Genomic DNA, 288,358 nt, shown 5'->3' on the forward strand with positions numbered 1-288,358 from the left:
CACTTTCCGCATTATCATTTAGAGCGAATTCCTTAAACTTTTCGAAGAAATCCGCGCGAACGTTCTCTTATAAAAAATTAAATTGCCCAATGCGATTTGGCAATAGCTGATGTGGCTTAGTTCCTTCCTGTCCAACGCGATCCATCTATAATATGTAAGTACAGGGCCGGATTAAGGGGGTGGCCACATGGGCCGCGGCCCATGGCGGCAAATTTAGGGGGCGGCAAATTTTGCAATTTTTTAAATGTAGATACAAAAAAAATCGGATTCAGGAAAAAAAATTATCCATAAAAAAAGGAAATAAAATCTCTTTTTCCTGAGAGTATAGTAATTTCTAATTTCGTCGTTTTTCGGTGATGCAAGAGACAGCATCTTTAATTAGTCGCGTTAAGAGAGGAACTAAACACGCAATTTTGCCTGGAGCTCAGCGCAGAGAGGAATGATGACGAGGAGAAAAAAAATGAGAAAAAAATTGAGATGAAAAGGACAAGCCCTCGGCGCGGCGATCGGCATGTAACACATATTAGCGCCTACAAGACTGCATGAATACTTCACCCATTGCGCCAAACACAGTGCGGTCACGCGGTCAGGAGCGGTTGGCGTGAAACGCATAGCGCCTACAAGACTGCAGGAATACTTCACGCATTGCGCCAAACACAATGCGATCAGCGCGACGCGGCGCAGCGGTGGAAGTAAAAATTATTAAACCACATTTATGTTTGTTCTTTCATAATTTTTTGGTTCATTTCTTATAAATGGAGGATCTTGTCCACACAGAGATAGGTTTACGGAACTAAACTTTCGCGTCAAGTTCCGTGAAATTTTGCTAGTAGTGTTGACAGGGCTTTCGCAAAAAAATGTATCCATCACAAGTAGGTAAACGCGTCTTATGCACCCCTCCCCTCCGGCACGTTCACTTGATGGTTTTTATTGATGTTTCAAAACGAATGAGAAGGGGGCGGCAAGTAGGTAAATCCGGCCCAATGTAAGTATGCGAAAATTTTATTTTCCAAGAACTCAATTGTTATCTGTTTTCAGTGCTTGTTCATCAAGCAACGGTTAGTGCTAGCCTTTGTGCCAGCCTAGCCTGTGGCCCAGAGGTCAAGCAACTTGAGGATGAGGATATAAGGCGAATCCTGAAAGTATAGGGCAGTAAAATTGAGACATTTTTATGGATAATCAGGCTAAAATAGCTATGGATAAAATAGCTTTGGGATCACATTAAAACAAATCTGAGACACATGCAATTTTTACAGGTTTCAGGAAGAGAGCTATAGGGCCTCCAAACCATTCAGCGATGGGCGGGGGGGGGGGGGGGGGGGGCTTTGAAGGCAAAACTCCTACATAGCTGCAGTTATGACGCTTTTCAGAAGTGCGTAGAAAACGGCTAGCATGGTTATCCGCTGTTTATCCGTGGATAGAACCCAGTAGACGAGGGAGGAGAGGACGAGAAAATAATTTCCTTGGGGCGCCGAACAATCAAAATCGGACCCTGCAGATGTCTATGAAATGCTTAGCCATCATGGTTGAGTCTTTTAATGCAACACTATCATGATGGAATACATGAGTGTCGCTCTTTCAGCACCCTGTTGATTTTGAGCAGCAACTATTCGAACGCGGCCGTCGTCGGGTTGCATCACCCATTCTTTGAAGGCGAACTATGCACCCTTCATCTATTTTGATTGATTGACGTCGGCTAAAAATGCTTGTGCACTGTTAAAAATACGCAGTTTGCATTTATTTGGCACGTTTGTTTTCTAATGCGTGCTGTGTTTCCAAAAACACACATGTGTGTTTAGTTAACACGCTGTTGTCTTATTTATCCTTTTAAGTATGGGGCCGGAACACAACGGTGTGTTGCCAGTGACACACCATTTTGTATCGTAAAACGCAAGGTTCAAATAAACGCATCGCTGTGTCCAGTTTCTTTTAACAGGACGCAGTCCGAAAATAATCAGCTAATAGGTAACAAAACGAGCATTATCACTGGTATTTTTTTTGCGTACTTTGCTTGCCGCCGTGGTCGGTTGATTTTTTCCGCCACCGAAGGAGCCTACAATTGTTTGAGTTAATTGACGAATAACACGCACAACTAAATAAAACAAGATGGACCAAAACGCGATCACATCGAGAAGTAGATATTTGTAGAGCGGTAACTTGGCTGAGGCTGGCTTTAGATGGTGGGCTCCTTTGTGTCGGATGACGTACTCAATCCAGAAAACTGCCCTTTCCAGACTAGTTTGTGGTTCATCTTTGAATATCTTCGCCTGCAGCTTGGCGTTTTCGGCAAACCTGAGGAGAAAAAAAAACACATGAAATGGACAAAAGGTGCGAATGCTGCTTATTTTTAGAGAATTTTTTTTCAATCTACGCTCTTTGGCTCCTGCAAACACTTAAATGCGCATGATCAAGTGGTTTGGGAAAATTGAAATACATTTTTCTTGACTGAACAACGAAATTTAATAAACAAAGGTCAAGAATCTCTCGGTGTATCGATGGCTAAAATCCGAAAATGCGCATCTCTATTTGCGATGTCTCAAAATCTCTGACTATTCTTTGATTTTTGGAAAATAAATCAAACAAAAATATCTACTTAATATTAATTGTGAATATATTTGAGTGAAAGCCAGAAATACGCATATAAGGCTGTCTTTGGTCAACCATTTGTATCGAGAAGGGGTGGGGGGGGGGGTACCCAAAGTTAAATTATTTCCAAAGATAGCAAAAATGGCTTTTTTCAGTGATAATTTCGAGTTTTGAGGATGCTCAACCCCTCGGGACATCCCCTCTCTTCCGCGTCCGCCACCGTTTACGTAGGGGAGACTTAGCTTCGCAGTGTGCGTGTATGCGTGCATTTCAAGGGCGAATAGAATTTTAAAAAAAGAAAGAGACTAGTTGACGTGTTTGATTTCCTGTAATGGCGCAGACTTTCCGCTTAGTCACCGATAGCGGAAAATAGCGCCTCTCCCGATATTCACCAAACTATTGCGTCAAAATCGACTCAACATGTGGCAAAATGTGGCGTGCGCGCGCCGCGCGCGCCGTACTCGTAGTATGTACTGTTATTATGCTGGTTTGCTCGCCGACATTACTCACGCTTATTAAACAAGCCGACACATCACGCCAGTCTGTGACGCCGAAGATAACGAGCACAATTTATCATTCTTTATTCAATTTCTTCTGCGATTTAATTTGTCTTTTGGACTATCTCCCCTCCCCCTCCTTTCATCACTCCTTGCTCAAAATTTCACCTGTTTACGCTATTATTGAGTCATTTTACTTTTTCAGTAGATATCTATCATCACGCAGTCAGGATGGCCGAGCGGTCCAAGGCGCTGCGTTCAGGTCGCAGTCCACTTCTGTGGGCGTGGGTTCGAATCCCACTTCTGACAAAGAGTTTTTGTGCGAATCGTCCATAGGAATAGAATGTCATAGGATTCATAGGCAGCAGGTTATAATAGCGCATAGCTTTTACATTAATTTTTATGGAGATCGAAAATTGGTACCGGGGAAAAGTTGTCTTGTTTAAGTGAGACGACCGAGACTTAATTTTTCAAAAATTAGCTGATGTCGGGCGAAGCGCCTTGGTGTTCGGAGGAGCTGCTTTGACTTTCAATCCCTCTTAAATGAAAATTCGAGTCCAGACATAATGAGAAAAATGGGGGGTTTGCTTCGCGAGCGGTTCACAGAAAAGAAATTTACGGGCTATGAGACATACTGTCCGTTCCGGGCTCAGAGGCCGAAAGTTCCGGGTGCTAGAGCCGCAGCTTCAATCGCGCCGGGTGCTAAACCCGGAACTTTTGGCCTCTGAGCCCGGAACGCGGACGGTATGTCTATATAGCCCGTAAGTACGGCTTTCCTTACTGATTATGACGTAAATAGTCCTATGATGTAATGAATTATCCATTGAAAACTCTAGATCATGTACACTCCGTTAAAACAGCAGCCCGCTGTTCTCCGATTTTCCGTATTAAGGGAGGTCAGTGGCGTGGCGTGGCGTACTTTGCGATATCGTCACCTTCCAGGCAAAGTATCACAAGCGCCATGCGACGTTTAAAAATTTCCGCCGCCATTTTATTTTTTTACAGAGAAATTGTTCAACGAAGCTGTCCGAAAATGTCACTGAATTTTCTTTGTGCTGCCGATAAAATTTAGTGAAATTTCCAAACAGATTCAACCAACAATTTCTCAGTAAAAAAATAAAATGGGGGCGGAAATTTTTAAACGTCGCATGGCGCTTGTGATACTTTGCCTGGAAGGTGACGATATATCTATGAGTCTGCCATTTAAACCTATGAGAAAGGATCGTTAATCAGGGTGTTCGCAACGAACACCATAATAATCGATTCTTGGCCATAGCTTCAAATGGGGAAATATCGATGATCGATAATTCAACAAACTTACGAGGGTGTGTAGATTATCCGCTCGATCTTTTCTTTGAGATATGGGGCGCTAAGTGAGTTCAAATCCGCCTCGAGGCCAACTCCTCTATGTTCGTAAAAGGCAACATTGTAGAACTGATCACCGAAAAACGGAATCCCAAGGACCGGTTTTCCAATGCTCATCGCCTCGACTAAACTATTGAAACCTCCGTGAGTGATGAACAACTTGCAATTCGGGTGAGCTGAAAAAATGGAATATTGATAAGTTTTCAGACAGTAATGTTGGAATCTAAAATTTTGATTCACGATGTTGAAAATGTATTGTCCTATTTCATTCGTATGAAAAATCTCAAGCATTTCGTTTTATTGAGATTCCATGGGATAGTTCTAGCCACTCCATTCAATAAAAACATTCATAAATGACTTTTGTCTGTTGTGTGGAAAATCACTAAAATAAGATTTGACGGGAAGTTTGAAAAAATTAAACATGTTTGACGGTTCGGGTTTACTGAGTTACGGTGCAATCAGGGCAACTCATGCTGAAAAATCAATCAAACAGAAAAATGGTGTTCTGGGCTGGAGTCTAGGTATTGGATGGGTTTACGATCGGACTTTTTTTTTTTTTTTTTTTTTTTTTTTTTTTTTTTTTTTTTATTAAAACGAAGAAATTTCGTTAGTGAAAGTCTGTTGGAGTCCGAACAATTTTTTGGGGAACAAGTTGAAAAAATTTCCAATAAAAATTGGACTGCAATTTGGAACTATAAAATCTGGCCCAGTTTAAAGGCAACGTATGTGCCATTAGTTTCCCTATGCACGTAAGGGTTTTTTCAGATGAGCTGGAGTTTATATAGTTCCAAATTGCAAAATGCAGTCCAATTAGTAACGGGACAATGCTTTAATTACCTAATTAAAGCATTAATTTTAGCGGCTCTGGTGCTTGCACTAGAGCTGCTATTCCGGACGGTCCCAGCTGGGGAGTATCAATGCAGCATGTTACATTGTAGAGACCGCGCGTTGGTTGATGGGAATCGGCGCCATTTTCGGCTATGTTCCTTGTCATGACTTTATTTTATTGCATACTGTTTTATTGTTAGTCAATGCTATGTTGTGTATTGTATTTTTGGAATCATGGTGATACAGTCAATAATTCAAAACTTGTTTGTGCTTTTATCTCGTGATGGAAAAAATGTACTTTACGTTCAAAATTTGAAAATTTGAATTTTAAAGTTTTCGCGGTTAAGGAAGCTTTAACCACTGGGTTGGAGCTTCCTAGTTAATTACTCGATATCAGCTGATAGCAAACAAAGGTTACCAGGGAAACCGTAAACGTCTAACAACTATCGTGGCCATTGGGGCGATTATTGAAATGATATCGACTGTATGTCGCCGCTTACGACAGGACATAGCCCTATCTTAACTGTGTAATATATCGCAATTCGATATTGTTTTGATTTTTAAAAGGAGCAATTCATTCATACAGTTCCGATTAGTTTTGGCGAACGGGCCCTTAACCTACGGCACTCGGCTCATGGGAATTTTTTAACTTGTCCTGGACGGACTCGTCTGTAGCGCCTCGTTCTTCGTTGTGTGTGTGATTTCGTGAAGAAGTTTCTATGGCAATTTGCTTTTATTTGTGAGCTGTTTTTTCCATTCCGGGAACATATTTATTGAAAACGGCGACTTTTTCAACAGTCCTATTTTTATCTACAACATCTAAGTGGCCCTTCATAATCATTTAATTTTGGCCCCTGGCCAGAAAAAGGTTCGGAAATTGCAGTGATTTTGCCGAAAATGCTGAAGTAAGTAAATTTGGGCATTTTTTTTCCTTCTTCAAACTCTGTGGAGAAGCACTTCTCCTCCAGTACATCTATTTTTTTACTTATCTCTCGCAAGGTACATTTACAGAAGGTGTGTTCCAGTATTAACAGTTCAGATTCGTGGTTTTTTTATTATAACGCTTATTTCGGAAAGCAATTATTACATTGTTCAATTCTACTGACTTTCAACACTCGATTATACTCCCGGCAAATTCTGCAGCAGCGTTTCAAATGTTGACTCTAATGCTTCCAACAGCCATCCGATGTCTAAGGGTTTATCCCTAGATTTAGGGATTTTCCGGAATTTCCAGGGATTTAGGGATTTTTCAGGAAATCTAGGGATTTTTTTTTGATGAGGTAAAGTTACCAAAAATCAACTTTTTAACCTCAATTCTAGCTTCGACAATCGAAAACATTTTTTCATCTATATTTTGTAGGCCTTTTTGGCAACACTATTTTCCCCGCAAATAAGCCGGAAATTAAAACGATTGCGTCCTTCGATGTACTTGACATTCAACTGCATTCAACCTGTTAATAATAAGAAATCAACTAATATTCTTTCATTTTATTGGTCTGGATTAGCACTGCTTTCAGAGAGCGCCAAAATTCAAACGAGCCAATCAGATTTAAATATTGCAAATCGCTACATCGAATGACATCATGATTCTTCGTTAAAAATGGCGCTTTTTGCAAAATCTAGGGATTTTTTAAGTATATTTGAGCAAATCTGGGGATTTAGGGATTTTTAGCGAAATCTAGGCATTTTTTTTCTTCCCCGCTAGGGATTTAATATCGGAAGACTGGCTTCCAGTATCGTAGCGTTGATCGTCGCTGATGTCGAAATGGAACCTAATGCCGGACTTACTGTAACACCTCCATTCCTCAATTCCGGTGAGGAATACGTCTCTACCCTTAACTCAATATAAATATACAAATTGATAAGTGAGTGCTTTAGTCTCCTGAAAACAGAATTGCGAAACTTAAAATTGGAGAAAAATGATGAGTAAATGAAAAAATGGAACCAATTGATGGGATATGTCGCATGCCATTCTGACACAAAATATGGCGTCTATCGAATCACCTTAACTAAATAAAATAACCAAATTTTCAACTCTCAAACTATCAACTATCAACTATCAAATTTCAAACTATCAAAATTTCCAACAATGACAAAAATGATTGTAATATACCTATAATGTAATGAAATATACACGCTCTAATCATTTAATTTGTATTACCTTTATGTTATGTACCTACATGTTATACTATTTTTATAATAAATTTTGCCAACATGCTTTTCAATTCAGTCTACAACATTTCATTCCGACGTGGCAATAATGATTTATAATGCCCCTAATCCATTAAAATGAATTACAATAGTAATGCCGCATTATAATGTCGTATTATACATCGCAACGATTCATGTCCTACTGATTATTGATTATTGTAAGATGAATTCTGTTTTCTCTGATTGTATGTTTCATACGTGCGAAGCAAGTACGGGTCACTAGAAACGTGGTTCGTACGGGTGGCTGATGAAATTGATCTTCGAATACCTTTTGATGAGCTAGGGAAATGGAACCATCTGCATCTCATGGACAATAAATAGTTGCCGTAATTAAGGTCATCCCGTGATTAAGGTGCCGTGATTTAAGTCATAAATTCTTCATCTAATTCTTGATTCATCTCCAAAATGTCTGCTAAAGCTTTCATGCGCTTCTCCTTGTATGCATGAATGAGCAAATTGGGTATCGAACAAGCGGACACTTTTTGAAAATTCAGATGATTCTGGACAATATCGTACAGAAGTCCACGAGCTGCAGATAGAACCATTACCTCTAGCTCATCAAAAGTTATTCGAAGATCATTCAACAACCTCTTTGACAAGTTGCAAAAACTTTTCGTTAACAATAGTGTCACACGGTACTAGGAATATTTACTATTTAACGAACCTTATATTTCCCTGACTCAGTCCTAAATTATAGAAGTATGCGTTACTTTTCCAGCAATCCAAAAAAACAATTATACAAAAAACCAATACCTACACTTTCAGATATAAAAATGCAAATTTTTTGCAGCCTCGCTAAACGACTTATCAACCAGAGATTTTTTAGGAAGCGGACCTCCAAAGAGCTTTCAAAATTAAAAGTATACAACAAGTGATAATGCCATGTATTCGCCATATCAAAGCCCAATACACATTTATACACCGGCTACGTAAATCTGCTAAGTTACAAAACATGAATCGACAGTTGTCGGATTGTTTTAATACTGAGGCCACCCCAACGAAAAAAAAGTGCGGATATCTAGCAGACTTCTGATATTATGTATTAATCCCCAGGAAAATCTAGTATGACCCATTTTAGATTTCCGGTCAAATCGACTCATTATTACGACAGGAGTGAGGACGTACTAGTGGCAGTGGGGTCCCGGGCTCCCCTATATTCACTCCCCTATCCACTGAACGAGCAAAAATGAAAGGTGACTGGTAGCCTTCGCTGAGCATTGTTATACTAGCACAACTAAAATTTTATTTTATTTTAGTTTTTGTAACGCTTACTCAAAATCTCTACTTGAGGTAACCAGGTGCTGGTTAAAACATTTGGAGCGTCAGGTATTTCTTCATGCCACTTCCAGATGACCCGTTGTTTCAGGCTCTTCAGTGTCTCCACGAATATATTTCTGTAGTAATCGGGAAATGTTTTAACGTCAATGAACGATCCAAAACTGAAATAAATGACACCTTCCGTAGCTTCATCCATGAACTTTTGCAGGTCCTATTCGCAAAAAATAACAAAAAAACGTGACATTATCGATGTGCAAGATTTTCAAAATTTTAATTTCTAAAAGTTGAATCTGATAACCTTAAGAGCAAAATCTACTGAGGTAATATATTTTGATGGCTAATTAGCGCAACCATACGTATCTCCATTGCGGTGTTTCGAAATGTCTGTTTCAATTTTATTTTTTCGAAAGAGAACGAGCCAAATTCACAATTTTCAATTTATGCAGAATCTTCCGCTAAGAGAGAGGGAAAAATCAAGGAAGTTTTTAAAAAAATTAAGTTAACAAGCACTCCAATGAAAAAATAAAGTATGAGTGGAAGTCTGCAACGTCCAGGGCCGGATTAAAGGAGTGGTCACATGGGCCGCGGCCCATGGCGGAAAATCTAAGGGGTGGCAAAAATTTGCAATTTTTTAAGTGTAGGTATAAAAAAAATCGGATTTAGACAAAAAAAATTACAAACGAGAAAAGGCGACAACATCTCTCATTTACTGAGAGTACAGTAATTTCTAATTTTATCGTCTCTTAGTGATACAAAAGACAGTACCTTCAATTAGTCGAGTTAAGAGAGAAACCAAACACGCAATTTGGCCTGGAACGGAGCGACTTAGAGAGAAATGATAACGGGGACTTGAGATGAAAAGGAGGAGCCCTCGGCGATCGGCATGTAACACATATTAGCGCCTACAAGACTAAACGAATACTTCTCGCATTGCATCAAACACAGTGCGGTCACTGCGGTCAGCGTGAAACGCATAGCGCCTACAAGACTGCGTGAATACTTCACGCTTTGCGCCTAACGTGGAAGGCCTTGTCCACACAGAGATAGGTTTACGAAACTTGACTTTCGCGCAAAGTTTCGTGAACTTTTGCTAGTAGTATTAACAGGGCTTTCCCAAGAAATATGTCCAACACGAGTAAACGAGTCTTATGCATCCCTCCCCCGCTGGCACGCTCACTTGATAGTTTTTATCGAGTTTCAAAACGAATGAAAAGGGGGCGGCAAAATACAGGCGGCCCATGGGCGGCAAGTAGGTGAATCCGGCCCTGGCAACGTCGCAAATGAGTTACATGATTTCGCACTTAGGCCAGTGATATACATTAGAATGCCTGTTTTATGAAGCGTCTTCCATAGAACCGAATAATTTGCACGAGCCTTGAATTTTTTAGAAAACCTCTTCCATTCCATGTCAACCCGAAAAATTTGAAAAATTCAACCCTTCTATGTGTGGAAATTTTAAACAACTTCAATTACATTAGTGATGAGGAACAACCAATTTACTCTTCAGAACTATTTTGGTTACGTTTCATCTGTGCGATGACTCATTCCGTAACATGATGAGAAGATTGACCTATTTATGAACTGGTCCAAAAGTGAAATGAGTTAAAAATTGATCAGTTAGTAAAATGAGGCGATAAATAAACTTCCATTGTTGATCTGAAATCTAGCAGCCGCAGCCTCATAGAGGGCACTACAATGTCGCGCCGCTGCACCGCGCCGTTGCAGGATCCTCGAGCAACTATTTTAACCTCGCGGAGATCGAATTGCATATTCGACGAAATGAAGGAGTTGCTGGTGAACCGGGCTACCCCCAACGAGCCAATGTAACTAAAGTCACCGCTTTGTCGAGCGTCTCAACTTCGAGCAGATGTTTGAACTTTCTGGCTACTCATGACACTCTTCCAACAGTTGTCCTAATTCAGATATTTTGCCTAACGATAACTTTGTATCGCATGATTCTGATCTCTAAAAATAACACTACAATAGATCCCTAAGTACCACAAATTCTGTATGTTTTTTAAGAAAAACGATTCAACAGATTGAAACACGAATGTTTTGTATAACTGGCATTGTCCTCAAATTCGGTGCTATATGATCTCTCTTTCTTTAAACAAATATTCAGAGCAGCAGTTTTTCAGAGCGGAAAGAGTCGTCCGATTGTCCATATCTACAAAAATATGCGTAACATTTTCTCACTGATGCAACTGATTCATTAGCTAATCTGGCAATACAACCTCGTCAGTTTCCTGTTATCGCACAGATTAGTTATCAAATGTCACCATTCAATCTTTATCAACATTTGCCAGAATGAATGAAAGTTGAGAGAGAAAATATCAGCTCGGCACGCTACTTAATTAAGTAGGCATAGCAGCCACATTTCATGAGCTGTGAGCTGTGCTTATGGCCATTCTGATACTGTGACCATAACCATAGTCATGGCTTTTAACCTGCTTCAGTCCAGTGGACCGATTATTATGACTATGGCAGCACAATACAAAGACCAAGCCCAGCAAGCCCTATCTTCACTATGAATTTTCCCGTAGTGCTGACATAAAATCTCAGTAAACAATTATCCCGCAGGAACAACCCGCGGTCGTTTTTCTAGCCCAATTTTATGGAACGTATATTTTAAACTCACAGTGGCGTAACGGGCGCCCCCGCAGACCCTGCTATGCAGGGGGGCCCAGGCGCCTAGGGGGCCCTCCCTCGGCCGCCGGGATTTTTTTTTTCTCTCTCTCTTTTTGATGCTCAACTTTGGTTTCAAACTTTTGGCCTCTACTTACAGAGATGGGGCTTCTTCCTCTGATTTTTATTGTTAGCTCGGGGTTTTTCATACTTCTTTCGGACTGTTCCTAACTTTTTGTTTGCTGGAGGGTCCCTGCTTTCCAATGTCCACTCAGTGATTACTAGATAATTTTCTCTTTTTTTGTCACTTCTCGTATTTCGGGCTTTCGGAGGGGGAGGCCCAAGAATCTAATGGCCCCAAGGCCCTTGGGGGCCCTTTGATTCTTGAGCCTGGGCCCCCCCGAAGATCCTTGGGCCTGGGCTGGGCCCCCGCCCCACTTTAGATCGTTGATCCTTTAGTGGCCCCATTTAATCGGGTACGGGATCCGGGACGGTGAGGGATGAGTCAAATTCAACTTAAGGACATAACGTAAAAATAGGCTAAATCCTGCACATACCATACCGAAATAAAAGGTAAAAAGATATAAGCTGCTGCCAATTTGATATTTTTTGTGGTTAAGGCTGATTTTTGCAGAAATTTTCGTGCTGCGGGCCCCGACCATAAGAGGAAAAACGGGAAGGAGCGAGGGAGGGAGAGGGGCGGGAGGGGAGGATAATTTTGAAATTTTATCGACATTGGGGGGGGGGGGGGCTAGAAAAAATTTTGCGGGGGGGCCCAGCGGGAGTCCGTTACGCCACTGTAAACTCATTTCATGCCTCAGTCAATCACTCTGATGAATGGATGAAAATTCCGTACTTGACTCGACGTATACTGCCGTGCTAAGGTAAAACGCCGTATGAACCCTCAGGCGTTGCAAAAATTTCTTTGTGAATATTTTTCTCACAATGTTTCACACATTTTTTTTTTTGCAATTTAATAAGAAAAAAAATCTGAAAATTTCATGGAAAGATATGCATTACTTTCTTTCCAAATTCGTTTTTTATCAGGGGAAAGACGGCAACATTCGAATGTTCACAAGAGTTTTTCCCTAGCAAAGCAGTATGTGGGAGTAGCGGACCAGCCCACGTGGATCTTCCATGTTGCTCTCATAGAGTACATAGAGTCGTAATGTAAAAGGGAGAGCTGGCGCCATGTTCTGCTCGACGAATTCCGAGCCCGGTGTGCGCCGAGTTCGGGTCGCTTTTTCGATACATTTTCGATCCAAAATGGCGGTGTGGAATACGTGGTAGTTCCTATCTCCGTTGTTGTTGTTGTTGTCATTGGATGGCCGGGTACCCGTGTATCGCAAACAATCGATTATGTATCGAAAAAGTGACCCGGCGTCACACAGGAGTCTCGGAATTCGGGACATGGAAAATGCTTAAAAGTGGCGCCAGCTCTCCCAATTACATTACGACTCTATGTACTCTATGGTTGCTCTCCTCCTCCTCCGATACGAAAATAAAAGCTCAGCCTGAGTTGGACGACATTTTGTAAATTAGGTATTAAAATTTCAGGCTCATCTAAGAAAGCACCTACCTCCATACAGAAACTTATGACACATATGCTGTTTCTAAATGTAGTCAGAAATTATAGCTCCTAATTGCAAAATGAGATCCAGTTATAGCTTGACCTGAATTATTCAGTGTAAAATAAGAATTCCTGCAAGTTTTTATTCTTAAAGCAGGATACATACCTGAGGTAACTTGCCGGCCGGTTTGATATGTGCGCCGGCCACATTGATAACATTCGAGCTGTACGGCCGGATATATCCGATCATCGAATGCGCATCGATCAGATGCAATGAGACATCCGAGAACATCTCTTTAATGGACGGTATGCTCTCCGAGCCTGGATACTTGAAATATTTCCTCAACATAGGTTCCTGGACGAACGGAAGGTACCAGAAATTCGCACCAACCAACTCGTAGAGCCCAATGAGGGAGTTCGTAGTTCTTCCCCAAATGGACATTTGGTCCGTCAACGGCAGGCGGAAGTCAGGGACGTAGGAGAAGGGGTGCGGGAGTCCTGTCAGCAAGGCCATTTGTGGACCGACAAGGATTGGGTGGAGGTTGACGACGGGAGCTTTGAACTTGTGGCCGAAAGCGAGGAGGCACTCTTGTCCGAAGGTGGATTCCACGATGACGAGATCGAACTTTTCCGAGGACTGCATGAGGTCTTGAAGCTCGCGGCTTTGAAGGACGCCGTCCGTTAGGGTCGGGATCAGGGTCCAAAGGACGTGAACGTATTTGAGCGCACTGCTGTTCCTCCATGAGAGAAAGTCAAATTCTGCCCCAAACATAAAGACCATGGTATAAAATTTTCAGATTTTGCACGAAAAAATATTAATGCTTCATATGAGCGTATTTAATGAGCTGAGTTTGCAGCAATTGCATTCTCCCATGATGTCGGACCCAGACCCGAGACCTTGTGAAGAGCATCGATCACGGGTCGTAGATCACGAAAATATATGCCATTCAAATTCATGTGTATATATATATGTATGTATATATGTATGTATATGTATGTATGTATGTATGTATGTATGTATTTCCGCCTTTTGAAGATTTTTCGATTTTTGAGTGGTTATATCTTTCTTACGTTGAAAGATATTTTGACCAATTTTTTTGCATTTTGTAGAGACTCATTAGGACTACTATTCTGCGAAAAAAAATTGAAATTTGAGGCAATAGATTTTGAGGGGTGGGGCTCGAAAGTGGGGGGAGGTGAAATCTTGTCCACTCGATAACTCGAGCGAAAATGAATATTTTGAGCTGAAATTTTTATAGGTGGTAGTTCTCCCCTAGGACTGGTTTGGTATTGAATTTGAGCTAAATCGGCCGAGCCGTTTAAGAATGGCGAGCTTTGAAAGTTTTAGGCGAGGGGTGCGCGGCATGAGGGGAGCCGACCGGAGCAGGGCCGCACAGTGGGTCGGGGGAGAAAGTTTTTGGACAAGCTGATCGTCGCACAGTGGGTCAGGGGAGAGAAGTTTTTGGACAAACTTTTCGTCGCACAGTGGGTCAGGGGAAGGAAGATTCTGGACAAATTGTTCGTCGCACAGTGGGTCAGGTTAAATGATCTGTTCTTGAACAAAATCTCACCATTTAACCGTCACAACCTTTCGCAGCGCGTTCGCTGGCAACGTACTGTGCTGCTCTTATGCCTCAAGAAATTAATTCATTCCCTTACAGATTGATCCCTCCCCCCCCCTTCGGAAAATACACTCTTCCCGCGGTGGACGCGCGGGTCGCTTAAGAAGACAGAACAACTGGAATGGACACTCAAACTAAAAAGCGCGCGTCTACATAGCGCGCGAAGCGCGCGTCCTGGGGGGGCTTGGGGGGGCGAAGCCCCCCCAAAAAACCGGCGCGGATTTTTCATATTTTTTTCTTAAATGAGAAATTGTAGTAAAATAGATTTGGAAGTAAGAAAATGGACCACTAGACAAGGTACGATTTAAAGGATTCTGATACATGATTCTTAACCAGAATTTTACGTAAAACACGATTCGCGAAACGAAAATTACTGAAAGAAATTCCTAACGAAGATATTAACGTTTTTATTTCGCACTGATTACGAGGAATTTGAACTGCCCGCTCACAAGAAACTCAAAGCTCTACGTGAGTCAAATCGCGCACTACAACGTTTTCAGCAAGCTTCTCAATCGAGCAATGTTCATTTTCCACCATGTGTTGTTCAAATTATTGGTAATTTGCTATAGCTGAGCCAAAGTGTCAAGATTGAAGTTGTAGATTTTTACATCGCAGAGACTGTCATGATAAACATTTAGCGCTCGATGTGAATCACGTAGAGCATTGAGTTTTCATGAGCGGGTGGTTTGAATTCACGCATCAAGAATCATTAAATATCTTCGTCAGGAGTTGATTTTAGTAATTTTCGTTGTGCGTATCGTGTTCTACGTGAAATTTTGGTTGAGAAACATGTATCAGAATGCTGAAATTCGTACCTTGTCTAGTGGTCCATTGTACCGCCTTGTGACGTCATCTGGCGGAATTTCCCATTTAAACACATGCATTTTAGCAGATTCGATTATTTCGTCATATTTCATCCATTAATGGGCCAGTTGCGCTGGTCGCAGAATCGTAATATGATGCTTTATTCTTGGAGATCAACTAAAAATAATTTTCTACGATGAATATCAACCGAGATTTCGCGCCTTAAAAACTCGTTTTATGACGTCATCCACCGCGGTAGTACATGCCATGTTATGCACTACCACGGTGGATAACGTCAAAAACCCGACTTCTTAAAGGACGATATCTCGGTTAATATTCAACGAAGAAAATTGCTGTTTGGATAGATCTTCTTATTGTTAGCTAATCTACAATAATCAAGCATCAAAGCACGATTCTGTTACCAGTGCAACTGGTCCATTGTTCGATTTCGTAGAAATCAAGGATATTTTGCTCAGTATTCTCTCAGTAATTTCATATTAATAAACTTAAAATTCACAAAATTTTAGAAATCTGCAAATTCTCTATTGAGGGGTCTGGACTGTCTGGAGGATAAAATTTGCTTTTTTTTACCATGATATTGCAGCATTTTTACATCATTTGGTCAATAAATGCCGTTTTAAGAAAATCAACAAAATTAGTTTCATGTGTCAGAAAGATATCCAATTTGCAATGCATTGAAGAATAACTGGAATTTAGTTCGATTTCATAGCAATACATTTCAATTAGAAGTGTTCCTTCAATCAGTAGATAGGCAACATACACAACACTCGGATGCAGAACCAATTATTTTACCATGTAATTGCAATTTATTGCGATCTGTGCCACTTGGACTCAAAAGTACAGTTCTTGCTTTTCTGTAAGTGTTTAAAGTTTCAAAAGCACGCACCTTATGGCATTTCGCGAATGCATCACTCCTCTGAAGTAAGGGCGTATTTCAATTTTTACGTGAGCTCTGTTCGCCGTATAACTATACTTTCCGGAGAATGCGTTGAAATTGAGATACGCCCTCGCGTCAGATGGGCGACGACAATGTGCGCGAAAAGATAGTTTTTTTTCATTCTGGTCTTAAGTTATAAAAACTGTCTTTTTTCATTGTTTGCTTAAGTGATAAGAATCTACACGGAGAAAAAAAAAAAACGCGGTTGTTCTATACGGTTACCACGATAATAATTTCACACGGGATTCTTCGGCAGTAGGGCCATGGGTCCTGATGATTGTAATGATGAGCACGGTGATGCTACCGTGTCCACCGTGATATTACTGTGAGCACAATAATTCTACTACGAGCATGGTTATGCTACTATGCTCATCAATAATTTTACCAAAGTCCACGGTTCTACTACCGTGGCATCCCTTGTGACATTACAACCGCGTAACCATAGAACAACCGTGTTTTTTTTTTTTTTTTTTTTCGATGTATGCACACATTTTTTTGCTGGTAAAAAAAACCACCACATAGCGGGCCCGGGCCTTGGCGCCCTATGGGGGTTGAGTTGGGCCGCGTAATAGCCAGGGGGCGTACCCCATAATTTAAGATCATATCTGTGCGCTTACGTGTTATCTGAAGACCCTTCGGAGGAACTGCTATTTCCTTGAGATTGGGGATTGGTTTCTGCTTGACGAACTTTGGTGCGACGTATGCAGTGATTTGATGGCCATTGCTCGCTAATTTGTCGATTATTGGACTGAAAGCTCTGTAGTGACTAGGCAGCTGATGCGGGAACAGGAACAGGATTTTCGCACAAAGCGCACATTGCAAACAACATAGAAATAGCAGAGCCTTACAAACGTATTTGACCACGTTCCTGTCAGCCATGAGTAGCACCTCGGTTCATGAAATAGCGGAGAGCTGTAAGAAGGAGAGACTGGTGCCTGCACAAAAAAAAATGGGTGCCATCAACATTTTAGACCAAAACCAAATTTTGTAATTTTTAGACCTCATCGTCAAAAGATATAAGGCACCATTTCCTGCCGCTTACCTGTCTCTTAGCATAACTCTCTCGGCACTAAGCGACGAAAATATTGAAATAATTTTGCAATTTAATGTAATGAAATTATATTTTTTTTACCATTCAATTGCAATATTTTTACATCATTCGGTCATTAAATGCCCATTTTAAACGGTCAATGAAATACGTTTCATTACGGAGAAAGGTGTGAAATTTGCAGTGCAGAAAATATTGCATCTTATGTCAACCTTATCGCAACAAATTTTAACAGGAGGATTGATAAGTGAATAGACGACATAACAACACTCCACCACAATAGCAATATTTTCCCCATGTAATTTCAATTATTTGCAATCTTTGCTACTCGGTTCGATCTAAACTGAGCGATTGGCGCTCTTCAGTTCGTACCGCCTCCGATCTACTGTTTTATCGCTCAAAATGCGATGGGTAGAATTATTTCAGTTTCAAAAAAGTATTTTTTTCAAAAAAAAAGAAGATGTCGCGATACGTTGACACGAATTTCGAAAGTCTGAGCCTCTGATTATTAATAAAGAAAAATTAATGCAAACTATCCAACGCTGGAGGGATACCTGGCTGATTGACCCAGGGAGTTTTTTCCAGTTAAAAATCAGAAGTGACAATCGTATAAAAGTTTCTAAGGCAATAAAATGTAGACGGAAAAGTCAGCCGATGATTAGATTCATCATGAACTGTAGTTATTATTCAATCACATAGGATGACGAAGCTGTATTGAGCTGTGAGTACCGCACAGGTTGTGATGGACGTCCGCGAGTGGATGTTTTTTACGAACTTTAAAGTGGACGCTTGTCGGTGTTAGATGTTATTTAAAGTACATCACTGCTACACAGAGCTCGTTTTGGGTACCAGATGCGCCCTTTCCAACCGTTCGACTCCCCCGATGTAACATGTACTATACTACATGCCCTTTTGCCTTATGGGTAATGACGCCATTCTGGTACACCCGGGAAAATTTGATTTTTTTCTGCATCTGGTACTCGTAAAAGTTTTCGTGAAGTGTTTTGCTTTTAAGCATAACAATCTCGCACGGACGTATTACCTGGTTAAAGTATTTTAGGGCCTCCTTATGCTTTAAATACTTATATCCGAGGCAGTACTTTCAGATCGATTTGAAAATATTACGAACAGTCACGTGATCTCTTCATTTTAGTGACGTATTACTGTGCTACTTTGTGATTGGTTCATTTTCTTGGCGCAGCATCGACACGTCAGCTGTTTGCGGCATTGAGCGGAAGGTTTAAGGTTATGTCATGGACCAAGAGAATGAATAAGGACCCCCAACTCCAGTTAGCGGAGACATTAGCGCTGCCTGCGTTCACGCCGTGAATATGGATGGGTCCAGCCAGCGCCGATGTCACCGCCGGCCGGCCGGTCCCTCTCTTCCCCGCGACCCGCGCTTCCCCTCCCCATTGCTGAACTCCTCTTCACGCGGCCCCGCTCCCCCGCGACCTGCGCGCCCTACCTCGCGGCGTCGCGACGCCGCTGTCCGCTAGATTGCGTTGACGCACCAGCTTTAGAGGTTCCGCCGCTCTTTCCCGTCGTCTGATTTACAGTGAATCCTTTATGTTTCCATTCGCCACCGACTCAAATTCATCACAAAGTGCTTGTGGAAAGTTTCAGGTCTTCGCGGTCGATCTGAAGTTTTGAAGGGTTTTACGGTTAAAGAATCCCACTTTAAATTCCAGCTTCGTCAGTCTTCGGGTACATAAGTTGGTAGTAAAATGCTTTGACAAAGAAGCGCCCTTCAACGCTTGGGCGTTGGAACTGCTTGTTTTCAAATTCAAATAAGTCTAGGTCGGATATTTTTATGAATTTCTGCGATAAAGTCGTTGCATATGAGGTAGTGATATGTAATATGTTTATTACAATGATAGGATTTGTCTCTATCTATCTATGCATCTGTCGCAGCCAAATAGTAAAATCAGGCATTTTGTCGTGTGTTTGTCAAGTGTAGGTATAAAAAAAATCGGATTTATAAAAACAAAATTACAAACGAGAAAAGGCGACAAAATCTCTCATTTCCTGAGAGTATAGTAATTTCTAATTTTGTCGTCTCTTAGTGATACAAGAGACAGTACCTTCATCCTTCAATAAGACGAGTTAAGAGAGAGACCAAACACGCAATTTGGCCTAGAACGGCGCGACTTAGAGAGAAATGATAACGAAGACTTGAGATGAAAAGGAGAAGCCCTCGGCACGGCATGTAACACATATTGGCGCCTACAAGACTGCACGAATACTTCACGCATTGCGCCAAACACAGTGCGGTCAGCGTGAAACGCATAGCGCCTACAAGGCTGCGTGAATACTTCACGCGGCCAACACGGTGCATTGCGTCCAACACGGTGCGGTCTGCGCGGCACGGCGGCGGAAGTTAAAATCATTGAACCACATTCATGTTTGTTCTTTCATAATTTTTTCGTTCATTTCTTATGCATGGAAGGCCTTGTCTACATAGAGATAGGTTTACGGAACTTAACTTAACGCAAAGTTTCGTGAACTTTTGCTAGTAGTGTTGACAGGACTTTCCCAAAAAATGTGTTCAACACGAGTAAATGCGTCTTATGCACCCCTCCACCGCTGGCACGTTCATTTGATGGTTTTTATCGGATTTCAAAACTAATGAGAAGGGGGGGGGGAGCGGCAAAATATAGACGGCCCATGGGCGGCAAATAGGTGAGTCCGGCCCTGGGTTTGATGAGTTATTTTTCCAAAAATATTGAAAACTCGCGAGCTCTTTGCCATAAATTCACAAAATTGTGTAAAGTGTCAAAATTTAACTATCTGCCGAGGCATTTGACAAAATGCCTGATTTCACTATTTGCCTGCGACATATACATTTGTTAGCAGATATTTCAGGGCGTGAAGCTCAGTTGAAACGCTGGGTGCTTAAGGGGCATTTCTCAGTTATGATGTTTTTGAGTCTCCGGACCCCTAATTTCGTCACTCCTCTGACATTATACATAACTGTATTTCTACATGAGTCACGGAAAGCATGGAATTATACGGAGAACAGAGCTCATGTGTGAAATACATCCCTTTAAGTGATGAATTGAATATTGGCGGAGATTGTGAAACACCGCAACTGAGATGTGCTTTCCTCACGCCCAACACCTCAGTTTCATAAAAGAAAAAAATATAAACATCATACATTTATAAAGATACACAAAGCACAAAATGAGAATTAAATGAAGTTTATCCGAAAGGACTACGTGCAAAATGGGCCATTTGGGGCTCGGGGCGGATACCTTTGAGACTTGCCCTATTCATTCACCTAACAAAGCCCCATCTTTCCTCAAAGTTTCAAGCCCCCCAAAAATTTTGGGGAGATGCAGCGGGGGGTCAAAGTTAAAAACCGGCAAAATTTTCGCGAATTTATTACTCGAAAACCAAGAAGTTTTGGAAAACGCGGTTTAAACGAGCGTATTCAGCGTGACGAGAGCTTTCAGAAAATGTATAACATCATAGGGTTTTGTCAACTTCAGCTCGAGTTATCGCCTCCGAAGCGCCGGAACACTCAAAAAAGACCCCTTATTTTTTCACGTTTGGGCCGATTTAAAAAAAAGCCATTTTTTTATTTTGATGAAAAACTGAAATGTTGTTCCTGACTCTCTGTAGCCCCTCTAGCTCTTTACCGCATGCTAGGGAAATGTTTTGGTCGCGAGTTATAGGAGCGGAAAGGAGCGAAGGTCGGGAAAATCGGCTATTTTAAACTGCGCGCGGCGACGGATCAGGAGACATGTGGCAACAATGCGAGGTCGGCAGAGGAGTGTGATTCGCCGACCTGAGTGGGAGGGGACGTTTTCCCTCCGATCAACGCCGCGCGCGCAGTTTAAAATAGCCGATTTTCCCGACCTTCGCTCCATTCCGCTCTTATAACTCGCGACCAAAACATTTCCCCAGCATGCGGTAAAGAGCTAGAGGGGCTACAGAGAGTCAGGAACAACATTTCAGTTTTTCATCAAGATAAAAAAATGGCTTTTTTTTAAATCGGCCCAAACGTGAAAAAATAAGGGGTCTTTTTTGAGTGTTCCGGCGCTTCGGAGGCGATAACTCGAGCTGAAGTTGAAAAAACCCTATGATGTCATACATTTTCTGAAAGCTCTCGTCACGCTGAATGCGCTCGTTTAAACCGCGTTTTCCAAAACTTCTTGGTTTTCGAATAATAAATTCGCGAAAATTTTGCCGGTTTTTAACTTTGACTCCCCGCCGCGTCTCCCCAAAATTTTTGGGGGGCTTGAAACTTTGAGGAAAGATGGGGCTTTGTTAGGTGAATGAAAAGGGCAAGTCTCAAAGGTATCCTCCCCGAGCCCCAAATGGCCCGTTTTGCACGTAGTCCTTTAGAAACTCTTTGATTGACTCGCACTACTCCCCTTTTTATGAGCTGATGTAAAAAAATTGTCATTACAATTGGACATATTTCCATCAAACGGAAGTATGTGCATTAAGACATGGGCCCTGAGACCCATAAGAATATGTGCGTAACAGGGTTCACGTCATAATGCACATAGTTCCGTTTGACAGAAATACGTCCAATTGAGAGAGTATTCTAAAGATCGCATTTGCATGGTTTAACATCCGGCATTTGTAGTTGATGGGATGGACCCTTGTGTCCTACCGGGATTACATTGTAAAATATCTAAAAACTTTTTACATGAGTTCCTATCTCAAAAGTCCCAGAGTAATACTTCACAAGATGATTTTATTTTAAGACTTCTGGCGATTAATTTTGAAGCACAAACCTCTTCAAATTCGAGAGTCTCATTTTACAACGCTACTTTTCGTAAGTGTAAGTCTTCCGATGATTTGCAATTTGAGTGTATTTAAGGGCAAAGAGGGCATCTATTTTTGTCTCATGACATCACATCGAAATTAATTTTTAATCTAATGACGTAGTTTTTGTAGTACGCCTGATTGAGTAATTATATGTAATACGGGTGAGTTGAGACGTGATAAGGTTTTGGGTTCAAAGCGATTACTAAGACCAAATTTCTATTTTGTTTTTTGTTTTTATGATTGTTTATTCTGTGGGTTGAAATAGAGAGGACAAATTCGCATGATCAAGGGTTTTTTTTATTTATTACTTAAGGTACATTTATTTAAATGCGTTGGGGATATTTTTAGTTTCAGGATTATCGGCTACCAGTTTATGAGAAAAATGTACGTAATTATACCCTTTCTGATGGCGTGTCACGAAATTGTGTGGGAGGGACAATTAATACTTATTCTATTCTCTTCCCGCAGCAAAGGATTGAGGGTAAACACCCTCAGAGAGAAGATCCTACCATGCAGCTGTGAGAGATGACGCGAATTTCAGATTAAGATCGCTTTTAAGGAAATCTTAATCAGAGGTTGTGCTTATAATTTTTTAAACTTCCTACGGCGTGGCTCGGTTTGACTCCCCAAAAGTTCGTACCTTTATCCATCAATTTTGATCCCTTCCAGCAAGGGACACATTTTTTCTCGGTCGATCCCATACTAAGAATTTTTTCCGAAGAAATTCCCGCTCATTTACGAGCTTATTTCGACGATGCCAACCTTACTTACAATAACAATAGTTCGCATCAGAATCTTTATCTAACTTACTCAGAGTCAACTCTAACCTCTGCACGCGCATAGCGCGGCATTGATTTAATTCAAAAAGAGCTGTATAAAGATAAGCTCGGAGAGTGTATTGTGAAACCAAGTTCCGGAGGAAAAAGCAATCCAAAAAAATATTTCGACGATTAGATAATATTTTAAATTTTCAACTTACACTTGCCACATCTGAGCATAATACAACGAATTACTGAGCAGCACACCATCTCTTACGCTCTTACCTAGGAGGCGCGAGATGTTGTAGCTATGTCCTCGGGGCTGTGAGTTCAGAGACTTTCTTCTTGAAATAAATGTGGCTGAGTGTAAATTCTCCCACCAAAACATCAGCTGACCGTATTGCTATCAATAAGGCCTTCAAATATTGCCAAGTAACATCTTTATAATCCTCTTGATTCTCACCACCTCTTAAGACGCTCATCTTCGTCATAGACGCCCCCACTCTTTTCTCTACCTCTCCCCCCCCCCCCCCCCATCCATAGTGCGCTTGGCATTGCAACTGCGAATGTTTCTCTCTCTGGACGACCAAGTAAAGATTTTCTACGAACCCCAAAACTGGAATAAGACTCTGAGGATGTGTGACCCTAACTGTTGTAGTCTTGAAACGACGTATTAAAATTATTTATATTTTAGCACTCTGGCTACGAAAGAAAATGGTAGTGCGATACTAGCGTTGCAATGACGACTCTTCTCCTCCCCTGAGGACTTGTGCCAAATTTTCAAATTGGCAGTAATAATGAGAAAAGTAACTGATTACTGTTTACCTATAAGCAAAATTACAACGAGGCACCACTAATTGATGCGGCGCGGCGAAAACATGGTAATAAGGCCCATATGCAACTATTCGTGTTTAAGAGATGCCCATGTTGTATCATTAGGTACAAAATTGAAGGCGTTACGGCTGTTCTTTCCCGCTTATTGCCGCGCCTGGCACCTCAACATGGTCTGGCAAGATAATCTGTTCCGCGATTAATTCATAGGGTGCCAAGCCACCCCAGGTTTCAAAATTCGTCGTTTTCCGGATGAAAAAACGCACCATTCTGAGGTTGCAAAATTGACTCGAACAATTATTTAAAGTTTGTGACTGAGCAATTTGCGCCCAAAATTTCCCTAATTTGCTCTCGTGTTTTATCGGAAAAAACCAGTGACATTTGCAGTCAGAAATAACTAACAGTTTCAACGAAAAAGTACCATATGCGAGTGCAAATTTTACGACGCTGGACTTTAGTTACAGTGTTCCGTCTGGGAAACAACGAATTTCATGATATGAAATAACCGCGACCATGATAGATACACGTATTATGATTAACTCCACAGCGGACTGATTATTGAAATGGATAGACAGAGCGATCAACAAAGAAGACAAACTGAAAATTGAGGAGTTCTTTGGAGCAAGGGCGTGAAAAACTTGCAATGCTGTTGATATTGTGCGACTTTGTATACAATTTGCAGCGAACCAAGCTGCATGTAATTATTTTCACAGAAAAATAAATCAAAATTCTAAGAGTTTTTCAGAAAAAAATCCTAGCAGGGTTTTCAAAATTCAAACTGTTCACTTAGTCTTAAATGCCCTTGTTCCAAAGAACTCCTCAATTAAGCAATCCTATTGAAGGAAGTGGGTGGTTGCAATAAACAAAAGAGGCAAATAATAGACTACCTAACTAACGGCAACCCACGAGAGACCCTACAGTTAGTCCATCATTTCCCCCCTTTTACTATACTTAACGACTATCCATGCCAACCGATAGGATCTCTTCATGTACCCTATGTTTTCTTTATTTGTCGAAATCCCTTTGTCTACCTAAACTAGCGGTAACATAAAAATGGAAAATAACATGGAAAATAAACGCATTTTTATGTTACCGCTAGTTTAGGTTAGTTTGTTGACAAGTCATTGATGTCTTACCTTCTGATGATGAATGAAGTGAAAAAATTGAATGATGGTCGTGGGTATGAAGAATTTTCCTAACGTTTCTCGGAAAAAATATTTAAACGGGAGAAACGAGGCAACGGTAGAATGCTCATACGGTGTCGAAACACAACTTGGGCCTTTTAGGCATAACCTTTTAAGCGCTGCCGCAATTATTCTAACGCGCCTTCAAATAATCGCGTCAAACACAGTACGGCCGGTGTTAAACGGAAAATAGCGCCTGCAAGACTATATGAATACTTCACGCATTGTGCCAAACAGTGCGGTCAGCGTAAAGCCCATTTCAGCGCCTACAAGACTATATGAATACTTCACGCATTGCGCCATACGCAGTGTAGTCGGTCAGTTTGCGTGAAATACATATTAGCGCCCTCAAGACTGTATGGAATGCTGTAGGACTGCTTGGCATCATTCTCGACTTTCTGCTCCAGTATTTATTATAATTTAAGGGGGAAATGTATCCTCATTGTAACGATTCAGATACTCGGATGATACAAATTGTTTTTTGGTTACTTTAAAAGAAAATATAAGGAACGAAAATATCGCGTCGAAATTTTCGATACTTTTATTTGAGATCATTTAGTTAAGTTTTTTTCAGAAAAAAACTGTGTGTAGCTTTTTAAAAACATTTATTTAAAAAAAAACAAAAAAATGCTGCATAACGTTGCAATCAGGATAAATATTCCCTTTCTTTCGGGTGCACTCGTCGGGTTTTGAATCCATTCATCTCTCAAAAAAGTTGAACATGGTTGTTCTACAATTTTTTACGTATAGTTTTTTTCAGTAGTTTCTGCAGTGTAGTTTGGCGGCGTAGTGGCCACAGGCCCTTAGTTCACTTTTTAAATGTCTATGAAAGCTCTCTTGGCCATTCGTGCTGCGAAGGCTATCCATCGAAGAGAGACATGCCCGTAATAAGTGAGGAAGAAATTAATGAGCAGTCTTCCGCGCCGTAGTTATCTACCACAAACTACCAAGTTTGCCGGATTAACGCGCGCTTCCCCGTTGAAAACTGAATATTCGTGCAAATATTTAAGTTTTCAGTACCGGACAAATTCGCGCAATCCTATGCATCTCCAAAAAGGTAAAAAAAAGGGCATTCGCGCAATTCTATCGCAGCCGATTCATTGGGGCACAAAACCATGCCGGTGTTCCGCGTATATGAGGGCTCCAGCGCAGAGCGTGGCTACCGTTGAAGAGCAACCGGAGCGCCTTCACTTTTGTGAATATGCAACATGGATATCCCTTGAACACGAATTGTTGCATTCAGGCAATATTACTGTAGTTTTGTCACGTCGCACCTGTCGGTCGTGCCTCGTTTTAATTCATCCCATAAACAGGAAGCAGCTACGCCTCTTTTTACTATTACTTGCCAATATTTTATAATGAAAAAAATATTTGATAAAAACTCCCGGGAATCGTTCTTATGATTGAGATAAAAAGTACAGCGAAACAGCCGAAAAGTTTTTACCGTACTTAAATTACCGAGACCCGAAAGATCGGAGAGAGAGAAATTAGTATAAAAAGTATGATTGAGGGGCTCAGAGGACGAGACGCATAAGTGCAGTTTTTGAAAAATTTGACACATTGATGATTTCAACGTAAACTAGTTCATCAATATACCTACTCTGGGAAAAATTCTCTACCGAAATCCGATTTATAAGCACTAGAAAGTGAGTTTGAACTTCCTGTCAGCCATTAGGCTCCATGTAATTTTGAAACTTTTTAAAAATGCAATTTATTATTGATATAGCAAAAACCATAAACTGCACTTGTGTCTCTTGTCTTCCAAGCCCCTCCATTTAGTGAGACTTTTAGGGACGATGAAATGATTGGAAGGTGATGAAGTATTAAGAAGTTCAAAAATATGGAAAAAAAGATAGGAGACTGGGAGAGCTAACTAGAATTTCAGATTAGTGGAGTGCATGAAATTTCTCCTTTAATGAACGTATAGCAAGTCTCACAATCAGTTTTGCAATTTCAAACTTTTTATGTGAAGGTCTATGAAATTAATAATTAAAAAATTCTCGCTCGAAAATCGCAATTTCATCTCAAAACTCATGAAAATTACGGAATCTTATAGCAACGATTATGTTTTAGTATATCCATTAATTTCAAAACCTAAAATGTATTCTCTCTCCTCCGTGCATACTATAAAATGCTTGTTCCGTAGATATCTCTGCAGAAGTATTTAGAGGAGGGGAGACTGCTACGCAAGCTGTGTTTAAATTTCTTCAATTAAATAGAAAATTAGACAATTTTGTGAGATACCTGATTAAGTGCGCGAATCAAATGCAAGGCTGAAATGATGATGCGAGGTGTTTAAGCACGCGCCACTTAAATAGTAAAACAGTACTAAGTGCTTGCAGTTTACTTGATACGATATTATTTCTTTCAGAGATTAAGCACTTACAGGCTGATGTAATATTATAAAGATCATTCAATTACTGATTGTGAAGATATCTCACACTCTCACACCGAGACTCCCTTTGCACTTGGCAAGCCTCTTGCACAATTCCCTCTATTCCTATCGATAAGACGTCATTGAATGATGACTTGACTGTTTTAATAATTTTCTACTACTTATATATCTATCGCATCATTTGTGCGCATAGTTACGTGCATTCATTCACTTTCGTTCTTTCACCAGTGTTTTCTGTTTGCGACATCGGTGAAATACATCACACGAACCCGGACCGAAGTCAGTGCCCTGAGGTGGATCTTCACGAAATATGAAGATTAATTCGATAGTCGACAGTTTATCGCTCAATCGATAATTTCTGAAGTTTAAGACATTCATTAAAAATGTCCTAGCATTACACCAAGTTGTAGGGTGCCATGTATTTGTACAAGTCTGGCTGAAGCGTCCAGCCCACGTTCAAACTAGGGCTTCAAAGAGGCTCATCGATGGAAATTTTGACTGGTGCCTTTCAAGATCGTCGGCCCGACGATCTTTGAAAGTAATCGATGTATTCGGAACCCATCGCACAGATCAGATCTTGAAATTTTTAAAGAATTTCGTGCAGAAATGGCTGAGAAATTGAAGAATTAGTGCCAGGTTGAGAGCCCCAGTTTGAACGTGGGCTATGCGCTTGAGAAACACTTCAAGATACTTCTGGAAATACCACAAATGAATCTCGTAAATCGTTTTGTCTTTCCGATATTGACAAATATCGGAACAAATATCCGCTTTGCGATATTCACTCGATACGTACGATATGTATATGGCGATGCTCGGAAATTCTAAAAAAATTTCCCTCAATCCAGTGATGGGGCGTGAATTATTGCGATTATCGATATTTCCCCATTTGAAGCTTTGGTAAAAATCTATTATTAAGGTGTTCGTTGCGAACACTCTGTTTATCGATCCTTTTCCTTAGGTTAAATAATAGATTAATCGCGTAAGACACGCCGACCCACTGCTTTTGCCCAGAAATTATCAATTGATCGATCGCCTCAAAGTGCTGAAAAACCGCACTGTAACCACTGACAAAATATTTTTATTTTATGATACCTTGATCATGAGTAGCCGTGGCCAACTTTCTCCTAAATCATCAGGAGGATGTGTATTGATCAAGAAACTAACGAACATCGGATCTCGATTCACGTGTCTAAAAATTTCAGCGCATATTTTATTTTTTAAAAAGAATATCGCTCCACATTTTTGCGCAAAATTGTCATCGAATATTGTTGAAAGAACAAAAAAAAATATCAATGAACATCGTGCAAACAAGTAAGATTATCTGATATTTTATAGAAATGTAAAACGTATAAAAGATTCAACGTCGCAAACCTAGATGTGTAGTTTAATACTGTCCACCTTCGATAACCATTCTAATAAGAAATACTGCATAAAATCCTTTCTTTATCGATTAAAAAATATAAGTTTGTGTTTTTCATATACGTATTGGTCAAAAGATACACACTGAATCGAGGATATTCCGCTAGAAAATCAAAACACGCGATCGGGTTTCTCCTCTTACGCATGAAATGACGCAAGGTATATTTTAGACAGAAACAAACCTACAAAGCACCCTGAATTCTCGATTAACATTATAATTCTTAGTTGCTACATAGTTTTTCTGGGCACAATCTAAATAAGTTCTCTCGTTCTCTACTCGACAATTTCCCCAGTATTTTCGTGCTTTAAATACCACTGCATTTATATTATCATCTGATCAAGGCATTAACATCAGGCAAACCACATGAACCACATGTGATCAACGTGAACGTACTGTTCGTGCGAGACGAGAGAAGACGACAGACTTGATTCAGAGTTGAGCTGCTTGCCTGCAACGCAAATTGAAGGCGATTTAAAAACCAATTCTTACTCTCGTTCGATTCCTCTAACTAGTGAGATTTGGTTTTAAGTGCTTGTATGCTACGAGCTTTTTGAAAACTGCGCACCAACCGCCAACTCTGATTCCGATAGGTCAATTTAGGGGGGGGGGGGCATGGCGTTCAGAATGTTTCACTACCTACCTTCCGTGATTACAGATTGGAAAATCAGAATATATTTTCTGCATCTGGTATTGGTTGTTTGTTATCATTTTTCTCGGAGAATTTAATTTATTTATATAGAGTAAAAATGGTCGTTATTATCGATATTATAAATATAAAAATTATTATTTTGATAACTGACTTCAGTAGACCACATTCTGCCACCAGGAGCTACTATTTCTGGTTCCTCGGTGAAAGCACATTTCTGTTGGTTCTAAAATGAGCCAGAAATACTCGTTCTGAACTGTAAAATGTAGTCAAATTATCATCAGTCGTCCAAAGAAACTCTTCTTGGCACACTCCCTTCCAAAATTTCAGAGAAAAATTTGTTTTTCTTTTTTGTACTATTCTGGCCCAACAATATTGGGTCAATTATCATGAAAAGTTAAAGCCAAGAGTAATTTTCAAAGTGGACTCACTGCTGTTTTCTAGGAAATGACATCAATTTCTGCCCTTACACTGCTCATCGAAAAGCCTTGGATTCATCACATATGGCGACATTTGCTCTTTTAATGAAATTATTCTGTTCGAGAATCAATACTTTAAAATAAGAGTATGCTATTACTGCGTTTGAAAAAACGCCTTCAATATTCACGAGTAGGCAATTTCTTGACGTAGAAGTACATTGATTTGTATCCATTTCGCCGTGTCGGTTTACCAGTTAGATGAAGGCCACAGTGCGTTTTATGATGGTGTCAAGCTCCATGTTTAAGGACAAAGTGAACCTACTGCTGATTTCTACCAACTGACGTCAATTTGTACCCTTTCACTGCTCCTCAACAACCCTTGGATTCATCAAGTTCGGTAAAATTTGCTCCTTTAGGAAAATCATTCCAACCGAGAATCAATACTTTAAAACATTAGCATGCCATCACCGCGTTTGAAAAAACGCCCTCAATATTCACGAATAGGCAATTTCTTGACCTAGGAGTACGCTGATTTGTATTCATTTCGCCGTGCAGTCTCGCCAGTTGTACGAGGATCAAAGTGCGTTTTATAATGATGTTAAGTTTCCTATCCTATTGATGACCTTTGATGGCTTGAGTGGCAACATCTTTTTTTGCAGCAACTTTGTTACATATAAAGCTGTTCCAGCTTAACAGATAGAAGATTATATGGTAAACTGTTTATCAAATAACGTTAAGTATATCGATTCCAGTATCTTGAACAAGCGTCATTTCCTGAAAACATACGAGAGTACCAAAGAAGGTATATCCTGTCAATTTTCTCGCGAACCAATAATACTAGAAAAAACTAATTGTACCGTTGAATTCAGTGTACTTGCAGCTATAATTCAAACCCAAGTTTTTAAATATGGATCAAAATATCATTTCCAGAAAGGATCGCGTCAGGAATGAAATGGTACGGGAGATCATAGATGTCAAACAGATCATCGTGCATGACATTAAGACGAAACAACTCATTTGGTATGGTCATGTTCAGAGAATGGCAGGAGACAGGTTGCCGAAGAAGGTCCTTGATTGGGTTCCTCCTGGGAGAAGGTGCAGAGGGCGCACAATCAGAGGTTGGAGGGATGGGATTGAAGCAGAAATGCTAAGGTCCTCAATTCCGAAGAGTTGTGGTTCGACAGGGAGCAGTGGGGGTTGAGTGTCGTAGAGCGCCGCAGATGCAGGAATCACTTCAGAGACTTTAACGCACGTGCAGAAAAGTAGGCGAACCGACAAACGCAAGTTGCTTGACGTATGGAGACCTTTTTATATTTGAAAATTTGCTCATGCTGAACCATGCGAGAGATTTTTAGCTCTTTAGTCGCACACATTAATTGTTCTTTGCCTGTGACATCGATCGGCGAAAATCGACCTTAGACTTTTAGTCGCACGCGCCTACGCCTAACGGGACCTGCCCAATCGCCCGAGAACGCAATTACAGCTCAAGTCGATAATCGAGCTCCAGAACCTCAGGCACTCAAAATTATTCGTCGAGCATTTTCATAGGCTTTCAACACATCTGGTGTTGGACACTAGCCGTTTTGTTAGTAAGCGAAAGCGGTTGAGAAAATCAGTATTTTCCGAGAGCTTTGAATTATCAACAAATCGAAGTCTTAAATATTCTGATCAATTTCAGAACCTTACAAAATGCTCCAATTGGGCTGAATTAGGTATCAAGTCTTATGTGTTAAAATAAAGTATTTTCATTAGCTCATGAGCAAATATTCCGTTCACGAAAAAGTATGAGGTAAAATTGTCGAAAAAAAGGTGATCAAAAATGACAATGCTCAATTCGGAACCTGAGAAAATTGATGCAAATGGACCAATGTGCATCAGTTTTACCTTAAACATACATGTCATCAGGATTCAGGAGCGCGGTTGAAAAACAAATCAAGTGTTTCTAATTGCCCCCAGAAAGTGTCTCAGACCTTACTTATACGAGGATTAATCCCGTGTGCGTTGAGGTGAACCAGGGGTGGGAGGGGGGGGGGCGAAGAGGGGCAACGGTAAACGTTTCATTCTCACCATTACACTTCTGCAGGACATGACGCAGACACTGATAGTAAGCCAAGAATTAAAGTTTCCAGTGGATCCCCTCTCCCCTCCTTTCCACGTCGTACCGCGCGATATCGGGGAGCTTTGCGCGAGATAAATAAGCTTAGGTTTGGCAACCGCGGTTCTCATGGCAAAATGACAGAACCAGAATCAGGATTCTCACAGTATTTTTAGGGGGGAGTGTACGCTTTGACCTTGAACGAACCCCCTCCCCCCTTAGCCCCCACCCTTTTCAACCTGGAAGGTGTGTTGTGTCGCGGCACGGCCTCTTGCTGATGTGTACCAAAGCACAGGTATGCGACTACTAGCGCTAGACCGCCTCGGCGGGTATCCGCGGAACTAAAGCAATCTAGAAAGTTGTAAGTAGGAAGAATGCAGTGAGCTGCGATCGTAAACGTGGTGTTTTTCTCCTTCGTCTGTTTTGGTTCGTGTCCGAGAATAGGTTTTGCCAATTGAAAAAGTGATAAGTTGATGCGTGTGTCACCGTCCGTCACTTGTTTTTCGAGGATTTCATTAAGTTTTCGGTCGTGAAGTGTTGTGTGGAGGTGTAATTCCGCCTTCAAGTGATATGTTCCGTTGGTGATTTGTATTCAACTGCGGTAATCGGCTATGCTTTCATGGATAACACTGAAATGACCGTAAGTTATCACCTCATTTGTGCTCGTTTCCTATCCTCCCTCATCTCAAAGTGGAGGATATTATGTCTAATGCTTTCGTAAAATCCGTTTGATATTCTTAATAATCAAGAATTCACCTATCGTGAACGAGTCTAAAATGTATACTCACCTTTCAAATTCGTTATGTCCGCTTTTTTACAACCTGTTGCTTCCATTAACCTGTTGCCCACCTACATATTAACCCCTTTCCACACCTGTATATTTACCATCAGGTGCTTCATTCACCTGTACTCCGCCGTTATTATCGTTACTTACCTGGACCTCCGATTTTCTCTTATCTAAGCTCTTGTTTCTTTAGTAGGGCTATCCATATGCTTTATTGATTTATTTACCTGTTAAATTATGAAGCTGTTGGAGTACCTCAATGCCCACTTGACTCTACCGAGACTGAAATGTAGTTAAGCGCCTGGCCAACAAGATATCTACTCTAAAAACTTATTACAAATTTTATATCGCACTTGATTAGATTCTTTGAATTCCAAACAAAATGGTTTGAGAATTAAATGCCTCAAAATTTGACCTGAAATATGCTGAGACAGGTGCGGACAGGCAACCGGAGAAAATCCAGGTGGGCTGGTCCATATTTAGGGGTAATTTTGGTCAGCTGTCCGTCTCCTTTACATTACAGAATATTAAAAAATATGGGGTGGCATTAGGGATTTCTTTTTTAGTCCGAGTCTGCCCCTGTGCTGAGCGGTTTAAAACCGACCCATCTATTTAAAAATATTACCTTTTTTAAATCTTGGTCGATGCTGCAGAAACTTATGTCCTGTAAGATTTTGGTGAATTTTCATAATTAAAACTTTGTGTTTGAGGTTAGTATATGGCTTGCTAGGTTGGGTTTTACTAGCTGATGAAGCATCATTGGATGGTTTGAATCGTAACTATGTTAAACCTCTAATCTGGCCTGTTATTGGAATTGCCATCCTCCTCGCAAAATAGTCTATTGAAGCGCCGTGTTAATCGAAATTAATTCATTCATAGTTTTACACTCCTCAGCAACTTTTTCATTCAGACTTAAGAGTTTGTTGTTAAATAAAAATCATCAAATGCGCACTATAAGTTTTCTTAAAGAATAGAATAGAACTTCATAAGCACCACGTCCGGGAAAGTATCCCAGAAGCTAAGTTTGGCTACGATGGGAGTATTTTTTTTTCTACCTTCTTAGTCAGGTTTAACTTTCAGGATTACTTTAGAGCAGACATTTCCCAAAAATGACATGATATTTACATTAAACCTATCACCCCCACCTACCGCTGATGTGACGTTACAGAGCCCTCTTTCATACATGGAGAACAAAACTTTGTGCGTGGGACTCGAAGTTGAGTTCATATGGATCTCTGAAGTTTTCGGATCATGTATCTAAAAACTTGAGGTCCAGCTGCCAAAGTTCAGGTCAGACATCGAGGCACTTCGGTATGTACCGGAGTACTTCAGATGTGTGACCCGAACCCTTCGGTATGTATCAATGTACTTCAGATGTCTGACCCGAACTTCGGCAACTGGACCTGAAGTTCTTAAACACGTGATCCTAAATCTTCAGAGATCCATATGCCCTCAACTTCGGGTTCCACGCACGAAGTTTTTTTCTCCGTGTTTGTAAAGTTGACGCAAGGACGAAGTTTCATGGTAGGAGTCATTTTCATAAAAATAGGTTTAACTACTGCAAATACATAACTTGGTGCCAAAATTCCAGTGGAAATAACAATTCTAGCCTTTCAAACAAGAGTGTTTTGTGTCGACATCTGCTGAAGTTGCCTTTTCTGTGCATGTGATTTCCTTGCTAGAGTGGAATAAGTAGGTGAGGTTGTCAACTATTCAACATATAGGTCAACTAAATAACTTACTTATAGGGTGATGCAAAAGTTCTACACCACCCTTATAATCCCATTTGTATTCCGTGCGCAGTCCTTGAGATTAGTTCCCCATTCCATTCAACCCTCAAGCACTGAATATCTTACGGCCTGATCCAAACCAACGATACACCCTAGCATGAGTGGTCTATTAAGCCATCGTGCACGTTTGGTCGGTGAATAAATACAGGGTTGTCACAGTCAGGGAAAACCGGGAAATGCCAGGGAAAATGACGAAAATGTCAGGGAATAATCGTCAAATCACCTTCATTTGCTTTCTCAAGTGGGTTTGGCAGGGTGTCTAGCATCAGGATTTTCCTGAATTTCCCGATTCTATCCGGATTTGAGGGAAAATCGGTCGTAAAATCAGGATTTGAGAAAAGATTTCCAATCGGTTTTTTTATCAAGCTAGATTTGTGAAGTTACCTACTCCTAATATTTCTCTGCAAAAAATCAGGATTTGACAAAAATTATGAAATCAGGATTTAGCAGTCAAAAATCAGGAAAAATCAGAATTTCATCAGGATTTCCCGAAATGAAGAAACACTAGACACGACACCCTGTTGACGTTGCGAACAACAAATTTTCAACATTTTTTAACAATCTGGCATTTGTTCAATTGTCAAGGAATTTCCCCAAAAAAATGTCAGGGAATTTAATTTTCCAAATTCTGTGGCAACCCTGTTAATACTTTTTCTGAGATTTTCCAACATCCAAGCGGTTTTCTATGAACGTATGCCCGAAGCAAGCATAGAAGCTGCGGCACGCGTCTAATAATCGTTAAGGTGATTCCAAGTGATCTAGGGAAGGCAACCGCCACCACGTAGCGCTGCTACGTGAGTGAGTCTTCAGGAAGGAATTGTCGTCGCCACTTTGATTTTTATGAAGGAAATCGATCCATAACGTGTAGCCGCATAAATTCTGAGCACAATGATACCAAATTTGTCAAGAATTATTGCAAAAATATACCCGAAAGTACGGGAACGGATTTTACATAGGGTATCGTAATGAGTAAGAGAGAGATAGCGATATGCCGATGTCAGCTGCATGCTGCATGGTTGCCGTTGCGGTTGCCCAATTCCTACTTTTGGGTTGCCCCGTGGATCGCCCTGATTGTTTTGATTTCGTTTTCTGAGTTCTCACTCTGCGAATAATTAGATTGCTGACTATCGTATTAGAAATGCAATAGTGAAAATATTCATCCGTGTAAGATGTGTCGTAAAATGTGTCAACTATCGTTTTCGCGACAAGTTTGAACCAGATTTGTGCTAATACCATAAATTATGTAAATTCATTATTTGTTTCATGTTTGTTTCCATACAAGTTTAGAGGTTAGCAATGAACAGTTCCTTTGCTCCTTGATGTAGATACATAACAATATTTTTTACATCGGATGTTTGACACTGCAAAAGCAGTGAACCATTACAAAATTGTGATGTCAGGTAATACAGCCTCCCACTACCTTGTTGTTTCGAATTCAGGTGTATCGATGATACTTCGCCAATGGTTTCGTTACAGCACTGAAAACCTAACAAAGAAAGTTACGCAGTCTTTGATTCAACCCTCTTTCTCCTCCCCAATTCTATCTTTCGTAGATGCCTTTACAAGCCTCTGAATGTTTCATAGAGTGCCTGCTTCAAACTTCCATCCCGACTGTGATCTTCCTCATAATGGTCGTAGAACGTCCAAATAGTTGGCCAACCTATAGAGTGCGGAAGAATTATTCCATCCATTAGACCTTGAAAGTAATTGTAAGAACGAGGATGAAAAATCCTCCTTCCCATGTTGAATGCCTGACAACTAACTTACTCAAGTAACCCAATTGTTGAAACTTTAACTGGCTATGTCAGCAAGATAAGACAAGATATTGCCCCATCTGCGCTGCGTAATATATCGATTTCCGATTCTTGTCGTGCCGACATAAATGTAAAAATCAGGCTGCTGATCTACCATTCTAACTGAAAGACCTTATAATTGCAGAGTGAAATGACAGGAGTGGATTTTTTGTGTATGTGTGATGACACTTAGTGATCACAGGTGTCGCGAAAGGAAAAGTGGAGACAGCTCTGTGACAGAATTCATGTTTCTTGCCATAAGAGATAGGAGTGTAGTGTTGGGATGATCCACTGATCTAGCAATGTGAAATTAGTATTAGGTATGATAAAGCTCAGAAGAACACATTGGTCTGTCCTGTTCTGTCCTCAACATCATGTGATCAAGAGTGTTTTGGGGTCTTTCCAAAGGTCAGTTCGTGTCCTCTCAATGAGAAGAACTTGATTTTGGAAAGGCCTGCTGGCATTACTTTCACTCATCAAAACCATAACTTTTAAAAAGCATTTAATGCTAAGCAGCTACTGGAGGTAAGAAATCACAAGACATCAAAATTCAATCAGAATTGAAAATACCGAAGTAAGTATTTAATTTTACTTTTTTCAGTATTGACTTAACTTAAAATAATTCATGTCGCTAAGTGTACTTACTCCTCACTATCAATCGTAAATTCACTTCCACTAAATTTTGTCTCAATAACTATTTGAATCACGCAGGTCACTAGTTCAAGACAAGTTCTGTTATTGGTCCAATCTCAAATTAAATTTGATCGATCTCTCCCTGCCGGTTCCGTTTAAAGATTTCAAAATACCTTCGTTTCGTCAACTTAGTAATGGGCACTTTTCCCTACAGAACTGTTACGTTTAGGTTACCAAATTTCTGTTGAATGAGAGGAACAGTTGCACAAGCATAGTAACAACAGAAGCGCTATAAAGTTTTGAATTTCTTTCCTTCAGATGTTGGCTTGCATAAATTCTATTTTTACAAAATCATAGGTCAATAAATCAATTCAAGAGACCTGAATAAATCCTGTCTGTGAAAATTTGAATTAAAATTATACCTTAGAAACTGCTTCAGATTAGATTCCTTTTAAATCTCATAAAATGTTTTATCCTCTTTTATGCTTCAAACTTTCTGTTCTTGAATTTCTTAAATTTTCTTTTGGAAGTTAAGTATAAGGGTTCTCAGACGTTCAATTAAAGCAACATACATACTTTTAACATTTCAGTTGGCGGATTCTGAAGATAAGAAGCTTGAGATGAGGTCTGCCGTGCTAAGGAAAAATGCTGTATGGACCTTCAGGCGTTGCCAAATTTCCTTTGATAAAATACAAATTTCCTGGTAAACTTATGAATATCTTCCTTCCAATTTTTCAGATAATTTTGTTCACAATTTAACCTAAAGCCCCTGAAAATTTCAAGGGAGAATATTCATATCTTTCCTCCAAAATAAACATTTTGTAGGAGGAAATCTGGTAACTCTCGAATGTTCATAGGACGTTTTTCCTTGGCACGGCAGAGATGTACTTCACATTCTAGAAGCAAAAGGGAGCATTTCCCTCACTTCCTTCTCTCACAGGGAAGATTGTGGATCAAAGCAAGAAATTTCCTATACCTATAAGTTCCAGGCTACTTGGTTTAACAATACAAGGAAACCCTCGAAGAAAAACATACCTACAATGCATATTAACGTTCCAACATATTCCAGACTTGCCCCTCCTTGCTCTGGACTTGACAGGAAAATTTTATGCATACATTTATATTTTTGAAATTGATAAAAAAAAAAACCTTGAGAAAGTAATGACGTTTTAATTTCAAAATTAGTACTTTTAACTATTTTTAATCATTTACATTTTTTATTTTTAAATTCATATGATCCCTGCAAACAGAAGAAATTTCATTCCATCTAAGATTCATATTTTTCTTGCTTTTAATTTTTCTCATGAGGGAAAACGTTTGTCAAATCGTTTACAATTATTATGGAGAAAAGCTCAAGTTAAACTAGATGATCGCAGCAAACAGGTTACTGTAAGAATGGAACTCAGAAAATATATAACTTTTTTAAGTTGCGCAAAACTGGATGGTTTTATCCTGTTTATTCTCAGAGGTCCAGTGGCGAGGCGTGAATGATCGGTTACCGATATCTCCAGATTTGAAGCTATGGTAATGAATCGCTTATTAAAGTATTCGTTGCTAACACCCTGTTTATTGACTCATTTCCATAGGTTTAAAGGGTCGATCAATGGATATATCGCAAAGCACGCCCTGCCACTGCAGAGGTCCATAGTTGTTTTCAATAAAGCTTACCAAAATCTTTAAAAGTGTGAATGAATGAAAACCAGCAAAACTTATCTAATAAAGAAAATAAAAAATTTATTAAGATAATGAGAGAAAATTTACACACATTAAGAGAGACGCTGCCAGACCATTCTAACTATGACTTATTTATTCTAACTTCAAATACTATGATACTCTGATTTCTAACCCTTTAGGATACCTACATGTAACGTTTGAGTTTTAGCGATTAAATTTAAAGAGTAATTTCTAGAACTAAAGAAAGTAAGATAGGTAAGACTAAGGGGGAAAACGATGCTCCTTGTGGCGTCTGAAGAAAATTTGAAGCCAGTCAGTCCCTACTGAGATGTGGAAAATTTCACCGATAGCGACAAGATAGACCCTGCATTTACTCTAAGTCCAGTTCCAGTTCTGGAATATGGGAGCACAGGATTGTCTGATTCATATGACTGGGGTGGTCTCTCTGCAAAAGAACATAAGGCATTTCATCAAAATTAAAAACTAAACAGTTTAGAAAATGATTATTGTTAAGTAGCATTTGACGAGCACAAAGACATGGAAGGTAGCCAACAAGACAATCCGATTTGATTGCCACATCCGGAAGTTACAGGGGAGGAGGGGAATGAAAATCACAGGAACCTCCCAGGAGAAGGGAGGGGATTCCCAACAATAATTCACTGATTCTTCGCCTCTCATGAGAATTCTTGGTAGAAAAGGACAATAGAGAACAGAGTGCAATGGCTAAGGCCGAAAAATATCCTTCCATTGAACCGTTTCAAAAGCCTTCTATTATATTTTTTGTTCTTCTGAAAAAGAAACTGACGAAAATATATGATTCAAATTGTTATGAAAATATTTACGATTGTGTTAGAAATTATACAGAATATTTTAAGGAAAACTGTTGGTTCATGTATTCCTTAAAAAATTAATAAAGCATGAGCGGAGGTATAAGCACATTGCATTTGGAGGTGCACAAACAATTTCTACCGTACAGAACTCTTCTTGAACTTATTTTGAATAGACCCGTGTACTTAGCTAAATTTCTCAATACAGTGTGTTACGACCCTCTAGATCTGAGCTACTCATATAGTCTCTGTGATTAATGAACGTGGATTCACTGATTAGCTAATTTTTTCTTTCCTTACCTCCTTGGAGAGAGTTCACCAATTTCAGAGTTGGCATGAGGCGAATTATGAATTTTCTTTCTGAGGGAGGTAGGGGGTCGCAGTGCACTTGCATCAAGGAGGGTCAGTGAGCAAGGGAAGGCACCCACCTGGGGTAGTGGGGAACACCTACAGCTTCAAGGAGAGATCTTTTACATTCTTTGATTTCACATAAAAAATGTTGATAAAATTTTGCAGAATACAAAAATATCGCGTAGATATTTTGCAAAATCCCTTACCTTTTCTGGAGAGCACCCTCTATCTCCAAAGGTCCAAAGGTCACTGGTGCCCACTCTGGTTGGATCAGATCACAAGAATTGGTGTTCATTGAGTTAAACGTCCGGTTCTGGCAATATCCTTACAGAGAATCCCAGTAGAGAGTGACAGGATTCACTAAAATTAATGCTGCATCAGTATGATCCTTTGACTTGACACTTGGACACCTCCTGGAAAAGAAACATGCATTCCTGATGAAATGAATGGCAAAGGATGGTTTTTCAGAGCAGAACATTGTATAGAAAATTTCTGTAAAATAAGCCAAGTACCTAAGTAGGCACTCTTAATAATCTACTCGATCGTCCCTCCTTCAACTGCAAAGCTCATATTATCCAGAAATTGAAGGTACCTCTTACCTGTTCAAGCATTCATTTCCTTTCTAAAATTACTTACCGTTAAAGTAATTTCTATTATCGTGTCCATCCTCTCATTCAATGAACCAAATCAAAGTTCGGTCAGAGCATACTTCAATTGGACCGCGTTAAACAGAAAGGAACCAAGCCACATCAGCTATTGCCAAAGTTAACCGGGCCATTTAGTTTTTTACGAGAGGACGTTTGTGTGGATTCCTTTGAAATTTTTAAGGAATTAGCTTCGTACTCTGGAGAAAATCCACTGAAATTTGCACAAAAATCCGCACAACCGTTTTCATGTAAAAATTTAAATTGCCCGATTAAATTTGGGAATAGCTGATGTGGCTTGGTTCCTTTCTGTTTAACGCAGTCCAATTACAATTGACTTAATATTCCAGAGACACTGAAAGTTAGATAAGCAACAGGAAAAATTCACTGAACACACATATATTTTTTAAAAATGCATAAAACTTCCCCTTTGAATTTTTGGGTCAGCCACCGTCCCCTTACAACATAGTCAGTGTCGCGCTATTGCTTCGCTGGAATCCTTGTCAAAAGATTTCAGCCTTTTGAGGTGTGGGGTCGGAAATCTAGCTGTCTTTGCTCATTGGTTTTAATTCATGATTCAAGATACAGGGTCTTTGGTTCGTCTCTGAGAGTGCATAAACATACTCGGAACATACGCGCTTTCATTTACCAACTAATGAGAATTGTTGGCGCAAATATAGTGTTCACCCCAGTCTCCGTATATTTTGCTTGTTCCTCTAAAGTATTTGCGCCTACTGGAATAATAGGGGTTGCGTTTGAAGAAGTAAATAGAGTGTAAGAACTTACCTAAGTTACAGTGCGGTGAGCAGGTCCAGTGCACTCGATTCCGTCCCAAAATCTTGTTAAACACAAGTTCCACTCGCGATTTTTCCACAATGATGGCATTAGAATAACAAGCAAGAAAAAAACGGGAAATTCTATTCCTTATACGTAAAGGCGGTAGAGTCTTTATCAGATAAACAATTTGAACATTGTATATTGTGCAGGTAAACAGAAGACATAACCTAAAGTTAGGTAAACAAAACAACAACAATCATGGCGGTCACTTTTCTCACGGCCGCTTTTCCTCACCTCAAAATCTGTTACCGTACTTTCACCTCGTAAACTGAACCAATCTCGATGAAAAATACATCAAAAAATAATACAAAAAATTAGCTATAAGTTATGGATCCGATTTTGGAAATCTTCGCAGGGAATTTGAAGTAATAGACGATTTACTGGTCGCTTCAGAAAAACGACTAGTGGTGCTCTCTGCGCGGATACGAGCTGTCCCTAGATCACTTGGAATCACCTTAAAGCTAAACCGGCCGCCGCGCGCCGCACAGTGGATCGAGTCAATAGGAGAGGTCGGACAAAATTTGGAAACTTTAAACGCTCATAACTCCGTTTATGTAAGACTTCGAGGTCCTAAGAGTGGTTTCATTGATTTCCTCGTGAAATTTTCTTCTAGAATCACCCCTTATTGTTCAAAATGTAACGAAACAAACATCACACTGGAAAAGAAAAACACATTGGATCCAGAGTCCAGACTCTTGAAAACATTGACAAGAAAAAGGACTCTTGATTCAATCAGATTTAAGCTTAAATCAAGAACCGAGCCTCTTAATTTGAGCGGATTTCCTTTTGATCTAAGCTTAAATCTGATTGAATCAAGAGTCCTTTTTCTTGTCAATGTTTTCAAGAGTCTGGACTCTAGATCCAATGTGTTTTTTTCCAGTGTAAAATTTGCAGTTTCAGTCAAAAATTTCATGTGCGACCTCTCTGATTGATTCGATCTACTGTGCGGCGCGCCGGGCAGTAGCAAGCCCTTGAGGAAAGGGAACTCGAGAAATTGCTGAACTTGGTCGCCGGCCGGCCAATTGCGACAAGAGAAAATGAGGAATAATGGAGGAGCCGCGCAGCTAGCGACCACTCTTGACGAACGAAAATATTCAGGTCATTGTTTACATGTCTTGTACATTTATTCATAGAAATCAGGTCAATTTTGTTAACACGTTCTGCATTTCCGAGTCTAGTCCGTCAGAGCTATGACGTTTGCTATTTGCCCTTGCCCCTTGGGTCAAGTCACGCAGGCAATGATGATAAGGATCCCAGGGTTGCCACAGTCAGGGAATTTTAAAAAGTCAGGGAAAACCTGGAAATGTCACGGAGAATGACGAAAATCTCCGGGAAAAATTGTTAAGCACCTTTATTTGTGTTCCAGAATGGGTTTGACGTTCCGAACAACAAAGTTTGCCCAAAAACTACACTGGAAAAAAAAACACATTGGATCTAGAGTCCAGGTTCTTGAAAACATTGACAAGAGAAAATACTCTTGATTCAATCAGATTTTTGCTTAAATCACAAGGAAATCCGCTCAAATTAAGAGGCTTGGTTCTTGATTGAAGCAAAAATCCGATTGAATTAAGAGTATTTTTTCTTGTCGATGTTTTCAAGAGTCAGGACTCCAGATCCAATGTGTTTTTTTTTTTTTTTTTTTTTTTCTTTCCAGAGTACCTAATGTCTTTTTGACCATCTGGCATATCTTCGTGTGTCAATGACTTACACCAAAATATGTCAGGAAAATTTCATTTTCTGGATTTGGTGGGAACCGTGGGAGCCGTGTTTCTTTGTTTTGACTTATGGCTTTCTTCAGAAATGCCATGTCTTTTTGGACGAAAAACCAATCTACTGACGACCAGAAACTAAATTGTAGGGTTCTATGCCGCGGAACATACAATTGTCGAATGTGCATGCAAAATGCGACTACCATATGTACTTGTAAAAGGTAGTCCTCTCAGATTTTGAGTCGGAACGTTCTAGGAGAGAAAGCAATCATTTCTCGAAGATTTGGTTATGCTTTGAACTGAAAGCAGGAGTACAGGAGGTTCTTTTGTCGACGCAGTTCCGAGCAACCAGGAATTCAACCTACGCATAATGACATAGCGCGTCCGCAGTAATTTTCAACAAATTAATAGGAATGTTCTAAAAATGTAACGCGATCTCATTAACTTTCCAAAAATTATTGCTTTCTCAGATATCTCTCAAAACTTCAACACTTTACGCAGTAATTTTCTCAGAAAAGTCAACGCTATCGCACGAAGTCTTATAAAATACTCGTGTCAGCATCCTTGGCATGAGTTTTCGTGAAAATAAGCGCGTTGAACGTTCACTTTTGAGAATAAAACCGACTACTTGATTCGTGTAACTGAACGTTCGATGCATGTAATCAAATTTCGGTTACTTGAATGGAAAGTTGAGTTTGACGAATCGTATCGTTGAGATGCTATAAAACATAGTGTTCTCCTTCATTTTATGGCTATGAAATTTTATTTTCTTGGAAGTCGAAATAGTTGTATACCTATCGCGTGTTTCGCCCAATCCAATTTTTCTGCTGCTGCGTTAAAGTCTCGGAGTCAGCTCAAATGCGTCCATGCTCTCCTTCATTTCGTGCATATGTATTTTTACCTACTCAGAAGTTGAAGTAGTCGTATCACGTGTTTCACCCCATCTACTTTTCTACCGCTGCGTTAAAGTCTCTAAGTCCGACGATTAGAGTTAACGTTCTCCTTCATATTTCGTGGATATGCAATTTATCTACTTGGAAGTCGAAATAGATGTATGACGCGTTTCGCCAAAAACTTCAAAACTTAATAAATTTAACATCATTAATTAAATTCAAAGTCGTAGCCTATGCAATTTTCCAACTGCCTACGTCGTTCGCGAACTACGGAATTGGTCGTTGGTTCATGAACGTTATGTACCTACCCCTGACTGAAAATAATGGGGTTTTTCAGCCCAAAATTTTTTACCTCACAACCGAATGTGAAAAAAGTAGTTCTCGGGATTTTCGTCGAGAGCGGTCTCTTAAGAATAAATGGACCACGTTTTGCAATTCGGAACTACAATCTCTAGCTCGTTGGCTAAAACTCTAATGTGCTTAGGGAAACCAATGGTACATATTCGTTGTTTCTGAATTGAGCCAGAAAGTGTAGTTCTTAATTGCAAAATGCAGTCCTACGTTTCAAACGGACCCTACCTAGAGGCAGTAGATGTTGAATGTTGATGTTAAAATTGAAGTGATTCAGTTCTTTGAAAAATGCATCATACGATTTTCTCAATCACCAAACGTCGACTTTTTTTTGCCCGATGCAATTTTTTTCGAGTAGGTGTTTAATAATAACTCCTCCATGTTTTGTCTTTTTTTCTCATTCATTCATTCACACTGTCACTAACTGGCGTGCATAGACTGAATCCATCATCAAAGACTTGTAAGTGGTATTCGTTGCTTGATGGTTAAGCGGCACACTATGAAAATCCAAATTGTCCCTAAGACGGTCCAATTTTTACATCCGTATGTCCTGTATTTAAAATCATCAAAATCGAAAATGGCGTCTTTCTCAACTTTCTTGCGGACTGTCCTCCTGCTTTGATTGTGGACCTCTTGCTTTCACCGCTGAAATGGCCGTAATTTGGTGATGTCGGTAAGGAATAAGTATAGTATACTCTACAGAATGGTCAATTTTCCTGTTTTTCCGTCAATTTCACCCCTTGAGGGATGGGTTGAAATTAGAAGTGCAGAAATTTCTCTGAAAAGGGGTCGATCGGTATCCTGTGTATAACTGTTTGAGACTATTCTGTGGGAACCCCAATTCATTCGAACTTTCGATGGGCGATAGGTTAGAAACTTACCTGCAGCAACATCTCGCTGGGTAGGAGGGGGCAACAGGCGATTACCTTCAAAGGTCGGCAGCATTCCGCCTGTCATCCATAGTCGTTATATTGCCTCGGATCCTCGAGTTTCCATAGCTGAGGCAAGATGACTACAAGATGTCTCCATACCTTAGACAAGGTGGCGAAGAGAGATGTTTGCTCCCGCATTACACAGGTAGCCGAAACTGTCATCTTAGACGGCGTACGAAGAAATAAAAAATCCTGAAGGAAATAAGATGTCTGCTCGATGTCCACAATCTACACTCGATCGGCCAATCGAGTAGTGAGCGAAGAGAGCAATTCTGCGCAGTGCTAAGGAGAAACATCGTATGATCTTTCGAATGCGGCCAAATTTTCTCCGACTGGATATTTTTTTTTTTCTTTTAAAAAAAAGGCTAGATATTTTTCTTTTAAATTATCGGACATATATTCCACTTAATTTAATTGAGATTCCATACTTCCGTCAGGGATAACAGGAAAATGTCAACCAGGCAGGGGTGCAGAAATCGCCATTCGGCCGAAAGTTTTATACGTGGCTCGAGATTGTTTCCTCACTCGTTCCCGAAAATTTTCCTCACTTTTTCAAATTTTGTATAGTGATGCCCCCCCCCCCCTCCTCACTTTTGAGGATTCCGTCGTGAATAATCAAAACGTCTCCCAAATAATAAAAAATATTAATATATCATCGACGTGTTTTGCCGAAGGTTTTATTCGGTGTCGTTTTGACCGAAAATGTCCCCCGTACCCTAACAATACCTTAAAATGTAAGGATCTTAATTAGGCGTTAGCACGCATCATCCTAGAATTTTCTGTTCCTATGCTAGTTAAGATGAGCGTCTCTTGAATTTATCAATATCTGATTTTGTTTCGATAATTACACTTAACTTGCTTATCGTCAACACCCTTCATTTGTTGGCTGACTCTGATTTTACTAATTGTTCCTATTCTCTGTTCTGTTTCAGGTAAGAGAACAAAAATATTTTCAATTACTCTCACCTTGATATTACCATGGAGTCGTGGTGAGTCGAATTATGAACTAAATAAATGAAATATGACATTTTTTGAAAAGTCAATATCTATTTTTTTGCGTGAAAGCTTATATTGTGGAAGTAAATGACAAAAGTTTCAGGGAAAAATTGTTCAATCATCCTTACTTGCTTTCGGAGATGTGATTGACACTTCGAACAATTAATGTTGTATAAAAGCTATTTCAAATTAAGTATTTTTACGGATCTTGCATGCCGTCAAATGTTAGGGAAATCGAAAAATATCAAGGAATTCTATTTTCTAAATTTCCTGGTATCCGGGGGTAAGAGATTCATGGGTAATACATGGCACTTTTTTCTCAAACACACCGAACAGTTCGGCCTAGAATTTTGTTTTTCAACTTAAAATACATCACCTGGTGCCATGAAGAAACAAAATTCCAGGTTGAACTTCAACTGTTCGGTGTGTTGGAGAAAAAAGTATTATGTCTTACCCATAAATCTCGTCCAAAAATCTGGAGAATTGATTTCTGAAATCTCCGACGTTTAATTTAAGTTTTCGAGATAAGTTCGATGGAAAATAAACCCCGTGATATTTTCTATAAGGGCTCCAGAAAGTGGGCACCAGGCGGATCAGCCAATCAAAGACGACTCGTAAATGTTTCTCTTTGGCACAGACATACATGTCTGTAATTTTGGAGGTTATATGTCATGGAGCTTTCAGGGCCCAAAAGGTCAGATAACCTATGAACTCAAGTTATCCAGAATGCTGTATTATTACAATAATTGTCGCGACTCCTAGTTTATAAAGCACGTATTTGGCTTACTTTTTGCATAAATATACTCAGTTTAGCCGCAGGACGCTCAATCATAAACAAGGCCGGATTTACTTACTTGCCGCCCATGGGCCGCCTGTATTTTGCCGCCCCCTTCTCATTCGTTTTGAACAATCAATAAAAACAATCAAATGAACGTGCCAGCGGGGGAGGGGTGTATAAGACGCGTTTACTCGTGTTGAGCACATTTTTTGGGAAAGCCCTGTCAACACCACTGGCAAAAGTTCACGGAACTTTGCGCGAAAGTTAGGTTTCGTAAACCTATCTCTGTGTGGACAAGGCCTTCTACTCATAAGAAATGAACGAAAAAATTATGAAAGAACAAACATAAATGTGGATTAATGATTTTAACTTCCGCCGCCGCACCGCGCAGACCGCACCGTGTTTGCGCAATGCGTGAAGTATTCACGCAGTCTTGTAGGCGCCATGCGTTTCACGCTGATCGCACTGTGTTTGCCGCAATACGTGAAGTATCCTTGCAGTCTTGGAGGGGCTAATATGTGTTACATGCCAATCGCCGCGCCGAGGGCTTCTCCTTTTCATCTCAAGTCCTCCTTATCGTTTCTCCCTAAGTCGCGCCGTTCCAGGCCAAATTGCGTGTTTGGTTTCTCTCTTAACTCGACTAATGGAAGGTGCTGTCTCTTGTATCACTTAAAGACGACAAAAGTAGAAATTACTATACTCTCAGAAAATCAGAGATTTTGTCGCCTTTTCTCGTTTGTAATTTTTTTTTTTCTAAATCCGAATTTTTTTTATACCTACATTTGAAAAAATTTCAAAATTTGCCGCCCCCTATAGATTTGCCGCCATGGGCCGCGGCCCAAGTAGCCACCCCCTTAATCCGGCCCTGATTATAAACCCTCTTGGCCATTTTGCCTTGGCATTGGAATCCGAAAATTGGCATCGGCATTTTCATGGTGCTTTTCGTGATAGAAGGTTGGCTTAAGGTTGCCACGGTCAGGGAATTTTGGAAAAAAAAAACAGGGAAAACCGTGAAATGTTAGGGATGAAATGTGTCAATTCACCTTCTTCTTTTTAGAATGGGTTTGAGGTTTCGAACAACAAATAATCCCTGAAAACATTTTAAATTATGTTTACTGAACCATCTGTCGTATCTTCAAATGTCAGGAAACCTCACCAAAAAAGAGTCAGGGAAATGTCGGGGAATTTCATTTTCTAGATTTGGTGGCAGCCCTGGGATCCGTGTTGCCTTCAGAGACAAGAGATCCTCCACTAGTATCTTGGCCATGGTGGAAGCTTTTACTTTCGGGATTTCAGCATTCTACTGTTGACTTACCTACATGGTTGATGTTAACAACGTGTTGGCAGTTTCGTTTTGCAAACAAGCCGAAAATGGCCGAAGTCTAGGAAACTTGTTTGGCTAATGACGTCACCCGAAGCTCATCATCGACCATGTAGGTAGGTCAACAGCCGAAATTAGGGTGATGACTGTTGCTCCCTTATAATTGTCCATAAGGAACTATTGAATCTCCGAAAGTAACAGCTTCCACCTATCGCCAAGAGGCCAGTGGAGGGTCTCTCGTCTCTGGTTACTTTGTTTTGACTCCTGGCTTTCTTCAGAAGTGCCATGTCTTTTTTGGCGAAAAAAAATCTAGTGACGACCAAAAACCACATTTTAAGATCGTACGTTGCAGCAGATACAATCGGTAAATGTGCATAAATATCCGGGAAATGTGAGGGAATTTAATTTTCCAAATTCTGTGGCAACCCTGTTGGCTGCTCTTTCGGACCCTACGAGAGCTCCATATTTCGACATGTGCGTACTCTCCCGATTGAGGTACTCGAGAATCTGCCAGCTACCTCTCTGGCGAGCGAGTCCACGTCGGCAACGACGCGCGTGGCACAAAGCAGAAGGCTGATTTACGGAGTTAAGCCGGGAGATTCCTCTGGGTCGGCCGGGGCCGGAGCCGGGGATGTGCCGCGGCCCACGGGGAAGGGGCGACCCAGGCGAGGGGGGGGGGGGTGGAGGGGGACGTTGTGCGCCACCGGTGCCCCCCGCGCTCGGGCCGCGGCCGCATATTAGTCATAATTACGCTCGTATTTGCATATTACGTGCGCAACGCATTCCTCCGCGCTCCGCAGACAACTTAACTCGTGTCCTCTCATTCTCGTCGGGAGTATCGCCAGTCCACGCCAGATCCAGAAACGTTGTATCTACATCCGGGCGTTGCCGAAATTCTCACGATGAAATGGACACCTACCTTCGATGCAAGTTGAAAATATTTGTCTTGGACATTTTCGCATAATTTGGAAATTCAGGGTTGCCACCGCCAGGGTGTCTACAAGTCCGGAATTTCCACGAAGTCCGGAAACAGTACTGATTTTTTAAGAGCGGTCCGAAAGTTATGAAAAAGTACGGAAATTCCGCAAAAAGGTCCGGAATTTTTTTTAATTATATGTTACTTTTGTCGCAATTTCAAATTTTTGAAATTTTTCGAATTTCGTCAAATGGAGGTACTGAAAAAGTACGGAATTTTTCCCTTGCAGGAGGTACTGAATTTCTTGATAAGGTACTGGAAAAGTACTGTAAAAGTACTTATTTTTGATCAGCCTGTTCTAGTAAACACCTTGCACCGTCAGGGAATTTCAAAAAGTCAGGGAAAACCTGGAAATGTCAGGGAACCTGAAGAAAATGTCAGGGAAAAATTAATAAGCACCCTCATTTGTTTTCTAGAATAGGTTTAACGTTTCGAACAACAAATTTTGCTCAAAAACTTTTTCTAATCATGTCTTTTTGACCATTTAGTGTATCAGTTGTCCGGGAATTAGAATTTCGACAGGAGGTGTCCGGGAAATCAGGAAATTTCATTTTCTAGTTTTGGTGACAACCCTGGTTCAATCGTCAGGGAATTTTACAAAAATGTGTCAAGGAAATCAGGCGAATGCCAGGGAATTTTATTTTCCAATTTCTGTAACAATTCTGAAACTGTAAACAAAATTCCCTGAAAAATTGGTTTAAAGAAGACAGTAGAGTCTCGAATATCTGTGCTGCGATTATCTGTGTTTTTTTTTTTTTTTTTTTTACCGTTGAGAGCCCGGCGGAGCTATGGATTCGAAAATAATGGAAAAGATTGCACCCGAAAACGTTGCAATGCGGGTATTTTGAAGTTTCTTGACTCTAATGTTTAAGAAGAAATTACTGAGTGAACTAAGCACGCGTTGGTTTGTGAAACGAACAATTACTAAACGAGATATGATCAAGTGAACTAATGGGATAAAACACACACGTTTCAATGGGAAATGCCGCCAAGTGTTAGATGACCGCAGATAATCAAGGCTGTTGTATTCAGAAATTTTCCTGAAAATTGGTAATTTATCGATAGAAATGTGGCAACGTCCGAAAGCTCGCACGGCGTTCTTCTTGATACAAAGATTAACCTCAACTATGTTGATTCTTCCGTGATCAGAGATCGATTACTAGATTTTGGCGCCATCTGGCAATGTTGCCGGGAACTCGATCGTAGTTCGCCTTTTAATGCCTCCTCGCGCCTACATTCTTCACCTTTCGCAAATATTTCCAATTCGTGGAATAGAGTCATGGGGCTTATTCTAGGCAGTCATCTTAAAAGCATCCAAACGAACGAACTTGACCTTTGAGGATCCACTCGCGAATCTCATCCTTGAATGATCGCGAAACGCATTAACTGAATATTTTAATTTGATAGGACCGAAGTAGATAAGCTGAGAATAGTTGTCATGTTCTATATGTCACTCCCGTTCTCTACAAAATTTCCGTCGAAAAAATTAGATAATGCTTGAAACGAAAGTTCAAAGTAATCATCCAAACAAACCACTCTAAATGGAGCTCCCACCTTTGATATTGGCGCTGGAGACCTGCTTGACCCGGTGGAAAAAGAAAAAAAAAAAAAAAAAAAAAAAAAAAAAAAAATCGTTCTTCTGTGCTCCATGGATGGTGGTCAGGGCCAGACCAGTGAAAAAAACCGCGTATGGCGAGCACTTCTTAAAAGTTCGGGCCCCACGCCGGAGGGGAAGGAGTGGGTGGGTTAAGGAATATTTCCAAGAAGACCGGATGGAGGGTCCTCTTGAATAATTTTTGAAAATCTTCTATCGTAAGACGCACTGTTTGTCAAAAAATACGACAAATAGGTACTATACGGCGATAATTTTTTTTAGCAACAGGGAAAATCTTGAAAAGCGTGTAGATCATACTTTAGCTTGGTGTCATTTTGCCTTCAGTTTTGAGTGTAGGCAACACAAGCTCCCACGTCGCCGAATAGTGGTATCACTCAAAGATGTCACGATTACTAGAGGCACATGCACCAAGTGAGGAAAAGAGCGGTGATCCTATCCTCTATTTTTCATTTTTTGCGAGTTATTTCGCTGCTTATATTTGAATTATATAAGAATTAAAAACAATAAGATCAGTCCAAACAGCTACTTTTTATGTCGAATACTAACCGAGATATCGCGCTTGGAAAAATTCGGTTTACGACGTCATCCACCGCGGTAATGACACCCTTGGTTTCTTCCACCTTACTTTCAACCGAGTTTCACGTTGAGTAACCAGTGCAAATGTGAAATGTGCGTCTCACTGACTGATGAAGGCAAAGTAGAAGAAACCAAGGATGTCACTACCGCGGTGGATGACGTCAAAATCCCGACTTTTCAAAGGGCGATATCTCTATTAAGATTGAACGTAGAAAGTTGCTGTGTAGACATATCTTATTATTTTTAGCTGATCGGCAAGAATAAATCATCAAAACCCCCTGTGACCTGCGCAACTGACCCATTGTTTGAGTCAATTCCAGAGGCCAAAGAGCCCCCGTTGATGAGCCCGTATCACACGATCAAAGTAGAGCAGCTCTTAAAGTGACACTAATTTTTCAATTTCTCAGCCAGCTCTGTAACGGAGTTCCATGAGCATTTCAAGATTCGATCCACGATGTGTCCGGCATACATCAATGATTCGTCGATCTTGTAGAGGTTAGCAGTCAACATCGATGAGCCTTTTTGAGGGCTCTACTGTGATCGTGTGATACGGGCAGTGGTATCTCCGCAAGTTTGCAATGGCAATGGTGGAAGCTTTTACTTTCGGGACCCCAACATTCAACAGTCTGTTGACTCACCCATCAGTCTGATGTTTAACAATATATTGAGTCTTATGTTCAGCAAACACACCGAAGTTTGGCAGGGTCGGGTCTACCGATTTGCCGCCCATGGAACGTCAGTATTTTCCCGCCCCCTTCTCAGCCGTTAAAAAAATGATCAACAACCCTGGTAAAAATTGGCGATAAGAGCTGCGTTTCAAAATACCATAGGAATTCTTATAGCCGGCTAAAGAGGGCTACAGAAAATCATGTAGCTGGCCGTAGAATGCGGAGAAAATCATACAGCCGGGCTGTACGAAGTGATAAAAAATTATGCAGCCGGGCTGTAGTTCCTATCGTCGGGCTTTACACTTTATCGCTTCGCTGTTGCTTTTTCGCCATCGATTATAAAAGGCTATAAGAAATTGTGTAGAAATTCGTGTGCTTTGGAAATCATTAAGTTTGATACGAAACCACCTTAATATTGACAAAACACACATTATATTTTCCTTTAATACATATTTTTTTTCATCAATGAAAATGAGAATAATCCATACAGGATGTGCAAATATTTCAAAATCATGAGTTGAATAACGCTGACTCCGCCAGATTAAATATTAGAGCCTAACACAAAGCGGAGCGGCGACGCACTGGCGCCTACAAACCTAACATGGATACTTCACGCATTGCGCAACGCGTGAAGTATCCCTGTTAGGTTTGTAGGCGCGTTTCGCGCTGGCTGCCCGCCTGCCGCTACGCAGCGTGCCACGGCGCTTGAAGCAACTATTTCACACCATAGGTATTGCACAGTATCGTACGAAACTGAAGGCGCTCTAATATATTAGTAACGCCAGGCATCCATCAAAAGTACGGAGCTTTCCTCGCAAATTAATCAAGATACTACGGCCCAAATAGAGAGCAGTATTCCAGAAACTCACCAAGTCCTAGCATCCGTAATTAGTAACGTTTAGCATACACTTTATCGCCTGTCTGTTGCTTAATCGCCATCGGTTATTAAAGGCTATAAGAAATTGTGTAGCCGGCTATAGAAGCTATTGGAAATCTTACAGCCGGCTGTAGGTCTATGGTGTTTTGGAACACAGATTCTACTGCCAATTTTTACCAGGGAAGGACCATCAAATGGACGGGCGTGTCAGAGGGGGAAGGGTGCATAATTCGCGTTTACTCGTTTTGGGCGCATTTTTTTAAAGCGATGTCCACACTAGTAAAAGTTCACGGAACTAAGCGCAAAAGTTGAAGCTGTTATATCTCTTGTACCGTCGAAAGACGACGCAAAATCAGAAATTACCATATTTTTACTCCAGGGAAATAAGAGATTTTGCTGCCTTTACTCGTTCGTAATTTTTTTCTGAATTCGGTTATTTTTTTACATCTATTTTTGAAAAAATCGCAAAATTTGCCGCCATGGACCGCGACTCATATTCCCCTTCCCGTGGATCCAGCCCTGAAGTTAGGTAATCTTGTTTTACTCGTTACATTACCCGAAGCTCACCATCCACCCAGTAGGTCAAAAGTCAAAATGAGGGTGATGACTATAGCTGCCTTACAACTATCCGTAAGGGAGTGTTGAATCGTCGAAAGGAAAAGCTTCCAGAGTACCTGCATACGAGAAAGTATTGCCATCTCAATCATTTTACGGTAGAAAAAGTGTGCCGCTCTCTGATCGGTCGGCTATAGAGCCCCAAAGTTGGCCCAATGTAAACAGACCCCAGCCCCTCTGCCCCTAGTTTGACCTAATGTAAACAAACAAGGTGGCGAAAAAGTTCTACGAAGTTCTAGACGTGATTTTGGGGGTAAAAGAAATTGTTTGTATCCACCTTCTGAATTGAGTTCGGATCAATCTTTGATTTGCCGAAAATTAAGCTTTTTGAGTGTGATTATCATTCATTTCTTAGCCGATATTACTCGTTCCTCTCTGGGTCGGGTTTGTTTACGTTGGGCCAACTCTGGAGCTCCATATATGGATCGCGTTAAACAGAAAGGAACCAAGCCACATCAGCTGTTGCCAAATTTAACTGGGCAATTTAATTTTGTACCTGAAAGCGGTTGTGTGGATTTTTGTGCGAATTTCAGTGAATTATCTAGATAGTGGGAAGCAAATTCCTCAAAATTTTCAAAGGAATCCGCACAAACGTTCTCTCGTAAAAAATTAAATTGCCTACTTAAATTTGGCAATAGCTGATGTGGCTTGGTTCCTTTCTGTTAAACGCGGTCCATATGATAGCCTAAAACTGATGAACCAATCAGAGAGCGGCACAGAGATGGCAATACTCTCCCGTATACAGGTTCTCTAAAAGTTTCCACCTGTCGTCCAAAGGTCAGTGGAGGGTCTTTCTTGGTCTCTGGTAGATTTTGCAAGGTTGGAAGAGAGTTACGTCCCTTGGGCTGGGAAACGGCGATCGGTGCGGGGTTTTTAGTAAACGTCTGCTCGGATGAGCTCTAACGGCACGTACGGCGAAGCGACACACATTCGGATTGTGACATGAATCGAAGGGGGACCGGGCTGGATGGGGGCACGGCGTACGGGTACGATGCCATGGTGTGGCCTCTCGGTCTCCAAGCCCAAGTATAAGCGCAATGCGGTTAATCGCCCGGGCGGCGCGGCCCGCCAGAGATTACGAAAGCAAAACGCCGAGCGCGGATCGGATCGACCCGGCGCGATCGGTGAGCGCCCGTGCCCTGTGCCGCCGCCGCGAGACGCCCAGGAATCCGCAGTTGGCAGGAATGTGAGGGCGCAGCGCGCGATGGGCGGCCCCGCCTGCGCCCGGGCCCCGGCCCCTGTGCCCTGCGCCCCCCGCCCCGCCCCGCACCCCGGCGTTGCCAACACCCGGACCCGGAGAGTCCCCTCTTCGAGCCTCCGTCGCTCTTTCTATGTCCCAGGTTTCCGCCGTCAGGGAATACCGGAAAATGTCAGGGAATTTTATTAAGTCCAAAAAGAAAGTCAGAGTAAACCTGGAAATGTTTGGAGAAATGATGAAAATGACAGGGGAAAATCGTCAAATCACCTTAATTTGCTTTCTCGAGTGGGTTTGACGCTTTGAACCCTCCTCGAGCCTGCAATATCCAGGGTTGCCGCAGTCAGGGAAAACCGGGAAATGTCAGGGAATTTTATCAAGTCAAAAAAAAAGTCAGAGAAAACCTGGAAATGTTTGGAGAAATGATGAAAATGACAGGGGAAAATCGTCAAATCACCTTTATTCGCTTTCTCGAGTGGGTTTGACGCTTCGAACCCCCCTCGAGCCTGCAATATCCAGGGTTGCCGCAGTCAGGAAAAACCGGGAAATGTCAGGGAATTTTGAAAGGTCAGGGGAAAGCTGGAGATGATTTCAGAGCATTTGTAGAAGTCGGGGAAAACCTGGAAATGTCAGGGAATAATCGTTAAGTTACCTTTATTTGCTTTCTCGAGTAGGTTTGACGTTTTTGACCAACAAATTTTGCCTGAAAAATATTTCTAGACCTTGTCCCCACGGGACGTTTTATGGGATCTGTCCCAGAGAAAAACCTCACTCGCGAAATGGGGAAAAACATTGAGTACTAATCACAGTTAGAACTATAATAATCGGAAAATGAAGAGTGTGTTCCGAAAAAGAAGTTTCCTGGACTCAGACCTAGCGAGATCCTTCTTAGTCATTACACCGAAGCTCATGAGCCTTTCAATAGTTGCGTCACACGGAGAGGTGAGGGGAGGGGGTCTCTGCCTGCGTGACGAGAGGAAAGGGAGCTCGGCACTGCACAGAACCACGCAAAAATCTGCGCCAACCGCAGATTTTGTCGGGAATTATCGCTTCATAGCTTTAGTCCAAAAATTAGAGAACTTGATGCAAATGTGTTTAATTTGAAAAGAAGATGGAGCGGAGCGTGTCGCAGTTTCTAAAAGGCCCATATCGATGGCCAAAGTGCAGAACCACGTCTCTCTCAAGATTATTTAGGAAAAATCAGAACTTAAAGCTAACAGATCAATCATATATATAGGACGCCGCGCTGGAAATCATCTTCCAAAATCTTCAAAACACAGTCTAAAGAATTGTTTTGTTTCCACTTTGCAACCGATTTCAATGTATCAATATCGATGCGGTTATTCGGAAACAGTACTTTTAAATTTGTTCCAATTCTTTGGAAGGTGATTTTCGGCACAAACATTCCTTAACAGTTGATCTTCAGCGTAAAATGTCGACCTCCCAAAAACAATCCACCTAATGGATAAAATTCAAAATAAATTGATCGCACCCAGAGGACATTACACAAAGCTGAAGATCTACATTGAAGTCACCACACAAATCAGCGAAACGCGACGGAAATTTACACACAGCTCGACCCTCATCATTCTTTAACAAGGTTGCCACAGTCAGGGAACACCGGGAAATGTCAGGGAATTTTGAAAAGTCATGGAAAACCTGGAAATGTCAGGGGGAAAATCGTCAAGTCACCTTCATTTGCTTTCTCGGGTGGGTTTGACCTTTCCAACAACAAATGTCGCCCGAAAACCATTTCTATGTCTTTTTATCAATCTGGTATCTGTTAAATTGTCAGGGAATTTCCCCAGAATGTGTCAGGGAAATCAGGGAAATGTCAGCCAAAGTCTGTGGCAACCCCCACGTTTAAAACCTGGAAAAGAGGAGAAAAAATTCAAAAAGTTTTCACATATCAACAAGACCTCGTGTTCGGGCGTTTTAAACGGGTTGCCACAGACTTTGACTGACATTTCCCTGATTTCCCTGACACTTTTTGGTGAAATTTTTTGACAATTTAACAAATGCCAGATTGATAAAAAGACATTGTTAGAAATAGTTTCCAGGCAACACTTGTTGTTCGGAACGTCAAACCCACTCGAGAAAGCAAATGAATGTGATTTGACGATTTTTCTCTTGACATTTTCGTCATTTTCCCTGAAATTTCCAGGGTTTCCATGACTTTTTAAAATTCCCCGACATTTCCCGGTGTTCCCTGACACCACTTCAAACTTCAAAAAGTTTTCACCTATCAAAAAGACCTCGTGATGGAGCGTTATATCGATCTCAAGGAGCCTGAGTCCGTGTTCCGAAGTTCCTCTTCCTTGGGCCTCAGAGACCTTCCGCTTTTTCTCCATCACTGCTAGAAACGACTCCGAAACCTCGTCCTAGGTGTATGATTTTCATAATTTATTAATCATTAGCTGCTTGGATTTGCCTCCCGGCAAGTAGGAAGGCTCCGCCTGCTTGACCCCCGTTATTCTTTCCGTGTGGCCGACGCGTGGCTCGTGCTAAATTTTCAGTTTCCGCCGCTCGAGTAACTGTGAATGTGAAGAGGCGCAAAAACAAATTTATCATTCCAGTGGGCAGTGTTACCTCATATTATTATGGACGTCGCAAGTAAATCGTTTAAAGGGTATTACGTATGGAGGAACCTGCAGCTGATCACAAGGAAAATGCCTCTTGGTTTAAAAAATATCGTCGCTCCTTTGAAGTATGGGCGTATCTCGATCTCCGCATGAGCCAGTGGCGTGGCGTACTTTGCGATATATCGATAGATATGCCACTCGAACCTATGAAAAAAGATCGATTATCAGGGTGTTCGCAGCGAACACCCTAGTAATCGATTCTTAACCATAGTTTCAAATGGCGAGATATCGATAATCGATCATTCACGCCACGCCACTGGCATGAGCCCCAGAAAGCGCAGCGTTATACGAAGAACAGGGCTCTTGTGAAAACCCAGATACGCCCTTACGTCGGAGGGGCGACGATACGTGGAAGCTCATCATACAAATTACGTACTTACGCTGAGAAATGAACTCGACCGCTCAATTTTTTCACGCAGCGTATACTCTAATGAATTTTACTTAAAGTGATTAAAATGACTGATATATGAATTATCTATTATATTCTTCGTTAATCCATCACCCGAAACACTCCTCATTTGATTTATGGGATGATTATTTTATTCCTGCCCCCAGAGGGCATGCAGCACCAGGTTTATCGGTGGTAAAACTGTCATACCACAAATCTCTCGATTCCGTGGTGTTAAGAAATTCTTCGGTTCCACTGTATTATTTTTACACCCCCCCCCCCCCCCAAGAAGAATTACTACAACCTGATCGGCATACCCTGTTACCCCCCTCCCCCCTCCTTTCGAAGTGCCTGCAAAAACTGCATTTACGTACTTTGTTCTCGAAGCCCCTCATTTGAACCTCATTTTGCAATTCGGAACTACAATGTTTGGCTCATCTGTAAAAACACTTTCGTGCATAGGAAAACTAATGGTACACACGCTGTTTCCAAACTGAGCCAGAAATTTTAGTTCTCATAATTGCAGCAATGGAGTCCATTCGGCCTTAGCGGCCGGACAAAAATGTAATGGGTGGAAACAAAAGGTTAAACATTCGTGCAGCACCGCGCATAAGCATGCTGATGTCAAAGGCACGGTGGATCAAGAATGAATAGCATTCGTGCTTTCGCCGTGGCCGCCTAGATGGACCACAGTCCTTCACTAGGGCACTCTCCCACCGCCACACCGGTCGTTGATTGAGTTGCCCGCCTGCATACTTGCATCCAGGAGTCCTTGCTTCATGCCCTATGCAGTATGCAAGCTCCGTTCGCATATTATTCGCTGTCGTGCCATCGTGCGAGCAGTACGTACAACGAGAGAAGGACACCAACGGCCTTGTATCCTTTTCGCTTTTCTTCAGTGTGCCTTTTGAGAGAGAGAGTACGGGCACTGATTCCCGTAAGGCTCATAGGGTGACATAAAAATGGCGGCGAAACTGGGTGATAGAGGCTGGTTGCCATCTTTTCAAGAATAACCGCCGAAGCCTTGAGTAAGGCTAAAATGAACGGGGGAAAAGGGCATTTGCGGAATTTCAGCGGAAAAACCGTCCTGCAGCGTGATTGATGAAATTGTGTGTCTATCCGGTAGACATGACATTGGTTAAAAGGCGGAGCGTGATTGGTCGGCTATGTCTTATCGCCGCTTTATCGTGCCTATGTCGGGTGGAACTCTCGACAAGTCAAAGGCACCTCTTAAGTTTCCGACAGTATGTCGTCCATTCCACCTGACAAAGGCACGATAAAGCAGCGATAAGACATAGCCGAACAATCACGCTCCGCCTTTTTACCTATGTCATCTATGTCTATCCGACAACCACAAAATTTCAACAATCAGGCTGCAGATCACATAAGACTAATTTTAAAAATCCTGTATATTTTTTGTCCTGCCTACCCTTTTAGAAATGGTGATTCGGATTTCTACAGTTTGTAGTAGTTTACATGAACCAGGGTTCCTCCAATTTTCAGATTTCTCGAGGTGTCCCATCGGAGAAATTGCGTTCTCAGTACAACGCCTTTTAATACCGAGACCGCTGTGAGTTTCGAAAAACTAACGAGCGAGGAGGTATTTAATGATCGATCGCGGAAAGACGCTCGAGTTATTAACCATTACACATTGGTCCGTTGTCAGCAAACGCTTTTTTTCCTCGACACAATAGCGATGGAATGCTGTACTCGCTATGACGCAAAGTCTCGCAGGATCGTGGGAAAGGCCTCTCCGTTCAGATCAACTCCATCCGCAATTCTTCGATCCTCTACTTTCTCCCCAAAATTTAAGTTCCCTTCGAACGGAATCCTGTTTTAAGCTAATGAAATCAAAATTTTTATCGGGTAAAACGAAATTTTGCCAAAAAGAAGGACGCAACAGAAATCAGAGCAACAAAAAATTTTTAAGCTTAACTTAAGGCCGGCACCCCTAGATTTTAGATGTTTCGGGTAGATTTTGCTTGAAGGTCGGATGTTGTTGGCGATGAAAGGTCATGCAGGAAAGGATGTTTTCGCAACATTTTCAATCATCTGGATATCGTATGTCACTTCCCACACCGAGTCGGGACAGTGTATCATTGTGAGCTGCTTCATGGTGTAGAACGACCGGAGCGCCTTCAATTTTGAGAACGCAACCCGGACGTCCATGGAACATGAATAGTTGCATCAAGGTGTTATTACCGATATCGTTGTCTCTTGCTCGGATATGAATGTTTGTAGCGTGAAGGAAAAACATCTTATGAGCTTCACGAACTTTCCTCCGATTATAATTATAGTTACGAATTTTCGGGGAAACATGTGAGCTCTTATTTTTTGGAAATTTTAGAGAATTTTCTACGCAATTCAATCTAATGAGTCCGAAAATTTCAACTCTAATTTGCAGTTTCGAAATTCCTAACTTCCGAAAGAAATAATGTTGTTTAGAAGAAATTTAGCAACTTCTGGGACTTTTCCTAGGACTTATAATAGAACCCCAGCAAAGCGTTTCCAATGCACATGCCGACCTCTCGCTTCCCTTTAAATCTTGCATTGAAACTCATCAGAGCTTATTTTGTACGTCAATTTTTAACGTTCGGTAATATTTTCCAATTTCGATTTCTCATCAGAAAAGTGCAAACCCTTGCAGCCGTATTCTATGCCACCCTGTTCTGCAGAATTTGGGCAACACCATCAGTTTTTTTTCTCCGAGTCTTTTTCCTTAACTGGAACTCAACAATGAGATACCTAGCCCTCTTTTGTTAAATGCCGTTTATTTCTTCATCGCGAGCGAGGAAGCGCACGGAGTGCATTCCTTCCACTCGAATCGCAAGCAAGTCGGAGCTTTTTTGAGCATTTTACAATCGCCGCGCCGCACAGTAGATAATATAGTTATTGGGGTAATTGAGACACGATTTGGAAACTTGAAACACTTACATCCTCGTAAGTACGAAATGTAGAAGTTTTTTCGTAGAATTTGCTCCATGAAACACTCCTCAAAATTTACCGTGTGACGAAATGAACATCAAAATCTGCGGTTTTTTATGCAAGTTTTGCCCAACCTCTTCCCGTTTCGGTGACTCCTTGCCATCGATCGTATTGGATGGTGGTTCGATTTATTGTTCGCTTCAAAATAATAAAACATAATCCCAAACAAAAATTTTAGGATCTAGGTTAGAAAATCTGAAAAGGAGGAAATTCCTAACAATTTCACTCTCATTGTCATGTAGTATGTAGTACTCATAAGAATATAAAATCAATCACGAAACCCCGTTCAAGTAGACACCGAGACAATATACCATCAGAGAGAAAAAACGTGGGAGAAAAAGGTTCATTACTCGATTGACTTCTGGGGCTATGTTTACAAGTCGAACCAATCGATATCGATACTATCTCAGCGATAGAACATCTTTTTGATGCATCGAATACGATTCATTGCGCGCCGTAAGAGTAAACGCCTCGTGATTTTCGACTCTTTCAGGACCGCGCTGCACGAGCAGAAACCTGGGATGAACATAGGATTCCCTATGGGGAGTTAAGCGGTTCTTGGCGCCGCTTGAAGCTCCCACGAATTTGGGTGAAAGTCGCGTAATTAAACGCTAACGCAGAACCGCGGGTTATGCAAGCGGGGCAATTAAAGATCGCCGCTCAAAATCCTTACCTTTAGCGAGTTGCAAGTTTACGAATCACTTCGCACGCCGCCGCACTCCCGTGCTAAGGAAGAATGCCGTATGAGCCTTCAAACGCTGCCTAATTTCCTTTAATGAAGCTCAAATTTTCAGGGAAACCTATATTTCAATATTTTCCTCTGAATTTTTCAGAGAATTTTGCTCGCATTTGAGCTTAAGTATCTGAAAATGTCCGAGAAAACTACTCATAACTTTCCACACAAATTAATGTTTTAACGAAGGAAAATTGGCAACTATCGAATGTTCATACGGCGTTTTTCCTTAGCACGGCTGCGCAGCTCCGTGGCTTCCAAGTCCGCACTCACACACACACCCCAACGCACACTCACACATGCACGCTGCGCTGTCTCGTCATTCAACGTGACATGAATCCGATTTCGGCGTGTTTTTTTAATCAGTCTTTCTCTCTCTCTCTCTCTAGTTTTTATTCTTTTTTAAATCGAAGGTGCCTCTAGCAACCAAATTGACTAATCGCCAGCCGTGAGCCATACTGCCGTGATGTGGAAGAATGCCGTATGAACTTTCATACGTTGCCAAATTGCCTCTTCTCAAATATCCATTTCAGAGGAAGTATATATTTATATTTTTTTCCTTGCAATTATCAGTTAAATTGCAAATAAATTACTTGAAATCTTCAAGGAAATATCTATGTCTGCTAGGGAAATTTGATTTTTATCAACGAGAATTTGGTAACGTTTGGTGTTCTGACAGTGTTTTTCCTTAGTTTGGCAGCAAAGCACACAAAACCGAAACGAAATTTCGTGGATTCCGTCACGTAAAAAGTACTGCAATTTTTCTGCCAAGGAGGTTTTGAATTTTTTGACCCACACCGACTGAACTTTCAGGGTGGGGTTTCCCTTTTATTAGCTCGTGACCTGTTGGTCCGTAGCCACCACAACCGATCCCATCTCCTCTCTGATGACCCCTCTTGAAATTAGGATGTATATTTTAGAAACCACGTCCTTGTTTTTCAGTGGCATTAAACCCGAGCTTTACGGCACTTTAGGAACGGGCATTCCGTCGTAAACATCATTAGCTAGGTCATTTTTTAAGGGGCGCCGAGCAACAATACCAGCTCCCAAGTCGCCCTCGTTGCCTATACGCAAGTTTTGAAGGCGAACTGTTTAGATTGGAGGAAGCGTAAGCATTGTAATCAATGCGTAACGGCAACTTGAATCGAATAAAGATGCGTAATCTGCAACGAGCAACTATACTAGCTCGCAAGTCGCTCTGGTTGCCCACCCAGGTTTTCAAGGGAAACTGATTAGCTGAGAGTGCGTGTAAATACTGTTATTAATGCGTAACAACAACTGGATTCAAATGAACACGCCTAATCTACGACGAGTAACTCCTCTTGCCCATCAGTCGCTCTTGTTACCGAACAAAGTTTTTGGAGGCGAACTGATCTGACAGCAACTTGTTACGTTATGAGTGCTAATGTTTAGTTCTACTGAAACCAATACGAATGAAACCGGTCAAGCTGCTGCAAGCGACAATTACTGTTGTCACGGCACCTACATTTCTTCATCGGGTCATTAAGCACAAAACATGGTAGAGTAATTAAAGTGCTACTGTAACAGGGCTTCTGACCAGATTTGGACCAGGGCTCCGGTTTGGAGGGGGGAAGGGGGGGGGGGCAATTGCACCGAATTCAACAGCAACACTCCTAGTCGCATTTTTGAAAAAAGGAGTGAGTTGGAAAAGTTTTGGATTCGACTATTCGTAAATCTCCTATCAAAAATTCGAAATCGATAAAAAATATTTTGAACGTAAAAACAGTCTCTAATAATAGTCCCTAACATTGCATGGAAGGAATCTTGTTCGTGGCATTAGTAACAAAAAATCAATTCCATATTAAAGTGCGTTTTGGGAGGTTTTTTTGTATTTTTGTTTTAAAAAAAATTGTTGAATTTCACCAGAGAATGAGAGAAGATAGCGATTTGACTATTGTAGCATACATTTTATCGTCATCATTTTCCCGCCACTCGAGGACATTTGAAATCAGTGGCGTGGCTTGCTTTGCGATGTATCGATTGACCTGCTATTTAAATCTATGAAAAAGGATCGATTATTAAGGTGTTTGCAGCGAACATCTTAACAATCGATCCTTTACTACAACTTCAAATGGAGAAATATCGATAATCGATCATTCACGCCACGCTGCGCCACTGTTTGAAATCCCTCGTAGTTTTTGGACTTTTCTGAAGCCGGAAAATCACTGCATTATCTAGGTTCTTACCTCGAACTTTCGGAATATCAAATAATAAATGTATAAGGTTAGTGACCCATAGATTCTTCGAGATCGAAGACTCGCAAAAGACCCATCGGGAGCATTGCTGTTCTCCCGTGGCGAGCCTTGAACGATCGATAATCGATATTCCTTCATTTGAAGCTATGGCAAAGAATCGATTATGAAGGTATGAAGGTGTTCGTTGCCAACACCCATTTTATCGATCCTTTTCCATGGGTTTAAATGGAGTCCCTTTATACCCAGAGTTAAGACAACTCGATTATCAGCTGACTGGCAGCCGGCCTTGGCTGGCCATGGAGGCCGAAACGAGTGCACCCAAACGAACGATATTGAGGGATAAGGATCAGGAATCCTGCGATGTCTGTCACACAAAAACAACAACATCAACAAATTGATCAATTAAAAAGAAAATGAGATTGGTTTGTGAATAATTTCTTAATCTATTTTCATTTTGGACCGATGGCAATAACAATTTACTCTTGATAAACCACAATTAGGTAATATTTTCATTATTCTTGTTGACATTCGAGGTACCGCCATCTTGGTGCACTCGTTTCGGCCTCCATGAGCGAGAACCAATCAGAATTGGATTTTTTTTAGGCCACTTTCAGCCCAACCCTGGCCCAACCAAAAGTGAGTTGTCTTAACTCTGGGTATAAAGGGACTCTAGGTTTAAATGGCAGATCAGTGGATAAATGGCAAAACACGCCTCGCCACTGTTAGTTGTTCTCCGATACGCGACTTGAGCAATGGCTCGTGGCTTGAGAGTCAAGACAACGCGAATCCATTTCTGATTGGTTAACCGGATTTTAGGCCTTCACAGTGTCACACACGGGAATAAAGATTACATTTTCACCAATTGCAAAGATTATAATCTGGAATGGACCGAGGAATTTCGGGTTCGGCAAGGAACAAACGGAATGAGAGGAGGAACGGAGAAAGGCATTTGAGAATGGGCCGATCAAAGATTACGAAAAACGTTCAATTTCTGTAATCTTTATTCCCGTTTGTGACTCCATGAGAGGTGTTGTCTTGACTCTCAGTATAAAGGGACTCTAGTGGCTTGGAGGTTGGAGTCTGGCCGTTGAGTTTGGTAGTCGGAGAGGTTAGCAGAGTGGAAGTGGCCTCAGCCGCGATCGGGCCGCTGGCCGATGCGATGGCGATGGCGATGGGGCATCGGGCGTCTTCATTCGAAGAGATCCCGGAAGCGGCGCGCGCGGTGCGGCTTGGCAAGCAGGTTGTCGGAGAGGCTAGAGCCGATACATATCCTGTCTTGTCTTTTTCGGCCGTATACCGCACCGCTCCTCGACCCAAGAGACCGACACGTCCAAGAATAAAGTAGACCAAGCACCGCGGATCTGCAGCCAAGGAGCTTGGCAACTTCCCTCCAGTTCGCTCATTCCTGGGCTACGGGAAATTGCGTATATCTGTCTTCTTAGCTCCAAGTCCTAGGGTCAGTAGGTCTCTTGCACATAGGTCTCAAAGGTACCCGTAAATGCAATACACTGGAAAAAAAACACATTGGATCTAGAGTCCAGACTCTTGAAAACATTGACAAGAAAAAGGACTCTTGATTCAATCAGATTTAAGCTTAAATCAAAAGGAAATCCGCTCAAATTAGAGGCTTGGTTCTTGATTTAAGCTTAAATCTGATTGAATCAAGAGTCCTTTTTCCTGTCAATGTTTTCAAGAGTCTGGACTCTAGATCCAATGTGTTTTTTTTTCCCAGTGTAGACCGTATTCGATAGTGGTTCCATGTATCGTTTGGTTCAAAACAGTAGAACATAACCTCGAACAAATGTCTTAAAATTTAAGTCAGAAAATCTGAAAACGAGAAAATTCCTAACAATTTCACTTTTCTTCGGCATTTGATACTCAAAAGAATACAAAATCTATCATGAAAGACCCGTTCCCTCAGATTTCTAAATTGACTTTTGTGGCTATGTTTACATGTTGAACCAATCGATATCGATATAATCTCACTCACCTGTTCCATGTATCGAATACGATCTATTTCACCAAAATTGAGGCGTTGGGTTCAGGGTGCAGGAAATTCTAGCGAAGTACCGAACAAGTATACTTACTGTAAAAATTCTTGATTTTTTTGCCAGCCAGTTTTAGTAGACGCTCTACGTCTCAATCATTCGCATCGCAGTCTACGTTAATATAGAACGTAGAATTTTATCATCTTTATGGATGTATATAATTTCTGATTTTCAATTAAAATTTATTCATCCTTTTTCAAACTCAACTTCTCCGCCTCCATGAACCTCCTCAAGTCCTGAAGCTTACGTTCGCCTGGAGACTTAAACGCGCCGCAAGAAAAACAACCATAATATAACTCCAAGCAAGTGGTGATTTTTGATAGTCGGGAATATTGTTTTTCCTCCATTTAAATGTATGCAAAGCAATCGATTCTTGGTGAAGCAATTGCCTCACCTCAAATCGATATTTTCAATAGATTTAATTGGAATAAAAACAGTGTTGCCAGCTTTCAAGAATCACCACTTGCTTGGAGTTACGTTGATCGTTTTTCTTGCGGCGCGTTTAAGTCTCCGGGCGAGTGTAACCTTCGCTACTTGAGGAGGTCCACATGGGGTGTTAAGTTTGAATGAGGATCTATAAAACTTTTATCGAAAAACAGAAGTTAGATCCATATAAACGATAAAATTCTACGTTCTAAACGTGGACTGCGATGCAAATGATTGAGATGCCAAGCGTTGCTCCGACAGTTTCGGGGTCCTGTTCACTCAGTCGTTGCAATTATATCATCGATGCACCACTAGCGAAAGTAATTGAAGAAATGTGTTGGTTTACATTCGGAATCCGCAAGGCTGATCGTGATCGTCTAAACCTCGGAGAAGGGAGGTTAGCTGGACTTTTTTTATCCTCTAATTTTTTCTATTAACAAGTCCGTCTGATGAGCAACTCTGTTATCTACGAAATTATAACTTTTTTTTTCATCCGTTCTCTTTCTCCCTTTATCACTTGCTGGAACTTTCGGACCGGAAACCCTTGTTTTGCAATGCGTAACCTTTAAACGAAAGTAAGTGATTACTTTAAAGTAAGGCGATTAAGTCAAGCGGGTGACTCCTCGGTCCTCGCAGACGAAATCCCCACCGACCAAGTGATCAACCGCGCATTTACGAAGCAGAGAATTTTGAGAGAAAGTCACTGCAGTTTGTTGATGAATGACGAGTTTCACGTTGATATATGGACGCATTTCTGCCAAACGGAACTATGTGCATATGACGTGAGCCCTGTTATGCATATATTCTTATGGGTCTCAGAGCTCATGTCTTAATGCATGTAGTTCCGTTTGGCAGAAATACGTCCATATAAGGAAGTGCATCGTTCACTGGAAAAAAAACACATTGGATCTAGAGTCCAGACTCTTAAAAACATTGACAAGAAAAAATACTCTTGATTCAATCAGACTTAAGCTTAAATCAAGAACCAAGTCTCTTATTTTGAGCGGATTTCCTCTTGATTTAAACTTAAATCTGATTGAATCAAGAGTCCTTTTACTTTTCAATGTTTTCAAAAGTCTGGACTCTAGATCCAATGTGTTTTTTTTTCCAGTGTTTCCAAAATTTACATCATATTGAATTGCGTCGTTCCATATTTCTGGATAATTCCAAAGAGAAAATCAGATTGCCATAAAATTGTTTGTTTTACCATTTTTGTGCCGTTATTTCTTTCTGTTCAGCTGTCGATCCCTCCTCGCAGCATTTCCATAAATGGACTCAGAGAAAAGAAGCAAATTTACATTTATGTAAATTAATTCTCGTGGAAACTATAGTCAAATAACTTAAATGGACCACTCTTTTCTACTAAGAAAAAATTAAAAATTAAAGAAAATAAGTGGTCTATTTTTCGTCAGATTTTGTCTATTATAAAATGAAAAATTGTACGCAGAATGCACTTAATGATGTCTCATGCGTTATGCTTCGAAGGTAATCGAGTCAATTGTTTTACTGTTGCAGGCTCTTGGTCGAAAACCACTGGGTTAGTGGGATAGGAAGAATATGCCCGTTCTCGAAGAATGTCCAGTAAATCGATCTTACAACAGGTGAGTCAAGTAATCTTTATTTCATGCATTCCTTGCCCACGCGTCGGCAAGACGGCGCGTGTCTCATTATCTGATAGCTGCTATACAATATTAAATGTTGCCAATTCCGTCCGAGTAAAAAGAAAATAACATGCGTTCATTGATCATCAAGAAGAAAATCCCTGTAAAGTAAACAAATCGATCGATTACGAAGGAATCGAAAAAAACTATGTACAAATTGCGAGTATTCAAACCGAGGCAAAAACAACATAAATAGTGTAAAAATCGAAAAAGAAACCTAAGCTTACAAAGAATTAAATGGAAAAAGCCGAATTGCCGTGGGGCGCCTGACCCCCTTCCCAAAGTTTCCAAATAGTGCTGAAAACAGTGTTCGAAACTCACCTTAGAAATTCAGGAGCCATGTGGCCCATCCAGCTCAATTTTTAGGGCCATCGAAGATTTTTTAGGGGCCAAATTGACTTTTTGCCTATATGTCACGGCGCATTTGGTGAAAAGTCAGACGCAAGATGTTTTAGTTACAGAACTAGTAGCTGTAACTTGTAACTTTCGAAAAATCACCAACAAGGAAAATTAGGATTTTTTTTTTTGTTTTTTTTTGTTTGGAGGGGGAACTTTTTAGGGGCTACGTTGACGCAGAGTTTTCATTTTTAAGGCGCTATGACCGACTTTTTAGGCGCGTTTGCGCGTTGGCGCCTGTGAGTTCCGAAAACTGGCTGAAAATCAGCAGTTTTACCCCATTTGAACCCATGGTAAATATACAGATTTTAGCGCGTAATCCGGCAACAAGGAGGTCAAGTTTTTTTTTTTAAAAAAAAAGGGGGGGGGGCACAAAACAAAAAAACAAAAAAGAAACACCGCAATGAACCCTGGAGTCCCTGTGATGAGGCTCGACTACCCAGTGAAAAACGGAGGGTCCTCGAGTAGTCGCGACTGCGGTTTGGGCGAGGGCGGAAGTGGAAGAAGCTAGGATGAATACTGATTGGAAGGAAAGGTTTGATAGGCTTCATCTGTGATTAGTGACCGGGCGATGACCCCCGCGTGGCCCACGTGAAACCCCGCGCCGCGGACCAACCCCCCCCCCCCGCCCCCTCCCAGGGGGGCACCGCGCCATTCAGCGGCGAAGCTCTTCTGACTTCACTCGGAGCTCGAATGAAAATCGCAAGAAAGATGTGAGAATTCTTCAAAAAGTCCTCGATTTTTTAATCTCGAGGCTAAAACTATCCACACCGTTGATAATTCCGCGTTCTGTCTACGGTTACTTGGATTTATCGTAGATCCCCAGCGGTCATTTTGATCTTTCGATGCTCCGATCGTAAACCCCTATCTTAACAATGCTATATTCGTCAGGTCATTGATCGATTCCATCGAGAGCTGAAGACGTTAATTTGGTCTAATATCTTGGTTTTGGTCCAAATTTCTTGTTTAATCGACCAAGACCACAGGTTCAGGGGATATCCCCGATCACGCTAGCCAAGCTCGCGCTAAAATTGTAGAAAGCCCTCGGATATTTTTTTCTTTCTTTTTTTGGCGACGTCTGACATGAAAATAGTGAAATTGGCGTTGATTACGCTCTCCTTTCCAGTATTTCAAAATTTCCTTCTCACTGGTTGACCCAGAAACCTGATGACTAACAAAATTAATTGAGAAAGGTCATCACTTTCTATGGAAGAACTTTTTCAGCTCGCGCGAAATTGTGGAAAGCATGGAACTTAATCGACCCCTGCATAGGCTACTCAGGACAGGTCTGGGACATAGGACTGAAGAAAGAGAGAAAATTAATTAAATGAAAAAGCTCATCACTTTTTGTGGAAGAAAATCGACTGGCGCGAAATTTTGGAAAGCATGGAGCTTAATCGACCCCTGCATAGGTTACTTGAAGTCATCTGGGGATGAAGGAAGTATCTTGTTGAACTCATCTACCCAGAGACAAGAGACCCTCCACTAGTATCTTGGCCATGGTGGAAGCTTTTACTTTCGGGACTTCAGCATTCTACTGTTGACTTACCTACATGGTTGATGTTCAACAACGTGTTGGCAGTTTCGTTTTGCAAACAAGCCGAAAATGGCCGACGTTTGGGAAAGTTGTTTGGCTTATGACGTCATCCGAAGCTCATCATCGACCATGTAGGTAAGTCAACAGCCGAAATTAGGGTGATGACTGTTGCTCCCTAATAATTGTCCATAAGGAATTGTTGAAACCCCGAAAGTAAAAGCTTCCACCTGTCGCTAGGAGGCCAGTGGAGGGTCTCTTGTCTCTGCATCTACCTTTGTTCGTCTCGATGACTCGTAGAGATTACGACTTGCGAGTGGCTAGCTCATTTGACTATCATCACTGTGATCCAGGTTCGATCCTGGTGGCTGTTAACGCTTGATTTTCAACGAGATTACTTTTCATTCATAAGCCACGATGAGACGAAAACGGGTGCCGCTGACATGACAGTGGAAAATATCGAGTCCTGAAAGTTGGTGCTTTTCGTTTGTGGGCTTCACCTCGCGTCTCGATAGTCAGGGCGGAGAGGTCTCCGGTTAGTTTAGTAGGCGGCGCGGCGCTCAGTGGATCGAGTCAATGGAGGAGGTCGGACAAAATTTGGAAACTTTAAAAGCTTATAACATAAGCATCCATACGAAATTTTGAGGTTCTGTAAATGGTTTCATTGGTTTTCTCGTAAAATTTTCTGCTAGAAGCACCCCTTAAAGTTTAAAATGTGACGGAATAAACATTAAACTTTGCCGTTTTAGTCAGAAATTTCATGTGCAACCTCTGGAATTGACTCGATCCACTGTGCGGCGCGGCGGGGCGGGAGGGGACGGGGCGCGGGCGGGCGACTCTCGGAATGTCGTCTTGGTCGTCGAAAGTAAATGCCGACGACGAGGACGACGACATGGAGGAGCGCCAGGTGCCGATATCCAGGATGGCAGCCCCCTCGAGATTGGAGGTCAAGGTCACCCCACAACTCACCTCTTCCCATCACTCCAGCCGCACCCCAAAACTCCATCGTCCACATGGCTCCTGCTCATTTCCCCGATTCTTAGCCGAAGACAATACAGGGTGTCCCACACTGGAAAAAAAAAACACGTTGGATCTAGAGTCCAGACTCTTGAAAACATTGACAAGAAAAAATACTCTTGATTCGATCAGATTTAAGCTTAAATCAAAAGGAAATCCGTTCAAATCAATCCGTTCTTGATTTAAGCAAAAATCCGATTGAATCAAGAGTATTTTTTCTTGTCGATGTTTTTAAGAGTCTGGACTCTATATCCAATGTGTTGTTTTTTCCAGTGCAGAAACAAGTACGAATTCTGAGGGAGTCGATTCTTTCGGTTTAAAAAAAAAAAAAACGTTTTTGTGGTATAACTTTTTATCCCTATGTTAGTCCCTATAACCGAAAACGTGTGTCATAGCGAAAAAACGCGAAATAAAGTTTCTCAATATTTGTCAACGCTGGTGCCGCCTACAATCAATTTTTGTCGCTAGAAACATTAATTGTAGCGACCCCCTAGTAGAACCTCCCCATAAAAAACAACAAAAAAAAAAAAAAAAAAAAAAAAAAAAAAATCTCTTTCTATAGGTCATAAATGAAAAGAACGCCAAAGATTCCCCCAGTCACCAATTTTCATTGATATTGGCTGATGAAAATTGTCACAGTGTTAGACGATTTTTTTTGTCTCCAACTTTGGGGGGCCGTAGCCCCACTGGAAAGCGTTTTTGGGAAACAAGTTATACCACAAAAACGTCTTTTTTGACCCAAAGAATCGACTCCTCCAATATTCATACTTAATCCTGGGACACCCTGTATAATTAATTTTGTAGATTCTTCCACTTCTTGTTAGGGTGACTGAGAATGGAAGCGGGTAGTCAGGGTTTTACAAGTTGAATGAGAAATACTGAGGATGGAAAACCTCCGTGAAATGTTTCATCAACTTTCACAATGTTGAAAGTTTTAAAGTGCAATTCTGTGCCGGAGCCCATATAGCGCCCAGAAACCCCGAGTGATTTGAATTCGCAGCGAGACCTATGTTGCTCACGGAGTGACTTACACTACCCCGGAGAGGAATCTGCTTTTTCGAATCTTTTCTACCTTTGAGTGCTTCAATGTATTTCCTGTAATTTTATTCTTCTTAGTGTGCTGCCTGATTTTTCTCTTTTTGAAAAAAAAAGAAAAAGTTTCTATACTTTCATCAATTTTAAAGCTGAGCGTTTAGTTGGACACGGTTAGTGTTGTTAGCGAGCGGAATACCTATGAATAACGTTAATTTCTCAATACTGACAATGAGCGATTTATTTCCATTGTGCCCACCATGTTGCTTTACGTAATATTCAGATGAGAAAACATGAATCACGGTGAGGTTCGAATTCTCGCTAAGTCATAGACGAACTTGTTCTCCTTCTTTTTACACGTAATATTGTGCTATATTCCTTGTTATGAGTAACTGTGCAACTAATAACGTAGTTGGGTTTATTTGAGTGGTATATCCTTTTTATTTCCTTAACGGAAACAGTCGAACTTGTCAGCCGAAAACAGCAAATAGGCTTATTTCGTGTTTGTCCTTCTTATCTTATCGAAAAGAAACACTTGATTCTCTCATTCATCTTTCCTTATTGCTCAAATTTCTCGATTAAATAGTGCTTTTCACCGAATGAAATTATCCATCATGGGCGTGAATACATAATTCATATTAATTACTTCTTACGATTTTTCCAATTTTATTCCATTCAGTAAAACCATTGAGTTTTCACTGATAACGATCCCCACATCAGCAGGTGATAGAATATCGTAGTGTTATTTCAGAGACAACATCTAAAAAAATAGAGACCAAAAAAATGCTCCTAGGTATGGTAATAACCCTGTGTCGCCTCTGCATAATTCATTCCAAATTATTTTCTGAGTGGTTTTGATGCCAAAACTTTGCCCGCAGGTCTGGGCGTTTCCCCAAAAATTTTAGAACCACCTCGTGCGACACACAACAAAAATAGACGAATAACTAAATGTCACGTAGAACGAGGGAAATGTGATCTAGGGGGCCGTAACATCACATAATAGGGCGAGTTTGGAATAGCTAGCAAATCTATAGCCCTCTAAAGCAGCATACCTATGTCGCTGCCAGATTCGAAATTTGTTCATCCTGGTCAAGTTACGTCGTAAATAGCCTTTCACGCTTTGCTCTTGGATGTTTTCAATTCGTTAAATTTCGTACGACTGCCTTTGCTTCTCTATGAGAATTCCGTAACGGCATGTATCTATATCGTAGTTGATAATTAGGTAACCAGCGACACATTTCGTGTAATAAGGCTTTATGCCAAACAGAACGAGAGGCGAAGTTGAAGGAGTTTTAAAGAGGCCAGAGACCCGATCGTTTCCTACGAGCTAAAAAAAAAAGTCTTTCGAGTGGCTCAGGCACTTGAAAATTGAAGAGGATCGAAAATGGAAAGTATTTTCTCCATTAAAAGATACGCTTTTACGGTGCAATACATTTTAGAATCGATTGTGTGAGGGTATTTATCTCAAAAATACAAATCAATAGCGTGTTACAGCCGTCAGTTCAGAACGCAACAAAATCTAACTGGATTTATTACTTTGTAGTTCAATTTATGAATCGTTAAATCCAGGCTCTCTGGCTCCATCCTCTGGTTCATAGTCGTCTTGAAATCGTCAATCGTTAATCGTCAGTTGAGAAAGTACTGCAACTTTCAGCCGTGATAACAAAAGGCATCGTGCTGGCTGCTGCTTTGTACTTTCTTACGTTTAGGGAAAAAAATAGAAAAATCGGGATTCAGTGTCCTGATCGATGTTTTCCAGACTATAAGACGTAACCGCATGTCAAGGTTGTAAAATTTACCGTCGCAAACTGTATTTCATTAGGATTTTCTCGGATGTTCTGACTGAAAATTCCACATATCGACGGTGTAAGTCGGCAATCACATAACTCGGTTTGCGACGTCGCGTCGCAGACTTCCTGTCATACTTTTTTTTTAAACGGAAACTACTCAACGGCAGGCAGTTCTTTAAAACTGCCGTGATTTTTCTTCTCTGTGCGAAGAAAATTCTGCAAAAGCTTCGAGGAATGATGTCAATTTGTTCTCCTCATAAAAAATGACACAGAGGCGGAGATTTTCCGACACCGCAAACGAGATATGTGATTGCGAACTTTACGCCGTCGATATGAGCGCCTACAGATGAAGTGCCGTCGAATGATCTACTGCAATCTTCACGCATTGCGCCGTCGATATGAGCGCCTACAAGAGTGCAGGAATACTTCACGCATTGCGCCTGCATATGAGCGCCTACAAGAGTGCAGGAATACTTCACGCATTGCGCCTGCATATGAGCGCCTACAAGAGTGCAGGAATACTTCACGCATTGCGCCTGCATATGAGCGCCTACAAGAGTGCAGGAATACTTCACACATTGCGTCTAACACAGTGCGGTCACCGTTGCGTTACTATTTCCCAATTTAAGTACGCTCCTATTTTATCTTTTCAAGCGCTACACGCGGGTCTTGACCCGAAAAGTAGGATCCGATCCTGCTCCGGACCTACGCCGTCGATATCTTCCACTGATTACTTATACATAAATCAGCCAAATTTTGGACACAGAAATTACAATCATATTTTTAAACAAATTTAATTGTTGAGTCAATATTGCAACTGCGAAATGTAACTGCGTTCCTTCGTCCAGGAAACGGAGTAATTATCATCATATTGATGATTGAGCTCCTAACCAATAATTGTCCCGTTTGTGGTGTTCAAAAATCCCCGCCTCCATTTTATTTTCTCAAGTAGATCAAATCAATATCGTCCCTTGAAGTTTTTTTCGCACCAACAAGAAAAATTACAAACGTTTTAAAGAATCGACGTCGAGTAGTTTTCCATGTAAAAAAATAAAGTATAACTGAAAGTCTGCAACGTTGCAAACCGAGATACGTGGTTTGGGAGTTTTGCCGTCGGCTTCTAAAGGTTTCGGGCAAACTACAATATTTTAATTTTTAGAAGTCAGGAAGATATTGGAAACGCCATGTACATAAATTCTGAAAATTTTGTTAAATTTTAGGTGGAAAAAACATCTGAAAATTCTCGAGAAAAATCCTCACCAGGGTGTCTAGCATCAAGATTTTCTCGATTTTTCCGATTCTATCAGGATTTGAGGTCAATCATTTAGAACTTTAATGCCGATTTCATCAGGATTTGAGGAAAGTCGGCTGTCCGATCGGATTTTTTTAAGCTTTCGCATACGCTTATGCCGAAATTTTAATTTTTCTCCGCAAAAATCAGGATTTGGAAAAATTATGAAATCAGGATTTAGCAATCAAAAATCAGGATTTCCCAAAATGAAACAAAAACCCTAGACGCCCTGCTCAACTCCTCATTTTTGATAGTATTGCACGCTGCACGGCCATCAAACTGCACTTTATTTCCATGGCTCGTTATGAACTCGCTATTATCAACTTCTCAGTTCGTCTCACTGATAAAGAATGTAACAAAAGAGGCGAGTAAATGTTTAACTTACACTCGCAAAAAGCGTTAAGCAGACACCCATTTATTTGTCGTTCTCATCGTGACCGAGCGGGTTTCCTGCCTCGTTAATCCTGTTGCACCTTTGATGTTGCCAACTTTCAGTTCTTTCTATTTTATTTCAAACAAAAAGCACTGTTTATAAAGTGAACTTTGCATTCGCCTCTTTAAGAGTTTTTTTCCCCCTTTTTTTTCACGAAATGACTGTACAAAAATACACTTTTTTTGACGTATCCTTTTTCTAGTAAGCTTAGCTTCGTATAATTGAACTTCATTTTGCAATTTCGAACTACAATTTCTGACTTATCCGTAAAAACACGTAAGTACATAGGGAAATTAATAACACGTACGTTTTTTCTGAACTGAGCTAGAAATTGCGGTTCCAAGTTGCAAAATGTAGTCTAATTAATACACGGGGATATTCTAATCCTAAGATGGCATAATGGCAGTCATAATATCCCGCCAAAAATAATTCAAGTTTTTAGTGATCTCGTCTGTTTATGATACAACAGAAACAGCACATTAAAACAACATTGACAGCATTATTAAAGGACGGAAAGAACTCGAGGTCACCACTTAAACATTTTTGGAAAAGCTATTTCGAATAAAAAATCCACGCGTCGTCCATAAATATTTCCCAGACTCCTAAACTCAGTCTATTGTCTGAAGAACAATAGAATACCTGTGGAGAATAGTCTATTGCAACTAACCATGCAGTCAAGTCATTACACCCAACTGATATCTACCTAGCTGCAGTGTCGTCGAATAGTGGAAAATTCAAATTCGCTTGATTTTCCCGGCGCGTAATAGTACGATAGCTGTTACTATGATAGCCAACGAAGGACTATATTCGTTGGGAAATTATCGACGCACCGGCAACCATGTGACGTTGAACCTGTTGAATTAACAAAATGAGTCATTCGTCAAATAGTGATCAACAGATGTACTCACCCACTTACTTATTCAAAAGAATTTTACGTCGTAAAATCTCTTTGCTTTACCCTGTGTTGTGGGACATGGCGGTGGTGGTTTCGTCATTGTTAGAGTGTGTTCAACTATAGCAATGTCGTTATAGAGGAAGCCACCTGTATAACATCCACTCCTCTACATGGAACCCTATCTTTCAGCTGTTGGTCCGTTCTCTCCTGAAGTACATTTTTTCACCGTTCTTGAAAGTTAGGGAAAACGGGGAAATTTCAGGGGAAAGAACAGAAAACCCAAAAGTCAGGATAAAATTGCGTCTACGCACTGAAAAAGAAACTCCGGCCGTGGAAGCCGTACTTACGGGCTATACAGACATACCGTCCGCGTTCCGGGCACAGAGGCCGATATTCTCGGGTGGCTTCCAGGACTTTATGTCCACCTACCTTTCGTCCATTAAATAAATGTCCACCGCTATTTATGTCCACTAAACGTTAAGTCCAGTCTTTATTAAGTCCACATGATTTAATGTCCAACCATGAGTATGTCCGAAATTGTCCAAATTGTGGACATGTTATGTCCACATTTTATTCTTCTCATTTAAATGACAGGAACCACCTCAAAAATAAATGCATACTACTACTAGTTAGTTAGTTAGTATATTTTAAGACGTTCAGCGTCACAGGCTATTAACGTCTTTACAGAGAATTTTGAAAATGGGAGTATATACGAAAATTTAGATTTTTAAATTAAGAGAGGTGAAGAGTTCCTTCATTCTTAAAAACATTTCATTCATGAATCAAGTCATGAAAGAGAACAGACTCTAAGAGCAGATAAAAACATATCGACGGTGTAAGTCGGCAATCACATAACTCGGTTTGCGATGTCGCAGACCTCCCTGTCATACTTTATTTTTTAAACGTAAAACTACTCAACGGCAATACTTTAAAACTTCCCTGATTTTTCTTCTCTGTGCGAAGAAAATTCTCCAAAAACTTCATGGGATGATGTCAATTTGTTTCTCCTTTAAAAAAATAACATAGAGGCGGAGATTTTCAAACACCGCAAACGAGTTATGTGATTGCCGATTTACACCGTCGATATGTTCATGTGTATACACTGTACGGATATGATGAGATGAAAACCAAAACGGGAGCCTAGGAAACGCTCCAATGCCAAATTAAACATTTTTCAGTAACAGATGCAGTCAAAATTGAAAGTCCTCTTTAACTAGTTACCTCGTGCGCCTTCAATCTTGTAGGATACTGTGCAACGCCTCTGACGCGAAATAGTTGCTTGAAGCGTTGCGGCGCGGCAGGCAACCAGCGTGACTCGCGCATAGGCGCCTACAAACCTAACGGGATACTTCACACGTCGCGCAATGCGTGAAGTATCCCGTTAGGTTTGTAGGCGCCCGTGCGCGTTCTGCGCTGCTATCACGCCGCTCCGCTCTGTGTTAGGCTCTAATATTTAAACTCGCGGAGTCAGCGTTTTTCAACTCATGATTTTGAAATGTTTGCACTCTCTGCATTGATTATTCCCTTTTAAACTGATGCAAAAGAAATATGTACTACTGGAAAATATAATGTGTTTTTTGTAAATATAATAATTGTTCCGTGTCAAAAATGATTTCCAAAGCATTCAAATTCATTCTTTTATGTTTTGGGCTTTTACTGTGCTGCATCGTGGTGTAAGCGCAACTAAACGCTCAAAATTGGACGTATTTGACTCAAGAAGGTCGATGTACAAATAAGTTAAAACCAAAAAATTGCGTGCTTCTTTGTTTTTTTCCTCTTTTATTAATTTTTGTATAGTTTCTTTCATCACAACTACGGCTCATTGAGATTCATATCGATGCCATTGCTTGGAAAAGGTTTTACAAATATTTACCACGTTTTAAAAATGTAAATGTTTTTAAAATGAAGTAATCAATTTCATTAAAAAAAAAGAATGTGCATTTAAGGCATATTTTATATCGGAAATTTCAAGGATAGAAATGAAACCAAGTATTTACCAAAGGCAATTTGAAAAGATGAATCAAAAGAAGAAATTAACATTTAATTTAAAATATGAGTTACGATAACAACACCTCATTCTCTCTTAATTTTCTCATTTCGATATTGTCAATATAATTTTACACACGGACTAGAATATGACGCTTGAATTTGATTTTAGTGGACTTTACATTTGTGGACTTAACTTAGTGGACGTTTAAGTAATGGACTTAACAATAGTGTGGGCTTTAGAACTGTGGACGTAAAAATTGTGGACGAAAAGTCTGTGGACGTAAAAAAAAGTGGACATAAAGTCCGTGTACCCCTGAATGTAGCACCCGGAGTAGTCGAAGTTACGGCTCCAGCACCCGGAACTTTCGGCCTCTGAGCCCGGAACGGACGGTATGTCTATATCGCCCATAACTTTTTTTCTGTGCGGAATTATTGAGGACAAATCGGTACGCTTGATCGATAAATCTTAAAATGATTTTTATCAATCCGTAATCAATCAGTATCGTCTCGAAATGTTAGAAATTTCCTGAAAATTGATGATGAAAATCCCCAGAGATCAGGGAAAACGAGTTGGAAACTTATGTGGTCATTCCGTAAATTTTTTCGTGATCGCGTCGCGACCAAGTCTCGCCGTTTTTTTTTTTATCTCGACGGCTGTGTCATTTTCCACCTTCATGCTTCAGCGCTTTGTTTTTGAAAGGGCGTAAGTGCCACCGGGCAGCTCGTTGTCACTGCGACATTAGACGATGAAAGTCCCGCGTTTTTCAAGGATCTCCGGCCAAGCTTTTGTTAGCCCTCTTCTAAAACGAAACCGAAGCTGACAAATTGTTAGCTTTTTGGTTTTTTTTTTTTCTTATACCGTATATGCTCTTCGAAACTGAATCAATGTACCTATTTTCCTTTCCCTTATTTGGACCGCGTTTAGCCGAAAGGAACCAAGCCACATCAGCAATTGCCAAATTTAATCGGGCAATTTACTTTTTTATAAGAGAACGTTGGTGCGGATTCCTTTGAAAATTCCAAAGAATTTGCTTTGGACTATGCAGAAAATTCACTGACATTTGCACCAAAATTCGCACAACCGTTTTTATGTAAAAAATTAACTTGCCCAATTATATTTGGCAATTGCGGATGTGGCTTGGTTCCTTCTGCTTAACGCGCTCCAATTTTCCTCAGTCATGTTTTATTACAATACTTACTAATGAATCCCTTTCTTTTCTTTCAGTGACGTATCATCTGACATGACAATGCCATATCACAGAAGTAGCGTGCATTCAAATGGGTACTCCACAGGTATGTTTCTAAGGACTTTATAAAACTATATTAATAAGAAACCATGTAAAGCTAAATTAAATTAGCTTCTTGTAAAATTTGTTTCTTTCTTCTTGTGAAATTAGTTAGTCTCGTAAAAAGTTTATCCGCCTTCCTATCGATTTCAATTCTTCTTTTCCAAGGAAATTAGTCTATTATTACGGGAAAGTTTGCAACGTCCAAACGCACATTCGGCGTTTCTCCTGTGCAAGGCAGTATTGTAAATTACAAATCATAAAGAGGAAGCCTTCATTAGCTCTGTAACCCATCTCTTCTTCATTATAAATTCGTATCAAGTGCAGAATTTCACATAATCACGCAGAAGAATTTGATTAAGTAGGTAAACTGGAGGTATTTGAATGTCTTCCGAGTCTTTTGTCTCTCCACCGCCCTCAAATAATTTTTATCAACTTTTTTATCCTCCTACAATTTTTCTGTTTTGATCAGTTGCATGCTACTCAGGTGTCTTGTATTTTTCTTTCTTTTGTTGTGCTAAGTTACTAATTTTTGTTGCAATTTTTGTATCACAGATGGACAGCAAAGTGGGGCTGATGAAAGTCCCACTTATATCATGGAACACTTGGCAACTTTCTCCGTATCGAAAGATACAGGGATTGTGTACCCAGCCGATGGAATGCGACGCCTCCTGCAGCTAGAAAAAGCCAATGGAATTTGGTCTCAAAAAATGCAACTACGCCTGGAGCGGTCATGGGTGCTAATCATTGACCATGAAACCGGTGTAAGAGCCTCTTAAATGTATTTTTGACCCTATCCTGGTGAATGGAAGTGTGCTCAGTTCACTTTTGGAGCACAAAATCAATCAGTATCTGCACAAGAGCTTACAATTTATCCAAACTGGATTATATCTGATATTAGAACTTGGAACTTAAGTTGAAAGCAGGCTCCTATTGTCTGTTATGTGTTTCAAATTTTGCGAGCCAATGTTACGACGACTGGGTTGGATTGGGTTCATACTTACAGGGGTGGAAAAAAAATAATCAGAGTGCACAATCGTACGAAAAGATTCTGAAGAAATAGAGCTAGCTAAAGTTGTGTCTTCATGATTTCATCGAGCTTCTCAGTAATGGGAAGGGAATGATTCATAACCCGGTTCTTCTTTTAAAATTACATTGGTTAAATCACACCATCTGACATTGTTTTTTTCTTTCCAAGGCTCTATAGTATTGTCCTACTGTTTCAGTGTGTCATGGAGAAATTCCCTGTTTCTTTAATTCAAGAGCCAACTGCTTTCATGAGCCATGATCCAATGGAAATGTACAATAATATTCTTGTGTTTATTGTTGGGGAGGAAAGACAACCAGGACTTCACTCCGAAATGCATATTTTTCAGGTATGTTCCATCTACCCTGATATTGATTGTCGCAATGCAATGTTTGGTGTTGGCTTCTGAGAGAGGCAAACTGAAACACTTTTAATGGCAACCAAAACGTGAGCAAGTAGGGAAGCAAATCATGTGGCTGGCAGTGCCCACAGTGAAACTCTTATTATCATCCAGTTGTCAAAAAAATATGTTTTTTCCATGCAATAAATTAGTTGGATTGAATTAATGCTTTTAAAATCGGACCAAAACACATTGCAACTGAAGTATTTCCGATGAAGTTATATACGCATTTTATTTGATCAATTTTCATTCAATTTTAATAAATTTATTTGCAAAATTTGTGAAATAGGGCTCTCTCAGTACATCCTCCAGCTTTTCAAGCATTCACATGAACATGCATTCATGTTCTGTAATGTGCCACTCATCACTCATTTCTGAGACCCTCTTCACACCCCCTTCTACTGAAGAAATCATTGCAATTTTTTTCCTTCTTCAAAATTTTTTAGAAATAACAGCTTCTTGAAAGCTGGACAAGATTATTTTCTAGATAAATTTCCATTGTGAGTGGTGAAAATTTGAGAGGGAAGAAAAGAGACCCTCAAGAAGTTTCCAAAAAGCCAAAGTTGTCACGTAGATTTTTCTTGAACCTCTAAACCTTTTTGGACATAAAGTGATAATGAGTATTCTTATTCCTTAAATCCTCTTAAATCCTCCAATATACATGCTCTATAAGCAAAATTATGTAAGATTGCCTGTATGCTTCATTTGATACATTAAAAAGGTATCCTAACTGCTCAGCAAAAGACTCCGTATACCAATTGGCGCTCTCTTTTCGCCAGTCCATCAGGAAAATTTCAAATCCAGTTCTCAGCCCTGATTTTATTTTATCTTAGGTACAAGCATCGAATTTATTAATGGCCTCTATAACTTCTTGTTTGAAGTATGACGGTTTAAAATGATAATGAAAGAAGACCTACAAACGATTTGTGTCAAAATTTGTAACCCAGCAAGCCCAAACTGAAATGAAGGATTGTGGGCCTTTCTTTATCACCAATTGACTGAAGCATTTTGATTTCTAATTTATTTGGTGTTTCGTTTACTCCAAAATTAGTTTCATGTTTGAATTCCTTTGCAGTGCCAAAGTATTTCAGCTCAAGAACTGGTGGAGGACTTAAAATCATTACGAATAGGAAAAGTGCCAAGCGGACGTCGTTCAAGACATATACCGCCCCCTCCTCCAACACCACCTCCAGACCCACCCACCAATGGAATCAATGTTAAAGAGCAAGTTTCAGTATTCAACGCAGTCGCTCATCGTAAGTATTTTTACTCTAATTGTAATCAGGAAATCAAATTATTGGGGAATCAAGTGCACAGTTTATTTTCAAAATCTGATATGAATCATTTTACATTGTTTCAAGATCTAGTTAACAAGTGAGAAAAACAGTAGCTGAATGATTTTAATCTTATAAGTATTTTAAATCCTAATGTATTTTGAAAAAATAATTTTTTTTTTTTTTTTTCAAAAAATCTTGTTTGGTCCCAAATCTGTGCCCTAGAGCTATTTTTACTTGAAAGTTACTGACACTGCAAAAATCCATTCTAGGCCTTGAAATCTTCAATAAGTCCTACAACAACACAGAAGATGGATCAAAATTTCTGCACAAAAAGTTATTACATTCTGGGTGGAGGTGTTAAAAAATTAGTGGCAGCAGAGTAGACTTAGAACACACCCTGTATTCTAAGAGCTGGAATAATTAGCTATTTAATCTTGTGGCAGAGTTTTTGCACAGGGATCTGTGGTACAGGCATGAGGGAGGGAAGAAGGAGGAGTGTGGTGGGAAATGCTTCCATTACCTGTTACCTATGTTACAGTGTGGGAGGTGATGTGGCTTAGCACTTTCACCTAGACAATCTAATGACCTCGATGTAGTGCATCTACAGGTACCAAGGAAATAATTTTCTTTCAGTCTTTGCCTGGAGTCAGGTGAGCTTAGCCTGCTTCAGTTCTGCAAACTGTTGCCAAGTTTTGACTCATGGGTTTTATCGTTGCAAACTGTAGACGATGTAACTAAATTTTTATATCAGAGCAGTTGAGTCTGACCTTGTATTTTATTAATCAGGATACAGCAGGTTTTTTCATTCTTCTTCTTGCAGTTACGCAGTCCAAAAATTTTATAGCTCTATTGTTCTCCCAATTTTTTTTATTTATTTCTTTATTTCTTTTTTTTGTAAAAAAATGAATTTTAGTAGATAATTCTAACAGATATAAGTATCTATCAACACGAAAGAACGCATTGGGGGAGGGAGAGGGGGCACTCAGAATACACACACAGCTCTAAATTTTAAACTGCCTAAACCAGGAATCATTTTTGTGCAGTTATTAAGAAGGGAAAAAAAAGGTGAATACAAAACATGTTCTTTATCAGTTCAAAATTTAATTGATTGAGCACAAAAAGTAAGTTTTACCTAGAATTTTTTCTCAAAAAATCCTTCTCACAAGCCCAAGCCTGCATTGTGTCAGAAAAGGGGGGTTGTCAAGTTGAAATTATTATACTCCACTCGCATATACGAGTCTCAATTATTTATTTTTTTACGTCCAAATCAAGGAGAAAAATTACTCTTGAATTTCAATATGAGTGTCCAGTATTTGAACTTAGTTTTATGTATTAGTATAACCGATGTTTCCTAAAATTCCCATTCTTCTCCCTTCTTCTCTCAGAAATTCAGATTCTTGCTTGTTTCACTATGTCTCGCAGGAGAGGTATTCCATGCCCTCTTTTATCTTTTTGGATTGATCAAATTTTACAATACCATAAGATCAATTCTTGATTTTAGGAATAAATGCAGTTTTCATTTTTTGCCGGATGTTAATTTTTCATCAGCTGTAATCAAATGTAACAGTTTCATTACCTTTTATTACTGGGTTTAAATACCTAAATAATTATTTTTTACATGAAACTACTGTCAACCCCCCCTTCCCTTCCAATAGCTGGGACCCTCGTCAGAAACATAAAATATTGAGATAATTATAAAAAGGTGAACTAAAAATGTATGAAAACGAACATTTGATCAAAACTGTCAAGTGCAAAATGTGGCAATGTTGGATGATTGCTGTCAGCACTGACTTGGAATTGCTTGAGTGATCAGGAGCCTGGCTCAGCTCAGTCAGTTGTGACTGGCCCTGCCTGCCTCTTAATAACTCTTGCTCATCTGCCCTCTTCTTTACCCCTTCTTTTTCCCAATCTACTCACACTCTTTCCCTTCTTATTCACTTTCCCACTCCTCTCCCGCGCACCCTTTCTCACTTTTATTTTGTCGGTAACTCGAGTCAGATGCACTAGAAGCTTAACGGTCAAAGTTTATTCATTATTTGGTTTCCCAGTGTATCTTTAGGAATTTTGAAATCAGTGTTATTGTGATTCTCACTTAACTTGTTTCATAATGGTCGAAGAGAGTTTTTTATCAACTTTTTTCGTGAACTGTAGAATGTTTTGTTTCTATTTGCTTTTCATGTGATCTCTCAAAAATAGCACCCAATGTGCGTGGTTCTTTGACGGTTTTCCACTGATTTTGATTCGAAGTTCGTAATTTTGTGCACATTTTCACTGCCGGAATACATTATCTTTCTATCGAATGAATAGTTCCAACAGCGGTGGAAAAGACACATGTCTGGATTTAACAAACGAAACAGTATACGCCTACAAGAAAAGATACATTTGTTGAAATTCTTGCCTGAAACTTTAATGTATTACTCCACGAGCTGTGTGAAACTTTGTCAGTTGCTTTACACTGATAAGTGTGTTTCTTGACTTTTTACCATGTGTGTTCAAAGTGATTCATTTTTTAAATGCAAGTAAATATTTTGTCGTTCTCAGATGTTGCAACTATTAAAGTATTTTTAATTTACTAATTGTCTGAAAATAAAGCTAGTAACTCAGCCAAGTTATAAATGGCATGCATAGTCTTCTTTTCTGCACCTCGTGTATGATATCGTTTTAATTTTGTGATACTGGTAGTACTGGTACTATCAAAACTTTTCTTTTGTATCTTAAAAAACATGGTTCCCCATGAATAATATTTCACTCACTGAAATCATAAAAGATGGTTAGCAGAGGAAAATATTTCAATGGATATTACCATTACTTTGGTAAGTTGTCGATCAGTTTGCAAATATTAGTTTCTTTCTTTACTTCGTTAACAGTTTGAATGAGTTGAAATATACTTTGGCAAAACTAATTAAGTAAAAGAGAATTCCACCCCTGCTTCTATGATAAGATCCTGTAATAATGTACTATGCAATCAATCATTTTTTTCTCTCTGTCTCTATTTACTACCGGATACAGGCTTTTGTAGTGTGTACATAATGATTTAGAAGTTATAATTTACTTTTTAAAGTTAGCTTAAACCCTTTTTTCTTTATGAAAGAGGGAGAGGAGAGGGGAGATTGGTAAGATCATTTTAGAATTAATTTTGAACAACAAGGTATTAACTCAAGATTTTGTAGAATTGTTGCCAGCAATTTGATTTATGGCGCATGCGTCTAAACCTTTTTGCTCCAAAGTTTCCTATTTACTCTTGCATCATCTATAAGAAAGGGACCTGACTTGTCTTCCCTTACCAAATTAGAATTACTTGAATGGAATGAAGGACTTGAACTTTCCTCAGTGGAGTCCATCCATCAGGTTCACGCTCCAACGGTCTCAGAACCTAGTGGTGCATGGCCTCCTGCAGGTCGAGTGTCAAGAGTCGGTGTAGATGCTGCTCAAGTTTAAAAGCCAGTCAACTAAGAAGGTGAACCAGGGGAGCGTAGACCAATAAGCATTACATTCAATAAGTGGATGCCTCTCAACTGCAGGTGGAAGAAGAGAAGTAATAATTACAAAAACACCAGTCACTGACTTCTTTTTCTCATTGCTTTAATAGCACTTTACCTGCAACAAGCAGAACTGGGATTCCTGAATATATTATCATCATCATTTTTTGTTTTTTGAATATAACTTAGATCAACGCTCCCTCTTTGTCCGTTCAAATTTTTGAACTCACCATCATTTCTTTATCCTCTTTCATCAAGCATTTATACTTTTTGATAAAGGAATCTCATGGATTATTTTTAATTGGAGAAGAATGTGAACCATTTCTGCTATGGCTATGTCAAATTATAGAGAACATTTTCATGGAACCACAAGGTTTTTTTAACTCTTTTTTTTTTTTTTTTCTAATGGTACAGAAAAGTTCATTGCAAAGTTATAGCATACTGCAACCGGCTACGTCTCAAATGCTTGACTGAAAAGGAGGTATCTGTTCAATCCAAGGCCCCAATGAAAGGTAAATTTAAGAGAAAGTTGATTATCTCTAGGGAGCAGTCTGTGGAGCCATGAAAGCAGAACAGAGGCTCAAAGAATGTGTTCATGGCAGCAAATTTTTTGACACATGTAACATAAATTTTCTCGACAAAATGATTCTCTATCATCTTACTGTTTTTGTTGAACCTGCATACCTCTCTTTCCTTATAAGCTGAGTTTTCAATTTTTTGTGTTGCAGATAGTGGTGGAACCAGTGGAAGTGGTGAAGGTTATTCTCGGGATGATGAGACAAGCTCAACTTCGAGTGAAAAGTACGAACGAGATGTTACAATTCTAAATCATTGTTTTGACGATATAGAAAAATTCATCGCGAGGTTACAGCATGCTGCAGCTGCTTCTCGAGAGCTTGACCGGAGAAGGAGGTAAGCCAAAGCTTTGTTGAAAGGTAAATCTAAAAGAATGTTCAATGTCTCCAGTGAGTAGTTTACAGGGTCATGGAATGAGAGTGATTTCAAGGAATGTGCTCATTGCTTGTAAAGTTAGTGATGAAGAGTTCAGGGAGTGAAACTCCCCGTTCAGCTATGAAAGACCTGCACCGTTAAGTATTGATATTATTTTGAAGATCAGGGAAGGAAGGTTCCTTATCCTGTTGCAAGGGGGCATTTCTAGACCTTCAGCATTGAGAAAGAATTGAATCAGCGAGAATGAAAACGCAACAACTCGGAAAATTGAAAATGTGTAGGAAACAATAAATAGCACAGTAGGTGAAGAAGTGAGTATAAGAAAAAGCTTTTGGTGCTTCTGCTTTGAGAACTCCTGATCGCTATTTCTAACTTTCCTTTTGCGTCCGAATATGTCTACTCATAAGCCAAACTACACTCTAAAAAAAGAAAATCGAAAAAACATGAATTGGTTGACTGTTGGATGACTGTTTTCATTATCAAGTAATTGAAGATGGTGGCCAAATAAGTTTTAGCAGTCATCATAATGACGTACACTGCCCTCTACTTTTTCTTTATGACCTCTAAAAGCCCCCATCACATCTGCTCTTGAAGCTTAGCACTAATAGTTTGACATCTGCTTGAGAGACAACCCGCGCCAATTAAGTTGAACAATAAGTTTCATTCTTAAGTCTCGCTTTTGCATTACCTATTTTCTGGGGTCACCCTATCTTAACTCGCATTGAAACACTCCATGTAACCAGTAAAGACATTTTGTCGACCAGGAGTCTACGTTCTCCAAACTAATTATCACTTCTTTTAACCTTTTTTAGAATTATCTTTCACCAACTCTTTTTCTCAATTTTCAGAAGCCGAAAATCAAAAAAGAAAGATTTAGGGGATGGAATGTTGACGATGAGGGCCAAGCCTCCGCCAGAGATCGAATTTGTGGATATCTTTCAAAAATTTAAATTATCTTTCAATTTGTTGGTAAGTTAGACAAAATTTCTTGTTTTATTTCATAATTCTTTTACCTAGCTCCTGTTAACTTTTGTTCATCATTAATCATAAGAACTTGTGCAGGGTTACGAACTCATAAAATGTCAGGGAAAACCTAGAAAAGTCTAGGAATTTTGTCCAACCCTGAGTAGTCAGGAAACTTTATTGTGGAACTAAGAAATATTATCTGCTAGCCAGAACATTGCATTTTTTCGATTTCAAGAAACTAGGCATTTAAAATTTTTTGTCAAAAACTGTTTATGAGTGATCATGCCTTATTAAACATTGAAAAGTCCAGGACTTTCATATTCAAAATCATTGTAAAGTCAGGGAAAAGTTATGAAATTTTGAAATCCAATAAAACTGGTCACAGAGTAAGTATTAGGACTTGTTATTTACTCATGTCACTCGCAATTATGTAAGATTCTGAGTCAATTACCTAAATTTTCAATGGTTCTTTTCGCAGCATTAGTCGACTGGTGTAAATTTCTTTTTATCATCATGCTAAATAAAAAAGAAACTTTCTTCTATTTCTTTATCTTTTGTTTTTAGGCAAAACTGAAAGCGCACATTCACGACCCGAATGCACCAGAGCTAGTTCATTTTCTTTTCACCCCATTAGCCTTGATTGTAGATGCATCACACGATACACATTATGGACCAAATCTACCTGCCAAAGTTGTGTCGCCACTGCTCACACGAGAGGCAGTCAATCTTCTAATGAATTGTGTGACCAGTAAAGAAACGGAGCTGTGGCACTCCCTTGGGGATGCATGGCTCATACCAAGGTAAATCCATTCTATACATTTTTTTTTATTAAATATCAACTCTTTGGAGCAGAATAAATCATCCCTCTATTGTGTTGTAACGGCTACCGCTCTTTGAAGGACACTTATTGTATCCATTTTTCAATGCCAAAGTTCTCTCTTCTATCAATCAAGTGCTAAAAATTTAAGCAAAGAGAAACATGGCAACACTATCAGCTTTATCACTGGTCCTCTGTAATTTTACCATAGGTTATTTCTTCCATACATAGGGAGCGTTCATAAATTACGCAACTAACGTTTTCGGCATATTTGACCCCCCCCCCCCCTTGTAACGCTCCTGTGATGTAGGTCCCTATCCTCAAGTACTTAAAAACATGAGAATGTAACGCTCTCCTCAACCCCCCTCACACTCATTAACAATAACACTCATAAACCCCCATTAACACTCTAATTGTACATTTCGGCTGAGTGGGCATCATTAACATCAATAAAATCTTCATAATTTTACAAAAAGGAAAGCAGAAAATAGCAGCAATCCCCTCACCAAAGCTTTCACCTAAATGAATGCGGAAACCTATTTGCTTATGTCATTGCTATCTTTCGCAGAGATCAATACAAAGGTCCAGTGACCCCGTATCACCCAGTATTCTTAGACGGCTGGTCTCCCGATTATCCATTATCGGACGAACGAGAGCAGATGGGAGTGTCTTTAGGCTCTGCAGCTGCTTCAGAAGCAAAAAGACAAAGAGCTGAAGAAATCAGAGCTGCTCAACATGAGGTACAGTCGCTTTTAAATTATTGCATGAATTGTTGATCCTTACTTTTGTCATTATGATACGTTTCTACGGATCTGACATCTAGAATAATTACTGAAAGAAGTCACCAACATAAAATGCCTTGAGAAAGCATGAAGTTCAAAAATTCCAGCTCTCTTTGTTTTTTCCATTCAATTCAATCTCGATAGAGTAGTAACAATGTTTAAGAGTCCTTCATTAAGTCCATAGTTGGTTGTCAAACTTCCCTGTTGTTTAATATATCGACATCTTGATCAAATTTTGATTTCCTGAGAAGGGATTTTTCACCAAAACATAATACCACAGCGATAAAGCACAAAAACATAGCCCGAATATACGAATAAAGAAGGAGAGAATTAAAATATGGGTAAACAAGACTAAAACATAAATACACTAAAAGGCAGGACGTTTCGAGTGGTTACGTGATAACGGCTGGGGTCGGGTCGCCACTCAATTTTTTTCCTATTTTTTATGTGTTTTTGCAGTTGAAAATGAGCTGGTAACAGCTCGAAACGTTTGAATGTTGTAAGTGTTTTGAATGTTTTAGCCTTGTTTACCCATATTTTAATTCTCTCCTTCTTTATTCATAATACCACAACTAGTATAATATACCCAATAAATTTCTTAAATAACTTCTGTTTGTGCTTTCAAGATACATTTGCATAAACATTTAAACCACTTTGCCAATAAATTACCGCGTTTCTCCCTTTTGTAAGGAAAAGCTCAATTTACTCAGAGGAAATCATGGTCTCTGATGAAAAGTTGGCAGCATTGGGGTTACCCATGACTTCGAAGCGAAAAACTAACACTGAATCAAAGTGCACAAGTGTCATTGCAGGCTCAGATGGCCAGCTATGCATGCGCTTTTCAGTTCACTGCCAGCGTTTCTTGCCTCACATAATGACTCATCCCAAAGCTGCCAACTTCCTTTACAAATCAATGATTTTTCTGGGAAAATTGAGTGTCTCACACTTTTTTCCCCAAAAAATCTTCAAATTTGAATTTTTTTCTTGCAGGCTGAATTAAGAGAAAGTCACTATCATCCAGACAATTTACACTACAGCAGCGATTACCCTGAATTTGATCACCCAGAATCTACACCCAATCCTGGACCTTCCAATAGTAGATATTCCTTTGAAAATCTGCGCTATTCCAGAGATGACCGGTATGAACCTCTATCTATTGCATCACCTCTACATATGTTTTCCCTTATTTTTCCGAAATCATATCTGGTTAAAGAGAATTTTTGGCGGTACATCGACGTGTTTAGGGTCACGAGGTTCCTTGGATTATATTCCACTGGACAAAGGTAGTAATCGATGACCCTAGTAAAAATCAAAATGTTTAGAGGTTCAAAAGTGATCATCTCTGCCACATTTTAATTAACGTGAAACTCTCTTGTCTCATTCACATTTCATTAATGTATTCTAAAAATAAAAATAAGGAGCCTCGCTTTCTGACTGGGGTGTCTCCTGTTGGGTTTAAACTAGTAAATGTCAAGAAATTCGATGTCATCAGGAAAATATGAGGAAAATCGATCATTGATCAGGAACTTCGATGTGCGTTAAGCATTTTTCAACCACATGCCGTTTAGCATATGCAAAAGTGAAAGATACAATTCATGAAATATCTTAGTTTGTAAAATCAAATGAGTGTCAAATTAATCGCTCAAAAATTCAAGAAACATCATTTAAAGTATCAGGAAAATATCAGAAGAATCCAAAATGAAATTTAAGGAGACATCCTGCTGATGGACCTCTGTATTTGGCGGCAGGCAGAGCTTCTCATCCGTTGTTTCTGCAACATCCTGTAGTGCATGAAATTCGTCCAGTAATGTTCAATCTTGTTTGATTCCAGGGATCGTTCACACAGTCCTGGTGGAGGATCAGAGAGTGAATTGCCGAGCTCAGTAGCTCACCGTGAAAGAGATATTTCAGCGAGAAGTGACATATCTGCAGACTCAATTGAGCGAAATGGTGGCAATGGCGAGAGATTCGAGAGGACCCAAGCTCGTTGGCTGGAAGATTTAAAATCTCAAGGCTCCAAAATTGTTCAAGTTACGTACCCGCGAACAGCGAACAATGACAAGGAATTAACAGTTATAAGAGGAGAGTTCTTAGAGGTGAGTTAACTCTTGTAGTCTGTATTCTGTCAGAAGTTCTAATGAAGAAAATGTGCATCCTGATCCAGTACTGAAAATGTTTTACACTGTGACAGGTCAAATCTGAAACTTACCTACCCAAATTCAAATCTAAATTTTTGTTTGTAAATGCTGGTGAATGTTGCTTTATTGACACTTTAATGAACAGAAAGTTTCGTTTGTGCCAAAATTCAAAATGACATTAGCAGGCTTGAAGTACATCAGCACTCGCTTGAAAGAATTGGTCTACCTTTTCCCTCCCCCCCTTTGAAAAATCAGAATTTTTCATGGAAAATCAGAAATTGAAAATTCAGAGAGTTTTCAGTGACTTCCATAGAAGAAGTGTAGGATTATCTTTGAAATTAGCACATTGCTCATGAGGGGGAAGATGACCTAATATCCGATATTTGTCACATGAAATTACTCACAATGAATGTATTAAGTACTTCTGTTTTATCACGGAAGTCAAAAGCGCCATTGAATTATTCTATCTAAAAAAAAAATTGAAGTAAACAGAGGAAGACTTCAAGAAGCCGGGATAACAAGATATTTACTCGTAAGAATCAGATTCAAGGGAATAACAGGCAAATTTATGGACAAACGGTTAAATACACCTATTCCGGACCCTCGTTTTCACAAAATTGTTATCTTTTTGTCTGTAGGGAATTCTCCCTGAGCCACATAATCTGTCATAATGAATAGTTCAATTTATTTCTTGCAAAACAGGTGTGCGTAACAGTTTTAGTATGAGAATTTCTGATGTATTTAAAATGGAAATTATCAGAAAATAAGATCTAAATATAATCTCAGTCCTGTAAGTAGAATTAACAGCAAGAAAATGTTTTCTTGGAAGTTTCACATCTTTTTCTTTTACAAATTAATCATTTTTTTTTGTAAATTATCGTAGGTTTTGGACGATAGTCGTAAATGGTGGAAAGCACGCAACAGCCAGGGACAAATTGCTCACGTACCTCATACCATCGTGACACCATATACTCCGTCCATGAGTGCCAATGATGTTGATGTTTTTAGTAATCCTCTGTACACTAGGGGCTACGACAGACATTATTCTCCTCAGGTAAGAAAAATTCCTAATTATATGTCCCAATTTCTCTGAACGTAGGCGGGTAGAAAATTGGGAATTACAACATCCTGGATTGCTGATCAGTGATCACATTTAAGAAGATAGAAGAGATCAAACTGTGGTGGAACAGGAAGAAAAACTAATAACATCGACTTGCGTATCTTATCCTGTAGAATGCGTCAAAAAGCGAATTTTATTTATAGTTCCCAACCTCCCTGGGAAGTTCTGTCCTGGTTTGTCTCATCAATCACCAACACCGTTGTTACCAAATTCGACCAATTAGATCTGTTAGTTTTCGATAGGTTGAACCTTTTTTAGAACCACCTCGCATGGTGGTACCAAAATCATGCACCAACACTGCAATTCGTTAGTCACCGAATCGGAAGTTTCGAACACAAATATAATGGCAGCTCGGAGGTTTGAACACAAAAATAGTATCGAACCTCTAAATAAAATTCGCTTTAAGTCACTAACCCATAATAGTCTTGCCCAAATTGTCAGGCGATATTGGTCCTCGGCCATTAATAATCTTATGAAAGGATAGTGAAACTTGATGGTTTTCCAGGTTTTTTTCTCTTTCATTTTATTTTAAATTGTCTGAAAATTTTGAAATTACCATTGTGCTTATCTGACATGAGAGTAGATCTTGAAAATTTATCGTGGATTCAAGCTTTGAAAGAAAAATTAGGAAGTTATTCCTTTACATCCTATCATGTCACTTGAATTAAATTGTCAACTTTTCCAACATGCTCTTAAATCTGTTAATTTTTTTAATTGATGTATTTCTCCTTGCGTACAGGATACTCCAAGAGGAGAAAGAGAGAGCATGGGAGGCGGCTCAGAACTCTCGAGAGGCACTCGTTCCCCGCCAATTCCACCCCCTGCTCCAGCGCCGGCTGAATGGGTGCGCAAAGAAAGACTCGGCAAGAAAGGTGAATTCAGATACTTCTAAAATCCATTGTTATAATATGCTGGCATAACTAATTATGTGTAATCACAAATTTCTTCTAAATAATCGAATTTCGTTTCTTGTCTTGTTGCATTATCTAGTTTGTTTCAAATTAAATATGTATTTTAAAGATTGTTATGTACTTAAAGAGACTATTTTAAAATATTTTATTCTATTTTGTGTCTTTGTATTGTAATTAATATATTTTTACATCTTCTGCAATATTTTTTTATAAATTACCTCCAGATTAAGAATGAACATTAAATGATATTTGTTGTCTACTTTTACTTTGTTTTTTAACAGAAAAATGTTGCATCGCAAAAAAATTTTCAACTATTGTGAAAAATTGTCTCCAATTTTATTTTTATACATAAGAAACTTATCTATTCTAGGCATGCATTTTTTAACATGCGGGTTCTTGTTATGATTTTTCTGTCCGTAGCTGTGTCACTGTGTGCCCATCAATATTTATTACTAATAAAATTTTTGACCATACTTAGCTAGTAAAAAAAGAAGCATTGGAGCCATTGATACCTATGCTGTAATGCTAATCCATGTGTGCATTTCAATAAATTTTCTTAATTTTCATATGTAATGTACGTTAAGATAGACGAATAGACAAAACGCACAAGTGTGTCATCCTTGTAACACCGGCTGTACACTTTGTACATGTAAATCTGTTCCCTCAAACATAGCTGATCATCAAAGTCCTCAAGGAGATAATGAAACTCACTTTAATTTACTTAACCAGGGTTTATAATGAAGTCTTTGAGGCAAAAAAGCAATTAGATAAGTTAGAATTTTACAATCGTGTTTAATAATTACCTACCATTAAATGCAGAATGTATTCAGAAGGTCTGATTTATGGAAGCCTCGAAAATTTCACCTTACACACCTCCATCTAAACAATGCGTTTGAGCAACTAAAAAGCTCTGAGCAAGTGGATCTATTTTAGGGGTGGCACTACTTTGCTCTACCCTCGCTCCCCTTTAAATAAGAAGACATCATCTTCTTAGAAATACACCAGAGCTGTACTATGAAAAAAGTGAAAGCAAAATTAAAGAACCTCGGTAAGCTCTACAATAAAGTTCAAGCTTAGATAGAGGAAAGTGAAAGATAGGTAAACCTCTCTAAAGAAATCTATATGTAATGAGGTTGTAGCTTTATTGTCTGAAAATGTTCGTTTTTTGTCGTGACTTTCTGTCTGTTAAACCTAAAAAAACTAAAAAAAAAACCCTGTAAAATCCTTTAGACTTGTACAAAACTCCATCAGTTCATTAGATCATCATGTTAGAATTAGATAAAATTGAACTGTCTGTTACCGTCCAAAAGTGTATTAAAATTTTCTAAATATAAATTCTCTCTCACTCAAATCCTTAGAATTTGTTTTTACTTCATTTCCCTCTTCTATTGTTCTGCTACTGATCAGTGGTGTTCATCAAGCAACCAGTCTGAATATTAGCATAATTGATTGATGGAATTCAAGGTGGAAGAAATAATCTTCTATACTATAAGCTCCGAGGCCTCCTAATTTTGCGTAACTGGTAACGCTCAGTTCCAGCATTCTACCGGGCCGATTTTCATGATTTTTGCGGCTATCGACGGGCAATTCTCTCTAGATTAGCCCGTTTTATTCAGTTTTTCAAAATATGACCCAGGTTTTTTTACAATACGTAGTAAAGTTGCGAATTATCCCATTTAAACAATGTAAATTTATATTTTTTGTCATAGTTCGTTTGAGCGTTCTACCGGGCCGATTTCCATGATTTTTGCGTAAATTGACAGGTAATTGGCCCTAGATGAGCCCGCTCTAATCAGATTTTGGAAATAGGACCCAGGGATTTTTAAAATCACGTTATAGAAGTGAGAGAATTTACAGAACGCTCCAGGACTGCTACCGCTATGCGCAGGAGGATGCGCAGTGGTCGAGGAGGTTGCGCAGTAGCTGTTTGGCCTGCGCATCAGCTCTATACTTATCTACACAAGATTTGCGCTGATTACCCCATACCGAGCAGTGGCCGAGGCGTCTAAGACGTCGGTAGCGTCCACCTGACTAAAGGTGTGGGTTCGATCCCCGACTTCTAAGATACTAAGTTGTTACCTGATTATCATTTTTCGTTGTTTTACTGCAATATTTCATCAAGCAGTCATTCCAAAATGCATCCTCTTGACTTCAAAAAAAAAATTTTTCTCTTTATTCATCAAAACCAAAAATTATTTCATTCTAAAAGTAAAGTATACCTCATATCGTAATTTTAACACTGATAGGAAGGTAAAAATAGCGGCCCATTGATGGCGCGGAGCGCCCTCAGGGGGTTGGGCCGCGTAGCGGCCAGGGGGCATAGCCCCCTAGTAAATTATAATGATTAAGTATTTAAATTAAATAATTAAGTAAAGAGATTCCGTCACGAATTGCTATGTTATAAACCATAGCTTAGTCACTAGAGTACGAAGAAATATCATGTAAAGAATAATGGGGTAGGAAGGAATCAGAAATTTATGATCTATAAGTTTTCCATAGGTAGTTTATTTTTCATGAAAGAGAACAAACTTGAAAAAGTAGAAAAATGTCATTAAAAAATAGGCTAACATTTCAAAAATAAGGAAGATTTCTTCTTGGTAGCAGTCTTTGTTTCTTATAAAGAGGAGTTCAACAAATGGAGATGCCAACATGCAGCAAGTCCATACTGAGATAAAAGTTCAAATTTAAGGGGCGCTCAAAAGTCCTTAGAGCTTCACAAGGTCTGTTTTATGTCAATAATACATACTTTCAGGAGTATTTCCACATTGAATAATTTATTGATAAGAAAAAATTTCTAATGCAACTTTCAGGTCTTAAATTTTTGCTATTTTCCAAGTATATCATTTGAGAATGATAATGATAAATTTCATTCAAAGGTATGTGAAGTCTATTCTTGGGCCAAATTTTGATGGGTCCTTCCACTGGTACTTACATATACTTAGGACGAGTTAATGACTCCATTTGAGTCCATCCTAGTGCTTCTGATTGGCCAGTGATGCAATTTGGACTCGTTGACAGGTTTTACTTTTCTGTCTTAAAGTGCCGACAAAATACAGCCCTTGGTTCAAATTTTTTTGAAAATAAAATTTGATTAATTTGATCCGGTTTCAAAGCACGAACACAGGCATCGGTAAAACCTAAGAAAGTTTAATAAGAAAAAAATATTTGTCTTTTAAAAATTTAAAGTAGCTAAGTGATGAAATAGTGACCTTGATTTGATATTCTTTTTATGATGAGCCGAAAGCTTGCTTTGTACCGACTAGACAATGAATCGATGCTTAGCAGGAAGAATTAAGTAATGAAATCGGTCAACAATAAAAAACTTAGAAATTAGTTCAGTCAATGTCTGTTACCGCTAAATTACATATGTTATCACAAGGACAATTCAACATTGTTGTAAAAATAGATAAATAGATGGTGGAGTTTGTAATGATTCTGAATATAAAGTTTTGAAGAACAATCATTTTAGGAACAGTCAAATCATTCTTGATCGCACTTCCATACTTTCCTCTCCTGGAAACCAAGTGCACATTGACACAGAACTCTTGTTCATTTTACAAATTTTAACAGAAAAAGATGAGCAATACATTTGATCCATACTAAATTTAAAACTAATTTTAGAAATATTACTTTCATTCGATGGTTCGTTAAAAAAGCTTGTGTCCAAAATAATCACAGTTCAGAGATGCTTTTCTCTCCAGGCATAGAGTAAAAATTACATTGAATTTAGAGATCCCTTTAGATATTATTAGAATATTAAAGAACATTCTATTAGTTGACTTTTGGGCCGAAAGAAAAACACAAAGGGCTCTGTGAGACTCACAGGTAATAAATCAAATTTTTCATTCTTACTTTATGATTAGTTACGTAAATCATCCCTGCATTTCTATGAAAAATTGGAAGTGAAACTTTCATTTACAAATTGTAAGAAGCCTGAGAAATAAAAATTGTACCACATTAAATGTATTTCTAGGCAATCAAAGGAGGAATTGAAGGTTCATAGGTGCATAAAATCAAGAAATTCTTAGTTACCAGGTCCCTCATTGGCTTGACTAGAGTTGTTCCGAACACATATTCTGTTCGCAGGGAAATTCGCCGACTGGCAATGAACTCACACTTGTAATTACAATGAACTCACGTGCAAAAGATTTGATCCACCTAGCTCTGCTCTTTGCAGATACTTAGGAGTTATATTCGATATTTATTATTAATAAATGGTTTTACGGTCTTACAAAAAAAAAAAAATTGCAATTTCAAAGAGTCCAGCAGAATATTTCCATGATAGGTCAGAATGTCACTGAAAATACCCTATTTGATACTTCTTACAGTCAAGGAGTTTTTACAGGGTTCAATTGGATCCCTTAATAAAGCTGTACTGGCAGTTTCCTATGTAAATATCATTCAAAGAAATTGGTAATTAATAGAGTATGTGGTTAAATTCATGAAAATAGTAGAAGCATTTGATTTGCTTTAAAATTAGTGACAAAATTACGAAACTTACAGAATACACAGATGTATATTTAGTGATTCAATTCAGCAAGGCAAGATCTGCACCGATAAATTAAATGATTTAAAGCTGATCATAGCCTTCAAAGACCTTGATTTGTCATTCATAAAAAATCAGTACGCAGATACTCATTTTCAAATTCTCAGAGAAATCATGGAAACTTAAGTCAATGGGATAGTCTCCAATGGCATGATTAAATTTTAGGACCTTGCCAGAAGTCCATTTGCGGGACAAAATAGAGAATTTTCCTTCGAAACACGACCTACATCCTTTTAAAGCAAGGTTTCCTTATGAGCACATTCTGATACATAAAAAAATCTTACTTTGACAAAAAAAAAAAAACATATGATCGTTACAAAAAAATTATAGCACCCTGTGTACATTCATAATAAGGCAAAGCTTCAGAATCTTTCATAGAATAAGTCTCTCGGTGTTGTTGCTGTAAACTAAATTATTAGAGATTGATTTAACTAAAAAGCATTAATAAAGAAACATTGTTAATTCTCTGTTGATCAATCAACTTTTTCTGATTAAGTACAAAATAAAACATTTCGCAGAAATCTCTTTCAAAAACGAAAATACTTAAATCATCCCCACCAAAATTTTTTAGCTGATTCTTAACTTGAATGATAAAGACAAGACAAGATGTAATATATTTCCCTTTGTGGGAAACAGTACCCTTTGAAGTCCATGCTGAAGTTCTTGCATAGGAGTGAAAAAACTTAATATTTCTTGTTATTCTACATACAAGGCGGAATGACAGTAAATGCTCAGATCACTACCGCAGCAACAACTTACAGAGTCTCGCTTCAAAAGATACTCAATTGTTTGTTACTCAGCACAGAGTGCATTTTTGTTGCTAACTAGAGTTCCTTAAAAATTTACTAGGTATTTCAAGATTTTCAAGGTACTAAATAAAATTCTTAAAATTTGACACATAGGCAAACTATGTGCCAAGAAATGAGTCTGCAATGCCGAGACATTTCTTTCATCATTCAACATGCAACAGGAACTGTTACCTAAAGCTATGATGACGAACATCTTCTAATGCCCTTACAAAATGAAGCCACTGTACACTTCTAAAACATTAATCAACTCGTAACAGAAAATAAGGACTAAATCCAAGGAAATTCTGAACAGAGCTCTCAAGTTGTTCCGTCGAGTTTATCGGTTTGTTAAAATAGGTTCATAACTGGCCAGTAGAGCCAAAGATGAGCTTCTGAAAATTTGAGCTCTTTTTTGGTCCCCGAGGGAGGAGAAAATCTTGTACAATGTTAAATGCGACAGAATAGAATGAGGTGAGATTTGGATGGCCAGTGATGCCAAGAGCAGCGCTTCATTGGGCTGACCAATCGTAAGTAGAATGTATGAGACGATCATGAATGGACTATGTCGGTATTCTTTGGGAGATGCACTTACCGCCTGTTGCAAGCAAACAACTGTCTTCCCTGCATCGCCTGAGTATCTCCAAAACAAGGCTGAAATCGTTGCAGTGCTCCAAATATCTGAATCCTTTAAGATTGTTTCTAGATAGTCTTTGATTCTGTCGGCACTTACATCATCACTGTTTGCAGCTATTTTCAAGACCTGAAGACAAAAGGCAGAACAAATAGCAAAATTACGACAGGTTACCACTGACTACTTTACAGAAAAATAAGAGAAGGGAAGGCTGCGGGAAAAAAGGCGGGTAAAGAAGGAAATTGACATTTCCCGATGGTTACATTTTGATGAGGAGTAGCACTGGAAAGCTATATACCTAAATAAGGCAGGTCGAGTAAAAGGGGGGCATCCATAAGCGCCGTTCTTGGGCCCATCCTCCTTCCCCATCCATCCTTATTACTGGCCTAAACATGGATCTGAAGGCTAGTTTCTGCAGAAAATGCGGAGTTTTTGACTGCATACCCACAAAATCAACAATTTTCGTCAAAATCGGCCATCAGACCATTTGTAGGTCAGTATTAGACTAAAGAAGAAACCGGGAATGACCGAGTCATGATGCATTTCGTAAAATATAGACCTTTAATGAGGAAAAAATTATAAATTTGAGAGAAGCCAGATAGGGTGGGCTAAAAACGGCCCTTAGCGACACTCCTCCTTTGTTCATAACTGCTTAAAATGTTTCTATCTAGTCAAAATTCTAATTACAAAATTCTCGTCTTAAAATTCTTGATGACAGTAGGATATCAATGGCTACGGAACAATAGCTCTTATCAGCAAATTGACAATTTTACAGGACGAAAGAAGAGCTTCGCCATTTCTGCAATTCTGAGGTTAAAGGACCCCGCGCACCTCTTATGGGAAGCTGCACCATGAAAGAACGTTAATTTATTTATGTCATTCGATTCTCCTCAAGATGCTGATCAAAAGTTATAATTGCGCCAACTTTCTACGATGCACCGTTCTCGCAAAAAACCGCCGAAAAGATTCAATTATTCGGTGATAAAAAGCCAGAAAGATTCCTCATTCCAGTACTCGATTGACAAGCGGCTGTGTGTCAGTGAACATTAAACGGACGCGTCGAGAGCGGGAGGAGGGGGATAGCCCTAGGGTCGGCAGGTACAGATAAGAAGACGGACACGCGCTACGTTTTTTCCTTATTTACATCGGGCCTGTTCTCAAATGCTTTGTTCTTTTTTATTCATTGTCGCCGTATAATTGAATCTCCTTGGAGGTTTTTTGCGAAAACGGAGCATCGTAGAAAGTTGGCGCAATTATAACTTTTGATCAGCATCTTGGGGAGAATCGAATGAGATAAATAATTAACGTTCCTTCATGGTGCAGCTTCCCATAAGAGGAATGTGGGGTCCTTTGCGATTTTTTACATATTACGGTGTTCCCTGCAGAATTGGAAAAAACTAAAAACATCAACTTGTGTATTTTATACTGTAAAATGCGGCAAAATTGCTAAATTATTTTTGCCAAAATTGTTAGTTAGGCAGTATTGTTCCGTAGGCATCGACGTTTAAATGTTGAATAATTACCTTCAAAAGTTTCGGTTCTGGGGTCATTGGCTTCCCCTCAGTATATGTGTCAACAGTGAGATCTGGAATGATACTCTCTCCAAGTTGGCATTCAAGGCTTCCACTTTCTGTCGAAGAATCAACGGTGGGTGGAATATTCAGGAGTGATAAAAGACTGGCACTCATATCAGCCTGTGAAATGTTTTCTAAGAACTCATCCTCATCGTTAATTTCCTCTTTGAATAAAACAGATAACTGGTCATCATCATGCAGAGCGGAAAATTTCAGTTCTTGAGCAACTGGATCTGTCTCTTTGCTGCTGAGACAGAAATGTTTCGAACATTTTGAAGCGAGGTTGATTTCAGCAAAGTTTGGTTCACTCAGTCTAGTTTTGGAGGACCTCAATACCTCGGAAATAAATTCAAACTCTTGTCGTAGGATTTCACTTGCTTCTACTGAATCGATAACCAGTCCGAAAAACTTCTCTTTGTTGAGAGTAACAACATTACTAAAATCGTCATGGAATGCAATGGTCACTTCAGAGTGTTGTAAGGCTTCTTTATTAGCTGCCAGTCTCTTAAGATTACTTTTAATGCTTTTAATAAGGTCGGATATTTTCTCTTTCAGTTGGAATGCTTCGTCTACATTTCCTACAAACGTTCCTACGTTTTCAAATCCGACCTTATTCCGAGTGAACTGACGTAGCTCTACGTCCTCTTTAAAACCAGAGAAACTATTTTCGTCTCTTTCACGTTGATCTGCGACTTGACTGAATGCGTTATGATCTCTTCTAGGATGCTCATCTATTAATAATTTTCCGGTTTCGAAGTATGGAAGGGGCTGAACTTGGACTACTGGTCGTACAATTTTCGGTGCATCCGAATTTTGCTCTCTACCGCTTACATCATTAACGTCAATTAACAATTCAAGTTTGCCATCATCATCTTCATTTTCCACGCTAGATTTGAGACTATCGTTGAAATCTGAATCAGTTAGCAGGGCTTTCTCTGAGGGACTAGAATTTCCTGAGGAAGGCTGTCCGATATTCTCCGAGACGTCAGTTTTTGTGTCTTTAAAACCAGTGGCACTTTTACACTGTTCGCTTGCTGAAGTTTTAATGCTTTTGACGGGTAATTGCAGTTCATCTATATTCTTGAATTGAGGAGACGAGGCTTTCACGTTGAGCTGTGGGGGCTCGATAGCAAAATGCAGCAGCTTTTCATTGATTTTCAGGATCTGTGTGGGTAAAATAAAGAGGAATTAACACTCTAAGAATTGATATGACAAAGTAGAGTGGACAATAGGAGTAATAAAGAATGAAATCCGGAATCTTGATATTTATTTCTACAGTTTTACTGTTAATGTCCGGATAGCCACTTTGATGAAGAGAGCACGCCGATTTACAGTTGCAAAAAAATACCAATACTAGCTAAATTTCAATGTTACTTGATGTAATGCTCTTTGAGATCTCCTGAGCAAGATGAGTTTTAAGATCGAATTTTCTTTGAGCCAATATTGAGAGAGGCGCAGTTGAAACAGGAATTTTTGGCCCTCTTAAGCACCTTTTCTAGTTGAGATGGGCAGTTGTCACTATGTGTATGTAAACACAGTGCCGCACCCTGAAATCATTTGGAAGAATTTTATTCTTTTTTATCAGTCTCATCTTCATAGCCAGCCAGGAAACAAAAGCTCTCCTAGATCACAGATAGACGTTGCAACATTTTTATTAGATGCTGCTTTAAAAATGCTGAAAGAGTGACTTTCTAGCCCTGCTTTTGTCTAGATAGATAGGCACATAAAAAGGTTGATTGTAAAAGCTTTTCTTGCATGTAAGGCACATCACATCATATAATATCAAAATTTAGCCAGTGTTGGTATCCTTTCAGAAAAATTGTTTCCCTTAAATGGGAAAATTTTAGGAAGCTAAATGCTTAAGATTATTAAGGAGTCAGATAAGAGGTTGAAAGTAATTTTGCCGATAGCAATTAGTAATGTTGATGAATAGTGATAGATTTGCTTTCCCTCAGCCAAAATTTATAGAAGTATGGTTCAACAACTGTCTAAGACATTCTACGTACACTAAAAAAAACTAGCATAACCTATTCCTATAAATTAAAATTTAGGCTTAGATACCTTAATTTAATTCATCTCAAAAAATTCAGTAGTTATAAAAGTACTTTTAATTCAGACGGCAGTACATATTGGAAAGAGAAACTTTAAAACTAACGTACCTGTGAGAGGGCATTATTTGCTAAAACTTGTAGCCTGATTTTAGTTTCTAACTGTTTTTCATGCATGGATGACAGTTTGTTTGGTATGAAATCACACTTCAGAATCAATTCACCGTCTCTTTTATTGTAGCCGCATGTTTTACCTGGAGCATAAGAAAAATAATTAGGAAAATACTTCTCGACCTGGCTGTTAGCATATAAATAATATATAACTCTGCGCTCAGAGGAGGAAAGTATAGTAAGGCAGAACCTCTATTATTAGACTCAATATAGCTGAGGGTCAGGCCAGATGGCTAAAAATCAGAATGATATAATTGTCGCAATTTTTGCTCCTTAACATTCTGGATTAAGTTTAAATGCATTCCATCCAAATGTCATCTGAATAGCGCTCGGTCTATTGATGATGCTTCTTGCACCATTCCAGCCTGTTTTTAGAATTTATTTACACACCCCTGAGATGAAACAGTATATGAATGAGCCAGATAATAGAGGTTCAATTGCATGAATTCAACATGATAGGACTGATTCAATGTTGAAATGAAATTTCAGCTAAAAATTATATTATATTGCTGAACAACAGACAAATACCATTTTCTGACGACTGAACGGAGGTCAAAAATAGGTCCAATAAAACATAAAACTTTTTACTTATGAAGTAGCCATTTCCTGACTTCAATATTTGAATAGCTCCTGTCTCATCAGATCTTCAAATGCAGGGTAGGCATTCTTGATGCCAGAAGATGCGACACAACACTGTACTCATGCAATAGCAGCAATAACTTAAGTCGTTTTCTAGATAATTGGACATATTTATGCTAAAAGGAACCATGTGCACTTGCAATATAGTTCCTTACAGCATAAATAAGTCCAATTTGGAGTGGTCTCAGCTAAATTGGAAATGTTGATCCAAATCAAATGGCAGTCAAGTATGCGAAGGACAACATAATGTAATGTGTCCTTAATTGTATCAAAAACTTCAATTTTGTCTATTTCAACCAATGTTGGCATTGTTTTGTTAGAAATTTTTCTTCATCCCTTCAATGATAATGATTTTACAAAAGAAAATAACTTACTTAATAAACTCTTGTTCGCTAAAAATGATGAGACAGCATCTTGCCGGATTAATCGCAATTCAAGAGGCATAACTTGACTTAGTAGCTCTTCATGCAATTTTAGCCACTTCATTTGGAGTTCCTGGTACTCATGAGAATGGTGCAAGATATCGTGTAAGTTGCTATTGCAGGAACAAGAAAAAAATATAAGAATTAGTAATAGAGTCGGGGTGTCTAACTATCTACTAAGTCGTTGTTACAAAAATCATTGTTTCTTCATTCCCCTATCATTCTTTTTGTTGCTTCTGCACAACTTCCTTATTTGAAGTGTTTCCTAGGATTTTCGTAATTTTTACACCTTTTCTACCTGTTCCTGAATTAAGTGCATTTTAAATTTTGAAAAGGACCGAATTTTTTCCTTCGTCAATTATAGCTCTTGCAAATTTGTTTGACATGTAACAAGAAGAGTTTGGTGATCCTGCTTCTATAAACGATTACTAAAACGATTATTAGAAGGCTCAGAAACCAACCCAAAACATACAGATTCTAACTGAAATTTCACAGGAACATAATATTATGAACTAACAAGGGGAGCTTCCCAAGTGTAACCGGAATTTCGAGTTGAAATTTCGCATGAAGATACTAGAGATGATTTTAGGGATGCCGTATCTTTTCGTTTTTTCGAATGGGGTCGGGAAAGCCCTCAAAAAAAGGGCTAAAGATGCGGAAAAAACGCGTGCGCTAGCGGCACAAGGTAAACATAGGTGATAGAGGCACACAATCCATATCAGTACCGCATGGCCGAACGGTAGCGCGCTCGCTTCGCATGCGTGAGGTCCTAGGATCGGATCCTGATTACAGTGCGTAATTTTATTTTACTTTATGCTTGTTTATTTTTCACTTACTTTATTTTGCACCATTCGCTCCGCAAACCGACTTACGAGGTAGAACACGTAGTGACTGAAGATTTTTTACATATGCTGATAAAAACTCGAAGTTTCTCTTGGATTGAAACGTTATATATAATTGAAAAAACAAAACGCTCTAAAACTCACCAAATTTCGTTGCCAAGCTGAATTTCCGGAGTATCAGTCGAATCTGTATCTGTATCTGACTGATACTCCAGAAATTTAGCTTGGCAACGAAATTTGGTGAGTTTTAGAGTGTATTGTTTATTCAATTATATATAACGTTTCAATCCAAGAGAAACTTCGAGTTTTTATCAGCATATGTAAAAAATCTTCAGTCACTACGTGTTCTACCTCGTAAGTCGGTTTGCGGAGCGAATGGTGCAAAATAAAGTAAGTGAAAAATAAACAAGCATAAAGTAAAATAAAATTACGCACTGTAATCAGGATCCGATCCTAGGACCTCACGCATGCGAAGCGAGCGCGCTACCGTTCGGCCATGCGGTACTGATATGGATTGTGTGCCTCTATCACCTATGTTTACCTTGTGCCGCTAGCGCACGCGTTTTTTCCGCATCTTTAGCCCTTTTTTTGAGGGCTTTCCCGACCCCATTCGAAAAAACGAAAAGATACGGCATCCCTAAAATCATCTCTAGTATCTTCATGCGAAATTTCAACTCGAAATTCCGGTTACACTTGGGAAGCTCCCCTTGTAAGTGGGAAAATGGCATTCCTTCAAGGTTATCTTTTTAAGTTCATCCCAAATTCTTCTCATTGGCTTTCCGTGGATTTTCCCACCAATTTTAAAAGTGATGACTTTTTTTTCCTTTCTTCGTTGACCTTTGACCTTCAGTCATTTTCAATCCTTACATATTTTCCCATTTTCTGCCCCCTCAGTTAATATTTGAAGAAAATTCCAAAATAGAAGGTGAATGGTTGTTGTCAAGAAGGAAGAAATTGAAAAACGAGAAAGCAACAAAATTTGTTGAATACCCAAGCTGAAAAAGAAAGGGTGCAGTGGTGCACCTGAATTTTTCTCCAGTGTTATAAGTACAAGGTATCGGTTGATTGTGCACAGTCAAAAAGTTTCAATTATAATAATTTTATCTTTTTTCATCGATTTCTTTAAGATATCAGTCTTAGATTAACAAAACTTCAAGCTTAGGTTGAGATACTTTACTATATACTTGGTATGCAGACAATATGTCTACAGAAAAAAGGGCTACAAGGAAAAGGGCTACCTTTTTTAATCTACAGTCAAAACGTCTACATTAAAATGCCTACTGAAATTATGTCTACAGTCAAATATGTCTTACGCCATTAAAATGTCTACGGTTTGTATGCCCAAGTAGAAAACGTCAAAATATATTCGTTGGCCACTAAAAATATATAAAATATATTTGTACAATAAAAAAAATAAATAAAATATTTATAAAATATACATGTTGATATTTATAGGATTAATTATTCGCGAAATGTGACTCAAAATTTTTACGCATCAGATTCTGCAGCATCCATAGCCTCGTCCTGTCTTTAGGGATACACTTTGAAATGAGATTCTTATGAGTCGACATAAATACGTACTTTGACATTTTTGGAGGAGGCAGTCAAACCAAAGACATTTTGTTGCCGCAGACATATTTTACTATAGACATTATTTTAATAGGCATTTTCATGTACACATTTTGACTGTAGACCAAAAAAGGCAGCCCTTTTCTTTGTAGCCCTTTTTCTTGTAGACCTACTGTCCGTAAACCATATACTTACTCTCGCAATAATTTTAAATTTGATTGATGTTTCCAGTTACACCCAACAAAATGACGGATTCTTTGAGCTGCTCGCCAATCAGGTTGCAGATGAAGGACATTGTCATAAAATACAATTGACCTAAATAAAAAGAGAAAATAATTCTCATTATTTGACTTTCCTGGTGCATGAAAAAGTTTTTGATGTTTCTCAATACAGCTATTGCTTTAATTTTAAAAACTGATGGACCAATGAGAGACTTTTAACGAGAATTCAGTGTGTTAGTGTATTTCATGGCTATGCTTCAGGTGTCATGACACTTCATGCTCAATGAAATCAAATATAGGATTTCTTTTGGAATTGGTTTTCAAGGCTGCTTAATTTACCTCATAAGTCATACATTAACATTATATCTTTCTCTATTACGTGAAATCAAAATTCACAATGAATTCAAAGTCTTTATATTATATGTAAAACAAAACCTGACAAATAGAAGCTAGCTTCACTCTGAAGAATATTCCATAATATATCAAGCAGAGATGGAATCCAGGGACTTTTTCTATGCAACCACAGCTGGAAACTTGATACAGTGGCAAAGTATCCAACAGTCTTTTCTTGAGACGGGCCCACAGCAGGCCCTTGACAGACCCCTGACAAATCCTCCACACGCGAATCACTAAATATTCAGCTCAACATTATAAAACTAGTATTTACCGGTTAAACTCTCCCAAAAACAGGTATACATTTGCTAAAGTGAAATGTATTAGCGGCTTTTGAGGTGCATGATCCAGTGCAGCATGCAATACAATCGCGGCTTCAACTAGGTACTCATTATAGCGCAAGAGAGAACCCAAATTCAGCAGGGATATATCTTTGTACCGTCTGAAACCAAAAGAAGACCCATATCATTATAAAATTTGTGAATATTATGGAATAATTTCTGTAGTAAATTTTGGTTATTTATTTGCTAATTCTTTTAGTTCTGTTTTTTTTAGACAGTTGAAGAAAGTAACATGTATTTTCTAAATGGAATCTGTGATTCTACAGAAAATTGTCACCCAAATTCCTGATGTTCTTTGGTATCCTCTTTTTTCTTTCATCCTACAATAATTTATAATTTTTCTTAGGCAAGCAAAAACTCTACCACAAAAACAAAAGCAAATACCTTGATGAAAAATGAACAGCTCGTTTTGCACAATCAATTGCTTTATTTGGTTTTCCTTTCTTCCTCCAAAAAATGGCTGCTAAGTTGTAATGAAACCAGGATGTACTGTTCATCGAGAGTTCATAATTTAAAATTTGACCAATTTCTGAGTATTTAAATATATCACTTGGTAACTTCTCCACAATTTGATTATCCTCTAGATGCCACTCCTCTGTCAAAACCTAATAAAAACAATTTCCATTAAAATGTTGGCAAAAGAAATATGAATTAAAATTATAAAAATAAAGAAATACTGAAAACACAATACGTCAAAACTTTAAAAAACCATGAACGCATTGAAAAATATCACAGGTCACACCTATGGAATAAATGATGACATATTTTAATAGAGAATAAAAGTAGATACCTACGGATCTGAAATGGTTGATATCATCTTAAATTTTGAATTTATTTTGGACGTAATGGAGTAGCAAAAATGCAGCACATTCTTTTTAAAACTAAATCCTGTATTATATCATGACTTTATAACCCAAGGCTCTCCCACTGTATAGGATCAAATTTTCAGATTACAAAAAACTTAGTTAATAAAAATGTATAGCATATTGGCCATTATATTAATGTAAATATATTTTAATGCTAATATAACCATGACTTTGGAATAAAATTCTGGATAAAGAGGAGTTTTCGGTTTTGTTTTAATCAAGTCGATGTTGACAATATACCTAAATTGTACTGCTGAGTAGAGGAGTGGAAATTGAAAAATACCTGCAAATGTGGAAAGGTGGCCAAAGAAAATTCTAATGATGAGAATCTTGAACAATCTGGCAAAGATTCTAGATGCGAAGCAGTTTTGCCAGGACTTGACTCCAAACGTTTGAACTCTCTGTTCAGCAGGAAAAGAAAGAAAAAAATTAAATTTGCGTCTACATAACTTGCTGCATAGAGGAATTTTTGCAACAATAATTCAAAATTCAGCCCCTGTTCTTGATGATGATGATGAAAAGTTATAGAATACAGGATTTGAGAGAGGAATAAGGTTAAAAGGAGATTAGGGTTTTTTAATTGTAATTTTTTGATAATGAACCTAATCTTATCTAATCTTAAAAATGTATATCACTAAACTCCACCCAATTTTCAATCAAACATTTTCAAACTAATTACAAAGTATAGAAAGGGGGAAAATAAAAACCATTGCACAGTTGGACAATTTTAACCTTTTCAATAGTTATGGCGTAAATCTTTACCATCACCGGTATGTTATGGAAGTAATAAGTAAGTGCGACAATACATATGATGATTTAAAACATTCAAAAGAACTCATGGATTTGTGATGATTTATTTCCAGAATTAATAGCAGATGTGTTTCGACCAAGAGCTCTATTTAACATTTTAAATCATAGTGATTGTGCTAAAAATTCGTGACACCATTCAAATAAATACAGTGATAAATAGATGACAACAAAAAATAAGTACTAAGAGAATTGAAGGCAAAAAGTACTTTGTGGAAATATTGAACTTACTCTAAGTCTTTTCCATCGTCAAAAAATGAGAAGGCCAAATCATCAGCATTCAAGGGCTCATCAGTGTTCAAACAGTCTGCATCCGTTGCATATAACTTGGACTCCACTTCTGTTACCCCGTCCAAGTCAAGTCTTTTACGGTTAATCATAGATACTTTCTCAAGCATCTGAGCATAGTACTCTTCAAGTTTTTCTACTCTCTTTTCTTGATTTAGGAAAGCGATCAGATCATGAGGAGCTCTTAGATGATAAACAGAGTCAAGCTAAAAAGAAAAAACAAGACTTCGAATCACATAAATGGTCAGTGGGGTATCAAATTTCCATGGCTAAAGTGCAAAACCACATAACTACACAGCAGTAATAAACAACCGATACGCTTAGTAAGTATAGCTCTGATGAAAGCTTGCGTAAAAATTTAATGGATAAAAATTCCAGAACTTGTTGAGTTTCCGGATTCTGTTATACTCCAAAGAAACATTGGATAGAGGAAAACAAAAACTTTCAAAGGATCGCTCTATGTATGATTGATGAAATGAGTGCAGCAGGGATCAAACTATCCACTAGTCTGAAATGAGTGTGTACAAAGAAGATTTAAATCCGTAGCCATTTGGCAGTAAATCAAAATTGAAAACATTTAACTAGCTCGGCCTTCATAATTTATTGCTACGGTGAGCAGCAGTTTAAATAGAGGCAAATAGGTGATGACACTCAAAATCTAAGTGCACACCTCTATTTGTGAGGTTACAAATTTTTAAAAATATTATCGATGAAGGAAAACCAACTGTATTTTGATCTATGAGATTTTGTACATTCCTGAAACTAACAAAGTATGAGTAACTAACAAGTAACAAGTTTGTGCATTTCCTTAGAAAGTATGAACTGAAATTAAGAGCAGAACGTCTGAAATACTGCTAGGAAGATCGGTCTCGATATGATTTCATTATAATGAACTAAATACCTGTTGAGGGGGCAAAGGTCACCAAAAAAGCTTAACCCTTTAATATCCACAGGTGTTTATGACTTGGCAAAATTTGAACATATGGTCGAAAGCTTGAGATATTGAACAATTGCCAATTCACTGTCGGTTAAACTTTGAGACCGATCAATTTTCTTTCAGTGTAGGACTGTGATGTAAAAGCACTTCCTCTGTGGTCGCACGTGAAACAATCTTAATGAGCACATGCAAGATTAATGGGAGACTTTCCGCTGGACTGATGAGACTAGACCAGAAGTTTGTCAAATCGTGATTGACATTTAATGTGCTGAAAATTGAGAGAGACTTGAAAGTCTAAAACAGAGGGAAAGCTCACCTGCGACTGAATTTTGCCATTCTCCGCTACAATCCAGTGGGAAGAATTTACAATCCTAAATCTAAAGGTTACGAGACACAACAAAGATGTTGCTGAAAATAATATCATATTGGTGAGAAATACTCTTTTACTTCACAGGAAAAATAGAACAAATTCTTTGTGAACTGAGCACATAGTTACTGCAAGTTATTACAATGCACTCAATCTTATCCAAGTTCATATCACAGCGTTCAAGCACAGTGCAAAAACAATGTTATGAATTTTTTGTCAAAAAAATTGCTGAAAACGTGAAAAACATTGGCAAACTACGAAATGATAGAGGTTAGGGGCCAGTTGTTTGTGTTTCACTAAATAAGGAACCATCTTTTGACGTCAGAGCTCAGGATTGCGTCATCACTTTAGCTGCATGGGGTTGTTTTTATTTATGACAGTTGCACAGTTGTGTTGTGGCTCGTTGAAAAGCAAAGCAGGAAAGTGAAAGAGTTTTGTTCCATTTCCTTACTTCTCGTATTACATTTGCTCCAGTTAGAATTTTTTACTTTAATTTACTCTCACATTTTTTCATATATTTATCTGCTATCACCCTCTGCTCCAGCAATGGCTGTTTATAATCCGGTAAGGCCTCACTCTATCCAATATTTTTCAAGAGATGATTCATGTTCTCTCACACACGGATCACATATTTGCATCATGCAACTGTATTGGATCTCCTCAAAGTTCAGAATATTAATTTTAAACGTTCAGAGACACAAATCACTAAGTCAATTGTGTGTCAGCAGCTCAACGCTATGTATCAATGATTTGACCCCAGAAGTTTCGGGCACATAGACTGGGAAGCTACCGCAGACTCTAATATCTCAGTCTTATGAAATTATTAAAAGAAAATACCCATAAACAAGTCATCTTGAAGTGCGCTGTAGATTAATGTTCCTCAGTGCACGGTGTATACCTAGTCACTTTCAGAAAGTGATTTTGTCCTTGATATCCAAAGACGTTTCGTTTGTTTACAAACTCGCACTAGAAGATCGTCATGTGACGATCTTGAATCGATGCAGAATTGTTACATGACAAATTTAAGCATATATTATTGGCTCATTTTGAAATTTCAGATTGGCGGGAAAGATCGGATCGCTGGATTGATCTTTTGAAAGATCGATTCTTTTGATCGGATCCTTGAATTGGATCGTTTCTGCCTAGCCAATTCAGATCAATCCTGGAGAATTGATTCTCAGTCAAAGAATGGCCATCACTAGAACCTTGTTAAAACTTGTCCATAGTGTTTGAGTCAGGAATCAATCTCTGAGTAACTCTGAATGAGCGTCGTTAAACAAATAAAGTGCGTCATCGAAGTAAACTTATCTGATGCTGCTTGGTTCTTCTGTTTATTAAATGCAACTCCATTTTCTCCTTGATTTTTTGAGACTTAGGGTCAGGTAAAGATGGTGAGCATTCATATTCAAAACAATGGTTCCAAACAGTTGACTGCAACAGCGCACCCCTCTATGCGTGCATTCCGGAGCCATCAGCTGTGAGTGTTGACACAAATGAGTCTTGACTTCTTTCTCAACAAATGATGAGTGAGCTCTAAGTCAAAGTCCAGCGAGGATGATGGCCCTTTTAAGTCAAACTTTTCTTCAGTCTCATTTCATTGACGTCAAACTTATAGTATAAATAATCTATTTAAGATAAAAATGCAGGTCTTTCTGTTAAAAGGAAACTTTCATACAGGCCAAAGCAATTTTTTTGTAATTCGGCAATAATAATGTAGAAAATATGCATATTTCGACGAAAATTTGAAATTTTGTTGGTATTACTTTAAATTTTAGTTGTGAATACCTACATGAGCGTTTCTGATAACTTCATGAAAAATTGGACAAATTCAACCAGAGGCAGCTTAATTAGATCAGACAACACCTTATTTCTTCTCATCTTTCTTTCCGCCAAAAATTAAGCAACATTCAGACTTAATATCTCGTAAGTATATTCTTCATAATTTGAGGGAAATTCAGAGAAAGGATGGAGAAAGTTTCAAGACATTATGTTGTTTACCTCTTTGTTAAACAAATGAAATACAACAGGAAGTTAGGCGACATGAAATGCATTCAAGCTGAAATCCCTCCAAGTATCCTGTGTTCACAAGTTGCAGATGAAAAGAGAAGTTCCTTGATTCCTGTTAAAAGGAAGTTCAATTTATCAGTTTGATGTTTTCTTTTAAATTTTATAGCCGATGCCGTATGTTGGTCCTATTCCTGGTGGACTGGCACCTGGTAGCACGTTAAATATTTCTGGAACCTCAAGTCATTCAGCTTCAAGGTATTACCATCAGATATTTCCAGAATTTCCTCTTGATCATTCTTATTATTCTGCTGTAGGTATCTTGTATTCTGTAACGATCATATTACTTACTGCAATTGTTTTTGTTCCATTAAATTTTTCTTGTGCAGGACAACCTATTTTCTCTGTGGCATACCTAGTTGCAAAAATTATTTGTAAAAAATTGCCTAAAAAAAGACACATCTAAAGCTGTGGAGATTCTTAGAATCTGCCAAAAAACACAAAGAAAAACAAAAATAAGTGAAATGAACAACATCTTTTACTCAGGGGTAAGAATGTCCACTTAATTATCAATAAACTATTAAGGCAAGTAGGTATCCCTCCCAATTCAGGTTAGAAGCATTAAGAGCTGAGAAAAATGAGATCAAAATAAATTTCCTTGTTTCATTTTGAATTATTCAGAATACTTATTTTTTCATGTCAATCAAATTTTACCATATCCATTATAAAGCATTAAATATCAATTTTGTGACTGTTTCAGATTTGCTATCAATCTTCAATGTGGACCCAACATATCACCTAGAGACGATGTTGCCCTTCACATAGCCCCAGATTTTATTCAGAGCTGTGTTCTCAGAAATTCGATCACAAATTTTAACTGGGGCATTGAAGAACGTCATGGACATTTTCCTTTTGTCCGAGGTCAGCCTTGGAATGTAATCATATTGTGTGAGGCCACTGGTTTTAAGGTGAATTATGCTTATATTCTCGTTTATTCATAAAATTTGAAATGTTTACAAGCAAAACGTATGTGTAACGAAAAGTGCTAATAAAAGAGAAGTTTAGGTACGTGTAAGGATAAAAAAATAATCCTTTTAATACTTTGAGGCAATACCTTCATGTGCAGATTTTTTCGTCGCCCAAGAAATGTCTTCAAATTTTAAGTAGAAAACTAGACTCTCAGCTGATTGTTACAATGATAATTAATTAGATAACTTTGGGCAGAAGTATGAAATCATGATGCAACATTTTTAAATGAATGACAAATGGTATATTGTTCATTGATTTGAACAGAACATTGATTTTCAATGCTCTTTTTTAAGGATATCAGAATATCCAAGCGTATCCTTTTGAGAATTGTTGCATTTTTGAAATTTCAAAAAAGAAAACTCAGCACTGCTCTAATTCATAATGTACTCCACCCAGTTAATCTAATGTATTTACCTGGAACAAAAGGAAGAACAAATGTACTAACTAATCATTCATCTGCATATTTACTTGCCCATAGTTCATGATGTGTGTCTCATTTGTCTCATCAGATTGCTGTCAATGGTCAGCACTTTACAGAATTCCGACATCGAATTCCATTCCAAAGAATATCCCATGTGGCCATCGATGGAGATACAGTGATCTCTTCAATCCAGTACCCTGTGGGGTCTGGAGGTATTGGATTTATGCCTCAGCCGTCTGGAATGTCTTACCCCATGAATCCAGGCATGCCAACTCCCATGTCAAATCAAATGCCTGGGTACAATACCCAGCCTAATTCATACCCCTACGGAAGTCAACCTCAGCATGGAAGCCATTCTCCTTATGGTGGTAGTTCTCCATACTCCCAGCATAAATCTCCGTATCCACAGGTATCTTAAGTGACGGCTATTCAAAATTTCAGTAGAATCAATTGGAGTTTTCTTATATTGTTAATGACCATACAATACCTGTACACAGAGGCATATATTAAGGGGTTCTTAGTTAGCGAGTTCTAAAGTACTTTAAAATCATAGCAACAGCAAGTATTGAAACTCGTCTTTAAAATTCTGATGAATAATGGAATTATTCATCATGCATACATTTCTGATGGAAAACTCAAAAGGTAAGTTTGAAAACAGATATGCTTTTGTGGGCGTCCTGGGAAACAATCTGAAACTTTGCAATTTTTCCAGCTCATTCCAAATGCAGTAAGGTGTCCACTAAGCCTGAAGAAAATTACTTTAAAAGAGAGATTTTTTTACAGTGATAGAGTGAGCTGTTACAGTAACTACATTTGAAGTTATTTTGTATCCAATATTTAAATGTATATTTCTATGTTGTACAGTTGTATATATTTTTGTTCTTTATCAACAATCAGGATGACTTTTATACATATTCAAATACAGAAACGCGATCAGTGCGAATCAGCAAAAACCAATAATAAACATCTTCTCAACACCCTGACTCAGTTTGAATGAAGTCATCACTGATATAACGAGCATCCTGAAAACCAACCAGTGTAACTTTTATTCAAAATACAACAAATTGTCATAGGACCTGCCTCATAATTGCTTTAGCTTTATGTTTGCTTCCTCTTTTTATGCTTTTAAATGTTGAGAGAAACACAATGCTGTATCTGCCTTGAGAAATTTCTCATTCCATAGAATTATTAGAGCTTTGGAGCTAATGATCGACCAACTCTCATTCCACCAGACTGAAATACACAAGAATTTCAGTTGTTTTTATGATGCTCCAATTGTTTTTCATGTCCGCTTTTTTTCTTGCACTATTTTATCCATTTTCAAAAAATTTCTGTGTTTGTAGCAACCTGGATCATATGTGCACCCAGATCCCAACTTACAGAAACACCACAACAACAAAGGTTTCCTCTCCAATGCTGGTGCAGGTCTGGCTGGTGCAGGCTTGGGTGCTGGTCTCCTAGGCAGTGTATTAGGACATGTAGGTTTTTCAACTCCCAGTCCAAACAATTTTTGTAACAAAAAGTTTTATCATGTTGATAATTTAATTTGTCAAGAATGTTCACATGCTTGAGTTCTCGCTTTGTGTCGTCATTTTGTAGGAAACATTTGCCCACCTTTCATTACCCTGTATGTTAAAACTGGAGGATTCCCTACCCTCCATATATTTAAATTGGAGAATTCACCCGGTGAGAGGCAGCTTTTTCATAATATTTGAGTTTATTAGAAAATGTTGCCTGCACGATCATCAGATAATTCATGGACATTTTTGTACTCTCCAAGGTCTTCTAGTTTTAACTCTGATTTTTCTGTCGATAAACTGAATATAAAGGGCTAAGGTCATGCTACTTGCCACAGCTACTTAAATTCTTATTTTGTTCTACGTTCAAATTATTTAGCACACTAATATCAGCTTCAACTGTTCATTTAAACAAGAAGGGCTATTTAAATTATTTGTCTTGCTTGGTATAGCCTCCAAGGGTTCATTACTGTGCACTGCTATTAATTTCGTTAATCTACAGGCTTTCGTATCACAAGCTTCTCTTTTATAATTCCCTTTTCATCTACCTTAATTTTTCATACCTCTTGTTTTCTTTCAGAAACATGGTGGGAAAATTGCAGCTCTTGGTGGTGGCCTAGCGGCCGGTGCTCTAGGGGTAAGAAATTATCAATTGAGTCATTTCCAAATCTTCCTTAAAATGTTAAAGTTTCTTGAGCTATCTAATGTATAAAACTAGGAGGTTGCATAGTAAGTTGATTCCCCCCTACCCTCCAAAACCTAGACAAACAGACAACACTTATTGATCTTAGCCATGAAATTGTCTTTTGAATATAATAACTTCATCAAGTCAGTCTGAATGCAGTTTAACTACATCTGGATGGATTTGTTTTAATAGGAACTATGTGCAAATAAATGAAATCAAGTGGCACTATGATTCTCTTTTACACATGTTTATTCTAAACTTTTTCTCTTGTTTTTAAAAAATAATTTCCTTTTTTCTCCTCAGAAAAAAGCTCTAAAAGCTCAGAAAAAACATGCAAAAAAAGCGTTGAAGTTTGGTCTACCAGTTGCCGGAGTTGGGCTTGGGGCATACGCTTTGCATAAAGGATTCCATGGTAGCAGCTCCAGCTCAAGTAGCAGTAGTAGCAGTAGCAGTGAAGAAGAATAATATTTTATGTTACTTGCAGGTCAATAAATTATTGCTAAGAAGCTTGTATGAGGTTATTAGGGTCAAACTAGTATCCAATAAGTTTTAAAATTGCAAGCAAAATATTGAGAAATATCGGATATTTTTATTTTAAAAAAGTGTTGTATTAGCTCCAGCTGTCAGTTTCATTATGTTTCTATCAGAAATAATTCAATAATTTTAAAACGAAAGTGGATAGTTCCTGAAAAGCAGAATGATGGCATTTGTTTAATGAGCATAAGATGAATATGCCCTTTGAATGCTCTAATTTTGTTCTCTGTAAGAATCCTACTTTTGCCCTGAATTTCCTTTCTCATTTGTGATGAAGATTTTATGGTATCTATAGCCACAACTGGTTTGGCGGTCTAATATTTAAATCACCTGTGTGGGGAAAAATCGAAAGTTCCTGTAAATAAGGTCAATATGGTCATAATTCTATCCATATTACCAAAAAATCTAACTCAATGGAAATCAAATTGAATAAAATTTAGTATGTTTTTCATATTTTGTACTCTAACTTTTAGTGAAAATTAAAGTAACCCTCAGTATTAATTTTTAGGGAACTAAGTGCTAATAACATAGAATCACCATTTAAAAATTTGTTTAATTTAAAATATGAAATGAAACTTTTAACATTTATTACTTTCAATACTAATGAAAAATTTTAATTTTTGTACTAAAAATTAGTTAGGTACTTACCCGTTTGGGCACACAGGAAACCATTTGCTCACATAAGTCAGGTTTGCAATTCTGGAAGACTTTCATTCTTTGTCCAGCATTTAGCCGTTTCTTTTTGAGCCTGTCTTTGTTGTAGTTATTTGCATTTCCTGAATGAGGAGTTCCAAAATAACTTGTGACAGTTCTCTAAACTTTCGTTCATGTAAGACAACTCTCTAAAATTAGGGGCAAAAGAAGGCCAAGTATTAAAAGCTTCCCGATTGATTCTGATCTTCCTGAGTTTCTTAGTATTTTTAATGTTTTGATCTAAAAATGAACGCCTACTGTGCCAAAATCAATCAAAACTTTGGAATAGTTTTTCACACTTCCCATACTATCTGAAAAATACATGAAGTCATTGAATTAAGAGTTCACTGTCTCATAAAAGCTCACACTCTTCGTTTTTGAATCTGGAAAGCCGAGTCAATGATTCATTTTTATTTTCCTCTTGTCGGATTATGCAAGTCTGAATGTTAAATGGAAGGTTGTTAAAAGCCTAAGTAAATGGAGTTTTTTTTTTTATTCCTATTCAAATTGTAGGAAATGGTATGCCTTAATATACAGTCTGAAATAATCAGTTGATTTTTATAGATTGTTTTTTAACTGTAGACATGGAACAATTTGTGTTTTACTAAGCAGGATTTTATATATTTTGTAGCCTGTTGAACTGAAGGGCTTCCAATTTTTCAATTGTCTTCAATGAAATAGGATCGATATACTGTAAAACTCACACAGTGACCAAAATTCCCTCCAATTAAAAAATGTCCCTCTCAGTAAAAGATATTGGCTTTTATATTATATTGCGGAAAATGACATTGAAGGTTACCCAGCAATCTTAACTGCTGTATTTGCCTCTCAGTACTTTAAGTTGCAGTCTGTTTTGTTTTAGTTTAAGTATTTTATGCAGTTGACGCATCCATTATTTGTTACCTTGAAGTGTGTCAAATAATTGACATGTCCTTAAAAAATCTATTGAAGTGGAAGGGACGATGGGTATGAACCCATTTTTTTTGTTATGCTGTTTTGCATGGAATTGCATTCAATTGTTTTATGAGCAATCTCATAGTGTTATTAAGCATAAGAATATTTCAACTTATTCTAAAATCATGCCAAGGTTGGAATCAGAAAATGTTAAATCTACTGATGAATATTCCTCTTCTTTTTTGTTGAAACTTAAGGAAACCCCCCTCGTAAGATACAGAGGAACATCAATCGAATGTCCCTGAATCTAAAATCGTGAATAAATCATTGGCTTTTAAGTCCAAAAGAATGCATTTTGTCTCGATTCAACCCCACCTGAAAATTCTGTTGAACTATATTTAATTTTTTTAGTTTATTTTTGTATTTGTTATTTTTGTTGGTAATAAATATTTATTTTGATTTTTATTATTATAGAGTTTTGTTTGTTATCAATTTCTTAATTAGTTAAGAGTGTTTGAGTGATAAATAGAATCAAAATAATTGCTTTCTAGTTTTTTATGTCGAACATACTACTGCAATGTATCAGACGACGAATATTACCAGTGGAAGTTTTTTTCTTACACAGATGCACTGGTGCAGATTCTTCGAAATTTTTCTTCTTTTTTTTGTCAAGGATCTGGTCCTTTTTTTTCTCACAACACTTGAAACCGAAAAAGATTTCATACTAATTCAGACATTTTGAATACTACTCAACTTGAAAAGAAAGAAGAGAAAAATCTCTAATATTTTGAAATGCTACAAATTCAGGTGTATTTTTTTGAAATTTCCTCAGCAATAGATAAAGAAAATGAAGAACATAAGCTTTTTTCATCACTATATACTGCTCAGGGAAAGAATTTTTAGGTAACCGGTAAAAATTTTAAAAGTACACAATGACACTGGATCTAAATAGTTTCTAAAATGATAAAATAGCTTTAGGCACTGTAAAATATTCAACCCATTACTTTATACGTCTCTAGCTTTTCAATCCAAACCTAGAAACCAAGGAAAATTAATTGCTTTATGTTACATTAGTTCATCCACCCAACCAAAATAATGTGTATTCAAGGAGATAGAATTCTGGTACCTCGGAAATGGTTTTGAGTAATTTTTTTAAAGAAAAATGAGCAAAAAACCTCTGAAATATAGGTGCTTTTGATCTACTTACCCAGGAGGGAAAGTTTATGTGAAGAGGGTCCTTTTTGGAGGGATCTCTTTAATGGAGAATTTGCAAGGGTCTGAAATTTGATGAATTTCCTGTTTAAGTGGAATCCTCTGAGTGAACTGAACACGAAGATACCCTTGATTCATAAATTGAGCGATTATTAGAGGAGATATGACAAAATAACCGATTCTGCTAAAATACATGTGTTTAAATGGGAAATGCCGCCAGATGACGTCACAAGGCGGCGCATTTTCTCACTTTTAAATCAATTTTTCTCCAATTTCCCATGTCAGAAAAAAATTATGAAAAATATTGCGAACTCAGCTCATTAGGCACTTTCAGATGAAGCAATAAAAAAATTGCGTGCAAATTCTCCATTGAGTAAGTACCTGGCTTCCTCAAAATTTTCAAGTGGTCACTTCTCTCTTGTGACATAGGCACCTAAGTATCAATCAAGCAGCAAATTTTAAGCACAAAGCCACATAATTTGCGCCCACTTCTGTATCCACCTGTTTTAGAGTCCCTTAAAAAATGGCATCTCGTGTAAGAGGTGTCCCTGCAAATAGTGATTGCAGACTCGAAAGTATTGCAGAATTTTCTGATCATAGCCATACCAATTTATGGGATGGTTCCTTAGGTGTCCTTAAAGTAGGTATGTACATAAAGGCACATTATTGGGGTGGTTAAGATGTGTCTTATGGGGGAGAGGGGAAGGTGGGTCAAGCACAGGCACTGCCTCATGTGTGTAAGGCAAAACACTCGCTTGAAAAGAAAAAAATGGAATTTGAACTTGAATGAGCCATAATATGTTTTTATTTAGGGGGTTAAAGGGGTGTTTTACTGCAGGGAGGGGGAGGGTATACGAGTATTAAAAAAAAGTGTCTGATGGAATCCATATGTGGCTCCATGCAAATATAGGGAAAATGTCTGACATTTTACCGAAATTTAAAGTGTTCATAAAGTCTGAAATTCCAGGCTGATGTAAGTGAATTCTGATTTCTACAGGTAGATTGTTTTACATTCTGATCTGAAATCTCACCCCTCCGCCCCCCCCCCCCCTTTCATAAATTATACGAACGTGGACATATGGCGCCGGCGCCAACCAAGTTGGTCCTTCGCTCTGATTGGTGCAAAATGACATCATCTCATTCAGCGCGAAATATGCCTGATTTCAAATGTTTAGATCGGTAATTACTGATCGTGAGTTCAGGCTACACATAATTAATAACCACAATCATACAGTAAATTGGTCAAAATTCTAAATTTACTGTACTCTGCCATGAAGACGACATCATGACGATGCGGTATAAACCCTTTCTGGGAGGTTTCGGGACACGTGAGTCATATGAACTCTGCATCCCTTCCTGAAGCTCCTCGACTCCGAGGTGTCAACCAGTGGGGAAAAAAATTCAGAAATTTTAGTCCTGGAAAAATTAAGTTTTTAGAGAAAACTACCCTAAGCTTAGAATATTTCTCTCGAACGCACTAAATTGCAATCGCAGAAGAGTAAAGTAATAAATGGACTGCATTTTGCAATTTGGACCTATAAATTCCGGCCCGGTTTAAAAAACAACGTATGTGCCATTAGTTTCCCCATGCACATAAGTGTTTTTCAGATGAGCCAGAATTTATAGGTCTAAATTGCAAAATGCAGTCCAAATTATCAAGGATGAAAAAAATCACGTATACCCTTTACGTCATCGAAATGGCCGCCGAAAAAAAATTACCGCCACCATCTTTATGACCATGCGTATCAACTCGCTGGAAGCGAATGTTTTTGGAATGGTGAGTTCTTTCTAACGTAGCATCATGCAATTTTAGATAACTTTTCTATGATTTTTACGCTTTCTCTCATACGTTCGTCCTAAGTATGGCGTCTGACGCAAAAAACAGACTTCACGGCTTCAAGAACAAAGGCAAAGATCAAGATGTAAGTAAATTTAGATTTCTACACTCGTATTTTGTCCGGTTCCTTACCCTGAGGTCCTCTCCAATCACATCATGGCGCGCCGTGTCCTAGTCCTCATGTAAACATTACTAGGCCTGTCTCTTTGCTCATGATGTCTTATTGAACATTGAAATTAGGCATTACTCTGCTCCGCTGCAATTCAACAACGTCTTTTTTGTGAAAGGCTCTGTCAGCATCGCCCCTCTTTCAGCATGTCAGAGAGGCCTGTCTGAAGTATCACACAAGGCCCTTTCATTGTTTCTCTCTCACTTCCTGTCTTCATATTACTTAATCCCTTTTCTCTTCCTCCTACCCCAAACTTTAAGCTTTCTTATTGCAGCATGTACCCTTCAACTCTAATTAGTTGTTCGTAAATTGCTCCTCAACCTTTCGGTCCAGCAATGAAGTCAGAGGTAGCTTGTCGCTACACCTAACCTGTACAGCCCCTGTTTCACCTCATTACACTATTACCTTGGGTCTTAATTTTTCTTGAATTCTCCTTCGCACCGGTGCACCGCACCTATTTAGTACTGAAAATCTCTGCGGAATGGTGTGTTGGTGAAGCAAGGTTGCTTTGGTGCCACGTGACATCCAAAACTGTTTTGCTTTGCAGCGAACATATCCTGCGATGTAAACCAGTAAAAGATTGGGCTCAATTTCCATCCTGCGCTATGTGATGCTATGCTAACCTTTGGAAAGTACGCTACAAGATATCAAATGATGCACTGAGTCTAAATTATCACTGTAACGTACATGCACCCTTAGTTGACTCGAACCCCTCCCCTCATATTCTGTGGAGATAACTGTTTTCAGTTTTTAATTTAATCATGGCATTCTTAGCGACAACACAATTGTGGTACATTGAGTCTTTGACACTCCAACTCTCATCAGGAGGAATCGCTCACAGAGTGGATGAGTGGATCTTACGCGGTTGAGTTTTGTAACAACTAGAATGTCTATTACCTGATTTTTTACCATATTCAATGTCCTATTTTAGTAAATGTGTATTTATCTTACTTCTCATTCTTGTAGGAAATGCGAAGAAGGAGAAATGAGGTGACAGTTGAGCTGAGAAAAAATAAGCGCGAAGAAACACTCTTGAAACGTAGAAATGTGCCCATCACAGATTTCACAGGTATGTTTTATATTTTGCCGTACATTTTTGCATGAGGGAACTACATAATTTTGTACCCCTATAATTTTTAATTGTATATCAGTACCTTGTGTAAATTAAATACCTTCTGTTAAAATTTGAATGTTTGTATAAATGACCGATTTTAAGCAACAATGTAGAAACTGTTGATTGGTGGTGGCCTACAATAAAACGTAAGACATATGAAGCCGTCGTTTGATAGGGGGGCAAGGAGTGAAATTACTCAATTACTATTCTCATAAAAACCTCAGTAACATCGAATCCTACAGGATTTTTCACAATAAGTGATATAGCATTAAAGTTATTATCGTAAACTCACCCGAAGAATAGCTAGGTTTCATATCTGGACATAGATTTTTAAACATTTGGTTCTAAATTTGATTTAAGTCCTCATTCAGCAACAGTCCTGTACGAAACCATGGAAACGCCTATTCTCATCCTAACCTAATAGTTGCTCCTGGTAGTGTAACGAAATTTACTGTTGGCGTAGTATATATTTTTCTACATCTATTTTACCCTATCTACAGTTTCCAGATTGTATATTTTAAGTCAAAATGTGGTCATTTAATGTGTCCACCACAAGTAATATAAATTTCTTGTATCAGGCACCAGCAATCCAAGATGCTGAGGACCGAAAGAATTGTTGTTTGGAATCAGATTTTTTACAACTCATGTCAAGCAATTTTGATAAATTACAAGTACTTTTCAGTAAGTAAGATGCGATATCCTTTTCATGTATGCATTTGGAAGTTGTTCTGCTGAAATTGATGACTGGCAAACAGGCAGAAGTTTCCAGTCTCATTTTCACTGCCTCTACATCAGGATGCCTAAAAAGTCTTACTTTGTTTCCTCTTTATGTTTTCTATTTTATGTTTCTTATCCACTCTTTCCAGGAGATGATGATGATGATGCTAAAAATCTCTCTAAAGTTGACTTGTCAAAGCTCATCATGGAAGCCAGCAATGATGCAGATCCGGTGACACAGTTGAATGCCGTTCAGTCGGCACGAAAACTCCTTTCGTCCGATAAGAATCCTCCAATTGACATTTTAATAGCAAGTAACATACTCCCAGTTCTTGTACATTGTCTGGAAATCAGTGACAAGTGAGTGAAAAATTTTCTATTTTCCTGCTTTTGTTCTTGTTCTTTTTTTCTCAGATTTTTTTATCCTTTAAGGTATTTATTCAGGCCCCAAGACTTAATCCAGTTCATAAATTCTCTATTACCAACCTTTCAATCAATATTCGATTTTCCTTTGACACTTTAAAAGAGACATTTTGCCAGATCCTTGCCCGGAACATCAATTCCCTCTTCAATTTATTCTCAAAACCCCTTATTGTGTATACGCCCAATTCTGACATTCCAACTGACTTTAATCTCTCATTCCATTGTAAAATATTATTTTGTTTCATAAGTATGTTTTGTACAAGAAACATTGTCAACTGAGAGCCCTTTCAGAACTGAAATTGCACAAAATGTATGCTAAGGGCATCAAAAATTATTCCGTATACCTACACTTTGCACTTTTAAACACACAATTTATATGTAGTCTAATGGCCTCTTCAGGGAATGCTCATTAAAGATACAAAATTTGTCACCTGTGGCTCAGTTCTTAATGAAAAAACTTAGCAAGTGACTCAAATCAAAGTAGTCTGGATTATCATTTGAAAAATATACAATGAATTCAAGTTGTGCAGATCATGAAAGTGGCTTTTGCCTGCCAATTTCGGTATGATTAACTTGGTTTTTTTTTTTTTTTTTTTTTTTTTTTTTTTTTTTTTTTTTTTTAACTAGCCCTCAAGGGCTAATCCCATCTGCTCGTGAACCAGTTTGAGCCAATCCCTAACCTATTTTTCATATTTAACCATTCCCTTATGCTGAGACAGCTGTTGAAAAGTATATTACTTTACGTTGTAAACTTGCCTTTTTGTATTTTACAGCCCTGGCTTGCAGTTTGAAGCAGCGTGGGCTCTTACTAACATTGCCAGTGGAACATCTGCTCAGACGCAAGCAGTCGTTGCAGCCGGAGCAGTCCCAGTATTCCTTCAACTTCTACACTCACAACATGACACTGTCTGTGAACAAGCTGTTTGGGCTTTAGGTAAGCTTTAATTTTGAACATGGCTGTGCATTCAACCTAGTGGTGTGGCATGCTTTGCGATAAATTGATTGATTGGGCATTTAAACCTATGGAAAAGGCTCGATAAACAGGGTGTTCGCAATGTATACCGTAATAATTTATTCTTTGCTGTAGCTTCAAATGAGGATATATGGCTAATCGATCATTCACGCCTTGCTTCTGATTCAACACCAAGAATATACAGCGTCACAGTTGCCCCCACAGATATGAAAATAAAATTCAAGGTGACACAATTAAATTTAAACATTTAAGGTGTTACTTGTCCTGTCTTTCAGCACGAAAAAAAATGCCTATCTGAATATGGCTCCAAGTAAATTTTGATTATCTGCCAAGATGAAATTTTAGTTATAGAAACTAGAGAATTTTAATATTGAAAAATCTAATGTTGATAACCAACGTCTCTAAAAGTTTAATTCCCAGTTAGTGCCACTGGAAAGCTTTAGGGGTTTGTGGTAAAAAGTTTAATATAGTCAACTCCTGTTTAGTAAAAACTCTCATAAAAAAAGAAACCTATCAAGTGAAATTGGCCGGTCCTTTTGTTTGCCCATCTATTTGATATTAACGAACTCAAGAAAACTGAGAATCTATCAACAAATACAACAAGCTTTCTAAGCTTCCGTAGTTCTAAGTGTTAATCGTTTTTTTCAATGTATGTTCAGTTTAGCTCCATGAAAGATATGGATTCTTTAAAGTAAAGTCTGATTCATCCGGAGCACATTTCCCTAAACTTAAAAAGGTAAATTCCAACAGCTAAAATTATATTTAACGTGGGATTTATTTGTTTCAGGTAACATAATAGGAGATGGACCTGTCTTGAGGGATTATGTCATTAAGCTAGGAGTCATACCACCTCTACTTTCGTTTATCAAACCAGAAATTCCCTTATCATTTATGAGAAATGTCACCTGGGTAATAGTTAACCTATGTCGCAACAAAGACCCTCCTCTACCAAAAAATACAATCATGGAAATTTTACCTGCACTCAATATGCTTATTCATCATAACGATAATAATGTAAGTCAATATCTTTGTTTTTGTCTCATTAAAGTTCAGATGCACACTTAATAAAGTGGCGCAACAACAGCTTGTCGCTGGTGTGTAAGTGCCTTTTGCGCAAATTTTGTGGGGACTCTTCTTACCATAATTTACTCGCATGCCGTGCATGCTAATGTGTGTCTCCTAAAGTTACATTATATTGATTTTGATAGAGTTCTTATCATAGTTGTCGTCAATATCTTCAATTGTGATTGTAGTTAATTTCTGCAACCATAGTCAAATGGGCCTGTTGCAAGATGCGGGGATTTGCAAATTGATGCCTGATTCTTATGGCAAAATTCACGAAAAGAATGATTGCGCTATTAAAAAACCTTGTAATGACCTCTCAAACTCAAAAAAAGCTGTTTTTGGAACCGACCCATTCAAAACGGTCTTTTTTCAACCGCCATACTTGTGATTGGTGGAGCCTATGTATTCTATGCTCGTGACGTGAAATGATATGACAGACCTGGTTTCTTCATCACTCACAATGTATTTTCCCGTAAGGATTTGGCAGCCGCTCTTCAAATGCAAATGTCGAGTCAATCGATAATTTTTTGATCAAAATAGAAATCAGAAATGGATTCCTCGTCTATACTATAAGCTCCAAGACCTCCTAATTTTGCGAAACTGGTAACGCTTAGTTCCAGCGTTCTACCGGGCCGATTTTCATGATTTTTGCGGCTATCGACAGGCAATTATCTCTAGATAAGCCAACTCTTTTCAGATTTTCAAAATATGGCCCAGGTTTTTTTATATTACGTGGTAAAGTTGCGAATTCTCCCATTTAAACAATGTAAATTTACACTTTTTGTCATAGTTCGTTTGAGCGTTCTACCGGGCCGATTTCCATGATTTTTGCGTAAATCGACAGGTAATAGGCCCTAGATGAGCCCGCTCTAATCAGATTTTGGAAAAAGTACCCAAGTTTTTTTTAAAATCACGTTATAAAATTGAGTGAATTTACAGAATGCTCCGAGACTGCTACCGCTATGCGCGGGAGGATGCGCAGTAGCTGGGTAGCCTGCGCACCAGCTCTATATGTACTTATCTACACAAGATTCACTTTAATCATTTCTATTCGAACAGTGGCCGAGTCGTCTAAGACGTCGGATGCGTCAAATTTAATATCAGTGTGGGTTCGATCCCCGACATCTGATCATCTTTAATTATTACCTGATTATCATTGTTCGTTGTTTTACTGCAATATTTCATCAAGCAGTCATTCCAAAACGCGTCCATTTGACTTTAATTTTTTTTTTTCTTTATTCATCAAAACCAAAAATATGTTTATATGGTTAAAACCTTCATTAGATAAATAAGAACCGACGAACCCTATTTTTAAGGAAGACTGTAGTCAATGGGCGATTGTTTACATCTGCTTAGTGATAACAGACATGGACATTAGCTCAATATTTGGCCATTTTCATGAGTTTTTACTTTTTTGTCACTATTTGAAGGTAAGTTTATTTTGTAAATCAATTTTTTAGTGCCTTAGGATCATGTTAAAAGCTGTAAAGGTATACTTTGTTACTTATTAATTCAGAACACACTCCGGCAGCCCAACGCTCAAACCATGGATGTTCTCTCAGTGCGTGTAAATCATTCTTAACTCTTCAACAAACATCTCAATATCATTCAGAACGTTCCCACGTTTTATAAACTTATGTTATTTTAAAATCCTGTGTGTTTTAAATGTAACACTATACAGAAAAATTTATCGATAAAGTCTGGTAACCGAAGAAAGATCCTACGTCTACTTTCCTTGCCTCCAGCTAAAACATACTGGTCTCCTCATCTCATCAGTTTTGTCAAAGGTAAGTTTTTTCATCATCAATGATTGATACTATCATTTTGGTGTCTTCAGTGAAGCATTAAAGGGTGAAATAGTAAGAAATAACAACTGACTCGCCACATCGAGGTTTGAGCGTTGGCTGCCGGAGTGTGTTCTGAATTAATAAGTAACAAAGTATACCTTTACAGCTTTTAACACGATCCTAAGGCTCTAAACAATTGATTTACAAAACAAACTTACCTTCAAAAGAGTGACAAAAAAGTAAAAACTCATGAAAATGGCCAAACATTGAGCTAATGTCCATGTCTGTTATCACTAAGCAGATGTAAACAATCGCCCATTGACTACAGTCTTCCTTAAAAATAGGGTTAATCCTGTCGGTTCTTATTTATCTAATGAAGGTTTTAACCATTTAAACATACGAGGAATCCATTTCTGATTTTCAGTTTGATCAAAAAATTATCGATTGACTCAATATTTCCATTTGAAAAGCGGCTGCCATTTCCTTACAGGAAAATACACTGTAAGTGATGAAGAAACCAGGTCTGTCATATCATTTCATGTCACAAGTATGGCGGACCAGAAACGACCGTTTTGAAAATCCAAATTCTGAGGCGTTTTTAAGTTGATTTTTTGGGGGTTTCTGGTGATTAAAAACTGCGGGAAAATTCCTGTGACATCAGGAGCCTTAGTTCTTTCGATTAAAGCAATAAAAAAATTGGTGCAACAGGCCCATTACATGTTTTGAAGATGATCAATGATTCGTTTTTTAAGTCAGATGTCCTTGTTCCTTTTTTTTACCACAATTTTTTCAATTTTCTGCAGATTCTTGTTGACACCGTTTGGGCGCTTAGCTATTTGACAGATGGTCAAAACGATCAAATTCAACTAGTTATCGATTCTGGCATCGTCCCGAAACTTGTGGCTCTTCTCTCCCACAAGGAGTCAAAAGTGCAGACGGCGGCTTTACGAGCAGTTGGCAACATTGTCACTGGTTCAGACGAACAAACCCAAGTTGTTTTGAATTGTGATGCACTGGCTCATTTCCCTGCTCTGTTGACTCACCACAAGGAAAAAATTTGTAAAGTAAGTTAGCGTCTCTTATCTATACCTGATGTTTTGTTTTTTTACCAAATAGCACACGCTCAAGAAACATCACCTCTTACCAGGAATGCAGAAAGTTCTTAATTTTTCCATCTATAAAATTGGTTTTGCCATTTTAAATATCCTAAAAGTATGTATATTACAGCATTATGTTAGGGATCATACTTAGTTCAACTTCGGGATTAAAAACGATATTGCCAGTGCCAAGGCTGGAGAATGACGGCTCAAAAATGGTGAAAATATGCTAGACCGAAATGCTGAAAGTGAATTGTGCCGAGGAACCAATTGTAGAAATGATAGAAAAGAAAGAAAAGATGGAATCGGATATAAGGTTTTGAAGTGAGAGACAAGTGAAGAGCTGTAGCGACCCCCCAAATTGCCTTGGCTCGGAAAATTAGATTGAGAAGAAAAAGATTTGAGGTGAATGCAAAAAATGATTTAATGATCTGAAAGAGATCCTATTTTGGAGTTTTTATTTTTACCTGACTCAGAGTGAATCGGCTACTATCTTGCAATAGGAAACCTGAAGGGTTACCAGGCGTATAGTACACTGGCTTCTGCAGTGAGCAGGAAAACCAGAAAGGTTTGAATTCTGAAAGCAATGTGCTATTGCACTTATTATTATTCCAGATTCAGACGAATCGGCTTCTCCAAGTTGGAGGTGTTATACAAACTGTATGAGTAAAAAGTAGAGATGACTTGAAGGTGAATAATTTTGAATGCTTGAGAAGAATGAATTTGCTTCGTTCTGTGTAATGATGACCGCTCGTGTTCGACCTTAATGCCAATGGAACGGGAAACTGAACTTCGGTCTTGATCCAAAAAGCGCCAATTTCTTGCAGAGCTCCTTAGGATGTTTCTTCAGCTGCTTGCTTGGCTTGTTTTGACTTGATCCTTGTTGAAAGCTTGAGAGTGAGGTGCTTCTTGGTCGACTGCTGCATTCAGAGTGAATAAATTAGCGAATTGCGGGTATGTTCATATGCAGATTTCCTTTGTGTGCGAATGCGGGAAGCAACTTGCCTGTGATTGGTCGGTTGGCGAAGCAAGTGTGATTGGGCAGGAAAGCTGCCGCTGTATTTGCATTGCGCGGGCTCTGTTGTGGCGAAGTTCAAATCTCGCGTGCCGCGGTGACTCAAGATTGGCAGCGGTGACTTGTCAATAGCTGCGGCAATTGCGTGCTGCTGAACAAAGGGTCTCATTACCGCGCGGATGAAAGTTGACATCCAGTGCAGAGTTGTTTGCCCGATCACCAAGGTTAAGCTACATTGATCGTAACGCTTGAATAGGAGACCGTTTTGGGAACATTGCAATTTTTCATCATTTAACACGTTTTTATTTTATGAATCAGTCTGATATAAGTTGAGAATGTTGAGAAATTAATTTCTGGATATTATTTTTTATTTATTATGAAACGGAAATCAGACAAAGGCCCTTAGCGGTCGCCTCTGCCAATCAGCCTGGTTTACTTCTTATGTGAAGCTTATCTTAAGAACAATATTCAATTTCTCCTTATGATGAACCTGCTCAAATATTTAACAAAAAATTAGTTTCAATTGAAATTAGAGTATCTCATGAGTCACTTCTTTTCATTTTGCATTGCAGGAAGCTGTGTGGTTCTTATCAAACATTACTGCCGGAAACCGCAAGCAAGTGCAGGCTGTCATAGATGCTGGATTATTGCCTAAAATTATTGACAATTTAGCAAAGGTAAGTATTTTAACATTTTTTCATAACAGTTCATCTTGAATTCTCCAGTTCGGGCAACGCAGTTTATCTGATTTAAGATATATTACAAGGTGTGCAATTTATGTTGCATGGAGATTCTACAAGGAAAATAAAATATAATAAAAAAAATAGAGAAAACTTGAATTTCTCGGGCAATTACCATGCAAAAACATGTATCTCACTAGGGGAGGCTTGGTAGTGGCAGCCTTGGCTTTTAATTCAGTTTGCCACAGCCAATTAGTTAATGGAGGGATAATGTCCCGAATTTTGAAGGTCTTAAATGCATTTTTCCTTACCTGTTAGTTTCACCAGACTTTTGTATTCAAATCTTTTCCTACCTCTTTTTTTTCCAAGCCTTTGTAATCATCTCTGCAAGTTCAGGATGGGTTTTACCAAATGAAAAACATACCTCACTAACCATTCACTGTATTTGTATGTTATTCATGCTGAAAAACCTTGAGGGTATGAGATGTTACCCTGTCAAAGGACCATCTTCGTAGCTTTCACTCTTTTGTCAAATTATGACTCATTATTTAATTTTTTTCTCCAGGGAGAATTTCAGACTCAAAAAGAAGCTGCTTGGGCGATTAGTAATTTCACCATTAGCGGAGACAAGAATCAGATAGCTCGCCTTATCCAAGAAAACGTAGTACCCCCATTCTGTAACCTACTCGGCTGTAAGGATCCGCAAGTAACACAGGTCGTTTTGGATGGGATCCAGAATATGCTTAAAGCAACAACCTCCTTCCAGGAGCGCGAAGCGTTGGCTGACAAGATAGAGGAGTGCGGTGGCTTGGACAAAATAGAACAGCTCCAGAATGATCCAAACGAAGACATTTATAAATTAGCCTATGATATAATTGAAAAATTCTTCTCTGACGTAAGTACCTACACTCCACTCCTAGCTTTAATGTTCAAAATTGCATTGTTTGACTTCTTGAATTATTACAACCTGCATTTTAGTTACCTGCAAGAAAATCTGGACTTAGAAAGTGATTGTTCTCTCCCGATTAATGATAATCTTAGAAAGAGTATCAAACTTTAGCATATTTCGCTTTTTCGTTTTGTCATTGAGATGTTAGGTTGAATTAGTTAAGATTGTTGTCGAATCCCTATGAAATAATAAGTCTTAAAATGCCTTTTTAGAGTGTGATAGAAGAACTGCCATTTTTAATCTAGCATTGAAAGTAAATTCAAGAATCAAGAAAGTTGAACCTCTGTCTCACTTTAAAAGTATGTCTTAGTTAATATGGACTCAAGAAGACCTCGAAGACTCCATAGAGACTGTTTAATTGAGAGTTGTGCTTTCAAAAGATGTTGGAAATTCAAGAACATCGTGCGAATCGAAGGAATTTTGTCCTAGTAATCAGTTTGCCTGACTTTTCCTGCTAAATGCATCAGGAAATGATTAACGTATAACACCTAAGTACTTTAAAAGTGTTTTTCTCTCTGTTTAATTGCTTCAAACATTTGCAATGATATTCCGAGACTTCTTCTTTTTTTTTTCTTTTTTAACCCATCCATGCTGGGCAAGGAATCATGCACTGCAACTAATGCCCACACTGTAGAAAATACAGTGTACTTGCAGTTCATATTCTTGCAGTCTGCATTCTTAGTTTGACATGTGGAAGTTGGAGCAGAAAATGCAAACGTATAGTGCAAAATGAGAATTTGTAAGCAAAATTTTTACTTCTTTGTATCGCTAGAAGTAAAAAGAACTGTAGGGTGTGATAATGTAAGCTGAACTTAAAGAATTATTTTTTTTTCTTTTTGAATTGGCACGTCGATTTCTTGAACCAATATATCCTAGGTCTCCCTTTTTTTCTTAAATAAGAAATAGCGTTCAAGCCAAGTTATGTATTGGAATGCATAGAATCCATGACCCGATAAAACTAACATGACAATCCTTGAAATGGAAAAATTCTAGACAAACGCATCTGAATGGCGATGAGCGGGCTTTACAATGCTGCTATAACAGTGTACATTTAAGGAATAGAGAAGTCTTCACCGTTTTCAAGACGTCTCAGTAGCCCCTCCAAATATCTGATCTTAGGTAGCTAGTAGTCCTCTGCTCATGGTCCATGTTAAACTCTTCTGTGCAATATTTTTTGGTACAAATAACCAAAGATCTCATGTGAATTTTTATTGTCAGCAGGTCGAAGATGACTCAACAATAGCACCAGAGGCAACAGAAGCTGGGTACCAGTTTGATCCTAGTTTAAATATACCAAATGAAGGATTTAAATTTTAAAGTAGAAAGATCACAGGCAAGTTTTATTTTCGTATAATTTAATCATCAGTCTCCACTTTCTCAACTCAAAATTATACATCTCAAAGAGTTTTTGGCTTTGCTCACACTTCTTACAAAAGTGTTTCCTTCGATTGTGAAGTTCTACGACTGGTTCTTTTGAATATAGAGAAACGCTTTCTCCTACCATACTGATGTAATAAGTGTAAAGTCTTACCCCTTTCATGTTTTCTTCCACTTTAAAAATAATTTGTAGGTTGTAAAAACGACACTGTTAAACAATATAGTTCACAATGCAAGGCTTCTAACTGAACCTTAATTCTTTCGTTGCTTCCTAGTCCCCTGACAAGAGGAACTTTCCTCCAGGTTTATTTTTGACTACCCCCCCCCCTCCCCTCACTGTAATTTTGACATGCTATGCACTCAAAGACTTAAGGAGCATACTGACATCTTAAATGTAAAACCAAGCATGACTGGTCACTGTAAATTAGCAACAAAAGCCTCTTTAGGCAGCACAAAAACCACCCGTGCTTCTAAAATTTAGAAATATCCCTCGTTATAAACTGTTCCTGATTGTGGTAAACTCTTTTTCATTATTTTTTATTGCTATAAAATAGTATTCGGACCACTTACCTTGATGAGTACTGTAGAACCATGGAATTTCCGCAAAATTTCACATTATTGAAGAGAACAGGAAAAAGCTTCATTAAAAAAGACTGATGAAACCTAGCTCTTTCTCCTAGGAGCTGGAATCTTTGTGGTTTTACTAATTAATGAGGCAGATTCAGCCCCTGCTTAAGCCGCTCATGTCAAATTCTCTCATCGCAGTAGGCAACGCCTTCTTTGGAGTTAATTTGCAAATTTTTTTTCTTTTAAAAGTTGAGAAGTTTTTCAATGCCATACAGAATAGTGATCCTTTTCTTAATCGGAATCTTAATGGAAATTTTAAGCTCTAGTTTCCAGACTGAGCAATTTTTATATCAAATCTCATTGATAACCGAGCAATCACCCCTCTAGTAAATGTTTTCTGACTATTAATTGTTATCTTCCGTTTCGATAGCGGTATTGATGAAAAGCTCAGTACTCAGCAAAATTAACAATCTATGTATTGTAATTAACCTCCTGAAATTAGCTGTTTAAAAATTATAATCAGTTTATAATGCAATCAACTAACATTTAGAATGGAAAATTTCTGTTTTCAAGACTTCAGATTTATGAAGCGAGTGAAATCTGTGTTTCCTTACCAGAGCAATAACACTTTTTCTATTTTTGAGTTTTTTTGTTGGTCAATAATATTTTCAGTGCATGAAAACTGCAACCTATTGTGCCTCCTCTGGCTGCTTAAGTCCTCTCATTTTCGTACATTTACTTTTTCTGGTGAGCTCTGGTTTTTTTATTTTTATTTTTTTATTCATAATCATTTGTTACTGTTTTTTCCTGTTTCTTCCCCCCCCCCCCCCCTCCCTTTACTGAATTCTATTAGATTTCTGCAATTTTTCATTTGAAAACCATGTAAGTTGTATTGTTGCTAGTTTGCGGCGAGTTGATTGAATCACTGGTTAAAATTTCTGAAAGTATTTGTTCATATTATGATTTGGTTTTATAGCTTTATAAAAGTGTTGAAATTGTTTCACATAGTTCCCATCTTTGCTTGGTTTTGCACTGATAACTTTACGCAGTTCTCATTGCTTTTTTCTTTGAAGAGAGGTATGATTCAAGTCATGAATATCACTTAATATTGATTAAATATCAATCAAAGTTTCAGTTGAAGTAGACACTGTATTTTCCCTTCTTTTAATTGGTTGCTTTCAGCATATGAGCCCTGGCACACAATGTTTCAAGCAAGTCCGATTCAAGCATAAATTATTAATTTATGTATTTTCCTTGAAATTAAATAATTAATGTATGAAAATTTTTAATTTTTATATTACATGATTTCAATTATTTTGAATAAATTTATTAAAACGTAATTTGCAGTTATTTTTGATCCTAATGGTTTTTCTAAGGTTTCATTCAAGGGTACTATTCAGTGTGTTCCTACGGTTTTTTGATCATGAATTGCAGCATTACATTCAGCAATCTTCCTACTAGAATTTTGACAACACAAGAATTATGAACAGAATAGCATCAAAAACTATTTTCTTATTGCCTAGTAGGTTTTATCAATCTGGATTTTAATACTTTCGCATTTAATGGTATCATTCCAAGGTGGTACTTAATGACCTCATTTTATTTTCTGTTTATTTCTGCCTCAAAATTTACTGGAAATTTACATCGGTTGTGAATAATGTTTAATGAGCAAAGAAAGCACTGCATGAGTGGCTTAAGACCCCATGTTGATAGTTGTGACCAAATATTTTAAATCAAAAGATGATATCTTTGAAATTTGTTTTTTATTTCGGTTTTTGGTGAAAAGCTGTACATTGGCATTGATCCGTATGTAAAATACGCTTGTTTTTCCCTACTTTGTACACAACAGTTGTTTTTGTGGGGAAAGTTACCGATAAGTTCAAGGGTCCTTGTGTCAACTCTATGCAGTGACTACTACAAGTATCAAAATCCACTTTGCTAACGGGAAGTTTTTGGTGTTTTTGTACTTTGGTTTTGCCTTTGTTTTTTTTCCTTTTATTATCATGCGAAACAGGTGACCATGTTTGTCCTCGAAATTCTGGCAGGTCGATGTCACCCCTGACCACTTCCAACTGCAAAATAAGATGGATTTTGTGAGAGTTTGTTATTTTTTCAGAAGAATTTTTGTTGTCACAATGATCTTAATCTATCCAAAAAAAAAACGAGCAAAATTATAAATCAAACTGAAAGAGAATAATGCCTCTCAAAGAACAAAAAAAAAATGAAGAAGACCAGTGTCAAGTTCTTAAAAACAAACGAAATATTTGTATGAAATAATATCATAATGACAGAAAGTATTTACTTTTAGAGTACTTAGATGAAATGTATCCTCCGCTTATCTGATTTCACTGTCAATAAAATCCAAGGATTTTCTGTTTTCTCTATTTACTATAATAACAGTTCTTTTATCTCATTAATACAGTAGGTAATATTTTGTTGTAGATAAGCAGTGCTTTAGAGATCAAAATACTCTTGACCGAAAGTTAGGTAGGTGGTCTAAATGTAGAGAAGAATTTGTTTCCCAAAGCACACTCATTCAACTTGCTTCCTTTCAAGCAAGTGAATCTTGAATGAAAACATGTTGTTACCATTCTCTTTTAAGTTGGAGCAGAACGTTTAGCCCAGATCTATCATGAAAGCGTTAGAAATGAATGAACTATCTGGAAGATAAGTTGTTCCATCATTTAACTCAGTCCCCAAGCTCTGTAGAATCAGTGTTTTATACATGCTGTCGCCCTTCTGACTTAAGGACGTAGCTACACTTAAAAGTGAACACTGTTGTCCACACAATGCAATGCTGTAGTTACGTCATTTTGTGAGTCAAGCGACGATATTGCCTACCTGTTTTGACTTTTCTGATAAAGCCAAAGATTTTCTAAATTCCACTTTTTGTTGGTCTGGATCCCATGGGATCCTTTCCTCTGGTATAACTTCCTGAAAGCATTTTTTTGTGCATTAGCATCAACAAAAACTACAAACAAAAATAATAGCAAAGAAACTGATAGTTTTTATAATTAGGATTTTTTTTTCAAACAAGACTTGAATGCATCTCCAAATTAATCCCAGTTGAAAACATATTTCAAGAAGTATCAGAAAATGTTCAAATAATTTTACCTTCAGTGATATAAATGTGTCAGTTTTTCTGAAGTCAATGGAATTTTGTGCTGTTTGCTGCAATGAACGCTCTGATATCTTTATGATTTATAGATTATCTGATTGATTCATTGCAGAATGGAATCAATACAAATAGACTGATTTTTGGCCCTCTCATTCAATATTTTGTTTATTCAATGGCTCCTTGAATAAATGAACAGTTTTGATACCGATCGTTTAGCAGCATTTTATAAGTGAAGCATATTTTATTGGCGATATATCAAATGACATAGCCCTAAATTAGTCTATCATCAACTTAAAGCCTCCCACCTAAATCAGCTTCTGAATTTTCAAACTTATTGTAGAGAATAATGTCTCTGTTGAAATTTATAATGAAGCAACTCAAAAAATTTAAGTTGAAATTGCCATTTAGATACTGTTAGCATCAGAACTGTTAGTGTCTTATATGTGTATAAGTGTTAGTGAAAAATTACATACTAAAAGTACATAGTTTAAAATAATGAATTTACATACCTTTTTCAAGAATCGCAATGGACCGCAAGCATAGCACTTTTCCTTCCTGCTCTGTAACCGTGGTTCAAAAAGAATCGCTTTTGACTTATGAACAACAGACTCCTGTGGTTGTTGGTATATTCCCACTTTGTGCAAAAATCTTGAAAAACATTTGAAAATAAACACCTTTAATAATTGGGGAAAAAATAAGGATCAGCCAAAAAAATATTATTCTTCTGTCGGTTCAATTACTTATGTGATTTTAGTTTTTTATGAAATGAAGCAAATATTTACGCTGGTAGCCATCCTTTACTTTAGGGCAGGGAAGGAGCTTGAATACACCATGTATTTTACGATAAGTTCATATGGGTGTAAGAAGGTTTTCTCTCTTTAATTTTCGCTGGATCCTTCCCAAATTCATTTGACCCTGCTAAGTTTTTATTTTCGTTACAAAAAATGTAAAGAAGTTCCAAAAATTGCTCAACCTTTTTTTAAAAAAAAGGCTAACTTTTTTAAAAGTGCCTTGAAATTCGGTATTCCTCAACGTCTTTCTGTATCCCTGACACTATGACACTAAAGATTGTTTTCCAGATCTAGCAGTTTCTCTCAATCCATATCTTTGGCCCTAAACATATCTAATCTTAATTTCCTTCACGTACTCAGTTAATGCATAAAGTAAAATTTATCACATCTCTAGTAGCAATGACCTTTTAAAACATTCTTCAAAAACTCTTAAAAAACCTGTTAAAATTTTCACACTAGGAAACCCTTTTTGGCTATTTTTTTAAGTAAAATTTACAAGAAGTTAAACTTAAGGAAAAAAGTGTCAACATAAACTCTTAAATTATCACTGTACTTAGTTTTCGAACATTTTTTCCAAACATATTCAGCGTTGTAAAACTTGGTTGATATTTTAAGAGTTTTTTAATGTTCTTTTTTACTTAAATTTTACCGCTCGTAAGTTTTACATGAAAAAATAGCCAAAAGGGGTTTCTATAACAAGAGAATTTTAACAGTTTTTTTGAGAGTTTTCTCTTTTTGAATTTTAACAGTTTTTTAAAAGTCTTTTTAAGAGTTGCTGCTACTATAGCTGTCAAAGATACTTGATTCTAGGCTGGATGAGAAGTTTTAAAGTTAATTTTTTACGTCGGTGGTTCCTGTATCCAATAGTTATCAACTCTGTGTGTGCGCATGATGTCGCTAAGATGTCTGATGAGAATGAAATTATCCTCTGTGATCTGGGCACATCTTTCAGATTCTTTTTGTAGCTTCTTGCTCTTGTACAGCACATGGCCTCGAGTGGCAGGGGGCTCCACATCAATTGCTGGAAGTGCAGAATTCACCTATGAAGAAAGTGAAATGTGTTTTCTTAGAATTTCATTCCTAGTAGCAATGACTGTTAAAAAACTTTTAAGTAGGTACTCTAACACTTCAACTCTTAAAAAAACTGTTAAAATTCTCTCATTGGGAAACCTTTTTTGGCCTTTTTTTAAGTAAAATTTACAAGCGGTTAAATTTAAGAAAAAAAAGTGTTAAAAAACTCTTTAAATATCAACTGTAGTTTTTCAACGCTAACAATTTTTGAAAAAAAAATGTTCAAAAACTAAGTTCAGTGGTATTTTAAGAGTTTTTTTTCAACACTTTTTTCCTTTCAATTTTAAGTACTTCTTGTAAATTTTACCTAAAAAAATAGCCAAAAAGAATTTCCCAGCACATGAATGTTAATAGTTTTTTTAGAGTTTTTGCAGAATGTTTTAAAAGGTCATTGCTAGCAGGGATGTTTTTACCTATCTAACCAACACAGTTGCATTGAATAATTCTCTCTGTAAAAAGATTCCCTCTCCCTTCAGTGAATACTCTTAGTCCATTGCTAATTTTAGGTCTCATTGAAAAATTAGAGAAAATAGTAGATCAGAGAGTTTGAGAAAAATATGAAGACTTATATTGCACTGACCTCCTCTGGCCATAAGAAATATACCAAGAGAAGCGCTTAAGGGTAGAGGGTTAGACCTTCAGTCGAAAGCACGCAGGCATCTGAAATGGAAAGTTCAAACAAACCTTTCTCCGATGATCTATGTATCTTCTTTCCTGCCATGGTTGGATCAATAACTTTTCTCGCTTGCTTAGCATTTTGCAGGATGGAACGTAATCTAATTTTCATTTTCAGGGAAGTATTTTAGCACTGTGTGTTCATTTCTCAGGGGCAAAGTATTTAGAGGTAAGAAATGGTCGGAAAATGAAAGCCATCAACCAATGAGGGATTCCAGGTTTATAGGTCAAATAGAAATAGAGGTGGTATCATCCGTGAGTACTTCAACGATGTTGGATTACTTATTATTACATTTTGATCAAGATGAGATGAGAAAGTTAAGTACAAGGCTCCGAACAATCACCAGTGCTGAAATTATATGACCTCCCTTGCATACAAATGCCCATGCAACTTCAAAGACATCTTGTTTACAGGGGTTGCCATAGAATTTTCACATTAATTTTGTATCTGCAGGGTGTGACTGCAGTCCTGAAGGAGTGAAATGTTTTTTGGCCTTGTTGCAGCAAAAGCTTTGAACCATGGATTGCACTCTTCCATCAATAAAATAAGCTAAAAATATGAAGCTTGGTAGGTATCCTGCAAAGGTTCTTCCCTCTAATGGAGGGGGGGGGGGGGGGGGGGGCTTTTTTACATTCAGTTAGCATGAATATTTTCTTCTTCTCCTATGATATTAGATTCGAGAAGAATACAGAAAATAGAGCACACCTAATTCAGGAAATTGTTCGCGATTTTGAGGTATTTTTCAAGATAGTTCATGTTGTAGCCGCCGCCGCCACACCCCCCCCCCCCCCCCCCCCCCCCCCCCGTTCCTCCGAGATTCACCTGATGGCGCTCTCGAAACTCGAAGCGGCAGGGACATTTCCTAAGAATTTTTGGAACTTCTGTAATTGACTCAGTATGCCATAAAACGCAAATTAATGATAAAATCGTAAATTTTTAAATTTAAAAAAAAAAAACAAAAAAACCTAATGAATCTTCTGAAGTTTCCTATTGAATTCTCGGCTAACAGCGGTTTGCAGACGCAGCCACTGAAAAATCGTCGAATTTTCATGGAAAAGGAAAATCACCTTAGCCAAGTGAAATTCTTGGGAAATATCATAAAATTTCGATTTTGAATCTGCTCCAGGCCGTCCTAGGGATGGGCGATGGTCGAAAGACATCGATAGCCGACTATCGAATGGTGCGACCCGTCGATATATCGAGCACCGATACATCGGTCCAAAACCATCGATAGTCTCGATATATCGGTCCAAAAACCATCGACGATCCCAAAAATTCGATATTTCTTGAAAAACGCTCCCAAAAGCTTTGAAAATCTTCACCCAAAGCCAAAAAAACAGTAAAAATGAGTAGAAAAATGTTTATTAACGTATTTACACAAAAAAAACCAAACAGAACGAACGAAAGGTAACTGAAGGGTAATAAGAAAACATAAAAATGTATTGCCAGAGGCACCCTTGAATGTCACATACAGGCAGGAAAACATTGGCGAAAACATCGGCGGAACCCATCGATAGTTCGGACATCGATCCTGTCAACCATCGATGTGAAAACATCGAAACATCGATGGTCAACCATCGATGTTTCGATAGTATTGCATCGACATCGCCCATCCTAGGCCGTCCAGGGTCCAGGCGCCTTTCACTGCTCATGAAGAACAATCCTAAATATGGCAACAGCTTGCCATAGATGACGTCACACAAAAAGTCGCCATTTTATTTATGATGACGGAGAAAGAATCCAGAGATCTGATTGGTCATTGGATTGCTGATAAGCGACGCCCACACCTTTCTATTTACATCACGACTGTAATGAGCTTATCCAAGTTGTTTTCGTCTTGGTCGATCCTGTTAATCAATGTCACTTTTTGATTGAAACTGCATCTACTTAATGTGAGTATCATAGTTCTACATATTATTCGCTATCTTGTGACTTATACGCATTTAATCCTAGCTCCGGAATCGCCGAGCCTTGTGCACTTACATGAGACGTGCAGCAGGGGTGGATGGTAAGTGTCAGTCTGGAGACTAATCTACCATACAAAATTATTGGTATCTTATCTAGAACTGCATCTTTCCTTGTATTATTGTACGGAATATGTGCCGCAGGTACGAATAAACAATCTCCCCGTCGTATAATGAAAGGAAAGCCGAAAGTAGAGGAGATGCACCAAGAATCTAGACCTCTCTGTTGCATTGTGTGCTATAGTGTGATACCTGATGTATGCGATATATTTGAATGAAATCATGTGTTTAGGATGTCTGATACTTACTAGTCACAGTCTAAGTTTTAGTTAAAGTCTGACACTCAAATTTAAAGTCCAGACTTCGTCTACTCATGTCGCCTAACCAGAGATGATAATAGCCAGACTTTGACCGCACTCTGGTCCTGAACCTTCGACAGTGCCTCAAACTTCCAGAATCAATTGTAGCTTGTACAATTAGTTGGTGTTGTCACTTTCTTTACAGCTCTCAAGTATTCATTAAGCTCTGTATTTCAAAGTTCTTAATGATAGCTTAGATGTTCGGTTGAGACACTGAGGTATTTGCGTCTCTGACCCATTCATTTGGAATCTCTGCGTGAAGAGAGACCATTCCAGGCTAATACTTTACTTACATTGCACATTTTCTCCCTAAATTTATGTAAGAAAATTGGTTCCATGGCACTTAGTGTGTATAGAAGGAGTAATCTGGTCAGACACAGTTGCCACACAGGTATCTCGCAGTTTTTTGTTTTTTTTTTCAAGAAGTCCGCAAGTAGGTAGTTCGTAACATGATATGTTGTGAACTCAAATCTATCTTCTCACTTATGTAAACTGTTCGCAAGATTTTTTGTCAAACTTAAGCTCTATTTAAGATGTTAAGGTATGAGCCCCTTTAAGGTTATGTTGTGTCCGCTGCATTGCTCATGCACTTTTTGGTATTAGAATAGAGTTTTGGATGTTTGGGATACAGCAGGGTTGAACAGACACCTGTGTTGCAGTATATAGAAAGTTCAATTTGACTGGATAGGATGTAAATCTGTAGTGAATCAGTTCTCAAAGGAAGTCTCAGTTGGGACAAGGTGGAAACTTTGTATAATAAGCACTGAGTGATATATTAAATTTTTTATTAGAATTTTTTCTAAAAATTATGTGACCAGAGGAAAATTTACTGAAAAATGAGGAGTGAACTTTTCGATTCATCCCTGAAATAATTCAGTCTCAATCTCTCCGTGTTTTTTGAAGTTCTCTATATTTTTCTGCACAATAAATCTTTTGCTCCATTCACTTTTCTAGAATTTTTTCTTCTCTCTCTCTCTTCCTCTGTTGGAAGCCTTCCATTTTTCGATACCAAGAACTGTATGGATTTCAGAAGATGTTTCTTAGTAGGTGACTTAATGCTGAAAATGTGGTTTAATTTAGAAAATTTTCATTGGAGGTCTTCAGCCCCTCAGCTTCTCCATCGATTCGGCAAAAACAGTTATTTTTATCTTTTGTTTTTGAAGTTTGTCATTGGTACCTAATCTGCTCAATTTTTTTGTTCTATTTAGGTCTAGCATGAATTTCAATGAAAATGGTTTCTTGCAGCGTTTATAAGAAAATTTCTACCGTCTAAGGAAGATTGGTAGCAATGTTGGAAGCCCGTTCTTTTGCTGTAGACAGAGAAACTGCCACTTGGCAAGGAAGAGTAAACGGTATTCGACCCCCACCTCCCCATACTCCTCATCACGTCACAGCAATGAGACCTCACGGTAAGAAATACCCTCTCGCGTATCTTTCTCTTTATTTGTTCAGCTACCTATATCTCATCCTCTTTGTTCATTCTCGTGTTTCAATTTGCTTTGAAAATTAGTTGTGATTTTCGATGTACCATTCGCCTTTCTGTATCAGATTCTACACGTAAACGATGTCTAATAGTTTTTTGGGGGGAATATTTGGCTGTTGACTAATTGGATCGCATTTAGCGAAAAGGAACCAGTGCGATTACAGTGTTTTCAAAATCGTGCAACTTCTCCTTTTCTTTTGAACGTACTTAATATATATACAGTATTAAAATATACAAAATTATTTCCTTTAAAATTAACAATTTTATGGTGGGAAGCCAAAACTTTTTGCTATTCTGGGAGATTTATTAGATAACTATGAAGAAGTTTACTACACTGCAATTGCACCGGTTACTTTTTGCTGAATGTGATCTAAATGTAAAACCTGTTGTTAGCATAAATGGACAAATATTAATAAATGCGAACAGAATGGACTTTTACAGATGGTCCATTTTTTATTTTCCAAAATGAAGCACAATCATTAAAGCTCAAAACCCATTAACTTTACTGAGCTCAAACTACAGTATTTTATTCTTACCGCTTTCTTTCCTTTGTTCTTTCTTCTTCTTTTTTTTTGTCAAATCAGAACAGTTTCCAATTTCTGTGTTCTCAGTATTTAATCGTGAAAGTCATTCAGACAAAATGGGGCAATGTCTGGTCTGACTTTGAATCAGTGGATGCGACTTTAAACTTTCTATGAACAATTTGTTGGTTCTGTAAATTCAATTGCTTAGTTCCTGCGGGAAGACTTTATACCTAATCATCACTAATCAATTTTTGTTTCCACAGGTAAATCCAATTCAGATGATCTCTGCTATGTTGTAGCAAAATATGATTATGCTGCGCAGGGAGCACAAGAGTTAGATCTGAGGAAAAATGAAAGATACTTGTTATTGGACGACTCTAAACATTGGTGGAGAGTCCAAAATGCCCGCGGCCATGGTGGATATGTACCAAGTAACTATGTCAAGAAAGAAAAACCTTCATTGTTCGATAGTATTAAGAAGAAAGTAAAGAAAAGTGGCAGCGGAAGCACTAGTGGTTCTAAAACTCTTCCCTGTGCCAACACACCATCAAGAGGAATAGACTCGCCATCAATGTCAAGAAGAATGCACGCAGATCCATCTGAAGCTATCGGCACAGCTGTTGTCAAGTATAATTATCAAGCCCAGCAACCTGATGAACTATCTCTCATCAAAGGCACCAGAATTTTGATTCTCGAGAAAAGTAATGATGGGTAAGTCTCAAGATGAGCTGGAGAAACTTTTCTCTAAATTTTTAATATTCTCACAACCTTTTTATTATACATACCTGTGATGAAATATTTGAGAAAATGGTTGTTAGGTATTGACTCGCGTACTTATAATGCATTAAGCCATCGATTTCCATAGCTTAAAAATTGTACATTTTCACTAATGTTGACCAGTGAAGACTTCAAATGTTTAGTTGATTTTTGGGAATTCATTGTCTCTCAATTGTAAAACCTAGTAAGAAAAAAAATGTCTATAGTTTGCACCACGAAAAGTGGCGGGTGAGGGGCGGAGCCAGTCGGCCGGTCGAGTCTATCATTGAAGAGTCGAAGCGCAGGTATTGGCCCAATCGTTACCTTGTCTCAACTACTGGCCAATACCTGCGCTCAACCCTTCAGTTATAGACTGGACCGGCTGACTGACTCCGCCCCTCACCAAATTGGCCAAAATAGATTACGTCACATCAATTTTAACACAAAAAATGAACTTGTAGACGCAACAATTTTACTAACATTACATTCTGTAACTTTCATTATAGTTCGCGCCACTAAAAGTGGTGGGTGAGGGGTGGAGCCAGTCGGTATCTTACTGGCCAATACCTCCGCTTCAACCCTTCAGTTATAGACTGGACCGGCTGCCTGGCTCCGCCCCTCACGCGCCACTTTTTGTGGCAGGAACTATAGTGAAAGTTACAGAATTTAATGTTAGTAAAATTGTTGTGTCTACAAGTTCACTTTTTGTGTTAAAATGGATGTGACGTAATCTATTTTGGCTAATTGGGTAATGTATCCAGTGCCTAGGAGAAATATTATCACTTCAATCTGTGTGGCTTAAAATATGATCTAGAATGGTAAAGATCGTCAAATTTGTGAGTGTATGCTTTCGCTGCTGTTTCAGTATCTTTGGGGACTGTCTGTAAATGACATCAAGGTTCAAGGAAGGGGGGGGGGGCGTGGCCTAATATAATTTCACTGGGGGGGGGGGGGGATTAGGAGAGTGGTAAGCCAAATTTGATGCAAGGTTCCCAGTGACACTTAAAGCACACTGAAGCCTGAAAATTTTGAAATTTGAAAAAAAGTGAAACTTAACTATTTCATGTTCATTATCATTTATATGAAAGTGAAGCATGGCTGTTAAATTTTTACTTTCTCGCTCCCCTTGTTTGTCCTTCAGAATGAATTCTTCCAATGTGTATGCTGTAATCTTCATCAATTTATGCCTGCGTTTCAGATGGTGGCGTGGACAAAGTGGTTGTATGCAGGGTTGGTTTCCTAGCAATTATACACAAGAGGAAGAACAAGATGACAACATACACACATATGCCATGGCAGAAAACGTTTTGGATGTTGTAGTTGCTCTCTATCCATTCACAGCCAATAGTGATCAAGAGTTGTCATTTGATAAAGGTGATCGCTTGGAGATTCTAGACCGCCCACCGGCTGACCCAGAGTGGTACAAAGCGCGAAATAATCAAGGTCAAGTTGGCCTTGTTCCTCGAAACTATCTTCAGGTTTGTTTTCTCTCATTTAGTTCTGTCAACACAATTTTCCATATTAATAGTACCACAGTTAGAAAAACAGAATTTGGCAGTGATAGCAACACTCTCTTGTATTATTATAATCAATTATAAAAACGGAAAACATAACGTATGACTATATCCACCCTGGTATAGTGCATATTATCATTTCTTCCTTCTTGGTTTCATCTGTGTTTTACGTTGAGTGACCAATGCAAATATGTGTATTACTGATTGATGAAAAGGTGGAAGAAATCGTGGTGTGCACCCTTGCTGTGTTTGACATCATACGCAATGTTTTTTGATGAGCAATATCTCCGCTAATATTTGACATAGAATCTTGGAAAGGGATTGTATTTTTTTTGGCTAATCCACAAGTTTAAGCCAGCTAAACACGATTCTGTATCCAGCACAACTGACCCATTACATATGCAGTTAAGTTGAAGGAAGTAAGGAAAAATAAAAATAGAGCCACCAGAGAACCTTGATAAAATTTGTGTAGAAACTCCAGAAAACAAATGCTAGACCCACAGCCTGACACATGACCCCTTTAGCCGCTGCATCACTGCGGCTAGTGAAATGATAGCGCACAATTTTGCCACTTCAACAAAGGACCCTTTTTGGCAACATTTCAAATTATAAAAATTTCGTTTTGAAACTTCCGAAGCCCATTTGTGAGCAAGTGGTTTATAGGAAGGAACTTTAGGCTGTAATGTGATCAAAATTTAGGTGAGACATTACATAACCTCCCTTGTAAGATTGAATGGAATCTAATCTGTGGTTTGCACCTTTTTAAGGTTTACACAGCTCCTTAAATCATGGTACCTTGAATCTTGAGAACGCGAAATATATATGACCAGCTGCTCCGGGCGCCCTCCACAGCTAGCAATGGTGGTGCAGTAGCTTAATTGGAATCGGAGCAATTAGTTGAATCTATTTAATAATGATGAATAAAATGTCTGTAACAATACAAGATGTTAGCAATACGCAATACTGCAGTTAATAAGTCAGGGTCAGTCAAGCCGCAGAGAATAAGATGCCAGGATATCAAGAAGCTGTGAAGCGGAGCAGCCGAGGGATTGCGAAGGAATGTGGGTGGCGAGTGACGAATGACGCTGCGACCCAAACCTCCTTCTTTGAGGTTGGTGGGAGGAGAGCTATACAAAAGAAAACGGAGATTGCCGAAAGAACTTGGCGGGAGGGGTGGCTGAGACCGTAGAGGGGGGGCACCTAGGGCTGGCAAGCAGGTAGCGGCCGGACGACCGCTCAAAACAGCTAAACTTTACTCGTTAATAAAAGTAAGAAAATTTGAGAAAATCGAAAAAACAATTACAGCCTGCAAATCTACAGATCAGAAGCTTTCATTTAAAAAAAAAAAAAAACCATGCAAATCGGTCCGGTGGTTCTCTCAAAGTTAATGTCCCAAAATTCGGAATTTAGTCTGAATCATTGGGAGAAAATTCAAGCCCAGTTAAACTTCACTCGTCAATAAACGTAAGAAAATTTGAGAAAATCGAAAAAACGACCACAGCCTGCAAATCTATAGATCAGAGGCTTTCATTTAAAACATAAATCATGCAAATCGGTCCGGTGGTTCTCTCAAAGTTAACGTCCAAAGATTCGGACCTCCGTTTTAATGCATTGAAGAAAATTTGAGAAAATTCTAGGAGAAAATCTGAAAAAATCGAAAAGCAAATTACAGCCTGCAAATCTCCAGCTCAGGGGCTTTCATGTAAAAAAAAGATCAGGCAAATCGGTCCGGTGGTTCTCTCTAAGTTAACACCCAAAGATTTGGAACTTTGCATTTTAATACATAGGATATTTTTATATTTTTCATCCCTCAATAGATAATTTGATTTGGCTCCAAATATTTTGTATTTTTTGCCATTTTTCTAAATGGTAAAGTTAGCATTGTAGTAATTTTTGGTTTAAATAATGGGGCAGTCAGAAAACTGACAAAGTTTGTGTTCAAGTTTTGAAAATTGTAACTTTTATGTAATTTGATACTTAAGATCTGACATCATAGCTTTTTCTTTGGTACAATCTTATTTATTTGTCTATGCAATGGCATTATAAAGCTAACTCTCTTTATTTTTGGTCAGGAGTTGAGTGAATATCTAACACAGTCGATGCCCTCTGGTGGGGGAAATGTGAGAGAAGCAGCTCCTGAGAGACCACATCTGGCGGGTAAACCGTGGTATTATGGCTCCATCACCAGAGCACAGTGTGACAATCTTCTTAACACTCATGGCCATGATGGTGATTTTCTTATCAGAGATAGTGAAACAAATGTAAGTAATTTCCTTTCAGAACCTATCCTTCAGTTTTAAGGTAATCCTTTTTGATATTCATCCATCTTATCACAATTTTTTAAGTTCTCAACGTTTTCTACGCACAAGGGTCCCATTAGACCTCTGTTAAAATTTCAGAGTCTTGAGTGAAGTCAGTCAGAGGCAATACAATGACTTCTCACTAGAATTAAAATTTTGTACTCAACTTAACCCTTTCTGGTCGGCGGAAATTTTCCACAGCTGTGAGAAGCGAGGTTACGGTAGCAGCAATGTTGTCAACAAAGACAGGGGTTTCCAAAGGGTCCACCGGAGACCGCCCCTTGCTGGAGCAGTCGAATATACCCGACATCGGGCCTGCGCAGAAGTTCAAACTTTTGGGCGACTATATCCGACATCGGACTTAAATGCGTTATTTTTCACGGCGAATATATCTGATGTTGGACCGGAAAGGGTTAACATGCTTTACGAGCATTATTGTTCTGGAAAAAACTTTAATTTTGAAGAATCTGCAAGATATCTTTAAATTTTCTCCATGGAATATAATTTAGCTTTTTTATGGAAAAGTGGAATAATCAAAGAATCCTTTTTGAGTAAATGTAGAATGTAAAACTTTTATATGAAACAGGAAGAGACGAGTCTGCAAAATTTTTAGTAAAGCACTTAAATGCTGAGCATGGCCGAATCTACATCTGTTGAGCTTTTGTAAAGAGTAATCTGACTTTTTTTAAATAAGTTGGCAATATTGTTGCCTTTTTTGTACAATTATATTATTCTTAAACCCTCTTATGCTAGAATCACACGCTGAATGTGGAAGTCATCGGCCAGATGCCTGAATTCTGCGCAACACACGCACAATTCAGCAATGAGACTTAGCAACCCTCAGATAATGTCGGATCTGTTTGAACTATTCAAATATGTAGATTTGACACAAATCTGGATGAAAATAACTCGAATTTGCGAAATTTCAGCTGTTGAGTGATGACTGTTGACTTCCATGTATAATCAGCTGCCAAATTCAGTGTGTGATTCCGGCATTAGTTTTTTAAAAGAAAGCCTCTCAGTATGTACGGTTCTACCGAAAATTTTTCAAAATCGGCACTTAGACATAACTCAATATACTTCAATTTTTCTTTTCTTCTTAAATTATAAGTAAGGATACTCAATATTAAAAAAAAATTATCTAAATTATTATTGTATGTTTCTTAATTTTTTTTCAGATGGGAGACTATTCAGTATCGTTGAAAGCACCTGGTCGCAACAAACATTTCCGAGTTCACGTGGAGGGTGCTTTGTATTGCATTGGCCAACGAAAATTCCACACTCTGGACCAGTTAGTAGATCATTATCAAAGAGCTCCAATCTATACTAATAAACAAGGAGAAAAACTTTACCTAGTTCGTCCGTTACCTCACAACAATGGTTCATAAACCAAATTTCTTTCTTTTAAATTTTTATCATTTACTAAAATTTTGATTAATTTATCTGTTTTCCTCCATTTTTTCCAACTTATATCATATGTGATGCGCAGAATTTTTTAAGGGCGGGGGTTATGATAGAGGCATTTTATAATTTTTCTACTTGACCACTGGAAAATTTTTGGTAAAGAGTGGCTGTTAGTGTAAGATAAAATGGTGCATTTTGAATTTTTACAAACTTTTCATCAATCGTTAAAAAAGTATGAAAACTTAATAACTTAATTGAATTAGTTTGAGTCATTTGTGTTTTCGCTCTTGTTTCATTTTCTTTTAATGACTAGGAAAGGCTTTGTAATTTTCCAAAACATCCTTGGACTTTTTTCACTCATAGCCACCATCTTTTTTTATTTTTTCTTCGTTTTTAATCTTATTTATGTAGGGCTGATGAATTTGTGATTATCATATATTTATCATATACATATACATATATTACTAAGATGCTTTTTGCCATTTTACTCCTGATATTTGCTTTCTGTAAAATTTCAACAATGGAGCTCTGTGGATGAGAATGTATAACTCATCAAGGAATAAGTTACTGCTCTTATTTTAATACTTAAGAGTTTTAATTTTACATTGATTTAGTGCACATGAAAGCTGAAAAAGCTCTCTTTACTCAGGTTTTTTTTGAAGATACGCAGTTACCAGGCCTCCAAATGAGGATTCTGATAACATCATTAATAAGAATGATGAAGGAAAAGCACAGTAATAATGTTTACTCAATAAAAATAGAAAGTTTGAGGCTCATGTTTACCAGATTGTCTCTGAAAATCTGAGAACTATGAACTGAAAAAATATTTCCGTTTTTTTACTTCAATGATGAAAACCATGAAAGGAAAAAGATCAATAGAAGTTTGTGTGGTACTATCTCCAAATGGTCCATAAACAACCAGATGTTTCACCCTCGGACGGTTTTTCTTTAATTCTGTTTTTACACAGTGTTCGATTTTTCACTGTGAAAGCGATTGCATTTGATACTTCATGTGTCTTATGACTAATTGGAATCATGAAATGTCAGCCTTCCGACAAGGCCATTTCAAGTTCTCAGTTGTTTGAGAAAGTTTCGAAAAGTCAGACAAAATACTCCAAAGATGCAGATAAAGCGACAGCTTTATCTCCCTGTATAAACATTATTTATCCACCCTAGCGATAACTTCTTAGTCAATGATAATATAATGTGTAAGGCTTCATTATTATTTTAATTTACTTCTTTTTTTTACTTAATTTACGCATCACTGGTGTTCCGTTGTGTAATTTTGTTTTGTAAATGTAGAAGTGATGTTTGCCCTGTAAATAGTTCTCATTTGGTTTAATGACTTCTAGCATATTTCATGTCAGATTTCTTAGATTTAATCTCTGTCCCCAAAAATCAAACTGAGAATTTTTTTTTTCTTCAAAAAAGTTGCTCATTACAATTAGTTCTAAAAAGATCTTGCGTTTTGCTCACCTCAAGGAATGAAAGTACTTCCGCTATTTGGTAAGAGAGGGAGAAAGGATAAATTATATTTTTTCATTAAGTTTGTTTTAAGACTCAAAATTAGCTCGTCCAGAAAAAGTATTAAGCCAGAAGGAGAATGATTAATTACGGCACTATATCACAATTTCCCTTTCAAGAATTTCACACAAGAAACAAACAAGCCTTCAAGACAAGTTTTAGTGATTTTGCTTAACATTGGTCAAATTGAAAGGCATGACTTCATCTGTTTAGCATTCTATTAATGAAAATTGGATATTTTTTTTTGTCAGAAAAAAATTTCTCTACCAAAGATTTCCTTAACTCCGTAGCATTGTTTCTCAGGCTCAAATTTTTGCTTTGAGAATCAGGTTTTACGTTTGCGCGAAATTTTTAAGGAAAAGGGGCACAGAGCTTCAATCAATCCTGTAAGCACTGACCAACGCGCCCTACTCCTTCCTCAGGCTGTCATGTTTGGTTAGAATTCACACGAAAAGAAAGGAAAAACTTTCTTTTATTTCCCCCACTGAAAATTTCTCCATTCCTCTCAACAATAAAGTTCTAATGTCCTGTGAGTCACAGGACGAATTTGATATCAGTATTTCTAAGATTAGAATTAAATTGAAAGCTTTTTACCTCGTATAATATGATTCCAGTTGGTGCATTTTGGATGTGCTTCATTCAGCTTCTCGGAAAACATAATTTAAGTATTTTTTAGATCACAACTACGTATGACCATTACTTTGAGGTGAATTTCTGTACATAGGTAATTTTCTCCCATTACACATTGAAGCATTCTTTAATTTAAAATGTGTAACATCAGTGTGCCACATATGTATTATTAATTATTTTTCGACCCATGAGTACTATTTTTTATAACTGGACTATACTCCTTTCTACCCCGACTATAACTTAACAACTTGAAGATTTTTAGTTCTAAATCATGCAAGAAATTTTTCTTTCCTCTCCAATGCTCTAGAATTTAGCAAATTCGTAATTGGAAAATACGCTTTGCTTTCTCTGTATGGAGCCCACTAAAATGTTTCCTTTTTTGTACTTTCGGCATTTTTTAAATTATTTTCTTTCCCTAGTTTTCCCAGTTAGTAATATTGTACCGTCAGACAGCATTTTATTTCCTATTTTTAGTTGTGACTAAGAAAAAATTAACATTTCTCAGAAATTTCTCTAGCTAGATCTCGTAGTATCAGTTGTCACCCATGCAAGCCTGTCTTTCTGTACCGTAAGAAAAGGGAATCATAAGCATAGATGGATACTAATTTTATGTACCCTCTTTGAACGTCTATATTATGCCTACATCAAAAGTCGAAATGACTTCTCAAATTTTCATGACTTATTAGAACTTACCATCTTCAAGTATCTATAATTATTAAAAGGCACAACATTGTAACTTTTAGTCTTACACTCCATGGTTGTATCATTTAGTTTCCCAATGCATTGAGGTATGTAATTCAGTTCGCTAATTTAACCAGTTCAGTCTGTCAATCCTTTAGTGTTTTTATGTTTTTAATCTTGAAAACATACTTTGATTTTGATTAATGCCTTCAGCTTCCCATCCAGTTTGAATACTTTGTAAATGAAGACATTTTTAAGAAGTAAATAAGGACAAATCAGTGATCCCTCCTGCGAACTCTTCTCTCCCTAAGTGAAATAGTCATGTGTTTGTTCAAACAATATTTTTTGGAACTTCAGTAATGTTCAGTTGGAGATAAATAAATCAGTTAAAGTCCACGCCTAATAAGATTACGCACTTTTAGACTAAGACAGAAAATCCAATATCTTGATTCTTGAATTTTCTTTCCATGCTAAACTGATGTCAGTGCATCTTCTGTTACAGTCCAAAAGTGTGTAAACTTAAGTGGCGTGGACTTTATCAGAGGATGATAACAGAATTGATCATTAATCAACTGTTGAAATGCACACACACAAAAAAAAACCAGAAGCGTGCATAAAAATAAAATAAACAACTTCTAATAAAAAATGGAATCTATTTACTAGAGGAGTTACGACTTTCACCATTTTGAAATCCTAAACTAGCATCATCAAGAGCTCAAGTATTGTAAACAGCAGTTTTTACGAATTTACTAAGATTAAAGTTTACAAAGTATTCTTTTACAGAGTGTAACATTCCAAGCTTCGCTTTTTCAGATGAATGCGTTTTTGCACAAACAATTTGAAAACTGTTTTCCCAACTTACAAAACCAATTGGACGGAGTTAAACAGAAAGGAACCAAGCCACATCGGGATCGAACCGAGAAAAAGAGGTTTAAAGTTTGGCTCCCGCATAAGGCTCAATGTAAAAGATAAACTTTAAGTTCAATTTCTGCAAAATTTGCACCAACAAAAACTTTGAATTTTTCGCTATAGATAGTAGAGCAGTGGTTGAGTTCAAAACCACTTATAACTCAATTTTTTCCAAAATGAGGGTTGGTTCCTTTCTGCTTAACTCAGTCCAATTCATTGGTTGCGGATCAGGGGTTTTTTTTTTCCCCCGGAAAAGGGTCCATTGATCCATGACTTCCATTATTTGTTCTTTTGTGTCGTATTATCTTTTTTTTTTTTTTTTTTTTTTTTTTTGTTCTACATTATTTTCTATGAAGGAAATATCGTCATTTAGGAAGGCTGAAGTATTTTGTATCAGAGATTCAAAAGAATTCTCAACAGACCCAACTCCCCTCCCCCTGTATTTTTTTTTCCTTGCTGAATGCCTTTGACGTTAACGTGAGCTTTAGTTCAGTGATAATGGGTTTTTTTTCTTTTATTTATTTTTTTTCTCTAGATATTCTAGTCATTAGCGTTTGTAAAATTTCCCCCATTATATCTTTTCAATACCATAAGTTTACAAGATTCATTATGTTCTGATAACTGTCTTGAGTTTTAATACATGTTTAACATTTTTTACACTCCAAAAATTGTGTTACTGCACTCCTACCTCCTCTCATCTCAATAAATTTTCATACCTTTGCAAATCCTCTTTTTTTTAAATGATTGAGGAGCGTTCCAGATGAAAGGCTAAAGGGCATTTAAGCCCTTTTACCAGGAATTTGGTTTATAGCTCCTCTATACTTTACTCTGTTTATGAATCAAATCTCAGATCAATTTGCTAATTTTTCAACCAGGGAACCGTTTTCTCTAGGACATGACTATAAACTTTGGAAGTTTTTTTTAAAAAAAAGCCAATAAGTCCAAGGAGTGTGTGGAAATTTTTCACCCAAAACTCCTCTAATGATTTGCTGAATGAGAATTTTAAAAATGCTTTCACTTTTTACTCTAAAATCACCCTTTTGAGTGGTTCAGATTTCACAAAATGTGTCAGAAAATTCTTAAAAACTTAGGTCACCCTTTTTCACAAATCCTGTCTAGCATACTGCCACTTAATTTTGTTTGTGAGAACAGATCAACGCAAGGAGTATTTTGGACCAAAAAATTCGGACTTCTTGACTCATTTTTCAGGGGACTCGATAGGTTTCCACCCAATCAGAGAACTTACGATTTTGACCCCAAAATTTTACTTCATGTAACTTGTGTTGATTTTTCTCGATTTTGGCCAGAAGGCTCTGTCAGGCTTCCTAGCCGGAGAAACAAATGTTTTTGACTGTTTTGAGCATACATAGTTTTAATTTAGTTATGCAGGTATCAATTGGTATTCAGGAACTTATTGCTAATGGAAGATAGATAGAGGAAAATAAAAATGAATCAATTTATTTGGAAATGGTAGAAAAAGCTGAGGTTCTTGCAACAGGAGCTTTTGATAGTTTGGATACATCTGTTTAAATGAAATCAGTGTAACGGAGAAAAATAATTAATTGTTAACAAAGAGGGTGGCACTGTTTTCAAAATTAATGTATTTAAATTCTGAGACAGTAAAAAAGAAAAAAATGGAAAATCCCATTGCCAGCAGATCATTTGGCTGGAAGGTTTGTCTTTTCAGTCTGTACATCATTAATTTTTGCATTTGGCTGAAATCAAAAAGAGAAAACGAGTAAAATTAATAGAATGAAACATTCTCTTTGTATTACTAAGGAGATTGAACAGAGCTACTGATTACACAATTGTTTGGCCTTGAATATCATATTTTTATACAGATCACATGCTTAATGCATACCAAACCAAAGAAAAAAAAGTCAAAATCAAATCAATTTTTGTTTGAAAAAATCAAAACAATAGCACATGAACAGAAATTGAGTAGTATCAGCTAAATTTCAAATAAATTTGGTGATTAAATTTTGAGATTGGAAAAAGATCCGATAATCAAGAGGGTGCTTTTATGAACATTAACATGAGAAAAAAAAACCCAAGGATTTTTTAGGGCTGAATAGAGCCTGTGCTCCAGTTTTCCATTTTGCCCCTGTGCGATAATATACAGGGGTACTGCCAAAATAATTTGAGGGATAATTTTGCAATAAAAGGGGGAACTTTTTTGTCCATGAAACATGGTCCTCAAAAATTGAATCCACTCAAACTCCAAAAGTACACAGTAGCTGAATTGTCCTTTCTAATCTAGTCATTTGATGTAATACTTACTTTTGGATGCATAAGAACAAATGGCAGTTCCGCTGACAATTCTCCACCCAATGCACCCAAGTACAATTTGACTTTGACCGAGTATGAAACAACGATACCAAAGGTATCTTGTCTGTCAGGACTAGCCAACCTGAAATAGATAGAATACATAGTACCTTGAGGCTAAGAAATTCTCTGAAACAGAGATCAAACGACATGGTACTTCTTACAAATCGCACAACTTTGCTCAGAGCTCTGAAAACCATCTTTGCTCTCCAACATTAAGTAGGTATTTGAAAAGTATTGCTTCTACTACTGACTTACGAAGCCAAAGCTGATATTTCCTGAGGTTTTTTTCCTTCTTTCTTTTTATTCTTTTTCCACTGAGTGATGATTAAAAATGAACCAGTAGACAATGAAGGAATTAAAACATCAAATAATTTGGTTCCTCTCCCATAATTTGAAGTCTTTCATAAAGAAAAAGTCGTGCTTGCACCGGAAAGAACATAGAGAAAGACCTTAAAAAGATTTGAATCAATGTGAAAGGAAAGCAATCGACCCAAATTTCCTAATTAACTCTGAAATAAAAATGAGTATGACCTTAATAATTTGATACTCTTACGAAGTACACATCCAAGTTTTTGAACAAAGAAAATAAATTATTCTGAGCTATTTTTTTCTAAAATATGAGTTGATTACTTTCTCTTTCACTCAGGTAAAAATACTCACAATGTTGAGGACGCGAGATTAGCTTCTTGACTCTTCAGCTGACCATCTAGGGCAATACCTCGTCTATCTTTATTTGACTCAAGTGTTGGAACCAGATACATGATCTTCTGTAAACTCGAACCGGGTTGGACTGGACAGCCTTCTCTAGAATCAGAAGAAAAAAAATATTTACACTACAGATTGAATAAAAAACAAGAAATTTAAATCTTATTATTTAGAGTTTAAAAGAGTTCCATGAGGAATTGTTTCAGGGCCTGTAAAGAATTGCCTCAAATGATAATTTGGTAATTTTTTTTTTTAGATTAGAGGGAACAAAAGAGGAACTTGAATCTTGTACACTTTTGACTTCTAACTTAAGAAACAGGTAGAATAATGTTAGAAATATGAGGGTTCTCCCAAAAATAATACAATGGTCACTTCACGAATGTTCAGTCGGAGGACAAACGAATTCCAAAAATTTCAAAAATTCATTTTGTTGTGGAGAAATAGTTTTTACGGTCATCTGCAACCTCCATTTTTTTTCAAAAACAGTTTTTTTGAGACTCCTACAGGGGGTAATATTAGGATAAAACCCAATGCAACATAGGCAGGTTTCAGACAGTGAGAAGATGACCCATTTTTCCGGAGTGCTTGCATTTCTTAGATGGGAAATAGTAATCTTGGATAGCATTGCCCAACATGCCCAAAAGCATTTTTAAAACACTGAAAACTGTTGGCTCTTATCAGCTTTCAACAATCATTCTGATGACTTAATTTCGTAGTTACTTGAATTTTTACCCTAAAATGAAAGACAAGGTTTATCAAAAGTCAAGCTAAATTCATAAATCATCCTTTTGGACATTGGTTAAAACAAAATAATAGGGAATCAGTATCTTTGTCATTTGAATGAAAACTTACTGAGTTTCAAGGCTTGCGACGACAGATCTGTATTGACCATTTTGAAACAGGACAACATCGACTCCTTGTTGGACCATCGCCTTAATTTTTTTCACGACCTTATTGCTATTATTTCGAATACAGATGTTGGCGGCAATTTTCTCTCCATGATGGTACAACTGTGGAAAAATGCGAACAAGAATATTGATCAGCAAAAGACAGGAGATCAATGTCTGTTACTTAAACCTATAATCTGCCTATGTGGCTGATCTTTGACTTCGAATGTCATACAGTTTCCATTGTTTCCTCGAAAAATTTAGTTTTTCAGAAACGAGTCATTATTGAATTCATCAATTCAATTTTTCAGAGTAGACAACATTCTTTAGAATTTAGGAAAATATTAAACTGTATCGTTCTTCTTGTCTTTCTCAAGATTGGGAAAGAAGCATTCATACAAACTGGAAAAAATATGTGGATGACATTATGTTTCTGCTCCAATAAAGTAACTGCATTTCTGCTGAAAATTAGAAGGGTATAGAGGAAGGTCAAGAATGAAAAATAACTTCTTTTAATTCCAATGTCCGAGTAAAAGTTCAAGATGAGTTATTTTTGTTTAAACGTATATAAAAAGAAAATCATCCTTAATCTTACCTGTTTATCAAGTACCACTTCCAACTCGAGCTCTCCAGGACTTAGCATGAAATCTTTCCGAACAATTGTGCACGGCTGTCGACCTTGCTTTGATGGAGCATATTGGACTTTCCGAATTCCCAAGGCAACAGTACTCCTAAAATGATACACATAATATAATAAAAAAAATTTACTAAAAGCAAAAATGACAAAAATAAAATCACTAGGTATGATCTAGAGAGTTCAGAGCAGAAAGTAAAAAGTAGGAATTTTATGAACGTCTCACATTATTTTCTCATATTCTAGCTTTTCTCGTTCTTGCAAACCATTCCAAGTCCATTTTGCTGGTTTTTTGCAGTAAGTTACAAAATTTGTTACGTAAGTTACTTATTGTTTACTGTAAGTTAATTGTTACTGGACTTTTTCTTCACATTTACGGAGATTTTCGCTGTATTTTATAACTTTATAAGGCTCCAGAATCAAAATTAAAGATACATGAAGGTCTACAGATACCAGTTGAGAGATATGAGGTTTTGCACAACAGCCGCTTTTTTGTTACTTACATAATTAAAATTGGTCCCTACCTCTTATGAGTTCGGTCTGTTTCATTTTCTCCAACAAAAACTTTAACATAGTACTGAACACCGCAAGGCTGTCCCTCTTCCTCTGGTCCTGGTTGGAGAGTGACAGATGCTGGTGCTGTAGGTTGGATGGTGAATATGAAAGGAAATGCATTTGGTCCTAATTTTTTCATGAGACGTTCCTACAAAACAGATTTTGAAAGTACAAAATGGTTTTTTATTTCACGAAAATTCTGGTAAGAAGTTACAAAAAAAGACAAAAATCATCCCGACGGAATGACTTTAATAGTACCTATTCCTAGTTTGTTTGTGTTTGTTTTTTCTTTTCTTTTTTTTGGGTTTTTTTTCCCTTAACAAATTTAATTTAAAAATAACGTAACTACAAAAATATGTGTTGTATCTACCTATGTGTATGAAATTGATAAACTTAATTGATTTAAATTTTTCGTGATATCTTCTCTGAAATGACACAGGTGTTTTGGACTTTTGAAAAAAGGCAAGCACCTCCAATTGTGCTGCAACTAAGATTTTTAGCATAGAATCCGAGAAAGCCATTAATCTTTTCCCGATACGAAAGGATTTTCTGGAAAATTAAGGTACTCCCGAAAAATGATCAATTTTTTTTAATCTTTTGGGTACAAATGATACGAATGATCGAATACAATATTTGCTTAAACCCACAAATGTTAGGCTTAACATATTATTCAGGATACTTAGAAACAGTTTTTTGATTGAGAGACAAAAATACTTACTTGCAGTTTTGTGAGATTTTCCACTCTTTTTTCTGGTGGAGGGTAGATTTTCTCGGAGGCAAGGTAAAGGTCTTTTTGGAAATTGAGCCCCATGACTTCATCTTCTTCACGACCATATCGGAAACTGCAAACCACTTGCCCAAATACTTTCCTATCCTTTAAATAATCATCGTCCAGGAGGATTACCCCATCTGTAAACATACTTACTTACTTACTTAATGTAAAAATCCAGAGATAAAATAAGGTATTACTCATGCCTGTTTAAAACCACAGGATTCTCAGTAAAAAAAAAAAAAAAAAAAAAAAAAAAAAAAAATTCTTAAGAATGTAAACAAAAAAACAAACAAAAACAAAAAACTCCCTGAATTTTTCGAGTTTTGTAGATGCATAAAAACCCTGATTTAGTCTTTCATTTCTTTTTCTCCTTCTTTTTTTGAAAATGATTAAATACTCAAAGCGCCTCATTTTCTTGCAACGACGACATGTGAATGCAGTGAATGATTACATTTTACTAGGCATCAAAAAACTTTTAGAAAAATTGAAGGCGCTCCGACTCTTTCAATGGATAAGTATGGATGCAACTATTCATGTTCTTGGAATGTCCGGGTTGCATACGCATAAAATTGCAGGCACTCAGGCTTTCTTCGGCAGAACATTTATGGCTATAACCGCCCCAAGGATCTAAGGGTTGTCTACAATACATTTACAACTGTGCTCACTATATAATCCTCATAATGCGGATGAGTCGTGTTGCGCCATGTCGGAGTTGCCAAATGGTGCAAATTTCCGCAAATCATCTGCCGCTAACATTTCCACAAAGGTACTGCGCATGTCAGTCCCAAAAAACACGACCCGCTTCTTGCTCGGAATAATTATAGTGATTAGAATTTTTATCAGAAACCATGCCAAAAAATCACTGGAAAGCAAGGAAAAGTCGAAGGATTTTATGTTAAAAATGTCTGAAAACATCCGAAAATTGTTAAATCCAAGAAAACTTGTCACCCTACGAATAGCGATGATCAAGATAAGTCGTGATTCCACTCGTTTTTGCCGGAAACGAAGAATTGCACTATTTGGTACCACTGCCACGTATGAAAGACAGGGCCGGATTAAGGGGGTGGCCACATGGGCCGCGGCCCATGGCGGCAAAATGAAGGGGGCGGCAAATTTTGCAATCTTTTTTAATGTAGGTATCAAAAAAAGAGAGAAAAAATCGGATTCAGAAAAAAAATATCAAACGAGGAGAGACGACAAAATCTCTGAGAGTAAACGTATAGTAATTTCTAATTTTGTCGTCTTTCGGTGATACAAGAGACAACACCTTTAATTAGTCGAGTTAAGAGAGAAACAAAACACGCAATTTGACCTGGAACGGAGCGGCGCGGTGGTCGGCATGAAACGCATAGCGCCTACAAGACTGCATGAATACTTCACGCATTGCGCCAAACAGTGTGGTCAGCACTAGTCAGCAGCGGTCGGCGTGAAACGCATAGCGCCTACAAGACTGCATGAATACTTCACGCATTGCTCCAACTCAGTGCGGTCGGCGCGGCGGCGGCGGAGGGTAAAATCATTAACCACATTTATGTTTGTTCTTTCATAATTTGTTCGTTCGTTTTTTATAAGTGGAAGGCCTTGTCCAAACAGGGATGGTTTTACGGAGCTGAACTTTTGTCAGTGTTAACAGGGCTTTCACAAAAAAATGTGCCCAACACAAGTAAACGCGTCTCGTACACCCTCCCCCTCCCCCACCGGCACGTTCACTTGATGGTTTTTATAGATCGTATTCGACAGATCACACAGGTGAAATTATATTGATATCGATTGATTCAATATGTAACCACAGCCTGTAAAAGTCAATTTAGAAATCCGAGGTAACGGGTCTTATGTGATCGAATTTTTATTCTCTCGAGTACCAAAAATGGCAATGAAAAGTGAAATTGTTAGGAATTTTCTCATTTTCAGCTTTTCCAAATTAAATCCTAAAATTTTTGTTTAAGGTTATGTTCTATTGTCTTGAACCAAACGATACATCGAACCAATGTCGAATACGATCTATTGATATTTCAAAACGAATGAGAAGGGGCGGAAAAATACAGGCGGCCCATGGGCGGCAAGTAGGTAAATCCGGCCCTGATGAAAGATAGTAAATAATGAATAGGACACGATTTTTACATACTTCTGAGTAAATTAAATGAGAAGATTCAGAGGAAGGTAGTTCGTTTCATTTACTTGGAAATATGAAAAAATCGTAACATATAGATTATATACTCGTACAATCTTCCGCGTGTAGCAGAGTTGTGTGTGATTTCCGATAAAGGCAGGCGAGAAATTTCCGCATTTAAACAGTCTCCATTTCATTTCTTATTAATTGAACTATTCCTCTTATCAATTTGATGAAATACTCAAAGCGCCCTACCTTTGTTCAAAGACAACGTATGAATGCAACAAGTATCACATTTTGTTATCATAAGCGGGAAGAATTGAAGACGTTCCAGCTTTTTTAATGACTACGTGTGGATACAACTATTCGTGTTCTTGGGATATCCGGGTTGCATACACAACAAATTGCGGGCGCTCGAGCTTTCTTGAGTACAATGTATAGCTGCGGTTGTTAGCTCTCAAGAGTTTTCTACGTTGCATTTACAATCGCGATTACTATGAGACGAAATTCGGATAAGCCGTATAGCACCTTGGCAGCGTTGCAAAATGGTGCATATTTCCGCAAACCATCTGCCGAAAACATTTCCGCCAACGCATTGTGGATATCAAACATGCAAATCACGATCGATGAGATTTCCGCGAACCTCTCGTTTGGAGTATAAAGTCGTATCCTATTACTAGGAGCGGTAGCGACCCCGTCAAGCCTATAGGGATCTCCAACAACAAAAATGGGAGCCGCTACTGTATCTTACACGAACCCGTTCAACTTTTGCGTTATTTTGAGATATCTCCGCAACAACTTAACGAAACTCAAAACCCTTTGCACTCTGGCTGGCAAACTTAATTCCTCGCCTACAGGCGAAATTTGGAGCTGATTCATTACGCAGTTCATTGATAATCGCTAATTAATTGCCGTTTTTTGGTCACTGTTTCAAATCACCCGCGCCGCATTCTCATTCGTGCCTCGAAATTTTGCCTGTAGGCGAGGAATAGATTATATACCATCTTCCGCATGTAACAGAGTTGTCAAATTGTGCAAGGAATCGAGACGTAATATGGTCGCTGATTGCAGAGTGAAAGCTTTTCTTGGATTTTAAAATTGTTCGACTTTTCAGATATTTTTGAACATAAAAATCCACGACTATTCCCTAGCTTTCCAGTGTATTTTTTTTTTGGCACGGTTTCTGATACACACTTCAGAGCGTAAAGTTCCTTGAAAGTTAAAAATTGCAATGTTTTGGCTCGAAGCAAAATGCATTAGCTTTTCCCGACATACATGAGGATTGGGAAAAATTCCTTGAGTCTTACAGGCACCATCCACGGACTAAAACAAAATTGAGAGACTTATCTACTCGAAACAAAAACTGCGAGATTAGGGGTTGACCCATTTATTTACTTACGACACTGAGGGAGCTTACAGTTAGTTACAGGATTAGAGGGCAACTGCATGAAATCGCACCTACCTATTGGCTCCACTCCTGAAATATGATCGACGAAATCTCTCTTGCCAAGATAGATCGTTAGTTTACCGTTCGGGGAGGTTTTTTTGAACACTTTAAAATTAACGACCATTTTTTAAATAAAAAATAAAAAAGGGGTGGAAAAGAGTGTTCAGTGAGTGAACACAAAGTTGAATGCTATCGAGGTTCACTAATTAGTAAAGACAAAAAAAAGGATAAAGGTGGATGGGCAAAAACAAAATTAGCAAATTAAATTAAAATTGCGTTAAGAGATACGGAAAAAAAACACTGCCCGCTAAGTTCCGAGGGGGGAAATGAGTTTGTCATCTGGGCGGAATGTATTTATACAGGCACCGAAGATACGTGGATGGCATTGAACGGCGAAGGCTTCCTAATCTCATTACCTGGGGTGGCTGTGACGAAACTAGGAGGAGTAAAACACTAGCCATTCGATTCGCTTTTATCGAATGAGATGAATTCCTCAGGAAAACGAAGCCCTAAATTGCGGACGGGTATTTTGCTCCAGATTTACTCATTCACACCCCGTGACTTCCTTTCTTTCAGCTGAGAATTTTGTGTCAAACCTAGGTTCTTGGTTTATTCGTTCGATTTTTACGTAGGTATTAATTTATTAACCCCCTGGCAGAAAACGCAGAGGACGCCCTGCCAAATCGTGGATTGAGAGAATGAGGTAAGAAATGAGGAGATCCGATCTGCCGGAGGAGCTCTGGCAGGATCGCTATCAGGGGCGGTTGGGTGTCACAGAGCGCACAGAAGCGCTGAAAGAGTGACTTAGTAGTAGTAGATAATTTATTATCTCTGTAGGTGCGGGCAGCGAGAGAAATAAGTAAAATCCGTTAACGCTACGGACCGCAAAAAGATGAATGAAGAGGGATCCAAAGTTCTAATTCCCATTAATATTCCAACTGACCTCTCGCTGATTTCACTTGAAAGAAGAACAGAAATGCAGAAAATGCCCGATCTGGCAATCCTGGGATCGCCGCAAACGTTAGGAAATTTTCAAAACATACGACTTCTCGCCCTTTTAACCCTTTTTGGATTACTTATACCGGAAAGTTGTTTGAAAGGCTACTTTTTCGCCTTCAATTGAGAGGATAGGCAACAAATGGTTCCCGAGAGCCAAGATAGCTGTATACACATATCATCGTTCGAATAACTAGACGCGCGCGGACAGAGAATAAGAGCCCACATGAGAAAGGCGTGGACGAATCGCAATTTTATAGATAAAACAGACATTGTGTCATCAAATCGGCCAAACGGTATCAGTCGGATTGCGGTAAACGGATGAAGTTAATTTTCCAGGGGCGCAGGAAGTTTTCAACCTTCCCATTTTGGAAAACCCTATTGTCTCCCAAAGTTGTCACAGCTGTGACATCTTCTCTGTCGTTTGTTCGCACAAATTTCCGCGATTCGGCAAAAAGAGAGAAAAAGAAACAAAAACGCGAATTTTTTGCGACTTTGCGAAAAATAGAAATAAAGAAATATGCGGACTTCGAAGAAATACGCGATTTGAAGACTGCTGTGAGCTGGCCTTTCCGATTTTCTCAGCCTTTCCTTTTTTTCGAGAGCGACCGCGCGATCATGATTGCGTGATGAGAGGTTTTTGCACCCGCGAAAAAATATACGTGAAACATATTCGTGGTTAAAACGATCGTAGACGATAACTTTTCCTACCTAATTGGTTAGTCCGAAAACGAGCTTTTGAGATCTCCTCGACTCACTTTTCCACAAGAGACAAAATGCACTTCCTGCATTTTGGCATCGTGTATACCACTGCTACAGCGCGCCGCGCCACACGCTTATTCACCATCCGCGCACGTCAAGTTATTCGAAAGATAATATGTGAATACAACTATTGTGGCTCTCTGGAACTCTTTGTTGCCTATGCTCTCAATTGAAGGCGAAAAAGTAGCCTTGCAGACAACTTTCCGGTGTGCGTGATCCAAACGTTCCGCACCACTCTCGATAACTTCTTTGCTGAGCAAGCTGCCAAGCTGAAACTTGGGGGGTAGATATCTGACTTTATTTTTCTTTTTTTTTCTTTCCAGATCGCAACACTTGCATTTTGTGATTCATCAATGGAGAGAGCATGAGAAAAGAACAACTTTGACGGGAAGTTTAGGTCTGTATCCATGACCCTATCAAAACGGCGGCCGGATATTGTTCGAAATGGTCAGAAAACAATATCTCTGTAACTTGTGACCAGGTTTGCTTCAAAAACGGTTATAACTTCAGTATTATGCTGTTACTAGTTTAAGCTATTAGAACAAATAAACATAGGTAGCTATTAAAATATTTAATATTACGGTTTTATTTTATTTTATATATATTATATTTTATTATATTACGGTTTTATATATTAAAATAGCTAATATTACGGTTTTCAAGTTAGTTTGAGTTATGCTGAACACACGTTTGATGCTAGCTTTTCAAAATACCCAATCCTTTCTAAAACTGCGACCTTAACACAGCGAAAAACTGGTATTTTTCCGGTTCCCAATTGATACGCTTCAAACTTTGTCAAAACTTAGTTTCTAAATTTGGAAAAGCTGCGAAATGTCAGGAGAAAAAACATAAGTTGGGAAAAGCAGGGATATAGTGAATTCACTATACAAAGGATTAGACTGCAGTGGATTGTAGGTAACTAGCGAAGCTCAAGAGTACAGGGAGGGACACCAGAAATCAGGAAAAACGGGGAAAATCATGGGAAAAAGGAAAAGCTCAGGAGAAACATGAAAAGGTCAGAAAAAAGGGGATGGAGGAAAGCCTTCCGGCACTCGCTATTTACTTTGAATGAAATGGATTGCTGGTTTCTGATGAAGATGGACACTATCAGGGAAAGATCGGGAAAAACAAAGGATAAAGGAAGTTTACAACAAGAATTTGAATGGGGAGGATTGCATGTAGTTTTTGACTTAAATTGTGGTTGCGGGTGTGGGGGAAGAATATGGAAATCAAGAAGATCAGAGAAATATCGGGGCGGGGGGGGGGGGGAGGAGGAGGGGATACAGGAAAATTGTTTGCAAGTGAATTAGAATAAAGAGGCTTGCATGTTCCTAACAAAAGTTGGGAGTGTCAGAGAAAAGAAAAAAAATCAAAGAAGACAGTGGAAATCTACGAAAATGAGAGACTTTCTTTTGTTGACCATGAACAAAACATTCTCACTGTGTTATTCTTGAAATGCCTGCCCCACCGGTCTAACCGTTGTATGGAACCTTGTCTGTCCTTCATGTGCCCATGCTCACTTGTCTTTTGTCATCCTGAGTGCTCAACAGCACAACCTTCCTGGTATGCGTGTTTTACTGAATAAATCTTACTATGTGATCGTCAACCCGTGTCTGTCTTTTTCTTCAGCCCACAAAACATATCACAGTGCTGAGATCACACATTCTAAAGATAACGAACATCCATCTATCAATCTATCTACCTATCGAATTGATTCTCTACTCTCGGTTCTGGCAAATACAAAAAAATTTAACACTTTCAACTCATGAGGCATATTCAAGTGATGCAAAACATATCTATTTTCTAAGATTATTCTATTAGTTCTTGTGGATACTTTAATCATAACTGACGTGTCTTACCTTCAGAAATTTTACAGCTGGCATTTTTTGATTAGTTCTTCAGATCTTCAACTGTCTGCAATCTTGTGGAATTGCCTGATGGTTGAATGCAGTTATTTGTTAAAAAAGATAAACCTGGAGGTGTGGTCTTTAAACATTCTGATGGAGAGTGTAAGAAGCCCCCAGGCATAAGAGTTGAAGGACCAAAAATTTCCTTTAATAAACAACAAGGATGAAATAAAAAAATTAAAAGCTAAGATGATTTTTTCACATACATGTTTGAGATTACACATTCATTTGCAGATTCGTTTTTAATTCTTGAAATTGTCGATGATTTTCCGTCATTCTAGCACAGTTATTGAAGATTTTAAGTCAGGCTTGATAGGTTTTCTTTATGAAAATATGATAATAACAGACTTTATAAAACGCAATTACCTAGATAGTGAGTTACGAGTTCTAAGAATTTGGCCATTGATATACCTGCTACATATTCCTTGGAAGATTAGCTGGTTTCTTCAGCAAGGTGCATTAATCATTTCAGGAATCAAAATTGGGCGAGTAAGGAAAGTTAATAGTGCTGGACAGAGATTGCCAATATAAAGCAAAAAAGAATTATGTATTGCTTTATGAGTTTTCTCCACATAAAGGGTGAAGATCCTAATCTAGATTGTATTCAACTATTTAACTCAACCACTAATATTTTTGTTCAGACTCAATACAATATTTGATTTTGTTGACTGAGACAGACCAGTGGGTGGGAAATGATAGAGATGAAACTACAAATACATCAGGAAATGATGGTGCAGCAAAATATGATGTGTTTGAAGTCATACGGCATTATGGTTACCTATGAACCTTACCTTGCAAACTGCGTAAAAGTTATGATCGCTAATGGAATGTTCGCAGATTTTATCCGTTGAAAATGCCAGGCAGTCATTACATTCGATGTGCTCTGAGAGGTGGGGTGTGTCCAAATTCCTTTTTTTACCAGAAGAACCTGCAAAAAAGAACATATGAAAACTTAGATGGTATGATAAGGCACTAGACAAGGTCTGAACCAGAAGAAAGCATCACACATTTCCTCTTCAAAATCTTGCGCAGAAAACTATTCACACAACAGGAAGTTCGAAAATCAACTCCTGAACAAGATAGGAAAAGTATTTTTGACACGATCAAATGGAAGTTAGATCATACAAAATGACGTCATTCAAATTGTTTCCCGTATGAACGATGTTAGTTCTAAACACTTATATCTTGTTTGGGAGTTGATTTCCAGGTTTCCGTCATGTGATTTAATTCATACCTTGTCTAGAGGCAAATTTGGAGACAAGGAAAGGGCAAGTTATATTCTCAACAATAACTATCCATCAAATCTTAGTAAGATTAACTACAAGCGCAGCACCCAATTTTCTATGAGAATACATGGTTTTTGAGTGTCTTGTTGCCTGACAAACTTAAGACTACAATAAAATAATCTATTCATCAAAATCTCCATGATTGATTCTTCATTTTTTTACGATGGGCCTTTAGACGAGGTATGAATTAAAGCATAATGCTACAAATTTTCTCTTCAAAATTTCACAAGTAAAACTAATCACACCAAGGGAAGTCTAAAAATTAAATCCTGAACAAGATATGAGTGTTTTCTATTGACATTGGCTAAAGTGCAAAAATACAAATGATGTCATTTGTATAATCAAACTTCCATTCGATCTGTGCCGAAAAGACTTAATTGTTAATATCTCGTTCAGGAGTTGATTTCAAAATTTCCTGTTGTGTGAATTGATTTCTATGTAAGATTCTGTAGGGAAAACATGTGACATTTTCCTCTACATCAGACCTTTTCTAATGGCCCATTGATGTACATAGTTTTGGTTCAAGAATCAAACGCCTCAATAGCTTGCAATAGCTATGGTGTAAAAATAATTGTCATCAAACTCGGAACCTTAAGAATAGTAAGTTAATCTGGATGGTTGATTACACTTTTACTCCTAATAAGAAGATAAAAAATTTCAATAAATACCTTTAGAAGATTTTTTATTAGAAATGATGACATGCTCAAGATCTACCAGTCGAACTCGGTGCTTCTGATCCACGACCAGATTTATTGGCGAGATGTCAGTAAAGTAAAAAGCATAGTCTTTGTGACCAAAAGTGAAATTGGTAGCCAAGTCTAACACTTGAAGAGTTAGATTCATTCTTACAGGCAGAGGAGCATACAGAAACTCAGCGAGGTCTTTCCCACAATGTTCAACAACTATCAGTCTCCCACAGCTTCCGAAGTATTTTGGTACAGGCCAGCCTTCCTCTGGTTTTAAAATCTAGAGTGGAAGAGAAAAAACAGTTTTGCAACTAGCATCAATAAATAAATTGAGTGCCTAATGCTGCTATAATGCTGTGTTTGAAGTTTTAAATCTCTATTTTTTTAAAAAAGAATCAAATAAAATTCTTGCCAAAAGTTAACATGGATTACTTACAATGGATGAAAAAAAAAGTTTTTATCACCAACTCCTGAGAATCATATATGTGATGCACCTGAGGCAAGGGGACTTTAGATAGGTTGTAAAATTTTTTAGGAGAGCGGCAAAACACTGTGTTGGTTCAAATAACTTTGAAAACCCAAAACACCTGAAATGCTCTGAGAGAAATTTTTGGAATTTCTTATCGTTTTTGGGGCAAATATTCAGAATTAACACCTTAATGCAAAATCATACAGTTATCTCAATTTTTATTTTTTTCAACTTAAGTCCCCTTTTCCTCAGGTTTATATCTGGCATATCAACAGCGTAAGTCCGCAATCACATGTCTCGTTTGCATTGTCTGAAAATCTCTGCCTTTATGTTATTTTCTTATAAGAGAACAAATTGTAATCATTCCTTGAAGTTTATGTATAATTTTCTTTGCACAGACAAGAAAAATCAAGGCAGTTTTAAAGAATTGCTGTTGAGTACTTTTCCGTTTAAAAAATAAAGTATGACAGGGAGTCTACGACGTCGCAAACCGAGTTATGTGATTTCAGACTAACACCGTTGATATACTTGATTTTCCTTCATGAACAGGTAATGTTACAGGAAATTTCCTGGTTCAAACATCTATACATAAGTATGCTGCAAGTTTACTAAGTAGTATATTTAAATGAATCTTTCTTCGGAGGAAAAATAGGCGGTTGCCATTGAATTCTTACATGAACATCTTCATATTGTTGGGAGGCAAATTAAATGAGATGAGAAAACTAAGGGTAAATAGTCAATGAAAAATAGGAAGATGAAAGGGCGATGCAGTACGTCACTGACCACAACAATTCTGAATCATTCCAATGTTAGTATACTTGAAAAATTCATGACCGCATCCCATTTTTCATTGACCAGTACCTTCAAACTTCATTTGGTGCTTTAAATAGAAATATTTTTCTACTCACTTGAAGTAGCAAAGGCTCTGGATTCAGTTTGACCTGAGTCCAATACTGGAAAATTCTATCAGTAGGGCTGTGCGTTTCATCAGAGATCTTCAAAATGTTCATGACATCTGGGAACGAATCTCCTCCACAATAGACCAATTTGTCACTGACATTCCTTGATTGATAAATATGATTGAGTGCAGCAAAATATTTCAGAGGTTTACTGAAACATTCTGTAGAGTTCGAGTGACTGAAGAATTTGTCACATATAAACCGATCCAGATCCTTAAACTCAGAAGACGATGCAAGTTTTTTTATGACAACATCTTGATTGTTCATGTACCCACGAATGGGCTTTTTTGTGTTGACATAGAAAATAATCCTGTCTAAAAATGAGGCGTTTGTTATGATTGAGTTGTTTTGTATGATAGGACATAATTCCTCTCCGTAGCAAAATGGACACTTTGGCCTATCTGCAATTTCAGAAACATTAAGAGACAAAATGTCTAACAGTAATTTGAATAGGATGACAGCTGCTAAGCCTGCACTAATGTGAATCAATTTCTGGTTGGTCAAATTGATTTGAGACGATAGGCTAAGTGCACTGCGAGGTGGCATAGAGTTTTCTATCTTCATCTTGAGTCAATCAGATCTAATCCCTGATATGAAAAAAGGGTTATCAGCGTGAACTTCGGGCACCATCAGTAGAGTCTATCAGACGTCTCCTTTACATAAATCACTCACACATTTAATCCATGTATTAGGTACCACAGAAACTTGACCATCTGATGATGGAAATTTGAGAGGGCTGCAATGTAACACTCTACACTCATGAAATTTAGTTTAGACTAAGATTGACGACTTTCAAATTTTGAGGCTCCAAAGCGGTGGAGCAGGAAATATCTCAGAAATTTTGAAAAAGAAATATGACGAAAGTTGAAATCGGTAACGCAAAATTTTTTAGGAGAAGAAACTTGAAATGAAATTCTTCAATGATCACAAATTCAAACTAACCTAACCTCTATAATTCCTCATTGTACGTCACTGAAGATGACGTCACAAAAGTGTATTGTTTACATTTGAACATTTGAACAACAACAACATTGGTCTGTCTGTCTGCCGTCTGCTCTGTTATCACATGGTTATCAGAGTTTTTAGTTTTTTTAGTCTCTAAAACGCGTTTGTCACAGGAAATTAAAGTATTATGACTACTGCAGCTGAGAGATTTACTAACGGAGAAAACTTTTTTTTCATAAGCGACCCCTCGGATATTCGGAAGACCGTGAGAAATATAAGCGAAAAGTTTGAAGCTGTTCAACCTGGCAGAACATTCAATACATTCATGTACTGGAGGAAGATATTGAATGCACACTTCTTCAATGCAGTAAGTTGGCCTTGCTTTGATACTTGCATGTTTTTCAGAGCATGCTACAGATAAGTTGACAGTTCCCACCCACGCATTGATGCTAGGATCACCTCAGTGGCTAGACACCCTTTGGTACCTATCGTGTTGCCAAATTTTACCCATAGCAATTTCAACTTCTTTACGTCATCTAAATGTGGCTCTTTGCTCAAAATTTTGGGAAAATGGTCGTTTTCATAATCTCAAGAGAAACTGACCTTCTTATCGTAACCAGTAGGTCAATCGAATTGACTTCTCCTCAATTCGGCCTCCTATGGTGTAGTGGTTGTAGCGCCAGCTCTATGATCGGGAGGTCCCGGGTTCGATTCCCGGCCAGGGGACCTGAGTTTGATGGTCTCAAATAATGGTTGCCTGGTACTGGTTGTTAGGGACGGAGGGGAGATGGGACTGAGGCGCAGGATTAGCCCTTGTAGGCTATTTGAAGTGGGGGAAAAAAATTAAATGTGTAATTTTTTATATTTTTACAAAATCGCTGGAAAAATTGCGAAGTTGAATAGCAATACCGATACTGACGAATGAACATCGTGTATAATTTTGTATGTTTTCATAGAACTGCTGGGAAAATTGCGTATTTTTTAGTGCTCTCAGAAATTTGCATTAAAATGTTTTATGTATCAACGCCAATCAAAACGGTCACCAAGCACGCAACTATTCAAACTCAAGAGAAGTCATGTAGTATCATCCGAACATGAAGGAAAATCTTAGCTTTTTGCACCCAAGCCGCCATTATTGACCTCTTGAATGACATATTTGAATATTCACATCATCGGAATAATATAGAATCTTTCATTGACCAGATAATAAAAAAATCAGGAACGCTTTTGGTATCAAAGAATTGAATTTAGGTACGCTGAAGCATCCAATGAAAGACGATACACCTTTCTCCTCATTTTTCTCCTCTCTCTCCTCCTTCATTTTCCTTACCTTCTTTCTTCTCTCTTTTTTTTCTGCTCCTCTCTCTCTACTACTTTATCTTTCTCTTCCTTCTCTTCTCCAACAGATTAAATCTCGATCAATTGATAGATTATTTCTACGCAAAATCAATGGCAAATCTTTGGACGCTCGTCACTACAAAACTTCTAAATTTTTATTTGAGAAAGGAGCATCTTAGCCCCAAAATCAAAATCGTATTGATGAAAAAGCTAAGATGCTCTAATTCATGTGTTCTGATATTTAATTTGTTAATCATCTGTGTTTTTTCTAGGCATATAATTATTTGTCACCTGAAATATATTATAGAAATCAATAAGATGAATGAATAAGTTGTAGAAATCGTGAGAATGGTCAAAAACTATAAGTCAAAGATGTATTCATCTGAAAAAGGTGCTACCAGGGGTCATGAAACATCAAATAGACTGAAGTATCGACCCCTGTGTATTACACTACCATAACTACCACACATTTTACGCGCGTTTCGAGCCGATGGCTAACCAAGCTCGCGTATCGAGGCACACACACCCGACTCACCCTCACGGACACCTGCACCCAAACAACGCCAGCACACAACACACGCGAGCGCGCCTCCCCACGTACCCAATCCTCCATACATGCGCGACACACCATCAGCGGACAGCATTCCGCACAACACATACTAACCACAATCACAAAACTATCACCAATTTTGTCGGCGTTTAGCCGAGGGTAAAACCCTCGTTTCCACCGTCCACCACGAGGAGGAACCGACATCAGACGGCAACGCTTCCATCGTCCAACTTACAACTCCCATGGCATTGCGTTAATTTGAAATTCAAAATTTTGAAAATTTTAAAAGACAAAGGCATGGGGCTCATGCCTTTGTTTCACTCGAGATCGGATGCCCTATAGCCGGTCCGGACCGACCAGTTTCCTCCTTAAGATCTCTTCTCCGTTCTGCTTTTTTCACACGGACTCCCGCGCGAACGAAGCACAACGGATCTACTCAGTTCCTACGAGATCAGAGGTTTAGTCGAGTGAGATTTAGTAAGGATAACCAGTGACCTCTTCAAGATCTCATGCCATGAAGAGTTGGGTCGGCGTTCTGGGCGCACCCTCACTCACAACAGTGAACAATTCGCCAATGACCGAATGCAGGGAACTCCTCTACCACCGTGCGATCCAGCAGTGAGACAACAAACTCGTAGCTGGATACTCTCTACAGAGATAGAGATTGCTGAAACTTTGTCCGGCTTGTTCGGCCCAGGTCAAACAGAATACCCTGAGCCACGAGACCCGGGACTCTCGTGAAGTATTCGGCTCGTCCTGCATCAAAACCTACTTCAATCTGCAACATCGCCCAACCACCAGCCCGTTTGAGAGGTGTCCGACCCTCCGGTTCCGACTTTGCCTGGTCTAAAGTGTCCCGGGGGGGATGACGGCTTTAGACTTAATGCGCAAGCATCGGCAGATACCGGAGGTTGACCAGAACAGGATTGCCAGGCTTCGATCGGTCACCCCTGCATTTGGTCGCTGACGAATCGCGCAAAGTCGGTCACAGATCGGGATTTTCAGACCACTGCACTGTGGGCCAGAGGTGCCGGTTGCGCGAGAATAATTGATATCTCGGCTAAATCCGAACGAAAATCACTAAGTTTTGGTTTACGGGGGTTTTTTGGGTCGCTGAACTCGAATTTGATATCAGATTTGTTCAAAAATTACAAGAAAAGTATGTCATGAGGATTTAAGCTAATCCAGTGATGATTCATTTTTTCGAGCAATCGCACTGGGATTAGAAACAATTTTAAAGCTTGAGAAACTTTCCAAAACAAAATTGAGAACTTGAAAGTGTCCAAGAAGAGTTTGGAAAAACGATCTAATATTATTAAAATTAGAAGAATAAAAGACGAAAATGTTCACAGAGCAACGCTTTATATGTTCATTTTTTTTATCTTTTTTATTTTTTTTGGTCACTGCCTCCTCGTGTTATTGGTTCTTGTGGGTCACCATGTTTAAATGAAAAGAATAATTTTGCAAAGAAATGCCCTGCATGGTTTAACGGTTCTATGTTTTGCTGATGTAAGCTATGAAGTATCGTGTCAGAGGATCAAAGAAGCATTCTATGAATTTTCATTAGAGGCGCTAGGCATGAGAATGGCCAACATTTACTTACAACGTTTATTGGAAATGACGGTCGGCTGAACAGTATCTTTTAACCACTCTTGCATTTGGTGCAATATTCTTGCATTGACACTTACTTTCTTTTTTGCCCGATGAATTTTTCGGTTGTCACTCTTAAACTTAAGAGTTTAACTAAGCTCTTAAGTTTAAGAGTGACAACCGAAAAATTCATCGGGCGAAAAAGAAAGTAAGTGTCAATCACGTAGTTCCCGATAAAGAAACAAAGGATTAGTAATATTCTTGCACTTTAATAAATTCCGCCCAGATGTTTACCAATTATCGGCTGAGCTCAAAATTCAGAAATTTAGATAATAATAAAAAAAAGAAAAAGAAAAAAGTTTCATATCAAATTAGATCTGAATTCAAATATCCATAGACTTGACGTCGATTGAGCTAGCCAAATAGCAGCTTCTAGTGCGATTGAAATCGTCAATACATTTGAGAAGCACGAAAACCGTAGCCGAGTTACTGTGCTCGTATGGTATGTGAAAGAACACAATTACATTCATAAAACCAAACGTCATAAGTGAAGCAGCAGGACAAACTTTGCCTTAAGGTGAACTGTACCATAAGTTAGAAGGGTTAGTTCTGCACAAAGATATAACTGAAAAATTCCTAAATTTGACCACTTTGCAGCATTTAAAAGTCCGAGGGAGAAAAATAAGTTTTCCTAGCAAATAGAAGTTAAAGTTGTCTGCACTGTTGCGTATCTTGAGGAACGATCCACCTTAAACGCTTACATTATTAATAACGCAAATCATGGCTTGAAAGATTGACCCAATGTCCTTCAGAATATTACATTAGGAATTATCATCATTGAAAACTGAAGTAGTGTGGGTTTTTTTTTACCCTTAAACTGTTTTCTGATGTACTAAACAATTTCAGTTTTCATTTAAAGGCGCATTTTGTCCTGCTGCGTCACATATAATACCCGTATGGTAGTTTTAATAATTTCACTTACGGAAAAGAAGCAAAATATGAAAGACAGAATGACAGACAGATTTATAATGTCGTCTCATCTGCGGACCTTTTTTGCACTTATTAAATACGAAAAAATGTGGCAACCATGGAAAAAATGCGCATCCTCAGAAGCGCAGCAACTCAATTTAATAATAATATTACTATTTACTGGGAAGAATTTATTTACTGTACGATAACTAAGGTCCTATATGTGAGATATGAACTTAATCCTATTTTTGATGAGTCGACTTTTTTTTTAAAAAAATTAAAAAAATGGGTTTCCCGCAGTTTCCCGCAGCAAAACTGTGGTGCAAATGAATGTTGAGGATTTAAAGAAAAAGTATCTGGCCTTAAAACTCTAAGGAAACTTAAAGAAAAAACTGTAGAAAGCTTTTTTGATGGAATTTTTAAGATTTTTAGGTAAATTTTCTAACAAGCTTTTTGGACAGTGAAAAAATGCGCAATGGAAAAAGTGTATACATCAAATGAAAGCTCTTTCTTAGGAGAAGAAGTCCTAGTAAACAAATTTTCATCCTGCGCATCAGCTGAGCCGTGATAAGGCCTTACACGGTTGCAGTCCAGGGCGCGCTTCTATATATTATCCGTGCAGTATCAGAGGTACCTAAGTTCCCCCCTCCAATACATCGCTGCTGGGCGATTATTCCATGAAATTTTGATGAATCCTCATCCCTTAGAGAGGCACTTTAACGAATTCCTCATCATCATTACAATACTGGACACTCGTAAAAACTGCATTTTTCGCGTAAAACGGGCCTCCCTGGCCCACAGTGCACTGTGTACCGGTTGATCCTTGCACCTCGCGGTTCAAGGATATGGCCTAACTACTATCAGTGGTCCTCTGAAGATCATCGTTCCCCTCATGTTCCTTAGGTTCCGCTTGATCTCTTCCGTAAGCCAGGGATATGGGCTAACAACCAAGGTAATAACGTACCAAGGATGCGCTTGATCCTAAATTGCTCGTTACGATGTGTGAAGAGATATGGGCTAACAACCAGAGGCGAGGGAGGGTGCAGAATCACAACAGTTTGCCGGCGTTTGGCACGGGTCAGAGACCCGCCCCAGGTCCACCACGAGGAGGCTCCGGCACCAGACCCTTTTCTCTCTCTTCTCACGTTTCCTCTCGCTTTTCCTCTCGATTTTTCTCTCGATTTTCTTCTCTCTTTTCTTCTCGCTTTTCCTCTTGCTTTTCTTCTCGCTTTCCTTCTCGCTTTACTTCTCAATTTCCTTCTCGCTTTCCTTCTCAATTTCCTTCTCGCTTTCCTTCTCAATTTCCTTCTCAATTTCCTTCTCGCTTTCCTTCTCAATTTCCTTCTCGCGCTTTCCATCTCAATTTCCTCCTCGCTTTCCCTCTCACTGTTTTACTGTGTGCTTTCACTGTTTTATTCTCTTTTATGTTCTCTCTATTCTTCTCTTCTTCTTCTCCCATGTCTCTTCTTTTCTCTCCTCTCTTCTCTCTTTTCTTCCTGTTCTTTCTCTTATCTTCTTCCTCCTCTTTCTATTCTTCTCCCTCTCCTCAAACTTTGATTTTACCCTATACGAGGAGGTACTTTCACGAATGAGCCGTAAATATATTATGAATATGTCGCTATAACGTCAATATAACGCTGCAAAGCTCAGTCATTATTAGCATGCTTATTGATCAGGGTGGGAAGCATGGCAGTCGATATGGAATGAATGCGGCTTAAAACTCTTTTATTAAAATGTGGCAACATTGAAATAGAGTTACGTTCTTTTGTTAGGGGGACGACGATTTGTCTGCCAGTTGAACGTGGAATAAATAACTCTCAGTATGAAGGGACTCTAGTCAGTCCCAGCGCAAATTAATTTGAAGGGAGCATTTTCACTGCCATCACCAGAGAGTTACTAGATTGCTTATGGGCCTCAGCTGTAGCCGCTGAGTTAATCAAAATCCGACTGTTTTTAAAAATTTATTCAGGACACTGAGCTTTTTATTTTCACGAAGTTTGAAGCCGCGTGCTGACGGGTTAAGCGTTTACACTCTCCCAAATTCAATTTCTGCCCCTCTGATTACTGCGACGTTGCCACTCACATTCATCAAAAAATAGGCCGAGGTGGAATCAGGCGGTGCCTGTTTTTTAGGCCCTAAAAGCTCCATTACCTAACCTCCAAAATTATCGACATGTCAGTAGTCACTCCGTACACTGCTAAGGGAAAACGTCGTATGAGCCGCCAGACGTTGCCATATTTCCTTCAATAATAACCGAATTAACTAAAAAAAAAAATGTGAATATTTTTCTCTACGAATTTTTTTTGCAATAGTTTAATCTAAAATGTCTGAAAGTTTCAAGGGAAAATTATTCGCATGATTTCCTCAATATAAATGTCTTATCCAGGGAAATTTGGCAACCCTGGGATGTTCATACGGCGTTCTTCCTTTGTACGGCAGAGTAGGTTCCCAATTACAGGGGCGGTAAGCATGTAAATCCAGCAATGTGGTTGTTAGTGGATGTGTGAGATGAGCACTCTCTTAGGGATGGTCGAATATTTCAATAATCGAATATTCGATATTCGAATTATCGTCACCAAGATAATCGCATCTCAATCGAATGATGGTGAGATATTCGAATATTCTATTATTATTCGATTTATATTCGAAAAGGTAAAACTGCGATTTTCCATCACTTTCCCTCCTACAGTTCGAAATTAGCAGGTTAAAAAATTCCCCTTTAGACCTACAGACCGCTCAGTACAGACCTACATGCCCTGGAGTCCAAGTTACCACCAGCATGTTTCGGAAGAAGTACATCGTTTGGAAATACTAGAGAAAAAGAGAGCCCTGTGCAAGCTTTGTTCCACCACCTTGTTATATTTGCGGAGCACCGTCAGAAAAAAAGAAGAAAAAAAAGAAGAAAAGAAAAGAAAAAAATCGGAGCAATAATCGTAAAGATTCGAACATTCGTTAAGATTCGATTCTCAAATATCGCAATCGAAAAGTTTCGAAATTCGAATAATCGCATTCGAATTCGATATTCGTCATCACTAACTCGCTTCGACTCGCGGAAGCAGATGATACGTAAGAAAGAAATGAAAGATTAGAAATTTATGTGAAATATTTCATGAAATTTCACGGAGGCTGTGAAATATTCCATATTTTTCAGGGACTAGAGTAAACAACCCGCACTGAACAAGTGAACACCCAACTGTTGAAGAAAGTCACAATTTTGACACTTTGCGAAACATGAAAAGGAACCGGTATTTTTCAATATCTTTCATAAATTTCCGAATTATCATGAAATATTTCACGCAAAATCAAGATTTTATTCTTCATTCAAGTGTGCTACCTTGCGCGGAAGCTGTGCGGTTGAGGCTGGCACGTGACGTACGATTGCTTTGATTCGTCGCGATTGACTCTGCCGCGACCAATGAGAAGCAGACTAAACAGAGCTCGAAACCTGACGTAATTATTTTGTGCGTGAAAAAGCGCGCCACCAAGTCTTAACCTCTCAGTCCGTTTCTGGACACCATGACTGCGTTCAAGCCTCCGAAAGTTACCGCGCTTTTTCTCGACTTTTCGTCTCAACCAGGAACCTGTTCTCCTATGCAGTTTTCCTTTGATGGCACTTGACGTGACGTCATTTGTCTTCCGTTGTTACGCCTTAAAAATTTTCCCGCCCGTTCGTTTTAAGTTCAATCGAAAGTGAGGAGTGTGTAACATTCATTTTGGGAGGGCTTGGTGAAAGTGCAAGCTTTACGGATGATGCAACAAATGGTAAGACGGTGTTATCTTGTTCATCGCGCTTAGGGGTGGATTTATTTTTTTTGGCAGATACTCTTTTTCATTTAAATATATCGGTGTCCGAAATGCGAAACCACGTATCTCCGTTTGCGACGTTTCAGACTTTCAGTCATACTTTATTGGTTTTTGGGAAACTAGTCAACGTAATTTCTTGGAAGCTTCTCTGATTTTCTCTCTCTGTTCAGCAGAATATTCCGTATAAATTTCAAGATGTAAAGTCGGCTTGTTTCTCCTAAGAAAAAAGAAAAAAAAAAAAATGATCGGAAATTTTGAAATACTTGGTTTTGTACTTCGGCCATCGATTTGTTCAGGTATTATCAGAATGTTCGGGTAAAATACTTCGATCTTTCGAAACCCATGGCGAAATGACTTTCGATTTTGTGGGAACCCAACTTAAAACCCATTTTGGACGAAAATCTTGCAACGCTTACATTAATTTTCTCACTCATAAATTTTCTAATTTGTATAGTTTTACTGCAGTAGCTGAGTCGTCTCTTTCTTCTCTCTCTCTCGCTTTCTTGTTTCCTCTTTTTAGTCTCTGTTGTCAGAAAAAACTGTCATCTATTCTGCCAAGTATGCTTCTGGTCCTGTAATATTGATAGTTTTCAGTGACTTCACGGGGAAGTGATATTGGGTTCCCCTTCTCGTTTCCATCGAAGTTGCGAAATCATCGCCCTAACCGCTGGGAGACTTGATTCAGCAGTGTGATATTGATATTACTGCGTGCGAGCGCTGTGGGAAGTACAGCGCGCCTTCAATTTTTCGGGTATGTAACCAGGACATCCATCGGACACGAATAGTTGCATCCAGGCGCTGACATCAACCAACTTCACCCAAGTCGGTCAGCCACAGACAGGCGATTGCACTGCCTCGCTCTCTTTCCGTTGTTCGCTACTAAGACGATTATTTTCCTCTTCTTCTTTTTCTCTCGTGTGTATTTTGAGTATCAAATATTGCTAAGTATCATCGATTGTATCCTATTATCGAGAGGCTACCGAATTGGGACAGTTGACAGAAGCGAATTTAAGAATTCTGATAAATTTTTCCTGGCCAAGATTGCACGTAGAACACGATTCGCGCGACGAAGATTACTGAAATAAACTTCTACCTGAGATATTTACGTTTTTCGTTCACATTGGCTACAGGAATTTTGAATCCCCCGCTGCCCGGGAAAATTCAGGCTCGTCCCATAAACGGCCCTTATCGTATATCTGATTTTATTTATCTCCGGGGTAGATGTAAATTAACGAGACGGAAACCGAAGTAAGGTGGAAGAATTTGGTGTTTTCAAACGCGGCACGGTAAGATTGAAGTGCTGGGTGCAGAATGGGCATTTCTCGATCTAGCGGCATCTCGAAGGCTAAGGCAACGTTCCATGCAGTATGCTTAATGCTAATGTTTATAATTTGTTTTAACTTTTTCTGCATACTCTTTATAATTTAATAACGCTGAAAAATAAAATTTCAGAAAATTTATCCGGTATAGTTTCTAAAATACAGATGAGCATTGGAGATTCTTAAACACCGCAACCAAGAAATGCCCTTTTTGCACCCAACGCCTTGATGGAGAATTTGCAGGAGTCTGAAATTTTGTGAAGTTTATGTTTGAGAAGAAACTACTGAATGAACTAAGCATGAGAAAATCCTTGGTTTCCAAAATGAACATCTATTAGAGGAGATGTCGTCACCTCCCGGCCCAAGTGTCACAATCGCAATGCGACGTTTCAAAATTTCCGTCGCCATTTTATTTTTCTCAGATAAATTGTTGGTTAAACCTGTTTGAAAATTTCACTGAATTTTATCGGCAGCACAAAGAAAATTCAGTAAAATTTTCGGACAGCTTCGTCAAACAGTCTCTTCGTAACAAAATAAAGTGGCGGCGGAAATTTGTAATCGTCGCATGGCGCTTGCGATACTTTGGCCGTAGGGTGACGATATGACCAAATTACCCAATTTGCCATAATACATGTTCTTATATGGAAAATTCTGCCCGATGACGCCACAAGGTGGCAGATTTTCTCACTTTCAAATCTATTTTTGTTTCAATTTCCAATATCAGGAAAACCCATGAAAAATGCTGCGAACGCATCTCATTAGGCACTCTTAGATGCAGCACTCGAAACTTTTCGCGCAAATTTTCCATTCTCAAGCTACGCGCAGGTCGAAATTGAACCGGAGCTTCGGGAGCTTCCAACCGGGAGCAGGACGGGCGGGAAAGCGAGGGCTTAGTTGAAAGTTGCGCCGACAGATGGCAGCCGCTTGACCGGCGAGCGGAATCGCGGTGATCGATCTCGGGACGGCTGGCGCCCAGACTCGCTTCAACCACCCCGGTAAACTCCGACATAGTCGCGAGTCTTCGTACCCCGATCCTGACCACCCGACCTGTGTTTTCCCGGTCGTCCGTCTCGTCTCCCGTTCGACGCTTTTCCGCCCCGCTCGCGGGCTTTTCACGTCGGATTCCGGGTTTTTTTTGCACGCGTTAGCCGCTCTCGTCGCCACGATGGATGATACCAAATTGAAGGAACAGTACTATACACCGCCGCCGAAAGTCAGTAACTGGGAGAGCTTCAAAACCTTCCTATGGAACTCGGAAACCAATCAGTTTTTAGGACGAACGGCCGGAAGTTGGGGTAAGTTTTCACTCGAGAGCTTTTTTGAGCCCCCGTTTGCTCAGTATTTTTGCCCTCATTTTTCCGATCCGCTTTAATTACACGCAAAAATGTCGCGTTTTCGGTGGTTTTCTCTTCCAAATTATCCTCTCGTGGCCCAATTTTTGAGCCGCTTTTTCAATCAGTTGCCACTGCTATTTGATACTGACTTTTTTTTAGGGAAAATTAACCGGGCTGTAAATTTTACACTCATTTCTCTGTTAGTGTTCCGGCTTAACCGAACGTAAGCCCTGGGGAAGACTAGGCTCACGGGCCCCCCTTTCCCTTACCTTCCGCGTAAACTACCCGCTTTTTTTTGTAGAATGCCCTTTAAAAAACCCAAAATTGTCATTGTTTTTCGTTTTAGACGCAGGGAAAACCAATCCATCTGCTTTGAATGAAGTTCCATTTCGATGGCCAAAGTGCGGAATCACGTATCTCCAGTGCGGGTGCGGTGTTTCAAAATTTCGCCCTTTTTTATTTATCGAAGAGAAACTAGCCTACTTTCCAGTTTGAAATGCATTCTGAATATTCTGCTATCAGAGAAGGAAAATCCCCTAAGTTGTCAAGAAGTTGCGTTGATTAGTTTTCCAAAGAAAAAAATCAGGTATGACAGGAAGTCTGCAACGTCGCAAATGGAGATACGTGATTTCGCACTTTGGCCATCGATATATTTTACTTGGTATCTAGCTAAATTGGAGGATATTTAAAGCGGCATCAGACGTCGCCTAACTTCGTCTCTTGTTTAATTTTATTGCCTATAAACTGAGCACTTAAGCAGCATTTTGCCGTTCTCAGCTGAGTCCATTTTCTAAATGGACGTATTTACCGATGCTAAAAGGAACTATGTGCATAGGGTTTGCACGCAACGTAGTTCTTTTTAACGTAAACACGTCCAAATTTCAAGAAAAAATTGTGAAACGTTGCAAAGCCTTCTTTTATTTAGTATCCCTGTTAATATTATACAACCTGGACGAAAAGTAGGCAAGTTAAGCTCAGTTGATTCTGATCAAATCCGTCCCTTTTTTGAAATAAGACAGGATATGTTGATGTGTTCGAACTCTTGAGTACTCCCCAAGCCACAGTACATCCGTATGTGTTATTATTTGGATCCGGTAATCGACCGATCAACATCTTTCATCTCGGCTATAAATATTGTTCAGCTTATGTTTAACACTTGGATTCAGCCTCTTGTTCTTGATATCCTCTTTACGGATTGTTTAGTATTCTGTCAGAGATGGGTTCGTGTTTAGATACCCAGGCCCGGGCCTTGAAGCTGGAGCCCCGGTAACTCCCCTTCCCCCTCCCTCCATCTTGGGAGGCCTTGCATAGCCCGACCTCCTCCTCCCCCTCCCGTAAGTTTTCTGTGTATCAAGAGAGTTGAAGACCGTAAATCTATGTTGTAAAGTTTTCATGAGCATGAGTTTTCTCTCCTATAACAAACCAAAATTGTAAATGAATCCCTCTTTATGATTGAGCTTTAAATTGCACTTGCGTATGGTTGAGTAGCCTGTAAACTAAGTACGCGATCCTGGAAGCACTAAGAATGACCATTAAAAACACCACACAGGGGAGGGGGCCAGAGAACCGAAATATTTACATATTTAACAGGATGTCTGATTTTAAAAAAGACCAGAAAATAATAGGAAATTTCACTTAGAATGCGCACAGTACTGCCATAAATTATGACCCAACAGCTTGTCTGGTCTGGTCATGTTCAACGATAAATGGCAGATCAATCGATATATCGCAAAGTATGCCACGCCACTGACTCCTGGTCCCAACATGGATCAAAATGATTATATCATGGAGCAAATGTAAACGTTTTGCAAATGACCCAAGTTGGGTTTTTCGAACATTTCCTCTCATCTCTTTTTAGAAGACATTTTTAAAATTTTCAAAATATAAGTGGCAGTCTCTATGGTATGAAAACGACCACCTGATAAGGAATTAATCAGATATGTTTATTAGGTGCTTTGCCTTTTGTACTTGAACTGACTTTCTCGGCAAGGGAAACTTGCAATTGGACGGACTCTGAGAACGTCAATTTCTTGCGTTGGAGCTAGGTATTAAAATGTTCAATATGTTCGTCTTGTTGGGAATGCAGGTTGTTGAGTGGAAACGAAACCAGAGCATCGGCAAAATCGTTTATCAAGAGAACGAACTTTAAAGCTTTCAAAGCGTTCTTTAAAGCCCTTCTCGACCCTTAACTTAAATTTCTGCATTAAATTTCTAAAAAAAGGTCTCAAGTTTCAGCCTGACTACCATTGGTTCATGGACTACATTTTGCGATTAGGATCCACAATTTCAGGCTCAACCGTCAAAACACTTTTGTGCCTGGGAAAACCAAAAGTACATAGGTTGTTTCTAAACTGAGCCAGATAGTACAGCTCCTAATTGTAAAATGTAGTCCAAATGAGGACTTACGTCTTATCCCGCGTCTTGCCTATCAGGAAAAGGACTTGCTTGAAGAATTGTGAACTTTTCTAACGTGACGAGCTTTCACCAATCAGAGGCCAGGATGTTGTCCCGTGACCGTTTTCTGGACGGAAGTATACATTTGGTGCGGTGCTTGCTTTGGTTCGCAGATTTTTATGGTTTTGCGAACAGTCGCGGTTATTGGCGGATTTCACGAGTCCGTCATTTTTCAACGGTGTAATCAGTTTTAGGAACTTTCCACAAATTACAACAAAAAAATTTCCTCATTTTGCAGACTCTAATATTTTTTGTAGGACCTCCGTGAGGCTTGTTTGGGCTCCTGCCTCTGAATTGAAAAAACAACGCGTAAATATATAGTTTAACTCGAAATATCCTGTTGGATACAAATTGGTTCCATTTTAAGCATCAACAAACATGTGAGGGAGTTTTTGATCTCGATGCTTTTTCCTCCCTTTACCTTTCCCTTCTCTTATAAGGCACCTCTTGACCCCTTGTCTCACGTGATTTATGGACGACCGGCCTCTTACGAGGTATCCTGTTTCGCGAGTATGCTTGCAGGGACACACGGATTATCGCCGTTTTTCGCAAATATTCTTGATCACTAAAAAACCTTCGCGTCTGATCGTAACCATTTGAGCTAGAGTCGAGGTTTCTTGGGCATTCGCGGATATCCACTGGTTTGCGTGTCATCAGAAGAAAGATAAAAATTATTCACGGATTTTCGTGATTTCGCGGGCATCCATGACTACTCTTGTCTGAACGGAGTTATTTACTGATTTTTCACGATTTCGTGGTCATACTCACCCAGGTATACAAGTGAAATAAATTGTGTAGTACTTTTTTTTACCCATTTTCATTTTTTGAGAGATTGAAAGTAAAGAAAACCTAACGATTTTTAACCAAATATCAACTTGCTTTCATTTTCAATCATTCAACCAATCATAACATTTATTGAAGTGAATCCGTTTCAACGGTAATCGGACCAACTGTTAATCGAAAAAAAATCAAAACAAATGAATGGATTTTCTGACTTATTTTTATGACTTACTCCTAAAAATTTGAAAAGGACTCTCCAAGTCTATTCCTTTCCGCCCGTTGCCATGATCGAAGGATGTAATGTTTTGATATCGTGCGTCAAGAGATGCCTTTCCAAATTATCAGCTGCTAGATTAAGAATGCCCTCATCCTCTTTCCTGCTCCTCAATCCTAATGAAGAGACATGTGTTCTAGTACTGACGTTTAAATCTTGTCTCTGGAACCACTGCTGACTAGCTGCTGGCAAGATATTTTTCTAACTATCAGCCATGAATTTACGGGTTAAGTAAATAATCATGAGAATCCGGATCGACCACTGGAACGAAAAGTCTCTTGAATCCAGAGTTCAGACACTTCAAAAATTTGACAAGTAAAAACTCTTTAAATTCGATCGGATTTTTGCTTGAAGCGAGAGTCAAGTCCCTAAATTTAAGCGGATTTCCTTTTGATTCACGCAGAAATGCGATTGAATCAAGAATATTTTTACCGTCAAATTTTTTAAGAGACTGGACTCTGGGTCCAAGAGACTTTTTTTCCCCCAGTGACTCTTTTGAAAGAAGGTCCGGCAATAACCGTCATGACTTATAGATAAACAATAGAAAGCTTCGACGGTATTTTGCCGTAACGAAACAACGTGATGTGACAAACAGGGATGTGTTTTTCATTTAGCAGTTGGAAAATTCCTCATAACAATCCCCGCAAAAATCTGCTAATCTTTTTCTAACGAGCTGAACTTAGTTTGTGACCTTAATAGTTAAATCGGAAAATTCAAGAAAAAAAATTGTCTCGCGCGCGAAACGCAGCTCATGGAGACGTGGAAAAGCTCTAATGTCGAGTTGAGAGGTCTTAATTCTCCAAGAATCTTGAGGAGCAAGAACAGGGACGGGAGCGGAAGTTTTCGGGAATGTTCTCGGGAACGTTTTCCGTTTCCGGTGGCAAAGCGGGGTGATCCGCTGTAGTGTCGCCGCAAGCCTCGAGAGAATACAACTTTTTGTATAATGACGATCAGTCTCTGATTAATTATATCCCGCAGCATTCCTCTCTCAGGAGAAATTCTGCTGTTTACAAGACAGGGCAACCTGTTTCCCAGACCCTTTTCGCCGAGAGGGACCCATCTCTATTCCTGAAGGCTTATTATTGAAATTGATAGACAAAGCTACAAACGAAGGATAAACGGAGGGCGACCCTCTTGGTTGAAACAAGTGGTTGTTGTAGGCTAGAGAGGAATATGATGGACTTCCTTTTGTGTCTCTCGTGGGTTCCTTTTAGCTAATATATTACTTACCTTCTTTGTACGTTGCAACCACTAGCTTCTACCAATAGGATCGCTCCATTTTCTCCTATCCCTCTTAGTCTATCGCTTTGTCCACTAATTCTAAAAATCAGCTCACAGATTGAGTCACGTTAGTCCTAGTGGACCTCCGTGGCAGGGTTCGTGACGACTTGGAAAATCCCTTAACATACTTGATTTTTTCGAAATATTTGTTCGAAAACCCTTGATAGTAAACTGTTTTTCTGATCGAAATTCCTTGAAAAGTTCTCATAAGGTCTTAAGCTTCATCACGCGGAACTGCCATGCACCGTCTAGTGTGCGCCAAAGGATGGTACATTCATAGTCGCTCCTTAAATACCACCTTTTATTAGGGAGCCTTTTATGGTTCTCATTGTAATTAAGTAAGGGCGGTTTATGGAGACTTTGAACATAGCATCATAAAATATCAACAAAAATTTGACAGAACAACACATTATTTTTTCGCATTTCGTATTTTTTGTAGCGGAAAATCATCGAAATTCCTCGTAAGGATCCATTTTCAAAGTCTTAATACTGAATTTTACTCGAGGTTCGCAAAAGTTGTCGATTTGATAATCAGGGTTGCGGCGATTGCCACAGTCAGGAAATGCCGGGAAATTTCAGGGGATTTTATAAAGTCAGGGAACACCTGGAAAAGTCAGGGAAAATGTCGAGGAAAAATTGTCAAGTCACCTTAATTTCTTCTCTAGAATGGGTTTGACGTTGAACAACAAATGGTACCCGAAAACTGTTTCAAATCATGTATTTTTATGCATCTGGCATATCCTCAATTTTCAAGGAATTTTACCAAAATGTGACCGAGAAATCGAAGAAATGTCAGGGAATTTCATTTTCCAAATTCTGTGGCAACCCTGTAATGCTTTGTTTTAATCACAGTGTAAACCGTTTGGAAGTTCCTAAGGAATGAAGCTGTTTAAGGAACGACTATGAGGCGACCCAAAGGCTCTCAGATAAAGGATCGAAGTTGGGATTGACCTCAAGTCTGTGAGGAAGGGTTCGAGTGAGAGGAGCCGTGTCGAGACGGAAGTTATGCACGTGCGAGTAATCAATGAGCTTGGAAGTATAACTTGCTTTACAAGGCTCCCGTCAAGAAATTCGATCTAACCAAGAGCCAGTCCGACTAATATGTTGCACTTGTCTTCGCCTTTGCGGCTTCGAAGCTGCCTACCCTCGTGCACCCTCACCGTGCGCCGTCATAAAGCAGAACCCCGTACGAGCCTTCAGACGTTGTCGAATTCCCTTAGATACAATACTAATTTTCAAGGAAACTTTTGGATCTCTCTTTTCTAATTTTTCAGAATAGAATAAGGTACAGAAATAGCCCGAATGATTTAACCAAACAAAACTCAAGAAATTGGATTAAAATATTCGTGGTCAAAGTACTTACCAATTTTATTGTTATCCTAAATGCACTTTTGGAAGAGCTTAAAAAAAAAAAAAAAAAAAAAAAAAAAAAAAAAAAAAAGTTTGACGGGATCCGCGAGATTATAACGTACACGAAATTATACCACTGAGGATGAGATCCTGAACCTTGAAATAGATTTGTGCTTGGAATAACAAAAAATTAGAAAACATTCCAGGCATAAATGTTGTAATGCTATAATCACTATCATAGAGTGCAAAATGCAAATCAAAAGATACAAGAAAATGGACAACCAATGCTAAGAAAGCAAACAAACCGAATGCCTGGGACGTTTCGGGGTGATTTCAACCCCTCCTTTATCAGGAAACAAAAAACTCAATCAAAAACCTATTAGATCCCCACTCGTGATAACGAAAATGAGTTTTCGACTCTTTTCAAGGCCTAGGGGTTTTTACTTTTTATATTTTTTCCTTCCTAGTCGTGGAGGGGGTTGACACCAGCCCTAAACGTCCCAAACATTATTTTTGTTTTGTTTTCTAGCCTCGGTTGCCTATTTCTTGGAACATTTCGTTCGAAATTTGATTTACAGGGTTGCCACGGACTTTAGATAGTGAAATATCCTGACATTTCCCAGATTTCCCTGACACGTTTTGGTGAAATTTCCTGACAATTGATGATATGCCAGATCGTAAAAAAACCTATTTAGAGTTACTCAGTGTTCCGGCAAAATTCGTCGTTCGAAAAGTCAAACCCATTCTAAAATGAAAGTAAAGATGACTTGATAATGTTTCCCTGACATTTTCGTCATTTTCCTTAACATTCCCCGGTTTTCCCTGACTGTGACAACCCTGTTTAGTGTAAATCATGTGAAAATTTCATGGAAAAATACTCATTACTCTCCTCAAAAATTAATATTTTATCGGGGGAACTTTGTCAACTTGTGAAAGATGATAGGTGGTTTTTGGTGAGGACCGGTCGTCTGGGCCGGCTCCGGCGGGGGTGGCGGAGAAGCCAAGCGAAGCGGCGCTGCGAGTGGGAAGAAAAGAGCGAGCGAGCGGCGAGGAAGGAGGGAATGTAGGTTAAAACGAACTGCTCTACAGCGTTGCGCCATGACGCGGGAAAGCTCGCCGGGCCCCGCGGAAGCTCGCCGAGTGGCGGCCCAGTCGGGACGGGTGTTACTCGTCGGCCGGAGCCACCCAAGGGAGCCACCGGGGGGGGGGGGGGGGGGGGAATCAATAGGAGCCGTGACGTCACATTCTATCGATCCGTCTCCCCGTTCCAAGTTGCAACCCTCGCCGCCTCGGCCGCCCGGCTATAGCTCCGCCGCACACTCCATCCAGCCAATAGGAGAACTCGCACAAAATTTCCAAACTTTAAAAGCTTATAACTCCGTTTAAACAAATTTTTGAGGAATAATATAAACATAAAAATTCACATTTCAAGTCGAAAATTTCAGGTGCGAGCCCTCGTAAAAGTTGGCTCCAGCGAGCGGCGCACAGTGGATCGAGTCACTAGGAGAAGTCGGACAAAATTTGGAAACTTTAAAAGCTTATAACTCCGTTTAAACAAATTTTTGAGGTTCAGAAAGTGTTTCCATTGGTTTCCTCGTCAAATTTTCTTACAAGAGCACCCCTTAAAATTTAAAACGTGACGAATTAAACATCAAAATTTGCAGTTTTTAGTCCTAAATTCTATGTCCACCCTCTCTAATTGACTCGATCCACTGTGCACAGTGGATCGAGTCAACAGAGAGGTCGGGCATGAAATTTTTTCTAAAACTGCAAATTTTGATGGTTAATTCGTCTCGTTTTAAAATTGAAAGGGTGCTCTTTGAAGGAAAATTTTACGAGGAAAACCATTGGAACCACTTTCAGAACCTCAAAAATTTGTTTAAACGGAGTTATAAGCTTTTAAAGTTTCCAAATTTTGTCCGACTTCTCTTAGTGACTCGATCCACTGTGCGCCGCTCGCTGGAGCCAACTTTTACGAGGGCTCGCACCTGAAATTTTCGACTTGAAATGCGAATTTTTATGTTTATTTTATTCACTGAAAAAAAACTCCGGCTGTGAAAGACGCACTTACGGGCTATATAGAAAACCGACCGCGTTCCTGGCTTAGAGGCCGAAAGTTTCGAGCGCAGCACCCGGAGCAGTCGAAGCTAGGCTCCAGTACCCGGAACTTTCGGCTTCTGAGCCCGGAACGGACGGTATGTCTTTGAAGTAACTTTTTTTCTCAGTGTCACAATATGTATTCCAATGAGTCAAGGTGGCAAACGTTAGAGAAAACTTGGAAACGTTAGGGAATTTTTAAAGAAACCCTTGTAAGTGATGAAGAAGTCAGGGAATTTTGCTGGAGGTTAGGGAATTTTCCTGTCGTCAAATTATAAATTTTAAAGGATTAAGGTAAAAAAGTCGGCAAAACCTGGAAAAGTCAGGGAATTTGAAAAAAAATCCGTAGAAAGTTTGAGAAAAATCACGGAATTTTGCCGGAGATAAGGGAATTTTTTCTATTTGCAAAGGAGACCGTCACTTTTAATTTTAATTTCCAAGATTCGCTGAAACAATGCGTCCATGCGGCAACAGAAAGTTTACCCCTCCGAGAGTATTCGAGCATTTTTTTCAAAGGGTAACTCAGGAAATTTTGCCAAAATTAGTCAGGAAATGCTCAGATTTTGACTGTGAGTGAAATTTTTGGCATTGGTTTTCCCGTAGCCTAGTGTAAACCCAGCACCACTCTCACTTTATTACTTACAGTTCGGGGCACATTTTAGTGGGTTTTTTTGTCTGTCAGGAAAGTTTGCTCAAATTGGTCAGAATTTATTTTTGGAAAGTCAAGGAATTTTGATTTTTAGTCCATTTTCCAGCGTAAGTGCTTCTGCTTACTGCATAAACTTTTACGAGAAACGAATGGAGCCTTCCTCAAACCTCTCCGATTCGTATCGACTTAAGTATGATCGAGCTTAAGCTTCCATGTCCAGCTTCCCCCACGGACTTACTCCACTGTGCGGAGCGTCCGTGCCCCATGCCCATGCTGTGGCCAGGAGATTGAAGGATCACTCGGTGCGGGGATGATGGTGATGGGTACTTTTAGTACCCCCCTTCTTCTTTCTCCCTTCTCCTCGCGCCACGGGGCGAGTCCAGGAGTCTACATGCCTGACCTACACCAATTTCCCACCCGGTTGTTTTCTCCACCTTGCGTGTGCGATTGGACCTCATTTTTATACACAGCTAGATTCCTGCCCTCTCACCTTTTCCCCACCCAGAACACCTTTTCGCCCCACGAATTTCTCATATCTGAAAAACTTTGTTGAGAGCAGGGTGACAAGTAGGTACGTGAAAAGTTAGTGAAAATCCGGAAAATTCAGGGAATTTTATGTTCAACTACCTTGAAAAGACATAGAATTTTGAAATCTGAGAAAACTTGTCACACTGTGAGAGATCATCAAATTCTGAGTAACAATAAATTGGTGGATCCAGGAGAGGACTCATAGTGTAATGGCACCTTCTTTGGATTAAAAAATCAGGCGGGATAAAATGGCAAAGAGGAAAAGAACAATGAGTATCGTTTAAATGAAAAACTGAATGCGCACAGCGATAGTTCTATACGGTGATATCTTTGTAATAATCACAAAATTATATTTATTTTCTTTCTAGGTCAAAAACATCGCTCAATCGGACTATTTATGCTGAAACACACAATCCTATGCACATACGTAGTTTCATTTAGTATGAATAGTTCAATTGAACTAATTTTGCAATGTGAGAAGGCATCGTTGTGCTTCCCGAGCACTGTCACAAATTGTGATGACAATAACATGCAGAATTTCCGGCGATCAGGGGAACCTGAAAAGTGAAGGAACTTACGGTGAAATCTGGAAAAGCCAGGGAACTCGTGAGAAAATCTCAGGAAATTTCGCTAAAAGCACATCGGCTCAGCAACTTCAGGCGGTGCCAATCAAGAGATAGCCTCCAAAAATTATATTACTCCCCCTTTTCTGAAAACCTCCAATTAACGTCTCTCTCTTGAAGCAACATTCTAAAATTTTGCAGTGATGTGATCATTTCTCTACCTAAAACTAATAATAGATTGGCTGTGCATGTATTGAAGCTTTAACGAACTTGAACTAATTCAAGGTTATTTTTTATGTTTCAGCTAAAATTATATTATTCTACGTTGTGTTCTACCTAGTATTAGCAGCTTTCTTCTCAGTGTTAATGTTTTTGTTCTTCCAAACAATCGACTACAATAAACCGAAATGGCAATTGGATCGCTCCCTCATCGGCACCAATCCAGGTAATTTCAACTCCTATTTTTACGCCATTTCGTGACTTTCACCATTAAGTTAAACTCAACGCCCATCTTACGTTCGTTCGGTTTTTCAGAAAATTTAAATGTGTGGTGAACTCAAAGATAAACCAATGAACATCGTGAAATAATATAAAATTGGTGCTCGTAATCTTATTTTGCTAATGAGAAAAAATACTGAGCTCGAAAGCTGATGATTTTTTTTTTACAGATTTTGTTTGGGTCATCTTTCCACAAAAAGGGTTATTTTACTAAATGATCTAATTGCTAATAGCACATATGATATGGATCGAAATATTTTCTGTCAAGTGAAGCCCTCTAAAAATGGAGGTACCTAATAGTTTCTGTGGTAAATCTCGTAAAGTTTTTCTTAGTGTGTAGTCTACAAGTATTACTGGTTAATAGTTACAAAGCATAGCTTGCAACTACAACCACGTAACAATTTGTTTTGGGTTATCTAATCTCAATCTATTAAGTATTAAAATAGATCTCGTTCTTTTCCTTACTGTTCCAATTTAGGCTAAATTAGGCAGGGTTTCGTTTGAAATGAATCTATACCTATTTTAAAACGTATTTAAACTCCTCAGAAGACAAAGTTTTGAATTCAAAAATATCAGAAAATCCGAAAGGGTCAAATCTTGTTTATCAATGGTTAATCGTTTCATTTTGTCGATAGAACCCCAGTTAATAAAGGGAGATAAACTTTATCAAGCGTCACTCCTAATCAATTAATGCATTGGAATGTTAGATAGGTAAAGCAAAAGCCATCGGTTCATTAGAGGTAATTAATTGATTGTATTTTGTTGTAAATACCCTGGTAAAAATTGGCGATAGGAGCTGCGTTTCAAAATACCATAGGAGTTCTTATAGCCGACTAAAGAAGGCTATTAAAAATCATCTAGCTGGCTGTAGAAAGCGGAGCAAATCATATAGCCGGGCTATACGAAGCTATAAAAAAGTATACAGTCGGGCTATAGTTCCTATCGCCGGGCTTTACACTTTATCGCCATTGGCTATAAAAGGCTATAAGAAATTGTGTAGAAATTCGTGTGCTTTGGAAATCATTAAGTTTGATACGGAACTACCTTTATATTTACAAAACACACATTATATTTTCCTTTAAAACATATTTTTTTTCATCAATTAAAATGAGAATAGACCATACAGAGTGTGCAAACATTTCAAAATCATGAGTTGAAAAACGCTGACTCCGCGAGATTAAATATTAGAGCCTAACACAAAGCGGAGCGGCGACGCACTGGCGCCTACAAACCTAACAGGGATACTTCACGCATTGCGCAATGCGTGAAGTATCCCTGTTGGGTTTGTAGGCGCCAATGCGCGTTTCGCGCTCTCCGCCCGCCCGCCGCGCCGCAGCGTGCCACGGCGTCTGAAGCAACTATTTCACACAGAGGTATTGCACAGTATCATAAGAAATTGAAGGCGCTCCAACATATTAAGAATGACAGGCATCCTTCAAAAGTAGGGAGCTTTCCTCGCAAAATATATCAAGATACTACGGCACAAAAAGAGAGCGGTAGTCCAAAAACTCACCAAGTCCCAGTATCCGTATTTAGTAACGTTTAGCATGAACTTTATCGTCTCGCTGTTGATTAATCGCCATCGGCTATAAAAGGCTATAAGAAATTGTACAGCCGGCTACAGAAGCTATTGGAAATCTTACAGCTGGCTTTAGGTCTATAGTATTTTGGAACACACATTCTACTGCCAATTTTTACCACGGTATCTAAACAAATAGTTTAAGTATTGCTTGTTACACTCTTGTAAACCTTAAAATAAAAGAGAAGAAGAAAAACAACAACAGTAACCTAGCGTTCGAAGCTAAAAGTTTATCGTCCGAAGATTTCGCTTCTTACAACATTGCATCTGTCTCGTTTTATCTAGCTAAAATCATGCGTATGAGAAAAAAGAGCATCCGCAAGTTTAAGTAATCGTTCAAGAGAATTGGATCGCGTTCAGCAGAAAGGAACCAAGACACATCAGCTATTGCCAACTTTAATTGAGCAATTACATTTTATACGTGAAAACGGTTGTGCGGATTTTTGTGCAAATTTCAGTGAATTTTCCTCATGGTACGAAGCAAATTCCTCAAAACTTTCAAAGAAATCCGCACACACGTTTCCTTTCAAAAAATCAATTCCTCAATTAAATTTGGCAATAGGCGATGTGTCTTGGTTCCTTTCTGCTAAACGCGATCCAATTAAGATCAAACTGCACTTTGAACGGCTTCAAAATGAATTGTTAATGCTTTACTTTTCCAAAGTTTATCGGAAGAGCGAGGATCCATACACCCCCCTTCCCTTGAACTTTTTTCCACCTATTGATACTAGTGTTCCAATTTCCCGCCAATCTCCAGCAACTGTTTCGCTACGCCTGTGATGATATTGGCACGGTGTCAAGCCCACTCTGCAAGGGGTCCCTGGAACATGGACGAAAATATTGCCTCGCAATATTCCCTTCAGCATTGTAGCAGCGTGTTTTTAAGGCACCCCTGCACATCGCACCGTTGAAAATTGAGGAATGGCATTCGGTGCCGGAGTCTATACATGCCAAGTGAAATTAGCACCATAAGAGCGTATGGCACTCCTCGAAAGGATAGAATTCCGCTCCGTAATGGTGTAAGTTACTCCGTAATTAATTAAGGATAATAGAGTCAGCTCCGCATTCATTTTACTCGGAGTTTTTGGGCACTGTACAGACTCCGGCACAGAATTTCTCGCCAAAATTTTCATCAGTGCGTGGCAACTTACTTTGTAGGAACAGAACCGTTTTTGCGGTGCTGCTAGTAATGTTGCTCAGCATCGTTTTGCACCATTTGCATAGAAAAGTTACCGGTCAATTTTTCTGGCAATATTATCGAACTTCCTCGCAATAATGTAAAATCGAGTCAAAACTCATCCAATTTACGCTCCAATTGAAAAATTCAGGATACGTCATCCAGTATTTTTCTTCAGTTGCCGTAACAGTTTCGCTGCAGTATTTACCTGAAATGTGGAGATACTCATCAGGAAAATGACACAAAGTTGACTCATGATCTTATCACTACCTTTTGCAGTGTTGCTTGAAAAATTTGCAGGATGGGCAGCGCCGAGGTGATGCTGTTTTCTAACTTGGCACATAATCTCTAAACACAGTGAGGGTATTCGGGAAAGAAAATCTAGCGCAATTAATGATAAGAGGCTGGAAGGAAATGGTGTCTCGATAAAATGACACAATTTGAAACCGCAGCAATAATTTTATCCCATGACGTTTGTTTTTCAAAATATCGCTATCATAAGAGCGAAAAATCCTGACAGGAAGGGTGAGAAGCTTTCTCACAGAGTGACTTGCCGCACTATTAAAAATATTTGAATAAAATTCTGTGCCGGAGTCTGTATAATGCCTAAAAACTCCGAGTGATATGAATGTGGAGCGGAGTCTATTCTCTTCACGGAGTGACTTACACCGGTACGGAGCGGGATTCACTCTTTTTGCGGAGTGTCACACGTTTTTACGGTGCTAATTTCACATCGCATTCAGGGTTTTTGAACGCGATCTAAATGTAGGGCCTCAAGAGCTTCATACTTGGACATGTCCCTACTGTCCTCTAGTTACAGTTTCAGAAAAGCGGAGGAAAACTTGGCTGGAGCGGGGCGGAAAATGGCGGGAGGCGGCGATCGGTTGGGCGGGAGTGAATGAGATACCAGGAAAGAAGGACAGCAGGACAGCGGATCGGATCGAAGTGCATTTAGAATTGATTAATGTGTTTCTGTGATATGAGGAAAAGCTTATAAGCTTAAGCGCTCACTTATAATTGGGTAACTGTGGCGCTGTGGCGCGGCGCGCGCGGCTGCCGGCCGGACGACTCGTGTGAGCCATGTGAACCAGTCCTCGATCAATGCCAAGCGAACGCCGGAACGCGGTTGCTAATGGGCGAATTTGCCCAAGTGACCTTTCGCCTCCTGCTTTTGTCCCTGCTCCCTGCCGTGTCCCTGCGATTCATCCAAGCTCCAGCCGGTGACGCGCCAGGTGTCACTCCAGGGCCGCCTTCTCCCGGTCTTCGGTCACTGATAACCAAGTTCCGGAGGCCCTTGCTTCCGCGCGAGGGGCCCCGAAAATACGCACTCGCGCCGGGTCTTGAAATGGAGCCTTTGCATGGTGTCTAGGACCGGGAATCATGAGGAACTAAGAATTTCAGTGAAAATTAGAGAAAAATCTGGGAATCTATTCCAAAAACCACACTGATAAAAAAAAAAAAATAAAAAAAAAAAAAAAAAAAAAAAAAAAACTCTGGCCGTAGAAGCCGCACTTACGGGTCCAATAGACATACCTTCCGCGTTCCGGGCTCAGAAGCCGATAATTCCGGGTTTAGCACCCGGAGCAGTCGAAGCTACAGCTCCAGCACCCGGAATTTTGGGCCTCTAAGCCTGGAATGTATGGTAGGTCTGTATAGCTCGTAACTTTTTAACAGTGAAGGAATCCCTTCCTCAATCGCTTAAAGGCCATTTCAAATTTTACTGAAACTTTAAGTACTTGTTTTTACGTAGGCTTATGTAATTGCACCTAAGTCGCCAGTGTTGACCTCTCAAATGAAATTTTTTGAATCTTCAAATCATCTTTACATAAATAGAGAAGCTTTCATAGAGTGGATATATAAAAATCAGGAACGCTTTTGGAATTGTTAATTTGGATGTGCACCAAAGAATCGGCTAAAAGATGAAGAATGAAAGATAAAGATGAAAATAATGTTCATATCTGAAATGCTGGAGAAATATATTTTTCTCCTAAGGAAATCCCTGGCGAACGAGAGAAAATTTCGGTTTCTCATCAGGGAATGAGCTCCCGAAAAACCGGGAATAAACAGGGGACGGATAAAGTTTGGTAGAGAGGAACCAACTTTTTCGACCATTTTCAAAAACGACAAACCTGCGGTAGATTTACCCTTTTCCATCAGGTGCGTTAGATTACATGGCGATCCATTTTATGAAAGTGTCAATTTTCTGAACTCATTTTTTGCTGAACTCAGTCCAAGTTTGATTGCGCGTATTTCATCATCTACGCGTTATCTAACGCGTCCGCTAGATAATATAAAATACGTGCGAGCGAATAATTTTAAATTTTAACCACGTATCTCTCTTGCAGTGTCTCAAAATTTCCACTCCTATTTTATTTTTTTGAAGATAAGTCAACTTTATGGCCTGAAATTTAAACAGAATACCCGGCGAATTGAGAAGAAAAATCGAGGAAGTTTTCAAGAAATTACGTCGAATAGTTTTCCAAATAGAAAACGAAGTATGACAGAAAGTCTGCAACGTCACAAACGGAGATACGTGGTCTCGCTTTTTGGCTCAAGAGCAGATCGAGACTCGCACTTACTTGAACGAGCGCGAGTATACTCTCGAAAGTCGCCTTCAAGAAGATGAGTATGCAGTCCCGCACGACGGCTGTGTTCGAATAGTTATCGCTCGAATTCGAAGGCAGTTTGAAAATCGCCCGCTCCTCTTGGCTTCAGCGTATGTGTAAATCGAGTTCGCCATTCAACAGTCATAAAATTTTAGATGTTTAACATATACTTAATGAAGAATTAAAAAGTAATTCGTCAGGTGAAACTTGGAAACGCTGCAATGCACTGAAACCCTCTTGGCTTTCACCTCTTCAAATGTCTGACTTTCTGCCCCTAAAAGTTCCAAGTTTCATTTCTTTTTGAGACTCAAAATTTCAATTTTGATTTTCCAGTCAATCTGGCAAAACAATGTGATAATCACAATATCACCGGAAGTGTAGAGCTAACCTCGTATTTCATTGAATCAATTTAAAAGAAAAAAAAAAAAAAAAAAAAAAAAAAAAAAAGCAACATTAACGATAAGAAACATGATGCGTTGCGCGCGTGGAGGCATTATTTCGCAATTTGCATGCAGTAAATTATCTCATAATCGTCAGTCCGATCTCTGCGTGGAGAATTTGACAGAAAACGGAGGGACTCTATTATTGTGCCTATGATTATTTATGGCTGAAATACCATACCATTTTAACTCGAACCTTGAGAGCTTTTTACTAGCGCGTGAGTTGATATTGAACAAGGTCAGTGGCTTTATCTCAAAATTTTGCAGTCGAATCATTTATTAAATTGCAAATTCGCCACCTTTAAAGAAACCGCATTGCACGAGGATTATCTATACATTACAGATGCTTTATTTAGTATCTTTTTTTCTCTCTCTCTTTTTTTTTTAAAAAAAAGGAATGTTTACCAACCAATTAGTTTGAACTTTTCATTGAATTTCCTTTATATCTCATTTGGAGGAAATTCATTGAAACTTTCAAGCTATAGTCGGTCTCGCCGTACTCTTGAAAACAAATTGTTCAATGAAAGGCAATACCTGGCATCAAGGTCGATTTTAAGAGTTTTTGGGTGTTCTTTGCGCCAAATGATGCAGAGTCAACCCTTCTCAAAGTAAGTTGTGGTATAGTTATCGGCGACCCCCCCCCCCCCCCCTCCATCACCTCAAGGCAAATTTTGCACGACTCACACATTTTTACGATGTAGGAATATTTGCTCCCAGTCGCATAGTAACCTTCTTTCAATGCGGATCTTGCAGGCCCCAAAAATGATCTTTGCTGAGGTCTGGCTTTAATTAGTATCACCCGATGTTGTTTATTATGAAGTACCAGACTGCATTGCCGTGTGGTCGTAATTTGATCGTTAAGGGCGCGATGTGTCACTGGCGCGCGGCGCATTCTGTTGAGGGAGCGAGCATCAACGCAAGGCTGTCTAATTGATGAGGGAAAATGTCAATTCTCCGGTGGCCACCACCAAAAATCAAATTAAGTCGGGAGAAATTTACAACACAGCTTTAGCGAGTGCTCTTCAGGGTGGTTTTCGTGAAGCCATCGAACAGCGCCGATTTGCGTTCTCCGGTAATAATAGGATTTTAAGGTCGCTGACAGCTCCACTCCCTCAGCCCTCACCCCTCATAGGTCCACCTTCAGGTTGAAACGGGATCGTTATACTGCCGTGCCAGGAAAAGCGCCGTGTGAACATTTAAATGTTCCGCGATTCCCCGCGATAGAATATTTATTTTTGACGAAAGTTGCGATTTCTTATTTTTGATTTTTTCAGATACTTCATTTTAATCTGCGAATAAAATAATGCGAAAAATGTGGGGGGAAAACATTCTCAAGTTTCTCAGAAAATTTGTGTTTTATCAAAAGAAATTTGGCAGCGCCTGAGAGATCATTCAGCGATCTTCCTTGGTACAGTAGTAATTATGTAGTAAAGTCAATTTTAGCACTCCATGAATAGCGCATACATGTTTTAAATTTTCGAGTACATCGTCGTCGTCGCCCCCCCCCCCCCTTCCCATTGGAAGAGCGATTTCAGCCGCAGTTTGGAGAGAGCTTTTTTTTATTTGAAGGTGAATAAAATCAGGGGAAAACTCAACAAAAATCTTTTTGAAACGATAATTATTGACTGAAGTTCAATCGAGAAGGAGCCAGCCTTCACCGCTAGGCGAAAAAAAATTGTGCGCACAGTTTCCGCATCTTTCACTCGCTGTGCCTCAAACGATCTCTCAAAAAAAATCTATGACTTACCGTGTATTATGTAACCAACTATTTGTCTGGAGGATTTCCTTTTCTTACCCTTGTGTGGAAAAGTAAATTCCGTTTCAGATAAGTTTAACTTTTATTATATCTGTGCAGACACTATTAGCTGCTAAGACTGTGCAAGCAGATGAAAAGGCAGACTTTCCTGAAATTGAGTCTACTCTTTAAAAAGTTTTTCCTCCACAACTTACAGTATCCTTCATCGCCCTCTCTTTCCTCCAAGCCCCAAACTTCAAATTCTAAATGGCTGAAATGTAAAATTTTTTTGTTTTGTTTTTCAGGGTTGGGCTTCAGGCCGACTCCTCCTGACACTCACATTGACAGTACTCTGATCTGGTACAAAAGACAAGCAAGCAACTATGCCTTGTGGGTCCAAAAGCTTGATGACTTCCTCCAAGGTAACCTTTTCATTCATAAGTTTTCTGGGATGAGGAATAATGGTAACAGAAGCATGACAGTACATCGTGTACGATTCAATGCGAATATTCTTCCAGGGTACCTATCCTTCATGTTAAAGAGAGTTGCCAAATTCTGCAAAAGGGTGATTATCAGAAATGTTTGCACTTTTTGGCAACTTTTGGGGGGAATGTTCAAAATTAATTCAAGTCTGGATCTTACATCAAAAATTCTGTGACTACTATCTATTTCAGGCAGCTTTTCTCAATAATTACAGACCAGGGCCGCTGGTTGATGTATCAGGAATAGTTTATACAAATTTAAATTTTGGTTTCCAGAATTTGGATATTGTTGATTTAAGATGATTTCTACTTAAATTTTGATGCTTGAATAATTGAAATTGGAGGTATCAAACTATCAACTTTTCATGTTATGCAGAAATGGGAAATTTGCCCTCCTCCTCTCTAATTATTTGAAGGAGATGAATTTAGTAAAACACCTGAGCAAAGTTTGATTCTAAATTAAGGTAGGGTCAAAATCGTTGTTTTAAAAACATCTAGTAAAAAAGAATCAGCCTGTTGTCAGGCTATGTCTCATAAACTACCCTGAGTCTGACTGAATCAGTCTGACTCAGCCAGAAAAATTCCTGAAAATAGCCTGACGTCAGACTGACTCACTTTTACTCGGAACCTCTTTGATTGGAATATTTGTGATAGTGGATTTCCAGACCTGGTCCTTCTGACATTGGAATACACCTTTTGAATTACAAGCCATCTGATTTTTATCTTTTTGTTTAGATTATAGAGAGCCTTCATTTCTCCCTGGTGGGGGTCAAAACATAATCCAATGCTCAGATGGAAACAAGCCCCCTCCCGGCAAAGTTTGTGCTGTCAACATTCATCAGCTCAATCCGTGCATTAAAGAAACAGGATATAATTATGATAAGGGATCACCTTGCATATTCCTAAAATTAAACAAGGTAAGTACCAGTTATTTATGAACCAGAAAGTGTTGAGCATTCAATAGCCAGTCAAAATGCAGTAACTACTTTTTCTCATTCCTGCAAAATAAAAGAAACTAATCATTACAAATGCATCATTGCAAATAGAAAGGTTTAGAGCATTGTTAAAAAAGCAGAAACATTTTTCCCCACATAACAGCTTGCGTTGTTGTATGGGCACCTGGAAATGCTCACCAAGAAAAAATGCATTTTAATTCTTGAATTATTTAAACCAGTAACATCAAATACAAAAATTTCAGTATCTCCTACCTGTAAATGAAACTTGTTTTAGTTAAAAATGAATCACAATTTTTGGAACTGCAACGTAGACGTAAAGCTTAGTTATAAAACTTGGGTTCTTGGAGGCTCTCCTCCAAGATAACTTGCCCAACTGCAGGCTTAAATAAAATAAAACTGTATTGTGCCTTTATTCCCCCTATTGAAAAAACATTTTATCACACAAAAATTTGATTATACCGTGGCTACATTCAATAGAAAGGAACCAAGTCGCATGAAGTTACATAAAAGAAAATGGGATTTAAAATTCTCTTCTTCCATGACACTTATTGTAAGAATGAATTTTGAATTCATTGGTGGAATGGAAAAAATTACCTATTCATGGGTTTTGATGCTCTGACTGGAGAATAGAATGTGCCTGTTCAACTTTTACTCAGTTTTCTTGAAAATCGACGGTGAAACTACCAAACCACGTATCTCGTTTGCGGTGTTTAAAAATCTACGCTCACATTTTATTTTTTTGAAGTAGACCAAATCAATATCATTCCTTGAAATTTTCACAGAATTTTCTCCGCGCGAAAAGGAAAAATCACAGAAATTTTCAAGACTGGACGTTAAGTAGTTTTTCATTTAAAAAATAAAGTATGACAGGAAGTCTGCGACGTCGCAAACCGAGATACGTGGTTTGGTAGTTTCACCGTCGAAATGTGACTTGTTTTCTTTTTGTTAAACTCATTAATTTATTGCTCATATTTTCAGTCTTGGATAAAAGTCAATAAATGTGAGAAGGAATACTGTGGTTTTTGTGTAATGGAAAATGTCAAGTATCTTGAAAAAAAGGGAAAATCTTAAAATCGATTCACACAGTTGAACTTTTGGTCCAACTTTTCCTCAGACTCCATTGAATTGAAATTTTTCTGTTTTAATTACACAGTGACAATTTTCATCCGATACAGTTGGAAGAAAAGTTGAATGAAAATTTGAACCGTGTGAGTTGGGCTTAAATGTAGCTACTTTGCTCTTGGTTGTGAAAATAGTAAATGTTCACCTTCCTTAAATATTTTTTTCTTGGCTGCATCTGCTAAATAATAATTGCTACCTATTTCACACTTGAGAATAGATTTCTATTCTAAATAGATCAGAAAATAGTAAGAATCATTGTTGAAATTTTTTCCTCTCAGTCTTGGGCCATGTCGAACACATGAAATACAACTCTTAATATTGTGATTTGCGGGGGAAAAGGAAAATTCAGTTTGGTATATACATAAGTAAGTGTACCTCTTGTGTCTTGTAATTGAGACATTGTTCTCTTGTACCCTTCAGATTTATGGCTGGGAGCCCGCTTACTATAATGACACCAAAAACTTACCTGCCAAAATGCCTGCTGACCTGAAAAACTTCATCATTCAAGAGAAAAATAGAGAACCATACAAAAAGGTAAGCACTGTTCGTGATTTTTAAGAAAGGGTTCATGATATTAGCTTAATTAAAAGATACTTAAATATTTTTGAAAAACCTGCAAATGCAAACTGTTGGCAGTGAAGAATGTTTTTCAGCTCCTACAACTCCTAATTGGACAAATGTAAGGCATTAGATCTTTTTTCATTAAGTCATGGACTTATTCCTCCTTGCCAGTACGTAAAAGTACAGCAGATGAGACACAAGTGCCCAATTCTCTCGTCGCACCACAGTTCTCCCAATTTTGGCAATATCACATTTCTAGATTGTATTGTTTGTAGTTTTATTTGATTGAAATTTTATTTTACTTATTTTATTTTTTTTTATTTTATTTTTTTTTTTTATTGTTACTCTTGAGTGCCAAGTTTTGAAAAAATACATTTGTGTGAGGCATGATACATAGGGCTTGAGTATTTTTTAAACTGACCCAAAACTTTCTTGGTTGGCAGATACTGAAGGTAAAACTGAATACTTTCCAGCAATTGAATCACAAAGCCCCCATTATTTATGCAAGTCAATCTATGTGATAAGTGGGTAAAACAGTTTTTATAGGCACTTATTGAAAAAAGCAACAAAGAAGTATTTCCGTTCGTATAAGTAGGCCATGAGTGATTTTTGAGCACCCTAGTAGCGATGACCTTTAAAAAACATTTCTTCAAAAACTCTTGAAAAAACTGTTGACATGTTTGTATCAGAAAACCCTTTTTCGCCATTCTTTTAAGTATTTATGAGAAGTAAAATTTAAGGAAAAAAGTGTTAAAAAAACTCTTATAACATCACTGTCGTTTTTTTAACATTTTTAGTGTTGAAACACTACAACTGATATTTCAAGAATTTTTTTTTAAACACTTTTTTACTTAAATTTAACGCTCGTAAATTTTACTCAAAAAAAGAAGCCAAAAAGGGTTTCCATGAGCATCTTCACAGATTTTTTAAGAGTTATCTTTATGAAATTAAAGAGTTTTTTAAAAGTTTTTTTTTTAACAGTCGTTGCTACTAGGGTATGGTTAAAGACTGAAATGGTTTGCCTCTGTGTAATGAGTATTTTCTCTTTCTTTTATCTATTATAGCTAGAAACGGTGTGGGTTAGCTGTGAAGGTGAAAATCCTGCTGACATAGAAAATATTGGTCCTATCTCCTACCTCCCATCAAGAGGATTCCCAGGCTACTATTTCCCGTACATTAACACAGAGGGCTACCTCAGTCCTGTCATTGCCGTATGGTTCGAGTCTCCTGCTCGTAAGTATCAATATTTTAAAATTTGTTGAATAATATGTCATTAGATGTATACACTTTACAGAGAAATTGTAATTCTGATATCAAGGGTAAAACTGCAGGAATGCATATCTAGTTTGCGGTGTTTCAAAATCTCAGCTCTTATTTTATTTTAACAACAGAGAACAAGCGACAACGCCATTGCTTGACATTTTCAAAGAATATTCTTCGCATAGAAAAGCAAAATCAGGGAAGTTTTTAATGAATAGCGTTGATTGATTTTTCATTTAAATGATAAAGTACAACAGGAAGTCTGCAGCATTGCAATTTACAAATTCCTGCAGTTTCATTGTCCATGTGTCTCGATGGTCATTGGGATGACCTCAAAAACTTATTTTTAAATGGGTACCCTATCATTTGGATATTTGGAATAGGGAGGAACAGTTTGGAAGTGAGATTTTTAGTCCTCCGCGGAGCCCTAAGCAGCTTCAAGGGTTAGTTCTCGGAAACTATGCCCACACCTAAATATTTTCATAGATAAGTTTCCCACTTTTACAACTTATATGTAGTTTGAATTTCCCTTTGTAGCGGCTGGTATGTAGCCACCTAAAACCTGTCATTGCTCTAATCTACTTTTTATTGTTACAGGTGGAGTTTTGATAAACATAGAGTGCAAAGCATGGGCTCAAAATATTCATCATGATCGTCACGAGAGGCGAGGATCAGTTCATTTTGAATTGATGATAGATTAAATTCAGAAGCTAAGTGACATTGTACCGTTATCACTCTCAAAACTGAGCTGAGTTTGCTAATTTTCAGTCGCCTCCAATCCGACGCACAAAATGGGTAAAACGAACACTTCAACTCTCTCGTAATAAATTAAATTTACAGTTCATTAATTTGGAGTTTCTAAGATAAGTAATTTTAACTCCATTTTATTAGATGCTTTCTCAAATAGTGTTTCATATTTAACCATCTTGACAAATAAGTGAGAAAAGGGGAGCATTTTTTTTTAAACCAGAACAAATTCATACAAATGTTGGGATTCAAAATTCAAAACTGTAATCACAGTTGAGTTGACCTCTTTGTGAGTGTTAAAAAGAGCCTAACAGTCATATTTTCTTGTCTTTTCTTGTCTCATCTGTATTTATACAAATAAAACGAAAATAAGACCAATTTTTTTCAGTTGTGAAAATTTTAAAATTCAGAATGTCAAGAGATTAATTCTGAAATAAATCTTACGAAGGCTTATAATCATCAGCATTTCAGCTCATATATTTGCATTGCCAAAAAAAGGGGTACCTTAATAGATGTCAAAGGTTCAAAAAAGTCACTAGTTAAAATGTAACTTTTGACTGATCAATGTATCAAAGTTGGTTATGCACATTGAAGAAAAATCTTGGTGTTTTTGTTCATATTATGTCTGTGCCTAGCAGCTTTGGTATTTTTAAAAGAATATCAAAATATAGTGCAGTTTACCATTTGCCGAAAACTAGACTGGTATGTTTATAGTTACTATGATAACTCTCCATTTTCTAAAATGTGTGGACCTGGTTTTTTACCCTTCATTTGAAATCGATATTGAAAAACTCCCTCGCAAATGGCAAACTGGGTCCGTTAAATTTCCTTTCCTAGCGACTCAGTTACTGAAAGTTATCCTTAGTTCAGTCCTTTGAGAAGAAAATAGATCTCCTGTTGATAAAGTAACATACTTTGGATTAGCTTAGTTTTAACGGATGAATTGATTAATGACTTAATAATGAATTAATTAATTTAAATGGATGAATTAGTATTTAATTAATTGTTGCTTTTATTCCATTTTTATATTTTTATTGATTGATTGATTGATGGATTGATGGTTCATCAGTCTAAGATTTCAAAGGTGACCTCTGTCTGTGAATACTGTACAATTGTACATGTTGTAATCAAGTTCAACTTTCGTTGTGGAATCATTTCACTTTCTCTCTTTTTTTGTTCATTTTTGAGCAATGTGATTTGATATTTCAGCTGTTTTTCATCCACCATATTTAGGTAATTGATTGTTTTAGCAAGAAATTTTTTTTCGTATGGGAATGTGGTTAAAAATCAGTAGTGTGAAAACTTGCATATGCTCTTAAGAGATATTGTGCATTTTTACTCTCACGGTTCATGCTATTTCGCTAAATTTATTGGTTTTTAGCCATTCTTTGTCCTGTTTATTTTATTTCTTACATTGTTACGTAATTTTTAAGTCTTGGTGAATTTTTGCAGCTCACAGTTTGTGGTCAAAATGATTTTTTACTGTATTATATAAAACTGTCTATGAATAAAACAAGGTAAAAACTGCTTCAATTTTTCTACCTTTGCTGAGACGCGTATAGTGAAAATTGTATCAGTAAAATATGGCAAAGAAACTATTTAACCTTCTTTGATTGCGTGTGGTATTTCATGTAGAAATTATGAAAAAGGAGAGTATTTGGGTGTAGTAGACCACTATACAGCATAATGTAACGAAAGGCTTTAATAGCTGACCTTACAGACATTGACTGCCAAAATATTGCAGTTTCTCATGATAGCATGGCAAAACTCATTTGAAACTTACTCACCTCTTAAACAAAGTATTTCAGTTGAGAGTATTACCATTGGTCAAGCAGGGCATATTTTCAGTTGAAAAAACTTTAAAATTTTACTTCTCATGTTTATGTTTTTGAATAGCCTATGATTAAGGGAAAATGTTGCGTTGAGTTTCATCAAAATGCTTTATAAGCTTCTGACCAATATTTAAATAATCGTATGAAAAAATAAATCAGTTCTTTTAAAAAAGATTTCCCCAAGGTGCTGCATAACTTTTGCGAGAATAAATCAAAATAATTCCATACCGAGGAAGTACGTCTTTTTCAGTGCTCAATAACTTCATATTAGCCTGATAAAAAGTTCGACTTTTTTCAAGGCAGTACCAAAAAAAGTGGTGTACTTCATCAAAAAATTCATTGCTTTTCATTGATGAGAATTTATTCTTGTTATCCACCGCATACTTCAGCTTCTAATGGCAATTTTCCAGTTACATATTCTAATGATCTCAAGCATTGTTGGTTTCGAAAAATTCTCATTAAATGCAGATTTCAAAACTTTTTTGCGCTTCCAAATTTGTTTTCTTCTCTCTTTATCTAAGTAATTTTATTTATTAAAAAAAAATCTCAAAATGAAAGTTTTGAGCTCTACTCTGTGGCATATTTGAGTTGCTTGTTGAATGCTTTTCACCCTCTTTTTTTCACATCTTCTCTATCTTTGTCTCTCTTTCTCCTTTTTCATCACTTTTTATTCATTAATATTTTTCTCTAACCTCTCAAGCATCTGATAGGTGAATAAGTCCACAAGAATTGAAGAACAAACACGATGAGTATGAAAAACTAAGTCGGGTTTTGCACCCACAACGAACTAGTCAAGTAGACTTAAGTTTTGTTTTTTGCAGGCATGAACAGGGTGCAGTGTATTCTTAAAAATATTTTACGGTGTGAGAATTTACCAAGGTTTTGGAATAAGATGCATGCTGCATGACATTTATCTTGCGTCATTTGTTGAGAGGTGACTTTTTGTCTAGGTGTTTCTCGACTGTGCTCGGTAACTTTACAAATCAATGCAGTATTGCCTGAGGGGATTGTCCAGGATATTAAACCTATACTTTAGGCGGCGCCACAGCATAAAAACTCGGTGTACCATATATGTAGACTCTTGTTCCTTCTTGCTCAATAGTTAGGTAACCCTTTGCATAATATTCTGTAGGTTAGATTCTTTAATTTTAACTTTATGACCAATGAATCTTCATCTCAGTACCGGCTAATCTCTCTTGTCAAATCTAAGCTCTACCTTGATTTGCGCTTGCTAAATTAAATTGAGAACCGCAGGCAATTTTATCCGGCAAAATGACAAGCTCCCACAGAGGTTGGTCTTTTTTCAGTTCCACAGGGCTTTAAAACAATGTGCCAAGTTTCCAAATGGTCGCCGGCTCGTTAGCTAGAGAGCAAACAAAGGTATCCTCTGGGCATATTCTCTCTTCATCCTTGCTACTCGCGTGTAAAATTTTTTTAAGCACCTCTTATCTCAGAAACTTTCTGCAATGCACCCAAACTGCTATTGTGCTTTTAAAACTAAAATAACAGTTGTCTTAGAAGTACAATTTATTAGCCATGAGTGGAGGCCGAAGTTCTTAATTTGGATTTAAAAAAAACAATGTGATTCTATAATGAAGTAATTCACACATTGTTATTCAGACATCTCTTGGACTTTAATTATTTTTAAAGAAATGATTATCTAGCTCCATTTCGTGAAAACTTAATTTTTACCTGTGATGAGTCGGGTTCTTTTATGAATTTTTTGATTTTTCTCTCTTCTCCTTTCTTCTTTCCCTTGATGCAACAACAAGATCTTTTCAACATGAATTCGGAAGTATCCTCAAAAGTCAAAGTATATTCATAACATTTCATAGCTCAAGCTGTTTAATTCCATGTAGAACTTTTTGCAATTGGCAAGTTTATTCTTTTTAGTGAGTGTCCAGCTTAAACTTGTTGACACTATGAGCGTAAGCGTTCTCCTTCTATTTTATTTTTGATGTTGATTTTAAGTTAAACCTTGATAGAAGAAATGATCTGCTTTATAGTTCTGATTTCCCGGCAGCTCCTTATTTGTTTTTAGAGTTTGCATTATTTTCCGTTAGTCAATCTCTACTTCCCATGCTTATAATGATAAAAGAACAATCAATGTTTAGAAGAAACCACATGTTTTCCTTACCAAAATTAGGAGTGCAAAATAAGTTCCAACTTGAAATCTTGTCGCAATTGCGACACCAGATTTTTTTGTTATATTTGTTAATATTTTAAAGACTTGGAAAGTCATCGATCAAATCAGCTGTTCTTGTATTGTTCTCACAACTAGTCATAGGGAAATTACACGTAGATAATTAAATAAAATTAAACATTATATTGATTTTAATCGTATTATCCATTCTAGACATAGACTCTATTAATCGCTTTGAAGCTGCCGCAATTTTAGTTTGTTTCCGTACCCTTGTTCTTTGTTCAACCATCCTATTAGTAGTCCATCCTTGTTTCCTTTTTGACCGTAATATTTTTTCATTATTTTAAGTGTATAATTAAAGTAATTTCTTAGAAAAATGATAAAACGCCCAGTTTCCTCTCTCATTTAAAATTCTTGTTACTTGTGCTTGGCCTACGAGTCTGTTAAATGTTTAGTTCACTTAATTCATTGGTTCCTGAATCAAAATTGAGTCCAGTTACAATTGTAACCTGTTTAAATATCCTTTTTGCCTTGAAATGACCTACGTAATTATAACAGGCCTCTGTTCTCTCTTTTTTGTCTATCCTTATCCTTTTATTTATTTTCCTCTTTTTTTAAAATGTATTTAGTATTACATTTTCTATTGTGACATTTTATTTTATTGATTTTTCCTAAAATAACCAGGAAGGTTGTAGCCGGAAGAAAAAGGAAAAGTAAACAGATAGTCTACTTCAAAATTTCATTTTTCATTTTTGTCAGTTATGAATCTGTATAAACTGTTGTAACAAAAATAAAAAAAATGATGACCACATATTTTGAATGGTTTTTTATTAATTCCATCCGTTGGAGCAAATCAATGGAATCATCCGTTTCAAAAAATAGTTCTTAGGTGCGCAGAGAAATAGCTCAAGGTGTGGCAGCCTGCCCCCTCAAATTTTGGAATTAGCACCTTGTGCTAAATCATCCAACCAGAGATGAATGTTAGTGAACGCATTTCGAAGAAAGTTATGGGTTCTTTTTTGGGTGAAATTTGTCTCGTCAAAATTTTACTTTAAGTAAATAAACTGGACTTGATTGTAAATACCTACCATTAATTTTAAACGTGACTTACAGGGTGCTCAATCTTTTAAAATATTCAGAAGTTTTCTCTCTTTTAAGAAATAAGTGAAGGAAGGTCGGTAATAAATCATTTTTTCAAAATAATTCTCATGTATAAACTGCACTGCACTTTAAGTATTGCATTCTAAAAAGTATTGTGGAATACATCCAAATTCCCTCTGATAAAACATTATATTTTGAGGACAGTCAGGAATCTGTCTGAAATTGACAGAATCGTTAGACTAATTTGTGCAGAACTTTAAAAATTGGAAATAAATACTTCCAAATTTTCCAAGAAATTCATATTTAATCGAAGGAAATTTGGCAACGCTCGAGTGTTCATACGACGTTTTTCTTATCAGCAATGATAATCGAGCATGACCATGATATCGGTAACAACGCCTTGACGCAACTATTCGTCCTCTATGATCTTCCGTGTTGCGTATTAAACATTGAAGGCGCTTCGGTCATTATAGCCAATGCACCATTCTAGCGCAGTGTGCTCGCTGTCCCAAATCGGTATGACGGTGAGATATAGTATCCTGATATGCAAACTGTGCAAAAATATCCTATCCTGTCCTTTTGCCTTAGTTTTCATCATAGAATTTCATCTTGTCACTTACTCGTAAGTCATAACAGCAGCGCGCAAAAGGCTGCAAAGTAGAGTGACCGAAGTGCCTTCCATTTTTCGATATGCAACACGCGTGTCCATAGAGCACGAATAGTTGTATTGATCAAGGCGGTAACAACCGTCGCACTTGTTATACTCTTCCTGAGAGAGTGTTGTTTGAACAATTGAAATAAAAAATGTTAATATTGAAAAATTGAAAATCGGAACTACGACTTATTTTGGGAGAGGGAGGAGGGGGTCAGGAATTTCGGGCCAATCAATATTTGCTCTTGAAATTTTCAGCAAGTTCCCCAAAAAAAATTTCGAAAAATATTTCCGATCAAATTATTAGAAACACGTTCACTAGTTTTTCAGAAATCGCGAATTTTATCAAAGCTAGTCAGAAAAGAAGATGCGATAATGTCCGGTCCGGGAGGCAAAATAAAATACACGGCAAAACGGCAACAGCGTGGATAGAATTGTATTCAGCCTACGTACATCAATAAACATAACCAATCACGGAACATACTTTCAGTGACGTTAACAAGATGGCCTCCTCAGCTGAGTAATCTGTTGTCTGTTGTTATTATTGTTCTGATTTTATTAGTCTTCGTCTTATCTCTTGCGTTACGATTAGTCATTCAATCATATCATTGCTACGATTTCTGGATCCAAAGTCGAGGAAGCCTTTTTCTCGTCAGACAGTTTGTGATTTTCCTTCGTGGAGAGGGAGTCGACGTCCGGTGGTTTCTCGATAACTTTTCAGCAGTGGTGAATTGCAGTTTTCACAATGCAGCTCAAAGCTTCAGCCCTCCTTCTTTTCATCTCCTTATGTCGTTGCAGTGGTAAGTAGGCCCTTGATAAATGTTTGATAAGCCGATCTTTTGTCCTGCAGGGGTTGCTTGCCGTCTCGTCTGGAGACTCAGGCCCAAGGACCTTCATGTACATTTAAACTATTTGAGTACTTTCAGAGGATTTTGCCACTCAAGCTCAATGCAGATTTTGATCCTAGGTCCTCTTATCAACTTAAGTTTTAATGCAGTATTCGCTCTTTGTCCTCATGGGTTCGGATGAGTTTTCGGAATGAGTTCTCAGATAAGAATGAGCAGGAACGTCTTATCAAGGAGGGTACCTTTTCAAAATTAAAACGGCTGCTAAGCAAAAGAAGGTGCCCTAGCCTATGTTTCCGCTTTTGACTTGTCTGACAGTCAATTAGAAATTCATCTCTACAATGCCTAGCATTTTTTGCCCTTAAGCATCTCCTTGCTTATGTATGCTTCGGCGACTGAGAGTAGTCTTTCTGTCATTTCAATTTCATGCTGCGCAATCGAATGCAGTCTCTAAGATTGTCCATCATTATGACACCGATAATGATTGTGTAGCTGAAGGGTTGCCATCTCTGTTTAGGTAGATACTTCTCCTAATCTTCTCAAGACCCAAGGAAAGCATCAAATTAGGTAAAGAAGATGTTACTGTTCCAACCCTTGCCCAGCTGAAGGGGTCCAATGTTCCCACTCAGAGCAATTTTTTTTATCTTTGTTTTCTCCGATTTTGCTTTGTTTTTCACAATCATTCGCTGAAGCAACTCTTGTACTTCATGCATTCAACTGTAAGCTCTTACCCCTGTGGGTATTTTCTTTCCATTCAAGATTGAGATTGTCTTGGGGGGCGATAAAGTGGCCCAGGTCGGGCAAGGTTTTCATGACTCTTTTCTCTGTAAAAGCCTTCTTGCCAGGATCAGCTCTGATCTCAAAGCAACCTCAATGAGTTAATTCAATTCAGCCGACCATTTGAGTCAGAAAATCAATGGTTTTTGCTTTCATTAATAATTATTCTTTTTTAACTGACATCAATTTGTGTGTATTTTTGCAGAGCTTGGTAGCGTAACAAAAGGAACAAGCAATAAGGAAACGGTGGTTGACCACAAGGGAGAATTGGCATCGACCGAGAAACCACACATATCTGAGAGTTTTGTACTGCCTAAGTCACCAAAAAAGGGAGCCGTTAGTTCAGTTGACCCTATTACGATCGTAGTTCCTACCACTGATTCAGCCTCAACATCTCACTCTTCTCCATCAACTCCCCCAACCCCTCATACTTCTCCTTCGTCTCCTAACACGCCTAAACCCCCCACTACCCCTGCAACGCCTGAAACTCCCCCTACCCCTACAACGCCTAAAACCCCCACTACCCCCAAAACGCCTAAACCCCCCACCACTACCTCTCCTACTCACACCCCCACTGCCCCCTCAACTCCTCACACTTCACCTGCTACAACAACAGTCGCCCCAACATCGGCACCAATTGTTGATGAAGTCGGAGACTGGAAAGTAAATTACACAACCTCTTCAATTTGTACGCGTCTGGTTGGAAGTATCAAGTTGACTTTTGGCCTTAAAAAGCCCAATGTAAGTTTTCTGTCTGTTTTCTTGGTGCTTTTATCCACAAAATTTTTGAAAATTCTAAACGGTCAGAATAAACCAAAAGTAAAGTAATTTTGATTCTTTCAACATGAATTAAAAAACTAAACCTTGTAAGTAGTTACTTCTCAAAAAGTAAGGGGAAAATCATATAATCTCTCTTTTTAATTCGAAATGAATTAAATCCTTAGCTCAATTGACAAAAAAGAAAAAGTGAGAAAGCTGGCTAATGAAAATATGGGTTTAGTTCTCTCCATGTAACTCTAGTATCTGCTGTTTTTAATTATAACTTGACCTACCTTGATTTTTAATTCATTTCACTGAAAAATTGTGAAAGAGGTTTGAAACTATGCACAAACATTCTTCAAGGCTCAAGAATTTTAAAGAAATGGTATCTGTGAAAATGGTGACATTAATGCCCTCCATTCCTACAGATATGGCCGCAGTTTCAGTTTTTTTGACTTAGCTCCCAACATGGTGCATAATTGATCTGCAAATTATTAAATCAATTTGAAGAGAATGACCTGACGCAAATTTATATTTTACAGACAACAGAAGAAGTGGAAGTAATAGCTGTTCCAAAGAATGCAGTTGCCAGCGGAAATTGCACTGTAGGCAGCTTGAACTTAACCTGGCCCTCTAATTTATCTGCCAATGCGACAAAGAAAAATGACACAATCAGATTCACGTTTAAGGCTGACGAGAAAGCTCAGACCTGGAAGTTAGACAGTATTCAAGGGGAAGTCATCACCAAGACCGAAGAAAAAATTCGTGAGTGGTTTTTAACTGTTTTCTTTCTTTCTCTTGCCCGCTTTCAGAACCCTTCTGCAAGACAATCATACTATCAAAACCCCAAATGGATGCTGCCCAGAATATAATCTGATTCTGTTGTAAGAAAACTCTGTTACTTAGGTGTCAGTGTGTAGGTTTCAATTAAAAGCACTCAGTGATGAGTTTGTTGGGGAAGAGCCTTGTAAAAAAAGGCTCGTTCTTGCGCCCTTGAATTTGGGGCTTGCAAGGGGGTTTTTCAATCCCTAGAATGAGGCCTTACTCATGAGAATATTTTAGATCAAGTGGGACAAACTGTTTTTGAGATTGGGGGAAGCTCCTGATTTTCACTCATTTCTACAAGTTTTCTAATGGTGAATTCTGACTGTTGTCTAACCTAATTTAGATATTAAAGTGCAACTTGCAATGATTTTTCTGGTTTGTTTGGTGTGTTGGGTCCGCAGACAAGGTATGGATTAAATTTATTTTGTCAAAATAGTTAAATTTTGTTTTCCTCTCCTTTCAGATTTCCACACAAATGCCACTTCAGTTGTAACGACTCACAAAGGCACATCATATTTCTGCTCGAAAGTCAACAGTTTCAGTTTGAATTTTAGTCCAAAGAATCTTACCGGCTCAAATGTCACCTCAGCAACTCTCAATGTTGCTCAGTTGCAAGTAGAAGCTTTCAAAGCTCAGAAACCCAACAATCTCGCCTTCAGTCCTGGTGAGTTTCTTCCTGTGAATGTGCATAGTAAAAATATAGTCTTGGGTGTTTCAGAATTCAAAGTTTTGAGTTCCCTGAAAATTCTTTTATTCAGCTTCACAGTTCTCATGCAAGGCTGTAGTATACAGAGTTAGTCAGTTTATAGATCCTGCTAAGTCCAATATGTTGGAGAAGATACTGACACATCAAGGAACCATGTCTGTTCACTCTTTAATAAGAGATGACATTCCAACTAATTCAAATCTGTTATTAATTGACCACATTTCTTTTTCTACACATTTTAGATATTTAGCAAACTGAGCTTCATTTTTCACTTAATATTGAAACAGTTGTGGATGTTTTTCAAAGAATGTCATGCATTGTTTTGAATTGCTCCAAAATCACAACGAGCACATTGTCAAAGTAAAAATTATTGCTTACCTCACAATTTGAACCATTTATTGAGCTTTCTGGTTTAGAATAATAAAAGTTTCTACGGTGCCATACCACAATTTTTGGCCTTTTGGCCTTTAATAGCTGCCAAAAATGCTCTTCCTTTTCCAATTATTTTTCCCTGGACCCTTAAATAGGATTTCTATAAAATTTGATTCCTCATAGTCTACACCCTTGTCCAATGTAAAGTTTTTGGTACAGATATTCCATCATGTGACAATGTAACAGAGTTCAGATTGCAATTATCTACTCCATTAAGTTCAAGTTGTAAAATGTTACAGGCACTCTGAACTCACATAAATCAGCCCATGACCATGTGAAGCAACAAACCTTCGTGTTTATTTTATTATATTATTACTATTATTTATTTATTTCATGGTTTTGCATTATTTTTTAATTTGCCTTTTTCTATACTTTTTCAGCCACGAATTGTGAACTCACTCCCGATATAGTACCAATTGTTGTTGGATGTGCCCTGGCTGCTTTGGTGGTTGCTGTTCTAATTGCTTACGTGATCGCTCAACGTAGACCATTTGCTCAAGGCTACCGAAGTGTTTAAAAAACCATGTTTTACAACCAAAAACGTTTTTATGTCTGAAATACTGGAGTCTGATGTTAACTATCATCCCCGCCCCAACTCTTGAACTGTGATAAGCACCTTTACGATTCCTCTCTCTCGGCATTCAATTTTTCTAAAGCTCTCCAAAGCGGTTTTATTTTTTATTAGGTGTGTCATGGTAAAATGGCTCTTGCAATACTCCAAGTTGCATTAGTATAATCGGTTAGTCCATCATTGCATTTTGCATGATTATTCTGTGGTATTCAATAACGTACAAAACTTGATTCATCAATGGATTTCTCTCTTTTTTTACTCTCTCCAGTTCATGAATCTCTAGTTCTTTTCCCTTCAATTTTTGTGTAGGAACCCCCTTTTGAAACACAAATAAGCAATAATATTCAGATACTATTTCATCTTTTTTTTTGCAACTTACTCTCCTAAATGTCTCGGTCAAGTCAGAGAGAGTTTAATGATTTCAACTGAAAAAATTAAAATTCTAAAAATAAAATATGAAGCTTTTTTTAAGGATTGAAAAATTTCTAGGCACATAATGACACTTGGAAGGGATTGCGTGAGTTTTTCAGTGTACAAGAATGTTGATGAGCCTTTATCTGAAAAATCTCTGAAGAACTTCGTCAGATTTAAAAATATGGAAAAATTAAGGTCTCATCAATGAAGACAGAATCTGTCCTTCAGAGAATAAGAGAAAGTAAATCTACGGTAATATGAAAGTACGAAATGTATCAGAACTACCAGGAGATTTTAGAATGAAGATACTGTTTTAAAAAAATTTTGACTGGAAAACTTACACAATATCTCTGATGTGCCCTGTTGTGCCAAAGATGTTTTTGAATACCTAAAATGGGGAGAACTTGACAAAAATAACATTGTTGAATTTGTGTTTAGTGTTTTGGTCTGATTCCGAGTAATTTTTTGTTATTTTTTTACTTCAAAATCCAGTTTTCCCATCAGTGTGATGAAATTAATGTGTAAATCATAAAATTTGTTTTGATCATAAGTTCAATGTGTAAAATAATGTACTTTTTCCCCCTATACTTTACTTTATTTTTTTATTTTATTACAAGTGCATACATAGTCTGATATTTCACGCAAGATGAAAAAGAAGTGAATGGGAAAGGGATAGTAATGGAAGAAATAGGTAGGAAATAGGAAGTGTTACCATTGATTGTAAGTCAAATCTCTTTTATAAATTTAAGTGTTCAAGGTTGGAGTATTTTGACAGTATTTATAAAGACATCTGTTTTCAGTCTCCCGCAAGGTCTGTAATTTTGTTTTGTAAGACTACGGTCTAAATATGGTTTAAAACAGCATTCAAATCTTCCTTGACCATTCTTTATTTTTCAACGTATTTCGTCAAATGTAGACAGTCGAATTAAGTGTTTGGCTGGTATCAGATTTGCTTGGCATCCCTTTAACTATAATTTTACATAAGATGGACGGGTGACATTTATTATATTCCCACGTGGTTAATTATAGCAGTATGAGTAATTTTTCTGGAACTAAGGTCACATTGATAGCAGGTCTGCATCATTGGCCCATCTAATGTATTCATCCAGTTATAATTGAAAGAAGGAAATTTTTTCAGTGAGATTGTGAATGGCTCTGAAGTCAAATTAAAGCCAAATTGTTGATGCTGTAACAGCTATTGTAGCAAAAAAGTGGCTCATGCAAGAATGGATGTCTTAATTGCCTCGTTGGATTTGTGCCATTTTTGAGGCCGCGATTCTCTTAAGCGAAAGACGCTAACTGTCCCTTCAAAGTCAAATTGAAAGGCCGTTTAAATTCAAAAGTATGAAAAAGGTACCTACCTTTGAACCGAATGAGTCTCTCCATCGATCTACACCATTCAATGCTTTTCAAATCTCTAATGACTGAAAAGTCAAACGGTTTTGACACTCTCAGTAATAGACTTTTTAATTTTAAGAAAGGGAAGCTAATCTCAATTTGGAGTTCAGGGGATTAGTTTCTCTCCAAAACCAGAACAACAGGCCCCAAAACTGACAAAGAATCAATGTAGGAAATAAAGTCGTCCCATGAAACCCTTTCGACTTCACAATTGTAAATCGTACTAAAGACATTATATTGTCCATCAGTGCCTTTATTTGTCTTGTTAGACCAGTTTTTACTCTAAGGCATTAATTTTTCGATATTTACCCCTCTTTAATCATATTTTGCTTCCTTCTTTTTTACAGTTTTTTTTTTCTCTCCCTTTATATTTCTATCGCAGGTACTCTTTTAAATGTTAAGTTTTACCATCAATTATTTTTTGAAAATTAAGAATAATTTGTCTTCGTCCAAAATTTCTAAAACAAGAATAGACTCATGTCTTCATTTGTACGGAAGGATTGAAGTAAAGAAGATACCTGCTTTCTATAGTTGAAATTATTTTGATTGATCGTATTTTATCATTTTATATGTGCCCATGTATGTTATCCTTAGTATTAGTGTCCTCAAATTTTTTCAACCACTGTTTCCCCTTTCATGTTTGAATTAAGACAATTATCAAGAATATTTTGTGATATTATACCTAAAAATCAATTAAACAATAAATCTATCTAGTTATTATTTCATATCTGAATTATAATTTTCATCAATCACCTTTCAAAGAAATCATTTTTTTTTTGCTGTGACAGAATTTAAGTTTGAGGAAGCACATTGAGCAGTGGCAAAGCGAGATTCAAGGGCTACCGATATTTTCTCTTTTCAACTCATGAAAAAAAAAATTGATTATGAAGGTGTGCCTTGCAAACACAGTGACAATCTATCTTTTTCCATTGGTTCAAATGACAAATCAATTATATTGCAGCGCACGACACGTCACTGACTGTAAAATACATTCAGTGATCACAATTTTAAGAGTAGGACAGAAACCATTACAACTTCAGCTGGCAATATTTATAAAAATGGTATGCTTTGATGTACTGAGATATCTAGATAAGAGCTTCACTCTTAATCTTAATTACCCGCTTCTGTCTCTCGTAATTTTTTGATAAAACGTTCCTTTTTATCGGATTGATCTTTTGATTCTTGCCAAGAGCTTGAGCTCGGTGAGAACGGGGATTTTGGCCAGGAGCCTCGGCCTGGTTGGAACTCTCTCTCATTTCTGGACTCTGGACTTACGATTTTTGAAACATGGAACCCCGGACAACTTTGGTGACTCGTCAAAAGACTTTTCTTTCTCTCTCTGAAATCTTCTCCATTTTTAGACCATTTTAACATTTTAATTTCGCTAATATTTTCAATGTTTTATCTTTTTCAACATTCTTAAAATTTTCAATCAATAAATTTGTAAAACGCCAGACTTCTTTGTCATTCTTAACTTGAAATAATCCCGATCGTAAAAAGCGTAAAAATCATGAATTTTTAAATTTTTATTTTTTGATCAGTTTGCTAATGTGCTCTCCCACACTATTTTAGCAGGTATAATTGTCCAAATACTTGGATTTTCACTTTAAGGGTGAATTTCAGAGTATTTCGTCAATTATATCTCACAACTGCTCCTCCAGTGATAATACTTGAATCCATGTAAGAGTATAAGTCGTAAAGTTTTAAAATTACGTCTTATATGGAATTGGGTTTATCTCTGAAGGAAGGACGACCATCCCAGTGAGCCCTCTGCTCAATTTCTCCATTGTAAAACGGTGGTCGTTGCAGTACTCAAAGAAGGTAATCTCTGATATCAAGTAAAGAGCTAAGATTTCTTTTTTGAATAATACATGTGTGACAAAATTTCAAAGTTAGCAGACTGATGTTGCTGAGGACCTTAGCAGACCGATTCTTAACCCTCTGTAGCATAACGTTGCGAATTAGTAACAACGTATTTTTTGGGTTTTTAAAAATTGAATCTTTCTTCTATGGCATGATTTGGCAAATTTTCATTAGTTTTTTCTTTTCTTGAATAACGGTTTCCCAAACATTTAAAATTTTGAAAAAACATGTCATGCCATATGCTTTTTATGCAAGCTACAAAAGAGATTAGTGTCCCCCAAAATCTGAGCTCCAAAATTAATTCGTGCCATATCATATATGCATGTGGACGCTGAATCACATTCCATTAGCCAGTTGAGGGAAATCGTTAATTTTTGTCTGTCTTATTTTCCCCGCCATTGTGGAAATATAAGCTTCAGTCAATCACTGATATGATGTTGCAATATTTCATCAAAAATGCTGGGTAAAATCACGAAAAATTTCACTTTTCAGGTCCATCTCTCATTTTTAATTGTCACATTGAAAGTTTCATTCTAAAAGCTCGGAAAGGAACATGATATTAAGTTATCTAGGTAATGAGCCGGCGCCAAATTTCTAGGTAGGTATTCCATGTGTAGTCCTTTTGGGTTTTGGAATCAATGTCCCTGAAGTTACTTAATTTGCTTAAATAATTGAGGGGCTTGAAGGGCAAGGAGCATAAGAGCAGTTTTTGCTAACTCAAGAAATATGGGTTTGGATTTTTAAATTTACACAGAGCCTCATGACGAAAAAGAAGGTTAAACTCTTTTTTAGATGATTAAAAATTGGATTTTAGGAGTAAATTTTTCATGGCATAAATTTTGAGACTAGTATTAGTTGAAATCATTAGGTATGTATAATTCAATTCTTACAAATACTGCACCTATGCGCCTGGTCCTCCAAGTCCCTCAATTAAAAAAAAAAAAAAAAAAAAAATCATTGAAGAGAAAAAGAGGTGGGACAGGAAAGAGCTTATAAGACTCAAAACGTACCTAGCTATTGTGTATGAGACAGTTTGGGAAAAATGGAAAAGAACAAAAGCGTAGTTAATTAGATCTTTTTTTATTATTTTCTTTCATTTAAAAAATATAGTTAGGAAACTTGCAAACACAGAAATATAAAATCATGAGGTTCATAGGAATTAAATGCTTTTAATAGACTTTGCTGTCATTTTAAAATTACATGAAAATGAACATCTTTTGGGATACGTTGTTAGCACTTACTTCAAGTTGAAACATAGATTTGAGTTTTTTTCTTATCCACAGATCTTGAAGAAAAGCAAGACGAGCTATAAAATTGCTTTCAAGAAATTTTTCTAAGTTCCGCAGAGTCAGTGCCATTATTTTAGAGATGTTCCATTTAGTCAGTTAGACTTACAATTAGGTCAAAATCGCTCTCACGATCAGCATAGAGTGAATGAAAATGAGCTACTCATTAATTCCATGAACGACGAGTTCCTTCGAAGAGGCATGTTAAAAACGTATTAAAAAACTCTAGAAATTCGAAATTAAAAGTCTCAAAAAAAAATTGTCTATTCATGAATGCTCAAATTCAATTTTTTGGGACGAATTTTTTTTAAAATTTAACAAGAAAGGATTTAATCAATAAATCATGGGAATGTCCAGGAATCTGATCAAGCAATCACTGCGGTCAAATAATTAGGTAAAAAAAGGTCCCTTGAAATATTTTAAATGCGAAGGACCAAAATTATTGAGCACTATGAATAGCTGTTGGGAATGTTATTTGTTACTTACTAATCCTGAACACAAGCTTCGGAATAAATACTCTCAAAATTCAACAATAGATGAAAATTTTTCAGTTATGGACGGGTTTATCTAAAAACATATGATGATTTACTGAACATTACACTGAAAAGTATTAGGTCTATTTACGGCTCCCAAAAGTTTTGGTCAATCGTTGAAAAACTTCATTTTGGAGCCACCAGGATAAAATTATTTACAGTCTTCTTCGAAGAGGGAATTTGTTTCGTTATTTTTTGTATTTCGCAGCAATTTTGCTCCATTCTGCTGGGTAGTTGCTCTTCATAAATGTGATCAGCCGCTTGGCATTGGCAGCTTGTTGACTGGTGCAACCCTTGCAATTTTTATTTAACACCTCGGGAATTGCAACTGCATAACAAAAGAAAAACATTTTTTAGTTCAACTTAAAGGAGAGGATAAGAAATCTAGTAAGAAATCATGTCCGGGGGGGGGGGGGGCAGCCCCCCCGCAAGGCTAATGCAACCCCCCCCCCCCCCTCAGAAAAGTTAGGAAATATGAAAGGAAGATTGAAGAAGTTCTTCTTGCAATAGAATCGCGATTTCATCAGCGGTGATTTATCGCAATATTATCAAATAAAAAATCGGGATAAAATAAGATAAAATTTAGAGGTACGTAAAGGTAAAAGGTACGTTAAAGGTAAAAAAAAACCCGATTTTATAGAGGTAAAATTGTGACAAGATCGAGGACAATCGCTCAGACGTTAGTGAACCTAGCGATTTTCTCGCCAAAAAATCGCAACTTAATTTAAAAATATCGCGTTTTTTCCGTTGAAAAATGCTAAGTACTTGGGTCGTTCAATTAGGATTTGAAGTTTCAACTCCAAGTCTTTTGACCTTTTCCAGGCTCTCCGAGATTGAATAAAACTCTTTTAGTTTTCCTACTTTTCCCAGTGTTTCCCTGGCGATGAATCGTAACTCCCTTCTACAGCTGAAAAATTGAATTGAGTTAGTACCTACTCAATTTTGTAAGAGAATGCGACTTGAATTTTTTATGAAAATGCCAATTTGACGAGTAGGTAATCAGAGGAGCGACGAGTGAAATTTTCAGTTAAAAACGCCGATTGGTTTTCTCGCAGAAATACAATTTTAGAAAGGAAATTTTGCATCGTCTAAATGAAGTCACGGTCTTTCGTCTGAAAAATCGACGTAATCAAAATAGGCACTGACTGGGAAAATCCTAGTCGGATCTTGATAAGATTTTCAGTGCAACTCTGGTGACCAATATGCTTTTAGTTTTAGAAATAACTTTTTCGGAATGGTTCGTTGAGTGATTCCTAAAAAAATTTAAAGGCGCATTTTATGAAAAATTCTAAAAATATTTATCAGCGCGGTGGAGCGCAAGCGGCTTTGCGCTGAAGGAGGATCTATACATTGATCAGCATTTTGCAATTGGGAACTTCAATTTCTGACTCATTCATAAAAGCACGTATGCTTATAGGAAAACTAACGGTACAAACGTTGTTTCTTAGCTGAGCCAGAAATTGTCGTTCCTAATTGCAAAATGCAGTCCAATGCAGGAACATTCCTGAACTTCCAAACTTTGAAATTAGGTACAAACTTCAAAATATTTCAAGACAAGACGCACGATTAGCGGAAATTCTAAGGATCTCCTTATGCCAGCGATAGTGCCAGCTCCCCTGCTCCCCACTATACATTGAGAAGAAAGAAGTTCGGTGAAAAATACGGAACTTCGATTCACATTGAACATCGAAACTATCCAGTTAAAGTAACCGAAGTTTATAGTCATGGGAATACGCAAGTTCGGTTTTTGTGACCGGAAACTTCGGTCCTCTGAACCAAAAAAATGCAACAAGCCAAACCACGTATCTCCATTTTGGCGTTTCATAATTTCCGCTCCGATTCTATTCCCTCGTAGAGAAACAAGCCGACTTCATAGCTTAAAATTTTTACATGACATTCTGCTGACAGAGATGAAAAATCAAGAAAATTTTCAAGAAATTACGTTGACTAGTATTTAAAAAAAAAAAGTGAAGTATGATAGGAAGTCCACGATGTCTCGAATGGAGATACGTGGTTTCGAACTTCGGCCATCGATATACCGATGTTCGGTATATTTCACTGAACTTCTTTCCTCAAAGTTAGCGTATTCAGCATAGCTTTGGGAATCAATCTCGTGTAATAATGAGATCCATGGAAGGTCAAGATTTTGGAACTGAAGTTTCTGAACAGAACTGGTAACTTTTGAAAAACTATAATATTATAAGCCGTGTCCTGCGGGAGCGCTAGGGGGATAAAGAAAATGAAAATCACCTTTTAATTGCTTTCCGACATTATCGCAGGCGCCTTTGCCCAGAACACAATTCAGCTGCTTCAGGATGTAGTTTTTATTTTTCAGATGTCCGCTGATATCCCCCGCTCCGAAATTCGGGCCCAAATGAGCACTCTCCACGAAGTAGACGGCGAGGACTGAGAAAATCGCGAGAAGTACTACACACTTCATTTTAGCCGCGTTTAGATTTACACGAAACGATCGAAGTTATAGCGAAAATCGCGAGAGAAAATTTAGTCGGATGGATATACTTTTTCGCGAGAAAAGCGGGTGTTCAGGATGCACGTTTAAGTGTCCGAGTTCCTCGACTATGGGCTACTGACAGTTATCGGTCGTTCGGTGGAGTGACCTTGAAACGAGTGCTGAAACAGTTCAGCGATGAAAAGAGGAGATGGGTAGATAATATTTGTAAAACAACAGATAGCGGATACGAAGGTCTTAACGTAGATTTTACCGCATACACGTGGCTAACGAGGGCTTCCAAGAGAGTGTCCTACGACTTATCTTCAAAAAGGGAAATGAGGGTAGGTATCTAGCATAAGCTCGTGAAATCAATGGTTGAGGAAAGATTGCGGTCCCGTACCGTCTAATATCAGTCACCCGATCGAATCTTGGATTATCTCGTACCTACCTAATTGGAAAAATCTTAACGTCTACTTGTCTGGGTCAGATTTGAAAGTTTCAGTCGGAATAAGTTGTCTGCTTGGATATCCTGGTTTAGGACCGAACCATAAAGAGCAACTTCCTCGATTAAAATCTACTTTTCAGGGAAACTTACGACTAGAGAGAAAAACACACGCAAACTTGCTCATGTATGGATGTCCGAAATGCGAAACCACGTATCTCCCATACAGTGTTTCAAAATTTTTGCCCCGATTTTATTTTTTCGAAGAAGAACAAGTTAACTTGATAGCTTCAAATTTCTACAGAAAAGTCTGCTACTCGAGATGAAAATCAAGGAAGTTTTCCAGGAATTACGTTGCGTGGCTTCCTGACTAAAAAATGAAGCTAGGCAGGAAGTCTGCAACATTGCGAACGGGGATGGGTATGTAGTTTCGCATTTTGGCCATCATTCTCTCTTCTAAGAACCACCCGGATCCCGTTTCAGACTTCTGATTTCCCCAATGAACTTAAATCCCTTTTTCTGGCTTTTTCACAGGCTGTCGATGACAAATTTTTGGAGTCACAAAGTCGTAATTTTCAGACTGCTGAACAATTTAAATTTTTCGAAAATTAGGTATTTGTAACAAAAATTGGGAAAAGTGAGTGAGTGAAAATGGTAGGGATTTTCAAAATGGGAAGTCATCACGCATCTTTGTAAAACTTCCGGATGTGACGACTTCAAGACTGGCAACTAACGTGTACTATTCCCAGAAATCGAGAGCAAAAAGGGGGTCAATGAGAGTAAAAAAGAATATTATTTGCATAATTCGCTAAAATGATCTGCCGGGTGGGGGTCTCATTGTAATCAACTTTGGCGAGGGTGGCAATGATACGTTGCTTCGCGGGTAAAGTACCTACGCAGTATAGTTTGTCATCACTTGTTGCCTTTCAGCGAGCGATCGCGGTTATTTCGAGTTTCGCAGTTCCTCAAGTGGAATCGCTGTTATTCCAAGTTTCGCAGTTACTCGCTTATAATCGCGGTTATTTCGAGTTTCGCAGTTACTCGCTTATAATCGCGGTTATTGCGGATTTCGTCATTACTAACAAGTAATCGCGATTACTTCGAGATTCGCTGTTCCTCAAGTGGAATCGCGGTTATTTCGAGTTTAGCAGTTACTCGCGTATAATCGCAGTCATTACGAGTTTCGTAGTTACTCGCTTATAATCGCGGTTATTTCGAGTTTCGCAGTTACTCGCGTGCAATCGCGGTTATTGCATATTTCGTCATTACTGACAAATAATCCCGATTATTTCGAGATTCACAGTTCCTCATGTGGATTCGCGGTTATTTCGGGTTTCGTATTTACTCATAAGTAATTGCGAAGTTTATCGCTTTTAAACGCACTGGTATAGGTATACGCGGATATGATCAGGGTATTTTGCGAACATACTCGCGAATACTCGCGTGACAAGGCTGTTTCGCGCATATATTCGCGGTTCCTTGAGTACTCTCGTCATTGCAGTTATCCGCGGAATCACAAGAACACCCGCACCCGCGGTCACTCTCAAACCGAATAGAAGAGAACAAACTGAATGAAAAGGTTTGCAATAGACAGGTTCTGCCTCAGTTCTTGTAATATTTATTCAGAGTCACGGGTCCTTGCTTGTAAGTTTGCGGTGGGTTATTTGCAGACAAGCTTGTGCTTGTACGCTTGAGAAGTTGAACATATATATTGCAGCCTCTCAGTCAAAACCACCTTTCAATGTCTCAATGCCCCTACACTTGAAAAGAAAAAACTGGGCTTGGTACTAACCCAGTTTTTTTTTTTTCAAGTGTAGGGGCATCAAAGGTTTTTTAGAGGGTATGTGAGTCAAGTCGGTGTGATTTAGTCAACTTTAAGCAATGGACCAGTGGATACCGTACAAATTTAAGCATTCTGAGTCATAATTATTGGCCAAAATTTTATGTTGAACACGATTCACAACATAAATTACTGAAACCAACCCCTAACCAAGATAATGACGTTTTCTGATACAGAAATTCAAGCTTCCCGCTCATGAATAAAACAATAATCCAAGTACTTAGTTAAATCGCAAACTAAATGTTACTGTGACAGTCTCTGCAATTTGAAAATATACTAACCTCAATGTGGATGTGTTGGCTCAGCTGTTGCACGTTTTTAACAATTTGAACAACAGAGGACAGAAAGGGAATATTGCTCGATTAAGAAATCTACAAAAACCATTGTAGTGTGCCATTCGGTTAAAGTAGAGTATTGTTTATCTTGCTGGCAGGAAATTCAAAATTTTCTTAACCAATGTAGACTGATAACGTTGATATCATAGTTATGAGTTAATTTTAGTAATTTTTGTTGCGCTAATCAATTTCGATAGAAAATTCTAGTAAAGATACATTTATCAAGGTGCTTCATTCGTACCTTGTCTACTGGTCCATTAACAAATTTATTTAAAAAATCTCAGAGAAACTAATGCACGACTCCCATTTTCTATGTATGACTTTGGCTTCACATTTTCATAGCAGGACCTCTTTGAGCATAATTTTCAGGCTACCTACAGCTTCCCACTCAGTCTTTAATTCAATCAGGGACATAAAGAAGACATTAGCACCACAGGAGAGAATTGATAATGTCTGAAGGAATTCTCAAAACTGAATTTTTTTTCCTTTTCAAGCATTCCTCTGGAAAATCTTTCTCAGTGGTATCGACACTTGATACGCACATAATATTAGATGCAGAATCTTCATCAAATCTACCATTTATGACCATGGACATATAGGGGACATAGATACGGGAAGCCTCGGACTCCCAAAGAAACCCTTTCCCCAGAAAAATTCTGATTGTATGTGGTTGCTCAATATCAGAAAACCCCTATGAGCGGTGATTGGACTCTCAGCCCCCTACCCAACAGAATTTTCTAGCTATGCTTATGTTCTTGACTCATCACAGTGGAGCCAATTATAGACCATTTCAGTTGAAGAGAGTTGTGCCAACTTCAAAAAAAAAATTAGAAAAAAAATTGAAAAAACCTTGAGCAAATTTTTGTTGAACCACTACCACCGCTACCACTTTTTTGCTATTCATCAATCAGCCATGATATAAAAATTCTAGCTTAAGCCTTTTTGAATATTTTTCAAGATAGGACTATTTCTTCTAGTTAAATTATTGCTGCTGCCCCTCCCCCTTCCTCCCTACAATGTTTGGTTTTTGAGTTCAATAATCAAAAGAGTAAGAGTTCAGTCAAAATTAAGCTCAGTTCTTCCAACTGCAGCAAACAAAAAAAAAAAATCTAGAGCACACAATTAAAACTTGAGATATTTAAGACTGCATAGGATGCAAACAAAACATTTAGGTTCAGATGAAAAGTAAAAGAGGTCAAGTAATGAAGTAAAACCAAAAATCGTGTGTAGATAATAAGTAAAGTGTTGATGAGAAAGAGAATGAAGAAAACACTGGAACACTCACATTAATACTGGAAGCAGGAGCATGTCAGCGTAGAGGAGCAGGCTTCAACTACCGTCGAAATCTCAGTAACGAGGGGAAAAATCTGGAGGCACCATAAACGACGAGACCCGCCAAGGACAATTTAATGGTAAACTTTAGAATTTTGGTACTTCTCGATGGAGGTGGTACTCTGAAAAAAACAAACATCAAAAAGGCGATGAACAAATTTGTAATAAGAGAAAATGGCTAACACCGAAGAATTTCTAAAGAGCCTCAGTGCTTGAATATAACAGGCTAAGCTTAGGTCCTTACAACATTCAGGAAGTAAATTCCCTAATTATGCTCCGAAACAAATGAAAATTGTAAATTTTCTCCATATGTGCCTGTGTAGTTAAGGTGGAACTTCAGTTTCTGCGTAATGCGTTCTGGGTATGATCGATATATTTTAAATTTTGACCACTTGGTGGATCATGTTACGAACATCGGAATTTCAGTCTGTATAACAATCATTAAGAAATGTCACTGCGAAATCATCCTCCAAAATTTTAAAATAAAGTGAAAAGTACTGTTTCCATTTTGCAACCGATTTTAATGTATCAATATCGACGATTAATTGTAAATAGTACTTTTGACTTCATTTTAACTCTTCGGAAGATAATTTTTGCACGAAAATTCTCCAATGACTTATCTACGGACTGAAATTTAGATTTTCCCAAAATAATTCACCTACAGGTTAAAATTTGAGATTTAAAGCTGAAGATCCACTTTAAAAAGTGATTATCTCATATTTTGACACACTAAGTAATAACTGACAAATGAATATCAGGCTGTAGGATGGAAAATCTTTTGGTTCATGAGTTACAATCTTAGAGCCCCAAAAAATATTCAAGGAAAAAGTTCCCTAGATTTTATTCAAACTGATTTGAATTGAAAATTCAGTACGATTGGATGAAGTTATAAAAATTTCAATTTGTGAAAACATGAGTGTGGAGGTATCGCTCATCGTAAAACACAGCGTATGATGCTATCTACCGCCTTAATGTAGAACATAGTTTCTTCCATGTTGGTTTCATAGATCAGTGATACACATGTTTGAACCGTTTGTTTGGCGTTAAACATGAATGAAGCCAAGATAGAGGAAACCACTGGCGTGGTCGATGATGTCATTCAGCATGTTTTTCGATGGGTGATATCTTTGTTACTATTGGACTTAGAAATTTACAATTGGATGAATATTTTAAAATGGGGCTAGTCTATAAATTTGAACCATTAAAACACAATTCTGTGGCTAGCATAACCGATAAATTTGTGATTATTGATTACTTTCAGTTAGCTACATACCCACAAATAGGTAAGAAATCTTCCTCGGTTACAGTTCCCCACAGTTTTACAATTCCTGGTAGGTGGCCGATTCCGACAATGCCAACAACAGTCGCAGGTTGCCCAGCACTACCTAGATTTGAAAAAAAAAAAAACGAAAAATAAAAAAACCAACTATGCAAAAATTACAAAGGTAAGATATATTTACTTAATAATAAAATCAACAGAAATCAAAGAGAGGAAAGAATAGCTCTATGTTTCTGAAATCAACAATACAAATATTGATACCACTATTTGCCTTATTTGACACGTCACAAAATTATGCTAACTTAAAGGAGGAGGGAGAATTTTTCACTAACAGATGGCAGGCAACAAGAGGAAACTTAAAAAAGTACCTATTCGAACATTTTCTCATTCCTTAAATTCTGCATTTTAGCCAGACTTAATGTGGGCTTCCAATACATTAAAAATCACAGTTTTCCTAGTTTTTTACCAATTTTTTGCAGGAAGTGTTCAAGAGGTAATCATTTTTGTTTAAAATGGGTCAGTAGCACCCTTTTTTAAATTCATTTTCTAAAAATGCAGAGTGAAGTAAGCTTCTAGGAATTTTTTCAGTTTTTTTCAAAACTCAATGGAAAAGAAACCTCATTTCAAAAATGCCAAAAATGGAGCCAGTTTGAAAAGATATTTTTGACGGGCTTGACGACGTAGCCTGGCGGGGAAAGCAGCATTTAGTGATTGAATGAACTCAGCTCAAGGCAACATCTTGCTATATCAACTTGACTGTCGGCTATGAATTACTTTACCCTATTCTCTCCTTAGAATTGCATTCATGAACCTTTCGGTTTTTCATGAAAGTTTAAGTAGGAAAGTATAAAATTTTAAGTATCTTAAAATGGAATAACTTATCCTTCCTTTAAGAGTGCTTACTTCAAATTTTTAATGAATGTTTTAGATTTTTCATGAAATTTTAGTATAAATAGATTTACTACAACTCTGCAAAAAGTTAGGTGCAAAAAGTGTTAGGTTATCACCTTAATAAAAGATACTGTTTATCAGAGGGAGAGAAAATTTTAAAAAATACCTGGGAAGCGATCCGGCAGTTTGGCAGCAGCAGCTACTTGAAGAGAATAGGTCAAATAAATATCACGCTCATTAAGAAATACCTTGCCAATCCCTGGGTAGTATTTGGCTAATTCTTTGAACATTTCATCTAACACATCATCATTCTTGCATTTCTCAACAAATTCTTCACTGAAAATGAAAAAAAAAAAACACTCTTTAAAGGGAAAAGAGAGAATTTCAGTAAAAAATCAGTAGGGTAGATGATGTGATGGCATAGTATCAGGAATATGTTATTCATAAAATAGAGATTGAATCCATGTGGCCTGACTTTTTAATCTCACAGGGAACAATCTTAGAGATGTTCATGCTTCACTGAATGGATAATGAGTTTCCAACTTCGGTGAGCTTGATTTAAACAACTTTTTGAAATTGTGTGAGTATTTTGCAGGAGAATTCTATTCTCAGGACATTTTCATCCTGTTCTGACAGTTATTAAAATTTCGTCAATTTTTGAGAGGAAATCTATCCTGAAATTTTCTGAATTTGATTTGTTCCTGTTTTTTTACATTTTATGAATGTAATGGTGCAGATTATTTTAGCTTTGACTTACTTGATTTTCGAGTCATCAGTGAACATAAGAGAAAATGATAAACAGATCAAATCCCACCAGGATAAGAAATGGACAGCTCTCTTGATAGTGACTGCGAGAGGTCTGTCACCAAAATGGAGAATACAGCCAGGAATTTTGGACACCTGAAATTGAAAGCAAAAACTATTTTTCTTTGTTTTTGGCAGGGGCGGAGAGAATATTTACGCATTCCAAAATCTTTAAATCAGAAGCAAGGGTTTTAAATTTTCAGAGACACAAAAATTCATAGATTGACTTCAGGGAGGATGAATGCCAAATTATTGGTACAAATGTTATAAATGTATTAAAAAATTGACTGAATCTATCTAAGTTCACGTTTTTCTTTTCAACATATTTGCACCCTAGAACAATGGATTAACATTATTTTCGGAATGAAAAATTAAATTTCCAGAAATCCGTGTTTGTACACCATTTGAAATTACTAAAAATGTGCTGGTCAAGTGATAACTTAACCAAGCAATCAATTTACTGAGTAAAATGAAATAAAATGTAAGTTATCTAAAAAGTAATTAAACTTACTTCTTTGAAAGCTCTTCTAAATTCACCACCAGGTGCCATGCCTAGCACTTCCGTGAGCTGCTTTGAGAGTCGTAGCAAAAGAACACAAAGGAGGCCTTGAATGGTGCCCTGTTCATCCATAATGCTCTTCATTTTTGAGAAAGACATGCTCTTCACCTCTTCGGTGAATTCTTTGTTTGTCATTTGCAGGATCCCTGCTCTACCTGAACACAGCTCTACTACAACAATATTGGGACGGACGGTTCTAATGACCTTAACCAACAAAAAAATTTTACAAATTACTTACATGGTTTTACAAGAAAAAGCAGGTACTTGAATGGGTTCATTATGCAAAGAAGGAAGTCATCATTAAGAAATGGGCAAAAATATCAGGAGAATGGTGCATTAAGAGGCCATGTTACTCTAAAATAGTGAGTAGAGCACCAATTATCCGTGCTTCGGTTATCCATTTATTTGGTTATCTGACACTCAAAATTCTGAAAATTCACCAAAATTTCCGAGTATTCCCTAACTGTGGCAATCCTGTAATACAAATGCTGTTGAACAATAAGGGAGAAAAACGATAAAAAGAGCCACAGTCCTTTTCAGCGATACCAGTGCCCAATTTCTTATTGGCAAATGCTAATCTCTTGGGAACCAGCCTGGGCGCATCAATAAGTTCAAGGCCACAACTTATACAAATCTTCAGGGGGAGGAGGAGAATGTCCCCTGATGTATCTTAGAATTATTAGGGGCGGAGAGTTGAGAAGAATGGCGTAATGAGCAGACCTACAGGAAAAATTAAATAATTTTTTCATCCCAATTTTTTATGATCTTTAAGCAGTAAACCAACCTATTGAAAATTAAATCTCATTTCTCTGATCTGCAGTTTCTTTCTTGCTTTTTTTCTTACCTAAAAGGGACAGCAACTCTAAAATCGAAAATGAGATAGTATTAAAAATTGAAGCGGGAAGGTATATGAAGCAAAATGGCTCTGTCCTGAATGAAAAATTCGCAAAATCGGCAGAGATAAGAAAGATTGTGAGTCTGACTGGTGATGTTATGCGCTTCCGATGCGACTGCGGTTCACATGCACACGACTGGAAGTCTGGTGCATTTGCTGTCTGGCGCTGCGAAGTCGCCTTTATAGTCACACCTCAGCAAAGAAAAAAGAGTCAGCCAGGAACAAGCAAGATCAGGGCGCACTAATAACTTGTCGCGAACACGCATCGGCCACTAGACACCGGAGACAGAATGCAGAGTGCGGACTGCGAAATGCTAACGGAGCTCATGACGTCAGGTGCTTAGCTGTTTCTTTGCAATAGCAGCTCAACGAATGTAGATATTTGCAAACAGATTTTGGCATCGTTCATTGCACACTTTTCTTCGTTGATTTAACCAAACTTGTTTTTAAGGTTGGCGTCCCCTTTAAAAGTATTCATAATATGTTTGATTTATTGGACTACATTATGGAATAAGGAGCTACAACTTCTGGCTCATGCATAGAGACACCTGTCTATATAGGAAAAACTAGCGGCACATTATCTGTTTCTTAAGTGAGCCACAAATTGTAGTTCTTTATTGCAAAATGAGGTCCATTTTAACAAACATCTCACAGTGATTTTAAAAATAATGGCGAGGTAGTTTTGGGGACGAGCTTTACCCAGGTATGTCACAAAACCATAAATTTAGCATTTTGTAATTTACGAACAGCCCTTTTCAGGACGGGTTGAAAAATAAGTTTATTCAACTAATTATTAATGTTTTCTCGTACTTAAAATACAGTTACCTTTGAGACGTCATCTTGACTCTCTCGGCTGAAGTGCGCAGTGCCAACCAGATATACTTTGTTACCATTTTTGCCTTCAAGAACTCGAACTGTTGATGGGAGATCGTACTCATAATCGGTTTCTGATGAACTATGGTGACAACAAACAGGGTCATCTATGAAACAGGAAATTTCACACAAGTTCATTAACCTTGCTTAAGTTAAACATGAATTATTGTTGTATACTGAGCATTTAGATTTGAATGAATGGTCTCCTTCATTAACAGTACATACATATATAAGAGTCGCTCTCACAGCGCTCTGCAACGCCTAACCGCCACAAAACTCGGTCCTCCCACAGGTCATGAGGGAGTTGGCACTCCCTCATCTCATCCATAACCCCCTGTCGCCAACCTTTCACTGGGCGTCCCCTTCATCTCCTCCCAGGAGAAACCCAGTTGGAAGTCAGTATTAACAGTACAATATAGTTTAAAAAAGTGCGCAACTTTGAGGGCAAAAGAAGGAGATCAAACAATGAAAAAAAATAATCAGATCTTAGACTTTTCAATAGGTACTCTAGATTTTTCATTGGCACATGTTGTTAAACCATCATAGAGAGACTAATTTGCAACAGTTCCAAAGTTATGGTTGTTTACGTCTCAGAGATTGCATTAGCTTAATTCACTTCAGAGATTGGCCACAGCTTAGAAAGTTAATATATCAGAAGGAAACCGTAAATAACATTGACACTTTTTCCCCTTTGGCCACAGACAGGGAGGAAAGTTGCAATAGGCCTATTAAATCATAATCCTGCCGTACCTAAAATGATTATTGAAATTTTCAGTGTGCTGTACTCTTAGAAAAACTAATATAGAGAGGTTTGGTGAGCAATTTCCTACAGCAATAGGAAAATATCTCATGAATATAGCATAAAGTTTCACCCATATTTTTATTTTATTTTTGGGATCCCAAGCAAGAATGAACGCTTGAGGGATTCAAGGAATGAGGACAGGCAAAGTGCTCCGTACTTTACAGGATCAAAACGATTTGACCACAGCAATTCTAATCCAACAAGGAAAGATATAGCTTAGGGTATTTTTGAATAGCTTAAAGGACACAATTTCTGTTTGGTGCCCTGTACAATTGTGTGTATTGAGTTTCTTTTCTTAATAATCATTTCTTTCTCCCTTAAGAATGAATTACTAAAACCACCCCTATCCATTGGCTGGGAGAGCATGGGTTCTAAAACTCTAGGGGGCACTTTTTTGGATTACCTACCTTTTAATTGTCCTTATTAATTGTGAATATTTCAAGCTATACACTTTTGACTTCTCTTGACTTTTTAAATAACCAAGACAAGTTGACGATGACTTTTCATAGTTACCTGGACCACTTGAGGAGGAGGAGGAGGCTGCTTCAATATCTACAAGATGTGATGCCATGATCCTTATTCAATCAGAAATTGATCCTAGCTCCTTGATTTCCTAACGGACCGATAAAAAAGAAGGTTTATATCTTTAGAGTCAGAATCAACTGCTGTTACAATTGATGGTGCCAATGAAGGTCTTCAAACAGTAAAATAAAATAAAATAAAATATATAACATATGCTGAGGGAGCAGCAATTACATCTTACTGATATTTTTTTAGATATTGATGATCATCGCAGTACCTTTTCCCACTCTTCCCCCAGTAAAACTCTTCATTTCCGACCTATCTCTTAGACTGATCTACACAGCCATAATTTATATTTTCAACTTATAATTAGATTTAGCGATAGCAAAAAAACACCCATTTTCCTTTGGAAGTTCCTTGATGGAACATTGGCCTATTGATTTGGTGCGGGAAATGGAATGTTTAGAATATAATTTGAGTGCAAATACACAAGCAGTCTTTCAGGTGTTCCTGTACTACTTACGTATGTATTCTGTGCACATGATTTTGCGGCATCAAGCGACAAGTAAAACTCCAGACTTATGAACATTAAGTCATCTAAATGACTTGGTTGATTTAGAAATTTACTTAATTTAATCATATGATAGTAATATAAAAATATTAAACTTGTGCTACATAATATAGTACTTAAAGAGAGAGTGAATAAGAAAAAAAGGAAGAGAAAATAAGTGTACTTACTCCAGCTCTCAATTACCAGTGATTGATTGGAATTCCGAGTTGACTTTCCTGTTCTCTCGCTTACATGATCACTTGTTTACGAAAATCGTGACAATGTTGAAGGATAACGGAATAAGCAGATTGTGAATAGAGATCAATCTTTTATCTTTTGATTGATTATCAAAGTTATCAAGGAAATCGGGGAAATCGTGATTACGTGGGAGAGATGGCAGTGTGTAGATAACCTTAAAATTCGAACTTTTCATCACATTTTTTGTGTTTTTCATTTAATTCGCTCTGATTGGCCAAAATTCTTTGCGCGCTTTTCAACGACCTTGTAACAAATATGAAAATTTAGCGCGAAATTCGAAAATACGCTCCTCGTCAAAAACACCGTTGTGCGACAAGCAATTCTAAAGAAGGTAAGTGATATTGTTAATTTATCTGCCCTGTAGAAAAGCAGTAGAAAAAAAATTTCTCCATCCTTGTCTTTGTTTTCTAATTTTTTTTACCTCCAAAAGAAATAACGACGGTGTAGGTCGGCAATCACATAACTTTGTTTGCAATGTCTCAAAATCTCCACCTCTATGTTATATTTTTGAAGGAGAACAAATTGACATCATTCCGTGAAGTTTTTGCAGAATTTTCTTCGCTCAGAGAAGAAAAATCATGGCCGTTTTAAAGAATTGCCGCTGAATAGTTTTCCGTTTAAAAAATAAAGTATGACAGGAAATCTGCGACGTCGCAGACCGAGTTATGTGATTGCCGACTTACACCGTCGATAAGTCTTCAACCACATCTTTTATTTTGCCCTCTAAAAGGAGAGTGATCACATATGAGCGAAAGTTAAGTTCCGTAAACCTATCTCTGTATGGACAAGGCCTTCCATTAATAAGAAATGAACCAAAAAATTATGAAAGAACAAACATAAATATGGTTTAATAATTTAAACTTCCGCCGCCGCGCCGCGCTAATCGCACTGTGCTTGGCGCAATGCGTGAAGTATTCCTACAGTCTTACATGCGCTATGCGTTTCGGGCCGACCGCGGGCTGCTGCACGCACTGTTTGACGCAATGCGTGAAGTATTCATGCAGTCTTGTAGGCGCTATGCGTTTCACGCTGCCCGCTACTGACCGCAGCGACCGCATCGTCTTTGGCGCAATGCGTGAAGTATTCATGCAGTCTTGTAGGCGCTAAAATGTGTTACATACCGACCGCCGCGCCGAGGGTTTCTCCTTTTCATCTCACGTTCTCGTCATCATTGCTCTCTGCGCCGCGCCGTTCCAGGCCAAATTCCGTGTTCGGTTTCTCTCTTAGTCTTAACTCGACTAACTAAAGATGCTGTCTATTGTATCACAGAAGGACGACAAAATTAGAGATATACTCTCAGGAAATGAGAGATTTTGTCACCTTTTCTCGTTCGTAATTTTTTTTTTTTCTAAATCCAATTTTTCTTCATAGCTACATTCAAAAAAATTGCAAAATTTGCCGCCCCCTAAATTTGCCGCCATGGGCCGCGGCCCATGTGGCCACCCCCTTAATCCGGCCCTGCATGTAGTGTTTCTTATGGCATGATGAGACCCTCGAAATTTTGAAACCACCTCAAGGAATTAAAAACTCCTTGCATTAATCAAGGGAGCTCTACGGGTGCAAGTTCAATGGCCGGAAAAAAATAAATGAAAACTACTGCAAATTACTCGAAGTAAATTGGACATTAATTTATTCATAAAAATTACAAAATTGTTATTGGTTTAATTATACATTACCATAGATTGTATACAAAACACAACAACTACCCTTCTTTATGTCCTTAAGCATAAAGTGACATTGTAAATAAAATAAGGTAAAAGGCATACATAATGGCCCTGCTTGATTTTCATATTGGTCACTTTCCTCGCTGGCGTGATGCAGTATTTCCAAAGTATTTATATTAATACAGATACAATAGGAAACAAACCATAATGATGTTTTCACCCCAGTCTCATTAAAAAACTCCTTGAAAAGGCTTGATAGAGAATATACTATACGGCACGAGAACATTTTATTGCTTCATCTAAAAGTGCTTCATGAGCTGAGGTCACGGTAATTTTTATGATTTTTTCCTGATACAGAAAATTTGAGGAAAATGTATTTAAAATTGATACCATCGCCCAGTGACGCCATAGTGTGGTATTTCCCAATTATACACATATTTTTGAGCAGAATAGATTATTCTGTCAGCTATCGAGGACATTTTTGTAGGTACTCAGTTCACTCAGTGGTTTCTATTTGTAGATGATATTCATTAAATTTCAGAAAACTGCACATTCTCTGAAGAAAATACAAATTTAGATCGAATGGTGAAGCAATTGTTAAAAAAAGTCACAGTGGACCACCTTAACCAAAACAAAAAAACAAAAACTCAGCTACCCTTTCTCTTTCCTCTCGCCCCAACAGTTTCATACCCTCGTTGGACAGAGTTGGAGCCAGTTACTGCCGTCTGACAGTGGCGTGGCGTGAATAATCGATTATCGATATCTCGCCATTTGAAGCTATGGTAAAGAATCGATTACTAAGGTGTTCGCTGCGAACACCCTGATAATCGATCTTTTTTCATAGGTTTAAATGGCATAACAATCGATATATCGCAATTCACGCCACGCCACTGCCGTCTGAAGCAAAAACGCCGTATATCTGCATTTTCGCATTTTTCCTCGACACGTGATGAACTGTTACAAGGATTCGACCGGGGGTGGCTACCGCCACTCTTGATACCTGATTGCCACACTAGTTCTCATTTTTTCATATTGAATTCCCAAAAGCATGATGGAATCATTTAAAAACATTGAAACATGAATATAATAGAAAAGTGTTGATTATCCACGCTGGTAGGGACGGCGAATCAAAAATCGCGTATAATCGAAAATCGCGGATAATCCCGATTGAATTATGCTACTGGGCAGCAAAAAAAACTATCTGAAAGACTGATGTAGGTATTTTAAACGAATCTACTGAGAACTTGTCAAATATTAGACAGAAATGTAATTATTAGTAGAAAAATGAATAATTTTTACCCACCTCAGGAGAAGTTTTTTAAGTTATATATAATTTCTAGAAGATGTTCTTTTTAGAAATTTGTACCATAAAATTGCAATGTTTTGGGGCTACGATCCATTCCACTGGTTTTAGAATAATGATTCCGGCCGCGAACCACCAAAAAAAAAAAATCGCGGATAATAATACGGTGCGCGGATAACTGCAGCGCGGGAAAAACGAGAATCTACTCTGCCGTGCTGAGGAAAAACGCCGTATGAATCTTCAGGTGTTGCCAAATTCCTTTGGTAAATCACGAATTTTCTGGAAAATTTTTTAATATTTGTCCATCAATTTTTCATATAATTTTGTTCGCAATCACCTCAAGTTTCTGAAAATTTCAAGGAAACATATTCATAGCTTCCCTCAAACATACAATTTTATCGATGGAAAATTGACAACTCTCGAATGTTCATACGGTATTTTTCCTCAGCAAGGCAGTCCCGTTGTCGGTTTTCTTCGAGAAATGCATTTTTTTTTTTTTTTTCAGAAATCAGTCGAAAAAGGATAGCATTGAGATACGGCCTTTTTACTGAAGACGGCAGAGTGACTTAACGTGGCATATCGATAAACCAAAGTGCGAAACCATGCATTTCCATTGCAGTGTTTCAAGATTGCCGCTCCTATTTTATATTTTCGAGGGGAAACAAGTCAACTTAATAGCTTGAAATTTTTCCGGAATATTCTGCCAAAATAATTAAGGAAGTTCTCGAGAAATTACGATGACTAGTTTCCCAGGGAAACAATAAAGTATGAAAGTCTGAAAGTCGCAAGCAAGGATACGTGGTTTCGCACTTGAACCATCGATATTGATCTTGGAAAAATTGGAAGTGCTGAGTGACGATGAGTTTTTCCGTATTGGAGTTCTCGATGAGATGGGCTAAGTCTCTAATGATTCCTCTGGAATTCGCTCAGTCAAAAGATGAGACTCAATCGTCAGGTGATTCAGAGGGGAGCAACTCCCGAGTCTTGCCTCGCTCGTTTCTGGACCCATCGCCATCGCTGTTGTTGGTCGTCGTAAACTGCCCGTTCGTCTCGTCTCTGAAAATACCTAATAAAATACACAGAACGACTGAGACGCAATAAAAAACAGCTTATCGCCCTTTTTATATCGGTGATAACAGTCGAAAAATGTACGTTTGATTGTGAGTTTCGCGTCTCGCCGGCACATCTCTTGTCGTACCTCACTATCAATCAAAATTTGTCCTTTAAGGTGATTCGTCAAGTTCTAATGACATAGTCGAACTGACTTGCGATAAATCGCAACGATATAAGGTAAATAATCTCGACAGATTTTGAATTTTTAGCCAAAAAAAAGGACGGTAGCCCCTGCACATGAGCCTAAAAGAATCATTCTAAACCAAAAAATGAAAACCTCGCATTCGATACGGTTATCGAATGCGGTTTTTTTCTCTAAACAGGATTCTGCTTTCATTTTCTTACAGTTTGCTAATTTTTTGGTTTCGATTGTTTCTTTAGGCTCATGCGCAGGGGCCATCGTCCTTTTTTGGCTTAAAATCCAAAATCAGGATTCTGCTTTCATTTTCTTACAGTTTGCTAATTTTTTGGTTTCGATTGTTTCTTTAGGCTCATGCGCAGGGGCCATCGTCCTTTTTTGGCTTAAAATCCAAAATCTGCCGAAATGTTTTACCCCATTGTCGCGATGTATAGCAAACCAGTTCGACCACGTCCCTTGAGCTTGACGAATTACCTTAAATTGCGCGTTAGTTTTCTTCGGCGCTCTGAAATCATCCATAGATATTGTTGATATTCTGATTCGCAAGTGGCAATTTTATTGAAAAAGATTTTACAGTGTTTCTTTCTTTTTTTAAAGAAAAAATACGAATAGGAATTCTGAAAGTTTCATCTAGGTTTCATGCGAAGAATGTTTCTAGACGATTTAAGACCATCGATCTGAGAATCACTATTTATTCAAGCATTGTGATGTATTAATCAAAAAACCCCGTCATTCGCTGACGAATACCCCCCGCCTGCATAATTTAAATTATGTTCAAATTTCGTTGTTGAAATGAAAAAAAATGTGAGTACTTTTTCTCACTTGTGGAAAAACGGAACGGAACTTGAAGAAATTTTTTTCACTTCACTTTTCACGGTTGCTGTTAAGTCTATTACCTACGTCCTTTGTCTATTGCAACCACCTGCTTCCACCAATAGGATACCTCCATATTCTTTTTGTCTTCTTTGTCCATTGCTTAGCCTATCAATTTCAATAATCAGCCCGGAGCAGGCCGATTATTGAAATTAATAGACAAAGCTGACGAAAGGGATGTAGAGGGATTCTATTGGTGGTTGGTAAGTAGGTTTGAAATTGATTTGGGGCGGATTTTTTTACCTGAGGTTGAATTGTGTTTTCCAAGAGGAGTTTCTCGTTGGAGGGATTCGGGCTGGGGGTGGGTGGTGTGGGGGTGACAGCTCCCGCTCCGAGCCCCGACGACGCTTTTCGACGTGCCTCCCGTTCAGTCTTTTGCTCTCTCTCTTTCTCGAAGCGCATCATGCTGTAGCTCATGCTCCGCCCCGAGGAAGCGCTCTGCACTGACGTCATACTTGGTCGACGGGAACCTGCAGATCATAATCAATGCATCAGCCTCACATCTTCGCACAGAGTCAGAGACTCATAACCTAACTTTTAATAATACCTCTCATATAAGTATAAGGTGATCCAAAAGTCCTCCGCCACGTCTACAACTTTTAGGGTTCTGAGTTCTTACCCCTTTCCAGTAGGCCGATTATTGAAAGAAACAGGTTACCGCTATGCGGCGCGGGAAGCGCCTGCAAAACTTCAGGGATACTTCAAGCATCACGCTCTCGGCTCGTGACGCGCAAATCGCGCCACTTGTGAGTTTCGAGGTGCGTATGGCAGCGTGCGTACATCTTTTGGACGTATTTCTACCAAACAGACCTATGTGGAGGTGAGAAATATGGGGTGTGCTCTAGAGAGCTGCACAAGAAACAATGTAAAAGTGGGCGTGATTCCTTTTGAAGAATTGGAAAAGCAGGATTTTACATTCTATCAAACAGACCTATGTGCCAAGTGAATGCGGGATGTGTGAGCCGCGGGCATGGCAAGAGAGGTTTGTGGACAGGGCTCATGAGTTAAAGCGCCCCGACGACGATGTCCCGCCGCCGCGCCCCCGCGCCCATCCTCGTTCGTTGCCGCTGACGTCACTGTCGCTTTTTTATTCTCATTCACTCTTACGCAAAGAGAACTAACGAGCACACCCCATATTTCTCACCTCCTCACAGGTCTGTTTGGTAGAAATACGTCCAATTCAGCAGAAAGTGTACGTAAAATAGAGCGCATTTTGTTCAAAAAGTATAGAGACATTACACAATGTCTATTAATAGACAATGCTATATACAGAGAAGACAAAAGGGATATGGAGAGTTCCTATTAGTTAGAACGGGTGGTTCTAATCGACTCAGGTGGGAAATGATGGACTGACTGTGGGGAGTGTGGGTGTGGGGTCGCTTGTCGGTTGCTGTTAGTTAATCTATTACCTACGTCCTTTGTCCATTGCAACCATCTGCTTCCACCAATAGGATCCCTCCATATCCTTTTTGTCTTATTTGTCTATTGCTTTGTCTATCAATTTCAATAATCAGCCCGCAGCAGGCCGATTATTGAAATTAATGGACAAAGCTAACAAAAGGGAAGTAGAGGGATTCTATTGGTGGAAGCGGGTGGTTGCAGTGAACAAAGGATGTAGGTAATAGACTAACTAACGGCAACCCACGAGAGACCCTATATTGTATTAGTCCATCATTTTTTCCATTAGTCTATAAGAACCACCCATCTCAACCACAAGGATCGCTCAATACTCCCTACGTCTTCTTTGTCTATCGTTTTGCCTATCAATTTTAATAATCAGTCCGCAAGGTGGTTCCGTTAAAATTTCAGAGGTCCTCAAAAGTTGTTTCCTTACCTAGAAGCGGCAACGAGACGTGAATAATCGACTTTCGATACTCGCCCATTTGAAATATTATGGTAAAGAATCGATTATGAAGGTTTTCGTTGCAAATACCCTGATAATCGATCGTTTTCCATGGGTTTCATTGGCGGATCCATCGATTTATCGTGAAGTATACGACGACATTGCCCAAGAGCTTTCACAAAATTTCAAGTCTCTATTTCGATTTGTTTAAAACAGCGGGCCGATTATTGAAAGTTTGAAGCAGAACGATAAGACATCGAAACGCGATATGTTGCGTGATTAACATTGGGTTATGTCTTGTCTTGTCGAATCGACATAGATCCAATAATCAGCCCGCAGGGATTGCAGAATCTTTACGCACACCTTCTGCTGAAGTGATGTACGCACGCTACGCTGCCGTACGCGCCTCGAAATTTACGATTCGCGCGTCACGAGCCGAGAGCGTGATGCTTGAAGTATCCCGACGGTTTTGCAGGCGCTTCCCGCGACCGTTTTTCGAGCACAGTTCAAACCTCATTTGAAAATTTTCTTCCTGGAGATGAGGTCCCTTTTCACAGATCCGGTCACAATTTTATGAAACAACAAAACTTCCTCGCATGAAAAAGAGCTTGGCCATTCTTCCGCTGAGTCAAGAGACTTTAACGCAGGAGTAGGAAAGTTGAGAATGGGTCGAAACCCGTGATACAACTATTTTGACTTCTGAGTAGGTGGAATTGCGTAGCCGCAAAATGAAGGAGAATCTTTCTGCGGTTGACTTAAAGACTTTAACGCAGGAGTAGAAAAGTTTTTAGAAAATTACTGCTTACGTGTTGAATTTTAGAAGAGATTACTGCAAAGACGCTGAATGTTTGAGAAATTTACTGCGAAAGCGTTGAATTTTTAGAGAATCAATGAGACCGCATTTAATTCTAGGAAAATTACTGTGAGCGCGCTGGTTTTTTTGAAAATTACTGCGAACGCGCAATGTCATAGTACGTAGGCTGAATCCCTGTCTGCTCGGAATTGCTTATAGAACTTTCCACAACTCTGGTCTGAAAGTTACAGGGGTGATGCCTGATGCTGGCTTTGACTTTTGGATCACCCTGTATATTCTGTGTCCTCTACTGATATTGTCGACTTCCTTCTAATACTCACACATGTTTAGTTTTGGTACGTTCTGGAGAGAAACTACCCGAAATTTTTGGACTTAACTCTCTACAATAATGAAGACAAGCGATTACATATAATCAAAATTATTCATGTTTTCAACTATCGAAGTTGTACTTTCTCTAATAAGCCGAGAGAAAGAACCATCATTACGGGGGTAAAAATTTTTTCTCATTATTTGTCGTTTCAAAGTGTAGGATGATAAAACAAATACTTATAGCGCGCTGGTATAAAAGAGAAACAGTCAGAAATATTCAGTCCATGGGGAATGTATTGTAAAAGGGTGCGACGAAGGAGTTACTATTTGTCCACACGTTTTTCTCATTATGATGTACTGAACCATGATGACTTGAAGTATTAATTCATAATGTTCCAGCAATACAATAGCAAACTCAAAGTATCAATTTTCACTATGTTCCGGTTGATATGGTTTTTTTTTATCTTTCGAAAGTCTGAAGTTTATTCGCTACTGCAGTGTTTTCTTACAGGGCATGTTACGCATCCAACTTGGTGTGAAGCTTCATGCAAGATCATTTTAATTTGATAAACAAAAACAAGATGTTTTCCGCTCTGATTTCAATTAAGTGCTTCATCAAAATGAACAATCGACGCATGCTTAAAATAAATTCATTCAGCTCGTTCCAATAGTGAAGTATGAGCAAAAACTTCACAATACTTTTATTAAAGTACTTCAGCTATGTATAAATATGACTATTAAAATATGTCATTCGAAAAAGCAATCCTACCGGGAAGCCGTAAAGTATGGACGACTTTTCTTAAAATAAGGGAGGAAATTTTTCTAGATACCAATATCTACAACCGTCCTCGAGTTATGAATAATTTTCCGTCCTTTATTGTTACTTAAAAAGATTACGTGCCCTTTCCTCCACTTTGAGTCATAAACTATGTAAAAACCGAAGGTGATTTGTATCTGCGATCACAATGAGAATCCTTAGCACCGTGACATATCGATGGCTGAAGTCGAAAAAAGGAACTCCAATTTGTGACGTTTCAAATCTCCACTCTTGTTTTGCCTTTTTGAAAGAAAAACAACCAACAGTTTTTCTTGAAATTTTCTATGCATTTTCTCACTCACTTGGAAATATCCACAAGAATTTCAAAGTTATATTTTGGCTGATTTTCCTTGAAAAGAGACGACATGATCGGAGGTCTTGGAGGGTTGCAACGGAGATACGAACTTTGGATTCTGGCCATCGCTATGATTCATATTGTCAACAGTTCAAACCAACCAACAAAGCTCTGTGATTCGTTCTTGTTTCCTCTTTTGCACTTACATTACTTGCCAAGTTTCCCCTTCTATCATGACTAAATATTAGAGGAAATAAAAAAAAATTTTCTCCGCAAAAATGTAAGGACGAATACTTCATTAATGTCTTGCAGTTTTCGTTGTCGGCATTTAGCCCTGACCTCAACAAAGTACAAATATTTGAACTCCTCGGAGATCAGATTGAATCCCAGATTCAGATCCCACTCTTAATCTCTTCGATAGGAAGTGCGGCGCGCCAACGCACTTAGTTAACTCTAACTCGGAGCAACTATTTAAACTCCGCGAAATCCAAATTGCATACCAGATGAAATGAAGGAACTTTCGATGCGGCCAGTAATTCATGACAAATCTTTGAGAACTCATACGGGAGAAAGAAGCAGAAAAAAGACCACAGACTATTTTTTTTACGCAAAAACGAAAAAAAAAAAAATGATCAGCGAAGAGGAAATTTTAATTCTTTCCTTAAAGGAGTGTTCCCAAATCCCTGCTTTGATTGAAGTATTGTGATGAAGGGAGGAGTCTAATAATGAGAGGATTACTTGCTTTTAATATTTTCCTCGCGATGGCTCTGTTGCAAGTTCCGAACTTTACCGTGATTGGGGTGTGTGAGCGATGGCTCTCTGTAATTATTTTGTGCTTCACATTATTTAAAATCATTTCATTATTATTTAATATCAGCAGGGAAGGGAAATGTTTTTCAGATGAAATTTGCACTTAGATAGGTATTCATACAAAGAAAAAAAAGAGCCCCATCTGAGAAGTTTGACGACAGACAGAGGAGCTGAAGGATCTCGCTTTCATTGAATGTTATTTACAGACTGAGGTAATTAAATTTTGCGGCAAAAAATAAATAAATCAAATAGAATTGAATAAACAGCTTAAGCTAAAATAGAATAGCTAAAGAGTATCCAAATTTTATGTTTCATGAAACTTCTCAGTTTACGAAATTGACAAGCAGAAATTGCGACCCTACAAAAAAATTGAACCTACTTTATACATATTTTATTTTTACTGCTACTTTTGCTACTTTTACAGGATGCATAAATCACTACTATCGCAGAATTTGTATCATTACTAAATTATACAAACAAAATGGATTTTTTTTTTTTAAATTTTGTATTTCTGTTCATCGTTTGATTTTCTTACTAAACTAAATTGAAGCTAAATACAAATTATGAGCAACTTTTTCCTAGAAAATTTCTTCAATACGAAAAATAAAAATGTCTAAGCCAAAACTAATTGTCACTAGTCACTAGGCAAAGGAAATTATCTACGAGGGGAGTCTTTGAGGGAGAAAAGGGCCGGCGTATATTTTCTAATAAAGCGCTATATATTAAGGATTTTAAGTTTCTTTTGATCCTTTTGTAGGTAGACACTTTTCTCTACTAAATAGCATCAAATATTATCCAGATGGTAAAAATCAGATCCTATTTACTATCATTCTTGCAAAAACTTACGGTGCAATTTTTGAGAGGCAGATTTTACAAACGTTTTCGCAACTGTACACGGCCTGCAAGAAATTCGTTTTGAAATTATTTCACATCATGATGCGAATAGGAATTTAGAGATTTTTTTCATCTTAGAAGGATTGAACTTTCTAAGGACATGCATTTTTCCTTCTGCGTTCCGTTTTTAACGGTCATATGGGCAGTGAGTAAGTATGTATCGATTTCCCTAAGGAAGTTCTCAATAAATTACAATGACTAGTTTTCAAAAAAAAAAAAAAAAAAAAAAAAGTCGCAAACAGATATACGAGGTTTCGCAGTTTGGTCATAGAACCACGTACCCACTAACATTCTGTTTCATCCGTGTGATCTAAATTAATTTTCTCTGCGAAACAGACTCTTCCGTATTCGTTCTCATCCAATAAAAGTTACGATAAATTGTTTTTGATTGATTTCCTTTTGAGAGACGGACTCATAACCTCCTCCCCCCTCCCATGTATTTTGAAATTGGTAGGGTCGACTTTCAGAATGAGCCTGAAATCACAACGCATATGGAGACTCTGAGATAGGAGTCAAAAGAGTGGGAGAGAGGTAGTATTCTCTACTTGGAACCGAAAGTGATGAGAACAGGCGGTTCTGGAACTTCATGCTCCGGGGTGCCACATTCACTCGATCACTAGTGGAGGGGGGGGGGGGCTTCACGATGTCCCCCCCCCCTCCCCCGATTTTTTATTTATAATTTCCTTACTGTAAATGCAATTTTTATTTGAGGAATAGCTTTCATAATATATAGGCAGTGTGATTTCAGCTTTGAAGAGGAACCAAGGGTATGCAGTGAATCACTCTGTACGAGTACAGTATTCGAAAAACGGAGAATCTTATCATTTATGGAGTAAAAATGTTGTAATTTTCCCCTATTTCTCTCATTATTATTCCAGGTTTTTAGATTCCACCAACCCCTTCACGCAGTGGCGTGGTGTGCTCTACGATATATCGATTGATCTGCTAGTTAAACATATAAAAAAGGATCGACATACAGGGTGCTCGCATCGAACACCTCAATAATCGATTCTTCTCCATAGCTTCAAATGGGGAATAGCGATAGTCGATCATTCACGCCGCGCCACTGCCTTAATGGTTCACTCCTTCACAGTTTCGGTTTGTGTTCAATTTTTGCTAATGGAGGTCTTCGAGATTTGTAATTCACGCGCTTCTCTGACGTAAAATTTTGCGAAAACATGATAGTGCCACTAATTTTCTTTAAATCAACTCCAAGCTCAAAAAAGCTCTCAAAGTTGAAGCAGTATTAGAGGAGATCCCCCCCCCTCGCCCCCCGCTACGCTGAGAGTCCACATTTATATGAGGAGCTTGGAGGACAAGGCGCATAAGTGCAGTTTTTGCTGTTTCGGGAAACACGCGTTCGAAGTTGTTTAATTATATGGATCCTCATAGCGGACGGAAAGTTTAAACTGACTTTTTTATGCTTAAAAATTGAAATTTGGTAGCCACTTTCTCTCAGAAAATACAGTAAGACTTGTTTCACCTGAAATAATGTATAACTCAATTTTTTCAAAAACTGCACTTACGCGCCTTGTCCTCCAAGTCCCGCATACCTAGTCAAACTCTCCATGAGTGGCTAGGGATCAAATACATTACCAGGATTGCCGTGGTTCCGGCTTTTGAGTCCCCAAACAAGGTGACAACCCTGCTAATGTATTTGATCCCTATAACTGTGCTTGGAAAGTTTGACTAGATAACCTGGACCCTCATTGTAGCATTGGGATCACCCTTCATCAGGTACAGCTTCAACTTTTGAGGCCTTTTTTGCGCTTTTGAGTTGGTTATAGAGAAAACCAGTGGCACCATCGTGTATCTCGCACAATTTTACACTAGACGGAGTACTTAAATCGCTTCCTGACACAAGCGAGATCTCCTTTACTACAAGAGTCCACAGTATACCGGGCTGAAGAAATACGCCGTATGAGCAGCCGAATGTTGCCAAATTTCCGCTATGAAACATTCATTTTTGAGGAAATTTATATGTATTTTTCCTTGAAATTTTCAGACACTGTAAATTAAAGTACGAGCAAAATCGTCCGAAAACTGGGCTAAAAATATCCACAAGTTTCCCTGGAAATTCGTATTCTGTCAAAGGGAATTTGTCAACGACTCGCAGTGGATCGAGTCAATTAGAGAGGTCGGACATGAAATTTCTGACTAAAACTGCAGATTTTGATGTTTAATTCGTCACATTTTAAATTTTGAGAGGTGCTGTGACCAAAAATTTCACGAGGAAACCGATGGAACTATTTTTAAAATCTCAAAGTTCTAATTTAACGGAGTTACAAGCTTTTAAAGTTTCCACATTTTGTCCGACCTCTCCCATTGACTCGACCCGATGTGCGCCTGAGGGCTCACATGCGGTGTTTTTTCTTAGCACGGCAACATAATGGAGATGTTGCATGTGTGAGGAATTTCCGATGTGACTCACTGAAAAAAAAATCTTGGTGCATTTACTACGAAAAGGGTAAAATTACCAAGAATTCAGGGTTCTATTTGATCCCACTATTTTCTTGGTAAAATTACCATTTATGGAATTGGTAATTTTACCGAGAAATATCGGTAAAATTATTGAACTTTCTCGGTAATTTAACTGTAATAATTGATTACCAATAAAAGTGGGATTCTTACCTGTAAAAAACAGTAAAAATACCGGTTTTTAGTAAAATTACAAGTCTATCTTGGTAAAATTACCAATAATTGGTAAAAAAAGTTAGATGGTAAAGGTACCACGGACCTTGGTAAAACGCCGAGAATTTTTTTTCAGTGCTATTGATTGTTATGTAAAAGTTCGCGAGAAACACGATGGCGCCACTGGTTTTCTCTAAAATCAACTCCCAAGCTTAAAAAAGCTTTCAAGTTGAGGCCAAAATGGAGGGGATATCATACCACGCTATCCTGAGAGTCCAACTCTACATCAACTCAAACTCTCCATGCGAAGATAGGGAGCAAATACATTAGCAGGGTTGCTGTCTTTTCAGTTTTAGAGTCCCCAAAATAAAGTGACAGCCCTGTCAATGTATTTGCTCCCTATCTTTGCATAGAGAGTTTGTCTTGATGTAGATGTGGACTCCCAGGATAGCGTGGGATATCCCCTCCATTTTGGCCTCAACTTGAGAGCTTTTTTTTGAGCTTGGGAGTTGATTTCAGAGAAAACCAGTGTGTTTCTCGCGAACTTTTATATAACAATCAATAGTGAAATCGGAAATTCCTCACACATGCAACATCTGGATTCCTTGAGGGAGGATGAGGGTGATGATTGTCACGACACCTAGGTGAGCGTACCGAAGCGTGAGGGATGGGCGGGGTGGCATGCTAGGTCTGTGGGTGGGCGGGAACTTAAGCAGCAGCAGCAGCAGCTATGTAGTATCTACCATGAACATGATTATTTTGTGCGTTGAAGTGACAAGAGATGAGGAGCCGAATGGCGGCTATGCGAGCGGCACCTGCTCTGGAGGAAGGCACGAGGACGCCCCGACTTCCCTGCCGAGAGAAGGAGCCCGGGTTCACAGACCGCTGGCTCGAGGAGCGGCTGCTGTGCGGTACGAGGGCCGCCCCTCCATCCCGTTCAGGCCCACCACGATACCTGTCCACAAATCATTAGAATATTATTAGTTGATTTAACGCTGTTGGCTCCGAAATACACGGAGAAAAAAACCTCGTGCGTGGGACCCGAAGTTTAGGTCATATGGATCTCTAAAGTTTTCAGATTGAGCATCTGAACATTTTAGGTCTAGCTGTCGAGGTTTGGATGACACATCTGAAACTTCAGTTCTCTTACATCTAAAGTACTTCGGTTTTCACATCCGAAAAACTTCGGTTCTCACAACTGAAGTACTTCAGATGTAAGAGAACTGAAGTTTCAGATGTGTGATCCAAATCTCGACAGCTAGACCTAAAGTGTTCAGATGCTCAATCTGAAAACTTTAGAGATCCATATGACCTAAACTTCGGGTCCCACGCACGAGGTTTTTTTCTCCGAGTAGGGATGCCACTTCAGCAAATCCCTCCTAAAAACGACCATGTTGATAAAATGTAGGGATCCTGTTGTTACCGACATGGTTATCAACATGCACCATCTTGACGAGGGACGCAGAGCACATAGAGTCGTAATGTAAATGGGAGAGCTGGCGCCATGTTCCGGTCGACGAGTTCCGAACCCGGTGTACGCCGAGCTTCGCTCACTTTTTCGATGAATGTTCCATCCAAAATGGCGGTGTGTAATACGTAGTAATTCCTATATTCTTTGTTTACATCGAAGGGTCGGATCCCTGTGTATCGAAAACGATCGATTATGTATCGAAAAAGTGACCCGGCGTGACATAGGAGTCGCGGAATTCGGGACCTGGAAAATGCTTTAAAGTGGTGCCGGCTCTCTCACTTTCAGTGCGACTGTACTCTATGCACAGTACCTAACGCTCTGAGAGGAAGAGGGGAAGGGTAGAAAGAGCGTTGCGTCATTATGTTTTTACGAGTTATAGGATACGGACTAGGGACCTACGTCATAGAAGTGTTACAAGAGGGGAGGGGGGGAAAGTAAAATGCCGAAAAAATGCGAAATGTAATTTATGAACGATCCCTGTAAAGTTGGCTGCAGGTGCTTGACACAAATCCATTAAAGAACAGGAAAAAAACGATCCCTGAGTGAAACAAGTACCATGTGTACATTGTGTTCACGTGTAATGAAATCACTGTCAATACTTGGGTTTGGGTCGAATAGGCAACCAAACTAACTGCGTGCCGGATCGTGGAGTATCACAGTAAATGAAGGCGCTACTGACAGCTTATCGTGTTTTAGAAGTCTATCAACTAGGAAACTTTTTTTATTCAATGCGAATCGCTGATAGTAGCCGACACAACTGGTAATTCGCTTTTAGGTGCCCGACCATCACTATCTGAGTCTTTTTCTGGAGAAAATATTTTTGGTCAAACCCGCATGACTTGTGCGGGCACCGCGACTACCGCGAGGTAGTTGGCACATAGGATACCAGCGGGCCGATTATTGAAAGTTTAAAGCAGCCCGATAAGACATCGAAATGCGATATATTGCGTGGTTAAGATAGGGCTATGTCTTGTCTTATCGTGTTGACATGGTTTCAATAATCACCCCGCAGTGAGAGATAGTTGTCTGTAAGTCGCAAAATTAACCGGCGCATTCAGATGTATGGCCAGGGACCGAATTTTATCGGCCCTTCCACATCCACAGTATACCTACTTGAATGTGCTGAAGACGAGTCTCGACCGCACATAAGTCCGAATCAGCGCCTCTGATTGGTCGGTGGTGCGGTTTGGACTTATCGATGAATGTTGCATCTCCATGTGTTCATGTGAAAGAGCCGACAAAATTTGGCCCGAGGTCACATAAAACGTGTATTAGCATTCTCTATATTGTTCAGAATTTTACACTGTAATTTTCTTGGTAGATAACGAAATAAAAAATACAAATTTATTTTAAAAGAACATTATTTGTGTAAACGAACATTACCTTTATCTTTAGCATAAATGATGGGCGTAGAGAGATGAGTAGTCGCATAGTGCCTGGGTCTCAATCCCACAAACAGCTTAAGTACGAAACATATTAAGGCGGAAAATATTGCCACACCACTGGCGACTCCTAAAAGACTCCCAACATTAGTTGAAATCACTTCAATGTCTGGAAAATGAAAATCGACAAATTAATAAGTTTTCCGATGACTCGTTCTTATCCCAATTGTATTCTTTTTTTAAATTGCTATACATTTTTACACTTTTTCCATGATATTTTCAGAAGAATCTGAAATATGTTTTGGCTAATTTTTATTTAAAGAGATAAAACATAATCGGAGATTTTTGAGCGTTGCAATATATATAACCATTTTTCGGCATTAGCTATGGATATGCGGGTATCTTAACCCTGGTAAAAATTGGCAGTAGAATTTGAGTTTGATTAAAAAAAAAAAACCATAGACCTAAAGCCGGCTGTAAGATTTCCAATAGCCTCTGTAGCCGGCTTTACAATTTCTTATAGCCCTCTATAGCCGATGGCGACAAAGCAACAGCCAGACGATAAGGTTCATGCTAAACGTTACTAAATACGGATACTAGGACTTAGTGCGTTTTTGGACTACCGCTCTTTTTGTGCCGTAGTATCTTGATACATTTTGCTAGGAAAGCTTTTGCTGCTTTTGAAAGATGCCTGTCATTCTTAATATGTTGGAGCGCCTTCAATTTCTTATGATACTGTGCAATACCTCTGATGTGAAATAGTTGCTTCAGACGCCGTGGCACGATGCGGCGCGGCGGGCGGGCAGAAGCGCGAAACGCGCATTGGCGCCTACAAACCTAACAGTGATACTTCACGCATTGCGCAATGCGTGAAGTATCCCTGTTAGTTTGTAGGCGCCAGTGCGTTGCCGCTCCGCTTTGTATTAGGCTCTAATATTTAATCTCGCGGAGTCAGCGTTTTTCAACTCATGATTTTGAAATGTTTGCACATCCTGTATGGATTATTCTCGTTTTAATTGATGGAAAAAAAAGTATTTTAAAGGAAAATATAATGTGTGTATTGTAGACATTTAGGTAGTTCCGTGAAAAACTTAGTGATTTCCAAAGCACACGAATTTCTACACAATTTCTTATAGCCTTTTATAGCCAATGGTGATAAAGTGTAAAGCCCGGCGATAGAAACTATAGCCCGACTGTATACTTTTTTATAGCTTCGTATGGCCCGGCAATATGATTTGCTCCGCTTTCTACAACCAGCTATATGATTTTCTATAGCTTTCTTTAGTCGGCTATAAGAACTCCTATGGTATTTTGAAACGCAGCTCCTATCGCCAATTTTTACCAGGGAAAGATAGATATAAAAGTTGATGGGTAAAATCTACACTGACCTTCGGAGCAAAATATTTTCTTGGATGGCTTGCTGAGTGTGACCGAATGAAAACCGGCCTTACACTGGCACACAGCGTTATGATCAACTTGAATGCAAGTGGCATGAAGGTCTGTACATGTTTGGGCATAAAAACATTGTTCACCTAATCTAACAGCTGTAACAAAAAACAGTAGAACAATAGTAATGCATCGTGAAAGTACTGACGCGCGGAACCGTTCACTGTTGTTTTGCACACGAAAGGCTGCAGTGCCGATCAAACTGTAGCATCAAATATTTTTTTAGATTTTTCTCAGCTTGAAATGCACGTTAAAAATTCAAAATGACCGCACCAGTTTCCGCAATTTTTTGTCCTGGTTAAACTTCCAATTTCACACTGACCTCTATTAGCGGCAATACACGTTTGACTGGTGAGGTCCAATATTTTATCACTGATGATATACGTGTTTTTGGATTACATTTTGTAAAAAGGAACTCTTATATCTGGCTCATCGCGTAAAAGCTCCCATTTATGTGGGGAACACAATGACACATAATGCTACCAGTTTCCATGAAGGTTTCTTGTTTGAATGCGAGGCAATACACTTGATGAATGATCGAAAAGCGGAGTATTCTGCACGGCAATTAATGATACAAATATTTTAACTCCGTTGTGAGCGGTGCAGTATCGCGCAGAACTGAAGGCGTTTTCGACTGGTGATATCACAACCAGGCGTGCCTCGTTTACGGATCGTATAAACCTGCATCTCTCTCGTCATTTATCTGAAGACGAGTCAGGATCCACCATGATACGATACATTTGAAAGATCATTATTGCAAAATATGCTGTTTTTAAAATTAAACAGTAGTTCCGAATTACAAAATGCAGTCTACTTGATCTACACTGTTAAAATGCTGATTGCTCGTTTTGCAAATGCGGAAGTGCAAGGGCGATTTTTTTTATTCAAAAATATATTTCACGCTAGGAAAAATGGGCACGATCAATACAAACATGCATTTTATGAGCACCAGCTGCAAGATTTCAAAAATCCCATCGGTTTATGTTTAAATATAAACAGAGATGAAATTTCACGCTAGAGTGCTTCGTATTTGGATACTCGTTGAGTTTATCCAGCATTCGTATTTTTATTTAGGTTACCCACGATAGCATCGAGGGCCGTCAGTTTGCGATAAGTCTGGACAAACCTCGAATTTTATTTTCATTTCAGGATTTGTCAGAACCGCTACAGATGGATCTCGATTTTTCCATAGAATGAATGTAGTAAAACGAGCATGTTGAAATTGGGTCTAAAAAGCATACCTATCGATGGTGAAACTATACCAGACCATGTATCTCGATTTGCGACATTTTAAACTTCCTGTCATACTTTATTTTTTAAGTAGAAAACCACTCATTGTCAGTTCTTAAAAACTTCCGTTTTTCCCTCTCTATGCGAAGAAAAGTCTATACAAATTTCAAGAAATTGTATTGATTTTATCTCATCCAAAAAAATAAAATGACAGCGGAGATTTTTAAACACCGCAAACCAGATACGTGGTCTGGTTAGTAGCCCTACCGTCGATATACTGCGGTGTTTGAAAACTTCTGCTATTATTTTACTACTTCAAGAGAATAGTGCCTGACTTTATTGCGCAAACATTTCAAAAATATTGTTATGAAAGAATGGGAAGAAATAAAAAAAAATTGTTTTTGTAAAAAAAAGTATTAAGATCTTCACTCGAAAAAAAAGTGATGCGACAACGTTGGAAACCGAGATACGTGGTTTGATCTTTTCACCATCGCATGAAAGTTTTTTAAAGCATATGAATAGATATTGAATTTGACTCGATAGTACGTAATAATTCTCAATGGAATGAGAGTAGCAACGGTAACATGGGCAAGATACATGTAATTCCAGATACCATTCAGGAAATACGTCAAGCTCTCAAAATAACTAGTTTATAGCTTGCAAATAGGGCACTGTTACTTGTCACAAGGTTTGAGCATATCGTACTTTTGCACTTTGCCGCAAAATTGACATGCAGTATTGCGGTTACATGACCTCCTTGCAGGGTTAGTGGGTACCTATTCTCTCCGCAGAGGGACCTTTGCCACTAATTTGTTCGATATCAGTGGCGTGGCGTGCTTTGCGATATATCGATGATCTGTCATTTAAACCTATTGAAAATGATCGATAAACAGGGTGTTCGTACCGAACGCCTTAATAATCGATTTTTTAGCTTCAAATAGGGAAATATCGCAAATCGATCATTCACGCCTCGCCACTGTGTATACGTGATCAATATGAAACTCCGTCTCCAGAGGAGCATTCGATGACCATTGAGTATGACGTGTTTCCTTTATTGCCCTTTACGTTGGCCTATATATGATTATTTAAGTGATAACAATTTTTTTTTTAAAATGTGAAGTTCAGGATTACTTACGTTTAGCACAGCCTTTAGTAGCACCTAATCTAACAGTATATTTCCGATCGCAAAGACATCGCTTTGTCACGGGATCACAGTGAACGTTGAGCAGGCGATCGTTACATTCTCCTCTGCATTTTGAGCCTAAAAACTCCCCAATTTCTGCAAAGAAAAAGAACAACCATCAGATTTTAGTGATAAAAGACGATTTTTTACTTACACCGGATAGTGCTGCTACTGGCAATTTTGCAAGTTAGCGACACTATTCCTCTCCATTTAAATCAATGAAAAATATCGATTTATGTGAGGCAAGCTGCCTCCCCAAGAATCGATTGTTTTACATACATTTAAATGGAGGAAAATCAATGTTGCCATGTTTCAAGAATCGTCACTGTACTGCCTTGCAGTGGAAGAACGCCGTATGAACATTCGAGAGTTTTACCAAATTTCCTTTAAAAAATCACAAGTTTCCGGGGAAATTTGTAAACATTTTTCTCCCGATTTTTCAGAGAATTTTTTGGAGTAATTTGATCTTAAGTGTCCAAAAATTTCAAAACTATTCGTAACTTTTTTTAAAAATAAGTATTCACTGTAAGGAAATTTGGCAACATTCGAATACTCATACGGCAATTTTCCTTAGAACGGCGGAGTCTAAGGAATTTTACAGTTTTGAAAAATGATACTTTTTTTCCTGCTCCCCCCCTTTCCCTCCCTTTCTGAGTCGTGACCTACAATTTAGGAAGTTTTCACGATTGTAAGTTCCCACTGCAAGTACCCCAGTGCAATAGAGTTTCTGTCATTAATTTGTAGAGAGTAGCTCCAAGATCTGATTCATTCTGGTTCATTTTCATCCCAGTCTCTGTTTAACTAAATCAAATTCTCAAATCCACCGCATATATATATCGATGGATTTTGATATCTTACACGCGAGATGATAACCTTCAAAAATTTCGAATTACACGGGAAGCTTTAGGACCATATGGGGCTAATTTCTCGGCAAATCTTGAAATAAAAAAAAAGTGGATATACCTTCTCCTTTATGTTAAATACTGACATATGCTCCAAATATTTCCATCAAACTTAATTGATTTATGTGGCTAAGAAGATGCAGTCTAGTCATAAGGAATCGACAGTCTTCGGCTTAAATTACAGCGCGCAGCCATTTAGATTATAATACAATTTTGTATCATCTGGAGGTTCAAATTTCTCTAATTGAGCCGTTTGATCAGGCTAAAATACGTCCGTACCTTACGTCTTGATGATTACTTCATCTCTGCTTTTAGGTAGGGAGGTAAATCCTGAAAATGAAATTTCAACCAGAATCCAAATTTTCCATTGGATATTCAGATACCTATTTCAAAATCATCGTTCATGAGATTTTATTCCATAACATTATCACGTAAAAAAAGAAAAACAACAGATACGTAATAATCCATCTCTTAACGACTCTCATGTTGGTCATGCTCATATTTTCCTGAGTGGGGAGAGAATGATTTTCGGCCTGGACCTTTACCCCATCCAAACGTCCATGGGCCAAACAATAAATTAGACCGCTTTTAACAGAGAGGAACCAAGCCATATCAGCTATTGCCAAATTTAACTGGGCAATTCAATTTTTTACAAGAGAACGTTTGTGTGGATTCCTAGGAAAATTTGAAGGAACTTGCTTCGTACTAATGGAAAAAATCCACTGAAATTTGCACGGAAATCCGCACAATCGTTTTAATGGAACAAATTAAATTGCACAATTAAATTTGGCAATAGCTGATGTGGCTTGGTCTTTCTGTTTAACGCGGTCCAGTTTGAGGTTGCAACGGTCTGCAACGTCGCAAACCGCGATACGCGATGGTTGCGGACTTACACCGGCGATATAGGTAGGTACGTGGAAAAAGCCAACCCGCAAAAAATGGGGTGTTCCAGCCACGATTTTTCTTTAAAAAAAGAGAGAATTAAAGAAAAGAAAAGGAAAATGAAGGATACGGATTAGAGCGGCGAGTGGAAAAGCGTGGGAGAAAGTGGCTGGGGGATCTAACCGGTTAAAAGTGAAATAAATTAGAGTAAGGCTATATCTTGACTATCGATCGCCACGGACGCAGCGGGAGCCGGAGGGGGGCGGGGGGGGGGGGGGGGGCGCAGCAGCGTGGAGGAGCACGAGCACGCTCGATGCTCGCGCTCGAACGTGGTGCAGAGTAGGATTGATAGTGGTGCACACTGGCGGGAACCACCAGGAGGTTCACGACCCGTTGCCTAGCAACCCGCCGGAGAGTCTTAAAACAACCGTTTCCACTGCAAATTTGGCCATGACTCAGGTAAGCATTTTTCGTCAGCAATTATTGACAACTTTCCGCCGACATCCCCCCGCGCCTCTCGCGAATAATGCAGGATTTTATTGTCACGTCCTTCATCGCGATCAATCGAAAGTGATATCAAAAAGTCCCTGCTGGAATCAGATTTCTTACACAGCAATTCTATGCATCCAATCTATTTGCTCGCGGGAAATCTACGAGCGAAGCGTTACCTCTGTTCCTCAATATTCTATCACTAAAATACTTTTGCGTGATTTTTTGCAATCTTAAATTTTAATTTGAGTTAGAATGCATTTGTAATGAACGATGGTGGTTCTGTGTTCATAAATTTTACCTACATGAAATGTTAAACTCAACGATACACACAACAGAAAATTCGTTTGAAAAAGTTCGTTATGCCCACATGCGATAGGGACGCAATTCGAAATTCTTATAGGGACAGTTCCCCACTCCTCCTAGAACATAGAAGGATTTGCTTTAAATTCTGGTGTTTTCTAGTATATTTCCTTATCTTTGCAGGATGTTAGGGACCATCTTCCACAAAAAAATATTTTTGCCTTTGGAGAAATTTTGTTTCCGTTGAGATGCAATTAAAGGAGGGCTTTGATATTCGGAAAAGAATAATGGCTCTAGTGCGTTTGTACATACGTTTGTACACAGTTTTCGCAACGGTGATATGTTTGCGCACAACTATCGCAAATATCGTTTTCGCATGAAGCCGATCAATATAGCTCGTGCACAATGCTTCTTCGCTATATACTACTAATCTGAGAAGGCTATATCGCACGGAAGTTTGAACGAAATAGAGAGGATGTTAAATGACTCGGTAAATTAGTGAGTGAATAAAGAATTTAAGAGTTATTTTAAGTCTCGTGTGTTTTTATTCAATCAGGAATGGCTAATCAAAAAACTCATGAGGGGCCATTCCCTCAAAATATAAAAGCTCCGTGTCGCGACGTAGCTTGAGGATTAGTGGAATTTTACCTAAATATGCACAAGGGCCAAAAAAACTCAGAACATTTATTAATTTTAAAGTAAGGCAGCATGTATTATAAGCGGACGCTGGCGCATGGGTAAACAATCTCAGGAGACTTAAGTATAACGCTCGAGTAGCGGCTAAGAGTCTAGTAGTCCTCCGCCAAAAATGTTGCATGACTGTTTTCAGTCAAAATCGACTAAGGGAATACCTTTACTTTTGGACGTCTTTTTCTTAACAGAGAAAGCAATTGATTTTGATAATGAACAATTCCTAAAATACGAAATGACGAGAATTGAACCATGCAAATAAGGTCATTATACGTCCCCAACAGAAATAAGGGGAGGTAAGTAGCCGCAGCTACTGTGGGCGCGCGCGGGCACAACGCAACGTAACAAAAGGCTTTGATGCAACTATTCGTGTTCAAGGGATGTCCGTGCTGCATATACGCAATATTGAAGGCGCTCCGGGAATCGTTGAGCAGCGTGTACGCGCTGGCGCACATTCTCAAATGAGTTTCTGGTCAGAGTTGCGCATGTGCCGGCACCAGTGGATTTGAGTGGTTGCTCCATTTTACTGCCTCCGTCAGTAAAACATTTTTCACTGGCGCCAAGATGCATGATAATATTTAATTGTATTAAAAGGAAAAGCATACGATTTTAAAACGGCGTGGACATATTTGGTGGCAATCAAATATTGCAGAGCTGATCACAACCAAGAGTTTGGAAAAAAGCATCAGAGGCTAAAGTAAAAAAATGCGTGTTTACGGTTCCGACGTTGCAGATATTAATTCGTGTATTATTTTTATTTTTGCGAGAAAACTAACTATACGTTTTTTTAGGAAATTTTTGGTGAAATGAAATCCATTAATTGAGAATATTTATAAAAAAAAAATTGGGAGGAGTATTTTGGCTAGTTCTCTTTTAATATGAAAAAAAATGGAGGTTTGCGAACGTTACAATGGAGATACGCATTTTTCTAATTTGGTCATTGACATGTTAAAAAGGAGCAGGGAACACTCGTGCAATTTTAAAGCGCACTAATGTGCTCTTGCCCATACTCAAAACCAAATCAAGAGGCATGTGCAAAAACTATACACACAAGACTAGCTTCGTGTGTGTTTTTAATTCTCTTGTAGACAGGCTCGCTCTGCTATATAAATACAATGCCCGCAAATATACCTTTCAGTCAAACGGACCCACCTACAAAAATGTCAGAGGAAACATTGATTCTACCAGTGAAATGTCCACGGCTATTGATACATTGAATATTTAACGTTTCGTACTCACTTTACACGAGGGCTTTAGCGTGGAATCGCCCCTGAACCGAGCCCTCCATCTCTAATTTCGTTGTTAAATGCTAAAAAATTAATTATCTTTCGATGTGCCATTTGAAACGCATTTCCATCATTTACGACGGAGCCCTTTAATCTTTAAACCAGCCATATAGTAATGCTCTCAAATACTTGCATCCAAATACTTTTTTGAGAACTTTCAAACTAATTGAAAGAACAGAAGTCAGGAAACTAAGTTTTGAACATCTCGGCTAAAAGTAAATTAGAAGAATATTGAGAGAGGGCTTTGGATTAACAAGCGCGAAAAGGACAAACAACATGAAAAAGGCTGAGGAAAAAAAGGGAACTGTTTCAAACTTAATTAAATTGATGAAAGCTTCTCTTAATTTGTTGAGATGCAGGTGGAATCTACATCTCCAGAGGAAAAACCCCGGCAGAATCAACCGGAAGACAGCCAAAAAACCAGAGGAAAACTTCCGTTCAAAGTTTGGTTCCACGAAGTTCATGTGCCGGGAAGATCGAACATATCACCGGCTCACCCCCTGTCCCACGGTACGTGTGAAGACTCCCGAGTGACCAGTGACCCGAATAAGATCTGGACGAATCGCCAAATTGATTGCATGTTTGTCGACCGAGTAAAATACGAACAGCTGAACCTTATATTTTTGATGACGATGATAAGCTTTGGCACAGCACGCGTGTCTAGTAGGTATTCTTCGGGCGTGGTGGGTGGATGTAATGGGAAAACTTGAATGATAGGAGGGTGACTGACGTATGAGGAAAGAGCACCTCCCACCAGTGGAAGGGTTCTGTGTGGCACGTGGCACCTACCATAAAATTTTGGAAACTAAGCAGGTCTGTTTATTCTCAAGCTATTCAAAGGCTGCTTATGGTTCAAATTCATCGTGACAATTCCTCGATTTTTCGGTGCGGCGATAGTGGATTTGATAGGAGCTCCTGCACTAGGTACGATCCCAATGAAGGCCTATTACGTATTCACTACTAGTCTCCTGTATATCAACTTATTTATTGTTTGTCTCGTATAAAAATCTACCGTTTAAATTCAGCTGATGGGCCACTGATAAAAAAGGTAACTTGATTTAACATTCTGGATGTAAAAAAAGTGTGCGAGAACGTACAAAATGCTGAATCAACTTCTACAGCAGTAATTTTAGCAATGTCAAGATGTAAAACCACTGCCGTAGCGGTTAATTTAGCATTTTGTGAGTTCTCGCACACTTTTTTTACATCCAGGATGTTAAATCAACTTGACTTTTTTTTCGGTGAGGCTTGGCCAATGGGCTAGATTTTGATCACGCGATAGACGGTAGGTATACCGGTACCCATATCGTGAGCAGTATTGCTTCATTTTTTATCGTCAAAAGTTATTTTTCTGTGTTTTCCAGTCGATGAAATTGCCGGTAAATTCTATTCAAAGTACCACTTTGATACAGAGGTTAATGACGCAATTCTAACAGAAGTATTGAAAAGTTACGAGGCTGGACCACGAGAGAAGTACCCTGAACCTTTGCTGGAGAGCCAGAGGTAGGGAATACAATTAATACTAATACAACTTAAATTCATCGGATTATAATGTCATAGGTTGTTTTGAGATTTAGGCTCCAATCACACAGCAACTAATTACACATCCCCTAAGAGTCATAGGTTGATGCTTAGGCTCTGAATTTTGGTGCTGAAATATAGCAGTAATCAGACAAGGTCTAATAAAAGTGTTTTATTTTTTAGAGCGAAAACTAAACCAAATTATCTCCTTGAAATTTCCTGTTTTTTTCTTTCTTTCAAATTTATCCACAGAAAATTTCATGATGTAGACAATTACCTCCTATACTAGTAGGCAAAGATAGGAGAGCATGTAATCAGGCCTAGATTTTTAACTTTTCCCCCCGAACCTGAGCGACAGATAATTGGCAGCAAAGAATGGTGCATTGCGAGTTTACGCCTCGCACCACCGCGCCTTCAATTTTGCAGATGCAACACGGACATCCGTCAAGTACGAATAGTTGTATCTCTGCGCCGTGATCAACGCGCGTTGAGGTGTCCCTTATATTTGCACTTTGAGAGTTGATTTAAGGTTGGTTTTGCTTAAAATATGCTGTGATGGGTCCAAATCAATAATCATTTTGATTTGAAGAAAGTAAATGAAGAAAAATAACAGATAAATGTTTAGAAGGCTCTTCAATCTACAGCGCCTGATGGATGTTCGTCTAAAAATTGCTATTTTGGTGAGAGGTGCGTCGTGTCAGGAATTTCTTTTTTGACGACTACCCCTCGAAATTCCAAGCCGGGTCCACCTGACCATCTCATCGAGAGAAGTTCCAAATGGCGGATTGGGAAGAGGGGGTGAAAAGTGCCAGTATGTTACCAAATAGGTGAAAATTTCAAAAAAAAAAAAAAATATTTCTTACCTACAAAAACATAGAAATAACATAGCACTAGTGAAACTTCTAAGCCACGTAGCTCGTTTACGGTGTTTAATAGTCTTCGCTCCTGTTTGATTTTTTAGAAGCAGACCAAGCCAACATCATTCCCTAAAATGTTTTCAGAATTTACTTGGGGTGGAGAAGAAAAATCACGCAAGTATTTCAGAACTCACGATGAGTAATCCTCCATTCAAAAAATAAAGTATATCAGGAAGTTTACAGCGACGTGAATCGAGATACGTGGTTTGAGAATTTTATCATCGATAGATAATTCTTCAAAAATCATGAAAATCAATGTACTTAAGCACGGGTCAATTTGACCCGGTTTGAGAATTAGCGCATGAAAAAAGTCTCGGGCATTCAAGAATTAACATGTGAGTCTGATTTCGACCCAAAGCATCAAAAAATCTCGCACTGAGCCTTGAACTAAAAATTACCCTATCGGATTAGTGTCTCCTGAGGTGATGAATAAAGTTTCGGGCATTCAAGAATTAACACATGAGTCTGGTTTCGACCCGAAGCATCAAGGAATCTTGTACTGAGCCTTGAACTAAAAATTACCCTATCGGATTAGTGTCTCTTGAGGTGATGAATAAAGTTTCGGGCATTCAAGAATTAACACATGGGTCTGATTTCGACCCAAAGCATCAAGAAATCTTGCACTCAGCCTTGAACTAAAAATTACCCTATCGGAAAAGTGTTTCCTGATGTGATGAAATAAGTTTCCGGCATTCAAGAATTAACACGAGAGTCTGATTTCGACCCGAAGCATCCAGAAATCTTGTACTGAGCCTTGAACTAAAAATCACCCTATCGGATTAGTGTTTCCTGGGGTGAGGCGTGGACGTGGATTTTTTCCCGGACCGAAGTAGGGACGTCTGTAAGGCTGGCCATTGCACCGCTCCCGACGGCGACCTGTCTCGACGGCGATCGTTAGGGCGGATATTGCACTTGGCCGAACTTTCGGAACTTTGCTCGAGCTTGCGCCTTATCGTGCTTTCCCGGCGGTATGCGTCGCTCGCTTCACCGCGATCCCTGGCCCCACCGCGTGCGGGGGCGGGGGGGTCTCAACTATGCGGTTGACGTACCCCTGCACTCGGTGCGTGAAACTACCGATACGCCCGCCACATTTCCGCGGAAAATTCCTTTTCGCGCCCTTCGCTTTCCGACCCTTTTCTTTCCCATAGGTCCCTCTCGGCTGATATGGATCGTACTCGATAGTGGTTCGATGTACATCGTTGGTTCAAAACAATGGAACAAGAAATATTCATGTCGCAGGCAAATAGTAAAATCAGGCATTTTGTCAAATGCCTAGGCAAATAGTCGAATATTCTAACTTAGGTTGAAATTCTGATTCTTTTCCTAATTTCAGACTAAATAATTCACTGCTCCTGCAAAAGAAACAATTCTCAGTAAGAAGTTGCACACATTATAGTATTTTAAACAATTTTTAGCCCCTGAGGAGACACTGATCTTGAACTTTTTAGCATGTCGTCAGATAAAGAATTTTTGGAATTTCAACATTTAAAAATATGAGAAGCAATTGAAGAGGAAGAGACAAAAAGAGTTCGTAGGTTTGATGAGTTATTTTTCCAAAAATAGTGAAAAATCGTGAGCTCTTCGCCATAAATTCACAAAATTTTGTAGACCTTCAAAATTTCACTATCTGCCTAGGCATTTGATAGAATGCCTGGTTTCACTATTTGCCTGCGACATTCACATGTCATGGACAATTTCAGGAGCTGTGCACTTTTCGATGGAGATCCTCCCGCCCCCGTGAAATTGCACCGCAGTAAAACGTAGTTGGGTGAAGTCATGATCAGCAAATCTGAAAGGCCTGAATCCCTGGACGAATTCATTATATTCGATAGTGATGTATCGTTTGCTTCAAAACCATAGAGCATAACCTCGAACTAAAATTTTTGGATTGAAGTCGGAAAAGCTTAAAATGAGAAAATTCCTAACAATTTCACTTTTCATTGCCATTTGGTACTCGAGGGAATCAAAAATCTATCACAAAAAACCTGTCTCCCCAGATTTCTTGATTGACTTTTGAGGCTATGTTTACATGTTGAACCATTCGATATCGATATACAATCTCACATGTTTGATTTATCGAATGCGATCTATTTGCTGTAGAAAGTGGAACTTAGTTCGCGGATGGACGTTGATCACTCGATGAGACAGTGAAAACAAAATAAGGCAGGCAATTTGCAAAAAAGGAAGGCAAAAAAGTTGAACTTGAATTCGATTTGATGACGTCATTAGATAAGCAAGGGCGACGTCATAAGTAGCAATATAACAGAAGCTATTCGGTCACTCAGGTCAAATCTGATCATTTATGGTCATTTCTGGTCCTTATAGGCAACGTCCAATATGACGTCATCGGAAAGATATATTTTAATGACGTTCGAAAAATCGGTCGATGACTTCGTCGGAAAGTACATTGATAAACTTATCGAGGAGTCCGTCGGTGAAGGAATCAGAAAAGCCATGACGACGTCATATGTGGGATTTTCCCATGACGTCATCTTAGCTTTTCCGAGGAAGTTTTCGAATTGGTTGATTCAACGACCAATTAGAAAGCAACCAGCGACGAGCAAACAAGGATCTGCTTTGCTTTTTTATACCTAATATAGTAAGGTAAAAAAAATTTCAAATTTCAACACAACACTTCGATACATTACTTAGCGAAAATTCCACCATATAATTGCACTTTATTGCAACCTGTTAGGTACTTAGGTTGCCACTCGTCTCTCAACTTATACAACGTTTCAAAAGCGTTAAGGACAAAGTTCTTTTCGTATGATGGGAGAACTGAACAAATTCCCACGAGGGAAATTGGATACCATTTTTTTATTCAGCAAAATTCGTTCCGCAAAATTCAGTAAAAAGTCCATCTATCCGTAACAACTTTGAAACGTTCCGACGGACTCGCTCTCTAATGCAAAAAATCGATTCAAATTTAATTGCATGGTCCGTTTATTAAAAACAAAAGTTGACTGAAGAGGGGAAGGGAAGTTAGCCCCACAGAGGCATGCGGTGAAAAGTTCAAAGGAGGTTTTGGTTTTGAGGTTTGTCCTGTCCCCACGGGCCTATTATTGGTGCCCTGGCTGTGCGGTCTTTCCCGCGAGAAACCTTTCACTCCACGATGATAGAGATTCTCTTTTACTGAAAGATTTGATCTGCACGGACTTGCCTCGGCTGGTATCTTGTTTTTGAGATTATCACTGTTATGGAGTGATGATCTTATCAGACTTATTGTTAGTCGGAGGTTGTTCTGTTATCAAACTGTTAATTGTTGAACTCATTGTCAGCACGCGCAAAGTTTTGAGGATGACCGTTGTTAGCTGCATCTTTCTGGCCCAGTCTTCATTCCAAATAGCCTGTGATACTCCCAAATCAAACCATGTATATCGGTTTGCGAAGTTGTAGATTTCCTATCATGCATTATTTTTTAGATTAAGAACTACTTCAACGTGAATTCTTATGAAACGTCGGTGACTTTTCTTCTCTGTGCAAATGCAAATTCAAACAATACTGAAAAAATTTTCTCTTGAGATATTATTTTGACTTAAAGTGTCGTCTCTTGTCGACAGAATTTGAATTTTCTTTAAAAGTTAAATCCATGTGGATTTAACTTATAGTCAGATGTTTTAGTTAAAAAAGCGTTGTTTTACTATCGTAAAAAAAACAATAAACAATAAAAAAACAATATTGTTAAAGAACAACAGCAAAAAAGAACGTTTTCTGAACTAAAAAAAAAAAAAAAAAAAAAAAAAAAAATTGTTGACAAGAAACGACGCTTTAAGTCAAAATAGTATCTAAAGAAAAAAAATTTCAATGAAAACTTCAACGAATGATGTTAACATGTTTTTCTGAAAAAATAAAATAGGAGCAAAGATTTTTATGCACCGCAAACGATACGTGGTTCGAAAGTTTCACCGTCGAAATCGTTATTATTTCATTCAGTTTTTAAAAAGTCATTACACGATCGGAAAAGGAAAAGGGAGAATTCATTTTTCCTCTATTCCTCCCGTCTGTCGATCAAGTCTCCTCTCTTCATTTAAGACCGCTCAACGGGAGAGAGACCTTAATTGAATTTTAAGCCTTTGATAGAAACTCGCTCCAGTATCTAAAAGAATAATTTGGTAGCGATTAAGTTCATTCGTGAGCAAATGGTAGGCATACAATTCTTTACAATCTGAAAATTTTGCGTCCTGAACGTGGCAGTTGCACTGCGTTTGGACTACCATAACCTTTGTCTTATTTGATATTTTTGGAGGGTTTTTTATCCTAAAATATTCGCGTAGACGAATCATTTATTTTCTAATGGCACTGACTCAAGCTCGACTAAAGTTCCTCTTCTGGGAGACGGTCCAAGTGGCACAGTGCAGCGAAAATATTGAAATAAGTTTACAATTTATTGCGAAAAAATCGAAATATTATTAAACCGTTTGACTAATAAATGACTATTTTGACACTCATTGCCCGAGACTATTTCTATATGCAAAGTCTGAGGTCGGGTAAAATTGACTAGCGTAATTAAGTACATTGATTTTGATTGTTTCTGAAGTTATTGATGGCACTCCTAATTTTTGAAGGTAATAAATACTTCATTTTTTAAAAAAATGTTTACTTGTTTGGTAATGCTCGCACCTTGTTGCTCACGTGCTCACCGTGAAGCACCACTACAAATAAGACAAACAAAACCAACACAATATGAAAATAGAGTAAAGGAAAGGAGGCGCGTCGATGACGGCGCTGAGATACGACTATTCGTGCTTGGTGGATGCCCGTGTTGTATCTGCAAAATTGAAGGCGCGATGGCGCGAGGCGTGGTGACCTCGCAATGCTCCGCTCTATGCTGTCAGTGGGGTTTAACTCAGATTCGGTAGAAAAATCAAAGACGGACTAAGGAGGCCTGAATACGTGCGTCTCTCCTATCTCCGTCTGTATTGACTTAGGAGTTTTTTCTTACTTTTCAATCTGACGTCTAATTATTTTTTTAGGGTATAAGTATTTGCAGGCGTATATCTAAAAATCGCATAATACCGCCTCACACCCTCTCCAGAAGAGATAGTCGGGTAATTTTGACCCGGTTTGGAATCTCTTGGGGTAGTTGTAAAAAAAAAAATTCCATGAAACTCAATTTTTTTCCACCAATTTGACGTCTGATCAATTTATCGTTGTATTAGTTGTAGATCTGTAGGTATCTAAAGCTCTTATGTGCCGACCCATACAACCCGCGCGGGGCACGTATTCTTAGTAAGCCTCGGATATATTTGACCCGGTTTGGGCATCGACGGATTAGACGACCAATTTAATAATTTTCATGTGTGAGAAAGGTAGGCAATATACGGTATTTCAACATGTTCAAATTCCATTGCAATAGATTTCAACAAGAAGAGCCCCTTCAATCAGCCAATAGACAATATTCACGACACTCCGACACAATTGCAATCGTGCTACTTGGAGGGAGATCATGTTGGTAAAAAAAGACTATCTTCATTTTTTCAGGCTTGGATGGTACTACGACGTTAAGTTCACTCCGATTGAGCTACTGCGAGATCGTCGCTTTAATTTCCACAAAAGAACTTCGGATATTATTAAACTCGAGGCTCGGATCGGAGCACAAAAATCAGCTCACTCATAGGCGCTGTCAATATTTTCAATATTCTCGACGCTCAATGTGTGCGCATACGAAGAGATGGAGGTGTCTCATTGCATTATATTGCCTAATCAGGTAAAGTTGATCTACTTTTCCATGTTTCTACCTACAAAGTCAAGCCGTCTTCGCCAGGCATGCAATGACGCAGTAAGTGCTCCACTTTTGGCATTTGTCCTCACCTTATTACTCTCGTGCTATAATAAACGCCATATGAACCTTCTTCAGAGGGTTGCCAAATCTCCTTTCATAAAACAAGAATTTCCTGGTAAACCTATGAATATATTTTTCCTCCAAGTTGTCAGATAAATTTGTTCCCAACTTCACATAAAGCTCCGGAAAATGTAAAGGAAACATATTCTTAAGTTTCCTCAAAAATAAATATCTAATCAGAGGAGATACGACAAATCTCGAATGATCATACGGATTTTTTCCTCAGCACGGCTACTCAATGTAAAACTCGGATGAAAGTAAGGTGGAAGAAACCAAGGACGTCACCACTCACCACCGCGGTGGATGACGTCATATACCGAATTTTTCAAAGTGCGATATCTCGGTTAATACTGAACGGAGAAAGTGGCTGTTTGGACAAATTTAATTATTTTTAGCTAATTTACCAGAATCAAGCATCAAAGCACGATTCTGTGACCAGTGCAACTGACCCATCACCTATTCTGCCGTGTTAAACAAGAACGCCGGATGAGCCTTCAGACGTCGCCATGTTTCCTTCGATAAAAACTGAATGTACAGGGAAAATTGTAAATATTTGTTTCCAAAAATTTCAGACAATTTAGTACGCAATTTAATCTAAAATATCTTAAAATTTCAAAGAAAAATAAGCATGCATGTCGTCAAAAATACATGTTTTATCGAGGGAAATGTGGCAACTCTCGAATGTTCATACGACGTTCTTCCTTAGCATGACAGTATTCTACTCCATTGAACTTTATAATCAAGAATTTCAAGATAGAATTAGACTTACCACTTGTTGTAAAATTGACTTCATCCGCGTCGTCCTCGTTGACTGGTTCTAGTTGGCTGTTGTCTCCGTCAGGGTCAGATGATAGGGACATGATGACGTCAGAGGAGACGGAAGAAATGAACCGGTAGCAAGTCATGGTAAAAAGGAGAACTTCATAAACCCGGACGATCCCTCTTGGACCAACTGACCGCATCTCAAGACATCGCACCGAAGAAACGCCTCAACTTTCAACAGTTAGACAGCCGGCTTCCGAAGCACGCGCACCTTCCAGTGTCTCGCTACATTTTCTCGGGACATGATCGCCCAACAGATTCCCCTCAAAATTTGGTGACATGTCTAAAAATGGAAAATTCCAAGCTCATCACAAACAAACGAACCGATAAAAACTCCGAGAGTGGCAAAACTACGACTCATTCCTTTTCTATCCCTTTCTGATTATTCTAAACTTTCTTTAAAAAATGTTTTTCGGGTACTCTGAGATTACTTGTAACCTACTCAAGTGGCATTTTTCGACGGAAAATCGCGACATTTTGGAATTATAACTTTACGATTTTTGGGCGATAAAATTGCTGGGATCATTGAAATATGAGCGATTATCCTCAATCTTGTCGCAATTTTATCTCTGTATAAAATCGTGTTCCATGCATACCGTTGAGCACGTTTCGTTAACATTTTTGCGGGTCGGCCTCATCGCAAATTTTTCATGGTGAAATTTAGTATAAAAAAATTATTAATTAGTTTTTAAACTTTGCGCACTTCTACCGCTTAAAAAATACAGTAATTTTTAACGTAGGTACAAATTCTTTCGCCTCGCAGTCTTAATTTAAGAAAAAAAGACCGATTGCAGTCGTATTGGCATTTTTCTGTGTGAAAATTCTCAGGAAAGTTTGTGGCGAAAGCATGTAAGAATAATGAGAGTATGTAGATTGCCTGCCTCAAAGACATTCAATAAAGGCAACTGGGCGCAAAGCCGCACATCAGCCATTATATTGTTACTTAGTAAGATTCATTTCGGTGTGAAATTGTTATGTTCAGATAGAATAAACACTGCTTCAATACATCATTGGTGCTTGTTGCTTGTAATATTATCCACGATTTCACTCATTCACCGGATAAATAATTTCTGTAATAGGTATCATATTCTACTGTGCTTTTACACTAACGAACAAGATCGCCTATTGATAAAACGAGCACGAGACCGGGAAGGGAACATAAATTGAAAGCCATTTTCACGAGAAATTATATAGGCAGTTTGATGGTATAAGTACCCGTTATTCAAGAAAATTGTCACTAATATTCTAATTAAATCCAGGGAGGAAAGTTGAAAGAACCACCCACCCCCTCTCTATCCACTATGGAGTCGCTGTAGACCACTTTGTCAGCCCCTGCTTTCTACATAATTTGTAATCTACCCCAGTAGCACAACGCAAAGAAAATGTTGGAATGCTTTTGCAATTTATGAAGCAATAGAGTAGCGATTTGCTTTACTACATTTCAATATTTTTGCAACATTTGGTCAATAAAAACCGATTTTATCAATTAAAAAATTAGCTCCACGTGTGAGGAAAGTAGGACATTTGCAATGCAAAATTAAAGCGACTTATTTCAATTTTAGAGAAATAAGAGAAGCCCCTTCAATTGCGTGAATACGCAACATACACAACACTCCTATGCAAAAGCAATAATTTCACCGTACGATTGCAATTTATTGCAGCCTGTGCTACTTGGGCACCTGCTAGTGAGGAATTACCTACGCAAGATAAAAGTGATTAAATCGAGGCCTTTCATGAACCCTCCTCAAAGCGCATCTTCAAGTTAGATTTTAATAGGACGGCATTTTCTTCATTATCCACCACTTTTGAGGGTGATACGTACATGTATTTAACAAGAAGGGGAGCAACTTTATATAGGCGCCTAGGTCTCGAGAGAAAAGTATGCACTTTCATTCGTCCATGTTTTTTAACGAAAGAGGCAAATAACTTTTGAAGCAGTTACTATGCACACGCGAGCGGTAGGGTTGAAAAAACCGGAGCACACAACAATGCAAGACGGAATAATTAATGACGAAATTTAACGATTTGGACATGTGTTTGCGGGGAAACGTGGGGAAAACGAGACCGAACTGCGAGCCAGCGTGGTCGAGGCACTACTGACAGGCAAGCGCTCTAAAATGTTGTTCAGGAGCTCGGGAAAGTTAGGGGGTGATAAAGGGGCGGAGAAAGCGGTGCGGTCTTCGCATCCCTCGAATTTTTTTTTCTTTAAAGGTGGTGTTGGCTCCCCGCTGCTTAGAGACAAAATATATTAACGACCCCGCTATGGTGACTTTCTGCAGCGTACATATTATACGTTATTTTTAAGAATTCAAGAGGATACCCAATAAAGAGAGTGCACGTACACATTTACACAGGGTGAGCAAAAAGTTCCGGTACCCGGCATCATCCCTACATTGCCATGCTACGGAGGAACGCCGTATGAACTTTCAAACGTTGCCAAATTTCCGTAGATATAAATTACGAATGCTCGGAAGTTATTAGTGAATACTTTTCTTCTGATTTTTTGGAGAATTTTATTCACAATTTGATCTAATGTTTGAAGGGAAACATATTCGTAACTTTCTTCAAAAATTAATAATCTCTAAAAGGAAATTTGGCAACATTCGAATGCTCACACGGGCGGTGTTTTTCCACAACACGGCAGTATAACTTTTGTGCAAATTGAGATGGAGACTTTAACTTATTTGCTTGGCAGGGCCGGATTAAGAGGGTGGCCACATGGGCCGCGGCCCATGGCGGCATTTGCAATTTTTTTAAATGCAGGTACAAAAAAATCGGATTCAGAACAAAATTACAATCAAGAAAAGGTGACACAATCTCTCATTTCCTGAGAATTCATTATTTTCTAATTTTGTCGTATTTCGGTGATACAAAAGACTGCGCATTTTTTATTAGTTGAGTTAAGAGAGAAACCAAACACGTAATTTGGCCTGGAGCGGCGCGGCGCAAAGAGAAATGATGACGAGGACTTGAGATGAAAAGGAGAAACCCTCGACGCGGCGGTCGGCATGTAACACATATTAGCGCCTACGAGACTGCGTGAATACTTCTTGCATTGCGCCAAACACAATGTGGTCAGCGCGGCACGGCGGCGGAAGTTAAAATTATTAAACCACATTTAGGTTTGTTCTTTCTTAATTTTTTAGTTCGTTTCTTGCAAATGAAAGACCTTGTCCCCACAGAGATAGGTTTACGGAACTGAACTTTCGCGCGAAGTTCCGTGAATTTTTGCAGTAGTGTTGACGCAGGGCTTACGCAAAATATGTGTCCAACACGAGTGAAGGCGTCTTATGCACCCTTCTCCCTCCGGCACGTTCACTTGATGGTTTTCATTAATGTTTCAAAATGAATGAGAAGAGGGCGGCAAAACACAGGCGGCCCATGGGCGGCAAGTAGGTAAATCCGGCCCATAGAGTACATAGAGTCGTAATGTAAATGGGAGAGCTGGCGCCATGTTCTGCTTGACGAATTCCGAGCCCGGTGTGCGCCGAGTTCGGGTCGCTTTTTCGATACATTTTCGATCCAAAATGGCGGTGTGGAATACGTGGTAATTCCTATCTCCTTTGTTGTTGTTGTTGTTTTTGTCATCGGATGGCCGGGTACCGCGTGTATCGCAAACAATCGATTATGTATCGAAAAAGTGACCCGGCGTCACACAGAAGTCTCGGAATTCGGGACATGGAAAATGTTTAAAAGTGGCGCCAGCTCTCCCAATTATTACGACTCTATGTACTCTATGATCCGGCCATGCTGCTTGGTAGAAGGGAGCGACTTTTCGCCCCCCCCCCTCCCCCCAAATGTTACGAGTTCTGTCCCGAACAGAGGCAAGAACGCTACCTATAGCGGGAGGGGCGGTGCGGGACTTCTGAATCACGCTGAAAATAATGTATAGGGAGAACGCTTAAGCTGCCGTACTAAGGAAGAACGCCGTATGAGCTCCCGGGCGTCGCCAAATTCCCCTTGATTAACTACGAATTTTCGAGGAGACTGGCGAATAATTTTCCTCCGCCTTTTTTCAGAGAATTGTATCAAAGCAATAATTCAATCTGAAGTACCAATGAGAAATCTTTCATTGTTGTTACTAAGATACGATCTACTACGTGATTACACCGAGGCAAGGCTATACATACGCACTTACTGACGTGTCGCGTTGATGGTAACGCCTGAATACCACTTTTCGTGTTCTGGGGATGTCTGTGTTGCATAAGCACAAAATTGAAGGCGGGCTAAGTTTCTGTACCACCAACGGTATTATGGTGAGTGACATTTCGTTGGAGAGGCGTTAACGATGAAAGAGAGGTGAAACAATGGCTATCTCCGGTTCCTCTATCTTATTCTTTTTTTATGTTCTTTCCTAGGCGTCGACGTCTGTTATCGACTTGGTGCGGCGCGCGTCGCTGAGGACAAGGAAAGCCAGCCCGCCTTCAACCTTGTGAATATGCAACACTGACTTCACTCGAACACGAATAGACGCATCCAGCAGGCGTTACTTAAAACGACGTGTTTGGTGCGGCTGTCGAATGTAAGCAGCGACGGTCTCGACACCCTTTCATTTTAAAAATCCGTACAACATGGCGAAATAATCCTTTTTCATCAAGTTTCACTATTGTGTACCATCAAAAAAGCATTTTCCCGGTATAGAGGCTAACACCGGCTAGCCCTCTTTCGAAAAGAGAGCACAAGATACTTATAAGTACATAAACCTACAAATGATTAAACCATAGTATCGTCGTAGAGTATCACAGACAGACGGTCTGACCAGAAAAACTTAATACTTCTTGTGATAGCACACCAATTTCTGTATTAAATTTGTTATTTATTTTATTTCTTTGAAAAAAGAAGCTAATATTTTTGCTGGGATTAACAAAGAATATTATGAGATGATTGGAGAAAATCCATGCGAAACTAAACGAATTAATAACGATTTGTTTTCCTGCATCAAGATTTCAGGTAGGAAGGTAGGAGCGTTAGAGACAGAAATAGAGACATGTTTTTCTACCCAAATCATCAGTGTGAATCTACATTCCTTTGAGTCTTTACTTCAAATTATACTTTAAGTACCTATTTTATTACATCACTGTTTTTTTTTATTATTATTATTATTATTATTATTCTTTTCCCCCAGATCAGGACTTCTCTAATTTTACTACTCTTATTTTTCCAGAGTTTCAAAATTTAGAGCAGTGAGTTTTGTACTTACTAAGCTGCATTGACTGTTGGCGCACATTGGTTAGGTAATTGAACAAATTGAACATTTTTAGGGAACAAAATTTATTTAACAACAGAAAGTATTTTAATAACTAAGAGAGAACAAGTTTATCATGCTCAACTGTTGTACAAAGACATGGACTGATGATCACAAAATAACTGTGAAGCCCCTAGAGTTTATCAAAGAACTTTTTGCGAAAAAAAAGAGAACAAAAAAAAAGCTGAGTAAATTCTACAAGAAACTCCTGGAAATGAGAAAAAAAGAGGATTGATGACATGAAACTGGAGTGTGTGATTAGAAAAATATTTTTTAGGTAGGCACTTAGAAAAATATGAAATTGAATGAATAAAATAAAAATACGTTTTAAGCTTGAGAATGAAATACACCTTTGGAAATAAAACAAGAGATTGGTTCTCTTGATTTTTTTTTTTTTTTTTAGAATTTCTCTGAGACCAAAATCACTTTTGTTGTTACATACGGAAGATCAATCAATTATTAGGGCTTGTCAATACTTTGTGAACTCCAAATCATAGTTAGGGTTTCACAGTTCATAAAATATGTGCCAGATTTTTCGGCTTTCCCTCATAACACTTTTGTGACATAGGTCTCTTTTCTTTGGCGCATAAAAACAAAGTGGTGCAACATTCTCTTCGACCCCCCTCCCCCTCTAGAGAGTTACATACTTTAAGAATAACCCCTTACAACATTACAGCTGTCCATTTTTGTCAGTTTCCAACAGCTTTTGTCCCAAGTACCAACAAATAATTGAGTTCAAGAGAGTACCCAACAAATCTAGGAGAATTAGGATTCAATCAATGTGACAGTAAAAATAACTTCATCATCCTTACTTCAACGGTAATTACGGTAAAAATCATTTCAAAATAAATCGTCTTACGTAAATTATGCAAAAATCAGAACCGGGCTGACATTTTTGCTTAAATTGCTGATAACAAAACACAATATCACAGAGAAAAGGATGGTCGAACAAAAAACTTTTAACAGGATAAAATATTACTATATGTATTTTATGGGTTCTGACCTTGGCTCATGGTTTTTCTAATTTTGCGGCCATTTGTAAATTTATACGTATTTCGCGCATAAACATAACTGACAGCGGATGCAACGGTAGTAAATGCAGTCAAGCACCACAGACTTTGGAGAGCAATGTGGTCTGTGTAGTCGAATATTGGTGCACCAAGCGTTATAGCAACTGTGGCAAGTTGAACTGAGGTGTTCACTTTACTGATAAAAGTAGGAGCTAATTGAACCGTTGCTAGGGTGAGGTCAAAATATTTACTGACCGTGCGAGGAGGTGGTAATGATTTGTACCTGATGTATGATGCTGCACCCACTAGGCCAACATCTCTGACGATAATTAAGCTTGTCAAAGAAATCGGCATAATATCAACAAAAGTGAGCGTAAGAAACATAGTTGCAACAAGGATTTTGTCAGCTATTGGATCTAAAAAACTTCCAAGTTTCGATGACTGATTTTTAAAATTTCTTGCAATCCACCCATCAAGCAAATCAGAGATCCCAGCGCAAACAAGAACACCGACAGCCAAATTGTAGCTTTCCTCCAGAATCAAGTAACCTAACCAGGGTGATAAGCTTATTCGAAAAATGCATAACAAATTTGGAATGGTCCATATATTTTCTCGTTCTATCAATTCCTCTACTTTAGCTTTCATCCTCGTTTTTTCTGCCTTGATATTTTTAAGCAAAACCTTACCTTTGGTCTTCAATTGCTCTTCAGCTTCTTTCAGCTCTTCTACTTTTGCTTTCATCTTACTTCTTTCTTCTTTGATATTTTTAAGCAAAACTTTGCCTTTGGTTTTGAGTTGCTCTTCCGCTTTCCGGAGACTTTCCTGTCTTTTATGGAGGGCACCCTTCAAAAAATCTTTCTGTCTAGAAATCTTACCTCTGCCATTGCAACTATAATCCACACAGCACGTGATCTGTACATACTTAACACAATTTAGTACTTGATGCTGTTTAAAATGCAGAGCTGGTATGTTTGAAATGTTCTGTTGATGTCGCTGTGCTTGGCTGACACGGCTAAAATTACACGATGCATGACGAAAAAATCTTCCACTACCTTGCACTCTCAGAAAAGAATGAATACATTGTCTGAGAATCATTCTTTGAATTTTCTCTCTTCGGGATGAACACAAATTGGACTAGATGAATTTCTTCGCTTCTGACTGTTCATACAAGAGTTGTATTGAGTAACTAACTACTCAGGAATATTCACTTTTGTGTTTCTCCTTCATCTTGAAAACTTGTTTCAGAATCATCCTGGGAACAAAAAATAACTCGATTAGAGATAAATAAGTACACAACGTAAAAGAAAGAAGACTCTGCCTACTCAAAAATTTTCAACTCCTTCCGATTCCTTGAATTTTGTACCACTTATCGTAATTAAATTAAAATGATGATAACTTCTTTTTCATGGCTAATTTTTGCCGAATAGGATTTAGTAGGTTTCTCTTGAAGGTACAAAAAAAAGTTTTCTTTTTTAAATTGCTCATCAGCTTTTTGTAGGACAATTCCATGGTCTATCGCTAAATCAATTGATCATTTATAGATTTTAGGACGTTTCTTGAGAAATTAAGAGCATCATATCATGCTGTACAACTTCAAATATTCGTACATAAAAGACCAAGAAACAGTTTGAAATAGCTCTGTGGGTACATCTTGACAAATATTGCAATTCATTTGACCTTTTGATTTGTGATATTCACCCTGGTCATTCATTTGAGGTCAATTCTAATTCTTTCTTGGCCTTTCATGTACAAATATATGACATACTACAGCATTACAAGATGCATAGACATTCTCAAGAGCTATCTAAAATCCAGAAATTATCAATTGATTCTCAAAAATGCAGAAAAACCACCTTAATGATGGCTCACTTTCCTTCTACATGGGCGTAGCTACGGGGGTCCTGGGGGGGGGGGCCCCCCCCCCCCCCGAAAAACGGGATCCTCCATTCCTAACCCCCTCCCCCGCACTCTTCACCACGAGAGGTGGTCCCATGCCCCCCCTAGAGAAATTTCCTAGCTACGCCCCTGTTGCAGACGTCAACTAATGTCTTATTTTTAATCATTCCTGTCCCGAAAACCAAATACAGTTTTTCCAATGAATTTCCGCGGATTTTCTTCAGTCGCCGGAAATTTTGACGCAATATTTTCGCTCGTTTCATACCTCACTAAAAAAATTAGAATTTAATAAACCCGATCCGAGATTCTGAATCGTTACAATTCAGGGATACACAATCACTCAAATTGTGGTAAAAACGGGACGGAGAGTCAAGGATAATGACGTGCAGTCCTCCCTTGGCGGCGATTTTAGCGGCGCGCCAGCCAGGGAGATCGCACGGGACGGGACCCGAGTAATTGCTGGAGTGTGGCGCGCCTTCAATCCGGCTGGCAGCAACATGCTTACACCCGTGGTCGAATAGTCGTATCACTGCGCCTGCCGTGAATGAGTTCAAATATCCATTCCTGCACGCGTAAGGAGCGTATTTAGCTCCGACTGCAACGTTGCAGACCTCAACTAATGTCTTATTTTTAATCATTCTTGTTACGAAAACCAAATACAGTTTTTCAAATGAATTTCCGCGGATTTTCTTCAGTCGCCGGAAATTTTGACGCAATATTTTCGCTCGTTTCAAACCTCAAAAAAAAAAAAAAAAAAAGAATCTAATAAACCCGATCCGAGATTCTGAATCGTTACAATTCAGGGATACACAATCACTCAAATTGTGGTAAAAACGGGACGGAGAGTCAAGGATAATGACGTGCAGTCCTCCCTTGGCGGCGATTTTAGCGGCGCGCCAGCCAGGGAGATCGCACGGGACGGGACCCGAGTAATTGCTGGAGTGTGGCGCGCCTTCAATCCGGCTGGCAGCAACATGCTTACACCCGTGGTCGAATAGTCGTATCACTGCGCCTGCCGTGAATGAGTTCAAATATCCATTCCTGCACGCGTAAGGAGCGTATTTAGCTCCGACTGCAACGTTGCAGACCTCAACTAATGTCTTATTTTTAATCATTCTTGTTACGAAAACCAAATACAGTTTTTCAAATGAATTTCCGCGGATTTTCTTCAGTCGCCGGAAATTTTGACGCAATATTTTCGCTCGTTTCATACCTCACTAAAAAAATTAGAATTTAATAAACCCGATCCGAGATTCTGAATCGTTACAATTCAGGGATACACAATCACTCAAATTGTGGTAAAAACGGGACGGAGAGTCAAGGATAATGACGTGCAGTCCTCCCTTGGCGGCGATTTTAGCGGCGCGCCAGCCAGGGAGATCGCACGGGACGGGACCCGAGTAATTGCTGGAGTGTGGCGCGCCTTCAATCCGGCTGGCAGCAACATGCTTACACCCGTGGTCGAATAGTCGTATCACTGCGCCTGCCGTGAATGAGTTCAAATATCCATTCCTGCACGCGTAAGGAGCGTATTTAGCTCCGACTGCAACGTTGCAGACCTCAACTAATGTCTTATTTTTAATCATTCTTGTTACGAAAACCAAATACAGTTTTTCAAATGAATTTCCGCGGATTTTCTTCAGTCGCCGGAAATTTTGACGCAATATTTTCGCTCGTTTCATACCTCACTAAAAAAATTAGAATTTAATAAACCCGATCCGAGATTCTGAATCGTTACAATTCAGGGATACACAATCACTCAAATTGTGGTAAAAACGGGACGGAGAGTCAAGGATAATGACGTGCAGTCCTCCCTTGGCGGCGATTTTAGCGGCGCGCCAGCCAGGGAGATCGCACGGGACGGGACCCGAGTAATTGCTGGAGTGTGGCGCGCCTTCAATCCGGCTGGCAGCAACATGCTTACACCCGTGGTCGAATAGTCGTATCACTGCGCCTGCCGTGAATGAGTTCAAATATCCATTCCTGCACGCGTAAGGAGCGTATTTAGCTCCGACTGCAACGTTGCAGACCTCAACTAATGTCTTATTTTTAATCATTCTTGTTACGAAAACCAAATACAGTTTTTCAAATGAATTTCCGCGGATTTTCTTCAGTCGCCGGAAATTTTGACGCAATATTTTCGCTCGTTTCATACCTCACTAAAAAAATTAGAATTTAATAAACCCGATCCGAGATTCTGAATCGTTACAATTCAGGGATACACAATCACTCAAATTGTGGTAAAAACGGGACGGAGAGTCAAGGATAATGACGTGCAGTCCTCCCTTGGCGGCGATTTTAGCGGCGCGCCAGCCAGGGAGATCGCACGGGACGGGACCCGAGTAATTGCTGGAGTGTGGCGCGCCTTCAATCCGGCTGGCAGCAACATGCTTACACCCGTGGTCGAATAGTCGTATCACTGCGCCTGCCGTGAATGAGTTCAAATATCCATTCCTGCACGCGTAAGGAGCGTATTTAGCTCCGACTGCAACGTTGCAGACCTCAACTAATGTCTTATTTTTAATCATTCTTGTTACGAAAACCAAATACAGTTTTTCAAATGAATTTCCGCGGATTTTCTTCAGTCGCCGGAAATTTTGACGCAATATTTTCGCTCGTTTCATACCTCACTAAAAAAATTAGAATTTAATAAACCCGATCCGAGATTCTGAATCGTTACAATTCAGGGATACACAATCACTCAAATTGTGGTAAAAACGGGACGGAGAGTCAAGGATAATGACGTGCAGTCCTCCCTTGGCGGCGATTTTAGCGGCGCGCCAGCCAGGGAGATCGCACGGGACGGGACCCGAGTAATTGCTGGAGTGTGGCGCGCCTTCAATCCGGCTGGCAGCAACATGCTTACACCCGTGGTCGAATAGTCGTATCACTGCGCCTGCCGTGAATGAGTTCAAATATCCATTCCTGCACGCGTAAGGAGCGTATTTAGCTCCGACTGCAACGTTGCAGACCTCAACTAATGTCTTATTTTTAATCATTCTTGTTACGAAAACCAAATACAGTTTTTCAAATGAATTTCCGCGGATTTTCTTCAGTCGCCGGAAATTTTGACGCAATATTTTCGCTCGTTTCATACCTCACTAAAAAAATTAGAATTTAATAAACCCGATCCGAGATTCTGAATCGTTACAATTCAGGGATACACAATCACTCAAATTGTGGTAAAAACGGGACGGAGAGTCAAGGATAATGACGTGCAGTCCTCCCTTGGCGGCGATTTTAGCGGCGCGCCAGCCAGGGAGATCGCACGGGACGGGACCCGAGTAATTGCTGGAGTGTGGCGCGCCTTCAATCCGGCTGGCAGCAACATGCTTACACCCGTGGTCGAATAGTCGTATCACTGCGCCTGCCGTGAATGAGTTCAAATATCCATTCCTGCACGCGTAAGGAGCGTATTTAGCTCCGACTGCAACGTTGCAGACCTCAACTAATGTCTTATTTTTAATCATTCTTGTTACGAAAACCAAATACAGTTTTTCAAATGAATTTCCGCGGATTTTCTTCAGTCGCCGGAAATTTTGACGCAATATTTTCGCTCGTTTCATACCTCACTAAAAAAATTAGAATTTAATAAACCCGATCCGAGATTCTGAATCGTTACAATTCAGGGATACACAATCACTCAAATTGTGGTAAAAACGGGACGAGAGTCAAGGATAATGACGTGCAGTCCTCCCTTGGCGGCGATTTTAGCGGCGCGCCAGCCAGGGAGATCGCACGGGACGGGACCCGAGTAATTGCTGGAGTGTGGCGCGCCTTCAATCCGGCTGGCAGCAACATGCTTACACCCGTGGTCGAATAGTCGTATCACTGCGCCTGCCGTGAATGAGTTCAAATATCCATTCCTGCACGCGTAAGGAGCGTATTTAGCTCCGACTGCAACGTTGCAGACCTCAACTAATGTCTTATTTTTAATCATTCTTGTTACGAAAACCAAATACAGTTTTTCAAATGAATTTCCGCGGATTTTCTTCAGTCGCCGGAAATTTTGACGCAATATTTTCGCTCGTTTCATACCTCACTAAAAAAATTAGAATTTAATAAACCCGATCCGAGATTCTGAATCGTTACAATTCAGGGATACACAATCACTCAAATTGTGGTAAAAACGGGACGGAGAGTCAAGGATAATGACGTGCAGTCCTCCCTTGGCGGCGATTTTAGCGGCGCGCCAGCCAGGGAGATCGCACGGGACGGGACCCGAGTAATTGCTGGAGTGTGGCGCGCCTTCAATCCGGCTGGCAGCAACATGCTTACACCCGTGGTCGAATAGTCGTATCACTGCGCCTGCCGTGAATGAGTTCAAATATCCATTCCTGCACGCGTAAGGAGCGTATTTAGCTCCGACTGCAACGTTGCAGACCTCAACTAATGTCTTATTTTTAATCATTCTTGTTACGAAAACCAAATACAGTTTTTCAAATGAATTTCCGCGGATTTTCTTCAGTCGCCGGAAATTTTGACGCAATATTTTCGCTCGTTTCATACCTCACTAAAAAATTAGAATTTAATAAACCCGATCCGAGATTCTGAATCGTTACAATTCAGGGATACACAATCACTCAAATTGTGGTAAAAACGGGACGGAGAGTCAAGGATAATGACGTGCAGTCCTCCCTTGGCGGCGATTTTAGCGGCGCGCCAGCCAGGGAGATCGCACGGGACGGGACCCGAGTAATTGCTGGAGTGTGGCGCGCCTTCAATCCGGCTGGCAGCAACATGCTTACACCCGTGGTCGAATAGTCGTATCACTGCGCCTGCCGTGAATGAGTTCAAATATCCATTCCTGCACGCGTAAGGAGCGTATTTAGCTCCGACTGCAACGTTGCAGACCTCAACTAATGTCTTATTTTTAATCATTCTTGTTACGAAAACCAAATACAGTTTTTCAAATGAATTTCCGCGGATTTTCTTCAGTCGCCGGAAATTTTGACGCAATATTTTCGCTCGTTTCATACCTCACTAAAAAAATTAGAATTTAATAAACCCGATCCGAGATTCTGAATCGTTACAATTCAGGGATACACAATCACTCAAATTGTGGTAAAAACGGGACGGAGAGTCAAGGATAATGACGTGCAGTCCTCCCTTGGCGGCGATTTTAGCGGCGCGCCAGCCAGGGAGATCGCACGGGACGGGACCCGAGTAATTGCTGGAGTGTGGCGCGCCTTCAATCCGGCTGGCAGCAACATGCTTACACCCGTGGTCGAATAGTCGTATCACTGCGCCTGCCGTGAATGAGTTCAAATATCCATTCCTGCACGCGTAAGGAGCGTATTTAGCTCCGACTGCAACGTTGCAGACCTCAACTAATGTCTTATTTTTAATCATTCTTGTTACGAAAACCAAATACAGTTTTTCAAATGAATTTCCGCGGATTTTCTTCAGTCGCCGGAAATTTTGACGCAATATTTTCGCTCGTTTCATACCTCACTAAAAAATTAGAATTTAATAAACCCGATCCGAGATTCTGAATCGTTACAATTCAGGGATACACAATCACTCAAATTGTGGTAAAAACGGGACGGAGAGTCAAGGATAATGACGTGCAGTCCTCCCTTGGCGGCGATTTTAGCGGCGCGCCAGCCAGGGAGATCGCACGGGACGGGACCCGAGTAATTGCTGGAGTGTGGCGCGCCTTCAATCCGGCTGGCAGCAACATGCTTACACCCGTGGTCGAATAGTCGTATCACTGCGCCTGCCGTGAATGAGTTCAAATATCCATTCCTGCACGCGTAAGGAGCGTATTTAGCTCCGACTGCAACGTTGCAGACCTCAACTAATGTCTTATTTTTAATCATTCTTGTTACGAAAACCAAATACAGTTTTTCAAATGAATTTCCGCGGATTTTCTTCAGTCGCCGGAAATTTTGACGCAATATTTTCGCTCGTTTCATACCTCACTAAAAAAATTAGAATTTAATAAACCCGATCCGAGATTCTGAATCGTTACAATTCAGGGATACACAATCACTCAAATTGTGGTAAAAACGGGACGGAGAGTCAAGGATAATGACGTGCAGTCCTCCCTTGGCGGCGATTTTAGCGGCGCGCCAGCCAGGGAGATCGCACGGGACGGGACCCGAGTAATTGCTGGAGTGTGGCGCGCCTTCAATCCGGCTGGCAGCAACATGCTTACACCCGTGGTCGAATAGTCGTATCACTGCGCCTGCCGTGAATGAGTTCAAATATCCATTCCTGCACGCGTAAGGAGCGTATTTAGCTCCGACTGCAACGTTGCAGACCTCAACTAATGTCTTATTTTTAATCATTCTTGTTACGAAAACCAAATACAGTTTTTCAAATGAATTTCCGCGGATTTTCTTCAGTCGCCGGAAATTTTGACGCAATATTTTCGCTCGTTTCATACCTCACTAAAAAAATTAGAATTTAATAAACCCGATCCGAGATTCTGAATCGTTACAATTCAGGGATACACAATCACTCAAATTGTGGTAAAAACGGGACGGAGAGTCAAGGATAATGACGTGCAGTCCTCCCTTGGCGGCGATTTTAGCGGCGCGCCAGCCAGGGAGATCGCACGGGACGGGACCCGAGTAATTGCTGGAGTGTGGCGCGCCTTCAATCCGGCTGGCAGCAACATGCTTACACCCGTGGTCGAATAGTCGTATCACTGCGCCTGCCGTGAATGAGTTCAAATATCCATTCCTGCACGCGTAAGGAGCGTATTTAGCTCCGACTGCAACGTTGCAGACCTCAACTAATGTCTTATTTTTAATCATTCTTGTTACGAAAACCAAATACAGTTTTTCAAATGAATTTCCGCGGATTTTCTTCAGTCGCCGGAAATTTTGACGCAATATTTTCGCTCGTTTCATACCTCACTAAAAAAATTAGAATTTAATAAACCCGATCCGAGATTCTGAATCGTTACAATTCAGGGATACACAATCACTCAAATTGTGGTAAAAACGGGACGGAGAGTCAAGGATAATGACGTGCAGTCCTCCCTTGGCGGCGATTTTAGCGGCGCGCCAGCCAGGGAGATCGCACGGGACGGGACCCGAGTAATTGCTGGAGTGTGGCGCGCCTTCAATCCGGCTGGCAGCAACATGCTTACACCCGTGGTCGAATAGTCGTATCACTGCGCCTGCCGTGAATGAGTTCAAATATCCATTCCTGCACGCGTAAGGAGCGTATTTAGCTCCGACTGCAACGTTGCAGACCTCAACTAATGTCTTATTTTTAATCATTCTTGTTACGAAAACCAAATACAGTTTTTCAAATGAATTTCCGCGGATTTTCTTCAGTCGCCGGAAATTTTGACGCAATATTTTCGCTCGTTTCATACCTCACTAAAAAAATTAGAATTTAATAAACCCGATCCGAGATTCTGAATCGTTACAATTCAGGGATACACAATCACTCAAATTGTGGTAAAAACGGGACGGAGAGTCAAGGATAATGACGTGCAGTCCTCCCTTGGCGGCGATTTTAGCGGCGCGCCAGCCAGGGAGATCGCACGGGACGGGACCCGAGTAATTGCTGGAGTGTGGCGCGCCTTCAATCCGGCTGGCAGCAACATGCTTACACCCGTGGTCGAATAGTCGTATCACTGCGCCTGCCGTGAATGAGTTCAAATATCCATTCCTGCACGCGTAAGGAGCGTATTTAGCTCCGACTGCAACGTTGCAGACCTCAACTAATGTCTTATTTTTAATCATTCTTGTTACGAAAACCAAATACAGTTTTTCAAATGAATTTCCGCGGATTTTCTTCAGTCGCCGGAAATTTTGACGCAATATTTTCGCTCGTTTCATACCTCATTAAAAAAATTAGAATTTAATAAACCCGATCCGAGATTCTGAATCGTTACAATTCAGGGATACACAATCACTCAAATTGTGGTAAAAACGGGACGGAGAGTCAAGGATAATGACGTGCAGTCCTCCCTTGCGGCGATTTTAGCGGCGCGCCAGCCAGGGAGATCGCACGGGACGGGACCCGAGTAATTGCTGGAGTGTGGCGCGCCTTCAATCCGGCTGGCAGCAACATGCTTACACCCGTGGTCGAATAGTCGTATCACTGCGCCTGCCGTGAATGAGTTCAAATATCCATTCCTGCACGCGTAAGGAGCGTATTTAGCTCCGACTGCAACGTTGCAGACCTCAACTAATGTCTTATTTTTAATCATTCTTGTTACGAAAACCAAATACAGTTTTTCAATGAATTTCCGCGGATTTTCTTCAGTCGCCGGAAATTTTGACGCAATATTTTCGCTCGTTTCATACCTCACTAAAAAAATTAGAATTTAATAAACCCGATCCGAGATTCTGAATCGTTACAATTCAGGGATACACAATCACTCAAATTGTGGTAAAAACGGGACGGAGAGTCAAGGATAATGACGTGCAGTCCTCCCTTGGCGGCGATTTTAGCGGCGCGCCAGCCAGGGAGATCGCACGGGACGGGACCCGAGTAATTGCTGGAGTGTGGCGCGCCTTCAATCCGGCTGGCAGCAACATGCTTACACCCGTGGTCGAATAGTCGTATCACTGCGCCTGCCGTGAATGAGTTCAAATATCCATTCCTGCACGCGTAAGGAGCGTATTTAGCTCCGACTGCAACGTTGCAGACCTCAACTAATGTCTTATTTTTAATCATTCTTGTTACGAAAACCAAATACAGTTTTTCAAATGAATTTCCGCGGATTTTCTTCAGTCGCCGGAAATTTTGACGCAATATTTTCGCTCGTTTCATACCTCACTAAAAAAATTAGAATTTAATAAACCCGATCCGAGATTCTGAATCGTTACAATTCAGGGATACACAATCACTCAAATTGTGGTAAAAACGGGACGGAGAGTCAAGGATAATGACGTGCAGTCCTCCCTTGGCGGCGATTTTAGCGGCGCGCCAGCCAGGGAGATCGCACGGGACGGGACCCGAGTAATTGCTGGAGTGTGGCGCGCCTTCAATCCGGCTGGCAGCAACATGCTTACACCCGTGGTCGAATAGTCGTATCACTGCGCCTGCCGTGAATGAGTTCAAATATCCATTCCTGCACGCGTAAGGAGCGTATTTAGCTCCGACTGCAACGTTGCAGACCTCAACTAATGTCTTATTTTTAATCATTCTTGTTACGAAAACCAAATACAGTTTTTCAAATGAATTTCCGCGGATTTTCTTCAGTCGCCGGAAATTTTGACGCAATATTTTCGCTCGTTTCATACCTCACTAAAAAAATTAGAATTTAATAAACCCGATCCGAGATTCTGAATCGTTACAATTCAGGGATACACAATCACTCAAATTGTGGTAAAAACGGGACGGAGAGTCAAGGATAATGACGTGCAGTCCTCCCTTGGCGGCGATTTTAGCGGCGCGCCAGCCAGGGAGATCGCACGGGACGGGACCCGAGTAATTGCTGGAGTGTGGCGCGCCTTCAATCCGGCTGGCAGCAACATGCTTACACCCGTGGTCGAATAGTCGTATCACTGCGCCTGCCGTGAATGAGTTCAAATATCCATTCCTGCACGCGTAAGGAGCGTATTTAGCTCCGACTGCAACGTTGCAGACCTCAACTAATGTCTTATTTTTAATCATTCTTGTTACGAAAACCAAATACAGTTTTTCAAATGAATTTCCGCGGATTTTCTTCAGTCGCCGGAAATTTTGACGCAATATTTTCGCTCGTTTCATACCTCACTAAAAAAATTAGAATTTAATAAACCCGATCCGAGATTCTGAATCGTTACAATTCAGGGATACACAATCACTCAAATTGTGGTAAAAACGGGACGGAGAGTCAAGGATAATGACGTGCAGTCCTCCCTTGGCGGCGATTTTAGCGGCGCGCCAGCCAGGGAGATCGCACGGGACGGGACCCGAGTAATTGCTGGAGTGTGGCGCGCCTTCAATCCGGCTGGCAGCAACATGCTTACACCCGTGGTCGAATAGTCGTATCACTGCGCCTGCCGTGAATGAGTTCAAATATCCATTCCTGCACGCGTAAGGAGCGTATTTAGCTCCGACTGCAACGTTGCAGACCTCAACTAATGTCTTATTTTTAATCATTCTTGTTACGAAAACCAAATACAGTTTTTCAAATGAATTTCCGCGGATTTTCTTCAGTCGCCGGAAATTTTGACGCAATATTTTCGCTCGTTTCAAACCTCAAAAAAAAAAAAAAAAAATCTAATAAACCCGATCCGAGATTCTGAATCGTTACAATTCAGGATACACAATCACTCAAATTGTGGTAAAAACGGGACGGAGAGTCAAGGATAATGACGTGCAGTCCTCCCTTGGCGGCGATTTTAGCGGCGCGCCAGCCAGGGAGATCGCACGGGACGGGACCCGAGTAATTGCTGGAGTGTGGCGCGCCTTCAATCCGGCTGGCAGCAACATGCTTACACCCGTGGTCGAATAGTCGTATCACTGCGCCTGCCGTGAATGAGTTCAAATATCCATTCCTGCACGCGTAAGGAGCGTATTTAGCTCCGACTGCAACGTTGCAGACCTCAACTAATGTCTTATTTTTAATCATTCTTGTTACGAAAACCAAATACAGTTTTTCAAATGAATTTCCGCGGATTTTCTTCAGTCGCCGGAAATTTTGACGCAATATTTTCGCTCGTTTCATACCTCACTAAAAAAATTAGAATTTAATAAACCCGATCCGAGATTCTGAATCGTTACAATTCAGGGATACACTTTCACTCAAATTGTGGTAAAAATGGGACGGAGAGTCAAGGATAATGACGTGCAGTCCTCCCTTGGCGGCGATTTTAGCGGCGCGCCAGCCAGGGAGATCGCACGGGACGGGACCCGAGTAATTGCTGGAGTGTGGCGCGCCTTCAATCCGGCTGGCAGCAACATGCTTACACCCGTGGTCGAATAGTCGTATCACTGCGCCTGCCGTGAATGAGTTCAAATATCCATTCCTGCACGCGTAAGGAGCGTATTTAGCTCCGACTGCAACGTTGCAGACCTCAACTAATGTCTTATTTTTAATCATTCTTGTTACGAAAACCAACTACAATTTTTCTGATGAATTTCCCCGTATTTTCTTCGGTGGCCGGAAATTTTGACGCAATATTTTCGCTTGTTTCATACCTCAAAAAAAAAAAAAAAAATGAATCTAATAAACCCGATCCAAGATTCTGAATTGTTACAATTCAGGATACACTTTCACTCAAATTGTGGTAAAAATGGGACGGAGAGTCAAGGATAATGACGTGCAGTCCTCCCTTGGCGGCGATTTTAGCGGCGCGCCAGCCAGGGAGATCGCACGGGACGGGACCCGAGTAATTGCTGGAGTGTGGCGCGCCTTCAATCCGGCTGGCAGCAACATGCTTACACCCGTGGTCGAATAGTCGTATCACTGCGCCTGCCGTAAATGAGTTCAAATATCCATTCCTGCACGCGTAAGGAGCGTATTTAGCTCCACTGCAACGTTGCAGACCTCAACTAATGTCTTATTTTTAATCATTCTTGTTACGAAAACCAAATACAGTTTTTCAAATGAATTTCCGCGGATTTTCTTCAGTCGCCGAAATTTTGACGCAAATATTTTCGCTCGTTTCATACCT

The 288,358-nt window shown here is 38.7% G+C and overlaps 14 protein-coding genes, 2 long non-coding RNA genes and 1 other non-coding gene across 31 annotated transcripts; 9 read left to right on the top strand and 8 right to left on the bottom strand.

Annotated features, from left to right (window-relative positions):
- Positions 1-1,143: 1,143 nt before the first annotated feature.
- On the bottom strand, positions 1,144-27,396 carry LOC109042596 (UDP-glycosyltransferase UGT5). The gene is made up of 6 exons (XM_019059444.2): positions 27,189-27,396; positions 16,962-17,279; positions 13,127-13,719; positions 8,760-8,976; positions 4,405-4,624; positions 1,144-2,292 (listed from the first exon to the last, which is right to left on the bottom strand). Exons 2-6 carry the CDS (start codon positions 17,221-17,223, stop codon positions 1,959-1,961), a joined length of 1,626 nt encoding a protein of 541 aa, XP_018914989.2. The 5' UTR covers positions 17,224-17,279; positions 27,189-27,396; the 3' UTR covers positions 1,144-1,958.
- TRNAL-CAG (transfer RNA leucine (anticodon CAG)) lies at positions 3,309-3,392 on the top strand. The gene has a single exon. It is a non-coding gene; the product is annotated as a tRNA-Leu (tRNA).
- Positions 27,397-32,268: 4,872 nt separating the features above from the next.
- Positions 32,269-94,735, top strand: aru (arouser). Of its 2 annotated transcripts, none has more exons than XM_072300181.1 (14): positions 32,269-32,559; positions 67,708-67,793; positions 79,456-79,523; positions 80,072-80,280; positions 80,743-80,892; positions 82,019-82,199; positions 86,428-86,611; positions 87,499-87,619; positions 88,181-88,416; positions 89,002-89,173; positions 90,206-90,354; positions 91,047-91,311; positions 92,237-92,407; positions 93,213-94,735. In XM_072300181.1, the coding sequence occupies exons 2-14, from the start codon at positions 67,750-67,752 to the stop codon at positions 93,363-93,365; spliced, it is 2,103 nt and encodes a 700-aa protein (XP_072156282.1). In that variant the 5' UTR covers positions 32,269-32,559; positions 67,708-67,749; the 3' UTR covers positions 93,366-94,735. The 2 variants fall into 2 exon arrangements, with proteins under 2 accessions (XP_072156282.1, XP_072156283.1); XM_072300182.1 differs by lacking the exon at positions 32,269-32,559 and adding an exon at positions 46,094-46,126.
- Positions 38,629-41,679, bottom strand: LOC109034979 (uncharacterized). The gene is made up of 3 exons (XR_011899824.1): positions 41,202-41,679; positions 39,978-40,184; positions 38,629-39,038 (listed from the first exon to the last, which is right to left on the bottom strand). It is a non-coding gene; the product is annotated as an uncharacterized lncRNA (long non-coding RNA).
- A 1,330-nt stretch (positions 94,736-96,065) lies between the features above and the next one.
- On the bottom strand, positions 96,066-111,189 carry LOC109031721 (uncharacterized). The gene is made up of 10 exons (XM_019043417.2): positions 110,784-111,189; positions 109,474-109,736; positions 108,719-108,836; positions 107,954-108,174; positions 107,503-107,670; positions 106,810-106,929; positions 104,156-104,316; positions 103,083-103,225; positions 100,873-102,087; positions 96,066-99,478 (listed from the first exon to the last, which is right to left on the bottom strand). Exons 1-10 carry the CDS (start codon positions 110,889-110,891, stop codon positions 99,056-99,058), a joined length of 2,940 nt encoding a protein of 979 aa, XP_018898962.2. The 5' UTR covers positions 110,892-111,189; the 3' UTR covers positions 96,066-99,055.
- Positions 109,570-119,079, top strand: LOC109031722 (galectin-4). Of its 5 annotated transcripts, XM_072300186.1 has the most exons (8): positions 111,233-111,398; positions 112,610-112,757; positions 113,008-113,096; positions 113,599-113,806; positions 114,377-114,697; positions 115,632-115,766; positions 116,386-116,442; positions 116,794-119,079. In XM_072300186.1, the coding sequence occupies exons 3-8, from the start codon at positions 113,011-113,013 to the stop codon at positions 116,953-116,955; spliced, it is 969 nt and encodes a 322-aa protein (XP_072156287.1). In that variant the 5' UTR covers positions 111,233-111,398; positions 112,610-112,757; positions 113,008-113,010; the 3' UTR covers positions 116,956-119,079. The 5 variants fall into 5 exon arrangements, with proteins under 5 accessions (XP_072156286.1, XP_072156288.1, XP_072156287.1 ...); XM_072300185.1 differs by lacking the exons at positions 111,233-111,398; positions 112,610-112,757 and adding an exon at positions 109,570-109,853; XM_072300187.1 differs by lacking the exons at positions 111,233-111,398; positions 112,610-112,757 and adding an exon at positions 110,873-110,895.
- A 2,497-nt stretch (positions 119,080-121,576) lies between these two features.
- Positions 121,577-134,933, top strand: Kap-alpha3 (karyopherin alpha3). 3 transcript variants are annotated; one of them, XM_072300189.1, is made up of 9 exons: positions 121,577-121,745; positions 122,796-122,898; positions 123,810-124,020; positions 124,857-125,017; positions 125,844-126,070; positions 128,712-128,972; positions 130,593-130,697; positions 131,266-131,595; positions 132,868-134,933. In XM_072300189.1, the coding sequence occupies exons 1-9, from the start codon at positions 121,686-121,688 to the stop codon at positions 132,964-132,966; spliced, it is 1,557 nt and encodes a 518-aa protein (XP_072156290.1). In that variant the 5' UTR covers positions 121,577-121,685; the 3' UTR covers positions 132,967-134,933. The 3 variants fall into 3 exon arrangements, with proteins under 3 accessions (XP_072156290.1, XP_072156291.1, XP_072156292.1); XM_072300190.1 differs by having other exon boundaries at positions 132,871-134,933; XM_072300191.1 differs by lacking the exons at positions 121,577-121,745; positions 122,796-122,898 and adding an exon at positions 123,456-123,624.
- Positions 134,934-135,341: 408 nt separating this feature from the next.
- LOC109031758 (uncharacterized) lies at positions 135,342-139,754 on the bottom strand. Its single transcript, XM_019043492.2, has 5 exons — positions 139,258-139,754; positions 138,346-138,542; positions 137,221-137,359; positions 136,435-136,527; positions 135,342-135,665 (listed from the first exon to the last, which is right to left on the bottom strand). Exons 1-5 carry the CDS (start codon positions 139,327-139,329, stop codon positions 135,357-135,359), a joined length of 810 nt encoding a protein of 269 aa, XP_018899037.2. The 5' UTR covers positions 139,330-139,754; the 3' UTR covers positions 135,342-135,356.
- A 1,245-nt stretch (positions 139,755-140,999) lies between these two features.
- On the top strand, positions 141,000-149,624 carry dock (SH2/SH3 adaptor protein dock). Of its 2 annotated transcripts, none has more exons than XM_019043444.2 (6): positions 141,000-141,141; positions 142,781-142,981; positions 143,843-144,290; positions 145,534-145,813; positions 147,922-148,110; positions 149,328-149,624. In XM_019043444.2, the coding sequence occupies exons 2-6, from the start codon at positions 142,861-142,863 to the stop codon at positions 149,535-149,537; spliced, it is 1,248 nt and encodes a 415-aa protein (XP_018898989.1). In that variant the 5' UTR covers positions 141,000-141,141; positions 142,781-142,860; the 3' UTR covers positions 149,538-149,624. The 2 variants fall into 2 exon arrangements, with proteins under 2 accessions (XP_018898989.1, XP_018898990.1); XM_019043445.2 differs by having other exon boundaries at positions 141,102-141,257.
- A 5,115-nt stretch (positions 149,625-154,739) lies between these two features.
- Arr1 (arrestin 1) lies at positions 154,740-170,760 on the bottom strand. 3 transcript variants are annotated; one of them, XM_019043449.2, is made up of 8 exons: positions 166,353-166,493; positions 159,125-159,315; positions 158,376-158,554; positions 157,813-157,948; positions 157,183-157,340; positions 156,286-156,429; positions 155,578-155,707; positions 154,740-155,012 (listed from the first exon to the last, which is right to left on the bottom strand). In XM_019043449.2, the coding sequence occupies exons 2-8, from the start codon at positions 159,215-159,217 to the stop codon at positions 154,956-154,958; spliced, it is 897 nt and encodes a 298-aa protein (XP_018898994.1). In that variant the 5' UTR covers positions 159,218-159,315; positions 166,353-166,493; the 3' UTR covers positions 154,740-154,955. The 3 variants fall into 3 exon arrangements, with proteins under 3 accessions (XP_018898994.1, XP_018898993.1, XP_018898991.2); XM_019043448.2 differs by lacking the exon at positions 166,353-166,493 and adding an exon at positions 162,751-163,036; XM_019043446.2 differs by lacking the exons at positions 154,740-155,012; positions 155,578-155,707; positions 156,286-156,429; ... (1 more) ...; positions 157,813-157,948; positions 158,376-158,554 and adding exons at positions 167,192-167,328; positions 168,355-168,652; positions 169,750-170,760 and having other exon boundaries at positions 159,171-159,315; positions 166,353-166,545.
- LOC109031736 (uncharacterized) lies at positions 163,205-165,123 on the top strand. Its single transcript, XR_002008833.2, has 2 exons — positions 163,205-163,438; positions 164,817-165,123. It is a non-coding gene; the product is annotated as an uncharacterized lncRNA (long non-coding RNA).
- Positions 170,761-181,303: 10,543 nt separating the features above from the next.
- LOC109031737 (sodium/potassium-transporting ATPase subunit beta-2) lies at positions 181,304-209,577 on the top strand. Its single transcript, XM_019043450.2, has 7 exons — positions 181,304-181,611; positions 191,931-192,071; positions 199,967-200,083; positions 200,879-201,060; positions 202,642-202,755; positions 203,847-204,015; positions 204,640-209,577. Exons 1-7 carry the CDS (start codon positions 181,482-181,484, stop codon positions 204,741-204,743), a joined length of 957 nt encoding a protein of 318 aa, XP_018898995.1. The 5' UTR covers positions 181,304-181,481; the 3' UTR covers positions 204,744-209,577.
- Positions 209,578-211,073: 1,496 nt separating this feature from the next.
- LOC109031752 (uncharacterized) lies at positions 211,074-217,969 on the top strand. Its single transcript, XM_019043482.2, has 5 exons — positions 211,074-211,317; positions 212,345-212,880; positions 213,441-213,663; positions 214,187-214,387; positions 215,242-217,969. Exons 1-5 carry the CDS (start codon positions 211,263-211,265, stop codon positions 215,376-215,378), a joined length of 1,152 nt encoding a protein of 383 aa, XP_018899027.2. The 5' UTR covers positions 211,074-211,262; the 3' UTR covers positions 215,379-217,969.
- Positions 217,970-220,171: 2,202 nt separating this feature from the next.
- Positions 220,172-234,885, bottom strand: LOC109031740 (traB domain-containing protein). Of its 2 annotated transcripts, none has more exons than XM_019043457.2 (9): positions 234,691-234,885; positions 233,944-234,043; positions 232,581-232,735; positions 230,813-231,064; positions 230,255-230,397; positions 229,664-229,833; positions 228,601-228,712; positions 227,281-227,449; positions 220,172-221,254 (listed from the first exon to the last, which is right to left on the bottom strand). In XM_019043457.2, exons 2-8 carry the CDS (start codon positions 233,999-234,001, stop codon positions 227,329-227,331), a joined length of 1,011 nt encoding a protein of 336 aa, XP_018899002.1. In that variant the 5' UTR covers positions 234,002-234,043; positions 234,691-234,885; the 3' UTR covers positions 220,172-221,254; positions 227,281-227,328. The 2 variants fall into 2 exon arrangements, with proteins under 2 accessions (XP_018899002.1, XP_018899003.1); XM_019043458.2 differs by lacking the exon at positions 234,691-234,885 and adding an exon at positions 234,476-234,610.
- Positions 234,886-236,911: 2,026 nt separating this feature from the next.
- LOC109031739 (uncharacterized) lies at positions 236,912-268,771 on the bottom strand. Of its 3 annotated transcripts, none has more exons than XM_019043456.2 (6): positions 268,579-268,771; positions 254,930-255,073; positions 252,507-252,662; positions 251,120-251,287; positions 240,096-240,322; positions 236,912-238,793 (listed from the first exon to the last, which is right to left on the bottom strand). In XM_019043456.2, the coding sequence occupies exons 1-6, from the start codon at positions 268,769-268,771 to the stop codon at positions 238,623-238,625; spliced, it is 1,059 nt and encodes a 352-aa protein (XP_018899001.2). In that variant the 3' UTR covers positions 236,912-238,622. The 3 variants fall into 3 exon arrangements, 1 of the variants encoding a protein (XP_018899001.2); XR_011899825.1 differs by lacking the exon at positions 236,912-238,793 and adding an exon at positions 249,009-249,220 and having other exon boundaries at positions 240,163-240,322; XR_011899826.1 differs by lacking the exon at positions 236,912-238,793 and adding an exon at positions 249,081-249,220 and having other exon boundaries at positions 240,165-240,322.
- LOC140224547 (uncharacterized) lies at positions 257,077-269,639 on the top strand. Of its 2 annotated transcripts, none has more exons than XM_072300195.1 (5): positions 257,077-257,220; positions 259,889-260,039; positions 260,894-261,032; positions 267,449-267,674; positions 268,651-269,639. In XM_072300195.1, exons 1-4 carry the CDS (start codon positions 257,212-257,214, stop codon positions 267,582-267,584), a joined length of 435 nt encoding a protein of 144 aa, XP_072156296.1. In that variant the 5' UTR covers positions 257,077-257,211; the 3' UTR covers positions 267,585-267,674; positions 268,651-269,639. The 2 variants fall into 2 exon arrangements, with proteins under 2 accessions (XP_072156296.1, XP_072156295.1); XM_072300194.1 differs by having other exon boundaries at positions 257,085-257,220; positions 259,883-260,039.
- Positions 269,640-273,885: 4,246 nt separating this feature from the next.
- Positions 273,886-275,770, bottom strand: CLS (cardiolipin synthase). Its single transcript, XM_072299653.1, is given in 2 exon segments — positions 273,886-275,752; positions 275,755-275,770. Coding segments are annotated over 2 exon segments (903 nt in total). The 3' UTR covers positions 273,886-274,865.
- Between the last annotated feature and the right edge of the window lie 12,588 nt (positions 275,771-288,358).

Source organism: Bemisia tabaci, chromosome 4 (genome assembly GCF_918797505.1).
Source record: "Bemisia tabaci chromosome 4, PGI_BMITA_v3".
Taxonomy (NCBI): Eukaryota; Metazoa; Arthropoda; class Insecta; order Hemiptera; family Aleyrodidae; genus Bemisia; species Bemisia tabaci.

Bases quoted from the DNA above. Each gene is read 5' to 3' on its own strand.
- LOC109042596 (XM_019059444.2), bottom strand. From the start codon at position 17,223: ATGGCTGACAGGAACGTGGTCAAATACGTTTGTAAGGCTCTGCTATTT. The intron at 13,720-16,961 runs GTAAGCGCACAG...TGTTTGGGGCAG, and splicing joins GAAGGGTCTTCAGATAACAC to AATTTGACTTTCTCTCATGG. The intron at 8,977-13,126 runs GTATGTATCCTG...TTTTGCGAATAG, and splicing joins CGGCCGGCAAGTTACCTCAG to GACCTGCAAAAGTTCATGGA.
- aru (XM_072300181.1), top strand. From the start codon at position 67,750: ATGCCCGTTCTCGAAGAATGTCCAGTAAATCGATCTTACAACAG. The intron at 87,620-88,180 runs GTAAGTTAGACA...TTTTGTTTTTAG, and splicing joins AATTATCTTTCAATTTGTTG to GCAAAACTGAAAGCGCACAT. The intron at 90,355-91,046 runs GTATGAACCTCT...GTTTGATTCCAG, and splicing joins CGCTATTCCAGAGATGACCG to GGATCGTTCACACAGTCCTG.
- LOC109031721 (XM_019043417.2), bottom strand. From the start codon at position 110,891: ATGATATTATTTTCAGCAACATCTTTGTTGTGTCTCGTAACCTTTAGA. The intron at 107,671-107,953 runs GTATTTGCTTTT...TTTTGGTTTCAG, and splicing joins GCTGTTCATTTTTCATCAAG to ACGGTACAAAGATATATCCC. The intron at 99,479-100,872 runs GTAATTATTCAA...TTTTGTCTTCAG, and splicing joins CAGAACCGAAACTTTTGAAG to GTCTTGAAAATAGCTGCAAA.
- LOC109031722 (XM_019043418.2), top strand. The intron at 113,097-113,598 runs GTATTACCATCA...TGACTGTTTCAG, and splicing joins TCAAGTCATTCAGCTTCAAG to ATTTGCTATCAATCTTCAAT. The intron at 113,807-114,376 runs GTGAATTATGCT...TTGTCTCATCAG, and splicing joins GTGAGGCCACTGGTTTTAAG to ATTGCTGTCAATGGTCAGCA.
- Kap-alpha3 (XM_072300189.1), top strand. From the start codon at position 121,686: ATGGCGTCTGACGCAAAAAACAGACTTCACGGCTTCAAGAACAAAGGC. The intron at 128,973-130,592 runs GTAAGTTAGCGT...TTTGCATTGCAG, and splicing joins ACAAGGAAAAAATTTGTAAA to GAAGCTGTGTGGTTCTTATC. The intron at 131,596-132,867 runs GTAAGTACCTAC...TTTTATTGTCAG, and splicing joins TTGAAAAATTCTTCTCTGAC to CAGGTCGAAGATGACTCAAC.
- LOC109031758 (XM_019043492.2), bottom strand. From the start codon at position 139,329: ATGCTAAGCAAGCGAGAAAAGTTATTGATCCAACCATGGCAGGAAAGA. The intron at 137,360-138,345 runs GTAAAAAATTAA...ATGTTTTTCAAG, and splicing joins TGGATACAGGAACCACCGAC to ATTTTTGCACAAAGTGGGAA. The intron at 136,528-137,220 runs GTATGTAAATTC...AAATGCTTTCAG, and splicing joins CATTGCGATTCTTGAAAAAG to GAAGTTATACCAGAGGAAAG.
- dock (XM_019043444.2), top strand. From the start codon at position 142,861: ATGTTGGAAGCCCGTTCTTTTGCTGTAGACAGAGAAACTGCCACTTGG. The intron at 142,982-143,842 runs GTAAGAAATACC...TTGTTTCCACAG, and splicing joins CACAGCAATGAGACCTCACG to GTAAATCCAATTCAGATGAT. The intron at 145,814-147,921 runs GTTTGTTTTCTC...ATTTTTGGTCAG, and splicing joins TTCCTCGAAACTATCTTCAG to GAGTTGAGTGAATATCTAAC.
- Arr1 (XM_019043446.2), bottom strand. From the start codon at position 170,364: ATGAAGATAGAAAACTCTATGCCACCTCGCAGTGCACTTAGCCTATCG. The intron at 168,653-169,749 runs GTGAGTAGAAAA...CTTCCACTCTAG, and splicing joins CAGAGCCTTTGCTACTTCAA to ATTTTAAAACCAGAGGAAGG. The intron at 167,329-168,354 runs GTATTTATTGAA...TCTTTTTTGCAG, and splicing joins TAATAAAAAATCTTCTAAAG to GTTCTTCTGGTAAAAAAAGG.
- LOC109031737 (XM_019043450.2), top strand. From the start codon at position 181,482: ATGGATGATACCAAATTGAAGGAACAGTACTATACACCGCCGCCGAAA. The intron at 181,612-191,930 runs GTAAGTTTTCAC...TTTATGTTTCAG, and splicing joins ACGAACGGCCGGAAGTTGGG to CTAAAATTATATTATTCTAC. The intron at 201,061-202,641 runs GTAAGTACCAGT...TGTACCCTTCAG, and splicing joins TATTCCTAAAATTAAACAAG to ATTTATGGCTGGGAGCCCGC.
- LOC109031752 (XM_019043482.2), top strand. From the start codon at position 211,263: ATGCAGCTCAAAGCTTCAGCCCTCCTTCTTTTCATCTCCTTATGTCGT. The intron at 213,664-214,186 runs GTGAGTGGTTTT...CTCTCCTTTCAG, and splicing joins CAAGACCGAAGAAAAAATTC to ATTTCCACACAAATGCCACT. The intron at 214,388-215,241 runs GTGAGTTTCTTC...ATACTTTTTCAG, and splicing joins CAATCTCGCCTTCAGTCCTG to CCACGAATTGTGAACTCACT.
- LOC109031740 (XM_019043457.2), bottom strand. From the start codon at position 234,001: ATGGCATCACATCTTGTAGATATTGAAGCAGCCTCCTCCTCCTCCTCA. The intron at 230,398-230,812 runs GTAAGTTTAATT...TTTCAATTTCAG, and splicing joins TTAGAAGAGCTTTCAAAGAA to GTGTCCAAAATTCCTGGCTG. The intron at 227,450-228,600 runs GTATGTAGCTAA...TGTTTTTTTCAG, and splicing joins GATTTCTTACCTATTTGTGG to AGTACCACCTCCATCGAGAA.
- LOC140224547 (XM_072300194.1), top strand. The intron at 260,040-260,893 runs GTACGTGTGAAG...TGTGTTTTCCAG, and splicing joins GGCTCACCCCCTGTCCCACG to TCGATGAAATTGCCGGTAAA. The intron at 261,033-267,448 runs GTAGGGAATACA...TCATTTTTTCAG, and splicing joins CCTTTGCTGGAGAGCCAGAG to GCTTGGATGGTACTACGACG.
- LOC109031739 (XM_019043456.2), bottom strand. From the start codon at position 268,771: ATGCGGTCAGTTGGTCCAAGAGGGATCGTCCGGGTTTATGAAGTTCTC. The intron at 255,074-268,578 runs GTAAGTCTAATT...TTTTCTTTGCAG, and splicing joins AGTCAATTTTACAACAAGTG to AAATTGGGGAGTTTTTAGGC. The intron at 240,323-251,119 runs GTAATGTTCGTT...TATGATCTGCAG, and splicing joins CATTTATGCTAAAGATAAAG to GTTCCCGTCGACCAAGTATG.